The sequence below is a fragment of the Copadichromis virginalis genome, linkage group LG12, assembly GCF_057382275.1.
Source record: "Copadichromis virginalis isolate Kocher_CV1m ecotype Utaka linkage group LG12, C_Virginalis_male_GT1.1, whole genome shotgun sequence".
NCBI classification, from domain to species: domain Eukaryota; kingdom Metazoa; phylum Chordata; class Actinopteri; order Cichliformes; family Cichlidae; genus Copadichromis; species Copadichromis virginalis.
The window spans coordinates 22,075,368-22,311,962 of NC_140629.1; the positions used below are offsets into that span (position 1 = coordinate 22,075,368).

Sequence of the window (236,595 nt, forward strand, 5' to 3'; positions counted from 1 at the left end):
GAGCGATGAGGCGTTCAATGCCCTCGCGGTGGTGGCAACCGATTTATACGCCTTGTCAGCCAGGGAGGACTGCAGGCGTTCGGCCTTGGAGGGCAGGGACGGACCAGATGACATGGAGAGTTTCTGGTTCGGGTGGAGATGAGAAGCCACCAAATTCTCCACTGTGGGAATTTGGTAGATGCCCTTCTCTTTCATTCCAGCGCAGTCAAACGCCGCCGCTCCCTGCACGGGGTTGGGTGACGAAAATGGCTTTGCCCAGCAGCGTGTGACCTCGTCCACGCATTCGGGGAAAAGCGGCAGTACCTGCTTAGTAGTGCGCTTTGCTTTGGGGAGCCTTTTACCCTCGTATCGTGAGGTGGAGGTCTCCGTTGTCACCGCGGGCCATGGGATTGCCAGCTTTTCAGCTGCCCGTTTTGCCACGTCAAATAGCTCCATGCCGCGGGACTGTGTGCCGGGGTTATCACAATCGGCCCCTTGTGTCGCAGAATTCTGACCAGAGGGGGCAAAGAAAACGTCGTCATCCTCGTCCGAGACGAGATGTTCCGACGCTCCCTCAGAGGATTCGCTGAGTAGCTCATCATTAGCCTCGAGGGAATCAAGCATAGCTTCGCAGCTGACCTCGGCATCATCCACCAGCGGGAGGACGACATCCATCTCGTCGCCCCAGCTGGTGCCTGGTGTGGCGGACTCAGTGTGCTCCATCGGTGGGCCGATTGGAGACAGCATTGAGTCCTCCTTCGACAGGCTAGCCTGGCGGGCTAGCCTTCGGCGAAGGCTTTTTAGGGTGAAGCGAGCGCAGTGTTCGCATATACCCGGTGTGGAAATAGCCGCTTGGGCGTGTTGCAGCCCGAAGCACATCACACACGCGTCATGTGTATCTGAACCTGAGATTTTGCAACCGCAGGGGCAAATTCTGGGCAGCGGTTTGCAGTCTGCCATATTAAGGAAGCTTGGTGTAGCTAGCTTGGAATGGCTGGACGGCTAACGCTGATCCTTTTTTTTTTTTTTGTTTCTTCTCTCGGTCGGGCAGCTATGGTGAGGTAGTATGACCTGGCTAGTGTGGTGGCTAGCGCTTGTGCTACTTGGCTTGGTGACCGTGTGTAGCAAAGACAGCTCTCCGACCTGGCTCTGTGGTGAAGAGCAGGCGACTCGAAACGCGAGCCGTGCTGGCGCCCGGTGACCAAGGTGTTAGCTTGCTCGTGTGGACAGTTAAGCTAGCACTCACGTTCGCAGTCAGGAGAGATGAGGTTTCTAAGAAGCGAGAAGAGGAAATTGAATGACGGGTGACGCTGCGTCACACCCTTTTATAGGGAGGAGGGTGGCCCCTCCCTGACGCAAGCGTCACGACTGCCAGCCAATACTGGCTGGAGTAATGATATAGAGGCTTCTGAGGACAACGCTGAGAGAGCGTTCCCCATAGTGAGACACCGAAACGAATGTTTGAAAGAGAACCTAGTTTATTATGTCATTTGTTTCTTGTTACAGAACCAACACACACAGAAGGAAGACCTGAAGTGTAGCTTGCTCCTATTTTTCAATACAAGAACATCTGCTTTTTAATTACCGCCCCCAGAAGGTAGAACTGCGGTAACTCTTAGAACAGGGTACTCCAAACAGAAGTGGCTTAATAATAGTGTTGTGTCAGGATGTGTATGGCAGCTTCATTGTAAGGTCCATCATGACTATTACAGTGTAACAACAAATACTGCCAAATATAATGTTTACCTTGTTTAAATAACAATGAATGGGCTTTCACGCAGCTGCATTCTAAAATCAAGAGCCAAAGACTTAATAATAAGCTTATCGTGAATATCGTCCTGGCTACTGTAAATTCTCCACTCTCAGTTTATTCTACCTTATCTCAGTTTTTCTCCATTACTTTAATGCACTGTTAACAATAGCCCCATTTTCATTAATATGCCACACAAATATTGAACCATGTCCCACGCTTCAAAACAGGAAATTAATGTTTCAGCCACAGTCAGTGAAACTGAGGAACTCATGACGCATTCATGTTCCTGCCTGTATACTGGCCCTTTTACGTAAACTGAAGATTGAAGACACAGTTCTACAGTTTTCCCAGTGTTGTGTGGCTTTATTTCCAACATGTTAAAATAACATAACAATAACAAAGAAAACAAAGAAACAAGCAGAAAAAATCAATGTGACTGTACTGTACTGTACAATGGCTATTTCTGAAGACTACTTAAAAAATAACAAGAAAGCTTGGCTGACAGAGGCCAGGCTGTGCTGAAGAATAAATGTGGATATCAAGCTTGTTGAACTGCGCAAACTGTTTTTTGCTCATATTTCCATATATATTTGCACATGTTTCAATAAATCACTACACCTATTCCCCATTTTCCAAGCAAGACATAATGAAATGAGGTGCGGCATGAGATTTCACAGCACTGTACTAATACTGACAGATGTTACAGTGAATAAGCCACTTTTTTTTTTCAATAAACAAAACTGTATAAATTTTAAAATCTTAGTACATACCAGCATTTGTGTTGAATGCTTTGAAACTAAAGCTCATATGTGATTTAAAGGGAAACTAACTCTTTAAATTCAATCGCCTAAAGGTCAACTATGAGTCATGAATCATGTTATTGTAAAAAATGCTTGAATGCTTGTCTTCTGAATTTGGAAGTGTAAATTATAAAAGAAATATTATTCTGCATGGAGCAGAGAAAAGCAAAGAAACAACACGCGCACTTTGCCAGTTTAATGTGTGCTTAAATCTTCTCATTAGGTCTAATACCCTTTCAGTAAATAACATTCATTGCTATTCTGCCTGTGTTGAAATGGTTTTAAAGAGATGATGCCTACTGATTTCAGATGTTGCAGTGAAATTATTGTTTTGCCCAGCCCAGTATTATCAGTGAGCCTTGGCTATATAACAGAAATAAAACAATTTAGAAGCACTTTAAAGGCTGACTTGTTCCTACAGTTAATCCCATGTTTTCCATTTAAATAGGAAAAGTGCAAAACACAAATTGTAAAGCAAACCATTACTGATGATATAGCAGTCATTTATCTTTTATAAAATTTTAAAATAATTAAATGGGAATTTTAAAACAGAGAAATCCTTTGATACAACTGTAGAACTTCAGGAAAGACACTTGTCTTGCGTCTTATTGTACTGTACTTACTCTTTTGCTTTAAGAATGCAATAAGATCTGATGATTATATTATCCTTAATATATTATGACGTCAACACTTTAAAAGCATCCCATCGTTTTTATGTCGCGACAATAACATACAATAACGTTTCATTTCTATCCACAAAAGCCTAGCAACCACATAGCAAATCGTTGTGTAGTGCGGTGATATTGGCAGTAGATGGCGCCACTGTTTTTCCTTTCGCGTTTGGGGCCAAATCTCAGTTTTCGCCTTCTTCCAGGTGCGGAGGTTTGGCCTTTCCGCTCTCCGTACAGGAATGTGAGCACTGCATTACGTCAGTCATCCTGCCAGCGGCGAGAGAACAGCTCCGTCCAGGAGGTCTCAGCTCACTGCTTTCTTTCTCTCTCTCTCTGTGGAGGATTAAAGGCGTTTGTGTTTTCTTCCTGCTGTGTTTAGAGGTGGGAATCTCGGACGGGGAAGAACGAAAGCGTGAAGCGGCTCATGACAACTCTCCTCTTCAGTATGAGGAGTTAGTGAAAAAACAAAAAAAGGGACCTGAATATCGACGACACTCTCGCGGAGTAGATGGAGGAACCAGGAGGTAAAGTGGTATTCCACACTGTACCTTTACATTGAAGTGATGCTACATTGCAGTGATGTAAAAGAGCACCATCTCTCTGTCTGAAGCGCTCAGCTCACGCAATGTTTTTACCTTTAAAAACTGGGCTTTTTGGAGACCGAGCGCAGCGGCGCGATTGTTTGCTCGCTCAAATCCAGATCCCAGTTAAACCAGTATTGCAATTTTCACATGAGGTTTCTGCGCTACACCTATTTACAGGGGAGGCTCGTTTCTTTCTTTGCAGATAAGTGTTACTGTGTGGGCTGTAGAGGAAAGATTCAAGACTCGTTTCAAATGAAAGTCCTCCAGGACACTTGGCACAACGCCTGCTTCAAGTAAGTGGCTGCAGATCCTGATTTTAAGGACCCTCATTACTGTCATGAGCACAGTTTTGTCACTCATACTCCGATGGCTGGAGACTGTTTGTGTATAAGGAGGTGTTAGCTCGCGCTGACACAGACAGTTGTTTGTGTGGTTGATTTTGTGTGTGTGTTTGTAGTTTACTCTGTTTGGATGTACTTACAAATGGACCTGTGGATAATCCCAGAATTTTCTGTTCTGTCGCCTAAACACAGACTCGTGTCTGTTTTCAACTGTTCTCCATCGTTTTTGTGCACAAAATGTCCTCTGTAGAATGTCATTCGGCAGTCCCAGCTGACAGATCGCCTCCCCAGGAGAACTTTGCCCCTTCTGCTCTTAAGCTTAATGATTGCCGCCGTGGAGATGATGTGAGCTCTCTGGTTCGTACAGGTCACTGACCATATTTTTGTGTGCAGCAGTAAACCTGCAGTTTGATGTCAACATACTGCACATGCCAATATTATATAACACACAGAGGGTTTTTCCCCATGGAGATCAGTTGAAGGTTGTTGTTTTTTCCCTCCGTGTTAAATAAGGAAGCTCAGGTTGTTTAACAGGAATGACATGCGGTATTTCAGCTTACTGCGGGATCGCAGTTGCATTTGCTGGGTTGTATTTAACTAACTTTATAAAACTGATCAGCCAAAGCTGGCTGACTGAATCTGTGAAATATTGCTCATTAGTAAATGTTTTTTTTTCCCCTCTCTCTATCTCTGACTGAGAAGGCGCACCTAGCACACACAAGTACACCCAAAAATGTGTTTGGGAGTGGATCAGGGTTCCTCTGGCACTAAAAATAGAACACATTTAATATTTTCTAGGTTGACTGAATCTTACAGCTGAAAAAAAGGGACTCTTAAGCCAGTATGTATGTGGCAGTGTCCTTGCACAACCTTTGATTTCACTCTTTTAAAGCACACACTTCTCAATAACACACAAAGCCTATTTATCTCAGCAGCAAGGTTCCTGACGCAGCTGCGTTACTCACCCTTGATGCTTTCCCTCCCTTTGTTCTTTTATACCTTTTCACATTTTTGGAATTCCTGGTCATTTCTTTGTCTAATAACTTCCCTTCTTTAAAGTTTCTGCATATATGAAATATTTTTCTTGGGTGTTTGTTTTTTTTTTTTTCTAAGCACCATTGTAAGCTGATGCCATCGTCGCTCACATTCTTTGCAAGACATAACTCGTTAAGCAAACAAAAATAAAAATGTCCTTGCAGATGTGATACCCTGTGGTGGTCCCATTCTCTATTGTCAACATGCTGCCCCTCTGCCCTCCGTATACCTCCACCTTCTGTAACATTCTTGTGAGGTGGCGTCACTCTTGTTCCAGTAAACCTGGCAGTGTTATTCAGGCCTATAGGTAATGGCACGTTCAGCTCTGCAGCGTTCTGCATTCCTAGACGGCAAATCAGAGATGTGAGCTCTCTGTCTCAAACACTACAGAAGCCTTTGTGTTGTTGGCTTTTTTTTTTTCTTTTTTTAGACAAAACTATTTCCTATCTTGTTCACTGCTTTCCACCTGCATAACTGCAGATCTTATTGCATTTTTTCTATGGTTAAAAATAGTCTTTCCCATACTGGGGAGAGTTGTTTAACCAAAAATAGAAGCCACAGCTAGATTTGTACAACGCTACTATTTTTCTTTTATGCCTTCATTTACATTTTGGTGTTGCCTCGTACTTATACATTATAGACTTTAAATTCAGTGAAATTCAACAATTGTTTTGCTTTCAAGGAAAACAACCCCCCCAAAAAGCCTTCTGCTTATGTACACGTTTACAGAGCACCGGGTGCACACGAGCATTATTTAGAAGATGTGGATGAGTGGATGTTTGCGCCTCATTTAGCCTACCTGTGAAGACATTGCATCTGGATGTGCTGTTGGAAGCAGGCCAGCCAGTGGAGGCTGTAAAGGATGCTTTGGAAAATGTGGAAAGTCTTATGTCCTTCTTGTGGAGGTTACTTAGGTACAAGCAGCATTGCAAGTACTTCTCCTGATGGCTGTGTCCTCTATTGGCATAATAAAAGTTGAAGGTGTTGACTTGGCCTCCAAATTCTCCATATCTGACTCCAGCCGAGCAGTTGTGGGGTGTGTCCAGTATAAACGGGTCTGATGGAGGCCCAATTTCACAACTTTGAGGACTTAAAGGAGCTGTGGTGAACTTGTTGGTGCTGATGCTGTTGCACACAGTGAAATACACCTTTGTCAGGCTTTCAAGGCCACATGTAAAAGATCATCTCAGTGTCTATTTCTATCATTACTGCCACACTTTAACAAAGGACTCCAACGGCAATGGATATTTAAGGAAACAAGTAATGTTTACTGTGTAGTGTTTGTGCAGCCAACGTGACTGTAACCACCTGAGTTAAGTGCACACGCCCATTCAGCACCATGTATACGAGGAATTTAGGTGTTTTTATAAGCTTACTTGCATTACTTAATGTAGATGGTAAAAGGAACAAAGTGTACAATACAATTTTGTATATGAATGCTTTTTGTTCAGAACAAGTTTTTCTTTGTATGTTTGTTTTCTCTCCTCCACCGAGACACACAGTATGTTGTACATTCAGTATTTTTGAAGAAATACACCTTTTTTTCTTCTTCTTTGTAACTATTGTATCTATTGAAGGGACAATGAGAGTGTTGATACCTCCAGTCGTTGTTGGTGCTGTGCTGACATTACTTGTCTGTGTGCTACAGTTTGACAAATACTGAATGTTTCAGGCTGATGGCAATGTCTGAGTGCTACAACAATCAAATGTGTATTGTGGCCTATTTATTTATTTTTAACTTAGTCACTTTATTAGTTACATCTTGTCAGTAATAGGTTGGACCTGCGTTTGTGTTCATAACTGCCTTAAGTCTTCATGGCATAGATTCATCTTCAGAGATTATAATCCACACTGATGTGATAGCATCACGCTGTTGCTGCAGATTTCTCAGCTGCACATCCATGATGTGACTCTCCCGTTCCACCACATCCCAAGGGTGCTCTATCAGGGTGAGATCTGGAGATTGTGGAGGCCATTTGAGTACAATGAATTCATTGTGATGTTTAAGAGACCAGTTTGAGATGATTTCAGCTTTGTGATATGGTGCGTTATTTCACTGGAAAAAGCTTTACTTTTACTTTCTTTTTTTTATTATTTTAGAATAAGAATTTATAATTATTATTGTGTGTGTTGTATATTGTAATATGTCAGGGGCAACCTTTTGGGAAATCTGAACAGGTACTAAAACAAAAGCACACAACCTTTTTAAAGCTGAAGACGCCGGACTCCATCAGGCAGCTAGTAATAACATTTTTACCAAAGCAACAAATTCTAAAAATGAGGCTTTTATTTGATTTTATTTTGTGTGAGTTTTCCAAGTTTGCAAAATCATTTCCGAATATTTTTTTCAATTTAAGTAGTTTAAGTTAACTAATATGTTTTTCACTTCTAGTAGTTTTTAGTTTTGTTTTAGTTAACTATAATAACCTCGTGTCAGACTACCATCCGAATGCTGCGGCAGAAACTGAGACTCATTAAGACCGGGCAAAATTTTAAAAGTTGGCACTGTAATTGTATTGCAGCAGAAACGAGTCAATAATAATATAATGCAGCATCTGTATTTTCTCCCACTCCTAATGATGTTTGATAACGTTATTAATCATTTAATGAAAATGCCAAATTTGTGTAATATTGTGTCACACCCAGACATCAGATGTTTGGCCTTTTAGTGCAGTTGTGACCACAGCAGCTTAGCAAGCGTTACTCATGCAATCTTGACTTCAGGATAATTGTTCTGCTCTGTTACTCCTCATCACAGCACAGTGTGATACACCAGGCTGTATCTTGTGTCCTTTTCTTTTATGTTGCTTTCATGTCAGAGGAAAAAGGTTTGTTTCCTGACACAAATATGGATCTGTTTCATGTCACGTCCTCTCTGCCTCAGAGCCAGCTGTTCCCTCATTCTCCACTTTTCTCTCTGCAGCACAGACACAAACATGTGGTCTTTCCTCCAAAGGACAGCTCCTTCTTAAGTAATGCCAGAAAACTCTGAAATATTTGGAGTCTGTGCCAAAGTCAATAATCCTGGATGAACTATACCTACAGTGGAGAGAACAACGTGATACGCGGGTCTCAGCTGAAGACTGGAGCCAGCACCAAAAGAATAAAAATGCGTACGATAAGCATTTAAAATAATGTTTTTGTCTTCATCGAGAATCTGATGCTTTTCATCTACAGTAACTGGCAAAATAATCATGCTGGGAACCACTCTAAACTGAAAGTAGTTGACTGTTTAATATTATAGCCGTTCCTCTACGCAGCCAGTATATTATCTCACATCTGCTGTTAGTTTTGTGCATAAGTTCGAGAGAAATCAATGCAGTGAACAGCTTTTTCTTTCCTGTTCAAGTCCAAATAGTCGACTGTCCTGACGTCTCTTTTTCACTGTGACTCATTTGTCTACATGTCATCACCAATACATCAGGATTCTTCTTCAGGTGAATGTGTAACCAAGGTGGAGAGGGGGGAAAAAAAAAGCTTGAGGAATCATTTGCAAAGTCGGGCAAAAGTGGCTCCAGAGGCTTCAGTAATCCGATCTCTCATAAAGTGGCTCATCCTGGTTCGGGCCCTGGCAGTTAAATCTGCTGCCATCATTTTTGCATAACCAGTGCAGCTTGTTCAAGGAGCGCTCAGTGCCTGCAGGTGCTTCCCAGTCTGCTGGTAACTTCAGCATTCTTCACTCTGAACACTTTGTCTCAGTCTCAGGCATTAACGTCCTCTTACCTCTGCCAAATATCAGTTTCGATTAGCAGCTAGTCATTTAACAGGAGCAGCAGTTGGCACTATTTATAATGGTAGTGCTAGCTTTTACTATCACGCTTTGTTAGACTGTTGAAGGAAGAGAAGTACAATGAGAGACACTCAGAAATCCTAAACCCCAGGATGGGTTTCTGAGCTAATGTGGCTAACGGCATGACTTGTTAGTATTTAATATGACCTACTTAAGAAAATGAACTGTAATCAAAAGCTGTATTATAGCCCAACTGGATAATTTGAGGACTTTGCCTCTGTAGAGTCTTATCTTGAGCCTGCTTATAGGTTGTTGTCCTGAATCCCATTAAGCACTGAATAAGGACTTGGCAGCTATAAAGGCACTGCGCAGTCATCAAGTAAGAAAAGTTCTCCCAAATCCAACATCTGCTTCTTCAAAAGTGGAGCATTTTTATTTAGTTAGTTACTTTTGTGATCCCTGCCTCTCTAACAGTGCAAGCCCCAGGGCATTTCAGCGACAAGGTATTCGTACTGTTGTACACCTTGTAAAACAAGGCATGTTATATGTGTGGAATTGACAATTGGCAAAGCGATCAGAATTTTTGTTACAGCTTTTCTCGTGTGATGCTTTTACTCATTTATTTTATTTTAAAGACAGTTCTTGAAAAAAAAGTTCCATATTCTTGAGACATTCATTGATAAATCAAAAATTACACTGAGATTCGTTAATATTTTTTGGTACATCACCAAGTATAAATGGTATAAAACACAGATATGGCACTGTGGTGTCACCCTTTGTTTTTGGACTCCACATTTTGAAGCTAAGCTGTAGCCATGTTTTTGTTTGTTTGTTTTTTTTAAGCCAGCTGTTACGTTTATACAGTTGAAGGGTGGAGTGCGATTCAGCAAACGTGGTTCACATGCTGCATTTATAAATTGTGTGGGTGCAACACAGACACACCTATCAGCTTATTAGTTCTAAGCAGTGGATTAATGTAATCTTACTCGCCAAGCAGGAGCACAAGCTTCTAGAATGAGCCAGCGAGCACGCAGCAAGCCATATCATTAGTCAGATAATCCATTTAAAAAGCTCCAATAGCACACACACAATGAAGAGGTTCAATCCAATGACCACATAATTTCCTCAGGGATTAATAAAATATTCTGATTCTGATTTCGAAGGTCTAGATGATGCTGATAACAGATAACTGAATTATATCCATGGATGAGTTATAGAAAGTTCAGCCCCAATATGATTTTCAAAGCTGTGAAGTTTTTGTCACCCTTTTTGGCTACTTGAGGAGTTGCAGTTTTTGCTACTTCTGCATTCGCTGAATTTTTCAGTTCCAGACGTTGACCCTTGATTACAAAGGCAGAGTGAGGAGGGTCTGCCAAGTGCAACAGAGTTAATGGACGTTTCACAGGACGCAGCACGTACAAACAAAAGTCCAAAGTTTTCATTCTTTATGTTCCTTGAAATTTTAAAAACTGCTAGATTAACAAGCAAAACCGATTTTATTTATCCGTGTTTGCTTATTTTTGATTCATTTTTAACTTGTAGACATCAAAGTCACTTGTAGCACGTTTGCAACTGATTAAACTTCTGATTAAAAACGTCAATATTTTTGCAAGAAACTGTCCACATGGCGTTATCACCACAGAGTAAAGGTTTTAAAGTCAGCAGCATCATTGAGGAGGCAGATTTCACTGGCTGACTGCCCACGCTGCACCCCTAGGTATGTGTGGCTGCCCTGACCTCACAGGTGGTTTACTGGATGAGAATTTAGGGCAGTTTGGATTTTGTTTTTTTGGTTTGTTTCCTACGTTGTGCATGAGAAACTGTTCAAAAAACACACTTTTTTTTTTTAAAAGAGATATTGCGGATGCTGAAGTTAAGATAAGAAACATTAGAAATATTGGAAAATCTAAATGCTTGGCTGCTTTTGTGCACAGTCAGTATTCTCTATCAGCATCTTTGGCTGGCTTTTCCCCTGCTGTGTCTCATATGTGTTGTACATCCAACATCCATGCAGTCAAACAGGCTTTTGAGACTCTGAGCGCCTTCATGTCATCATAGACATCTGCTTCACATTTCAAAATCCATTCTGAAATCTTTTGTTCTGCCTCCGTAACCCTGAGTGTTGGTTTTTTTCTGTCTCCTTAGATGTTCTGTGTGCTGTGACCACCTGACTAACTGGTACTATGAGAAGGACGGCAAGCTGTACTGTCGCAATCACTACTGGGAAAAGTTTGGAGAGCTCTGTCATGGTTGCTCTCTGCTCATGACTGGACCTGCGATGGTAAGTCTGCTGCTTTCATTCTTTTACTCCATTGTATGGAGGGTCTTTTGTTTTTCTTTTTTTAAGCTGTCGCTCAAAGACACTGGAATCTGAGCCAACACCTAATCAGCCCAGACTCCACTAATTTTACATCTCCAAGCACTCTATGGCCTGTAAAAACATTTAGATAACATTGTTAGTTGCTTTTGGCTGAGACAGCACATGTAAGCTCGGGTGTGGTATGTGAAATAGATGCACATCTCAGGCAGTCAGGATGCAATTAAAGGTGCGATCAGGTTGCATGTTTTTTTTTGGGAGGGGGTTGTGTCTTGTAAATCCAATAGAAGTTTTTACACAACATTGGCTGGGCTTCTTTTAATGCTTACATGACACGCTGACCTGGCCTGGCACTCAGCCCTCTTGTGTTAAAGACTTGAACATAACAGAGTATCCATACTCTGGTGTAGAATGAGAATTACAACCCGCCAGATCGGTTTTTTTGCTCTTTGCGCGTCTGGTACGTTTTGTTTTTTCTTTTGGAGACTCTCAACACTGGGTCGAGACTGTTTGACCACTGCTGTTTGCATGTGATTGCCTGGCTTTCAGCGTCTGTCTTGCCATGATCTTATAACACCAGTTGCCAACCTTTTCCCTGCCTACTTAAATAATGCCAGAAAGCCCACAGACCATGTTAGTACGCTCTGTTCCTGTTTCTGCTTACTGCTCCAGATTAACGTGCGTTAAAAGGCAGAGGGCAGTGTTTTTTTGTGGCAGTTATTACATTTACAGATGAGTGATACTTCACATGGGCTGCTGCTGGACTTTGCAGAATGCGGTCTAGACTTTACTTGTGAATTACTTTCCCCCCCCTTGAGGCCCCATTATGTTCCCTCTCAGTGCAGAACTTCTCCACAGTTCTCTGTTAATGCATGCCACACTCTGCCACTCACATTATGATCCGTACTGATGGTATAAAGAACAAATGCGCCTGCTTTTTGGGGTTTGTTTCTCCACAAAGAGAAAATGTAATTGATCAACTTGCCTTTATATTTTTTATTAAAGTAAAGAAACTGACATCCATTAAATTTAACCTAAATGTCAGGCAGCATCGATTTTTTTTTTTATATCTACAAATCAAAAACCTAAAACTGAGGTGGCCACAAATGGGGTCACTTCTCTAGCATGGAGCCAGGCTCAAGTTTTTCTTTTTGCCACCAAGCAACACACATAATGGAGTCCTCTATTTGGTTCTGGCATTCTGCTTCATCAGCCAGCAAAGCCAAGTGTTTTTGGCAGGGCATAGCTGGCACCGGAGCCTCTCAGCCAGAAAGAAAATCATTGTGGTCCATCAGCGGAGGAGGGTCATGCAGCGCTGCTGCTTGTTAAGTATTCAAGTCCAGAACACTATTGTTTCTGTCCTGGTCCAGCTGATTGTTAGTTCATTGATTCTTTGGAGATGTTTTTGGAATTCAGAGCACCGTGTTTATGATCAGTTTATGCAATCCCGCTTTTGTTTTCCACTGCCATATTTTTCTGCCCACAGCGGGGTCACCGTTAATTGTCCCTCACTTTGATCTGGCTTTGCCAAGTTTTTACTGCTCCGCACTGCTGTCTGAGCCTCAGGCAGGTTTGTGGCTGCTCTTAGTCACTGGTGGATTTTCTGTTCCTGGCTTAAAGGCAGGGAGGTACTGACAGACTCCTGATATGTCACAATGATTTGGCTGACATCACTTTAATCTCTCTGCAGCAGCAGGGAATCCTTTCACAGCATGAAGTTTCTGACTCAGAGCTGTGGCAATAATGTGGGAAAAATACTGAGCAACTCCCCATGTGCTTATTGCAAATAGCTGAGATAACTAATCCATAGTTTTAGGACTTTTGTTTGCATCAAAGACAAACAAATATCAAAGCTTTTGATTTATTTTTTCTATTCCAAAACGGTGAGAAAATCAGAGTTGCTGCTCTTCTGCTGGTGCTCCCTTTAAAGGTCACCATGGCAGATTATCTTCCTCTGTCACACCAACCCTCTGCATGGCCACCTTCATTACATCCATAGTTAAACCAAGCCCTGGCAGGGTCCGATATGTTTGATCTGGCAAACATTTTATGCCGTATACCATTCCTGACGCAACTCTCTCCATTTATCCGGGCTTGGGGCCAGCACTAGGAGTACCCCCACCGCTACCAAGCTCTGCTCACAGCTTGAAAGCATTAATATTGAAATCTAAAATCCCGTCCATTCTAGCACTGTTTTGAAAAATCTGTCCACACAAAGAGGCCACATCAGGAGCATGTCGAAACAAGAGATGATGATATAACCCTAAATTTCTAGAAATGTTCTCCAATCAGAAGTGACAAATAAGAACGCGGGACACAGGCTGATGGCAGAAAAAAGGAGTTAAAGGTGCACGGTTCTGAGGTTGCTTTTATTGTCCACTTGTAAACACAGAAAATCAGTTTCTCTAAATCTTTATCCTGGAAGATTTTTTTTTAAATTCTCCTTTTTCAGTGACTTAGTCCATTCACAACGACCGTTTTAAGGCCAAAATGCATAAAACAAAATACCCATCCACATGTGGACGGGGCCTGAAACACATGGCTGTATTGGGCAGGTTTTGATAATTGGCGGTCTGGTCTAACAATACCAGGTGAATGTAATCTTTAAACCCTCTCAAGTCCCACTGATCCCCCCCCCCCCATTAACTTTCAATCGCTTTCACTTTATCCTCCTCGCCTCCTCCTCCTGTTTTTTCTTGTTGGGTACAGTTTCAGCACTTACTCCCATTGTTCCCAGGTCCACTATTTCAACTAGCGGGAAAACAAGAGCGCCATCCTCTTCCTGTTTTGGTTTCACAATCAAGCCTTCATTTTTGTACCTGGTTGTAGACAAAACTGTCCAATGTGTGCAAGATTGCTAGGCAAACACTTTAAGCCCAGGCATTTTTGTGCAATCGACTTGTATTTCATCACAAGTTAAAACCAAAACTTTGTCTATTGCCTATTTAATTACATAAATAGTCCTGAAATCAACATTTTACTTGTTTGCAAAGGGTAGACATGATCTCATCTTGCATGAAAGGGATGAAAACGGTGTGATGAAACTGAAGTCCTGCATGCATGTCAGAAAGGGAAATCGATGACTGATACTCAGGCAGTGTCGGTGAGAAGCAGCTGAAAGTTTCAGACCATTGAAAGGGAGAAAGCCAGTAAGACGAGTGTGTCAGATCCCCAGAGGGTGATGTCATAGCAGATTCCAGACAGGCTGAGAGTGAAGCAGGTGTTACGGCTATGTCACCGCTCACGGTGGGAGGGAGGAGGGCAGAAAACAACACGCAGCTCACAGCTCACCACCAAAGCACAACAGAACAAGACAGCAGGCTCGTCGCGTTACTTCTGAATGGAGAACTAGCCCGTTTGTTTCTGCTTCCAGGTGGCTGGAGAACATAAGTACCATCCTGAGTGTTTTGTTTGCTTGAGCTGCAAGGTGGTCATTGAAGACCGGGACACCTACGCTTTAGTCGAGAGGTCAAAACTGTATTGGTAAGTCACCTGCACTGGATTTCTTTAAAGCTGTTTGTTGAGAACTGCTTAGAGCAGCAATTGTAGGGCCTTAACATACGTGTCTTGGTATGTAGGCTGATTTTCATAGTCTATAAGTAAAGGTTGTAAACTCATTTATACACCACTCCGACAGCCGTCCCATGAAAAATTAGCCAAGTGCTTCCAGCTAACGCCACCAGAGTAAACTGTTTTTATTTTTTTCATGCAGTGTCTTTAGAGTATTTAGTGAAGCCAGATATATTTTTACCTTCATGTTTAGAGTATTTTAAGTTTTTTAATTAACAATCATTTTCCCAGCATTCCTAAGCACTCAGATACATAGATATAGATAATGGGTATTTTATTGATCACACATGGGTAATTAGTGTACATAAAATAATATGTACACTATAAATCTAAGAAAAACCACAGCATAACTTCACTCATGCCTGATGCGGTTTCATCAGTGTGCCATATCTAAACTTCTATTTAACAGCCATAAGCTACACTCACGAGTGTTAAAACTTGACTATATTGGAAAATTGCTTTGATCCAGGAGTAGTCACAGCTTGGAGTCATATACTGTACCTTTTTTTTTGGTCAGCTGCCTGTCCCACATGATGATATAAGACTTAAAAATTTACCCAGAATGCAGTGTTTGAATTTTTATATCCAGTGAGTTATCGCAAAAATGGATAAAGCAGCCGATACACCAAAGCTTGTTTCTGTAACTCTATGGCACTGATATTAAATTGGTGCAATATTGATAGTAAAGCAAAAAGCTGTTGAGCAAAGATTAGATTTTACTTTAGGTTGCAACACTTGGTTGGTCTAAACTAAACTTGATCTTATGTGTTTTTCAACCCTGGACATTTCATGTGGTTCTTCTGCTGCGATTCAGTTTTATAGTCCTTTAATTAAAAATCCTTGTCCCCTCTTTTTCTAGAACGTCTTACATTTAATTGTACTGGCCAATGCCAGGAATGTCTTAAAAAGTTAATGTTCACCCTCAAGTATGTTTGCTCACGATTAGTTGGTCACTTCTGCATGACTTCCTGTTACTCTGTGCCCTCTGAACCAAACTTTAATAAAATGTGCTTCTGCATTCTCCTGGTGTGAACAGCGGAAAGTGCTACAAGCAGGAGGTTCTCACACCCATGTTGGAAAAACGCTCGTACGACTCGGTCCTGGACTCCCTGCCCCACACGGTGACCCTCATCTCGATGCCTTCTGCAGCCAATGGGAAGAGAGGCCTCTCTGTGTCAGTGCTGAGGGATGTCAATGGCTCAGCGAGTGTTCAGGTCAAAGAGTAAGTGGGACCTCGTGATGTCTGACTCCATGCCTGTCCTCGAGGCTCTGTGGGAACAGCATGAGTAATGCTTTACGTAACGTTGATTATAGGTTGACTAAATAGCAGGTGTGTGTAAATAAGCCACTGAAAAAAAAAAAGTACTTATTGACAGATTAATAATATATGGGAGTTTCTCGAGTCCTGGTGTCCTGGTGGGCAGACAGGACCGGCTGTTTTTAAACCAGCACATTTATTTCATAGTCCTCACTTACTCATGCTGCTGCTGTTTTTCAGGGTCAGAGGAATGCTTATTAGTCCAGAGGTTCGAAATGCCATCCATGTTGGAGACAGGATTCTGGAGATCAATGGCCTTCCTGTGGCGACATTGATGGAGCAGGAGGTGGGCTTACATATTATCTCTGATACTTATGGAGTCATAAGTGAAGTCATTCAGCCAAAGCCGATTAGTTTCATCGTTAATGCAATTCCTTGAGTGCACTTTTGCATAGCAATGTTGTTATACAATCGCTGCACATTTGATTTTTGACATTCTTCCCATTCCTCGATCGTTTTTACATAAGCTGGGAGACAAAGGTGTGTAATGACTGCACTTATAGGCTCATTCCCACGATCTCAGCGTTTTTGTGTTCGACTGGTTGGTTCCTTTTTAATATTTTTGTTATGTTAAAGATAACGAAAATATCAGAACAGAATTTCACCTGAAAAATAAAATAATGCATTAATGAAAAGAAATGCGCAATAAAAGGAAACTCATGTTGGGCAACAACATGAAGTAAGTGACATCATCATGAGCTTATGAATAGTTTGCTGCTGTTGAATGAAGACTAACTCACAGAACTTGATTTAGCTTCTTACTTTACTCGTACCATTAGCTGGTCATCTTTACCTGTCAGACTCTGCTGTGTCAAAGGGTGAACAGAGACACTATTATAACATTGCATGAACTGGGCTTTTAGTTTCCTTCTTCCTCGAACAAAGCACATGGTGCTCAACACTGGGATGGTTGTTCCCTTTAAACGTAAGCATATCTAGACACTCTGATCACAGTAACTTGGTCACTGCTGTCAGCATGCATGTCACATGTCCTGCAATTTATGTGGTGGGAGTGTTACCACCTACAGCGCTGGACTTGCGTCACACAGGCTGAGCCAGTACAAAAACTATGACTGCACCTCAGATTTCACCATCAGTTGTCATTTGGATAAGCAAATACCAGACTTAAAGAATTGACGTTGAACCAGGGCTCTTTGACTGATGCTTTTAAGCATCAGTTTTGAATATAGTTATAAATTATACTGGTATTTATTTATTTTTGCAGTGTTGTTTAGGAAGTTTTATTACATTGCCATCAAATCATCCTAAGGGTGAAGGATGATAGTTTACAGGAAGTAATTGTGGGATTTGTTGTTAAAAAGCCTGAAAATAGTGTAATTGTGGAAAATCCATTAACCCTAGTTAATAAATATATATATGTATAATCTTTTTTTTTTCTAACCAGGTGGATGATCTTATTCACCGTACCAGTCACACGCTACACCTTCTAATAGAGTATGACCCAGTCAGGCATCGTTTGGACCGGCTAAGGCTGGAATCACCAGGGAACCGGCTAGGAGTCCCAGCCACCTCCCGCATGCGCATGTCCTCACCATCTGACACGGTGCTGGAGAGGACAGATGTGGTTGACGATGGCACACTGAAAAGGAGGTCTTTAAGGTATGTTACAACAACCAAAAAGCATGCAACTTCCATATTTTGGACTCCGTAATGAAGAAGAGATCAGGGATGCGAGTTATCATTAATGAGCTATGTTGTGTTTCAGGCGCAGTAACAGTATATGCAAGTCACCGGGACCAACTTCTCCTAAAGACCATCCATTTATTACACGAGACATCGGGCGCTCGGAGTCCTTGAGATCCTCCGCTAGCTGCTCTCACCGCATTTTTCGGCCATGTGACCTCCTACACGGAGAGGTCTTAGGAAAAGGATTTTTTGGACAGGCGATCAAGGTGGGTCCTTTACTCTTTTACTCCTGCCATCGAGCAAGTTTTGTGAACTTCATGTAATTCATGTGTTCCTTCTGTCGCAGGTGACTCATAAAGCCACAGGCGAGGTGATGGTGATGAAGGAGCTGATCCGGTGTGATGAGGAGACCCAGAAAACGTTCCTTAAAGAGGTTGGTAATCTGCAGCAGGAGCCTCTGATTAGTCACTGAGAAAGCAGAGTCCACTGTCTCTGTATGGAGCTGTTTATTAATACACACCACTAAAGGCACGGCACATGACCCAGTAGTTAACTCTTTGTATTTGTTGCTGTTGCCAGTGTCTTGTGGAAACGCATTAGCTTGACTTGTATTTTATTCAGTGCTTTTTATCCCACAGACTCTGGTGTAAATCAATTTGGGATCATCTGCTTATAATAATCTGGAGCTTTTTTCTTTTTTTTTTCTGTCACACGTTTAATCTTCAGGTCAAAGTAATGCGAAGCCTTGACCATCCCCACGTTCTGAAGTTTATCGGCGTGCTATACAAAGACAAAAGGCTCAATTTGATTACTGAGTTTATTGAGGGCGGCACGCTGAAGGATTTCATCAGAGACATGGTGAGTCTAAAAAGCTGAAACACTCCTCACCCATAGTGAAGCAGAAAAACAGTGCCAGGAGTTATGTAGGGAGGGGAGGGAGGGTGGTGACCTGGAGTAAACTCTGCACTGATACAGGGCTCTGGACTCTATAATTGGCTGGGTTGCGTATCAACTGACCGGCACGTGGAGTGAGAAAAGTTATAGAAAGTGTTCTCAGGTGAAACTTGGAGAAGTCGCGCTCCGCTCCCCCCCCCCCACTGCCAACGCCTATTCAGCACACGCCCCACTGAGGAGAGTGAGGGTGCTTTGTCCCTAATGAGGCTTAAAGCATGTGGGGGAGGACTATTTTAGATTTAGTTTATTTCATAAAGGTCTAATTTCATTTAACATAGCTGTCTCCTACTTGGTGTAAAATCATTATATTTAACGCTGTTATGGTCTCTCAGAGAGCTTCTGTTTGTCTCATTGCTTTTTCTTTTTCCTGACTAACAGGACCCGTTTCCATGGGAGCAGAGGGTGAGCTTTGCAAAGGGTATCGCTTCTGGCATGGTGAGTTGGCCTCCTGCAAAGAACTTACTAGCTGCTACTGTCACCTGACTGTACGTGTTCAAACATCCACATCTATTAGATATTAAGTGCCACAAATGAGCCGGAAAATGAAACTAATGAATTCAAAGAAAAAATGAAGTTGAAAAACTATAACCATTAAGCTACTGTGTAACAAAATGCTTAACATAGCTGTAGCTCAACCGCATGCTGTGACAAAGTGCAACCCTTTTATTCATCTTGTAAAGATCTGATGAAATCCGCGTTTAGAAGATTTAAGCAAATGAATAATTTATTTTTGGATTTACTTTGGATTCTCTGTGCTTACTTGACATGACTTTCCCCCTTTTGTTTTTAGGCCTACCTCCACTCAATGAGCATCATCCACAGAGACCTAAATACTCACAACTGTCTGGTTAAACTGGTAGGTGGCATTTCATCTTCTTGGCATTATAAACCCTGTTCTCTCCTATCCTGGGTAACTAGAGAAGCCTCGCTTGTAATCATTCAACAGGACAACACTGTAGTCGTTGCTGATTTCGGACTGTCCCGACTCGTAGTAGAAGAGAAAGTTAAACCTCCACCTGAAAAACCTACCAATAAGAAGCGTTATAGACGGATTGATCGAAAGAAGCGGTACACCGTTGTGGGGAATCCTTACTGGATGGCTCCAGAGATGCTAAATGGTGAGTGGACATTAAAAAGGGGGGAAAAACAGGAATGAGAGCTTAATTTGTACCCATTTTGTAATTACATTTATTTATCTGTTATTTCAGGTAAACGTTACGATGAGAAGGTGGACATTTTCTCCTTTGGAATTGTTCTCTGCGAGGTAAGACGCTGATTTTTACTCAGTTTACTCAAAGTAATGGCTTAACGAGCACATTTTGGGGTTAGATGACAGACCTTGCATGCAATTAAGCCTTTCAAAGTAAGCACTGATGCATTTATGTGTGAAAGCATTGTATGCACATCACTATCTGTTTAATTGACTGCCTACTGTTTATCCTCCTTACTGTGATTCAGATCATTGGACAAGTCTACGCGGACCCTGAGTGCCTCCCCAGGACTTTGGACTTTGGCCTAAATGTTGGCAAGTTTGTGGAGAAGTTTCTCCCTGAAGACTGCACACCAGCCTTCTTTCCTTTGGCTGTAGCCTGCTGTGACCTCACACCAGACAACCGGTGAGCCACAGCTTTTGTTTTAATGTATTACAGATTTCATTTAACTTGTTATGAAAAGTTAATGTTCTGCAGAGTTGCTGACCGGTAAGGTAAAGTTCTTAATAACCTGAAAGAGTCAAGAGATGTGGCCATATGAGAACTGTATCTGCCTTCACTCGAGACGGTATGCGGCCTTTTAATGAAACTGGTTGTAGGAGGAGGAGTGAAACAAAAACCCTTTCAGATGCCATCTCAACCTGCTCGCTGAGAGACACGCCTCTGCTACCAGATTGCTTCCTCATGTTTTCTCTCAACCTTGTCAGTCTGGTTTTAGCCTCAAACCCCTCTCTGTGCCCTCGTTGACCATTCCTTTTTCTCCCTTTTTTTATTCCTCAGTCCACCTTTTCAGAAGCTTGAGGACTGGTTTGCAGCTCTGTCCCTCAATCAGGAGCTGGGAATCCCCCTGCCAGCCGAACTGGATGAACTGCATCAGAGCCTGAGTCGACTTTATTGGCCTAAAGACGGCTCTCCAAACCAGAGCTCCGATCAGTCGTTAACCCCAGTTGCAGCCTCTCCAGATTGCTCGAGCACGACAGACAATGGCACTTAGGACTTCTGCCTGTTCTGTCTGTATTTACTTTAGTGACACCTCTGACCTGCTGCACTGTGGATGTGTAAAAAGAGGAAAGTTGTATTGAACCCGAGCCGTATTAAAACTGGATAACCTGAGGTAGCTGGATCAATCTGTGTTTTTGGGACTTTAACCCTGTGAATACCAGTGAACTGCAAAGATAGTGCAAAAACATTTCAGAATTACAAGTGTTTACTAATTCCTCCTGTGCCACTCATTACAAAGAAGATTGTTCACTCTGTATAAAGACAAAAGAAAAACGTCCTCCTTGGCAGAGGGAAAGACTCTTTCTTTCTAAGGCGGAGGACTTTATGCTCCCACGTGACAACAGTTTTATTTTCTGTCGGGTTTCTTTTGGCTCTGGAGTTGTTGTTGCTGTGTGTGGAATGCACAGATCGGTCCTTGCCCAACAGAGGAGTCACTTCACTTCAGCGGCAAAGAAAACAAAGATCCTTGACAGTCTAGCTCATTGGCATGTTCAAATAAACAGGGCAGGACACACAAAAAAAAAATAGGTGTGACCTTGGGCAGCAAAGAAAGCAAAACACACCGTTGCTGCTGAGAATTCACACATGATGGCAAAGAAATGTTCAGATTATGTTTATTCCAAGCATCACTCATCTCATTTTTGATCATGGATCTGTGTACTTTCTAGCTTAATTATTTTAATTATTTTACCAAAATGTGGAACGAACACCGTGCAGATGTTTTATTTCTGTCGGGGGGGAAAAAAACGGGACAAAAGCTCTTTTGCAGTTTAGGACTGTTAATAATGATTGTCGGACATAATCATGCAAGAGCTGACTGTTTGGAAAAAGAAAAGAACTGCCTTTGTACAGGACTGGATATTTTCTCCACTGTATATAAGTATGTACATATTGTAGCACTAATTTGACGTCTTGTTTTTTTTCTTCTTTTTTTAATGGGACTTCTAGATTTGTATATTTTAGACATTTCGTCAGCGAATGACATTTTGGCCTTTTTTGCTATCATCATTCAGGGTACTGACAACCAGCTGTAACCACTATTATTTATATTAATGTAGTGTTTCATAAATAAACCTTCTGAAAGTTGCATTTTTAATTGTTATTATTCAGGTGCGTGGCATCAAACGCACTGAAGAGCGACGACACGGGGCGCCTAAGTTTGTGAATGCAACAACTCGAGAATGAGGCGATGTATGATTTTCAAATTCATGCATAGGTGCAGCTGTGACCTCAAAGGCAAGGTCAGAGGTTAAGTTATCTAAAAATCTTGTGAATGCAGTGACTCAAGATGGCAGTCTCCTGGGATTTTCATTTACCATACCTGAATCTACTTAGGGCTGAGGGATACTGGTGGCCATCAGCATTTTATTTTATTTATTTTTTGTCTCAGAAATGTAGTTTAATAAGCTCATTATTGTCAACTTAGGTCTTTAGTTTTAAGATCTGCCACTGGTACTCCTACTCATGGCTGTTGCGTGATGATCTACAGGGAGTGCAGAATTATTAGGCAAATGAGTATTTTGTCCACATCATCCTCTTCATGCATGTTGTCTTACTCCAAGCTGTATAGGCTCGAAAGCCTACTACCAATTAAGCATATTAGGTGATGTGCATCTCTGTAATGAGAAGGGGTGTGGTCTAATGACATCAACACCCTATATCAGGTGTGCATAATTATTAGGCAACGTCCTTTCCTTTGGCAAAATGGGTCAAAAGAAGGACTTGACAGGCTCAGAAAAGTCAAAAATAGTGAGATATCTTGCAGAGGGATGCAGCAGTCTCAAAATTGCAAAGCTTCTGAAGCGTGATCATCGAACAATCAAGCGTTTCATTCAAAATAGTCAACAGGGTCGCAAGAAGCGTGTGGAAAAACCAAGAATCAGAATCAGAATGGGTTTATTGCCAGATGTTGAGGTTTACAACATTAGGAAATTGCTGCGGTGCTTCAGTGCAGACAATAAGAATTAAAGTGCTATGTAGAAAGAAAGATATGTGCATGAGATATACATGAGATATATACATGAGAATAAGAATTACGAGTGCTACGTAGAAAGATATATACATGAGTGCAGGTGGTGATCAGTGCCAAACATGAAATGATGCAGTGACACAGCGTAGGGTCATGTGTTAGTGGCGGGGACAGTCATGTGGTTATTGTTCATGTGTCCAACAGCAGAGGGGAAGAAACTGTTCTTATGGCGAGAGGTTCTGGTGCGAATGGAACGGAGCCTCCTGCCTGAGGGGAGCAGGTCAAACAGACTGTGTCCAGGGTGAGAAGGGTCAGCTGAGATCCGGGCTGCACGCCGCAGTGTCCTGGAGGTGTACAGGTCCTGCAGAGATGGGAGTCTGCAGCCAATCACCTTCTCAGCAGAGCGCACAACACGCTGCAGTCTCTGTTTGTCCCTGATAGTGGCTCCAGCGTACCACACGGTGATGGAGGAGGTGAGGATGGACTCGATGATTGCAGTGTAGAACTGCATCATCGTCCGTGTTGGCAGGTTGAATTTCTTCAGCTGCCTCAGGAAGTACATCCTCTGCTGGGCTTTCTTGATGACGGAGGTGATGGTGGGCTCCCACTTCAGGTCTTGGGTGATGGTGGTACCCAGGAAGCGGAATGAGTCCACAGAGGTGATGGGGGTGTCAGTCAGGATGATGGGGGGGAGTGGGGCTGTGTGCTTCCTGAAGTCCACAATAATCTCCACTGTCTTCTGGGCATTCAGCACCAGGTTGTTGTGGCTGCACCAGGACACCAGACGTTCAACCTCCCTCCTGTAGGCAGACTCGTCCCCGTCCGAGATGAGTCCAATAACGGTGGTGTCATCTGCAAACTTGATTAGCTTGACAGACTGGTGGGTGGAGGTGCAGCAGTTGGTGTACAGGGAGAAGAGCAGAGGAGAAAGAACACAGCCCTGAGGGGAGCCGGTGCTGATGGTCCGGGAGTCCGAGACATTCTTTCCCAGCCTCACATGCTGCTTCCTGTCCGTCAGGAAGTCAGTGATCCACCGGCAGATGGGATCAGGCACATTCATCTGGGAAAGCTTGCCTCGGAGATGGTCTGGAAGGATGGTATTGAAGGCAGAGCTGAAGTCCACAAACAGGATCCTGGCGTAGGTTCCTGGGGAGTCCAGATGCTGCAGGATGAAGTGTAGAGCCATGTTGATGGCGTCATCTACAGACCTGTTGGCTCTGTATGCAAACTGCAGGGGGTCCAGGAGGGGGGCCGTGAGGGTCTTGAGATGGGAGAGAACTAGGCGCTCAAAAGACTTCATGACCACAGATGTCAGAGCCACGGGTCTGTAGTCATTTAGTCCAGTGATCCTAGGTTTCTTGGGGACAGGGATTATGGTGGAGGACTTGAAGCAGGCAGGCACATGACATGCCTGCAGTGAGGAGTTGAAGATGCCAGAAAACACTGGGGCCAGCTCGTTTGCACAGTGTCTGAGGGTGGCAGGAGACACACCGTCTGGGCCGGGAGCTTTCCGAGCATTCAGACTCCTAAACTGCTTCCTCACATCTGCTTCATGAATATGAAGAGTTGTGGTGGGAGGAGGTGGTGTGAAATCCTCTTTTGTGTGGGGTGAGGGGGCGGGTGTTGCAGGTGAACAGTTTGAAGGTGGTGATGGCTCTATGGAGGGGGGAGAGGTGGGGGAATTAGTGTCCAAAGTGCCTCTATTGTTGGGGTCGTTGGAGGTGTGAAGGCTGCCTGATGGCTCGTCAAAACGGCAGTAAAAGTCGTTGAGGGAGTTGGCTAAGAGCAAGTCATCAGTGGAGTGGGGGGTTTTAGGCTTGTAGTTTGTAATATTCCTAAAACCTTTCCACACAGAGGCCGAGTCATTCTCTGAGATCTGCTGCTGCATCTTCTCAGAGTGCTGATGTTTGGCAATGTCCACTTCTTTAGTGAACCTGTACTTGGCCTCTCTGTAGCAAGGCGCCACTTGCCACCAGTTTGGCCATATTTCAGAGCTGCAACATTACTGGAGTGCCCAAAAGCACAAGGTGTGCAATACTCAGAGACATGGCCAAGGTAAGAAAGGCTGAAAGACGACCACCACCGAACAAAACACACAAGCTGAAACGTAAAGACTGGGCCAAGAAATATCTCAAGACTGATTTTTCTAAGGTTTTATGGACTGATGAAATGAGAGTGAGTCTTGATGGGCCAGATGGATGGGCCTGTGGCTGGATTGGTAAAGGGCAGAGAGCTCCAGTCTGACTCAGACGCCAGCAAGGTGGAGGTGGAGTACTGGTTTGGGCTGGTATCATCAAAGATGAGCTTGTGGGGCCTTTTCGGGTTGAGGATGGAGTCAAGCTCAACTCCCAGTCCTACTGCCAGTTTCTGGAAGACACCTTCTTCAAGCAGTGGTACAGGAAGAAGTCTGCATCCTTCAAGAAAAACATGATTTTCATGCAGGACAATGCTCCATCACACGCGTCCAAGTACTCCACAGCGTGGCTGGCAAGAAAGGGTATAAAAGAAGAAAAACTAATGACATGGCCACCTTGTTCACCTGATCTGAACCCCATTGAGAACCTGTGGTCCATCATCAAATGTGAGATTTACAAGGAGGGAAGCAGTACACCTCTCTGAACAGTGTCTGGGAGGCTGTGGTTGCTGCTGCACGCAATGTTGATGGTGAACAGATCAAAACACTGACAGAATCCATGGATGGCAGGCTTTTGAGTGTCCTTGCAAAGAAAGGTGGCTATATTGGTCGCTGATTTGTTTTTGTTTTGTTTTTGAATGTCAGAAATGTATATTTGTGAATGTGGAGATGTTATATTGGTTTCACTGGTAAAAATAAATAATTGAAATGGGTATATATTTGTTTTTTGTTAAGTTGCCTAATAATTATGCACAGTAATAGTCACCTGCACACACAGATAGCCCCCTAAAATAGCTAAAACTAAAAACAAACTAAAAACTACTTCCAAAAACATTCAGCTTTGATATTAATGAGTTTTTTTGGGTTCATTGAGAACATGGTGGTTGTTCAATAATAAAATTATTCCTCAAAAATACAACTTGCCTAGTAATTCTGCACTCCCTGTATGACAGTTGCCAATCCACGTGCATGGTGCTGACCTGTGAGTACAGGTCCCACTAAAGAACACCAGGTCCTCATGGAGTCTGTTTCTGACAGTTTGGTCAGAAACATGCACATCATCAGCCAGCTGGAGGTCATTTTGTAAGACTCCTGTTGTGCTCCTCGCGTAAAGGATTTAGATTCCGTTACCACCTGCAAGATTGTTCCCTTTCAGTGCACGTGTTGTCCCTTTTCATTTGTACCAGAGCAGGTGGAATGGATCCACAAAAGTTTAAGTTTTCTGATGTTTAACTGATTTTGTCCTATAAACAGTCAGCTAAACCTAAGCCTCAGTGTTGTGTTTAAGAACTGCCAGCAGGGGGAGCCAGTGCATAAAAACGTCCTTCCTTTGAACAAATCAGCTCTATTGTATCGTTTTCTTTATTGCAATAAATGTAAGAAAGAACATAGTGAGTCCAACACACCTTATAAGTTGTACTTTTAGCTTTTTTTTTTTTTATTTCAGTCTCGGCAGTGAAAATCTGCATTCATAAAAATACAAGTTCTAAATCCAAACGCTGAACAAAAGTATTTTAAACACACTGCTACTATAAACAATGATCGCAGCCAGCGCACAGACACTTAAAATAACGGAGCAGCAGTAACTAAACATTACCAGTGATACGGATCCAGCAATAATCACAAAACAAGATGCTCTGGAGTGATTGGATCATAACAAACAACATAGTAACGCAGTGAAAACTACCATTGCAAAATCTTGATGATGTCTAACGTTTTTAATTATTCTCAAGCAGTCATTTTAGTCCTGTTTTTTTAAGACACAATAAAAGCCTCAGAAGGGGAAACGTACAACAGGCAACCATACACATGCAATCATGTTCTCGAGTGTTTTTATGTGAACACCTAAACTTTGGACTGTTTCTACTATCTACTCCATTCCTGTGTCAACTCTAAAGCATCGCAGCGCACACCTCAAAAGTGTCAATCTAATCTAGACCTCTTCAGCTACACTGCCCTGCACTGCAAAGACAGATTTTTATGTTTTGTTTTGTTTTCTAAACGCGTCTGGTCTGTGTTGCGGCAGTGCTATTTCGTCTAACTACTGTCTCTCGTTCATCCTGAGGAGACTCTGGAAAATTTCCTGTCACTCCTTAACCTGTGAAAAAAAAAATAGCAAGTCTTCTTTTTCACGTCTTCCCGGGACCACCATCGATGTTTTCAAATCAAATTTACCCGTCGGCTGAACACGAAAAACAAATCTCCAGGAACATTATAAAGGAAATACATTCAGAAGTATCATGCTAAGGCAGTTTTTTGAGTTATAGGCCTTCCCTTGTCTTTAGTGGGCCTGTCTTACCTCACACTCCCTCATCCTGTCTCAAGAGGGAGACTATTTTTGGACCACATCTGTATCACAAGTGTGCACGCAAGAAAAAGCGGTCTTTGTGCGCACAGGTTTCTTGTCTGTGCCTCCCCGCCAGCACAGCCAGCAGGTCACTACAAATCAAAATAAACCAGATATCCATCACATAATCAAACCTCCCTTGAAAAGCAAAAGGTTATGAACATTTTCCCCGTTCCAAACAACACCTCTTTACACACTGGTGTCATTACGTATTATTATAAACACTGACTTGATATTCGTATTGTTATTTAAGAGAATAGCCCTTATTCTCTTGGCTATCAAAAGTATCAGATATGAACATTAAAGACCTCCAGACGTGCTCATTAACAACAGATCCACTGTAATGGGTTTCTAGTTGTTAAGGCTGTGTCCACTGTGTGTGAACTTATCTTGTTTGTGCCTCACGTGTTAAGAACAAATACAGAAAGGACAAAGCTTCATTCAGTTCAAGTCTCCGGAGACAACACTGCCCCCTGCTCCTTTAAAATAGACATTACTCAGGGAGGTGGAAAGGAGAAACAGGGAGATGGGAGTGCTTTGGTCCATAAAAGAAAAGAAAAATCATCAGGAACTAGATGCCCGCTCATGCTCCAGGGGTACCGGCTTGCTGGGCCATGAGAGGGTCTCCGCCATCCGCGTCGTCCTGCACGGGAGTGGTCTCATGCTCTGCTGTGATAACAATGGTGTTTTCATCTACAAGCTCACAGGTGGGATTGGAGAAAGCCGACAGGGGCAGGGTGATCCTCTGCATCTCACGCTCATAGACCCGCTGCTCATGCTGCTTCTTCAGGTCCCGACCCCTAAAGGCAAACACAAAACATAGATCGGTTATGATATCTCTTTATATATAGTTAACCCTCAAAAGATGAATCTGCAATAACTGATTTTTCTAAATGGATTTTTGTTAATTAACAGTAGCATTTGTTCATTCTCCCTTTTAACTCTTAGCTATCATGCAAACAACCAATCACAGTCAAGTCTTGTTTTGTTTTCAGCATCATGAAAATATCTATCATTCGCATGCACTCAGAAGCCTTGTCGCTGATCCTACACACTGTATTTCTGGGCGTCACCCGAGGCAGCATATTCACGATAAGGGTCTTCAGAGAGCATACTGTACGTAGATAACACAGCCTGTTACACCAAGCGCTGCATTGTCAGCAGTGGGACAGATGGCCAGAGGAACCCAGAACTCACAAGCTGGCAGGGAGTTTATCTACTCCAAGGCAATGCAGCGACGGGAAGCAGCACGAGGTGACCTTCTGCTGATCTGAAGCCAAAACAGGCCAATATACGCCTATCTGCCTGCTCCTGTGCTGTCTTTGCTCTGCCTTGAAACACTTTATATCACCACAAAGTCTTTAGACTTCTCACAAATTTCCATTTCTTTTCAGGACCAGAGGGTTAGCGATACACGAGATGTAAAAAAAAGATTACTTGTACTTAATGCTACAAAATGAATCAGTGCACTCCTGGAGGTAATCCAAATGGATGGTGTTTGGGGTAGAAGGGAAGCCTCGAGGGGATTGGTTTCCTTGTCAATAAGCTATCTATTCCCACTGCAGGCTGTTTCCACTGGGATATAGTGTGCAATCTTTGCCTGGAGAAGTCTGGGGTGAAATCTTTCCTCAGCTCTTCTTTTAGGTGGCATAAGATAATGCAGAGTCAGTCAAAGACAGCGAATTGCAAAGAATGGAAGCATGTCTCCCACTCATCAAACTCATTACTGGTGGTGATGCTGCCAGTGTATGCTGAGGCCACTTATAAACCCTTTGACATAATATGCTTCTCCTCCTTATTAGTAATCACTTCCTAATAATAGAAAACGAGGACGGGGCAGCGCTAATCAGATAGGACAGCCCAACACAGATCCGGGAGGGCATTTTGTGTTTGCCAAAGGGAACCCGAGTTCCCTCTTTCGTAACATCGGGGCTAACGTTTTGCACGTTACATAACTGTACGCTTCCTGTCCCATTCAGCCCCTCCTGCTTAAAATAAACTGCAGGCATTTCATTTCATGCCACGTTTGCCCTCATGTTCTGTTGTGGTTTTTGTGAGAAAGCTCATAAAACTGCTGCCTTGCTTCTGAGAAGAACAACAGAGACCATCGGTAGGGAATCTGTTTAATAGTCGATGGCCTAAACTTAAGAGTACGCCGATGACACGTGATGTCGTGTGAATGAATCATTCCGGTATTTCTCCTCCACCTTTCAAAGCTATCAAAAACACTACAAGCCGGTTTAAACTGGACGATGCAACTCTGAAGGATCGCATTTTGGCTTTATCTCACATCTAAGTAGCTCACCATCCATGAACAGACAATCCTGAACATCCTCATGCACACAAATCCCTCTGATACTGAACCAGCTGGCCTGCTGTGAGTAAGATGCTCACCTCTTATAGAAGTAGCCCAATGTGATGCCCACTCCAAGGACGATTATAATCCCCATCATGATGATAGCAAGGACATATCCTGAAAAACAAAAGGAGAAGAGGAAAATGGTTAAAACAGAAGATACAGATATATAAGAAAGACTTTCAGCTCCTTTAAAAACTAAACTGTGTAATTTATAATTAAAACGTATTCAAGCTGCAGGTTTGTGCACAATGCCAGCATCATACATGTTTTTAAAGTACAAAAAAGCACAGCATACCAATAGCGCCAAGGTCCTTCTTCTTTTCTGGTCCTGTACGAACTCGCTGGCTGATCCCCATCACTGGCTGCAGAGCTGGAACATCTCCCCGCGAAGCTTTGGCTGGCTGAGCGCTCTCTGTGGAGGGAGTGGTTGCTTTTGTACTGAGGGATTCAGTCTTTGCTGGTATGGAAGAGTATTGTTCTAAACATACAGCAAAACAACCTTTTAGTGGTCTTTCCCCAAGTCATGTTTTGCCATATAACAGAAGTAATAGGTTGTTTTTTTTGGCCATAAAAAAACTTTTTAGTATACTGAGGATGCTTGCTAATCTGTGAAGGCACTATTAATGCTAAACATTGCACAGTGACGTGTAATGTAAAAGTAGTAACAGTCGTTTTGGAGAAACATATGCTGCCATTCCAGAATGTGAAGTCATTGCATGTTTGAAAAGGCAATTCCAATGAACATCCTGCAAAAACTACAGCAGCATGTCTGCGTAGTAAAACACTCTGGGTCTGAACCTGGAGTTTTTCCATTTCCTACCTTTTATCTCTACTTTTACATGAAGTAGTTCACTTTGGCAACCCTAACCCAAGAATATGTATTTATGCTTTTAAAACCTAATATATAGTTTTATTCTTTAGTGTGTGGCGGTACTTCAATTTGACCAGAAGTGGACCATGTGGTGTCCAATTACTGCTGGTCCAACAACATTACCGCTGACGCAAAAACAGCGGTAATGTTGTGGCATGACGAAAGCTCTGAGATTTCTCTCAACAAACTGTTGGGATGTAAATCAATAGGGGACTGACGAGCACGTGCCTTTTGGGTTGTTTTTTTCCAATGTACCAGACACAAACAAGCCCAGCACAGCCAACTGCCACTCCAACAGATGACAACGTCTGCTCTTTAAATCTTTTGTTCCCCGTTTCCTCCACAGAACTTGTTTATCAACTCTGCCCCAGTTAAAGGGCAGGAAGTCATAAACTGATTCAGCCAATTAGCTGCTGTCTCCGTGGGAAAAACCTCTCCTCTGTGCCAATAAGCTCGGTGCTGGGCGTGGTCAACGGCTTTCCCCAAACAGAAGTTTGAGATGCGTGCGCTGGTGCTTTGTTATTGTATGACTTTTGTTGGCTCCCCAGAAGAGACGGAGACAAAGGTCACGCGAGATTCCTCAGAGTAACTTAACAGCGCCCAGCTGACCTACTACACTCTTAAAAGCAAGTCATCACTGATCCATCTGCAATGAGACTGGAACAAGTTTTAGACATGTGCTAGATGGAAACTTTGTTTTTTAAGTGATAAGAGTTTCCAACTTGGCTGCACACTTTTTGCATTGACTAATAAGTTTTACCTCAAGCTGAGAAGCTAGAAAACATCATTATTAGCAAAAAAAAAAACAAAAAACAAAAAAAAAAACCATTTCTACTGCAAGGCCAGACAGTGCAGCTTATTTTTGGCCATGTTTCTACAAATGTCGAATTTGTTGTGCAAATGGCAGTTGTACTGTGCATACAACTCGTATAGTATTAATAATTACCGCTGTGTATAGGGTTTACCAACCTTTGCATGTCTCAAGTGCACAGGATTCTCTCTGAATTGCTCCATCTGGGCCAGCAATGTAGCACCAAGGCCTCTCAGAGGCGTCTGGGTTTCGGCAGTAATTGTGATCTCCAACACCTACGGGAGGAATGATAAAAAAAATAGCATGTGTCTGATACCATGCCTTGTAGAAATAAAGGCCAATCTCTACATGTCTGTCCCCACTGTGTGGATTCATTAATCATTAACACTACTTCATCACAGTACAATGAACGGCCTGGTATGAGCACAAACAAAGGAAAAGAGCAACTGGTGCATAAAATAGGCCACTTAACACCATCAACAGGCACAGATGCTGAAAATTCACATCTTTTATTGTATTTCACAGCCTTTCCTCTGATTTTGCCATGTCAGCACCTCAGCCAAGATGTTCCATGCTGTTTGTTATCCAGCACGGAAACTGTTGTGCCCAATAACTGTGGGCATTTCAAATCTGACTTCATTTTAAGGGGGGCATTAGATCTAATATAATTTTGTACCTTTTTCTGAATCTGGATGGATTGTAACATCATAGTCCCTTGTAGTATTGGTCCAGATTAGGCAGCTCAGACCTGAGGAGGAGTTCTGTTGTTCTCCTCTGTAGTCCACACCATGGGATCTCACGCAGTCTGAGCGAAACAGCAAAACAACAAGTGAGCGCAAGACATGAACTTATTTGTGCAAAGAAAACGAAAGGATAGAAAAATAATATAAACATTCACTCGGAGCACAGCTTTTAGAAAAACAAAAAAAGAAAGAGGAATTCAACACACACATACATAAAAATCAGTCTATAAAGCACAAGTTTACCTTTTTGGTCTCCATTTGATGCCCTGCTCTCCACCAGAGCCACGCTCAGGAAAACAACGTGCAAAGAGAAAAACACTTTGCAGAGCTGACGGGCTGATTTCACAGACAGCATTTTCCCTCTACACCAAAAATGTATATATATATATATATATTTCAATATATACAAAGTGTTTCCGATGGAGGACGAGCCTGTGCTGGATTCAGACACACTGCCCCTCTTGCTGCAGTCCCAGCCCTTGTTTTTGTCAAGACGAGCTCTCAGCTTACTTCGTAAACAGCCTTCTGCGGTGGAGGCGGTGGTGGTGGAGGAGGAAGAGGTGTCCTTTGCAGTGCAAACCTCAAGGTCCTAAAGCCTCACCAGATTCCTATGCAACGCACACACACACACAATGAACATGCACAATGAAGAGCATACCCTGAAAAATAATACGTGCAGCCTTGATAAGAGATTGTTTTGCTTAAGCTGTGAGGAGAACTTATTTCCCCCCCCCCCAACTATCAAGCCTCGATCCTGTTCCTTAACCAAGACTATTTTCCACACTTACAGCCTTTTCTCTGGTTTCCTATAAATAGCTGCTCTACTTTTCCATTTCCATGAAAAAAAAAATTAAAAACTTTTCCATTTTTAATCCCTCTCCAACTGCAAGGTCTTATCTGGCTCTAACTACTTGGTGCATTTATCCAAACTCCCTCTTCCTGTTTCCCATGCTTCCTCTCCACCCCAGGAGGCTTTCTTTTTTTTTTCCCCTCCCCCCCTTGTTTTGTTCTTTTTTAGGTGGATATTGTCAGAAGTTGACTCTGCTGAACCTAATAAAGCAGGGCTGCCAGTTGTCTCTTCCTGTGCACAGGGAGCTGTATGCTCAAAGCAGAGTGGAGGCCTGTGCCATTGTTGGCTGACTAATAAAGAGGGCAGCCAACCCGTGACTCAGTCAATGTTCACTCTGCCACTTTTCAAATATATGCTTACTCAGTTTTCAGGCAATCACCAGAGCAAACAGTGAACATGTGTGCCGTACGCTCCAGTACACTCTGGCCTCTCTGGATCTAATCATTTTGTCTCATTGAGACTATCTATGTCATAAACACTTGCACTTTTTATCAGCACGACTTTCTCCAGAAATGAGCTGCTGTAAAGAATTCTCCTAAGAAATTTCTCTCCATCGTGGTAAGGAATCAAAAAGTCAACATGACCATTCGATTATAGTTTCTCCAACCTGATGAGGAAGACTTCCTTACCTTCCGAAATGTGTCTGAGCCCTATCTGAAATCGACTAAATTATAATAAATATGCCTTGTTGGAGATTAAATGAAAGAAATCTGTGAAAACACATGTTGGCATTGTCTGCATTCATCTTTGTTCTCCTCCACAGAGACCTGCTGCGCTAAATGTTCACGTTAAAAGGCTAAACTTCCTGAAATGTTCCAGCTCATGCATATAAATTAAACAATTAAACTACTAAATCTGAGTGATCTGAAGCTTTAGGCTGTGTAAGGTTGACCATTCACATTGACAATCCAGATGCCTGTGCCTAATATTTGATGATTTAAAGGTTTGGAAAATGATAGTAAGCAGCACTAATCATATTAATGACTAACATTTTTCCAAAGTATCACCCTTAAAAAAGTTCTTGATTATATAAACTGCATAAGCTTTTTTTTTTTTTTTAAATCAAGATACAAGAAGCTGTCATTTCAGATTTCATATAAGATTTAAGTCATTATAAAAAGAAAACAAAACTAAGTGTGGGTATTTTCTCACTGCAAACGCAAAGATCAGCTGGGTCCCTGTGGTAGAACAGTGGAAAAACATGACGTCCAAACAGTGCAGTGCACACACGTCAGTATTTATTTACACATCACATAAAAGGGGCTTCGCATACATGGTCTTGTTTCACGTTGCCATAGTTAATCATTTCATTACCAAGGGCACGGGCTTACTGAGAACCCAGAGACTGTCAGTCACAAAGGCCGACAGAGGCTTTTCTTGAAGCAGATGGTCATTTTCCAGTTTCATGCACACTTTGCCTCCAGGAGGAAATCTCTAACCATCATGACCTTAAACTCACTTCTCATACTTTGTTTTCAAGTTTAAGGGGAATAAAGGAGCGTTCAGTCAAAAAAACACAATTACAATAGCTTTTCATTAAAAGTACACTTTTATTTTCAGGCATGTGAAAAAGCTTTCAAGAGTTAAAATAACAAGATTATTAAAAAGTAGGAAAGTAAAGTGTGTTTAAAACTAAGGAAGGGAAGCATGGTTTTGTTTTTATCTGCAGCTGCAAGCTGTAGGCACTATTTAAACTCTTAAAGGATTCTAGATAGAATGATTATGTTTGTCCAAATATGGCCCCCACACTTGTGTTCTCCTGCTTCCATTATTTAAAATGAGCCGGTATCAACACGGCCCACACGGTTTCCTTTGAGGCTCATGCTAATCTCACAGTACTCAGGTGTGGATTTTGCCATGGCTCATAGAAGACACATTGCATAAGTTTAATCTACGAGCCATTAATACAAGCTTATAGTCATTACTGTTGCATAACCTAGATGCACACAAGTGCAGCGCTTCATATATGCACAGTGCAAGCACATATAGAGGTAGGTTCAGATACAAATAAACTGATAATGCTGCACTACTAATCATGTCCAATGACAGCATGTACACCCGCTTTGATGTCCCTGTTTATCTAATAACAAGAGCTGCCCATCTCAAACAAAAGCAGTGATGTAAGACTGCTCAAGTGTGCGGTCTATTGCAGGGCAACCGCCGGCTCTCAATCACATTCAAGTCCATAATCATCAGCCCTCATGTGGTTGGAAAGGGAACACTTATCCAGGCAGAAGGCCTCTAATGGAACAATAAAGCATGCACTGTATTCCCCTGGTGGGTAGCAGGCAGATAATTTCTCCAGATGCTGTTGCATTACATCACTGCATCACTCTGAGCCTCACTGCTGTCGATGCTCAGACACAGCAAACTTGTAGCTGGGAAACTGTTTATGGTGATCAAAGGCAGACCTGCTATTCTAGTGACTGTAGCTCTACAAGAAATGAACCAACCCTCAGAAAATGTTATTAAACTTTATTAAAAGGCATTGTATCATTAACATCCCTCTAGAGATTAGGAGGAGCAGCTGTTTTCTTTTTCTTCTCTTTTTTTTTTTAAGCATATGTTCAGTTGGCATGAAGAGCCTGGATGGTCTCTTTTCTGTAGAGCAAATATTATAATGTCCAGAAGTGGTAGCAGCTCTTACATAACCTTGTACTGCAGCATCAGGATCTGCAATACTCATTCACGCCTTGGGCCTTATACGAGTACGCCATCATCATCATTCTTCAAGTGTCTGCAGGTAATTTTATCCACAGCCACATCAGCCAAAAAGGCTCTGCTCATTGAGCGCTCTGTCGTAGTGGCAGCTCTCCAGCCACAGCAGCTGTCAAAGCAGAAGGAAAGTGGACACCGTTCTGAGTGAGTAGACTACAAACGTCCTGTAAATGCGTGTTCACGGATAAAGGATCACAAAGGTGTTGTATACAATTAGATGTTTTCAGTAGTCGGAGGAGGAAGGCAGCCCTGGTCAACAGGCCACACAGGGTGCTGTGGAAACGGGGGTCCACAAGGAGAGCCAGCCATAAGGGGGTCAATGATTCAGCTATAGAAAGAATAAATAATTGAATTATAACATTGAAAATTCACAAATATGCAAGAGTATGTATATGGCGTTTGGCATGCTAATGTGGCACCTGGGTGGACTTCTTTGCAGACTGCAAGGCCGTCTACCACCTGTGCAGCATTGTCCTGTGCCCATGAATTCAGGCTCCGTGCCAGAGAAGAGGATTGAGAGTACTTTTCAGCCATCTGTAGCAGGTAAGGCAGTACATGCACGGACATCACAGAGGGCTCTGCAAACACATTGGCCTCATCCTGCTCATACAGACTGGAACACCTGAGAGAGGGAGCAATAAGCCACACGCAGTTAATATGGTTATATGGTTACGTTTGTACAAATGCATTGATTCGGTGATGAAACGTACCCCTCCACCGAGGCATGTCTCAGCACAGATCTGAGGTCAGACTGAGGCAGGTGACACATCAGCACCTCCAGTGTGCCAGGAGCATCCCAGCACTCCTCTAGCAGCACATCCAAGAGGAATGGCAGAGCTTGATTGACCTGCACAAGGTAGACATTCCTCTGGCTTTGGCCTCTTCTTGCATGGTGGAGCACGGAGGCGAAACAAGCCGCTTTAATCCTCACCTCCTGGCTTTGGTCCTGCAGCAAGTAAAGGCCTGTGTTGATCAACCTAGGAGGGAAGATTCAGTGTTCTGAAGTCTTGCTCATCAGAGTGCATCACCTGACGACATGCTTTGACTTCCTTAATACCTGATCATAATGGGAACCAGAGTGCTGTATTCTTTCATTGTGTGGCTCATGAGTGGCGCTCCAGCCACACACAGAGCTTCAGCGCATGCTATCCTGAGCACTTCAGGGACATCTGGGGCCCAAAGGCATTCCAAAATACCACACCAGCGCTGGATCATGGATATCTTTAGACTGATTGGCAAAAGAAAAGAAGAAAATTAGGGCTGCAGTGAGACGTACTCCAATATGGGACTTAATAAAGAAATAAAGTGGGGCAATAAAATGTGTAAAAACCTGGATTGTGGCCAATGGGACAGCAGCAGGCTAGCAGCAGAGAAAGCCTGGGATAGAAACTCTGGCCCGCCTCTCTGGTCCTCCAGGTCCCTAAGCAGCAAATCCAGACACTCAAGCAGAACTGGCTCTTCCAGTGGGGCCAAGAGTACAACACGCTGGGATGAAGCGGTATCACCTCTGGCCATCACTGCCACCAGGGCTGCAAGGTAGCTCCTGCAGTACTCCACACTGCGGCTCAACAACGCCTCCCTTAAATTTGCCTGGAAGTGGATTTGATTGTAAGACGTTCAGGTTCTTTTTTGTCTTTTAACAGATAATTTCTCTTTATTTTCAGTTTACTGAAAGCAGTGCTTATGCATTGTTACCAAATCAGATGAACAGGTTAAAAAAAACTGCTGGAAAATAAACACCAAACCACAAAAGAATCATCTTTCCCACTGTCTGCAGATATTCAGGATCTTATCGGATCTTTTTTAAAATGGGTGAGTAACACTGGCAGGAAACAATGCAGTTGGTTGATTTAGCGATAACATAACACACAAGTGATATAAAGGGAATATATCCTCAGCACGGCTGTGCTAGAGTCGCCCTTTTTCCAAATTATAATAGTGTACGGGCACACCCTTTCTTTTGCCAGCTGTCAACCTCGGCTGGCATTATATTTAAGATTATCTTTGGCTCAAAGGTTTCCTCTCATTGTATTATAAGAAGGTCGTTACAAAAAAAGCTGCTCGGCTGGTTTTGGGAAAGTCTGCTTTCTCTGTGCTGCCTCAAGTGTAGGGAACAAATCACGTTTTACCTGCAGCACCCTCTGGACCACTTCTTTCAAGCCAGTCTGCCGCAAACTCTGCCCATCCAGGACCCATGCAACCAATGTGAGTCTAAGATCAGGGCTCGCTGAAGAGAAGTTCTCCCAGATTTTGCATGCCCACTGTTGATCTGCACATAGAAAGTGAATGGCTTTTTCATGGAAGGATGACATCCCAACCTGTGGAAACAGGTATAGACAGGCTCAATACAGAGCGGATTAGGCAAAAACAAAGAAAGACTTGTGGTAAAAGCAGCTGCAAATATATTTTCTGAATCAACTAGATACTGAGTGACTGAGATCAAGAGAAGAATCCTAAAAAAAAATTTAATTATATTGATAACAGTCACATTTGTGCTTATTTTATATAAAATGAAGGAGCTACATTTGCACCAGCCACATGTATCAGGCTTTGGAAGACCTTTTATGGGCCCAATAAACGGGTTAGTAATTCACACACCTGAAGACTCTGCTGAGGTGTTTGGAGGTGACGCAGGAGTGTGCTGCTGAGATCTGAAAGGTAGGTCTCACAGCAGAATCTTCTAAGAGCATCGACCACATCGAGATAGACTGCTCTCACCAGGGGGCAGCGTTGAGCTTCAGTCACCATCCACAGTGACGCTATTATCCTGCTCAGCACCTCAAACAGGTTATCTGAAGGGGTGCTGCTAATGGAAACGCAGCAGGATTTCAAAACCCGACATTCTGATGAATGAACAAAGCCCTTTGAAAGCCTGAAAGTGTGAGATGAAAGAATAAAGAGCTCTTTTAAGTCTCACCTGTTGCCGCAGAGAGCTCTTTCTAGAATAGCTTTGATCTGCAGCAGCTGTCCATGGAGCCGGTTGTGAGAGCACTGCTGCTGTGGACTGGGAAGTTGAGATGTCAGGTTGATGAGGATGTTCATGTACTCAGAGGGAGGAGTCATGGCAACCAGAGCCTTTGAGGCCATCATTCTCACACTGTAAATCGGACTGGCAGACAGCTGGAGTAAAGGAGGCAGGAAGTCTGACAAAGTTCTGGAAGAAAGGAGGAAAGCCAGGAGATTCACTTAATTAAATATTGCTCAATACAGAGATTTATTAATGTGCAACTAACATATACCAGAAATGTATAAATGAAACAAAATGCTGACCTATACAAGGAACATTTTGATGAATATACTTATTTTTATTCTTGTCAAGAATTCCAGCAAAATGAGATTGCTTATTTCTAAATGTTTTATTCTTGCTCTCAGTAGTTATGGTAGATAGCTATAGCTACATATTTACTGTGCAGACATGAGAGTAATATTGATTTTCTTATCTGACTTTAAGCAAAAAACCAAATGTGAAAACTTCCTAAAATGCCTTCCTTAAATCGCTGGTCTTCAGTGACATTGTAAAGTCACTGTAATGTTTCAATCTTACTTCTAATCAAACTGTTTAAGAGAAATGTAAACATTACACACTCTTCTGAGTCTTGAACACCGGGCTGGAGTTGGGCTAGCAGAGTGAGAACAGGGTAGAGCGAGGGTTTGAGATGTAGCTTGGCCTCATTGGGTGGACCCTCGAGGTCTTGTGCCGACCCTCTCAGCTCGCCCAGGAGGAAGGGCTGGAGTGCAGGATAGTGGAAGAAGAAGGCAGCAGGAGACATAGCATGCTGCGTGGGGCCAGCCTCTTCAGAGGTCGACCGCTGGCCGAGCATTCGTGTGCAGAGAGAACCTGGAAACAGAGGATATTTAGGGCTGAACTTAATAGCCATATTCCTCAATAATCAAAATCGGTTTCTTCTTTAAAAGGAAACTGAGGTATTTCTGGTATTTGTACAGATATTTAAAAATGGAGAAAACACAGTAACAGTCATGATGAAAAACTACAAATACATAGTAAAACTAAAACTCTAAATGAGTGAGTGTCTCACTGTAAAGTTGCAGAGCAGCGTTCCTCATGGCCCAGCAAGGAGAGCTGAGCAGAGTGAGTGACAAGATAGCTACATCTGACGCAAACTGAAGGATAGCTGCTCCCAAAGCCGTGCTCCGCACCAGAGCCTGCAGGGTGTGCACTGCACACACCTGTAAGAGGAAAGCACAATTATTCCACCACCTCTGCTGTTTTTTGTTTTGTCTTTTTTAATTACAAAAACCAACATCTTCCCTCTGTAGCTACGCACCTGTGGCAGGTCCAACGTTTGGTCCCAGTCATCATTTAGAGGAGTTCTGGCTGTTTCCAGCAAGGTTTGCATACTGTGGGCTAACAGTGGTCTTGCTTTACTCGCTTCTTCTGCAGACAAAATGCACAGGATCAACATAGGCAACCCCGCAGCCCGCCGGGTCACAGATGTAGAACGAAGACACTGAACAACCTGCAGTCCCTGTAAACAGAAACGAGTGGAAAAACTCAATCTAAAAGCCAACAATCCGTGTAAAGCTTTCAACCCGGGAATGCACCATCACTTACTTTTTTCAGCATTTGGGCTGGGATATCCCTGAGCTCTGGATCACTGCTGCTCAATAGAGAAGCGCAGAACTTTGTGAAACCTATACAACATCCCTCTACTGCCCCCTGGTGAGGAAAAAATATAGTTTCATAAAGTTTAGAACATCCAGACTCAGTGCCTCTCAGTGGGCTCTATAAAACTTACCCAGTGACGGCATTTGAGAAGAATATTCTTGAATATTTCTGCAGCTTTGATTAGATCCTGTTTTGTTAGAAGGCACTTGCTGGGTTTGGATTGTGTGAGAATTTTCTCCACCAAAGAGCCTAAAAATATTCCTATTTCCTAATCAGAAAACAAATAATGCACATTTATCAAAGTGGTAAAAACATCTTCAACGTTCAGCAATCAGTTTGTGCATCTACATCTACAGCTATACCTTGAGGGAGACCCAGCAGCAGGTGAGAACAAGGCTGTGCTCTTCAGAGAGCAGGACACACTCCTCTCCCTCTGCCTGGCCACCTGCAGATGTTTGGGCTATCAGAGAGCTGATGGCATTTCCCATATCACAAAAGGAAGGCGGTGCATCTAGGACGAGACAGAGTAATTTCTCGAGAGGTGTAGAAATAAATCTCAACTAAGTGAGAAGTGTTTCTGCAGACTGTTCTGTTACCCTTCTCGCTGGCACATGCTTCCGGATCTCCGTAAAGAACACCGAGCAGCAGCAGAGAGATGTTCTCCAGCAGGCCCAGCACCTCCATGTTCAGACTGGGGTCAAGTGTGTCATATACACTGTTGGGTGTCTCAAGCAAACACCTCTGAAGAGCACTTAGAGCACCTGCAACCCAATTCGTGACAGGATTTAAAGGACTGAAACTTTTTTTGAGGTTTATCTTAAATGTCTCTCAGTCTCACCATGTATAGGCTTTTCTCTGGCAGCAAGCATCATGTCTGCCTTGGCTGTTAGATAGTGCTCCTCGAGCTCCTTCACCAGGACTTTAACCATGCAGAAGGCCTTTGAGTTACTTTCCCTACTGTTCAGCCTGCAGCCCTCACACTGGTGTTTTGATCTACAGTGACAAAAAAACGGAAATTAATTTTCTTCCTGGTGTCCCCAGAAAAAAAAAAACGGCACAATGGATCCGATCGTCACACCACAGTGAATCTAAATAGTCCAATCAGAGTCCAAAATATACAACGAATAAATGTCATCAGTGAGAATGAAGCTGTTTTTAAGCAGTTTGTTCCAGTTTGATGTACATTACAATTATCAATGCTAAAAACAAAGCTCTGTTTTTATGTAAAACATTGCATGTCTGGTTTCATAATACTGTGTCTCCTTAGTTCATATTACCTGTGAATACAAACAAGTATTTTCAAGCCACAAAAGTTTCTTATATAGAAGACTAAACTGCACGCCATCCTTTCTGCACTGTTCTTCAATGAGCAGTGGCAGCTCTGTTTTGAGTGAGCTGGCTCTTATTAAGCGTGAGGTGAGAACAAAGCTTCTGGTACGTCTGTAAATTTTTAAAAAATCACATGTTCTTCTAGTGGAAATGTCTTTTTATTTTAGCAACTATATTACTAATCTGAGTTAACCCTGATTTATGTTTTTTCACAGAGTTTGGGTGTTCAGTAACTTCCCCTGCCAAAGAAATCTCACTACCTGTGAAGCATTTTCTAAAGTTCCTTTGTATTATCAGCAGGCAATGCAAACTGTTCCTTTGACTGCCAACTGCATCTACACAATCAGGAGTTTATGGACCTACAGCATCATTTAAAGAATCTTATCATTTCAATTCTCCAAAAGCAAGAAAAGTACTGTAGCATTGGGAATGCTACAGTATTGTGCAATAGTGACATATTGCAGGGGACCAAAACACACCACTCTCTAATAGACTGCAACTTTTAATTAATCAACAGCTTGTGCTTTGAATCCACATGCCAAAAAAAAGAAATATAATAAGAACGACAGCCTTTAGAGAGCAGTTCTTACTTCTGAAGGAGGATCTTCATCATCAGTGCTCCCATTTGGGCCTCCTGCACCCGGGGACTGCATAGAAGCTGTTTAGTTCTCGTATGCAGCACTTCAGTGAGATCATCTAGAAAACTGGGTGGAAAAAATCTCAACAATAACCCAGCAGCGAGCTCCCGAATCTGGGGGGGGGGGATTCCTTATATTCAGCTTCGATTGATTTAAACCAATTAAAATTTCAAGGTAAGAAACGGCATCTCTACCTCATTTGTAGAATCTTCCAAACAGCTGAGAAGTACTAGCTGTTTCGTCCTGCAGAAGAAATCCCACTGTCCTCTCTGTCTGGCACAGCTAATGAGAGAACTGATATTTGCTGCAAACATGTTCCACAGATATCATTAAAAGCCAAAAAACAGGAGGGAAAAAATCTGTTAAGTGTAGAATATCAGCATCACATTTTCCAAACGTACCCGGAGGTTGTCCCTTCTTCCTGTCTGGGCTCCAGGTGTCTGTGCAGGTCTCCAGCACTGCTGAGAGCAACAGCAATGCCGTCTTCTTTCTCTGATAACTGTGTCCTGGTGCCAGATAGGTGTATGGAAGCTGACTCAGCCATTCCACAAATCCTATATGACATATGAAAAGAAGAAGTCACTCACCTACGCACTGTTCAAACCTGTTTGAGACTGCCTATCAATCAGAAGAAGCTGGCTTAAAGGAACGATCGCCTTAAAGGGAGGAGAGTTTGTTTCATACAGAGGACCACCTGACTGCCCTGGTGTAGGTTAAATGGGGATTATTTTGAATTGTGAATCATGCAAAGCTACTCTAGTATAGTCTAAGGACAAAAATGGGGAACTAGAAAGGTCTCATTCAAAAATGATGATTTTCTCACCTATTCCCTGATCTAAGAGATCCTGTGTCCTTTCCGAGTGAGAGGATTCTCCTTTCTTTTTGCCCTTCTGTCCTCTGACATATGCCAAACAGCCATCTCTGATCCGAATCAGAAATTTCTTCACTCCAGCCTGAAAATGTTGGCGAAAAGGCGAGGAGTCGCAGTTTAGATTCTGAGGTATGAACGTCCTCATGATCGCCATCTCCTGCGGAGTTGGTGTGTCTTTGGTCTTCGGGCAGCAGCAGAGCAGATTGAGAGCAGCAAGTCGTACTTTGTCATCTGCAGATCCTAGAGCTAGCTGGAGGGTCTCTAAGGTGGAACTACCCTGAAGGGCCCAGAGGGAGTCTCCAGTTACAGCTCGATAAGAGCTCAAGATGCAGGCCCAGGCGTGGAGGTGACCTGGGGTGTATGGGTCCAGGGAGGCCAGCATGTGGTCCACAGCAGAGGGGAACACCTGGAAGGTGCAGGGTAATAACTGCGTTGCACTGTTGTTCTGTAGAAGAGGCACTTCAGATGTCAGCGCCTCATGAAGGACAGATTGCCAACGCCGTGCCCAGTGACTCGCCAGATCCAGCTCCGCGTGTGAAGAAGAGCCATCACACAGCTCTCGCCTCTGCTGCTGGATCAGACTTTTATAAAGCTCTGACCCACACGGTGCCAGGTGATTGGTAGACAAGCACTTCAGGAGATGACTGGATATTTCAGGACACTGATCCAGCAGCTGAAGACAGGAAGGGCAAAAGAAAGACAGAAAAAGTAAACAAAGACATGGCCAATAATGACTAGCTCACAACATTAATTAACACTGTAACTGCCTTTAAATTCTCACCTTGTCAGTACCCAGATACGGCAGCAAGGCGCACAGGCGATGATACTTAGCTTTGGCTTCCCAAGGTAGCTTCATTATTCGCTCGAGCAGAGTAAGATAAAGAGCCCTCTTTGTGTCACAGAACTGTTTACAGTCCATCTCATAGAGATCCAGCAGCAGAAAAAATGCACTGCGAGCAGTTTCTGACACCCCGTCCACCTGCAAACACACAGTACGACAACCCTGGCTGTAATATGACTTTATTATTCCAACATCAAAATGGGCTACAGGGCCAGACCTTTGCCACATCTGGGTCAGTCTGACCACTTGTCACTGTTTCTAATCCCTGCATATGCCCCCCTCAAGAAAACTGCTCTTACCATCACAAAGAATATTACCATATGGCCAGAGGGTGCCTCTCAGCAGCTGCAGGACTGTTTTGACAGGACTAACTGGGATATCTTTGAACATCAGGACTTGGAAATGTTCACAGACGGTGTCCTCTGCTATATAAAACACTGCATAGACACTGTTACAGCAGTCAAATGGATCCGGGCTTATCCCAACCAAAAGCCCTGGATGACCCGGGAGGTCAGGCAGCTGCTGAAGGAGAGGAACATTGCGTTCAGGTCTGGCAAAAGGGATTACTACACCACAGCCCGATCCAACCTGAAGAGAGGCATCAGAGAGGCAAAGGGGGACTATAGGAGGAGGATTGAGGACCATCTGAAGAGTAATACCAGCTGGCAGGTGTGGCAAGGCATCCAGCACCTAACCAACTATAAGATCAATCTCGGAGCTGCGGACGGTGACCTGGAGCTGGCAGAGGAGCTGAATATCTTCTTCGCCCGCTTTGAGACCAGGGTACCGGAGGTATTGGAGCCACAGCAGCAACACGCCACCCATAGCAGCACCACCCTCACCCTGGAAGAGCACGAGGTGAGGCGCATGCTGCAGGCTGTTAACCCGAGGAAGGCGGCGGGTCCTGATGGTGTGCCAGGTCGAATATTGAGGGATTGTGCAGAACAGCTGGCTGGGATCTTCACCAGGATCTTCAACAAATCCCTCGCACAGGCGACTGTCCCACTCTGCCTGAAGTCCTCCACCATAGTCCCCTTGCCTAAGAAGCCCCACATCACCGGCCTGAATGACTACAGACCGGTGGCACTCACCCCAGTGGTAATGAAATGCTTTGAGAAGCTGGTCCGCAGACACATCACAGCAGCCCTGCCCCGCAGCCTGGATCCACACCAGTTTGCCTACAGAGCAAACCGATCCACGGAAGACGCTGTAGCCACAGCACCCCATGCTGCATTAACTCACCTGGAAGAGCATGGTAGCTATGTGCGGATGCTCTTCGTGGATTACTGCTCAGCTTTTAACACCATCCTTCCACACAAACTGGTGGCCAAGCTACAAGACCTGGGGCTTCCATACAGCACCTGCATGTGGATCAACAGCTTCCTCTCGGGCCGTAGACAGCGAGTCAGAGTTGGCCATCACACATCCTCAGCCCTGAGTCTCAGCACTGGCTCACCCCAGGGCTGTGTGCTCAGTCCACTGCTCTACTCTCTCTACACACACGACTGCACTCCTCGCCACCACAGCAACATCTTTGTGAAATTTGCAGACGACACCACAGTGGTGGGGCTCATTTCCAAGGGAGACGAGTCTACGTACAGAGACGAGGTGGAGCAGCTGACGTCATGGTGTAAGGCCAATAACCTCCTCCTCAACACTTCAAAAACCAAAGAACTCATAATAGATTTCAGAAGGAAAAAGGCAGAGATCCAACCACTATTCATAAATGGGGACTGTGTAGAAAGGGTGGCAAGCTTCCGCTTCCTGGGAGTCAATATAGAGGAGAACCTTTCCTGGAGTGTGAACACCTCCGAGCTGCTGAAAAAGGCCCAACAGAGACTGTACTTCCTGAGAATTCTCAGGAGGAATAACATCACACAGAAACTGCTGGTGTCCTTCTACAGAGCCACCGTTGAGAGTGTTCTAACTTACTGCATATGCATCTGGTACACTAGCTGCACAGGGGCTCAGAGGAAAGCACTCCAAGAGATCATTAACACCGCCCAAAAGATCACTGGCTGCCCTCTCCCCACACTGGAAGTTCTACACAACGCCCACTGTTTTAAAAAGGCCCAAAACATCATAAAAGACACCTCACATCCTGGCCACTCCCTGTTCGAACTGTTGCCCTCAGGGCAATCAGAGCAAGGACTAATAGACTCAAACACAGCTGTTATCCAACTGCAATAACACATCTGAATACTACAAAAAAATGTCCATCACGCCACTCTTGTGTTAATCTATGCACGGCCTGAAGCATGTGTGTGGGAATGTATGTGAATGTTTTACTGTTACATCTTATTAGTATTTTAAGTATTCTTATCTATTTTATTTATTGAATTTTATTGTTTTATTTATATTTTGATATTGCTAGGGATGATGCAATGATCGGGGACCATTCTTCATTTCGTTGTTCTCGTGACAATGCCAATAAAGTTTCTGATTCTGATTTATCGAGCAGCTAATATGACATCAACCAAGACAGAATATAAACAAATTTGATTCCAATTACAGTCTATTTTAAGTCTTTTGTCTATCAGACATAAAAATATACAAGACAAACATGGTTACTAAAGAATTATAGAGGAGAGGAGTAGAATATGATAGGATATTTTTTCTGCTCCCCTTTCCTCTGCCTATCCTACTCCTGTCCTCTGTAATTCTTTCCATATTGCCAATTTTGTCTATCGAAGAGTTTGAATATTAAAAACGTCCCACTTCACTTAACAATAATAGTTCTGTTCTCACCGGGCTTTCTGCATTGGTCCAGATGAGGTGAATGAGCTGCTGCAGCAGAGTGCAGTTGTCAGGAAGAAGGCGAACACGTGTCACCTTCCACAGATCAGCCAGACATTCTTTCACCTTCTTCAGCCATAAGTTTAACACTGCAACAACACCTCAGGTTTATGTAGGCCACAGAAGTGTTGCAAAGCATGAACAAACAGCTTAGGCAGCAACTCACCTTCGAAGGCAAAGTAGTGACAATCCAGCTTCTCCTCGCACAAAGTAAACACCAGAGGAAACAACCCGTGCAGCAGCAGGCGATTCTAAAGAGAAAAGTTTGGAAATGAAAGCAAACACAACCACAATGCATGCTCTGAGGTGGACTTCAGGTAGATTTACTTCTGGGGCGTCCTCATGTGAACTGAGCAAAATGTGAGGTCGACAGCAGGTCAGGAGACCTCTGCAAACAGCCAGTCTGGCCACTCCATCCTTCTCTGCAGGGTCGCACTGCACCCGGAGAACACCGACAGCCAGCAGCCAGGGCTCTGAGAAATAACAGGAAGTGGGAGCTATTCAGCAACGAGTGTCCACACACTTACAGTGTGCTGTAGAATCTGTGATAACACATTGTGTGCATAGTTTCTGATCAATTTTTAGACATAGTGCAACATATATTACATGTATTGGCAGATGTTCGCTTGGGTAAATATCTGTTCAAATTCCAGTGCTTGATTTGCTTCTACATTCATGTCACTGCTTCCATACCCAAGTGAGAGACCTGTAGCAGACTCCAGGCTGCAGCTCCTCCAGCTCCGTTCTCTGAGGCTGTGTTGATCAGCATGGCCACGGCGGTGCCGGCAAGAAGACGAGTGTCTCTGTTGCAGCACTGCACGACAGGACACAGTCAGCATTAAGCTGTAACAGCTGACATTTATCTCGTAAGTGAGTGATTAATTAATTCTTTAGAAACCTGTCCAAGTATTATGGCCATAAGGGTCTGCAGGATCTTTTGCACTGGGGCTCTCTGTTCCTCATCCCACACCAGAGGAGCAACATCACTGGACAACAGCTGGAATATCTGCAAACACACCTGCAGAGATTACAGTTCTCCGGTCAGTGACAGAGGTCACGCAGTAAGTTGATGATGATCCACACTGCTCCTCGCATACCTTGACTGTAATGTAGCACAGCGGTCCATCTCTCAGGGATTCTTGCTGCAGTGCGACAGGGAGTAACTCAGAAACTTTGTTCAGCATGGACATGTACGACTCTCTCCACACCTCACGGCCAACAGTGCTGTCTTCCAGGAACATACAAGCTGCAGACAGTGTGTGTATATATATATATACGCACAGGAACAACAGTTAAACACAAGTTAAAGGTGGCAACTTACTAAAAATAAATGTAAGTTTAAATTTGTTCTGACCTCTCTGCAAATCCTCAAAACACAAAATCTGAAATGAAGACAAGGTCAAAGTTGGCTGCAGTCCTTTTATGGAAATGTGCGACAAACCAAAGCGAAGTGAGGACTCTGTACCTGGTCACTGTGGACTACGGAGTGGAAACACTCACGGGTCTCTCTAAAAACCAGCTGGTGGTCCACCTTTGCTAAATGTTGCAACATCTGTTAAGGAATAAAATAAAGGTGTAAATGTGCCTTTCTGTCTTTAAGCTGCGAACAGCCACATCGGACACAAAGTAAAGCCAACCTGGTCCACTTTGCGACAAGCTGTGGAGATGCCGACCATCTGCAGCTGCGTGGATATGAGCAGCCTGACGAGAAGTGTGAGATGGTCGTTTTCTAAACCAGACAGCTGTGCTTCAGAAAGTTGTCTCAGCAGCTGGACAGCTTCCTCCAAGCAGCGCTCCTTGCATCTCTTCACGCCGCTCCTGTTCACGGAAGCGCACTTATTCAGCCAAACTTTTCAGAACAGCATGCAGTGTTTTAGAAAATAGCTATGCGTGCCTGAGGTGCAGCTGCTACCTGGACGATTCAGACAGTTTCTGAAGAAACTGCCTCAGAGTCCGGCTGATGTTCTCAGCTGCTTCATTCTCGGAGATCACACAGTCCTGCAGACTTCTCAGCAGCTCTTCAAACCCCAGCATCATCACATCGATTCCACAGTACAGATGTGTACTGTTTCCAGACTCCCAGCGAGCACGTTGATTTACAGGTCACGTGACAAGACTCTTCTTCTACTATTTTTTAGAGCAGCTGTCATCGCAGACTTACAGCCACATGCTGCCACCTAGAGGCCGAAGTGTTATTGTTGCTATCCATAGATTTTCAAATTTGAAATGTACTGGTTTGCAAAAAAAACAAATAAGCAATTAAACAAAACAACAACAACAAAAAACCAAACAAACAGAAAAAATAGTGACAAACTTTTATTATTGGATTTTATGTGTAGTCTTGTTTTGTGACACACACAAGTGTGACACGTCTTTAATTACTGACCTTTTGCTAAATATTATATATACTGTCCTCAAATGTTGATCTATATATTGTTAATATTTTAAGTGTTTCTAGTTGATTTTGTGATGTTACTCATTATTCTGGTACTTTGTATCCACAGAATCGTGGGATGTATTGGCGAAAAATAAAATCAACCAATCAATCAATCAATCAATCAATCAATCAATCAATCAATCAATCAATCAATCAATCAATCAATCAATCAATCAAATATAATGTAATATTTTGGTATGCTTTTCTTCACCAGAGGCCAGTGAGGTTCTGAGTGTATAGGTATAAATCACTCCTGACCAGATGATGTCGCTCTTTCCGTTAAGCGAGATCCTCTCCGGTCTCATCGTGGGCTGTGATTGGTTAAGGACGTTGCTAGGACATCACGAACAGTTTACAAATATGTCGACTTCCTGAGGCAAACCAAATGGCTAATGTGGTCGTATTATTATATTCTTCGTTCTTTACACATGTTTTACTCTTCGCTTGCGTGGCTTACACTCAAAACATTGTCGGTAAGACCTTATATTTAATTTGCTTTGAAATAGCTGACGGTACCTTCGCAAAACCTACCTGAGAAACGAGCAGTTGCTAATTTTTTAGTGAATTTTTGTAGCTAATATGTGACATAACTGTTTTGAAAGTTTTCCAGCCTTCCTTTGTGATTACAACGGGACCAGTGGTCACTGCAGTTTTGCTGGGAAACACCTCGGGTATCTCTCTTAGCCTGAGGACAGTTTCTCCATCCAACACAACAGGTAAAAGCTCCAGGACACCACATATCCTCTTTGGTCCACCAGCCCCCCAGCATCCCAGCATGGTCTGGCAGTGATATTGTTGTACTAGTTTAACTGCATTTTATAAATTCACAGCTTAGAAACTCGAAAAATGAGAAGAATTTAGCAGTAGTAGTTGTCGCGGTTCGAATTTTGAGGAAGAGACATGCGAATGAAAGTCCATAGTGGGTCAACACAAATTATTTTATTAAAACACATATGTGGTGAAGATAGGCTCTGCAAAACATCAAGCTCCATCTTCCCCTTACAATAGGTGGGTGTAATATTTATACTTATGATGACCAGTACCTCGCGTCACTAAAACAGAACAGTTCCTCTTTCAGTTCCTCCAGATGCATCCTGTTATTCTACTTGTCCAGACTTCATCTGTGACCAGGCCAACTCCAGTGCAGCCTGCTGAATGCACACAGGCCACATGTAGTAAATTATACTGTAAACATGTAGGCAACCTTTCAATAGCTGAACTTTGCTCCATTGATCGGCCAGACATCGCGCTGCCCGTAGCTTCAAACCATTAATTAACTTACCCGAGCTTCAACCCTTTAATTATGCAATATGTGTATAACATGATTACAGTTGCACCTGCAATGAAAGATTATGTGCTTATGCTAACACCTGAAATACAGACTTTAATATAACCTCACCAGTTTCAATAAATGTGTCAATGAAATGATAACAATGATAAATCATAAATGATGCAACAATAATAATAAGGATTATGAATAGTGACAGTAAAATAATTTTGGATGCATTTGGTTGTTGTTGATGGTTTCCTTTTAACAGGAAACATTGGTTCTCCATCATGTGTAGCAGAAGAAACAAATTGGGTCCTCACAAGGGAGCAGCTGGGAAAGGTAAGAGACTTGTCCTGTCCTTTTTGTGGCATAAAATGGAGAAAATACACACCAGAGTTGTTAGAAGCATGAAGTTTATTTCAAATATTAATTAATGAATTGATCTGAGTTAAGAATGTACAGTGAACAGATGCAACAATGATGAAGTAAGACACAAGCACCTGAGTTAATTACAACAAAAATTTAATTTCATAAAGTTGATCCTTGGACATGCATTTTCTTCATGGTCTTGTTTGTCTCATTTGGTGTCCCAGACTGCAGTTCGAGTTCATCTAAGACTGAATCAAAGTCTGCATTTATGTGGCAACAATGATACAAACACAGACTGCTGTGAAAGAGCATTGTGCATCCTGGAAGCCCTTCAGGTGTCTGCCTGTGTGGACGGTACACCCCAGGCATCGCTGCTGATCCAGGCTAAGATACATGCCCTGTTGGTTCCTGCTAATCCAGGATCTGGTAATTCAAATGAATCTTGTGTCTCACTGTAATGTGCTTTCATTTAAAAAAAAAAATTCAAACAACAAAAATTGAAATCTCCATTTCAGATAATAAAACAGTTATTCCAAACCAAGTGTACCAGCCCCTGGGCCCTTGTCCTTGTGACCTGACATCCGGAGCGTGTGACATACTCTGCTGTTGTGACACGGTAATATTTTTTAAAAGACAGGTGTGGATGTCAGACAAATATTTTCTTCTGTGTTGATCATCAAGTGATTAATTTGTGACTTCCCCCTCAACAGGATTGTTCCAATGAAGATTTGAAGCTGTTCTCATCCCATTGTCTGCCAGGACCCTTTGGTGGGCAGGTCTCTCCTGCTCCAGATTATCAGTGTTCTGTGCAGTCCACAGGAAATTCCCCAGATTGGTTTCCATTTTTATGTGTCAACTCTCCCCCTGAAAACAACCCTTACCTTGGTCACTTTTACAAGGGAGACACAATGTGAGAAAGGTTTAAATATATTTCAGTCTTGCAACTTATCAAGGAATTTCATGTTTCATGTTATCATCATTTGTCTTTCACCTGTCTAGTGCACCTAAGCCTGGTCCATCATTCCAAAGTCCAGTTTTACCAGCTCCAGTCCCAGTTGATGTTTATATTCAAGGAAATCCAATTTTCACATTAAATGGCCAATACTTCACTGTTCCTCAGGTTAGTGTTAGCGTGTACAGTGGCCCCTCGTTTATCGCGGGAGTTACATTCTAAAAATAACCCGCGATAAGTAAAATCCACGAAGTAGCCAACTTTATTTTTTACAATTATTATAGATGTTTTAAGGCTGTAAAACCCCTCACTACACTCTTTATACACTTTTCTCAGACAGGCATGAACATTTTCACACTTTTCTGTCTTGTTCAAACACTCTCAAAGTTCAAACCTTGTAGAAAAATAAGTGCAGTATAATAGAATGAAACCAAAGGGACCCGCAGGTGATGACATTTCGTCGACATTGTTGTGTTTGTTGGGGAGAAAACTTGCAAACATACAGTACAGCACTTCAGAGTCACGCTGCTAGCGATCAAAGATTTATGTAAATTTGACAAGCTGAACGCACTTTGTACTGTACAGGAGTAATGGCACGAGATTGATTGACAATGGTCAGCTAATCGGGACACAGAACACAATGCGTTGTAAAAAGACAAAAAAAGCACGCAAAATTGCACCTCAAAAAAATCCAAGAAACAGCAAGGCTGCAAAAGGTGAACCGCCATATAGCGAGGGACCAGTGTATTTAATGCCTTTTATTATAGGAATGTTTTATATGTAAGTATTCCAAAGCAGTGACAGCTAACACTTAATGTAACAACTGTTCTGTTCAACAGAAGGTCCTTGGACTTTGTGTAAACAATGCTCCTGTAGCATTTCTGAAAAATTTCAACTATGAGTGTACAACTCTGCTGCTCTCCTGTCCAACTGGATTTCCTCTACAGACACTGTCAGGAAACCTAAGCATTAAAGTGAAGAATGGACAAGGAGGTAGTTTTTAAAAATAATAAATTATAGAAAAGCTTTGAAGTGTTTTAAAGCTATCTGAATGTCGAGCTGTTTAAAAATGGTTTTGTTTATTCCTGTATTTCAGGTGATGTTGTGGTGGATGTAACTGATGAAGTGGCTGCTGATACGAGTCCATTTATTTCCATAATAGATGCAGTTGCCCCCTCAGGTATCCACATTACATTACTGCATTACTAACATAACTCAAATGTTTAATTGACCTTAATGTTGGCATGTTTGGGCATTTTTTTCAAAAGATGAGATGCTGGTTTGTGAAAATTTGACGTTAGCGCTGGATTACAAGTTTTACTGGAGAGAAAATGGCATCACAGGCATCACGCTGACAAGGACTATTGGGACTATCATTTTAAATAGTCGTGGTAAGTGCTATAACGCTTGGCCGTTGTTTAGCTTGACTAATGGTTCTGACTAATATTGTTTTCTTTTCCTGTAGTTTAAACTCATTTTTGGTACTCTCTTGTCTTAACAGCAACATTAAGCACAAAGTATTCTGCCACATTTCTAAATGGAGAATTTTCTGGCGAGCCAAACTCGGGCAACCCAGGTAGGACCAAGAGGAGGTTTTGTATAAAATAAAGTATTTACAGTGCCTGGGAATAACATGTGTACACATTTTTAATGACAGGTTACCAGGTGGGAAGGCCTGTTGTTGCTGGAATTGTGGAAGCTTTGGACAGCAACAAAGGCTTAATAAAACGGACATCAGTTAATGTTTGGAAACCAGGTAAAACCCATAAAGATTGCTGATTAGTAGATGACTGCATGTAACCTACATACTGCCATATAAAAAAGAAGGTTTTCACAGGACTCTGTGCATTTATGTGAAAAACTATCTCATGATTCAGGAGCATGCAGAGCCATTTTTAGTACCAAAAACTTGAAGTGATCATTTTCTTTATGACTTGATCAGTCTTTCACATCATTGTGAAAGAATTTTAGTCAAGCCTTCTGGGCTTTGTTTATACACAGCTCTCTTTAGTCCTGTCACAGCATTTCAATCAGGGTGAGGTCTGGACTTTGAATGGTGCGTTGCAGTTAATAAAAAGTCTTTGATTAGGAGCCTCTGGGTGCTACTCACCCTCTTCATTACTATGGAACTATTAAGGGGGCACTTAGTTTTCCACGGGATTTCATGGAGTCCTGTGAAAATGTTATTTTTTACTTGACTGTAAGTTTCAGTCCAAACAATTTGACTTACTGTACATTGAAGATAACCAGTCCTCTCCATTTTCTGATCTGGCTTCCAGTGAGTGATGGACTCTGTTCCACTGCTGGGATGAAACCGGTTCTGTTTGGAGAGAATTCAACATCAGGGTGTTTGCTGCCTGTCAGCCGGCAAAATCTAACTCAGTGTAGCCTTCTGAGGTCAGTGGCTTTGCATGATTACTTCTCTAATGTATATATGTAGATATATGTGTTTTTTAATATAGTTTCTTTCCTCTTTAGAGAGACTGTTACTAACCTACAGGCAGATTTGATTGCAGCCACATATGTGGCAAAGAGTGGAAACCCAGATTTTCTAACTATGGCAGATTGGATAAACATAAGTTGTAAGTACACAGTGCAAAGAAAGAATTTCCTTTTTAAAAAAAAAAAAAAATTGTCTACTTTTTAATTATATTAAACTCCTTTTTGCCATTCTTGTTCTGCCATAGTATTTTTTTTATGGGTCTAAATGTTTTTCACAACATATAAATTCCAGTTGTGACACTGAACTCAAGCACAGCAATGAAAAACAGCACAAGTACATGTTACGATATTCCGGCCCACCTGCATATCCATATTTGGAGTGTTACCACCAGCGTGGTAGAGGGTGTGCCTCAGAGGGAAATTCGTGCTTTGCAAGTCAGGTATGTATTAGAAGGGGCTATTGATTATTGCACATAATGAGTCACTTCATATAAAGAATTCTGTTCTGTTTTAGCAATAGCCCATCTAACTGGGCGCTGGACTGTGGTGGAGGTGCTATCTCTTCATGTGTGGACCCAGAGGAGCCTCAGTTGTTCTCCATCACCTCCTCTGTCACATTTATTGACATTCCTATCAACACCAGACCAGCAAAAACCAGGTGCTTAATCCAGCAGAAACAGTTTTTATACCAGATACAGATTAAAGGCCGATTAAAAACTTCCTGTGTACTTTGTTTCTAACAAAGTGTTGCTTTGTTAATTAATTTTTCCCTTAGGTTTTACATAAACTTCACAGAATATGACTGTAACAGGAATGATGTGTGTTGGCCTGAACTCGCCTTTCCCATCACCAAGTATTACACAGGTCAGAATTTGTTAAATTCTAGAAACTGTGCAGTGTTTTTACTCTTTCCTTTTGGACGTTATTTAATCAATTAGGAAGAGTCCTTACCCAGAGAATAATTCCTCTGTATTCTATTTGTGGTTTTAAAATAATTTTATCCATTGTTAGACCTAAAAGCTTAAACAAGAGCAACACAGGCTCTACTCCAAATTACAATGTAATATTCAGTGTAATTGTACCAAAATCAGTTCTAGATTAATAGGATTCTGGTTAAATGTATCTTTAAATGCATTAGTGAATAAAACTGATCCTGAGGTGGATAATAAAAAAAAAACTCATGTGTTTCACTTTTTCCCCCTAGAAACATTTCTAAAAGTTTGGATTACTGAGACTACAGTCAGTGACCTACTTTCCCTTTATCCTTCACAGGCGAGCCATTTTCTCAGTCGCTGGCTAAGGGCATGATCTTGGTTTTCTTCTTTATCGTTGCCTCAGTTCTTGGCACCCCGTGGAGACAAATCAGACAGGCGTGGAACAACTCTGCTCACTAAAACTCAGTGATGATGGTTTAAAGTGTCACTGAGGATAATGACACCTTTTCCTTAATAACATAGTAACTTACATGTTTATTCCTATGATTGTTGTAGGAGTATAAACTGTTGTATTTGTGAACCTTTTTGCAATAAAAATATTTTTCTATTACTTTCTCGTGCATGGGACTTGATTCCTGGTTGTTGTTTTTTCAGATTTCAGTTGTTCTCACATGGCTCAGGGTCATCACCCAGAAGCAAAATATTATTTCAGCGTCACACAGACAGGCAACAGCTGTAACACAGTTACTGTTCCTTAGGATTATAGACCTGGGTTTAAAGTTATTTACTATATTTTATAGTAATAGTAATTTAAATTACCTCAAAGTTGATGTCACAGAGTGATACTGAAATAAATCACCAGTGCAATTTAAATTAAGAAGCAGGAATATTAATAAAAAAAGTATTTATTTGTGAGACAATGTGCTGCTGACAGTATTTATTAATGGCAAGGCAAATTTATTATTTAATGTGGTATTTCATGCTGTAAGAGATAATCATCAAATCATTACTGAATGCCGCCTACAGGCCGATATTTATTGCAGCCACAGATGTGCATCAGTCAGCGTTCTGTTGCTGTTTATTGCTGCAGTGTGCACTTTGTGATGAGGTGTGTCTACGCAGCCACATCACTTCCTCTTTTGTTAATTTGTGTTTCCTTTCCATTTTGCACTATTTTATTTTTAGAGTAATTGTTCATTTATTTTTTTATTTTTTTTAGTCATCACACTTATTGAATCTACATTTTATTTATTTTTACACAAACTATTCTGTGTACTATCTTCAAATGTCCACTAGATACACAGTGAAAATGGAACATAGTATAAATGAACCTCTGGCGTCTTCTTTACTGCTCTGAGTACACTAACAGCACAACAAAATGGAAACGGGGAAATTACACAAATGAACTCAAACAAAGGATTTGGGGCAATTAGGCTTCAGTTTGGGCTGTTAAATTACTACGTTATTCTTTTCATTTGTTTTTGGTGATATGGCTTGTACATACTCTGTGACAGCCAGTTACCAATGTATGTGCTAAGATTGCTAAAAATGCAAATGCATTGTATGAATAATGCCGTTCAATAGCCATTTTGGGGAAGTGCATATTCAAATGTAATTTTTAAGGAGGATTTCATTCTCTCAGTTTCTCTGTTTTTTCAGCAATACGTAATAAACTTCCTAATATTTTCAGTTCACTTCAGCAGCATCACAACCATGACTCCAAAATGGTTTTAGAAGAACCTAAATGATAAAATATAGATTTATTCTGTCTGTGAAATCAGATTTATGCGACCTATTTTACCTCCTGTAGAAGCTTGCTTCTGCCACTGAAAAGAAAGCCATCCACAAGTCAAAATTTGGGGTACAGTGCTGTGAAAAAGGATTTGCTGCCTTCCTGATTATTTTTTTTTACTCATTTGTCACATGTGTTTCAGACCATCAAATAAAATTCAACTTTAGACAAAGAAAGTAAAAAACTTTCTTTTTCTCAAGTAAATACAAACTCTAGTTCATTCATAGAAAAAAGCTATCCAAACATACCTGGCCCAGTTCTAAATATGCCCTCAAATCTAATAACTGGCTGTGCCACGCTTGGCAGATCTTTTTTTTTTTTCAGATCATTGTCCTGCTGCTTAATCTGAGCGCTCTTGAGCTTCAGCATAGTAACTGATGGCTGGACATTCAGAGTTCATGGTTCCATCAATTACAGCAATTTGAACACGTCCTTAAGCAGCAAAGCAGCCTCAGACCATCACACTGCCACCACCATGTTGGACTGTTGGAATGTTGCTCTTTTTTTGAAATTCTGTGTTCGTTTTAAACCAGATGCAACAGCACTCAAACCTTCCAAAACGTTTTTGAGAAAACTTTTCTCAAAAGTCTTGGGGATCATCACCATGTTTTTTTTGGCAAATGTGAGACAAGCCTTTGTGTTCTTTTTTGGTCAGCAGTGTTTTTCTCCTCAAACTCTCCCATGCATGCCATTTTTGCCCATTCTCTTTCTTACTTTAATCATGAACCCTGACCTTAACTGAGCCAAGTGAGACCTGCAGTCCTTTAGATGTCGGTCTGGGGTCTTTTTTGACCTTGTGAGTGTGTCATCAGCACGATCTTGGATTAATTTTGGCAGGCCAGCCACTGCTGGAAAAGTTCACCACTGTTCCATGTTTTCTCCATTTAGGGATAATGGCTTTCACTCACTTAAGTCTTACAAATGGCCTTGTAACACTTTGTAGACTGATAGATGTCAAGGACTTTGTTTCTCAGCTGTTTCTTTAGAACGTGGCATGATGTGTTGCTTTTTGAGGTCTTTTAGTGTACTTCACTTTGTCAGACAGTTGGTCTTTTTAAGTGATAACAGATTCTGCGGGTGTGGCAGTAATCAGGCATGACTATGGCTTTTTGCCACTGAATCTAGCTTTCAAAATATTGTGGTTAATCACAGTTAATTCACGATTTAACAAGTGAGGACAATTACTTTTCTCATATGGCGAGGTTTGGATTGGGTTGGGATTTTTTCACTTAATAAATAAAAGCATTATTTAAAAACTGCATTTTTTATTTACTTAATTTGTCTTTATTTATCAATATTAAAATGTGATGATCTGAAACATGTAAGTGTGAAAATTATGCAAAAATAGTAAGGAGGTGGAAAATACTTTGTCATTAATACTTTGTTATGTAAAAATGTCAACTTCCTCAGAAGTTTGAGTCTTTGCGTTTGGCTTTTTTTTTCAGTGGTGTAAACAACCTTCCATATAATTCTTGAAAGAATCCAATAAAAAACTTCTAAGAGGTCGAAGTTTTTGTCTCAGGTCATGAACCTTCAGTCAGCGTTCAGGGTTTAGCGTTATGTTGACTGTGTTGTGCGCAGATTCCAGGAGGCTGCCGTCATTGGTCAAAGGTACACTGGGTGCCGTGGAAGTTGATCGCATTCAACAGTGTGAAGTGCAGTGACGTGAGTGTTACGGACGTAGGCTAAAACTTCGTAAAGTCTAAGACTTTTCGCCACGTACTAGGATTTAGCGGTCGTAACACTTATTATTTCTTAGCTTCACATTCAACTTTACTGAAACATTTTTCCCCATCCAAGAGTCAACAACACGGCACTTGGCTAGCCAGTTAGCTAGCTAACAGCGATAGTGTGCTGTAATGATAGCTATGTAAATCAGGAGTTATGTAAGGGAAGTCTAGTTTTATCACCTGAGCCACATCATGACAAGGGCTACGGACTACTCGACTGAACATTGCTAACATAAAATCTGGAGAAACAGCACCGTTTAGCTTGCTAACATTAGCCCACCCGCGGAAGAGGGGAATATCAGATAGAACTGTCACGATGGCTTCTCTGCTCCGGGGTGAAGAGATGTGTTTGGCCCAGCTGTTTCTACAGTCTGGGTCCGCGTACGACTGCATCAGTGAACTTGGAGAACTGGGGCTTGCAGAGTTCAGAGATGTAAGTACGAAAACAGACCGCTTTGAATCTGCTAGAAACAGTAATTCATCACTTAAAAAGTTGTAGCTGAATTTTTTGACAGTAATCTAAAAGTTCTCTACAGTCATCAAATAATGCAGTGACGTTTGCTCAGTACATAAAGTGAACGCGGAAGTCACCGGCATATGTCTTAATGCTATCATAAATGGGATCATACATAGACTTATTGCACAGTTTTTTAAGTTTATTCATGGGATATGTTCAGAGTCCTGCATGAGAAGGTGCTAACGAACATGTACTTTTCACCTGTTTCAGCTCAATCCCACTGTTAACGCATTCCAGAGAAAATATGTCAATGAGATCAAAAAATGTGAAGAAATGGAGAGGATCCTCGGTAAGCATATGTTAGTCTTTGACATTTTAATAGTTCTTGGCTGCTTATGGTGGGAAGAAGATCTCCTCACTGAAGGTAAATCGAGTCATGGGAAATGTCAGCTGGTTGTAGATTTAGTTGAATGCTTAACTCGGTTAACCAAACCCTGGATTATTAAATTAGGAAGAGAGTAGCACACTGTCAGACTTGTCTTCAATTTCAGTGTTTTTCAAAGGCTGGTCATGGTGTTTGGAAGCGGTTATGATAGTTTCATAAAGTTAAAAATCGCTTGTTGTTTATAACAGGATACCTTCTGAGGGAAATCAAGAAAGCAGATATTTCACTGCCAGAAACAGATGTGAACCCAGCAGCTCCTTTACCCAAGCATGTCATGACTATAATGGTTAGTTACTATCTTATTATTATTTTTATCATAATCATCATTTTTAGTATTATTATTGCTGTCATGTATTGCTAAATATTACACGTTCCTATCGTTTCTCAGGAACAGCTACAGAGGCTAGAGATGGAATTAGGTGAAGTCACCAGGAATAAGGAGAAGCTGCAGAGGAATCTGCTGGAGTTGACAGAGTACACACACATGCTGCGCATCACACGCAACTTTGTCCAAAGAAATGCTGAGGTTAGTGTTTGTGTTGGCTCACCTCTTGAAAAACCCACATTCTCACTACGATGCCACATTGTTTTTCTTTCATGGCTCAGAAATTAGTGTGCTGGCTGATTTCATTTCAGTTGCCTTCTTTACCCTCCTGCGTCTTGTCTTCACTTATAGCGGGAGCCCTTGCAAGTACAGTATGAGGAGTTTCCCTTCCTGGAAAAAGACACATTGATGGACTACAGCAGCATGCAGAGGCTAGGAGCCAAACTGGGGTGAGGGATACAATTCTGTCAGCCTTATCAGTCAGCATTTTATTTATGTTATACAAAGTGAATGCTCCACATGAATGAGGACAGATGCACATTTATTTTCTTTCTAAATAGTTTTCTGTTTCCTTTTCTGTCTGCCGCTGCTCTTCTTACTCACAGATGCACTTTATACTTAGAACACCCACAAACAAACAAGCTATTCACAAAATGCTCTGAAACTGTGAGGCAGCTGTGGCTTTTTGAAAGAACTGATTAATGAAGCAAAAATATATTTAGACTTTGTAAAAACAGAGAGATAGTGTGGTGGGGCACAGATTTAGTTGAATGTGTAGTGACAATGAGGGCTCAAAGAAAAGGTGGCTAAACTTACAGTGCTAGTGCAGTCAGGATGTACTTGGTGTCATTCCCTTTATATTGATACATTAAATTTTTATTTATATTTAATTAATTTAATTGATCTTGATAGAGGATGAGGTCTGACAGCTGCTCGTTTGTCTTTTGCAGCTTCATTTCTGGCCTTATTCAGAGGGTGAAGATCGAGGCGTTTGAGCGAATGCTTTGGAGAGTATGTAAAGGCTACACCATCCTTAGCTATGCTGAAGTCGAAGAGTATCTGGAAGATCCTGACACGGTAGGTTAAACATGATTTGGATTCCAATTTACTTTTGTTATATTTTGTTATGTTTTACGGTGTGACGTAAAAACATGAGACAGAAAGAAACAAAAGAAGCTTCCTTTTAAAATTTTGCCTGTATCTTATTTCCTAACTAGGCTTGATTAAGGATATTTGACTTTGTACAACAAGTTAATGAACCAGGTTTATTTGATTTAAATCAAATTAACTGTAAGTTAGCTTTAATAGCACACTAAAAACTTTAGTACAAATAGATTTTAACATCTTTGTCCACATGTAATAATGAGAAAACATGCTTATATACCTAAGTAACTCTCCCGCTATGCACATTACTTTCATTTCATGGTAGAAATGGGAAATAAACTCCCGTCTCTTTTTCTGTCTCCCCCCTCCCTTGCTGTGTGCACACATGGTATTGATGTTATTAAATATTACTGAGAACAAGTCCGTCTTGTTTTGCTGGAGATCAGAGGATGGAGGTGGGAGAGTATCGTAGAGAGTTGTGAATCATGGATTTGCTCCTCTTGGTGACCTGCATGTGTGGTTTGGCAAAGATTTTATGTAGGATGTCCTGACTTCCTGACACAACCTTCCCAGTTTATCCAGACTCGGGACCACCCAAAGCTTAAATCCCAGATTTGTTATGGGACAAAATAGTAGATGACTCTTTTGAAGCTCTTAAGTATTCTTTACTAGTTGTTGATATAAACAGTGAGTGCTGTGATGTTGTCTATTCATAGTGAGAGATACCACTAATCCACTTGGGAATTTCCTCTGCTTGACCAGAGGCATGACCTCACTAATGGAATGTCAGATGGATTTTTACTGATGGAAGATTGGAAAGGCGTGCTAACGCTCATCACTAAACTCCACAAAAAGAGAGAGAGAGTCGTGCTTTTTCAAAAATTGGGGTTTTCAAGGTCAAAGAGCTTTCAGGTCATCAGCTGTATTTCCTCTCATTTTTTTTGGTAAACAACAGCTGATTGTACAAATGCATCTAAATCAGTTTTTTGTTTTCCTTAGATTTTTATTAAAGTTACATATATAAGTAAAACCTGAAATCCTTCTCATATTAAACTTGTATTTTTTGTGTCAGTGGTGTCTCCTTTATTTTTTTACACTTCCTTTTTCTGCAGGGTGAGCCTACCAAAAGTGTGGTGTTCCTGATTTCCTACTGGGGAGACCAAATTGGTCAGAAAGTGAAAAAGATCTGTGACTGGTAAATATTTCACAGGACTCGTTAAAAGGCTGGCATCTGTTTTAGACTCTATGTCCAATAGTAGTAAGCTATAAATAATGGCATACTTTTTTCTCTCCACAGCTACCACTGTCACCTGTACCCCTATCCCAGTAACAACGAGGAGAGGGACGATGTTGTGGAAGGACTAAGAACTCGCATTCAGGACCTGAAAACTGTATGTCTGTTGTTTGCTTAATTATCTGATCTTGATTCTTTTCACGGTCAAAGAACAAAATGAAATGGTTGATCTGTTTTCTGAACGATTAACCTGGCTGTTGTTCTTGTTAGCCAGTGAGCAAAACTGCACAAACAGCTCAGCTCCTAACAAGAGCATTGCACTGTGAATCCTTTGGTAGCATTAACCCACTGTGACTGAAAGATGGAATTCCACTCAGCCGCTGTAGCACATGATCAACATGAGGCCTCAGCTGAAACTTTATACATGCCACTCTCTCTTTATCTCCCCACTGCTTTGTCTTTTGCCTTTTTTATAGCTTTTTCCTCTTATATTCACACACAAACACTCACAAAGGTCTAAATTTGAACATGTTGTTCTTTTTAAATGTCACATACATCATCTTAAAATAAAATAAAATGTTTTGTAACTTTTAATCTCTCTCTTTTAAAAAGAAATTCTTAATAATCTGAAGCTATACATCACACTAACAGTCGTGTTTACCTGTTACTGTATCCAGGTGCTTCATAGGACAGAAGACTACCTGAGACAGGTCCTGATCAAGGCTTCAGAATCTGTCTACATCTGGGTCGTCCAAGTCAAGAAGATGAAGGCCATCTACTATGTTCTGAACCTGTGTAGTTTTGATGTGACCAATAAGTGTTTGATCGCAGAGGTGTGGTGTCCTGTCAGTGACATTCCTGCACTGCGGAGAGCGCTAGAAGACGGATCGGTGAGGAACTTCAGCCTGACTGGAGGCTTTTCTGTTTATTTAACCTTTGCTGTTGTTTAAAGGGCTTGGTTTTATTATGATAAAAGCAAATGCTGTGTGAGGCATCAGTCTTTGCCCCACTTTATTTAAAGAAAAACACATTTTGCGTTGCTTGGGTACTGAGGGCTCACTATTGATTCATTTTGCAGGTTGAGAAGTGTAAAAGTGTGTATTTGTGAAAAAGAACTACAAAGATGTGTTATTGTTAATACATGTTTATGTATAGATTTTAAAATACATATAAAATATAAGTTATTTAGAGCTGGCGCACTTTATAGATCTAAAAACGATACATTATACTGTCTGTACGGCTTTTTAAAAATGATTTAGAGTTCTGTATATATTTCTTATATGTACATTTGTGGAGAAAAGCTTCTTGTAACCTACTTACATGTTACATGTGTAACTTCCCATTGATGTTTCAGAGGAAAAGTGGAGCAACAGTTCCTTCCTTCGTTAATCGTATCCCCACAACTGACACTCCTCCCACCCTGATAAGGACCAACAAGTTTACCTCTGGATTTCAGAATATTGTAGACTCCTATGGAGTGGGCAGCTACAGGGAAGTAAACCCTGGTAAGTGAGATTTGTACCTGTCTGTCTAACACACACACACACACACACACACACACACACACACACACACACACACACACACACACACACACACACACACACACTATGGGCCCAACTAATGTATCAAAACCAGCACTTTATAATTCTGAATGTTTGAACGATTCTGTATTGAAAGTAAGAGCTGACGGCTACATCAGCACGCATTAAGCTAAGGGGGGCGGGTCCTGAGATACACTCTCTCAACTGACATGCCTATCAGTGAGAGCACAGGATACCAGTGATTGATACATTACACTAGGTGTCGGCAACCCTGGGCACGCGTGCCACAGTTGGCACGCAAAGGGTTAACTGATGGCGCGACCATTTGCCCGGTGGGCCGATGGTGAGTTTTCATTTTTATGGGCCGATGATTTTATTTTATTTTTTTTGTAACGGTATAAACAATGAAAGGTGGTGGATTGGCCAGATGCTGGCCGTTGTGTAAAAATAAGTCAGTTGTTTGGTGGCGGATATGGCGGAGCTTCCCCAGGTTCAGTAACATTAGCAAGTGGTGGAGGCCAGCAGGTGGATGAGGGAAAGGGGAGGCAGGAGGAGGAGAGACCTGAGGCGGCCGCCGGTCCAACTGTCAGGTGAACTGAACTTCAGGTAAGAAGTTATGATCTGCAGTCTATCTGGGTCAGATATAAACCAAGTTTAGGTGGAGTTTATTTTTCATTGGGCTGACTTTTTACAGTCAGTTATAATAACTCGTACTGTGTATTAGCTAGCTATACAGCTGGGTGGGTGCTATGATGTTGCTGATAGTAAACTTTATTTTATTCATAAGGTTAGTTAGTAGAGTTGCCAACCGTTGCATAAAAAGACTGAATTGTCTGGTATTCAGAGAAAACATCACGCGTTTCGTGTTGAGCTGAAAAGGAGAACAGTTTGTCCCGTACTTCAGCTAGAATGGAAAAAAGACACAAAGCTGGAGTTATTCTGTCGTTACGCTGCACAGCTGCCTCTTCTTCTCTCATTCTCTTCTTTCAGTTTCTACTTCAATCATGAAACTGATCAATGATCAGTTGATCAGCTTTTCTCTCTTGTTTGTTGATCGCCCACTTTGTGCCAGAAAGAGGAAATCGGCAGATGTCGCGCTAAACAACAGCAGCACGTTTAAGCTTGATAAGTTGTTGTTAGAATTTATTTAATATTAATTTCTAGTATCAGCTGATGTTTGCTGGAGCCACAGCTGTAAAGCTGCTGGTCATGATATCGGTTTGGTTATCTGGTGAGAGGGAAACATGAAGATGAAACCAGGAGATGTCCTTACTGAATCATCAGAGCTGAACAGGTGATGGAGAAACAGATTTACCTTTAGGTGACATGAATGAGTTGAAGTTATGAACTGTTTCTGAGAGACAAATAACACCAGGATCCTTTTCTATGTAGCTGACAGCTGGTAACTGTGCAGGGGCGGTCCTAGCAAAGTTTTGCCAGGGGGGCCAGGTAGGGCATTAACAGAGAGAGGGGGGCACAAAGAAATACTTTTCTTTCTTATTCTCATTTAAAATGTCTGGCTGTTATTAAATAATTATCTGAAGCTTACAGCCAAAGTTTTTATCTGACGTAAAATGTATAGAAATCATACATATACCAACAAGACAGTACATCACTGTCACAACAGCGTTTGTTTTCATTCAAAGGCTTTATGGCTTTAATACCTGGTGGGCTGGTCTCTAGTCAAAATGTCCGGGCCGATTTTTGTTTGTCCCAGTCCAGCCCTGGGCACGACACGCAGTGAATTAATCTGAGGTGCATTAAAAAATAAATGGCCGGGCCAGCGGTGCACATCGCAAATAAGCTCACATAGAAACATTAGTTGTGCCTCTTCTTAATGACGGTATCTTAACTAACAACCCCAACTACCAGATTCAACTTGTAATTGGCTAAAAATAACTTGATGAGAGGGATGTTGTTAGCTTTCCACGTTCCGAAACTTCAAAAGCTTCAGGAGCTTTCCGCTCAGTGCAGCATCAGCACCACGGAAATACATGGATACATCCGTAGACTTGAGACAGAATTCACAATGTGTTTTTGGGACTTTCAGGTGTATGGACCAATGTTTTCTTTTCTGATCAAACCAGAAATCTTTAATGAGCAGCTGAATTTGTCTCGCATTAACTGGCCGAGTTAATGCCAGTTAATGCATCATCGAAATGCAGCTGATTGAATGGTAAATGGCCTGCATTTGTATAGCGCTTTTCTAGTCCCTAAGGACCCCAAAGCGCTTCACACTACATTCAGTCATTCACCCATTCACACACACATTCACACACTGGCGATGGCAAGCTACATTGTAGCCACAGCTGCCCTGGGGCGCACTGACAGAGGCGAAATGAAATGAAAACCTCGACTCTGTGGGGGTCAAAGTTTGCAGAACTACAAACGCAGCTGGAACCCACAGCTGTGCGTGTTCATGGAGCTTGCATTTTCACCTGCTGGACATCACTACCTGACAAGTTTAACTGTCTTCAGAACATTGCAGAGGCCTTATTGACAGTATTTGTTTCTACATATCTGTGTGAGCAGATTTTCTCTCACATGACTGTCCTCAGGTAGCTGTCTGAATGCTGGACACTCGGAGACCTGTGTCTGTGAGTGGGAGACCAGAGATCAGATTAACATGTGTATTAACAAACATGCCATATATCTACAAAGTTGTTCTATATAGTGTGTAACTGTTAATATAGAGCGTTATTAAATTTATTGCTAATGCAATCATATGGCACATTGACTTCTGAGGAAATTTTTAGATGGCACTCGTCATCAGAAAGGTTGCCTACCCCTGCATTACACTATTACCTAGGCAACCACAGCCTGAAATGTTCTGTGCGTGATAAGCAAATTGCTCCCTGTAACAATGCAGGCAACCTTCAGATTAGCTTTTTATGATATTTTAGATATAGCATGATTTATCTTAACTTAGTATTAGTAGTTTTAGTAGCTATTTTTCTGTTACTTTATAATAAAGAGATTTAAAAAATCCAAATGAGTAATAATTATTAAAAAAAATAAAGGTTCCAATGATCCAAAAACCATTTAATAATAGTATAATAATGTATTTGTAATACTATAGTAACCTCATTATAATAAATATCTGTACTTTATCTAGATTAAAAATGGTAGTATGGTGATAATAATAGGGTAACATGCTCATAATTATAGCATAATTAATATAGGTTAATTATTATAGGCTCCTATTAGACTAATATGTTTAAAATTGCACTAAAATTCTTGCAAGTCAAAGTTGATAACTATCATATTTTATTGCAGAAATGATTATCCTTTATGAGTGAAACATACCCTTTTGTTTCAATGTTAATATTTATATGTGTAAAAATTGGTGGAAGAGTCACAAAATTATATGTATATATGTGTATATATGATGTGACTTCTTATGTTGAAATGCAGTTTTTACAGGTGTTTCAGTATAAATGAGGCCTTCAAAACAGTTTGTTGTAGCTGCAGTGACATTACTTTACTATCAAGTTATTACATTACAGTTATATTAATACTAATGCCTTTGTTGTCCACCCTTGTACTATCGTATTTATTTTTAAAAAGCTTTAAATGATCATTCACTGTGCTTTTTTCCCCCTTCTGCTTATTTTTAGCTCCATTCACAATCATAACTTTTCCATTCTTGTTCGCTGTGATGTTTGGTGACCTTGGTCATGGCGTTCTCATGGCTCTGTTTGCTTTCTGGATGGTTTTGTATGAAAACCACCGCAAATTTAAAAACACCAGGAATGAGGCAAGTACTCCAAAGTTTTTTGAAAATGCCCTTTCTAAAGTTTATTTGTGTTGCATGGGTAAAAGCAGTCTCTCAGAAGTATAATTAAGTGATTTTAATGTGCACGTGCAGATCTTGAACACATTCTTCGAGGGGCGTTATATCATTCTGATGATGGGACTGTTCTCTATCTACACTGGGCTGATATACAATGACTGTTTCTCAAAATCTCTCAACATCTTTGGTTCTGGATGGAGTGTGCTTCCCATGTTTAAAGAAAAGTGGAAGTAAGTACCTTTTAATAAGAAGAACTTCATATAACAGGAAGTTTACAACTGTGTTTTTAAAGATAAGATGAATATAAGATGAATTTTGTAAAATCAGTTTCACAATCACAGACACTACTACGGGTTTCATTTTTGCCCTACAGCAATAGTGTCCCCTGTAAGAATTGCCAGCTAACTTTGGATCCAACTATTCGAGGTGTTTTTAAAGGGCCGTACCCTCTGGGAATTGACCCGGTGAGTAGACAGTTTTAAGAGCTAGCTTAAAAATATGATATCATGTCATATATATACTGATCATGCATAACATTACGAACACTCACAGGTAGAGTGCATAACAGTGATTATCTCTTCATCGTTGGACCTGTTATGTTGGTGGGATACATTAGGGTGCAAGTGAACATTTTGCCATCAAAGTAAATGTGTTAGAAGCAGGAAAATGGGTAAGCATGAGGATATGAGATGACTGGGTCAGAGCATCTCCAAAAGTGCAGCTCCTGTGGGGCTTCCCCGGTCTGCAGTGGACAGTATCTATCAAATGTGGTCCGAGAAAGGAACAGTGAGAGCAACAGTGTTAGGCAGTTGGTCATAATGTTATGCCTGATTGGAATAATGGATTTTATCATTACTTTTTATGGTTTGGTGGTTTATAATGTGATTAATCTTAATTTTTGATATTTTGCACTTGAATCTTTTTATTGACGTGTGAAATTTAAATCCTGTTATTTAAAAAGGTTAAAGAAAATCAGTCACCAGGATGTTGTTGATACAGTAAACTGGATCAATTCGTAACTGATTAAACTCATTAAAAGCAGTCAGTTTGCTTGATAACCAATTTCACTCATACATTATCAGCCACACATTCTTCAATAAAGCAACATTTCTGGTGTCAGGGTTGCTGTTATTGAATCACTTAGGTAAAAGTAACCTTATTAGACACGCAACAGTAATAGTCTTATAATCCTCATGTTGGTAATGTATCACAGTAATAAGCAGAGCTACTTATTCTGTTTGCTCCAGTTAATCCCTGAAGTCACCAGTAATAACATGTCACCTTTCCTTTGTAAAGATTTGGAACTTGGCAACGAACCGGCTTACATTTCTTAACTCCTATAAGATGAAGATGTCAGTGATATTCGGGGTCATACACATGAGCTTTGGGGTAATCCTCAGCACCTACAATCATCTGTAAGTACTAGTTTACTGTTTTCATTACCCTGTGAAAGCCCTTAAGAGCCAGTATTTCGCTTTGGAACAAGTTGTCATTTTAGCTGCTGGAGCTGGGAAAGAATAGAGACATGTGTTCGCTCTTGTAGACGGCAACAGAACCTTTAGTTTTCTTGGCAAAAAATGTTTATAACTTCTTTAAGCCTACGCAAATTACATGCTGGCAAACATAGAGATGGAAGAAAGTCTTGCAGTGTAAAAGGTTATTTCATGTATTGTAGGAGTATTTTCTGTGGGAGAGAATACCTCTGTCCTATGTAGACATTGAGCTGCACAAAAAAGCATGATGTCAGCTCCTTAAGTAACATGATATCGTTTTTAATAGTCTGCCTTCTTTTTGTTTGTCAAAAAAACAGATACTTCAGGAAGAAGTACAACCTGTACTTGGTGTTCATCCCTGAGCTCGTGTTTATGCTGAGTCTGTTTGGATACCTGGTGTTCATGATATTCTACAAGTGGCTCGCCTTCTCGTCTGAGGACGCTCCGAGCATTCTCATCCACTTCATAAACATGTTCATCATGCAGGATGATAGTTCATTGAAGCCCCTTTACCCAGGACAGGTAAGCAGCTCCACTCTTTCAGCTGTGTGTTTACGTGCTTAATGAACACATTCAGTCTAATGTTATTTAAAATATCCCACAGAAGTCCCATACCTTCATTATTTAAATTATTTATTTATTTCTTCCAGAATGGTCTGCAGATATTTCTGGTGATCATTGCTGTTCTCTCGGTGCCTGTTTTACTCCTGGGGAAACCCATCTACCTTTATTGGCTAAAAAATGGAAGTCACCGCTTGGTAATGTACAGGGTAAGGGTTTGAGATTCATGCCTGCATTTAAAAGATGTGAAAAACGTCACCAAATATTTTTCCTTGGTGTAAATTTTCAAACACACTTAGTTTGTCCGTTCGATTTTAGGGATATGAGCGTGTGCGACGCAGCAGTGATGAAGATCTCTGCCTGATGAGGGCTCATGACATGGAGGAGGGCAGCAGTCACAGTGATCTGTCTACTAGTGAGGATCACCATTCAGAGGAGGTCAGTGTTGCAAACAGCTTGGTACCTTTTCATCTCGTATTTGCTCATAAGCAAACATTTTTACCAGTTGCTACATTCATTTATCTTTTTTATACAATAGTTTGACTTTGCAGAGGAGATACTTCATCAGTCCATTCACACCATAGAGTATTGCCTGGGTTGCATCTCCAACACAGCCTCTTACCTAAGGCTCTGGGCTCTAAGCTTGGCACATGCCCGTAAGTACAAGATCATTAATAAGTATTATGTGTTCTAAAACAAAGTGCTTCTTCACAATGTTACAATGGACTTTGCTCTTAATTGTTACTTAATTTTTCAGACTTTACTAGGTTAGTCAAGTATCAAGTTGTGGCCTCTATTCCAGTTCCAGTATTTCTCACATAACCTGTTTTTACATTGTCCACATTTGTCCTTTCTAACATGCAGAGAAAATGATTAAATATGCAGGCTATGAGATGGCCACTCACTAGCAGTACATTCAGCAGACTATTAGCTGCCTTGTTTCATTTGTTGTCAGAAGCTTGCATGCACTCTTCATGGGCATGAAAGGCATTGTCATTTTTGGCTGTTAATGATTTCTTTGAACTCTAATCTTTTTCAAGGTTTCATAATTGTACAGGATACATTTTTAAGGACTTAAAAAAAACAAGAATAGTTTTGAATAGTTTGAATAGTTTGGCTAATCACACAGGGTCAAAAGTATACGCAGAGGCTTAAATATATACCTACGTCGCCACTAATGTTTGGTTAAATGTCCTTAAGGAAGCTGCGACTCAGTCAGAGGCTTTTTGTAGCCGTCAACAAAATTCTGGCGTAAATCTGGCAGAATATTTGACACTTCTTGGCAGAACTGGTGGAATTCATTTAAATGGGTCGGTTTCCTGGACAGAGCTGGCTTTTAAGCATAGTCCACAAATTTTCTATAGTGTTGAGGTCGGGGCTTTGGGAAGACCATTCCAGCAGCTTTATGTTAGGCTGTTTTATCAATTCCAAAACAAGTTTTGCTGTTTTCTTGGGATTATTGACCTGTTGGAACACTCATTGGTGTCCAGGTTCACCACCCATGACCATGACATTAATGTCCATGATGAGTGAGTGTAAAAAAATTTTCTTGACCTGTGATTTGCCAGAATTTTGTATTTCTCTAAATGGATGCTGAAGTAGATTTTATTATTTGCCATCACAGAGCTGTCAGAGGTGCTGTGGGCCATGGTCATGCGAATAGGACTAAGAATGGACACAAAACTTGGGGTTGTAGTCCTGGTGCCATTGTTTGGCCTGTTTGCTGTCCTCACTGTGTCCATCCTCTTGGTAATGGAGGGTCTCTCTGCGTTCCTTCATGCTCTTCGGCTACACTGGTAAGACAAAGCACTAAAGTACTGTGTGTGATAGGATCAATATGTTCTGAAGTATCTGTTTTCGTGTTTATAATTTCGGTTTCTCATCTTTTTATCCACAGGGTGGAGTTCCAGAATAAATTCTACAGTGGGACTGGCGTCAAGTTTTGCCCGTTTTCCTTCTCTCTCCTACCATCTTGCTTTGAGCAGGATGGGTTACTGTGAAGTGACTATTGAGAAATTGTCTTAGTTGGTAACCAGAACCAAAACAAGCCAACAGGGTTCTGTACTTGTGAAGACCTTTTCCAGAGGTATGATCAAATAGTTTGGATATTTATTCTCATTTTTTATTATTTACATTTCATGTAAAGAAATTTATGGCGAGATTCAGAAATTCGTGTAACTTTCGATTCTTTTGTGTCAGGATCATTAAGTTTCACTGCAGAGTGTTTTTCGGGTGAAATGTTAGCCTCAGATTTAACATGCAACTCATCAAATTTTTATAAGGTACAATTGTTAATGGTCATTGATGTCACTTGCATGGAGAGACAAATCTTCCAAATGCAGGATCAATATAGGAAAATGTAATGTATAAAATTTTAGTATTAGCCGACATTAGCAGTAATAAGAAAGCGAAGGGCCGTAACATTTGGCTACTTAGAAAACACCTTTGGGATAAATATGTTGGTAGTTTTGACCTTACTGTGGACATTTGTGATCTAATAAGATGGAAGTTTATTTATTACTTTGTGTTTCCTCATTTTCTTCTTCTTTAACAAGCTTTTGTCATTCATTTCAGCATCCTGGTTTATGTGTTTATATTAATTTTTTTTCCCCAAGGCGTTTTTGTTTTGGCAGATTTGGTTTCCACACAGTAGAGAGTGAGCCAACCTCTCATTTACATTGCTCGACTTTATTGCACTGACTGCCTTACCAAAATTACCACCCCACGACAGCATAATGTATCATCCTTAATGCCCAGCTTGTAGTACCAAAACAAAGCAAAGGATCCCTGACTTGTAACTTTTGAAAAGTGCTTGAGCAGGTGTGTGAAGGGATGTAAATACTTTTACAGATTAAACAAAAAAAAAATTACATATATATTTTGTAATGTATCAGAATTGCAGATGAATGTTAAGGAATGTGATTATTACTTTCATGCATTCACAGTGTTGCCTTTGCACCTGCTACTTACTGTATAGCTTAACATTCCTACCATGGAAAAGCTCACATCCTTTGACTCAGCTCTGCTGGTCACGAGCCTTTTACTTTCAAACATCCTTTGATGGGTGAAGATTGGAGGTATTGTACTCGTGCCAGGCACTAGTGTTTGCTTATTTTCTAAAAGTGTACTGTTTAGGATTGGTATTGGAGTTGGTAAAGGGAAGTTCTGTCAGTATGTTTTTCTTTTTCTTTTCAGTGGTTCATTGTAATGTCAAATCTTTGAGACAGAATTAGCAATCTTTGTTTTGTTGAATCAAATTGTTTCATTATTAATTGATTCGTTAAAGCTAAATTGTTAAAATATAGATTGAAGGTGTATTGTAATTTCTTATGATGCTACCCTTTTAATATCATGTATTTTCTGATCATACACTTCAGGTTCTAACTCTTTTACAACAAACGTCTGTTCTTTCTTAATGTCAATAAAATGTATTTGAGGTTTGTTTGTTTTTTCCTCTTCAAGCCCTTAAATGTCTTCCCTCCTTGGGTTTATACAAGCCTTACTGAAGGGATTCTGTCAGGTCATGTTTCACATCCATGAGTTTTATGTAATGTAGTTACAGATCCAAGGTATTGTGGCACTAACACCACTGACGTGGACCCGTGGTTGGTGTGGTTCAATAGGTAGCCTTTAGGGTCTTTACTCTTTTTTTTTTTTTTTTTTCACCACAAAGGAATAACGGGCGGATGGAATATTGTCGTCATTTGTGTGCATTTTGACTATTTTGCTATATACACCAGAAATTGAAATTGACCCTTACAGTCAAAGCTCCGGGAAATAATGCCTCTCACCATGTACTCCACGAGACGTTTGGTTGCCGAGGCAACGCAAAACACCGTTTACGGTGAGTTTCAGAGCTCGAAATCGCTGCCGACATGATGATGTTAACTAATGGTAAATAGGTGGATAAAATATTGTGGAAAAATATGGTGCACGACGATTTACGAGTGGAGTGGATCCTACAGCGGGTGTCTGCTGGGTTTAATTTAAGGAAATGTCCCGACTGTTTCGATGAACTGCTCAGTCGGAGAGATGGAGAAGAAGAAGAGAAAATTATCCGTTATTTGAACTTCGTCTCCGAGGAAGACTCTCCATCGTGTCTTCTGTTTTTCAAAACTGTTAGAGAGGAAGAACGTGAAGTAGAAGTTCCCGTCGGTAAGTCCTGGTGCTTGTGCCCTCACTAGGGCTATCAGTCACCCGCAGGTCAGAAAGCCCAGTGTCTCTGAAAGCTAATTCAAGTTTGCAAAAGTGAATAAAGTTTCGATGAACCCGTATCCTTTTACTGTATTGCTTTTGGGTTAATGTAGGATGTTTTTACTGGTACCTTTTACCATGTTTCAGCATACTCTCAGAAAGTTTATTACTTATGTACACTCAACAAAAATATAAACGCAACACCTTTGTTACTGCTCCCATTCCCCATGGGATGGACGTAGAGACCTAAAATTCATTCCAGATACACAATATAACCATCCCTCCCAAACAGTGGTCACAAATCAGTCCAAATGTGTGGTAGTGGGCACATCTGCCATATTGAGATAATCCATCCCACCTCACAGGTGTGCCACATCAGGATGCTGATCTGACATCATGAGTAGTGCACAGGTGTACCTCAGACTGCCCACAACAAAAGGCCACCCTGGAATGTGCAGTTTTTTGCGCTATTGGGGGTCTGGGGACCCAGAACCGGTCAGTATCTGGTGTGACCACCATTTGCCTCATGCAGTGCAACACATCGTCGCATGGAGTCTATCAGATTGCCAATTGTGGCCTGTGGAATGTTGGTCCGCTCCACTTCAATGGCTGTGCGAGGTTGTTGGATATTCGTGGGAACTGGTACACGCTGTCGTATACGCCGGTCAAGCACATCCCGAACATGCTCAATGGGTGACATGTCCGGTGAGTATGCTGGCCATGCAAGAACTGGGACATTCTCAGCTGCCATCTGCCCTGAACAATGTGAACCATGATTCATCCGTGAAGCGCACACCTCTCCAACGTGCCAGACGCCATCGAATGTGAGCATTTGCCCACACAAGTCTGTTACGGCGACGAGCTGGAGTCAGGTCAAGACCCCGATGAGGACGACGGGCATGCAGTTGAGCGTCCCTGAGACGGTTTCTGACAGTTTGTGCAGAAATTGTTTGGTTGTGCAAACCAATTGTTCCAGCAGCTGTCTGGGTGGCTGGTCTCAGACGATCTTGGAGGTGAACCTGCTGGATGTGGAGGTCCTGGGCTGGTGTGGTTACACGAGGTCTGCGGTGGTGAGGCCGGTTGGATGTGCTGCCATATTCTCTGAAACGCCTGTGGAGACGGCTTATGGTTGAGAAATGAACATTCAATGCACGGGCGACAGATCTGGTTGACATTCCTGCTGTCAGCATGCCAATTGCACGCTCCCTCATTGCTTGTGGCATCTGTGGCATTTTGCTGTGAGACAAAACTGCACATTCCAGGGTGGCCTTTTGTTGTGGGCAGTCTGAGGTACACCTGTGCACTACTCATGATGTCAGATCAGCATCCTGATGTGGCACACCTGTGAGGTGGGATGGATTATCTCAATATGGCAGATGTGCCCACTACCACACATTTGGACTGATTTGTGACCACTGTTTGGGAGGGATGGTTATATTGTGTATCTGGAATGAATTTTAGGTCTCTACGTCCATCCCATGGGGAATGGGAGCAAAAACAAAAGTGTTGCATTTATATTTTTGTTCAGTGTAATTTAACAACGCTGTGGACATTTGGACCGCAAGACAACATCTAACAATAATGTTTACATTACCAGAAAAGAAAACTGGAGATCCTGAGCCAGGTGGGGCAGAGAACACCACCGACTTCATTACAAATGATGATAGGGAAAGTCATGTGAGATCAAACTTTAAAACTGATATAATTATTAATGCATTATTGATTGAGAGGCTCAAGATAGTTAAGGTTTAACATATTTCTGGTTTGGTGATTTCAGAGGACTGAGATAAATCTGGTCTATCACACTGAGCTTCACGTAGCTGTCAACCAGTACCCACAGAGATTTTTGAAATCTTGTGTCTTCTACTTTCTCAGGAACACAAAGGGTGAGATGCCAGTTCCTCATCGTCATACTTAAACATGTTCAAGCCTCTTATTTGCTCTCTTTAGGGGTCACCACCCTGGATCACCTGGCTCCATTTCCCCCTATCCCTAGCATCTTCCTCTGTCACACCAACCCTCTGCACATCCTCCTTCACTCCATCCACAAATCCTCCCTGTGTTTTTGCTCTTTTCCCTCTTCCTGTCAGCTCCATATTTGACATCCTTTTCAGATTAAATCCACTATTCACTCTTCAAATTCATTGTTCTGCACATGTCCAAACCATCTGAGTTTTGCTTCTCTAACTTTATTTATCCTTCTGATGTACTTATTTCTAATCTTGTCACTTCTAATGTTCCATATAAAAAAGCAATAAACAAGATACTGTGTTGTTGTATTATAAAACAGAGACTATTGTTGAACCACTGGACATGAATGAGGTCAATATCATGATGCCCTCGCTGTTTGACATCGGCATGCATTGTGGAAACCCTCTTCAGGTGCTGCAAAGCAAACTTGCCCATGTAAGAAAAATAAGAAATACAACTGATCAGGAGCAACTTTTGTTAGTAGGACTGAAAGTTGATGTCACAGCAGCATACTAGCTTTTAATCTTATTATTGTATATGGAAAAACATCAGATTTTCTAATGAATATTTGACTGCATCTCCTCTCAGGTCTATATACCCATGCTTACTGCCAACCAAATGGCAGTAGCTGGAGCAGGTGATCAAAGTGAGGAAGTTTCTCATCAGGAGAAGATGAATGGGAAGAGTGAAGCAAATGAAACAAAGAGTTTAGTGAAGCCAAGTGGGCAATTTATTATTCGTGATGAGTTGCTCAACATAACGCATAAACATTTGGGACTGCTGAACACGACTCTCCAACACCTTCAGCTTGAAGGTTCGTTTAATTACTTGAACCAAGGGCTTGCTATTGTTAAAGGCAACTCACCATGATTTTTAATTTTTATTAGAGTATATAGATTTGCAAGCAAATGCTTTTTCTTCTCTCAGTTTCCAAGCAAGAGTATCGACTAGTACTGATAAATGTCTACAGGACATTAGTTATTTTTTATGCCCATTCACAAAAAGTGATTCAGTCTAAAAGCATTCTACATGTCACAGATGGGATTTTACTGCACATTCCTGAGCTGGAGTTGGAAGACCTGCCTTCGAATCCAGAGATGGTAGAAAGCTTGGAGCAGTGCTTGATGAACTGGCAAACGCAAATAACCATTGTTATTGAGGAGCAGAAAAACAAAAAACCACAGGTTTGTAATTGTAATTTCGTGTTCTGAGATTCAGTCCAGGAACTAAAGCAGGAGAAATAATTTTTCTGCTAAATTTATGCAATATTGTCAAGAATTTAAGAAATACCCATCGACCTAAAAGGAAAACTTTCAGTTAAAGAATGTCTCAACTGCACCTGGTGACATGCAGTCGCTAGACTCAATCATTCACTCTCCATTTTCCTCCAGGCGCCTGGTCCTTTGGCTGAGATAGCACTTTGGCAGGAACGTGCGTCTGTCCTTAATGCTCTGAGTGAACAGCTTAATCATGCTGCAGTAGGGAAGATCATGGAGGTGATGACCAAAGCAGGTGCAGGCATTGTTCTTACACTGGAGGGAGCGATTGCTGAACTTACTAAATACCGTTTGGAGTCAGATGAGAATTTACGCTTCCTCAAGACACTAGAAAGGCATTTCATGGTAAGAACATTATTGCTGACTATAAAAAAAAAAGGTAGTTACATGAAACTAAAAGGTTCCATGAATCTATAAATTTTTTGCAAGGACAAAAGGAAAAGGAATCAAAAGAATGATTGTGGATCTGTTGTGTTAACTTCTCCTTCACTTTTATCAAAGCTACCATTGTCTGTTTCAGAATCTGGCTACTGGAGCAAATTTTGGTGTGATCTTGGAGACCATCCCTCCTTTAATGGAGAGCCTGCAAATTGTATGGATGATCTCCTACCACTATAACACGAACGATTGTATGGTCCCCTTAATGGAGCGAATTGCCTGGCAGCTGTGTGAACGTGTGACTCAAGCCATAGATGTCCACACGCTGTTCAAGTATATGTGGACCCATTTACATATTCTGAGACTTTTTAATTTATAGTAAAACCAAATTTATTGTTCAGTAGTCAAACAGAATCATTTATTCAAATGTGATGTTTTCTTGTGTCAGTATAATAGTGTGTTGTGCCTTAAACAGAAACAACAGGGGAGTTGCCAAATCCAAGGTCTACGAAGCTAAGCAGGTTTTAAGTCAGTGGAAGACATCCTACTTTGAGAGGCGTGCTGAAATTGAGCAATTGAGCAAGGCTTCACGTTGGGAGTTTGACCGTAAGAAACTGTTTGAGAAGACTGATTACATGGCTTCTGTCTGCCAGGATCTGTACAATGTTTTGCAGGTTGGTGTGAATATTTATATGTATAAAATACATATATAATTCATAAATACTGACCTCTCACACAATATCTGAAGATTTGAATGTGTAAAATAAACTTCAGATTTTTATTTCTCATGTGTTTGTGTTGGGTAGATTTTGGAGGAGTTTTACAATATCTTTGGCCCAGAGCTATTGAGTGTGACAGGTGACACAAAACACATTGATGAAGTGCACCGCACAGTGGAAAATCTGGTTGTGCCCCTTGAGGAGGCCGTTTTTAGTCCTTTCAACATCTCTAAGATGAGCAGCTGGAAAATGATCATGCAAGACTTCAACACGGCAGTTCAGGTGGGTTTCAGATATTGCAGAAGCTGTTTGGTTGTTCTAAATGCACAAAGTAATTAAACAGCTTGGACAAATATAACTGTGCAATATTTCAAGCTGAATGCGTGTGTCTGTTTAGGCTATTGAGGCAGAAGCGATGCACTTTATTGATGAGTCTTTTAAGACACTGCACTCTTCAACTGATGCCTTTGACATGCTGCTGAAGTTTAAACACATTCGCACCAGAGAGGTCATCAGTAACCATCTGATGAAAAAGCTTGACGATATCTTGGAGCAGTACTGCAAGGAGGTAATATGCTATTGAATAAAACATGCTGGCATCTATTTAACATTAAAGTTACTGTTAAAATCATTTTGAAGCTTCAGCTGAGGAACAGTCCACCCAAGACAATGTGACTTAAGTTGGTGAGCATGTGTGTATAAAATAATGCTACAGCTAACTAAAATCTACTAACAAATGACATTTATTCTTTATACCTTTGATCTGTCAAGCTTTGGCTAACTTATCCTTATAAAATCTCGACGTAAACGTTTCATAAAGGTAAATACTAAAGTTTTGTAATTTATGTGAGTGACACGTCATTTTGTTGGTGTGGTTGTAGGTGGACAGGACATGGGAAATTTTTGAGACAATGAAAGACAAACCACCGTTAAATAAGAATGAGCCTCCTGTGGCTGGGGCAATCAGATGGGCACGATTTCTATTCCATCGCATCAAATATGCCATCCTCCCCTTCTTGAAAGTGCCGGAGATGTTGGACTGTGAAAAGAACAAAGTGGTGAGTTATTTCAAAACGCTTTATGTCACCATTAATGTTAAACTGTTTATACACTAAAATGCTTTTTAAAACCACTTTCTGTGATTTTCTTTCTTTCTTTTTCTTTTCTTTCTGCTGTAGTTTGCTCAGGCCAGAGAGAAGTATGTAGAAGTGGCAGAGCAGCTGAAGGACTATGAGGCAGCAAAATATGAAAGCTGGATGGCGGAGACAGAACATAATTTGCCTTTGCTAATGAAAAAACCCATTTTGGCCATGGTTACCAGTAAAAACTCAACTCAAACAGAACTAGTATGTGTCTTTTGCTATTTCCTCATAACTGTTGTATCTTATATTGTGTGTTTGTGAAGGTTCTCTTATATTGTGTGTTAAGACTCTCTAAAATTCCCTGCATTTTTCTCACTTTAAGGACGTCCCGCCACCTGAAAGTTGCACACCAAAGGGTTTGCGATACATTGTGAACTTTGCTCCGGAGATCAAAGAAATAATTTCTGAGGCTTACAGTCTTGAAGCCCTGGGCTACACTGTGCCTGATCTAGCTCAAAATGTTGCACTTCAGGAAAACAAATTCATCAGGTGATGAGACTCACCCGTAACTGACCAGAAAACTCAAAAACCAGTACTTGATCTCCTTTCTCTCTTGAACTGTTTCGTCCTTCATCTTAGGTATGTCAGTGATCTGAGCAAGCTTATCAACCGCTATCACTCTGCATTGGACAGTTTGAATGAAGCACATGTCGTCATGCTGGCTCCACATATAAAAGTAGTCAGAAAAGGCATCAGTTTGGGATTCAAAAGACTCAACTGGAATTCCTTGGGTACTATTCATACAAAGGCTGACATCTCTGTTTATGCTTGCTGTCAGATGAAATTACTTTTGTATAAAACTGAAATCTGCTAATGTTTGGTTTTAGGCATCCCAGATTTCATCAACCAAAGCCTTCAGACTGTAACTAAGTTTGAGTTTGTCGTCAATCAGATTCATGAACATGAGAAGGCTATTGATTCTAAGTTGCAGTCCATGATGATGGCCAACTTACTGAAATTTCCATCACCAGATGCCTCAAACGACTTACCAGGTAGATGTATTAGAAGTATACTATTAGTTTACTGGAAATAAAGAATTTGTGCATACATTATTTTAATAGTTTCATATTTTTTCCTAAGCTATTAAGGGGTTCTGTGAACACATTGAGCGAGAGCGAGTCAAAACTGTGACGATGCTTGCCAAGAAGTATGCTGACATTGGAGTCCTTATAACTAGAATAGAACAGCTGAGTGTGGAAACCAGCACTGGCAGAGCCAAATGTATGGTAGATTATTACCAACACTGGGAACACAGAATACTGGACACTCTTACAAAGATGGTGCAGAGGTAATGAGTAATGGTTTTGAGCCTGCATAGATTGTGAGTGGTAATAATCACCACATTTCTAACAAGTAGAATGCTGTTAGTCTTAACCATTGCAACATCTGTCATGTTTGTTTTCATATTCAGAAACATTCAGGCCTTTAATATAGCGCTGATGGGAGATAAAGCTCTTTTTCAAATCACCGCCATCCTGTCTGCACCTAAGATTGTGTTGCAGCCCCAAAGCAACGAGATCTACCGCCTGCTCGTGCAGTGTATCACAGACTGTGTAGTTAGCACCAAGGTGGGCTCATCACAGTGTTTTGTTTAGTCTTTTTGTCGCTGCATTAAAAAAATAAATGATTTTCAATTTACCACTAATAATATATCTTAACTTTGGATTTATTTTTGTGTTCAAGCAATTTGTGCGTTGGATGCATGGGACCTGCATTAAGTGCCCTCCACAACATGTGGGTGCTGAAGATAAGCTGGTGACATTTAATTTCTACAGTGACGTGTCCCAGCTTCCTCAGATCAAGGAGAGCTGTGTAACTGTATCTCAGAACATCCAGCGTCTGCTTTTCTCCATCGATCAGTACCTTTACCACTGGAAGCGCTATCGGGTTCTTTGGGAAAAGAACAGAACCATTGTCAATGAAAAGTTTGCTGCAAGGAAGCCGTCCTTTGTCATGTATGATTATAAGCTGCAGTCCCTTGCTCGTATCAAGCAGGAAGTGATGCTCGAGCCTCAGTTTAAGAATGAGCACAGCGTATGCCTAAACCTGGAGCTTCTGGCCCACACTGTGAGCGAAATTGCTGAAGCCTGGATCAGTTCACTTGGTAGCTTACTCAACAAGCCTGCTAAAGAGGACATCTTTAACTTGAGAGATGAATTCATGGTAGTTAATCATAATACACAGTTTGTGTTTACAGTCTTTATCCTAAATATTCTTTGGCTTTTATGTGATTTATCTTTTTTGTGATTATTTTGTACAAAAGCAACTGTCTAAGAAGCTGAAACAGAGTCCTGACACTTTTGACGACCTGAAGTCTGTCCTTGGCACCATCTCAGCCATCAAGAACATGTCGTTAGAAGTGGAGATGAGAATCACAGATATCCAGGAACAATACAGAACACTGGCCATGTATAAAGTGGAGGTACTGTGTCTTTTTACAGAGAGAGAGTGTGTGATCAGTTTGTCTGTCTGTTAGCAGTCTGTGCAACTCACTTTTAATTTTTTCAGTATGACTCCCTAGAATGTCACAATGATGCCATAATATTTTACAAAATCACACACTGCAGGGATATATTTTAAAATCTCAAGTTTTATAACTTATAGAAGCCAAAGACTTCAGTCATTTCTGTTCCAATCACATGGGTGGAAATAGGAAAATGTTCAATTTTAGTATGTAATGCTTCAAGGTTATGGGTTAAAGGTCAGGGTTCTGCAAATTAGGAAAAAGTTTATTTGAGTTCGGATCATATAGTTCTTTAAACTAAAAAAACATTTATTTCAATATAACATTATATGAATTCACAATGAAAAAACAAAACAAAAAATACTACACTAGTTTTCCATATTAATATTGATATCAGCACAAATGATCTATGAAAGCAATGCCGGTGACATTATTGGGGATTTCTATATTACCGATACTAACATCAGCATGGAGTAATAAAAAGAAAATAAAACATCAACATTTCTTTGTATAGCCCTTGCCCTTTGGGGGGAGGCTCTGAGTGCTCTTGTATAAAACCTCAAAAGTGATCTTGTTTCCCATTTTAAAAAGTTTATGTCTTATGTGCTTTAGGCAGGTGAGGATGAATGGGAGCTGGTGGCCTGCATTGGCCAGATGTGGAGTGACCTTTTCATAGAAGCCAGACAAGTAGACCGAAGTCTGAAAGACATCAAGAAATCATTTACTGTGGTAAGATATCAATCCCATACAATGTTCTTAAACCTAAAAATAAACAGAAATGTTCTTGTCTTACATTTATGATTGCCACACTTGTCTCCCATCCACACACCCAAAGATCACAAAGGAGAATATCGAAGAGTTCAAACAGGAGTTGTCTGTGTTTGCCGAAAGCTTCAACATGCATGGTCCTGGAGCTGTAGGAGATGATTTGGAGAAAGGTACTTGGGCACTTAGATGAATGCTGCTGTTGCTGAGTAGAGAATAGTAGTGCATGGTAAATGTTGAAATGTAGTGGAGCAACAAGCCCGTGTCACTTTTATTTTTGCAGGACTGGCCATTATGGGAAAATACGAGGCAGATCTTGCAAAGATTGTAGCAGGTCAACAGGAAATAACTAATGCTGAAAAGCTGCTGGACTTGTCAGTCACCACTTTCCCAGAAGTTCTGAGCATAAAGAATGACATGAATGGCTTGAGACAGATATATGATATATATAAAGCTCAGCAGGTGGGATATGCTTGTAAAACACCAGTGCATAATACACATAAATGTGATCATTAAATTTTTTTTAAATTTTTATATATATATATATATGCTTGTCCTGTCATCTTGCAGGATGCAAAGACACAGTGGTCTCAGACCTTGTGGATAGATTTAGACATCCAGCTGCTACAACAGGGCATTGAGGGTTTCATCAAACGCTTAAGGCTGCTGCCCAAAGAAGTGCGGGCCATGCCTGTGGCCTTTTTCCTAGACGGATGCATGAAGGAGTTCAGAGAGTCTCTGCCTCTTTTACTGGACCTGAAGAATGAGGCCCTCAGAGACAGGTCTGTCTCAAGATTGATACTAGTGAGAAACCAGAATGAATATAATACCCCCCCAAAATTTACAGTTAATAACGTAGCTGGATTTGTTTTATTGTCACTTAGGTTTAAATTTATTGCTCCTAGCGGATTGTTCTGCAATACGCATAATATTGACAATAAGTAGAGTATTAAATACTCTACTTATTTAGATGTAAACTTTTGAATTCACGTGTTCAAATTATCTATGTCCAGATAAAACAAAAAAACTGAGAATAAAAATGTCTTTATATTCAAGGCACTGGAAGGAACTGATGGAAAGGACTGGCACCAGCTTTGAGATCAACCCTGAAAGCTTCACACTGGAGAACATGTTTGCTATGGAGTTGCACAAATATGCAGATGTCATAGGCGACATCGTCACCTCGGCTGTAAAAGAGCTTGGTATTGAGAAGGCAGGTTCTCTCTTTTTTAAAAACATTCTCAAAATGGAATAATCTGCCAGTTCTATCAGTTCATCAGGGAAATGACAGTTACTTCTAAAACATGTTATCTGTATCTGGTTCCAGGGAGTAAAAGGAGTGGTAGAGACCTGGGAAAACATGAAGTTCAATGTTCAGCCCTATTTCAAAGGCACTCAGGAACGTGGCTCCATTCTGGGTGCGGTGGATGAGATCTCACTGAATGTGGACAATGATGTCATGAACTTACAGAGCATGGCTGGCAGCCGCTTTGTTGGACCCTTCCTTGGTACCATACAGCAGTGGGAAAAAAATCTGTCTGTTATTTCTGAGACTATTGAGGTGAGTAAGACTGGCCAAATTTTCCTTCACCCTTAGGCTGATCCACAAAATACTTATAGGAAAAAAAATACGTCTTTCACAGGTCTGGTTGCTCGTGCAGAGAAAATGGATGTACTTGGAGAGCATATTTATAGGAGGAGACATTCGCTTGCAGTTACCTGAGGAAGCAAAGAAATTTGATAACATTGACAAAAGGTTTAAAGACGTAAGTGTTGCTATAATATTGGTCTTAAAAAATTAAAGTACTTTCTTCTAGACTTGTCAAAATTACATCTCTCTTTGTTTGTGTAGATAATGAATGACACAGTGAGGAATCCAAACATTAAGCGCTGTTGCCTGGTTCCCAACCGGCTAACAGACCTGCAGGCCCTGAGTGACGGTTTAGAGAGATGCCAGAAGAGTCTTAATGATTACCTGGACTCAAAGCGACATGCATTTCCTCGCTTCTTCTTCATCTCTGATGATGAACTGCTCAGCATTCTGGGGAGTAGTGACCATACCTGTGTCCAGGAACATATGATCAAGGTATTTGGCAAGTACAAGCGATGGTGGAGTGGTAGACAAGACCTTAATTTTTCAAAGTATAGATAGGGAGGCTCATTGTTTCCAATGTGTGTTTTTTCTTTTGTCTCACAAGATGTATGACAACATAGCATCTCTGAGATTTGACGTGGATAGCAATGGAGAGACAGTAGTTGGAGCCATGGTGTCTGCTGAGGGTGAGGTGATGGAACTAAGACAGCCTGTCGCAGTGGAGGGCAGGGTGGAGGAGTGGATGATGGGGGTGCTACTGGAGATGAGGAAGACTAACAGGCTCATCACAAAGGAAGCGATCTTCCACTACTGTGAAGACCGGAGTAGGTATGTGTAAATAACATGCACCAGAGAAAGAAACCGCTTGTGTTGTTTTTTTGTTTTTTTTTTAATATTTTCGTACTAGCCAGGGTTTTTTTAGTCCTCATCAATCAAAATGTTTGTTTCGAAACACACAAGGTCATTTCTGATGGTTGGCATGTCTTTGTCTTGAGCAAACTCTACAATACCAAGGTGATACTGGCCAATGTATATGCCCCCAATGTGGATAATATTGAGTGCATTTTCTCTTTATTGCCTGATCCGAGCTCATACTCTCTAATACAGGGTGGGGATCTTAACTGTTGGCTCCCCAACCCCATAACTTTAAGTAAATCTCCATCGTTTGTTCAGTCCTGTCTGTCTAATTGTGGTGTCTTTGACACCTGGCACTGTCTCAGTCCAAACTCAGTTTTCTCACAGGTCCACCATACCTATTTTAGGATTGATTATTTTATTATTGATAATCAGTGGCTTTCATCGGTCCGCCCCTGTGACTACCAGAGCATAGTGGTGTAGGATCATAATTTTATAAAATTCAGCGAAAAAACAACAACAATCTTTTGTGTTTCAAACGAATACTACAAATGAATCTTCTAACCTGATTATTTGGGATACATGAAAGACGTTTCTGAGATAGCAAATAATTTCTTATTCAGCAAACATGAAAAGGCCAATACAGAGCAACTTGAATTACCCAACCAAATTAAAGAAATGCTGTATTTTCCCTCCACTGAGACCTGTGGGTATGTCCCCTCCTTACATGCGGAGAAGGCATTTGACTGTGTGTAGTGGGAGTATCTATTGTTACAAAAATTCTACTTTGGACCTAAATTTATTTATTGGATAAAATTGCTATATTTCTTCCCTAAAGCCTCAGTCCTTTTGAACTTCCAACGGTTACAGCCCACCAACCTCCAACAATGAACCTTGGCAAGGGTGTCCTTAAGCCCACTACTACTCTTTGATTTTGCTATAGAACCATTGGCTATCACACTCTGAAGCTATGCAGATGCCTCAGAGATTTGGAGGAGAGGAGTTGTGCATAAAGATCTCCTGGTCTTCCTAGTGGATCTATACCTTCTATGTTGTCAATTATCATTCAGTTTGGCCAGGACACATTTGGAACTTACATAAAAGTGAACTCTTCTGGGTAAATGGAGGAGAGTCTGGGCCAGGATACTCAAACTTCCCATTTAAAATAGCAGAAAACCAATTCACATATCTGGGCAAAACTGTTACAAGGAAGTACAAATTTTCTTACTTCACTAAATAATACAAAACAGTTTCTGACACAGTGGTCCCCCCTCAGCTAAAACTCTGTTAAAATGAACGCTCTTATTCAATTAGCAATAACAGCTAATCGTTCCACCTGGTGTGGAAATATTTAGCAAAGTTCCATCACTACTCTTTAAGTTTCAACAAGGAAGGGATTCTCTTTTTCTCTCTCTCTCTCTCTCTCTCTTTAAATATATAATTTATTTATGTATGTGGATCGTCATTTATTTATATGTATATAATTATATAGAATATATACATATAATTCTATTCTTATTCTATATTATTTATTCTACATATATTTCTCTTTTTACGTAATCCGGCTTGAGGATGGGGTTAATTTTTGGGAAAGTTGTGGAGCATAGAATTGCACACTTTACCTTAACTATGTTACCTCAACAATAATCAAGTCTAGTTTTGTTCATTCTTAGAATTGAAGACCACTTTGCATTCAATGCTTTTTTGGATTTCTTTCTTTTTTTCCCTTCACAAGCTCTGCAATGTTGTCTTTTCTATTGTGTTTGTTATAAATGTGTGCAAATGTTCTGTTTGGTTAAACTTAATAAAAATATCTTTGAGAAAAAAAGTTTTTGATATTCGCTAAGAGGCACAGTGATGACACGTTTGTGACCGAAAGAAGTGCCTGAGTGTTTTTGCCAATGTCTGCGTGTGCAAGTCTGGCCCTCAGGTAATCTGTCATTGCAATGTTTTACAGGGTGGATTGGATGTTGCTGTACCAGGGCATGGTTGTACTAGCTGCTAACCAAGTTTGGTGGACCTGGGAGTTAGAGGATGTCTTTAAAAATGTGAAGAAAGGAAAGAAGCATGCACTTAAGAACTATGCTGAGAAAATGCACAAACAGATTGATGAGCTGGTGTCACGCATTATTCAGCCTTTGAAGAAAAATGACAGACGAAAGCTCAACACTGTGCTCATCATTGATGTCCACGCAAGAGACATAGTGGACAGCTTTGTGCTAAAAAGGTAAACTTGACTTTTGCAGGTTTGAACATTTGTTTGTGGCAGTGTGTTTTAAATAGTGAAAATAATAAAAGAACGACATTTAAAGTTCAGTTTCCTTCCAGCATAATGGATGCACAAGAATTTGAATGGGAAAGCCAGCTGAGATTTTACTGGGTCCGGGAAGATGACAACTTATTTGTGCGCCAGTGCAGTGCATCTTTCTCCTATGGCTACGAATACATGGGGTTGAATGGGCGGTTGGTTATAACCCCACTGACAGACCGGATCTACCTCACTCTCACACAGGTCTGGGATATAAGCAAATTTTTAATACCTAAGCATGTACATTTTTTCGACTAAAACATGCCTGTCCATGTGTATTTGGGATGAAGGCACTGTCCATGTACTTGGGTGGAGCTCCTGCTGGACCTGCTGGTACAGGAAAGACAGAGTCCACCAAGGATCTGGCTAAGGCTTTGGGCCTGCTCTGTGTTGTTACAAACTGTGGTGAGGGCATGGACTACTTGGTAAGAAGCTTTTCTGGGATTTAAAAAAGTGCAGTCATCACTTGTCATCACTCTAGCTTTTTACGTGAATGTCCTCTCCCTTTGTGTCCAGGCAGTGGGCAAGATCTTGTCTGGCCTTGCACAGTGCGGAGCTTGGGGCTGCTTTGATGAGTTCAATCGTATCGATGCCTCAGTGTTGTCAGTGATCTCCTCCCAAATCCAGACTATCCGCAATGCTCTCATTCTACACCTTAACAGGTTTTATGTAAGTCTGTTTAGTTATGTGGGACCAGCAGTGTTGGTCAAGTTACTTGAAAAAAGTAATCAGTAACTAATTACTGATTACTTCCCCCAAAAAGTAATCCCATTACTTTACTGATTACTATTTTCAAAAGTAATTAATTACTTAGTTACTTAGTTACTTTTTAAAAACACGATTTACAACCTGAAGAGGTGATAAAGCGATAGATCTTTCAGCCCAATTCTACTTTTTCTACATAATCCATCATACAAAATGTAATCAAATGGAAAAGTCTCTTTTTTTAACTTGTTTTATCAGTTTTAATCTTTTAACTTTATGCATCAAGCAAAAATTTAATTATATGCAACATTCCCTGACTTGAATAAATTAGTTTAACATTTAAACCTATTTTCTGCACATTCCAGCACATAAAATAAAATATTTTTTGTGTTTACACTCACTCTTTCAAATAGATGCAAGTAAAACACAGGAGAACATAAATAAAGTCAAAGACTCAGCGGTGCTGTTGCTCTATTTTCACCTGTAAAGCAGGACTGCGGTAGGCGGAGGTTTACCCTGGTGCAGGTGTGCCGCGGTCAGTTGAAGAATCCGCGACTTCCTCTGTGAGTTTCCCATTACGTCATGGCGCACTCGGTGCTTGCTTGGAAGTTTAGGGTTTTTTTTCGCTGTAAAAAGAAGTTTTCTTCCCACGCACAATGGACGCTAATGTTTTTGTCACTTTTTATGGAATCAAACTCAAAGTAAGGTCAGTACTTCCACGCTTTAAACGCTGCACGCTCATACTCTCTCCCACAATCGATATGTGATCCATTGTTGATCTGCAGACAGCTGTTGTCACTAACGGCGCACTCGCTTACGTCACTGTTGTGAGACATTCTCGCAAAAAAATCACGGTTTTAGTAACGCAGTAACGCAGCGTTCCTACGGGAAAGTAACGGTAATCTAATTACCGTTTTTGCAATAGTAATCCCTTATTTTACTCGTTACTTGAAAAAAGTAATCAGATTACAGTAACATGTTACAAGTAACGCGTTACTGCCCATCTCTGGGGACCAGTAATAAATATATATTTTTCATGTATGCATTATATATGTATTACACCTAAACACCTTCCATCTCCCTATACGCATCAGTTTGAAGGGCAAGAGATCAACTTGGATGACCGCATAGGAATTTTCATCACTATGAACCCTGGTTACGCAGGACGTACAGAGCTGCCTGAATCCGTCAAAGCTCTCTTCAGGCCTGTGGTGGTCATTGTGCCGGACCTGCAGCAGATTTGCGAGATTATGCTCTTCTCTGAGGGTTTCCTAATGGCCAAGGTACCACATGCACCCATGAACTTGCATTTGATTTCATTTGCACATGCTGTCAGCTGTACTGCAAGAAATGCATCATAAACTATGTACACGCACAGGTTATATTGTATTACTTTATATTGTTAAATAGTACAAAAAATGCATATGAAAATAGATAACTTGGAGATTTTGACTTTTGACTGATAATAGTGTTATTAATGTGTCTCTACTTCTGTTCTTTTCAGGTGCTGGCAAAGAAAATGACCGTACTTTATAAGCTGGCTCGTGAACAGCTGTCCAAGCAGTCTCATTATGACTTCGGCCTGCGCGCTCTCAAGTCTGTCCTAGTGATGGCAGGAGAGCTGAAGAGAAGCTCACCTGAGCTGAGCGAGGTACAGAAAAATAACAAATAAAACTTTTTCTTTTTCTTTTTTTTTAAATTGACAGAAAACCAAGTTGCTATTTGTGACTTCTCAGGTAAAAGTTGAAGGTTGATTTATCCTAGGAATATGTTGGACATTTGTAAAGGTTACCAAATGCTCGATTTGTCCTGTATCATCCAAAATTTCTTTTTTTAAGATGACACAGAGAATGTAAGATAGAGGTGCAAATCTTATATTTGTTTATCAATAGTTTAATTCTTATTATTTTACACAAAAGTTGGAGCTGTTATTTGTACTGAAAACTGTCCTTCATTAAACTATTGTTACATAGCCCCCATGTTCAAAAAATATTTGTGTGCAACAATTTTATAGGTTCGTTTTTTATTTTTTCAGTATTTTCAATACTGAAATATTATGAAGTTGATGTATAAATGCATAAATTCTTTTTCATTCATTCCGTCGTTCAGTTCATGTATTTATGTCTATCCCTCTGACAACAGGATGTGGTGTTGATGCGGGCTCTCAGGGACATGAACCTACCCAAGTTTGTGTTTGAGGATGTCCCTCTGTTCCTCGGGCTGATCTCAGACCTGTTCCCTGGGCTTGATTGCCCCCGTGTTCGCTATCCCAACTTCAATGATGCTGTGGAACAGACCCTGGAGGACAAAAAATATGTCATACTACCCAACCAGGTGCAAAGTCTCATATTTGATGTTGTCTATCAATTTCTAGCAAAGTTTTGCTGTTTAAATGTGTCAACAGTAAACTGTTGCATCCATCTGTTGTTTCAGGTGGATAAAGTGGTGCAGATGTATGAGACAATGATGACACGGCACACTACAATGATTGTGGGTCCAACAGGTGGAGGAAAATCAGTGGTGATCAACACATTATGTCAAGCTCAGACAAAGTCAGTTTAACTTTACATCGTCTCTCTGATCTTTTGTGTGAACAGTAGTAACTTTTAATCTATCTCACCATCAGAATGGGACTGCAAACCAAACTGTATCCTCTGAACCCTAAAGCCATGAGCGTGATTGAACTTTATGGTATTCTGGACCCAGACACGCGAGACTGGACTGATGGGATTCTATCCAACATCTTCCGTGAAATTAACAAGCCTACTGACAAAAAAGACAGGAGGTAGACAATATTTTTAGAAGGCATGTAATCATCCATTTAGGATAACAAGAAATCATTTCTGTAAATCACCTGCTCTTTGACAAACAGGTACATCCTGTTTGATGGGGATGTGGATGCTCTGTGGGTCGAAAATATGAACTCAGTGATGGATGACAACAAGCTTCTGACTCTAGCCAATGGAGAAAGGATCCGTTTACAAAGTCACTGTGCTCTGCTGTTTGAGGTTTGTCTGAATTTCAAGATTTCTGTTAGTAGAATGCAATTGCCTGGATTGTGCCTCAAAGAAAGCTTAATGTAAGAAAACTACCCACACAGGTTGGAGATCTGCAGTATGCTTCCCCAGCTACTGTTTCCCGCTGTGGAATGGTATTTGTTGATCCTAAAAACCTGCGATATACCCCATTCTGGCAAAGATGGGTGAACAGCAGACCTGATAAGGTTTGAGAAACAAAATCACTGTTTAAAATGCATACTTCTCTAGACTTTTAAATACTGTTGTCTCTTTTTTTTGTCTAGGAACAAGAAGTGCTTAATAGTCTGTTTGAGAAATATGTCCACAGCTCTATTGACATGATTGTGGATGGTGTTGTTGATGGGAAACAAGGAGAGAAACTTAAGACTGTTGTCCCCCAGACAGATCTGAATATGGTAGGATAATCTCATCCACTGTAAATGCTCCTTTGCACTTGATTGTATTTAAATAAGAAGAAATGAATGGAATTAATGGTATAGTCTCATAACCTGAACTTGAACTAACTATGCATGATATGTGTGTTTAGGTCACTCAGTTGTGCTTAACACTGGATGCACTTCTTGAGAGTGAAAACAGCACTCCCGAAGTCCTGGAGTGTTACTTTCTGGAAGCTCTGTACTGTTCACTTGGGGCTACATTGCTGGAGAGTGGTAGGATCCAGTTTGATGAGTTCATCAAAAAGCTGTCCTGCCTACCTACAGTTCATGATGAGAAAGCCCTGGCTGGGCCTGGCGAGATCCCAGGTAAAAGGGGACGATTTCTTCTTATTTTATGGTGAAAATGACCATTCATTCTCTTGGGTTTATAGTGGATTGATTAATGATTTATGGAGAAAAAAAGAACTATGATAAACCTTTTTCACAGGTATTTGTGCCAGTTTTTAAACTGTTTTACTTAATATTGTTAACGAAGTGACTTCATCCATATAGGATGCCTCCCAACCTTGTATGATTTTCACTTTGATGGAACACAAGGGAAGTGGGTTCCCTGGAATTCTCTGGTCCCCAAATACATCCACAGCCCTGAAATGAAGTTCATTGATATCCTAGGTAAAGGTCTTGTCTGTATACTGTGAAAACTGGGCAACATAGGTGTAAATACATGCATCATGAATTATACATTTCTGCCTTGGTACCTTCATTCTCTCTTTAGTGCCAACTATTGACACAACAAGAACCAGTTGGATCCTGGAGCAGATGGTGAAGATAAAGAGGCCGCTGCTACTGGTTGGAGAGTCTGGCACTTCCAAGACTGCCACTATTCATAACTTTCTGAAGAATATTAATGCAGAAACAAGTGTAAGTTGTACATCTTACTGTACACACAGTATGTACATATATTTCTTTGTCATATGGGTTTAAATGTCTTTCTTTCTGTTCCCAGAGTACTCTTGTCATCAACTTCTCCTCCAGAACAACATCATTGGATCTGCAGAGAAACCTCGAAGCCAATGTGGAGAAAAGGACTAAAGAGACCTATGGACCTCCCATGGGGAAGAGACTCCTGATCTTTATGGATGACATGAATATGCCAAAGGTACCTGTTTTAAGTAGTCTTTTATTCTTTAAAGTGCGATAGTGCTTACATGTTTGAAATGACTGTAATACACTTGTGCAGGTGGATAACTATGGCACACAGCAGCCTATTGCGCTTCTAAAGCTGCTTTTGGATCGAGGAGGCATATATGACAGAGGAAAGGAGCTTAACTTCAAAATCCTCAAGGATCTTGGCTTTATTGCTGCCATGGGAATGGCAGGAGGTGGGCGAAACGAGGTGGATCCTCGCTTCATCTCACTCTTCAGTGTCTTTAGCGTCCCCTTCCCTACAATGGAGTCCCTCCACCTTATCTACGGTTCTATTTTAAAAGGCCACACCAGAGTGAGTACCTCTTTCACATATAAATCAAAACATATTGAAATCTCAACCATCTGCATCACTTTAATTCTCCAATTTGTACGTGATAAAACATTTTAGCTGTTTGAGGACACCATACAGAAAGTTTGTGATCAGGTCACGTCCTGCACACTGGAGCTCTACAACACCATCATCAAAGATATGCCACCCACTCCCTCCAAATTCCACTACATCTTCAACCTGAGAGACCTGTCAAGAGTGTACAATGGACTCACCCTCACCAAACCGGACAGGTCTAATCTAGCATATTCACTCTTGTGACAGACTGACAGAGGTCTGTGATCCTAAATGTCTTTCCTTTCTCTGACTTACAGGTTTTTGACTGTAGCCCAGTTTGTACGTGTGTGGAGAAATGAGTGCTTGAGAATCTTCCATGACAGACTCATTGATGAAACTGACAAAGCTTTGGTAATATTTACTAATAATATTAGCAGATGTTTAATGTGAATTCTCCTTTTTAATGACTAAAGGCAAAACTGTCTTTCTCCTGTCTTCCTCCACTAACCCCCAACGGGTCGTGGCAGACCTCTCCATGAGACTGGTTCTGCTTGAGGTTTCTTCCTGTTAAAAGGGAGTTTTTTCCTTCCAACTGTTGCAAAAACACTTGCTCAAAATGGATCATGGATATTATTGTTGGGTTTTCCTCTGTTTTCTTTGTGTTATTGTAGGATCTTTAGCTTACACTATATAGCGCCTTGAGGCAGCTTTTGTTGTGATTTTGCACTATATAAATAAAATTTGTTAAACTGAATTTAATTAAAAAGGCAAATACTAAGTGGGTAATTGGTTCCATGTTGGATGTAACAATAAGACTCAAAATCTACTGATAGATACTGATACTGAAGATGTGTGTTTTTTTCCCCAAGGTCCAAAGGCACATAAACAACATGACTGAGGAGCATTTTAAGTCGGACATGGAGGCAGTTATGAGAGACCCAATTCTTTTTGGAGACTATAGGACAGCCCTCAGTGATACTGAACCAAGGGTGTATGAGGACATACAAGACTATGATGCTTCAAAAGCCCTGTTTCAGGTAAAGTTATTACCTTAACCCAAGTGGTCATATGGTTAGATTGATTTGTTTATTTGTATGTTTGTTATCAGAGTTACTCCAAAAGTATAAATGAGTTTGCATGAACATTTTAGCAGAGGTGTGGCTTGGGCCAGGAGATATTTCTGTAAGGATTGTCTGCTAATGTGAGCTAGGACAATATTTAGTTTTCACGTTGTATCTTATACATACCAGGTTAAACAAATCTTGATGTTTTCAAGAAAATATTACAAACTATTCTGGGGGAAAATGTTCATCTTGGTGGAGGTGTGGGGTCTCAGACAGAAAAGTGAAGTAATACTGCCGGTTTGATTCACTGGGATGAGCAGCCAACCACATGCTGCATGGTGGAGAGTGGCTGGCCCGTGTTCAAGTCTGAACTGTGGCCATTTGCTGCATTTCTCTTTCTCTCTCCCTCCACTTTCCTGTAGCTCTTCTCTGTAACTGTCTTATAAAGTCAACAAAATAAAATAATGTAAGAGTATGTTTTGGCATTTGTTATAGTTGTTATACTCCTTTAACAGATCACTGTGTTATGTAATTCTGCAGGAAATCTTAGAGGAATACAATGAGAGCAAATCGAGGATGAACCTAGTGCTCTTTGACGATGCTCTGGAACATCTGACCCGGGTTCACCGCATCATCCGTATTGATCGCGGCCATGCTCTGCTTGTTGGTGTGGGGGGCTCTGGCAAGCAGTCCCTTACCAAGCTGGCTGCCTTTGCTGCTGGCTGTGAGGTGGTAAAATTCATGATTGGTGTGGCGAAGGGCAAATGACTGTCACTAACAAGTGTCATATACACTAAAATTACATTTTAAGCAATGCAAATGAATTTTACTAACATGTCTTGGGATGTGAAAGCTGCAATCTTGTAACTGTAAGGCTACTACATGAGGGCTTTCAATGTTAAGCAGTGCTAAACCTTCTTCACAAATACATTTCCAGCTTTAGATTTTTGGATCTGCTTTCCCCAGGTATTTGAGATAACGCTGAGCAGAGGATACAGTGAGTCTAACCTCCGTGAAGACCTAAAAACTCTGTACTTGAAGCTTGGCATTGAGAATAAGAAGACCGTGTTTCTTTTTACTGATGCTCACGTTGCTGAGGAAGGCTTCTTGGAGCTCATTAACAACATGCTTACCTCAGGTTGGATATGACTATAATCTCCTGACCTCCTCACTCTCTATTTATCTCTCTTAAAAGCTACAGCTGCAGTGCTCTCACCATGCACTCTATTTATAGGCATTGTTCCTGCATTGTTTCCCGATGATGAGAAAGAATCCATTCTCAACCAGCTTCGAGACGAAGCTCTTACAATGGGATCAGATCCCTCTAAAGACAGTGTGTGGCAGTACTTTGTCAACAAGAGTGCCAACAATCTACACATTGTTTTAGGCATGTCTCCAGTGGGAGATACCCTGAGGACACGCTGCAGGAACTTCCCAGGTGAAATATTTGGTCAGGCTTCAATTGACTTAATATAGTTTATAAATTAGTTTTATTAACCCGACGTACTTCTTATTTCTCCCAGGACTGATGAACAACACTGTAATAGATTGGTTCCTTCCATGGCCTCCGCAGGCATTACTTGCAGTAGCTCAGTCTTTTCTTGGTGTGTAATTAAACTTACTTCTATTATATGTATTTGTCGTGGAAAATGTTTATTTTAAAACAGGTGTTTCAGTAAGACAGTTGAAATGTTATATTATTATTGTCCTTCCACAGGTGAAAGTCCGATGATACCAGATGCACACTCTGCAGCTGTTATAGATCATGTATGCATGGTCCACGGCTCTGTGGATCACTACAGCAAGCTATTCCAGCAAAAACTCAGACGCTGCAACCATGTAACTCCAAAGAACTACTTGGACTTTATTAACACCTATTCCAAACTCTTAGAGGAAAAAGACCAATTTATTCTCGGTGAGGGAATGAAACCTGTTGTAAATGCAGGGTTTCTGTTGGAGTTAGTGTGCATTAGAGACCGTTAATGTGTCTTCTTCTGTTCTAGCTCAGTGCAAGCATCTGGAGGGAGGTTTGGATAAACTGAAGGAAGCCAGTGAACAGCTGGCTGAACTGAACGTCAAGCTGGCAGATCAGAAAGTTGTCCTGGCTGAAAAGTCCACGGCATGTGAAGCCCTGCTGGATGAGATTGCCGCCAACACAACAGTAGGTTAGTAAACACTTGCCTGCCGTATGGCCTTCATTAATACAGTATCCTGTAGTCTTCAAATGGAAATTAAGTGCAGTTAGTTCAAACCACTTATCAATAACTTTCTTTTCTAGCTGAGGAAAAAAAGGTTCTGGCAGAAGACAAAGCTAAAGAGATTGAGGAGCAAAATAAAGTCATAGCTGTTGAGAAGAAAGAAGCTGAGAGTTCCTTAGCTGAAGCTCTGCCAGCATTAGAGGCCGCACGTAATGCCCTGCAAGACCTGGAAAAATCTGATGTAACAGAGATCCGGTAAACTGTGCTCCTTATGAAGAACATTCTTTTCATTCTGTTGTAGAAATACATTACATGTAAATTACATTTGGCTCTTGGATAACATAAACCCTGAAAAGGAATACTGGACAGTGCAGAGCGGTTCATTTTCAAGAGACCTTAATGAGTCGTCATTGATGCACAGCCATTGCTTATCATGACAATTAAGTCCTCTTTTAATCAGTGTTTTCCCTTTATCGGCTTTTTCCTGTTGGTCCAATGTGAAGATCATTTGCCAAGCCACCCAAACAGGTGCAGGTGGTTTGCGAGTGCATCCTGGTGTTGCGTGGCAACAAAGAAATCAGTTGGCAGTCAGCAAAAGGGATGATGTCAGAAGCGAACTTCCTGCGCTCCCTGATGGAGATGGATTGTGATGCGATCACTAACAACCAGGTCAGGACAGTCAAGGGTAAGTTGAATTTACGTTGAGTACAAAAGTAAAAACAAGTAATGGTGCTAGTATACTGTGCAAGAGAGTGCTAATTGAATTTGACAGATGCTCCACTTTTTGTTTTCTTCTCTTTCTGGCTAGGCTATCTAAAGAACCTCCACACAAGCTTTGAGGAAATGCAGGCCATCAGTAAGGCCGGCTCAGGAATGCTCAAGTTTGTCGAGGCAATCGTGGGTTACTGTGATGTTGCCAGGGAGATAAAACCCAAAAGAGAAAAGGTTATTAAGTTTATTAAATCGCCATTGAATTTTCCTGTTTTGGACGAAACACAGCTTAAACTGATGTATTGCCTTCTTATTTTCAGGTGGCTCGCCTAGAGAGGAACTTCTTTCAGAGTAAGCGGGAGCTGGAGTGCATTCAGAATGAGCTCAACAACATCCAGAAAGAATTGCAGACTCTTAGTAAGAAATACCAAGCTGCTATTTGCGAGAAGCAGCAGTTGCAGGAGGAGGCTGAGGTGATGGAGAGGAGACTGATAGCTGCTGACAAACTCATCTCTGGGCTGAGCTCTGAGAATGAACGGTGAGGTTGAAAAACATGCAGCACTTACTAACCAACCCTTTAACAGGTTGATTTTTAATTTTAAACCCCCTGTTTTTTCTTTTTCCCCCCCTGTCTCTACCAATTATTTTTCACCCCTTCTACATACTCCCAACTTAGGTGGACAAATGATTTGGAGGGATTGAAGCAGCGGCGTGTGCGTCTCTTGGGTGACTGTTTGCTTGCTGCTGCATTTCTGAGCTATGAAGGGGCATTCAGCTGGGACTTCAGGAATGAGATGGTATACCAAAAGTGGGTTAAAGATGTGCAGGAGAGAGGCATCCCCTTGAGCCAGCCTTTCAAAGTAGAAAACCTTCTTACTGATGAGGTCGAAATCAGCAGGTGAAGTTGTTGCGTAACTTGCTAATAAATGCTGTACAATCTGACTTTTCTCTATCAAATAATGACAATTAGTATGCTAATTAATGGCCTAACTATGTGTCTACCCTGTGTTAGATGGGGCTCAGAGGGTTTGCCTCCAGATGAATTGTCCGTGCAGAACGGGATTCTCACAACCAGAGGGAGTCGATTTCCCATGTGTATTGACCCCCAGCAACAAGCCCTCAACTGGATTAAGAAGAAGGAAGAAAACAATAACCTCAAGGTACGGAAAGATTTAATGCTCATTGATGTTCTGGGATGACTGCTTTATGCAGCCTCCCATTACTGACAGCCCCTGTATCACCAGATTCGACAAACAGAGGTTTATGACTTGCAGACCTGAAAGTGTGATCATCAATTTTGTCCCAGGTCTCATCTTTCAATGATCCTGACTTCCTGAAACAACTAGAGATGGCCATCAAGTACGGGTTCCCATTCCTTTTCCAAGATGTGGATGAATACATCGACCCAGTGATTGACAATGTCCTGGAGAAGAATGTGAAAGGAGCAGAGGGAAGACAGGTCATCATGTTGGGTGACAAAGAGGTCGACTACGATCCCAATTTTAAACTCTACCTCAACACTAATTTAGCTAACCCTAAATACTCTCCATCTGTGTTTGGAAAAGCCATGGTCATTAACTATACTGGTAAGATGTTTTTGCGTACTGGTCAGATTTCATCTGTATCCTTAAACCACAGGGTCTAAATTGTATGTTTGCTTCTTCCCCATCTTTTTGCATCTTTTTACGTACAGTGACCCTTAAGGGTCTGGAAGACCAGCTGTTGAGTGTTATCATGGGGTTTGAGAAGAAGGAGCTAGAGGAGCAGCGAGAATGTTTAATCCAAGAGACAAGTAACAACAAGAAGCTGCTTAAAAACCTCGGAGACACCTTGCTCAGAGAGTTGGCCACATCTACAGGCAACATGTTGGACAACACAGAGCTCATTGAAACACTGGAAAAGACGAAGCTGAAAGCCAGTGAGGTTGGTATTGGCTTATGCATAAAGAGTAAAAGTTGTGGCGGAATATTATTTAACTGAAGTCACAAATCCCAGTTTGTTTGTTTCTTCATGTTTGACATTGTGATCATCAGGTATTTGAGAAACTAAAGTTGGCTGAGAAGACGTCCAAGGACATTGATAAACTTAGAGATGGCTACCGTCCTGCAGCCAAGCGTGGCGCTATCCTGTTCTTCGTGCTGACAGAAATGGCTGTGGTGAACAGCATGTACCAGTACTCACTTGCCTCCTACCTAGAAGTGTTTGACTTTTCACTGCGGAAATCAGTGCCAGACCCCTCCCTTCCCAACAGACTAAAGAACATCATGAACACTTTGACATACAGCGTTTATAACTATGGCTGCACAGGTAAAATATTTAAGGTGGAATAATAGTGAACCATGTGAGGGGCAGGAAAAAAGTCTGTTTTTAAAGGAATTTATAATTATTTTGTAGATTTTATAACCCTAACTGAGTTCTTATCCCCAGGATTGTTTGAGAGCCACAAGTTGCTCTTTTCTTTTAACATGACCATCAAGATCGAGCAGGCAGAAGGGAGGGTACCTCAGGAGGAGTTGGAGTTCTTTATAAAAGGTGAGCTATTCAGAGAAGTACAATATAGTACATACAATAGTGATCAACTATGCACACGAAAACACAATGTTCAAAGCACATTTCCATCTCGTGTATAAAGGTAATCTATCCCTGGAAAAAAGCCAGCGCAAAAAGCCGTGTGATTGGCTTGCCGATCAGGGCTGGGAAGACATTGTGAAACTTGCAGAGCTCTTTCCCGAACAGTTCAGCTCTCTGCCTGATGACATCGAGAAACATCCCACTGAATGGCAATCTGTAAGTGGCCACAGGGACAGAACTCACTACAGCCATACCTCTGAATCAACTGTGAGTGTAACTCACACTCTTTTTCTCTTCAGTGGTACGACTTGGATGGACCAGAACAGGCTCCGTTTCCCATGAAATACAAGGGGAACCTGTCTGCCTTTCAGAAGCTGCTGTTGCTGCGCTGCTTCCGGGTTGATAGAGTCTATAGAGCTGTCACTGACTATATCACTGTTATCATGGGAGAGAGGTGAAACTTTTTGTACTGTAATTTTTCATTTTTTGACTATCCTTACTCAGAGGGAAGTAGACTGAAAAACAACAAAATCATTTATATCAAATCAGTATTTGGTGTGAACTCTTCACCCATAAAAATACCAGCTTTTACAATTTTGTTTAGTTGTTTAAGGTACCTGGCAGGTAGTTTTTCTTTTAACTCCTACGAGAACAGATTTTTAGGAAAGCTCAGTGCAGGGTGACACTTTGTACTTCTTGTTTCCCTGGATGGATGTCTGAGATCGCTGCAGAGTTTTAGTCACACATGTCTTTGATAACACATGGCTAAGAATCTAAAGAGCTGCGGTAAAGTTGCTAAAACTTTTGCACAGATCGTGTCATTGTGTATACAGTATATACAGTCTGTACATATAATCCACTCCTGTGAACAAAGTATAGATGACTGTGTGAATATTGAAACATTCTGCGCTTACAGATGTTTCTTATTGTATTTCTGCTCAGATATGTTCAACCCCCTGTGATCAGCTTTGATGCAATTTATGATCAGAGCACACCTTTCTCCCCCATTGTCTTCATCTTGAGCCCTGGCTCTGACCCAGCCGGTGACCTCATGAAACTAGCAGCCAGATCAGGCTTTGGAGGCAAGTTCAAGTTCCTTGCAATGGGCCAAGGCCAAGAGAAGGTACTCAATACTTTTTTTCCTATATCACGGCATATCTATATGAATATAGGGATTACCAAGTAATCACATTGAATAACATTAAAAAGGGATGAAGTTGAACATAATTGTTTTCTGTACCCGGGGTAAAGGTGGCACTAGATTTATTGGAGAAGGCAGCCTCTCGAGGTCAGTGGCTGATGCTACAGAACTGCCATCTGCTGGTAAAGTGGCTGAAGGAACTGGAAAAGGCCTTAGAGAGAATCACCAAGCCCAACCCTAACTTCCGCTTATGGATCACCACCAACCCCATTAAAGATTTTCCCATTGGCATACTTCAGAAATCTCTAAAGGTGAAACACACATTCTCTTTACCTTCAGTAAAGACTTTTTGTAGATGTTTGTAAGTGGAAGGACTTCCTCACATTGGTGCTGTATTTGAATGGTTTTAACTGGGAATATGACATAACTCCATTTCCAGTAAAGTCAGGTGATAAAACAGTTACACATTCCCTTTACATGTCAACTATCTTTTATAGAAATTGATGTTTCATGGCAGATGAGACTGCATTAAGAACCTATTAACATGTTAATAGTAGAATATTTCTATTGTACTGGAAAAAGAAGTCTTAAAGGACTGCTTCTAGGAAGCAGAGATGCTTCAGAAGTAACAGATGGTATGACAGTATTCCTTCATTGTTGTGTGCAGGTAGTGACAGAGCCCCCCAACGGCCTCAAGCTTAACATGAGAGCCACATACTCTAAAATCTCCCATGAGGCCTTGACCACATGCCCGCACCCTGCGTTCTCCAGCCTGGTGTTTGTTCTTGCCTTCTTCCATGCTGTGGTGCAAGAGAGACGGAAATATGGAAAAATTGGCTGGAATGTCCCATACGACTTCAGCGAGTCTGACTTTTCTGTAAGTTGCACATTAGTCTAAGATTATTTTGAAAGTATGTTTACACTACCGGTCAAATGTTTTAGAACACCCCAATTTTTCCATTTTCTTTAATTGAAAATTATGCAGTTTAATGTCTCATTGAACTCTGATATAAAAGAATAGTACAAATAAGGAACTGGAGTTAAAAAAGAAATCATGGAATTAATTTATAGACAATAATGTATTCTAAACTTTTGACTCATCTAAGTCTCCACCTTTGGCAGATATAGCAGCTGAACACACATTTCTTTCTACAATAGAAATCAAATATTCTTCAGAAAGTTCTCCCCATATCTGTTGCAGAAGTTGATGCAGAACAACTTTAAATTGTTAACCCATTTTATGTTCCCTGAAAAAGGCCTTTTTGTATAATTCTAAAATGTACATTATTTTTCAAATTTTAGTCACCTTACCTTTTTTTTTTTTTTTACCTCTGGCAGTTCACCACTTACCTTTGTACCATTTCAAGCTATTCATTGGACTTGAATGACTTGAATTGCAATAAATAACTGGAAGAACTAGGTTGCTCTAAAACCTTTGACCGGTATATTTTAAATTAGTTTATGAGTGGTATAATATTTGCTGTATTTCACTTTTCAGTAGTTTAAACATAGTATCTGTGCTCTGACAGGTGTGTATGGAGATCCTGAACACCTATCTGACAAAAGCTCATGACCAAGGAGACATCAATATACCCTGGGGAAGTCTTAAATATCTTACTGGGGAGGTTAGTGGGGGTGAATTCGTTTATATTGTACATTTGAATAGTGTGCATCTGTTATACTACTACTACATGCTGTAAGTTTGGTGTAATTTATAATGTTTTGTCAGGTAATGTATGGCGGCCGAGCAATAGATAGCTTTGACCGCAGGATCTTGACTGTCTACATGGATGAGTACTTTGGAGACTTCCTCTTCTACACTTTCCGGCAGTTCCACTTCTTCAGAAACAAAGATGTAGATTACAAAATCCCTCCAACTGGACCAAAAAACGTCTATGTTGGTCAGCAGTTGTTTTCTTATTTCTCAAATTCTCTCACTCATAAAAAGGGGAGGGGGGAAGTTTTCTGTCATCATTTAATGCTTTATGCTGTTAATGTGCTACAGATGAGATTGAAGCCATGCCACTGGCAAACACACCAGAGGTTATGGGTCTCCATTCCAACGCGGAGATAGGATACTACACAAATGCAGTTAAGGAGATGTGGACTCACCTGATAGACCTTCAACCTCAGACAGGTATGATTTTGCATCTTTCAGCTCATCCCTTGAAGTAATATATCCTGTTTTTCAGAAGTAGAAGCATTTATTTATTTCCATATGCTTTCTTCTTAGTGGCTGATAAATACTCTCTCATATCTCAGGTGAATCTGGTGGACACATCAGCAGGGATGAGTACATCAGCCAGGTGGCCCAGGACATTCAGAACAAGCTCCCACAGTTATTCGACATGGATGTGATCCGGAAAAAGTTTGGCATGGACATTTCTCCGACCTCGGTGGTTCTCCTTCAGGAACTAGAGCGCTTTAACAAACTGGTGGTCCGCATGCAGCTCTCTCTGGCTGAGCTGCAGAGGGTGAGATGGAGGGGCTGAAGACCCAAGATGCTCAGTAAATTAATCTGCAGGTGTTGTATACTTGTGCTTTGCTCCGATTGGGATTTGTTTAGATTCTCCTGTGTGCTGTAGGCCTTGGCTGGTGAGGTGGGGATGAGCAGCGAGTTGGACGAGGTCGCTCGATCCCTTTTTAATGGTCACATTCCGGTCATTTGGAAGAAGCTGGCACCTGACACTCTTAAGTCTCTTGGTAACTGGATGTCCCATTTCAAGAGGCGATATGAGCAGTATAACTGTTGGGTAAGGATGACCCCATTTAATTTTTTTTTTTAAATAATTTTTCTACCATAACATTTTACAGTTAACAAATGACTTGTGCTTTGAATATACTTTCAAGTTGGTGTATTTTGTGCTCACCAGGTGAATGAGGGCGAGCCAAAGGTTATGTGGCTATCAGGATTACATATCCCTGAATCTTACCTCACTGCTCTGGTCCAAGCTGCGTGCAGGAAAAATGGGTGGCCTCTGGATCTCTCAACACTGTACTCAGAAGTTACCCATCACCAGAGTGAGGATGAAGTCGCCGAAAGACCCAGACAGGGTAATAATCAGAGCTCATCACTTGCAGCATGAGCAGCGAGTAGTTGTAAAGACTGACAGTCTCATTCCCTGCAGGTTGCTTTCTGTCCGGCCTGTATCTGGAAGGAGCCGACTGGGACATAGAGAAGTGCTGCTTAGTGAAGAGTAAACCAAAAGTTTTGATCGTTGAACTGCCCATCCTCAGAGTCGTCCCCATAGAGACGCGCCGCCTCAGGCTACAGGTGTGGACAGCAAGCACAACAGAACTCCACACTAATTTATAGCTCATTATTGAATGCATCTATTTAATGATATTTTTGTGTGTTTTGCACCTCAGAATACGCTGCGGACACCTGTCTACACCACTTCGTTGCGGAGGAATGCAATGGGTGTGGGCTTGGTGTTTGAGGCAGACCTGTTCACCACCATGCACCTTTCTCATTGGGTACTCCAGGGAGTCTGCTTGTGCCTCAACACTGACTAAAGACAACTGTCAACGCCACTGAGCTGATTACTTGTAGCATAGTCAGCTGAAAATGTTAGTTAACGATAGCAATGTCTGCTTCCTGCTTCATGTAGAAAAATACTTAAACATAGCCTGTGTAATACATTTTATTTTATTGTTGTTTTATAACTTTAATTATTTGCCTCACTAGATGGCAGCACATAACAGAGGCAGTAGCTTCAGGCTGATCAACATCTCTAGGGATTTGTCTTTGAAGCTACGGTTGACTAATCTGCTGAAATGTTAAGGCTGTGAATGAATAAATAAATGGTTTTTACTTGTGTCGTGTAGGCTCAGAATCCCATTCGTGCTCTTAGAGGTCAGCAGATGAAAAATATTTCTGCTGATTTTGTAAAAAAAAAAAAAAAAAATCATAAACTGCTGCGTGCAGTGGAAACTTTAACAGTAACCAGAGGCAACCACAAGCAACTTTTTAGCTTTTCTCTGCAGTATAGGTAACGGGACATGTTTTATTACATCGTGCAAAGAGAAGATCCTGCACAGCACTGAGTAATCGAGGCTGCTGATGTGAGCATGCCAGCTCAGGTGAAGTAACCTCTAAAAACTCAGACGGTCCTAGAGGATGTGGCAGCTGGTGCAGCAGTGACGTTGCAGGTGCAGAAATAAAACTTGCAACAGTTTGGAGCCATAACTCACGCAGTATACATCGTGAAGCCCCAGGTATGAGAGTGGAGCTGTAATCATAGTAAGACTAAATTGCTTTGACTGAAGTCTTTATAAGCCAAACAACCAGCAGCATGAAATTGTTTTAGTTTCTTTAGTCTCTTCCCTGAAAAGTCCCAACCTGGTACACGATTACAATGTTTGTCATTACCATATTCTGCAGCCTAAAAGGATCTCTCTAAATGACAGAGGGGCAAAGGTTGAACAGGCCCCATTCTCACCTTCAACCGACACAAAAAGAGGGAAAATCAGGACATGTTTATGACCAAACACTGGGTGGGGGCAGGAGCAATTGTGTTTCCCTTTTTGAAAAGAGGGAATGAATGTTGTGTTGTGTTGTTTAATGAACCTTTACATCACTGGATGGAACTTTAGTAAAAGCAGACCTAAACAAACAATGGGCAATCTGGCTGTTTAACTTTGTACAATAAAGGGGAGGGAAATCATAAAAGTAAGAGTAACGACAGAAAAAGAAAAAAAAAAGAAACCCAGCTTGCTTCCTTAGAGGTCAAAATTATTTTCAGCTGCTCATGACTGCAGGGATTTACATTAACCCTAAACTGCTCTAGTTCCTGCTTGGCACCATTGTTTGCCCCGAGTGGCCTCGTAAAAGCGCCAAGGGTGCCCAGGAACAAATCCCCTCCCATGTGTGGTGATTGGGAGCAGGTGGGCTCATTAAGAGCCAGTAAATTCAATGCACTGTTTTCCCCATTCTCCCTGTGGCATGGTGAGGAACAGGAATTAATCCCAGTCCTCTTCTGTGACTGTGAAAGTGTTAACATTATCTTTCAGTAGTTAAGAACTTAGCACAAAACTTTAGTAGACTGTATTAACAGGTTAGATAAGCACATTTTGCTGCCTGCAGCATCTTTTGCAGCTGGCCAGACTTAAGCCCAAGGGCTGCAATCACCACAGTCACAGACATATACAACTCATGTCCTAGTTTTTGGTTGCAGTGCCAGGTGTTTACTTTGGAGAAGGACCACAGATCTGTGGCTACTGGCTGTCCCAGATGCAATGGGCAGTGAGAAATGACACTAACCTCAGTTTTCTCTAACCACTGGGTACTGATGGCTTTGACAGACTACACCTGCTGAAAACAACTCAGGGGCAAACACAGACAGACAGACAGACAGACAGATAGATAGATAGATAGATAGATAGATAGATAGATAGATAGATAGATAGATAGATAGATAGATAGATAGATAGATAGATGTTGTTGATGATGTTATAAATAGGTTAAACTAACTGCGTTATATTTTAAATAAAGAAAGATGGTTGCATAGTATTCAAAATGTTCAAAAAAAGGTTTATAACAGATGTGATTAGCCTTAGCTGGGGGTTTAAACTCGTCATATCCAGTATTATCAAAACTTTTCGTTTCTTTTCTTTATACATTCCGTTTTATTTGGTTTAAATGGGGGCCTAACTCTCACTAGCACCGCGCCTGTGATTTCAGAGGAGCCTTGAGAATCAGCAGCCCATAATTCATTTAGTGCAAACAGTACAATGCGTTAAGTGCCGTCGCTTTGTCCTCTGTGAGAAGTTGAAACGGGGCAGGGTAAAAAGAGACCCAGCAGGCTGTGCTTTTAAAAGACCGGAGGAGACTATAAAACTGGTTTCATACCCGCTGCTGTAAAGGATCGGCACGATATGAGCGCAGACAGACGGAGGTAGGCAGAGCACACTCAGGGAAGGGAGGACAGCACGCATTTCACACTCAGAGCATTCATGGTTCATTTTTATAAAGTCGGATCTCTGTCACAGACAAGCGTGGGTTTATGGGCTAGTTCACACTCAGCTCTATTACACATACATCGGGGTTTTTTTTGTGTGTGTTTTCTACTTTAGTGAAAAGGATGAGCGTCTTCTCCAGTAGACCTGGCGCAGTTTGACACGTTTCCCGAGCTGGAGTCACTAAGCGGTCTGTTTTCCAAGCGGGGCCTCATTAAAACAGTTCTGCTCTTACTTTTGATGCCACGGAAATGGGATCGCACCAACGAGAGAGCGTGTCCGCGCTTTGCAGGAAAAGTTTGCTTTGGACAGTGCTGATACTCTGGCTGAGCACGCTGGTTAACGGGACCTGGAAGACGGGACTTTACAAAACCTATTCAGTCGGGACGCAGCTGAACAGAGACCAGACAGCAGCCACCCACAGCGCAGTCTACCAGAAAAGGTGAGGAAAGTACGCACAGCTGTCATATTGCACACAGAATACTTATATTAAGTTTTGTTTTCTATCTTGCTGCCACTGCATGCCTCCACGGATGTACTCCCATCTCCATCCATCTACCGGGCGCTATTGTCTTCCTGACAGTTGGTTTCCCTTTTCCTGTGCTGGCAGGCAGCATGTTTTTACTCTGCTGAGTCCCATCCACACTCTTGTCCCAGCTCACACACCTCTGCTGCCCCTGTGGCGTGTTATATGCTCTCTATCCATACAGCGCCTTTAGCCTCACACACAAAGCCCGCTCTTTTCAGCATCCCAAGGGTGAAGATTTCAAAAAAAGAGTGTTAAACCCTAAGTTTAAGGAGTGATTGATTATTTGTATCTCTATAATAAAGCGTGAAAACGTTTATCTTAAAGGATCACTGAATGAAAAGGGGGATAATAAGGCTTCAGAAAATGATGGATCATTCTGTGTAAGGGCAATCGAGTTGACAAGGGTGTTGAAAGAGAGTCACCAGACTAAACACGAAGGCAGGAGGGCTAACCGGCTCTGCTTTCCTCCTGGACAGAGCCAAGTTTAGTTGGAGACTAGCCACTGATTAATGATGAGAGGACGTTTCCCCATCTTGCAAATATTTATGCTGTCAGCTTGTGTGTGTGGGCTGAACGTGGCTGGAGGCTGAAATCCCTTCTCTCTGATGAGGTCTTTTGGGTGTGTTCAGGTGGTTTTCAGCGCCCCTTCGGTCACTCCACTGCCTCACTTCTCTGCTCAGCTCCCCCTGCCACTCAGAGCCAGAGGTTTGTGGACATGTTTGCTAAACACAAGCAGCTGGGACTCCAGCGCAATCTGAGCTTGTTTTGGGGGAAAAAAAGCAGAGGGGGATGAGTTTACAGTCAGTTTGCTGCTGTTAGTGTAAGTGGCCGTGCAGGAAAGGCAGGACTGAAAGAGGGAAAGCTGCTGTTGGTGTGAGTCAACCACCTTGTTCAGAGGTCACCGGGTTTGCAGTGACATGAGAGGAGCTGAAAGTCTCAGTCCACCTGCTGGCTGGCTGGCCTGATCGGTGAAAGCAGCAGTTTATTGGGTGTCAACAAACAGTAACAGCGGCGGTGTGATTTCAGAGATCAACCTCGGCGATGAAAGCAACCTGTCATTAGGGTTCAGGTGCTTAAAAGGAAACGCATATGACTGTTAGTGCACTGGGAAAGGGAAACCTTCACTAATACCAGCACTGTCTTCACACAGTGATTAGCACAATCAAAGGGGATTAACATCTTGTGGGTATTTTCTTTGCTGGTGCAGTCACTCTGTGAAAGAGCTGATAAAGCATTCCTTCACCATCTCTCCTAATGACTGCATAGCTCAGTAAACTGTGGGGTCACTGAGGGAGATGCTTCTTTAGTCCCTGTCTCGCCCAGTTCTTTATCCTCCCTCGGAGGACTTGTCATGGTCTGACAGGCAGTCTGAGCCCTGTGGCAGTCCTCATTCCTCGTCCATCTTGACCATATCCATGTTCACTTTAAGCATGGGAATGAAGACAACTGAGATTCCAGGATCTGCACGGCTTCAAGCAGAATGGCTGTGAAACTTCAAATGATGTGTATGCACAGGGAACCATTATTTGGATGGATGTCAAGAGGCAGTCACCAATTGTTCAGCTCCAATAATATCCACTGGCCGTTGATTACATTACTCAATTGAATTTGTTGCCTTTTTCTGTATTACATCACTGTCTTATCTTCTGTTTTTGGACGTGTCACTGGACAAAATATGAGATTCTTAAGACAGGATCTTGAACTCTTTTCTTCATGATTTACAGATTTTCATGTGTAATATCAGTCTTAAAACAAAGAATTAATTGTGGCAGCTCATCCTCCACAATGAGAAAAAAAATTGTTGGATTCCTGCTTATCAGATTGAATATTTGCTCATTTCTGTGGTTGTAGTCTGAGTTGCTTCAGTTTTTGGACAAAACAAGACATTGATGTCATAACTTTTAGCCGATTTTGTTTCCCGATGTCTTAGAGATTTGATACTTAGTATGAGCCTAATACCAGACCCCATATTGCATCCTGTGCACTGCAGGTGAGCAGTCCATAAAGTCAGCATCTCATTCACGGTCAGTGGAGCAGCTCAGCTCGACATGATGGTCCATTCACACTGAGCAGTCAGGATTCGTGGCGCTGTAGGTGTGATATGAGTGAATCCTTCATTTGAGTGGAATTCCTCTTTCACTTCCAGGTTCAAACACTTGAAGATGCCACAGACTGAAAACTCACAGGTGTCTGCACCTGAAAGCTCAAAGGAGACAAAGATAGATGAGAGTTTTCCTTGTTTATTCCATGCTGCTGTAAGGAGTCACTTAGCCCTGACCTTTAAGGCCTCGCTTCGGTGCTTTGATGCTCGTCACTGTCCGCTGCGCATGGAAAGCCCACGGCAGCTTTGAACCTGCAATATAATACCCCAGCAGCCGTAATGCTCTGAATTAATGTATAACAATTGTTCAAATACAAACTTAATACAACCTGTTTCTTTTGTTTGTCATTGAACCTGCAGGCCATGACTCTAGACCTGCAAAGTTTTTTTTAATTTCACCTCGACTTGTTCTTGCTGTTTTCCTCTTTGTCGTTGGTTGTGGTGCCATATTTATCTTATGTCTCCTCTCAATCCCACGGGAGCCACACTGCTTCATAATTGCCATCTCTGTCCCCACCGGAAGCTTCCTTGGATGACCTCTGCGATAAGTTGACCTTTGTCTCCTCTTTTCTCGTCTCCTTCCCGTCCTCTCCTTTGTCTGGCTATTTGCCACATCTGTCTTTTGTCCTTTGTTCTGCTCGAGTATTTTCCCACAGATAGAAATCCAGAGGAATTCCTTTTGCATTTCAAACATATCTCCGAGCGTTCAGGCCGGCTCCTACGATATGTGAATGAATGGGCGGAGGAAAGGGAGTTACTGTGGTGTTTTTAATCAGAGTCCCATCAGCGTTTTGCCCACATCAGCCTACTTGTCTGTTCACACGGCTTAACCCCTACCTTCTTCATCCCGGTGCAGTATGCTGAAGTAGGCGAACCGCCTCACTAGTGTGAACACGGGAAAATGTGGTCTGCATAGCGTAAAAGGTGAATAGAGGGCACATGCGGTAACGACAGCGCAGCATATAAGCGAGTTCACAAGCTTTCTGTCAGCATTTGCATACATTTAAGGATTCAGCACTTTTTTTGTTCCCCTCCAATATTTTACTGTCTTGGCGTCGGCAGCGTCGAGGAACAGATGGGCCAAAGCTGTGATTTCTCTTAACGGTTGGCTGTGGCTACATGTGACTGTGAGACATGGTTGATGATTTATTTAGCTTGGGCCCAGCATTCAGAGTGTGCCATGTGTGCTTAGAGACCTGATACTCACTGAGGGCCTGCTTGGTGTTTTTGCCAATGAAACAGCATGGTGCTGGTGGGTTTCACACTTCATAGAACAAGGGTGCCTCCAGTAAGAGGAAGGTGTTGACTACAAAGCATTTGAGATTGAAAGACTAAATGCACTTAGAGCCTGCGTCCCTCATATGCATAGATAATAACACAGTTATTGTTAGGCCTCCCCAAATCTGCTTGCTGTAGTGGAAGTGTTTGTCTTGCTGCATCGCACTTATTATATATTATATGAATCGGCTGCTTTTGTTCTTTCACTCATTTAAGGAAGAAGGGTCGGCATTTCCTCCTCGGTAATTGCATAAGAGCAATGCAAAGAGACAGGGAGACCATAAAATCCAGCGCCCCCTTCCCTCCTCGTACCCCCTGGTGAGACTCTTGTCCGTTCCCAGGTGAAGCCTCTTCTCGGCCTGGGAAACTCAGATGTTTATCTGTCGGGTCTGGCAGATAAGTGGTGGGGAGGAGTTGGGTTTACTACCCCCTCATCCCCTCCCCCTTCCTCCCAGCTCTACCTGACCACAGCTTCTTCAGTGTCTGAAATTTTCCACCAGTGATTAGAGCAATTTTTTCTGGATCAGGGAAAGCAATCATAGGGTAATCATACAGATCCACCGTCATTCTAGTAGATGTATGGCTGATGGATACGCTATGATACACGAAGGGTGGGCCTGTGTTTGAATAACATGTGGCGGAAGAATTCCTTTCCCCGCTTTACTTATGATTAATTCAAATAATGTCTTACGTTTTGCTGCGTTCCTTTGCTTTTTCCAGTAAATAATACAAAATCCTTTCAGTCTGCAGGCTTAAATACTTGCTACATGAATGGAAACAATCAAGATCGCTCAATAATAAAAGAGACGTTGTCATGTGATAAGGGAAAGTCGCTGCAGCTGTAGACAAACATTTATCAGCGGTGCTCCCGCGCTCTGGCTCAGGTATGTGTGTGTGGCCACCACGACATGTGGGAACGGTTAATGGGAGCCGGTTCAGGGCTGCTTCGCATCCTCTCCCTTTGGCGGTTTTTCTTTAGTGTAAACTGTCTCTCGTGCACACAAACATATGGTCTCCCATATTGACAAACAGACTTTGGTGGGAACACCCACCCACTCTTGCACACGTTGGCAGCAGAACAAAAAAAGTGTAGTTTCATGAGCTCCCTTCCTATGCATCTATTGATAATGTTGTAAACACAGGCTGTAGTAATTGTTTCCGTGCTCCTCTTACAGCCACATGAAGGTAATGAGGATGTCTGTACACATCATTCTTAATAAAACCATTCTGATAATGTGGTCGCTCATCAGCCCGAGAGCGTCTCTTCACATTAAAGCCAACAGTTGTGTGTTTTTTCCTGTTCTGATATGTAGCAGAGAGAGAAGAAAGCTAAAGGCTTTCTCTAAAATGTTTCTCATAGCGCCTGTGCTATCAAGAACAGATCTGCTCCCTTTAAAAGGGACACTGAGCTCTCGGTGAGGATTAAGCTAAACCAATTAGCTCACAGTCTCTTCAGATAAATCGCACTTCCTTTAATTTTAAGCAGTCTCACTGAGACATTGATAAAATTTCGCATTTTGCTTCTGGAGGTCGAACTCGTCTGAATGTAATAGCTGCGGAGCGTTCTCATCCTCACTATCAGATCTCAACCTCTGACCTTAGCATCGTCGATATCTCATCGCAGGCTCTCCTCAATGAATTATGAAGGCCTTCCATTAAAGGGAGTGAACTCATGACCCAGCATTAACCCATGCTTAAATACCTTCATCTTTGTATGAGACTTTGTCTTCGTCTTTATCCCCTCCTGAGGGACTTTCGCTCCTCCAAGGTCCCATACAAATGCATGTGTACTGATAGAGGAGAGACCCCTGTGCAAATATAACCCAGTCCTGCAAACTCTGTGGCTGATTAAAACCGAGTGAACACGGTGAGGAAGTTCCCAAACAAAGGAGTTGAGGGGGGGCTGGAAGGACAGAATGAAAACCCGCGGGGAGACCGCAGTGTTTTTAGTGTGACAGCACTTGTTTGAAGGTGTTTTGGAAATTCGTTCTCCTGTGTTTAGTTTAAGAATCAGACTTTTTACTGAGTCTAAAAATAACAAACTGTTGAAATCCTGCTGTTGTTTTATTCTACATTTCTGACTCTGTTTCTTTCGGCAGGAACTGGTGTCCTCATACGGTCACTAAGACTGTGACCTGCCAGGTGCAGAATGGGACAATCCTCCAGCGGGTGTACCGGACATGCCCCTGGCCACAGGGATGTGCAGGAGGCAGGTGAGAAGGCAGAGGCATCTTACCAGTACTGTTACTGTTTCACAATGCTTTTACGAAACCATTAAAAAACCAAAAATTTTTTAGCACCGTATGATCTGAACTGGGTAGAAAAACTCTCATCATGAAATGTATTCAAGACGTGCAAGTTTCTGCTCAAAACTGTTCCAGTTCCCTGGAATATAAACACTTTGGAAAAACATAGAGTGGGTCTCATGGCTCTTTAGTGAGCCACATGTTTACAACTTTAAAAAGAAGAAAACAGTTGCCTGCTATCAAAGCAGAAAGCTTGGTGTAATGTGTAATTTTCTGTTTTTTAATTATACTGGGATTAAAATAGCAGAATAGCTGTTGTTTGAATGCTGTTTGAATCACTTAGAGGATTAGCTTTAAAACTTGTTACTGGAGCTAATGCTCTATTAAAAATCATATTAAGTTCAATCATATTAGCATACATAGCATATATATATATATATATATATATATATATATATAGCAGTGGTATTCATATAGCTCTCCTATAATTAGCATAGTTCAGGATGCCACGCTGCTGCTCCATATGCTGTCTTTTAATTGAGATAAACCTAAAAGCTTTTATATAATCTGACACTTACTGATGGGACACATTGCCTAGAAATTTCTTTTTATCATTTAATTGAGACTGTGCGAATACAAAGACTGAAAACCTCACGATAATATCTAACCTTACCAGAGAGAGGAGATTTCCTTTCATTTTCCTTTAAAAATGTTATGTGTGTGTGCGCGCACGCGTGTGTGTGCCCATGTGCGTAACGGCTTTTGATTTTGTGTTTATTGTTCAGCTACAAGACCGTGGTCAGACCTTCCTATAAAGTGGTGTACCGCACTGTGACTTCCCTGGAGTGGAAATGCTGCCCGGGATTCAGCGGTGCTGCTTGTGAAGAAGGTGAGTGAAGACAGAGGACGCAGACACACTTCAGTTATACAACAGCTGACGGAAATGAATCGAACAGAATCGCCATCTTGCACTGAAAAATGATCGCAAGTTTGACTCATGTCAGTAGCCCCCCCCCCCCCCTCTTTATGAGTCTTTGACTCGTCACCATTCACGTCCCTCTGGTTTGCATCGCCGTCTTAAAGCCTGCATTTCCAATATGCTTGTATGAGTGATTTCCATTAGGCTTACATAAGGCTACTTCTGTTCTTTGAATGAAATGAAGAAATAAGATCCCCCAGCATCCCACCACTTTATTAATCACTTTTTATGTCTTCATTCCAAGAGTCGCAGCACCAGTAAGGCTTCCTTCTTTACTGCGACTTTGAATTTTATTTTGCAGATTGAACTGAGTTTTTTATCCTCAAAAGAGCTATGCAAGTGCCGTTTACATTTTTAGACCACGGTAGCTGCCCACACACACACACACACACACACACACACACACACACACACACACACACACACACACACACACACACACACACACACACACACACTCCTAGTTCATAATGACTTCCCCTGGCACCCGTCCTCAGGTTTCTGCAGTCTGGGGAGAAGGGTGGAGTGGTCTTTTTATGCTGGGAGCCAGGACTTGAATGGGTGTAACATAAATTAGTGGACCGTGCAGCACAAAGGGTTAATGCGATGGCCTTTTGTAGTGCCGAAAATAGAGGCTGTTTTTCTCTCTTATACTTTGAGACAAAAAAGGAGAATTTCTACCTGAAACTCAGTGAACAGAAAAAATGATTTTTTTCAGACTGATTATGGTAAACACTTGATCTTGTCCAATAAAGTGGGTTTAAAATAATCTGTTTAATTTATTTACTCAGTAAATGGCTAGTATTCCCACTTGAAGTAATTTGGTGATCACAGTATGCAACAGTGTTGTAATGCATTACAGTTCCTCCATTCAGAAGTCAGAAAACAACACACTTGACCTCAGTTCAGATGGGAAACAAAGCAGTGGCAGTCTTCTTTTGAGGAGCATAGATTAGTAAAGGAACATCGCGATGGTAAACGGCCGGCTCTAGTTTATGTTTTTCTCATTAGGAGAGGAATTTGTGCAGATATGGGGTATAAGCGGGCTGTAATGTTACTTTATTAATTACATGACAATAACTGTGTAATATAATGTTGAAGTAATTTAAGAAGTAGGCAGAAAATTATTTTCTACAGGGAGTTAATAGGTAATGCATTTGTTGTAGTAACTGTAGTAACTAATGACTGCTCCCAGGTGCTTTCAGACCTTCAAGTGGCCTCTAGTCTGCTGTAGTGTGGCTTCGACTGCTTGCTTGCACTTGCACACACCATCCCACCTTGGATATCACACTTGTTTCACACCCTCCCTACTGTCAAAGTCAAAAAACACATTCACAGTCAGACAACGCAGACTTTACCCAACAAAGGCAGAGGAACACACAGTGAAACGGGGAGGAAATTATCCAATTAAGTTGTTGCTGGAGGAGATTCCCCTCCGGTTGTCATGGCAGTAGGGGGCTGTCGAGCCGACGGGGATGTCGGGATTAGCCACTTATCTGAGCCTCGTTCCGGGTGGCTCAGATCACAGGCGGCGCTGAGTGGAAGTGACAGGTCCCATTCACAGGGCCTTTACTCTCCGGCACCATGGATCCTATCCAGGGCCACCAGTGCTTTGTTCTGCTCTTGCCGCGTGAGCAGAACCCCTTGCCAGCACAGAACCTGATACCCCGCTGCCGTCTGCCTCGTCCGCCCGCTCTAAGGAGAAATGCAAGCCTGCCACACGGGCAAAGCTGGTGACCGGATTGTGCTTAAAGCTGTTGCCACAGTGTTGCCAAGTGAAGTTAAAGCTGCACTAATAATTCAGTAGGTGCACGTTTCAAATCCAGGCTGTTAATACCTGCGTGCGGCTGTTTCCAGATGGCTGTGAGCACTTTTTAACTTTTAGTTGGACTGAGTTGAAAGACTCAGGCTTTAAAAAAACAACTCTAAACAAACATACTACTTTTGATCTTATTTGAGTCGCATAAAGAGCAACCAGGATGTATATACCTTTAAGGATCACTTTTGGAATTTTATTATTTGCTATACATCACTCTTACTCCTCTGCTTGTCTGCTTTTCACAGACTGTGGAAAATGTGTGTGATCCGCTCATTTACTGCCCTGCTTTTAACCTGCTTTTCCCACCAGGCCACCCCAAAAAGCCTCTAGCCATGTCTGACTCCCAAGGACGGTCTGCATTTCTGCAGATCTCAACAATGTCCAAAGCAAAAAGACTCTGGGGCTGGGGCTACGTTTAGGTTGAGATGCAGGAAAGTACAAAAAACACTGATAGGAATGTGACCGATATGATTGTGCTTTAAATAGGGATGAGAGAGTTGTTTTCTCTTGTGTTCCTCTGTTCTCACCCCTTGGCCTGCCAGCTGATAGGTCAACATGTATAAATCAACGGCTTGGTCCGTAGTGAAGATAACGAATTAAGTTTTGGGCTTTGCGTGTTCAAATCTACAGGCGCAAATAAATGAGAGTTCATTAAGGGAAGAGATCATGCATGCTGTCATCGAGTCATAAGCAGGCTTATGAGGATTTTTGGCATGTCGCATTAGGAGGCTCCAAAAGCAAAGCATTACATCACACCCATACGGACACACAAACGTACCCCATCAGAGTCCAGGCAGGGTAAGATAACACTGCATTAGACAGGCACCTTTCACATTTGCTGTCTTTTTCTTCCTTCCACACCCCAACCTCAGGACTTGGCTTGAATACCGGTCCAATGGTGTAATTACTGGGTCCTAATTGTTTTCTGTGAGGTTTGGGAGATATTGTCTTACTTCTTGGTCTGGAACACAATGGTCTTTATCTCTGATTGAGTCTGAGAAAGAAAAAAGAAAAAGAAGACTAAGTATTTACAGATGTAGGCACTTTCATAGGCTGCCAGAAACGGGGATTTAATGTATGCCTGGTTGGCTTTGGCATTCCAAGTAAGTAAATGCTTGTTTTTAGTTGGGATATCCCAACATATGCTACATCAAGCACAAATATCAAAATTATACCCAATTTAGAGGCAATTATGTGGTATTAGAATATCAAATTTACCCCTCAAAAGTAATATTATTACATTAGCTCTGGCTCTAATGTAATAATTATCTGAAATGCTAGTGTTGCACTGATACCACGAGGGGTGACTGTGCGCTCAGGAGCCACGGATGTAAAATTCATTGACATTTTGAGCTTTTGGCCTCGATCTGCTAATTTTGATGGAGCCTGAAAAGTGTGGAAATGACACTAAGAGACAGGCGTTGATATACTGACCCTGATTTGATTTATTGAGGAAAGGCCTTAAAAGAAAAATAGCTGTGGCTTATCGCAGGGGGGAGGCCGCTGAGGAGCACAGCATATGGGGGAATGTAGACTTGAATTAGCACGGCTGTCAAAGCTCTGCCACGGGGGTCCCCATCAAACAGTATCTCACAGCCAAGCGGAGGCTGTGGTTTTTGGGTTGCAATTATGAGGTGGCTGGGAGGCAGAAGCCCGCTGTCTTGTAATAAGCCATAGAAATGTAATCTGTGTTTTCACAGCTCAGGGCGGCTTATCACAAGCCCGCACGCTAAACCCCGTGCTTTAAACATCAGTCGGCTGCAGCTTGCCATTAGCAGAGGAAGAGTGGGAGTGCGTGGACGCCGGTGTATGCGTCTATCTGCCTGCCAGAGTCAACGTGTGGGTGGGAGAGCGAGGCGTTGAGGATTTCTATGCAGCTGTTTGCTGTGATTAGCAGCTTTAATGGCAGCAGGCTTTTTGGAGCTGTGAGTGTAGGGACTTCAGCCTGAGGTCAGAGGGGAGGAGGCTGAGCAAGAGCAGGTGACCAAAAGGCCCCCCCACCACCAGCACTATCACCCCACACACTCCCACTCCTGCTAGACCACACAGTGGAGCGCTATCAAAGTCATATCAAGCAGAGATCCCCTGCGTTTGCCTTAGCAGGTGTTACACATGTTATCCTTTACTTGCTCCAGTTCATTCACAAAAAAAAGAAAAATCCCAGACTTGATGTCAGTCACCCCCGCATCAGCGTTTATGCACTCAGCAGATGAGATCTACGAAGACGCATGAATCACTTGAATGTAGCGAGGCAGGCTGCAGTCAACGTGCAGAAAAGGCCACAGCAGCTGATATTCGCTGTTATGTAAATGACCAGCACACAAGTGCTGAGCATAAATTGGAAGCAGCTGACATTAAGCAAACTGGGCTGAGGCTTCCAGAAGAGATTCGGCATCCAGCCCCTTTCAGCCGACACTGCTCGGCTCTGAGGAATTATCATAAAAGTGATTAAGTAGAAAGAAAAACACAATCATTAGCTTGCTTTGTATTATCTGTATGTGATTAATAGTAACAACTCTTTGGTTGCTGTTTTAAGAACTGGCCAGATGTAAATTAGCCCACAAGTATGGCTCATTTACAGTTATTTTTCTGCTGATTAATGAGCATGTATACCTTTTAAGCAAACACATATATACCTGCAAAAATGACCAATCAGCCAACTTAAATAACAAAACCAAACAGAGTAGGAAGGTCTTTTTTCTTTCCTCACGTCCGGCCTGTCTTTCCTTCCATGCTGTCTTCTCCTTATGTAACGGTGTGCTGGTATTTGCTCAAGGTTTGTGGGGAAAAAAATCCAGAAAATTATAGTTAAATCAGTTGCGGGGTTCGGTAGTTAAACTGCAATATGCACTGATAATTTTGATAATATTATTACAGCATTATTTTTTAAATGTCCCATGAAAACCACCCTCAGAACACACACACAGACACACACAGTACAACAAAATGCTTTCAGGCTGTAACAATAATAGTCATGAGAATTATAATTATAAATTCCTATGCTCTTGTTGTTTTTTTTTCCTCTGCGTACAAAAAAGTTTCGATACAAGGCGAAAAAGACAAGCACACAATGGCAGGATATTATTTTAGGTGGATTTATTGTGCATTATATTAATCATCTAAGTGTTTTATCTGTGTGAAAGCCCGTCTGCATGAAGAACCATGTTTGATTTTAATACTTTATGCTGCATTAACGACCCGTGTCTGTTGGTAAGTCTAAAAAAAAGAAAGATGGCAGTGAACTTCAAGAAATGCAGATGCACAGCTTTTGCACTGAATCTTTCATACTTACTTAGCCTTGAATCTGAGTTAAGTTTTATGTTTCTGGCTCCTGAACTGGAAATGCCTCTTCTGCTTACTGATTTATTTATTGTTTCCCAAGACTTCCCTCAGGAGTACATTGAAAACAGTTTTTCCTGCAGTCTGAAATAAATAAAGTGGGCCGAGTCAGCAGTGCAAAGAAAAAAAAACTTTTAAGGCATCAAACTAGACACACACACAAGTCTCAGCAGCTGTGATGTTCCTCTGTCGCCAATAAAGCGGAGGCATTTCCCTTCACCTGGTAGTGTGAGTGGACCGCTGTGCTGACTGAGTGGCCCACAAACATGCAGGCACTTTACAGCCTGACGCGTCGCACAGTCAGCAGCGGAGAGAAGAACGACGCTCTCTTCCTTGCGTGGCTGAGATAAGACCAAGTGAACTGGAAGCAGAGCTTTTCTCGTGTAGAAAAAAACTCCCCAAACTTTAAAATCCTGCCCTTTTTAAATCCTCTTCACTAGCAGAGGTGTAGGCTCTGCCTCCATCTCTGATCCTCTTGGCGACTGATGTGATTAAAGCTGCATTAACCCCGTCTGCCACCCCCCCCACACACCCCCACCCCGTCCTTCAACATATCTCCATCTCTCAGCTTGCAGGTATAGAGTGGAATTATGTAGGTACTGTATAACACTGTGCTACTGTGCTTAGGTAGGCTCTGAGGAGGTAATGAAACGTTTGATGTCGGCGCTTAGACAATGGCAGCATTGATGGAGCAGGTACGCTCGGGATACTGCTGGTTCCATACAGCTGTGATGAGTTCAGGGCCCCAACTGCTGCCTGCAGCACGCTCAAAGCTGATACCCTCACTGACTGTTATGGACTTGCTTTAAATCATCTGTAAACTAATGCATAAAATCCTGAATATTTGACGTCCCTTTTTATTCAGCTTCGTATTTGCCAGATATTGCTTTTAGTTTCTCTGTTAGGGGTTATATTCATTAATTTCCTGGCAGATTTTGCAAGGCATCTGCGTTCCAAGCCATTTTTTATAATATGCCTGCAAGTTATGATAAAAAAAAGTCCATCTTTTTAACTCTGTAAGCCCCTAAGCAATATATTTTTAAAACGTCTCCCTGAAGTGAAGAAACACCCACAGTCAGAAATGTGAGGCCAAGAATAAACAATGTTGGTGTCTCGGGAGAGTTTTTACATGCTGAGAGTCTCTTTGTATGACTCAGTAAACATTAATCTTTACCAGACCTATTATAAAAATGTGAAACTCTTAACAAATGTGATGCACCAGAAATTCGCTCCTTTTATGTGGTGAGCTTAAAAAATGGAAACAGGTCAAGTTTTAATAACAGATCACAGTAACAGGGCCTCCAGAGTGAAAGGGGATAAGGTGATTTTGAGTATGGGTGCTCAAATATGGATAATATGGGTAATTATTATCTTAAAGGAACATTATTACATTAACCAATTCATTAACGAAACAGTCAGAAATCAATCAAAGAGGCTTAAGATGATGTTTTTAATTACGTTTGCTCTGTGACCGAACACCTATCCCACAGATATTTGATTAATTTTTATATAAGGAAAACAAAAACCCTTCATGTTTAAGAAGCAGGAGCAAGAAAATGTCAACAATAAATTAGTCACACAACTTGGCGCTTTCATTTTCTTGCTGCGCTCAGTAAAACCTGTAAAACCCAGTTTGTCTCCCCCTCGCTCTTCTCTCATCTCCCTGCATAGCGATATCCAGACCACAGGAACATAAAAGCACGGCATAAAAAAGTCGCTTTTAAGTGATGTATTCGTATTTTATGCTGCATCAGTCTGCGGTTTCCGTACACTCCCAGTAGTCCTTATAATCTAGCTCCTCATTTGTCACCGTTATAAATTCATAAACATTTACAACACCGCCACATAAGAAAACCTCGAGTGTTGTGGTGCAGACCTCCAAACATTCTCCCACTCCCACGACTGCTAAACCACAAACAGATCACCACATCACTTAGATCCTCCGCGGTGACATCATTTATGGCCTCTTGCCCTCCAACCCTTCTGGTACGGGCTCAGTTTCGTAGCCACTAAACGCTGCACACTTGAATAACACGTAGGATTTAAAAGCCATTGCCCCCGTCTGACTTTTGAGCGCTGCTCTGAGCTGGTCGCTGCGTATATTTCCATTTGCTCATGGTGGTTGATACGGTGCTCAGTGAGGATGAGAAGAGTGGTGCTGATGGCTGTGATTAGTCCTGGACTGAAGACGAGGAGAGAGACGAGGTTTGGATGAACTGCACCAGCAGTTGTTCTAATTAGAGACATGCCTGGTTGGCTTTCAGAGGTCAGACCTGACAGAGGAGCAGGCATTCTCCTCGAGGAGCCAGGCATCTTGACCAAAAAGAAATTACCTCACTTCACTGGTTATGAGAGGAAAAGGTAGAGGATTACAGAACTTGCCTCTAGATATCAAATATCAGACATGTAAAGGTGAAACTATAGATGGCTGGCAAGCTGTCTTTACAGCGCAGGTCACGTGCCATCCATTATATTCTGAAGAAGGCACACATATCCAAACCTGGATGAGTAACCACGAACAAATATGCAGCTCTAAAGGCTACAGGCTCATATTTAATGTAGCAGTGATGAGCTGGCCATCCATCCAGTCTGTGCCCAGCCTCTCGCCCTACGAAAGCTGGGATACGCTTCACTCCCCCCTGCAACCCTAAGCTGGATAAGTGATGAGGAAAATGGATAGGTGGATGAGTTTAAAGGCAAAACTGTGGCTTTAATGTTGTTATATTGTGAAGCACCCTGAATCGCCTTTGTTTAAAGATGTGTGCTTTTTAAGATAAACTTACTTTACATACAGTGTACTAAACCTATAGTTGTCCCTTGCAGCAAAGTTTCCATAAGTCATGCATTCACAGGTCTGTCTAAACTTTAGAGCATGTCACTTTGTATTGTTTTGTAAAGAGGCCACACCTCCTCTACAGTCAGCTGCATATTTTGTTCAGTAAAAAGAATGAAAATCTACGCTGACCTTCTCCTTGTTCAATTGACCACACCTACCTTATTGACCTCCTGGGTGCACTTTGTTTAGGAAGTATATTTAGTCCTATTTTTGTGGCTAGCGTAAGAAGTTGTGGCACTGATGCTGGGGGCTCAGAGCCAGAGAGGCCCAGCAGGGTGATCTCATTAACAACAGGACGTATCCCCGAACCTTTAAACCCAGGCCTGCATACCGTCCGCACCACTGCCCCCTGGGACTCATCCAGGGGGGCTTTAACAGCCCCGGTGTTTTCGTTGGACCCCTGCCACGAGCAGAGCGGCGCTGCACATAATGACCCTCCCCCTCTCCCCCGTCTCAATTGGGACCATAAATACAGTTGAGAGAGGATGCCTGTGTGTTCCTGCTTCCTCAGGTGTTTATGGCTCTCTGACTCGCTCACGCTGAGCTCGCAGCCAGGGCCTGGCAGCATACACACACTCACGCCTTGCACACATGCAGACGGGCATCAAAACCACCTGCTCTCTCCAGCTCAGACACATTTCGAGGCTCGTATGTGCAGACAGGCGCGTGACGTCCACTAAAAATTAACGTGGTCAAGTGCTGGTCAAACAAACATGAAAACAAACAAAAAACCCATAAAAAACAGCTGCACTTACTGAGTCACTGAATATATTTGGGACAGACACACGCTGACTGTCTCAATCTGTTTCCGCAGACATACATTCTGTATATCAGTTGCATGTGTGCCTTATGACGGATGGGATGATGGGGCTGTAAATCACTGCTGCTGTGCTAGATTAAGCTCATTCGCCTACATTCGCTGACTGTAGGACAAAGGAAATACGATGATGTCATGGCCCTTTTATTTCTCTTGGCTGCCCTCCATGTTTTCTTCCTAAAGGGCTCCATGTCACCTGATGGTGATCGGCTGTGGCCCCGGGAGACCCCGCCCAGTCAGTTTTGTGGAGACAGCTTGGCTGGCAGCCAGACCCGACAGTCATCAAATTACTGGGAAATAACCGTAACCACGATTTAACTGTAACAGTAGTCTGTGTTAATGTGGATTTAAAAATGGATATATGATTTAACATTCACTTTAAGCTTCACTACATGTGTGGTACATTGTACTTTAATTATAGCAAAGCAAGCAGAGGCTTTGCGACGTAGGTGTGTGTTTCAGAAAAGAAGACCGCTGAGCCTTTTGTCACTTCGGTTTATGTTATCATTGCTATGGATGATCTTGTTTTTTTTGTAGCTTTCAGTAGCTTCCTACCACTGCATGAAAAGGATGTCAGTGATGAGGTGGTACAGATGTCTAGAAGAACAGGTGTTATTTTTAGGTTTTGTTAAATACAACATGATGATATTTTGTAACTTATGGTCCTCATTGGAGTAAAAAAGGATGATACAGCAGGGTATGCTCCAGGAAAGGCGCTATTGTTTGAGCGCTCATTTTTTTTCATTTCAGAGAAGTCGGATCCAGATGAGAAAAGACTTTATTGATCCCACATCTGTATTTGTGGCCGGTCTAGCTGGTTATTGAGATGGACACCCAGGTATCTGCAGACTAATACAATCTCAGTCTCAGTCTCCACTCCTTGAATGTTCACAGCTGTAAACTGCGTTTCAGTCAGGTCTGTCCCTTGCAAGAAATTCCAGTGGCAACAGCCAAAATATCAATGACATCCATCTTTGTGTACAGTCTATGGTCGGATATGCCTGACTCACTAGACAAAGTTCAGTTTTTGCAATGTGTGTTTGCATAAACAAAGTTACATAAGTATAGATCTGTGAGATCATAGTCATGGTGCTGTTTATTGTTTCCGTGTACAATACCCAGTGGTACGGTACTGCTATATCTCAGAGAACACGACCCTGTTTTCTGGGATATCACACAGGCCGCAGCATGTACTGTCCTCACCACTGGGGTCAGGGCACTGTTTGAGTGGGGAAATATCTTTTCCTCATCATCTTTAGAGCTTTAAAAGATCTGTAGACCTGTTGGGAGGAACACACAACACACAAACAAGCTGTTTACACGAACTTCTGACCTACAACAAGCTGCATGCCTTTTAAAACACATGCTTTACTTCCCTACTTGGATGGACAAACTGTTTTCAAGAACAGAAAGTGTGAAAGCAGAATTAGATTCAGTTCTTGAGGTCAGGGTGCAGCCAAAGGTGTAGGCTGCATTAAAACGGCCTGCTTGTTCCTGAAAGTAGAAAACGGTTTCATCTTTCCTGGTGGCAATAAATCCAACATTTTTGCTTTTATTGCTCGGAAAAGAAGGAGGAAAATTGTAACAAGCACACGATCAAATATTTTCACTATATTTTAAGGTTTTATAGCGTACGTAATTAATTAAGTCCCAGATGAATCAGTCATGGAAACAATTATTAGCTGCCGCTCATTTTGTGCAGTATATATGTTACATGTTTCTTTATATTCTGTGTTCATAGGCTGTCGCTTTACTGTGTAACCCCTCTATAAATCTGGCTTTCAGGTTCACGCCTCACAGGGGCCACAAATACTGAAATATGCCTGAGGTCATAATGTAGTTTGGATAAAAATGTCTAGCAAATGGCATATGCTTCTCATTTTACGCGTTATACAACTACGAAAATAAGAGAGAACAGTAAAGGTTTAGTGCTGCTGTGAACACTCTTTGGATGCTCATTGTGTTTCTGTGTGTGTTTTTCATTTGTATACATTGTCTGGATACTTCTTTCAGTTCCTATCTGAAATTGTGTGCTATCAGATATCAGACACCATGGCTGTCTAGTTCAAAGGATCTGGTACCGAGCCACTTCCAGTACACAGATTGGCCGCTCTGAGCCTTTTCAGAGTGGTTACCCTCTTTGGACATCCCCCACTATTACATCGTATTTACAAAAGACCAAAAGGATTATTCTCAGTTAATGCTTTTTATATGAACCCTTCACTTTGCCTGTGTAAACCGAGCTACTCAAGTAAACAGAGCTCCATTGAAGCGGTGTTACTAAATCTGCAGCCAGATGGGTCCTCGACCCCAAGACAAAGTGGAGAATTACAGTTTGTCCTGAAAGTCTGAGCTCAGCTCTGACCCCCTCCCTCTGAACTGGCCTCGCTCATGATGGTGGCAGTGGAAGTGGTGGTGGGGGATAATCTATTCCCTCGCTCTATCATGAAGAAAGAGATGAGTGTGTAAAATGAGAATGACTTTACTGGTGAAAGGATGGCATAGCTCCAGTGGGACACGTTTCCCCGAGTGCTGCCAGGTAGGAAAAAGCAGCAAGAGAGAGAACGGAAAAGAGGATGTGTTTTTCTTCCTCTCTTGTTGAGACTTGCAAAGAAATGGGATGGCACTGTTCTTTTAAGCCAGATGAAGGAAAGCTATTATAATGGACATTGGGAGAAGAGGGAAAAGAGAGTTTTTCTTAAGTGGAAAGGCCTGTTTGTGGTGCTGTTAAAAGGACAAAGAACAGACTCGAGCATTAACCACGATGAGCAACATTCATGCTCTCTATAACCACAATGTTCTTTTGAGGTAATTTATCTTTTCATAATGTTGTTGAACTAAATACAAAAAAGTATCAAATTAGATTTGTGGATGACTTGTCTTTGTATGCTCTGTCTGACCCTCTAACAGTCCACACACCACTACCCCATGGGTGCAGGCGGGTAGCCACAAGGACGCCGAAGGGGTGAAAGGATGGAGAATTGAGGGGTGAAGTGTTTGTGCTCTTCGGTGGAATAATGGCATGTGTTGTTCCTTAAAAGGCAGTGATAGGAACTGTGATAGGAAATATCTTGACATACTCATTCAGTCTCTGTCTTAGGTTTCTGAGTCACTTCAGAGCTTTATGTAGTTCGCTGGCCATGCTTTGGGAGTACAATGTATCTCTTTCTGTCCCACAGTATCAGTAAATCAAAAGAATGATTAAAGCCAACTAGTGCCTCAACCTTAAGGAGGATGATTGACTGAGATATCCAGGAAGAATTGAGTGCGCTCTTTGTTACTAACAGTCCTTTGTTCCCCTGTTTCCTCTTCATCTACGCTGTCAGGCTGAAATCTGCGGCCAGCGTGGATACCTGCCAGAGATACATCAGACTAATACTTTCACTGGGGATGTGTAATTTGCAATGGAGGCCTCACACACTCCCCGGGCTGCTCGGGGATGGGAGAGGGCACGCTGGGAGATGAATTACAAACATTGCTGTGGATCTTTCATCCATCAGAGCAGCAGTTTTTTTTGCCAAGCTGGAATTCCTTTCCTCTGGCTGCACCTGACAGTGCAGCAACCTTAGCCTGAGCTGCTGCCAATTCGCTATTTGTTCCAAAAGCGCAGCTGAGTTTGCTGGAGCTTTTCAAGAGGTTCTTAGTCAAGGCTGAGGCAGCTTCTGTCAGCAGCAAGCAGCTGCCCTCCTCTGTGGAAGCGGCTGAAAGATCAGTGTCAGGTGCCATGCAGGGAAATCATCAGCATCTTGACTAACGCTGTTCGAATACAAGTTGGGTGATAAAAAGTGCTGATTTTGCATAATATTGAATGCAAAAATGATATGAGAAATAAGCACCCAGAGGACTAGATTCATTGCATAGGATTCAATTCCTTCATTAGATAGAGACTGCACACTGTTTTTCTGTACTGTAGAAAAGAGAAGTGTTAGGTCAGATGATTGTACATCATCACCGTTCTTCACAATGTGAGTGTGGAAACAGGACAGCAGTATACACTGACAGCATGAGAACCTGAATAATGGGAAATCAGTGCAGTTTTGCTGTTTCAGTTGCGATGTATCCTGTGATATTGGTGCTGGAAGTTGATCATAGCGAAAAATACTTTCTGGTTTTAGACTGTGACCCCTCGAGTTGCTGTAAAATTGATTTGGGTTACAGTTGCCAGAAGATATGCTTGTGAGTTTAATTGCTGATTCTTAATTAGCCGTATTCTGTGTATTTGAGATATAGCAAGTCCGAAAAGGCGAAAGGGTGAACGTGTCTTGTAGGGTAGATTAGAAACACACTGCACGAATGCCGCTCCATTCCTTTTCCATATTTGAAAATGTTTGTGATTTTACCCCGTGGGACTGTCCTCACTGGGAAAGTAGCAGGACTGGATTGTTTGTTCGAATTGCCCAAAATACTCACATGTATGTTTATGTCTTCTAAATTATTGCAGCAGCAAAAGCAGAAAAAGCGTGACATTGTTGAAAAAACTATCAAGAGTCAGCTTTTATAGGCAATAACAACAGTCTGACTCTGAGCTTTTAGTATTTAATGTTAGTCACGGTGGCGACAAATTAGAAAACGGTCATGTTAATCGTTTTTCCAGCTGTCGTGTGTAGCTGTGTTAGAGCCACAAAGATCGAGGCAGATCAAAACAAAGTTTATATTTGGCTTTGAAAGCAACATACTCGTTTATTAAGTTTAGACCCTTTAAGTCAGGGGTGCTGAAACTACAGATAGCCTATAAAGAAAATCTTTTTGTTATTGTAAAGAAATTTAAGTACTTTATGAAAGTGTGCACATTACATGAATTCAGTTTCTAAAACTGACAAATATCCCTCAGTGTTTTCACTTTAGGCCAAGATGTTCTTTATGTAACTGAATAAAAAGATGACATGTTCTGTTAATTCAAAGAAAATTTCCTTTTTTTAAAAAACAAAGTGGAACCACATTGAATAAAATATCAAATAATCCACTGATATATTTAGGATGAAAAACCACTTAATTTATAGTTTTTTTTGTGGTGTGTTGTACTTATTTTGTAAAGCAGGCCACAGGTGATGTTTTTGGCAGTAAAAATGATGACGATGGTTCCTCAGTTGGGATGTGATCCATTCTTAAGCACTAAATGCTGTGAAAAGTCCTTACTTCTTTGTAATTTTCACATTTTGCCAACCCATCCAGTCAGCCAGTTTGGAGCTTAGGCCATATATTTGACACCTCTGCTTCAAGGGTTTGCCTAGAAATCTATATACCTGTTGCACCAATTCTACCAGTACAGCGCTTACCATAAATCTCAGTGGTTGCACGAAGGTCCTGGAGACACAGAGCTTTCGTTTTCATGACTCAGGCGGTTCACATAAAGAAAGTTTATCACTAAACTTTTGCCGTTATGAAATCAGCCCTGAATCACCCTCATAACTCTGCAGAAACAGGGATGAGGTCTTGAGTGCAAAAACAGTTTAAAGTGACTTTAATTTTCCACTTGTGTGAAGTCTTGTTATCTCACCGCTCAGTGATGTCATGTGTAATACTGAAGCTGACATAAAACCTTAAACTGAAATACTTTTTAATAGTGGTCTGTTGTGTGGTTTGATGTAGATGGGCGTATAATGAGTTCTAAAACCTGCTTTGCCCTTGTGATTTTTATAGGTTTCCTAAGTAGTTTAACACTCGGTAGATAAAACAGAAACAGCCCACTAAGTCAGCACAATTAGCCCTCATGTATCGTGAGCAGATGGCGGAGCTTAATCTTCAATAAGAACTTTTATAAATCAATTAAAGATGATAAATTTGCAGAGAATAGAGCGTGAGTAAGAGCTCATAGGAGGTGTCGACGGTTGCGGTTGACCGCTGTGTTACTTCAGGACAGCAGCGCTCTGGATTTAAATCCCTCCGTCTTCACTCTTGTTTTCTTCAGACACACTCTTTCCTTATCTTGAAGTCCCACAGGCTTCATGTAAGACAGCAGGACACATTGATCCTTATTCACTGGAGCATCAAGCGTTTTGAGAGATCTGATCATAGTTACACACATTTTCATTCTAGAAACAGACTGAAAATGTATGTGAGTGGTGCGCACTGGAAACATGCACACACTCACACGGGAGACCTATTAGACAAGCCAGATGTTTTATCTCAGTACGTATGTGTCAGAACACTCGGCTCCCTGTGAAGGAGGAGTGTTAAATCTCTGGAGCGGGGAGCTCGGCACGCCGAGACAGCTGCTGTGACCGGGACCGCTCTGACAAATTACACCGCACTGACCGCTGAGGGCTTAACCTGTACTTGATTTAGCTGTGAAAGTCACAAAAGACCCCTAATATCATAAGTCTTTTATAGACCCTGCGCGACTTCTCCCTCGCGACTGTCTGGAACTCGGTAATGAAACTTTATCTTCACCCGACTGTCAAAATGTTACCAATTGTCTCTAAATCACGTTTACGCTGGCGCAATGATGTTATAATTACTGAAATAACAAAGCTGCGTTCATGATAATTAATACCCTGGTGATGAGTACTGGATGTGATTTAAAAAAATGCCAAACAATATCATGAAATATTGAAATGAATCATTTTATTCAGTCCAGATGAGTGATGCTGTTACCACCTAAACAGACTGCGCTGGTATACAAGGCTGTAATTTGGGATTGTGGCCTGTGCATGTGCCCCCAAATCCCAACACAGCTCTGAGCCTCATTGCAGATTTACTATCTGATGTAGGATCTGACTTATTAATGATTAAATACATGTAAAATGCAGTAAGTTTACAGCATAATAATGGATTTATATAACACTTTTCAAGGCACCCAAAGCACTTTACAATGCCACTATTCAGTCACTCACATTCACACACTGGTGGAGGAAAGCTACAGTTGTAGCCACAGCTGCCCTTGGGCAGACTGACAGAAGCGAGGCTGCCATATCGCGCCATCGGCCCCTCTGGCCAACACCAGTAGGCGGTAGGGTAAAGTGTCTTGCCCAAGGACACAACGACCAGGACAGAGAGCTCAGGGATCGAACCGGCGACCTTCCGGTTACAGATACGCTTCCCAACCCCCTGAGCCACGGTCGCCCCGTTAATGTGCATTTGTTCTGAAGTTCTGATTAGCCCATTAACTGAAAGCTTGAACTGAATACGTTTATAAATAACCAAGCATTCCCCATTTACATTTTTTTTCATAACTGATGCATTATTCGATAACCTCGTAGGCTGAGGTCATCGAATCAAAACCTTTTAGTGTTCCTCCACACCCACTGCAGAACTCGTCTTTCCATGCTGTTGCACCCAGACTGTGGACAGACTGCCTCTATTTCTACAGAGTTTGGACTCTGAGGAGACTTTTAAAAAGCAGCTAAGGACTTTTAATTAGACCAGGGCTTAAATGCAATGCTCTATTACAATGCATTTCTGATTGTATTGTGTTTTGCTTTTGTTTTATTACTTTATTTGTGAAGCACTTTGTGGCATTCGTCTGTGAAATGTGCTACATAAATAAACTTTTACTTACTTATAGAGTAACTACAGGTACAGAGTACTGTATTTTGGCTTTTTAAATTCACTTTTCACATTTATTCACATTTCAATTCACATTTATCTTTATGTTTTTCAAATACATCTCTAATCCTCTTTTTCTTCCTGACCCTGTCTAATAACCTGTTTCTTCCTAAACGGTTGCAGGAGCACTGGAGCATTTCCTGGCTGTCACCAGAGTTCTTATAGTTTTGTATTTTCAAATTGGTTCTTTTTATTTCGTTGTTACTTCCTGTTTTTAATTTGGTTTCGTTTGAGTTAGCTTTCATGGTAGATTTGCTCGTATCAGTTTGTTTGAAAATATTTTGTTTCTGTGTTAGTTTTAGGTTTTTTTTTTAAGCATTTTTTGTAGTTATGGCTTGTGGCAGGTGCAGATTTAGAAAAGTCAGAATAAGTATTACATTGAAAACACAGAACTTGACTCGCAGTCTTGTAGACATTCAAAGTGTCAGTAAACATGTGCATGAGGCAAGCTGCAATAACAGATTTGATTAATTTAAGTTTCAGTTAGTGCTAGATTTGAGTCTAGGTTTGTTTGTTTGTTTATTTGTTTTGCTTTTTTTTTTTTTTTTTTAAAGAGCAGTTCTGATTCTAGTTTGGTCATATTTATAAGTTAAAATAACAAATATGCGCTGATCAGACTTCTCAGATATTAATACCTACTAATTTGGCTTTCTTTTAAAGACTTCTCTAACTTCTTCTTCTCTAGATTGATAATTTGTTTAAGCTATAATTGTATTAATATCGGCACAGAGACAGGAAAACTCTGATGGGTGTTTTCTTTGTTGTTCATGGACTAAAGAAGCAGGGCTTTGCAGCCCTAGTTTTTAGAGGCACTAATGTTTCTGAGGCAGTTTGCCATGAAGTTTTTTTCCCTTCTTCGATCAGCAGTTTCTCACAGCGTGGGTGTGAGGGAGTGCAGGAAGGCTGTTGATGAAAAACTTTGTGAATGCCAGCAGGGAGGAGTATGAAGGAGAGCTTGTGTTCCTTTGTAATGCGCTGCTGAGATAAGGGCCGAGTCCACCGCAGTCCCCGCTGGAGTCCCCACGGGGTCAGGTGACCCCTGTTGACCTGAAGCAGTGATCACACGGTGTGATTTATTAGGTGGCAGGAGCAGTGTGACTGATGGCTCGGCACTGTTGGCTTCGAGTTTGGCCTGTTGTTTCTTAAAGTGCTGTAAAGGCCGAGATGGTTCTCCCACAGTTTGATCTGTTATCCTGTAATCTGCTTCCACTCCCTGGCACGGCTGCTTTCATCCTGGTGTGTGTGTGTCTTCACACAGTCGGCCCTCTCTGTGGGCATGTTGTATTCAAGTGCTTTTCAGAGATAAGACCCTCATTCTAGTGTGATGGCAGACGGGTTGAGGATGAAGGGAGTGAAAACACTATGAATAGGAGCGGCTCATCTTCCTCCCCCTGTTTCCTTTACTCATCTCCACTCTGATCTTTACACCTTTTTCATGTTTCCCTGCAGTTTTCTCGTGTCTCCGGCGCAAACTTCCAGCTGCGTCCGTACCACCGAGAGCAATGGAGGATGGCTGTCACATTAACTTTGAAACACTCTGTCACATAGCAGCTTTTCTGGCTTGGCAAACCGAGGCACTGAGAGAAAGAGTTGGACAAAAAATAACATTAATGTAGGAATACTGAGAGTTTTCCTGGACTGAGTCATCCAGCAGCCCCCACTGCTGTGACGAGGCCAAAAAGTGAGCACAAAACCTAAATCCCTACATCTGCTCCACACCTTGCACCATAGGTCATTCAGCAGTTAATAAATCTGTCTTTGAAGGATGAAATACTCTCAAGTAAAACTGTTAATTTTCATTTTTGGGTGCGTTTCATTTCCCCAAACTAACTTTTACACCGTCCACTGCTGCTGTACTCAGTTCATAGTAGAGTAGCTGTTATACTTCATGATAGAAGAACATATACCATTCTCAAACATCCTCGTCCCAATACCTGGAATAAATTGGAACATTTCTCTTTTGATCTGCAGCTTCAGGACCTCTCTAGAAACAAAGTATAAAATAAAAGAGATCTCCCGTGCATCTGTCCTTTTGTCCTCTCCACTATCTGCTCTGGATGGCCCTCTTTAGCTTATCATTCCTTTGTAGAGCTCACAGAGCACGCGCACTTATCACCAATGGTGCAAAACACAAACAAACTTGCCCCCATGAGGGCCCACTTTATTCCCGTCTGTCACATCAAGCAGACATGAGACAGGACGTGATGGTGGAGTAACAATGAGCAGACCTGAGGTGTCATCAGTGGGTTTTTATAGAAGTGGGTGTGGGGGTTGGTTTTGCTCAGAGGAGAGACAGATTGTGCAGATGCAAAAGAACATCTGTGTGGAGAGTACAGAGGGTGCACGATGGGTTTTAGCCCCTGTCTGTGCTGATAGAAAAAGAGAAGGAACACAACATCGGAATAACTCGTTGCAGCTTAAGTGGCGTGCACACACAATAAACAAATTTTTGTTTGCCAACGCATGCCTGCGGTGATTATTCTTATCTGTGGGGTTGTAAAATCCTGTGAAGGTCATTTTGTTTATTTCACAGGGAGTTTCCAAAACATGCCGTACGTGTTTGTCGTCGGGATTGAGATGCTGCAGATAACTTTGGCTATACATAGGTTCGTTTTTGAAATTCCTACACGCAATAATTAGTCTCATCCTTTCACGCACCGTGTGTGTGTTTTCTTCTGTTGTTTGTGGTTTTTGTCTCGGAGGTACTGCACATGCAGCCCTAGTTTCCACTAATTTCCCTTTAGTAGCTGAGTATACTCAACGATGTACAGTTTATTTTCAGTCAGCCTAGAGGGCCTCGTCATATTAACCTTTTAAATTTGTTCCGTTTTTATCTCTGATAAAAGACCAGAACTCTTTACCATCTCTGTGTGTTTGTCTTGCTGTGGGCTATGTTGATAGTTCAAATGCTTTGCACATTGTAATGTCATAATAAAGACTTCCTCTCCTTCCTCTGTGTAGTTCCTAAATGGATTAAAGAAAAACCTCCAAACTTTTTTGAAGGGGGCAAAGGTCGTGAGCCGTACAGATCTCGCGGCGTGTTCTGAGGCCGTTGCAGATCAGCCGTCGTGTTTGTTTTGTCTGTCTTCTGTTTTCCTGGATGTAAGTTTAGCCACCGTAAAGCCTGCGCTGCTGCGCGAGAGATCAGGAGAATGAAGTCCAGATTGCTGTGCAGTCTGTCGCATACATGTTTCATTTATATCTTCCTCATGAAAGGCTCTTTATGCTGCGCAAACTGCAGGAGAAATGGGAAAACGACCGTTCGGATCTCTTGTTTGTGCATTTGTGTAACCCCGGTGAGCCGCGGCCTGGCATGCCTGCATTATTGCAGGGGTTAAAGTCTTACCTCCTGCGGGCCAGCCATCAATCACCAGAGCGGTGTTTACAACAGTTCCAGATTAGAATAGGTTTGACCCCCCACCAGGTGCGTGCAACCTGTGTCACCGTCTCACGTCTCAGCCGCGGTGTCGTGTTCCCCGGTGCCTCCCTGCGAGTCCACCTGAGCGCAGGCTCACCGTTCCACTGCTATCACCCTGAACCCAAAAAGCTCAGCCAGCTTTGATCCCACCCTGCGGCCCCTGCAAGTAAGTGGGGTCTAATCCCCAGAAAGCCTTGGAAAGACACAGAGGAATGCCTGGCACACAGCACACCATTCACCCAGGGATTAGACTGAGAGGAGCTCAGTCTTCACACAGTCATTTACTCCACTCACTCCGTGGGAGTGTATATACTGTATACAGTTGAGTTTATCTTGTGCATGTGTAAATTATGCATACACTTATGCATAAACAGGTTAGGTCAAATAATCTTACACGATTTCTAATTAACTAGGAAATCATAGTGAAACTAGTAAATAATCCTTTACAAACCATAAAAAAAGATAAATAGAAATGTTTAGTAATTATTACATATGTGATATTATATTTTTATTGATGCAATTTGTTGTTGTTTGGGTCAAACTTGTCCATCTTCTCATCAATAATAAGACAATATTAATTCCACGCTGATGATATTAGCAGAGTGAGCCTGTTTGCACACACACGCTGCCAAATACTGCTGTTTACACCAAACTGCTGATGTCTCAAAACAGAGATGTCGTCTTTTAATAATAGTGTGATGCAGCAATAGTGAGACTGGCCTCATTTCTAACTCTTCCTATTTTAGCCCAAACCACAATCTTTTCCTACGCACTCTGACCGAGTAGTTTCAGTGCCCAAATCTAACAAAAGGACTAAATAAATGCAAACAAACAACAAGCAAGATTAAAAATAACTAGTGAGTGAAAACAGACAGCTGTTTGATTTATGCCGCTGTCACCACATCTGCCTATTTACAAGCTCTTTAAATCAAGTATTACGAAAGTCAGTTTTCTTGCTTATAGCAACAATACAAATAAATAAATTTGACAGTTAGAAATTACTTCATAATTTTATTTTTTGTCAGCAATAAATCACTGTTAATTCAAAATAAATTAGAGCGCCACAGTTGTCCTGGGTTCGAATCCAATGGCTGGCTGGGATCTTTATGTCTGCGCGGGCTCTCTTTGGGTTAAATTGGCTGTAGGTGTAAATGTGAGTGTGAATGGTTGTGTTGTCTTTAAGTGTTAAGCCCTATATGTGCGGGCTGTTCCCTGCACTTGCCCTCTGACAGATGGGATACGCTAAAGCCTCCATGCAACTGAATGAGTGTTTAGGAAAATAAATAAATGATGATGATTGATGAAAAGTTACAATGAGGTGTTACCATGAGCCTTTTCAGACCAATGTGAGTTTCTGATCCATAAAAACCCCCTTAGAGGCCAAACGATCTGCACCAAGTCCAAAAAATTACATATGTAGTAACAGATCCATCTGTATCTTATAAAATAAATAAAATAGTCAAATTGTTGTTTAGCAGAATCACTCAGTGTTTCATTACATCAGACAAAATACATGTAAACCAAAACCTTCAGTTACTCATTTATTGTTTTCGTTTTTTAACTTGTGCAATAGAAATGTTTAAAATACCACAATATGTTTACATGTTATTGAATTATAGCCCATTTTTAGGCAGTGGAAGCCAAATATGACAGGAACAATGTTTTATTGGTGAGATTACTGAGATTTAAGCTAGCTTGTGTTACTTTTCCCGTTTAATTCCTGTTTCCTCATGAATTAAATACGTTTGTGTTTGTTTGTCATTTTGGATCCTGAAGCTGTTTCATAAACATCTGTAATCCGTGTAAAATGAACAGCAGCTGATCTCCATCTGGTTTCATCCCACCACCGTTCTTCTGAAACTAAAAATGCCATCCTGCTGTCTTTAATTACAGTTTCATTTTTTCGCTTGTATGTTACAAGAAGAGCTCGCTGTAAGCGTCTGATCTGTCAAAGCACAGAGGACGCTGTAGCATCCGCTGAATAGCTGCGGGCCACGGACCCACACTGTCGTGGTCAGCCTCTGTCACGTGCGCGTGTGTTTTAACAGGTGCAGAACTGCGCATAAAGGTGTAGCGAGGTAAAGAGTGATGCTTAGATTTGGCATGAAGAGGAAACGGCGTGCAGTGGACTCATCAGTCTGGAGTGTGAAGGGAGGGATGTTGATCCTGGCTCCGTGCCGCTGCTTCCACATGTGTGACTGCATGTAATGGAGTGATGGCGTATCAGTTGGTGGATTTGATGCGATCTAGTGGAAAGTGTGTGTCTGATGTTTTTCCCTTTCTCAGCTGGAACCACGAGATTTTGTGATCATTCCTTGGTTAAAGGGAGATTTCCATTTGAGGAAATGGTGCGAGGTGGCCAAATGAGGTGTTTTGAGATTCTGCTATGCCAGGTTTCTATCTGCAGGACTTGACAACATGCAACTCAATCAGGTCCACAACACACATCTCCCGACATGCACAACATGCAGCAGGTTGGACACACGAACACAGTTTTGCTTTTAAAAGCCAGGCTTCCATGCCTGCTTTACCTTAAATGCTTTACCTTTTATGGCTCTGAATTATTGGAGTGCAGATTAGGTAGAGCAACATTTTATTAAAACACTGCAAAAAAAAAAGAAGAAGAGTAATTTGCTTAAAACATACGTCTTACAACACATTGTCAAGAGTGTTTGTGGCTGTTGGTTGCAGCTGCAGGTTGGGTAAAAGGTTGGCTGTCATAAAACACTGAAACAAAAGAATTATCCAGATGTTTATAGCAGTACACACTTTGTTTCAGTCTCAATCACCAAAGCCCAGTTTATATATACTTAAATTCTAATTTCTTGCCTGATAAAACATGTCTAAAGTCATTTTTGGGGGGATATTTCTGAACTAGCTTGTGGCAAAGTGCGGATATGATCCACATACAAGTGAGCATGCGAACATCTGAGTGACAAAACAGGGGCCTGGTCTGAAAATTAGACAGACACTGAAATTTAAAAAAACAGAGCAGTTGCTTTCAGAAAGTGACAAACGTTTAGTGAGGCGAAACCTTTTCTAGAACTACAGCCAAATTTTATTCCCCGTTCAGGTGCTAAAACCATTAAAATTCTCATTGTAAACCATAATTTCACCCGACACAATTACTTTGTTTTCACAATAGTTAAAAGTAACAATAAACGGGCGCTGCTATAAACGGCAAGACTCAGACTGTTTTTATCCAACAGTTTGTCTTTCTAAACACTGTTTATATTGGCGATCGAGCATATTTATGATGAGAAAATGATGCAAAGATGTTCTCAAAGATTCCTCTGCCTCTGTCCTGCTTTAAAGTATGTGGTGAAACAGTGGTATTTAGCTATTTCAGTGTGTTACATCTAGCATTTTTCACCCTGTCAAACCTCAGAGCGGACTCCAGTACCTCCACAGTAACATGAGCCATGCTTATGGAGGCAAAATGGAGATTAGGGTGTTACGTGAGAAATCCCAAAGGAAACTGACAAATCAAATGATTTGTTATGGTGAAGGAAGCGGACAATGCACTCTGGAAGAAGCTGAATCACGAGGAAAACTGAAACAATTGTGAAGAAAGATTTGGCCCACTTTTTACCACACATGTCTGCTGCTCTCGGTTTGTTTATAGCCCTGCAGACTGAGGCAGCTTTATGGTTTGCTATTGAAGGAGAATATCGTCCTGAGGGAAGCTGGAATATCTACAGTCTGGCAGTCGCGTCTTGGCTCTGGATGGACAAGTGCTGTCACTATCGCACAGTCATTGTGTTCAACTGGACCATTTGTATTTGGTTGTCATGGCTCCTTCTGCATGGTTGTCAGAAGAGACTCAATTGTTTTTATTGTTTACATGGGTGGTTAAGGAAAAATATCGGCTATTGAAACCTCGCTCTTAAGAAGACTTACTCTCATGTGTGCTCACACACAAATCATACCACAGCAGGGAAATTGTACTTGGCTGATGTGGCAACAGGCCTCTGAGCCATAATAAGTGAGCTTTCAGACTAGCCTTGGACAAATAAACTGTGTGCTGGATGGGACTTGTCCTTCAAACAGAGGGCAAAGGATTTACTCACCGAGCACAGAGTGTGTACAGCAGAAGACGTGAGCCAGGACGTTTGGCTGAAGCGTTGTGGAGTAGCCTATGCTCTTCTTGGCTGTAGCTGTGGGCACAGAGCTTCTGTATTATAATGAGCAGGGTCAGAGTAGAAGGGCCTTGCGGCCAGGAATTCAGCAGTGTGTTTTTGCAGAGAGCTACAGAGTGTAAACTTTACCACTGCTCTGCTGTTATTTTAGCCATTGTTCACTTCAGCGTCTTTTATGTTTAGTCTTAATAGCCTTTGTTTGGCTATATCTGCTCCTCCAAGATTTTCTGTGTTTAACATCTCATCTTGCATGAAATTGAAGCTTATTCGGTGCTAGCCACTAAGGCAGTTCATGTGAGAGACAGTGAAAAAAACAGTTAGGTCATTACATTTCATCCAACTAATGCTGCATTGCTTCAACATTTAAGAGCTCAGCCTGTATGCTGTTTCTGCAGAATGTGGACCTTAGAAAGTGTAAATGATGAGCGTACTTCTGGGTCTGAAAAGTAAAGCCAGCAGAAATGTCTTAAATCTGCATTCTTTCAGAGGCTCTGGTTTAGCTCACTGGGTTGAGTAGGTAACCCATATGTCATAGGCTAATGCAGAGGCCCAGGTTTGAATCTGTTACAAAGATATTCGTGTCTTCCCCCTGGGGTTTCTCCCCATTTTCCTGTTGCAATAAAGGCTAAAAGCACCCCAAAATCCATTTGCAAAGAGAAAGGCATTCTTCCTAGTGACCAGTAGGGGGAGACTCCTCTGGTTGCAGAAAGACTTCTGTGTATAGAAGACTTTTGTGTATAAAACAACCCTCAGCTCCTTCCTCTGTGAGCTCAGGAAACACTTTTCTGATGACTTAATGGCCTCAGTCACTATTTTCAGATCACATTGAGTTCACAACAGCTGCACTCAGTCACAAGGCAGTAGCCAATAAGCATCCAGTATCCTCGGTTTCTCAGTGCAATCCATCCCTTACTAGTTTCAAAACACCAAGATGGCAAATGATGAGAAGGGTGCAGCTTTTACTTTGAAAGGTAAGAAAATTAGAGGAAAATTAGCTTTAGTGTAACATTTTTTTTTCTGTAGTAAACTGTGTTAAGTTAGGCCTCAGTCACACAGGGTTTGAGACAAGTATGCCTCCGGTCACTAGTGAAAAATGTGTATTACCTGACTGGTTCATGAAGGTTGCTGCCTGTCACTGGGTGAAATCAGCTGCAAAGGCAGTACAGCATCAAAAAACCTCCTTGTGATTCTTATGGTTGCTAGCGGGTTGCAGCACACACCCATGGAATAGAAGAGATCACCTTGTCTACAGAAACTTTACAGAATTTCCTTAGATTAATAAAGTATTCTGATTCTGATCGATTGCCATTTACTCTCCTAAGCTTTAGTGAAACCAGAAAATGTGCAACAAAAACCAGAAACGAAGACCCTGTGCCACATCACTGCAATCAGCACATTTCAAAACGATGCAGCTTTTACTTTGAAAGGCAAACAGTCTCCGTTTCCAGTTTGTGTTGCACTTTTCACTGTTTCACAACTGCTTGGAGAGTAGTTTACAAGTGTTTGCAGACAAGTTGGTGTTTTCTATATAAACTACTGGTGACTGCTGCGACCAAAACAATCACGAGGAAGTTTATGGTGGATTCTTTGTGACCAATTTCATGCCACACAGCCATCCTCTAGTGGCAGCTTGAAGAACTGCAATTTTTGCCATTTTTGTGTTGACAGCATTTCTAACTGTGAATTAGGGTTTAATGATTATAAATTGAATGAAACTTAAATAGAAAAAAAAATACTGGACTTCATTGTGATGATGCCTCCGCACTCTCACATCCCAGCAGTCACGTGGCTGAGCACCTTGATATCACAGCGGACAGAATCAGAGCAAAATTGCAGTAGAAGCAAGCTGTTATAGAGCTTACTGTAGCACTGAAGATATTTAAAGCTTGTGTAGTCAAAAGCAGTATCTTTGAGTGAATAAGTCAGAGCTCGTGTGTGTTTGTATGTCTGACTAATTCTGTTCTTGAATATTTTCAGAGCTATGGTTTGTTGGTCTCCTCTGGCTGAGAGGAGCGGTGGGGTTTAATTGCTGTTGTGTGTCAGAAGTGTTTTTTATGGAGAGGTCACAGACAAGAGAATCAAACTGTGCTGGTGTGTAGCCATGCTGTCCTGTTTTCACTCGTTTCCCTGGTGACCGCAGAGGAGAAGAGAAAGTTTGCACATCACTGAAAGGGAGAACGTCGCCAAGCCAAAGTTTACTAAGCAGCTTTTTTTGGGTCAACAAGGATCAGGAGGGAGGAGCTGAGCTTCGTCGGACTTCTGCGTTATTGCGTCTCTCTTAATAAAGCTGAAGGGTGTGAGCTGGATTGTCAGCCTGTGCCACATGCTTTTATTACACATCTGCTGCTTTCAAGTGGAAATGTTTAAAGACTGTGGGGCAGATTTGTAGTGCACCCTGTCCCGACCACATACTGTCTTAGGTCAGCATGCTGCAGTTTGACAAATGCACCCAGCACTAATTTTAGCCACTTTACACAAACCGCAGCATTGTTTGCTTTCATGGCAAGGAGAAAATTGTTTCCATTGTGCCATATGGTGATGCTTTGTTTTCTTTGTTTGTGTGTGTGCATGCTACTTTTACTGCAGCAAATAATGTTTACTCCTTTTCTAAATTCATTTGAATTTTTGAGGCTTTACATAAACACCAGACCCGTTGTCTTTTTGTGGCTCTCTCTTTAAACACACGCTGCCTCTCCTGCTTTTTTGGACAATCAGGCAGCGTCTTGCAATGAGACAGCCAAGACACACTCACCCTTAAACAGGCAGTTAACAAACTGTGGAACAAGAGCTGCTCTGCTTAGTAATTAGAGGTGAACTTGGTGAGTGACTGGGAAACAAAGCTCAATTTTCCTCTAACTGGTATTTAGAAGTGCCTTGCAGGTATTCTCCAGTATCCAGTCTAAGCTGATGTGGGACAGATAGCTGCAGGTCTCTCGTGATGGAACTTACTGGAAAATGCAAGAAGCAGGAAGCTTGATGAGAGGGAGGGAGGGAGGGAGGGGAAGTTATGCCACATCCTGTGCAGAGAGGTCTACCTCACAGCTGTCCGTGCCAAGTGTGACCAGTCTCCTGTCCCAGAATGCCAATGGGAGCACATGTCTTTAGGCTAGACAAACACCTCTGTCAGCAGACCGCAGTCACCCCACCAGTCAGACCATTCAGCCCAGCACTGCTCTGTAATTACACACCTCCGCCTGCTGGGGAGGGAGGTGAGAGGGACGGCCAGACTGAGATGCAGACCCCGTCACTGACATCAGCATCACTACAGGCATGTGCTGTAAAAACAGAGAGCGATAGGGAGAGTAAGCGAGAGGGACAGTGAGGTAAAGACAGCCCTGTGTGGGACAGAGAAGTTGGCGGAGAGGCGGGAGACCCTCCTCCTTCCTGTGAAAGATTAGAGGTTTTGTGTGCAAGCACATCTGGATGGGCTGGAGGAGCTGAAAGGACTGATGTGAGAATTGGCAGAGTCACAGCCCAAAGAAAACTTCTGCTCAAACTGAGCTGCATCTGCAGTATATGTATGTGTTTGCTTACAATGCAGGACTGTTAAAGAGATATCTGTGCAGGCATGCTTTTTTTGGGCAACTCCAAATCACATAAAGCACAATAATGGCCTTACCAAGTGAAAATGTGGTGATTTATGTATATACTTATATAAGCAGGCATCAGAGCGTCTTATAACTGCTCCCTTTCTTGTAAGGGATCAATTTGAATTGGCAAAAACCCCCAAAACAAATTAAATAAACCAGAATAAAATAAATTAGAATAAACTGTTTCCACAGCAGTATAGACTAGAAAAACTGCTGGAACTGGACTACCTTTTGCAAGAGAGTGAGCTAAAAATTTCACAATGCAGTCTAATTTATTCTCTGTGCACAATACGACTTTAAGTTTCTTTTCCCCAACTCTACAACAGGATAAAGTTCAAACTGCTTTAGTTTGACTTTCAGCGCAGAGCTGTGTCCTCCCACCTCTATGCAGTAAAAGTAATTACACAAACATCGCCATGCCTCACTGATTGCTTTCTTTTATTAGACTGTAATTCTGATCCTGAATGCTGAGTTTCTGTCTGGAGCATCAGAACATTTTCTTTACGCTTTTCATGGCACACAACTGAAACTCATTTCTGTTTCTACAGTTGCAGCCCTCTTCATTCTGACAAACCAACACTACAAGTGCACCAGTGTGGAAATCTCACAGCAGAGAACAAGTTAAAACTCTAGTACACTGTAAATTACAGAGATTTAACTCTCTAAATTTGTTTGGTAACAGGTTGAACATACAGGATGATTTATGTGTCCTGTTTAAAAACTAAACTAACTGTTGAGGACAAATGCAAAATGAAGCATCACATATTAAGTAAGGCATTTCATTTCTTTCGTTAATTTGTTAAAAACACATGTGACTAATATAAACAGAAAGCATGTCAGACTAAATGCAATCGATTATTTTCATCTTGATGGAGGTCCAGCTCTGTGGAGGGTGCGGTTAGATGCTGGGGTTCTGGTGTGCTGCCTTCCACTGCTCTGCGTTTTTGTGTCTGCACTGATTGATTATGTGAGATGCGTTTGCATGAGGCTAAAACCTTTAACCCTTCACACTCTCACCGCAGGGTCCCTGAGGCTGTAGCGTGGTTTCTTTTGCAGCGGGCCTTTCAATCACCTCAGCTAGATGTGTAAAGAGAGACCAGATGTGGGCTGGCTGCCTCCGTGTTTTCAAACTTTGCAATGTAAAAGTTTAGATCCAGTCTTGCTCTGTTTACCTCTTTTTTTGTTTCCCCCCCCCCCCTGTTTTCCTCCATTGTTAGAGGCAAGGCTGCACTTCCTTCTTACCTGCAATTATGACTCAGACTTGGAGGTAGAAGACACAGAATGGCAATTCTGAAGTAAGGAAATGACGATGTGCATCCCACCTTTAAGTCAATCACCTAATAAAAGACACCTGCCACCCTGGGAAGGCAGAGTAAACAATGGCGCTCAGACACCAGACTGGGACCTGCCAGCCTTAGCAGGGAGGGTCTCCTTTAATAGACTTATACATAAGTTAAGACTGATTTGAGCCAAGCATCAAGAATGGATTGGGATATTTTGCTAATATGATCCTGTTACCAGTGCAGTACAATCCCAGCTGGCGAGAGATAGATAGACCCCAGACTACAAGGAACTCACTGGAACTCATTGGAATAATTTGAAGGGAGCACTGGTTTCTGTGGTACTAGACCGCAGACCACTGTGACTGAATAAATGTAGCTAAGTGTAAAAATACAGCATTTAATATTGGCAAGGACAACAAAAGTATATTTAATGTGGATGTGTCTCCTTACAGGAAGATTAATATTAAGATTTGGATCAAATGTTTGTCTCTACTTCATATCTCTCAGTTTATAGTTTCACATTTTTGTGTCTTTTGTATATTTTTTGATGTTCAGAAGTCACAAATACTGAATATAGTTTTTTGGGGGAAAGGAGCATTAGAGGTAGTGGAAGTGGAAGAAGAGCATGAATGAATCCATATCAGATTAATGTCTCAGAATAGACAAAAGAAACTGCTTGCTCAGCAAACATATGTTCTGAGCAGCCACCTTGTTCAACTTGACTTATTTCTAGGAGTCGGTGTTCTCTGCGGGTCGATGGTGTGTGAGTGTGTTTATCTGAAGGCGGCAGTCTTCAGTCTGTCCGGGGTCAGAGACAGAGACAAACGCCTCCCCCGGCCGGCTGTCAGCGCCTAGTCACTAATGATGCTGCAGCGCTGAGCTCAGCTAATTGACCAGACAGAGATGGATCGGATCAGGACCTTGTACTCTGCTGTGTCTGCTCGCTTCAGTGTGAGCGCGTGTGTTTGTGTGTGCGTTTTGATGTTTTTTGTTCACGGCTGCCTCCACACCATGGACTGTATCTCCTAACAGGAACGTCCAACTTTGATGCATCACAGCAGGATGCAGGGAAACAGTACGGACAACCCTTTAAAGGCTCCTCAGGCATATCTTCGTATTTTCATCCACCATCTGCTGACAAAACTGCGAATGCTTCACTCGTACGTTCATAGAGGTAGTCAGTCCGCAAACTGTGGAGAACAAATAAACCTCGGGAGGTTATGAGCTTCCAGGATCAGGCAGTCAGTGCAGCTGGGTGTGAGATGTGTGTTTAAAGGCTCTGGTTGGCAGGGCTAACTGGCCTCTTAGCATCAAGTTTATTTTCACAGGGAGAGTATCACTGAAGGAATGACCTTGGTCCATTAATAACAGAGCCCTGTGTGTGTGTCTCTTTCACACTCACACAGACAAAATGCTACATAAGAGCTCACACACACACACACACACACACACACACACACACACACACACACACACACACACACACACACACACCTTAGATCATAGAGATTCTGCTAAAGCCCTGTTCATTGTGCATTTGGCGCCGACTCAGTTTCAAGTAATAAAAATAAGTTTTTAATAAAGCTGCGACCACAAAAAAAGGTGTTACAGTAAAACAAGTTTTTAATGCTTTTCTGGGATCCAAATTGAAAAGCTGCATTCTCTTAACTTTTCAATTTTACTGAAAAACCAGTTCAGTTTCAGGTCTTTCCCCTTTTGGCCCCGTTTGCACTTGGCATACAGTAAGCGTGTCTCTACTGTTGGCTCACAAAGCAGTCTGTTACCCTGGCAAGCTCCCACTCACTCTCCTTCTGTCTGCTTCAATGTGTCTTACTTTTGTTTTAGACTATTTTAAACATACTTTCTGTCAGTAAAATCCAAATGCAGTGACCGACATATTTAAAGCACATGCATAACTAAATGTTAGTGCGTTTTGTTTCTGTTGGAGAGTTTGGATATAAGATGCAAAGAGCACAACACGATTAGTTCAGCTCCAGTGTTGTTTTTTGTTTTGTTTGCGGTGGCGTGAGGCAGAGGAAATACAAGAGGGAAAGAAAGTCTGTTAGGGTTTCAACCGATGTTTACAAGGTTGCATGTGCGGCTTGGCAGACTTATTGCCCGGATTTAAGCATGCAGTTTCAATGGTCTAGCCTTAGCCACCGGCCGCATGCTTAAATGTGTGCGCAGAATCTCCCTTTGACTTTTGGATAACTTCAGAACTCCATAATAAATGTCAGATTAGGTCGAATAACTGATTTGTTTTTCAGAACCCTCATTAAAAGTTGTAACACTTTTGCCTCGATCCTTTTGCTCGTTCTCGAAAATGCACCCTCACTTTAAAATGGGAAAAGATAACCTTCTCTTTGTGACCTTTGCTCATCTCTCCCTCATGTTCCTCGGAGATTATTGCACCAGAAGCATCAAAGAAAATCCAGAAAGGGTTTGTAAACTCACTCAACTCTGTGTGAGATTTCTGTGCAAAAGAGAGAAAAGCTTAACAAGTGCTGGCTGATGTCAGCCTCTGGTCTGCTGAATTCTCTGCAGGGGTCTTTCTCTAATGAAGAACTCTGAGTCTGTCACTGATTGGAACCCAGTGCAACACGGGGTAAAAAGATCAGATGCATTCACACATTTTTTGATCCCCCTCTCACTGGGGCAATTAGCCCAGTAAGCTCAAACAAATAGGGGATACGATGAACCGTGTCCATCAGGGGCCACTCATTAACTGTGATGAAGTTATTGTTGGCCAGCAGAGCGATGGAGGCACTCTTGGGGCATCCCAGTCATCCTCACTCTTCAGGTCTGCATGCGTGCACGCCACAGGCTTTGTAGTAAAGTGATACTGTCTGAGGGGATGCTAAAGAAAAAAAGGGGTCTTGAAGATTTCAATATTTGTTGTTGCAAGACCGAGAGACAGAGAAAGTGTGCAAGAGGTGTGTGGGAGGCTATAGTTCTTGTGCCAAAGCCGGCATAATGCTTCATACAATAGCTCGAGTGTGGGTGAGGGGATCTTGGCGCTTGAATGTTCTTTACTTTAGAGGGAAAAGACGCGCTGTCAGGAGGGGAGGAGGGAGAGCTAGATTTCTTATCCTGAGCCCCCCCCCCCCACCCCCACCTCCTACCTTTGTAATTGAATGCAGCCATCTATATGAAGTGGGCTTCACAGAGAAAAGCCTGCAGGATGTGCATGCACATAGACACGTCTCTTTGTCTCCTCTGCCTTCCTCCGTGTAGACTGAAGTACGCTGCAGAAGAGTGAAGCAGACATCGAAATGTCCTCGTCTCTGTGCAAGGTTTATGCTGTTACTGAAGCATGGAGGAGTTTTCTACAATCCGGAGGTCATGCCATAACATTACATGGTTTGAATCCATCTACACTTGTAATCCTCTGAGAAATACCCAGAACCCAAAACAGTGAAATCATGAGCACAGAGGTCGAGGAGAGGCGGGGCCGGGGTATTATTGGAGCAGTCTCACTTTACCCTAAACCATGTGCTCTGTGTACTTTTCATACTCCTCTTTTGCCCTTTCACTCTCCCCTCTTTGGGTAATATCTGAACTCATTATGCTTTTTACGTCTCAGGTTTCAAAACGTTCATTCTTCCTTCATGACAGTAAGCGCTCTATTTTCCTTTTCCGGGCCTGCAGTGCATAGAGACAGATTATGACATCTCGATGCTACAAAACGCGAAGCTGTTTAAGAAAAATGCCGTTGTCCTACTTCACCTCTGTGTTGCAGGTGCTATTTCATGGCTTCGTTCAGTGTAGTACTTGGCGTCGACTGTGGCCGCTGGCCACTGAATGGAAAGGCATGCTTCCTGGTGGCTAATGAGGTGCTGAACCCAGCCTCTTGTTTGTATCAGGAGCACCTGGGCCAACCACAGCCAGCCCAGGCCAGACAATGGAGTCAGTCTAGCATTTCCACAGAGGTCTGCCCATTCAAATCATCTACAACCCTGGGACACAAACTCCCACACTTCATAAAATGAAGGCAAAACAGAATGCGGACCGAGACTGCCCCATTCTTTTTCAACAAGGAAACTATTGTTTGTCTTCACACGCCCTCTTTCCCAGGCCTTGCGATGCTATCCTCCTTAAAGGAACGAGGCAAAAGCAAAACAATTCAGCTGAAATGCAGCACAGTGTTTGTTCTTTGGAAATGTAACACATACAAGAGCTGCAACTGTCACTGTTAATTTCCCTTTCTGAGCTCTGTCTGGCTCACCTGGAGGACAGAAACAGCACAGAGGTCATTTTCAATTTCATGTATGTGAAACATCTTGATAGAACCCACAACACAGTCTGTAACTGAATTCTTGGAGTGATGACATTAGGTTAAACACAAAATTGAATGCTGAATCCTACAGTTTGGCGGTGAGAATCAGAGATGAGCGTTGTCCTAGTCCAGGGTTAGACAACTCCAGGCCTCAAGCACTGGTGTCCTGCAGGTTTTAGATCTCACCCTGGGCCAACATACCTGAATCAAATGATTAGTTCATTACCAAGCCTCTGGAGAACTTCAAGAGATTGTGAGTAGGTAATTTAGCAATTTGAATCAGCCATGTTGGATCAAGGATGCATCTAAAATCTGCAGGACACCGGCACTTGAGGCCTGGAGTTGCCTACTCCTGTCTTAGTCTCTTTACTTAAACCAGATGATGATGTATGGTTTCCTTTTCTTTCCCAAGCAATCATTTTAGCTCTAATGCCACTGGTAAACTAGAAAATACACTCACTAACCACCTTTGTGCAAAGGTACTGCTTATAAGGTTGGGGAAACCTGCAGTCAGCTGAGACTGAAGAAGTCACTGGGATGAGTGGCGAAACGTTTCCCACTGAAAATGCTACGTCCAGATGAACAGAATTAACCTTTTGGGATCTAAATATTATGTTGTCAAGCTCAGGAAATTATAAAAACTTCAAATGCAAAACACAGAACTGACATTTATTCCACTTTGTCTTTTGGTTTAAACAGATGCAGGAAACCGGCTTGTAGCTCAAGAGGCATTAAGAAAACCATCTACTCTACGCCGGCCACCTGCACGCACGGGAGAAGCAATCTCCAGTAAGTAACTGTGAATACGATATTATTTTGACTAGACGGCAATTCTCATCTCAGTTTTATTCTTGTAATGCCAAACCACAACAAAATTAATCTCAGGATGCATAACACAGTGAGGAAAAGATCTTTTAGGTACAAAGGTAGGGAGATGGTTTAAGTAAGAACTTGGTAATTTAGTTGGTAACAGAGGGACGACAACAGCTCCCGTTTAGGAGGTAAAAACCTCACAACCAGGCCCAGGGTGGAAAACAAAGATATAACAATAACAATCAATAGCAGGGTGATGGGGTCAGCACATTGCACATGATACCTATAGAGGACAAAGAACAAACCGCAGGAGAAAGAAGGCACAAAGCTAATGACATTTCATCACACGGGGAGTGAAAAGAGTAAAAGAGCAGTGCTCAGTGGATCACGTGAGGTCAACCAGCAGCTTGAGCCTTTGGAAGCATAATTGGGGATGATTCAGGGTCACCTGATCCAGCTCTCACTATAAGCTTTATCAAAGAAAAAGTTTAAGCCTAATCCTAAAAGTAGGTATGCCACATCTTTACATGTCTGATTCCTCCAACTAAAATCTGTTTTTCAGATTGTCTCAACTGCAGTCGAATCACTGCTATGAGCGACAGGCTGAACACGCTGGAGGAGAAGGTGAAGACTTTTACTTGTTCAGACGCAGCATGTGAAACGCTGAGGAACGTGACTGGCCTACATTAAACAATCGTATTGTTTTAATTACCTGCGCTTGTTTTATGTTTTCCTGCACCAGGTCCAATTACTCACAGCTCCGGCCTCCATATCGCATCGCCACCTTCAGGGTAAAGTGGGAATTGCTCCAGAGACCTCGTTACTGATGGGGGCTGTGCCCGCTCAGGGAGCTCCTGGTGAGCAGGGACCTGCAGGTAGGTGTATCCTGCTCTCACGTGTCAAGTTTAGGCATTTCCATTTAGTTCCGTCAACGTTTACGTTTAATAATTAAGTCAGAAATCATTCCTTGCAGCTTTTCCTGCTCGCTACCTGCACACCTCTGATCGTATCCTGTTTCACCCAATGCACACGCACTTATTTCCTTTAACAAAAGTCAGAGTGCAGCTCTCTTTCAGCTCTGTGAGCGTCCTCTCCTTTCCTGGAGTTGAGCCCAGCACTGGCTGCAGCTAAAGACGCAGTCATCAGTGTTGTTATACCATCAGCAAGAGAAAGATTTGATTTACTGGACTTTCAAATTAAAGACTTTTATTTGTCTTAAATGAAACAAACCTGGAGAAATTGAGTGCTGTTTGGTCTACCGCTCTGGCTGAGTTACTCCCCAGTGCTCATCCACTGCTCCCTGTGTCAAAGAAAAAGCTCCCTGATCCATTTGTAAATCAGAAATATAAAACATCTTTCTGAACCAGTTCCTTCTCCCCACAGGATAAACCATTTCTAAACCAGCACCCTGTGAGTTTTCCTCTGGTGCCACCTTCAGGCCAAAGTGCACTCTTATGTAATGCATAGTGAAGGCTTGGTTTAGATTTTCCTCATTCTGCCTGTTCTTCAGCACCACTATGTGTGGGGTGTTGCTTAACTGTTCTGGTGGAGGTTCTGCTGAATAAGACCTTAATAGATTCTGATATAAATGAAATCATTTAATGTCTTTACGCTGTTCTCTGCAGGTTTTATACGACTGTTTCCAATAATGGAAGAGCTGCAAATGAAATCTGATGTGTAAAATTGCTTCCTTTTAATAAAGTATTCCCAAAATCACTACAACCAAAGCTTTACATAAACCCCAAGAGTTGCCTAGGTAAGGGAAATCAGTTTCCTGTGTTAGAATTAACTAGCCCTTTAAAATGTATATAAAATTGGCACTTTAAAAATGTTTTATTTTCTAGCTAAAACATTTAATGAGCCCTAATACTGACCTATAAACACAATGACACATTCTTCCTGTGACTGTTTGCACCTCATCCTTTGGTGGATTATACTTGGATTGTTTTTATCAAACCTCTCCTGTTTTAATTTCAGGTCCTCAGGGTGAAAAGGGAAGAGATGGGCTTCCTGGCAGAGATGGTAAATTGTAACTTTCAGTTGATGTAAAACTACTTAAGATGTAAACCAGTTAGGGCTTTGCGATTACTCATGGCTGTTTCCTTCTCTTAGGGAAGCCAGGGTCTCAAGGGCTGCCAGGTCCTATTGGGCCTCGAGGTGGGGCCGGGGCAAGGGGCCCGTCTGGAGCCCCTGGATCAAAAGGATCCCCTGGACCAGCAGGTAACGGTGGACTCAAGGAAAAGGTCTTTGTTAGCAGAGATAAGAGTAACAAATAAACCTCGTCCTGTTGTAAAGTTGCATGTGTGCCACTAAGAGAGAGGGTATGTCAGATCAGCTGTTTAGTTATTGCCTATCTAGTCACTATTGTCTGTGGAACAATGGCTAACAAGAGGCCAAAGGGCTATGAAAACAACAGGAGAGTATCTCCTCCTGACCTGTGATGTCCATATCCAGAGCGTTTGTCTTTCCCTCAAACCTCTCAGTCGGCGTGCAGACCCTCCAGCACTAAATGCTGGGACAATCCAACCCCCCTTGAGGCCTGCTGGTAACTTACTGGAATTTGAGTATTTTGCTGGTTGGCTTTGAAAATCATAGGTTTCTAAAAAGTGCATGCTCCAGAAGCAAAGTAGCAAAGTATTTGTTTTCTGACTGTATATAAACTCCCCAACATGTGTTGCTTTTCATGGTCGGCAGCCAGAACAGACACGGGATCATAAATCTGTTCCACAGATTCAGAGTTCAGTTGTTATGTACAAATAATAAATGACCTGCGGGGAAAAACGTAAATCCGGAGGCAGCTGTGACTTGAATAATGAATAAAGTAAATGGCGGTCTATAAGTGTGTCACAACATCTGCTCTTGCTATAAGCTGTTATTCCTCTGCTGTGGATCGTGAAGGGAGTGCCTCTCCTCTCAGGCTAACATGTGACCCCTGCTCTCTGCCTGCTGCTGGGTAAAGATGAGATTTGGAGCAAACGCTGAACTACAAACCCACCATGTGACTTCAATTGAAATGAACACAAGCGATACGTATACGAAATCCCAGAGCCTTATGATTTCCATATGCCCCTTTGGTGTTGGTGTTTTTCTATCTCCATTACTTCATAGGTATCCAAAAGCAGCGCTGTGGTTTTCTTATTTTACTGTACTGATTTTTATTTTTGTTTTTTTAACACTCAAAGAGAAAGATAAACACAGGCCTGGAATGCATCCAGTGTCATGCTAAATGTAGATAAATATGTTTCTTAAGCCAGAGGTTGTGGGAAAAATCAAAAGTGAACAGCTGTAGTTAGGAGAAGTGATGTTGTATGATATGATACGAGCCCTGATAACTTACAGGAGAGTCGTATTAAAATGCTGACTAATATTTTGCCATATCATCCCATAGTTGCTCTGGGGAACCATTATCCTAGAAGAAAAACTGAAATTGTTTTCCCTAATATGTCACAAAGGCTTTAAAGAGCTGCTTTTTCTGGCCCTCTGAACACTGTGCTGCATCTTGCAGCTTGCGATCTTCATGAAGCAGCCAAAGCAGCTGGTTTTGCTGCTGTTTCTTTACTGCGATCAGTAAAAATGTCAAATCAGATGCAATATATTATGCTGAAAATCTGTAAATAATGAAATGTCATTTAGTATATATACAAAAAAGGTGGTGGAGGGCGAGAGGTTGTGTTCAGCATACAGCCTGACCTCAGAGGAATCCAAACAATGAGGTCAGATGTCACTGTGGTGCTTTTTTCCATCTTCAAAATAACGCTTGGGGGTGACGAGGGTCCCTTTTGCTTATGCGCACTTACAGATTTGCCATTTTTGTGAATGTAGAGAGCATTTAATTTACTGTGAACCAGTCCAAGCAACACTTTGCAGAGTTTATTGTGTTTATTTGAATTTCCCATTGTAAAGATGCCAGCACTGGTAAATTAAAGACCATCTTCTAGTTAACTATAGACAAAAGAAAGTTTATACACCTCTCCTGTTCAGTCTAGCTCCTGATCTTACTCCACATGTAGACACAGACACACACTCACTCCTAAGAGACACTATGTTGCATCACTCAACACTTTATCTAATCTTTTTCCTCTCTGTTGTTTGTCCTCTTGTCGTCACATAAGCCACAGTCATTTATCATTCTGCCATGAGCTGTGCCTCTTCAGAGGAAACTCAGGTCTTATTTCGCTGTGACACATCCCTGCTGTACAGAACGTCTGTCACCATGGTGATTTTTCTGTCATGCCTACTCCCAGGCCCCCGTGGTCCAACAGGACTGCCAGGAGGGAGAGGCCTTCCAGGCCCGCCTGGCCCACCGGGGCCTCCGGGCCCTGCAGGTTCCCCAGCACCAGCCAGTGCCCGCATCCCAGAACCAGACCACAGTAAGACCCTGCGCAACTAAGAGACCTCATGTAGTTATTATGACACTAATTCACTACAAACATTTAAAATACCCATTTAGGTTTTTGATAAATCGAATCATTTCACGCTGTTAAGGAGCAAAGTTCAAATTCAGTTTAGTAGAACTAGTAAAAAAATATTTTTTTATTCTAAACTTTTTTTACACCTTTTCGCTTAACTGCTGTTAACTGCTGTGCTACTACCTAGTAATGTAGCCATCAGCTGTCAGCCTCAAGCAAAGATGGGGATTTGGGGTACAACACTTCTATTTAACTCCATAAACCCCAATTTATTTTTTATTTTCAGTCTCTTTATTGTCAAACTAAAGCATCTCCATCTCAAAGGACGTCAGCTGTTAGGACTTTTTAAAAACAGCCCACTTCCGCTTGATTTGCTGTATATTCCATTTAAATGTGACTTTATTCCTTTTTGTTTATAAAAATTGGTTCTGCTCTTTTACTTTGGTTCCAGTTATGACTTTTCATAACCTATTATTAACGGACCTAGATGTCCAAATGGTAAATAGGTCCATGTCAGATGTCACCACCTTCTCGCATGAATTGGTGTGTTTTTGAGCCAAACCAGTCACTGTTACTCCACGTCCAAACAAAATCAGCTTGTGTACGCACACAGATTCAGGCAGGGTGACATCAATTTTAAAGACTTCCAGCTTGACTCTTTAAACTAATGTTCACGTGTCTATAGCAGCCTTACAAAAGAAACAAAGAGAATAGGAAACAGGCAAGATGACGTTAATCCTTTAACTGCTACTTGCTCCTTGTTGTCTACCAGCCAAGTAGGACAGAATCAAAGAGTGTTAAATGGAGTCAGAGACAGAGAGATTGACACAGACTTCACATGCTGGGATGAGAACCTGTCCACCCCTGATGTCACTCAACAGCTTCCAGATGTAGGTCGCTCAGGCAGCTGAGGGAAGAGGTGGGGGTGGAGGGGGTGACAGACAGATGGGGGCCCACACCAGCTCTTCCAAGGTCAGCACACAGGCGGGTTTTATACATGGGTTCAGTGGTAAAAACAAAATATGCAGCACACCCGTTTGCAGGCTCCGGGTTCCTGTGTGGAGACGCAGGCTAGAGGTTGGCATGATTATTTCCGAAACTGTGGGTCATTTCTTTCACATCAAAGTAACAGCAGGGAACATAAGACGGGGGTTCTGTGCAGAGCTTCCTTTGGAAAACACTGGATTATTTGGCTTCGACATCTGCATCAGGATGTTGGAATTCCCGTCTGCAGGACTGGAGAGGGTTCCTAAACCAGCGGCCAACACGTAGTACTTAAGAACAGGACTGTTTAAAAGCATGACCTCAGTGTTTGTTAGTGGTCGAGCAGATTTTCATGTTACGTCAAGCCACAGATTCCAGTTTGTTGTAAGCAGGAAATGAAGCGTATCAGATATAAAAAAGCAGCCCTGATTTTTTTTAGTGGTGTGCAACAAGAATCAGGCAGCTGAAGGATGTTTCTGGGTTCTCTTCCTCCACCTTCTCTCTAATTCTCCTGAGGCCTCATGCTGTGATTGGACCTGTGTTTCCTGACAGTATAAAATGACCCAACAAACGTACATTTCCTCTAACATTCACACATGAACCACCCTCTTCAACTGGCCCTTCCTCTTCGAACACATGTGGCTGTGCATGCACAGTCAGTGCTGTTCAACAGTGGAAACTTTTTTGTTATGTCATGTTGAACTTTTATATACGTATCAAACTACAGTTTAGTATATTTTACTGCCCTGGCGAAGTCGTGAGATTGAGTTTGACTGTTTATTGGAGTACACTGCCCTCTAGAGGTAAGGCTGATTTGTCACACAAAAACTTAACCATCCACTAAGATGCCTAACAGGGTGCATGTAGTTGGATCAAGAAGTTCATGTTTCTTATTATGAGATATTTTGCCATTTTGCTTCTTTATGAAATGTTGGTGAATGACCAATTTCTTATTTGGCACAGGCAAAATATGGCTCGCTTATCGAGCTTGGCTACCAAATTAGAACCTAATCAAAAACAGCACCATATGGAAATATAACCAAAATATAATTTGTTCTGTGGAGCTCATTGGGAGGACAGATGATGTTACTCATATCACAAGTCTCCTTTTATAGAATGAAACGCATGACAAATAAATTCAACTCAGTATTATAACTGAGGAAAATAAATTAATGGTATTTTAAGAGTTTGTTTAGATGGTGAAGCTACAAAAGTGGATTTTTTTTCTGCTTAAAGGAACTCATTTTAACTTTACCAATAGCTTCTGCTTTCCTTTAAACACACGTGCATTTTCTGTTTCAACTTCCAGATCGTGGAAAAGACCCTTTCTTCACCAACACCTTCCACGACTCTCGAGGGATACCTGTTCCAGGACCTCAGGGGCCTCCGGGACCTATTGGTGAGCATTAAACACTCTTAACAGCTTTATTAAAAAATATTAAACTACAGGACTGAATTCAAAGACACCACAAAAATCAAAGTGAAAAATTATGCAGCAGGTTAGTAGATTTTGCCAAAATATCAACAATAGTAGTTTGTATGGCCCCCCACGTGCTTGTATGCATGCCTGAAAACACTGCGGCTGCTAATGAGAAGACAGACGAGGTCCTGGGGGATCTCCCCCGTCTTCTGCACCAGGGGATCACTGAGGTGCAACGTGGGACAAAAAACATTTAGGTTTAGGTCAGGCCAGTGTGCAGGGCTCAGTCAATGGTATCAGTTCTTTTATTCTTTTATCCTCTCCGAACTGCCTGCATACTTCCCCTACATGAGGTCATTGTAGTACACCAGGAGGAACCCGGGAATCACTGTGTCAGTGTAGGGTCTGACAGTGGGTCATAGGATTTCATCCTGATACCTAATGGCATTCAGGGTGTTGTTGCCTAGCCTGTAGAGGTCTGTACATCCCTCCATGGATATACCTCCTCAGCTCATCACTGAGCCACTACCAAACTGGTGCAATGTTACAGGCAGTAAATGTTTTTCATTCTTAACCAGATGTCCAGAAAGAAATAAATATCCTTCAAAAACAAGTCCACACACTGATGACTACACTCAGGTGTGGTCACAACTCTGTATACACTCTAAACAAACTCAAATATGCAAAATGAACACAGCCCCTTTGCATGTCTTACAGTTTGAATGAACAAACATCTTGTGCAGTATCTCACTGTGTTATGATCTTTTCCTGTGTTATTATATTTTTATTGTGTACAGTTTGGACACTGACACAAGTTTTGGTTTTCTACCTGTTTTCGGAAACATTCTATAATTCTAATAATAATTCTAATTATACTTCTATAATGGACATGGACAAAATGTGTAGACGCTTTCATTTCAGTTTTCTTTTAAGGGTATACGAAGCCAAAGCTCTCCATGCAGGCTGCACAAGCCATCTTTAAGCTGCGAAAACAGAAAAACCTATCCGAAAAACTGCCACAATGGCAGGAGAGGCAAAATCTATAGTTTGGTACATAATGAGAAAGAGAGAAAGCACTGGTGAACTCAGCAATGCAAAAAGACCTGGACGTCCACAGAAGACAATAGTGGTGGATGATTGCAGAATTATTTGCAGGGTAATGATAAACTCCTTCACAACAACAAGTGAACAACACTATCCAGGAGGCAGACATTTTGATATCCAAGTCTACCATACAGAGAAGACTGCACGAAGACTGCGTGACATCCAAAGCAACCCAATAGTTTATTAAAGCAAAGAAGTGGAATATTGTTGAATGCCCAAGTCAGTCACCTGATCTTAAAGAAATTAGGCATGCATTTCATTTGATGAAGATGAAACTTCGGACAGAAAGGCCCACAAACAAACAAACAGAAACTTAAAGCTACTGCAGTAAAGGCCTGGCAGGACATGAAAAAGGAGGAATCCCAGCATCTGGTGATGTCCATGAGTTCTAGACTTCAGGCTGTCATTGATGAATGACTGAGCTTTCAGTTATTAAATATGTCCAATTACTTTGAGCCCCTATAATGAAGGGATTGAGTTAGAAATGCTTTAGTTCCTCACATTTTTATGCAATCTTTTTATTCAACAAACTGAATTAAAGCTGGAAGTCTGCACTTTAACTGCATCTGAGTTGTTTCATTTAAAAGTCAATGATTGTCTCTGTCCATATTTTTATGGACCTAACTGTATATACTGATGCCTGTCAGTGATGCTTTTTATATTTATTTCTTTTAATATGCTTTTCATAATCTCCACTGATCTTTCTTCTCCATTTTGAAGATAAAGGCTTTGATAACATAAACTTATGAACACCTACAGGTTCTGTGTGTCACTATGTCAGGTTAAAAAGGTGTAAAACACAAAACTCTTGTGCTAATATAAATCTTTTAATCTGTTTTTCAGGTCCCCCAGGTCCTAAAGGCCCGGTAGGACCTCCTGGTCCAGCAGGACAAAATGTAAGTTTGCTCACAGCACAGCAGTGCACGATAGTCGCTGCATTAGATTTGTTTTTGTACAAATTTATCTGTGTCATTTTCAATTTCCTCTCTGCCTCAAAACAGGGAAAACCTGGAGTGCCTGGAACGCAGGGCCCCGTGGGGCCAAAGGGAGAACGTGGGGAGAGAGTGAGTAAACTTTGGCTTAGATTATTGATTTGTTGGATGGAGGCACAGCGCATGTTAATTACATTTTTGAAAATATAAAAAGCTTAGCTAAAAGACAAGTTTGTAGACATATTCAGAGAAAAGTAAAAAAGCACATGCAGTGCAGTGCGGTACAGTAAGACAATATTAGTTTATTATTAATATTTATTAACATGTTCTCAATGCAGTTAAAGAACATAATATATGCAAGACAATCAGATGATTCAATAAGCAAGTACATGTTTATTTAGATTTATATGTGCGGTGCTTAATGTCTTCAGACTTTTATATCTCATACAACGATCAACCCATAAATATGTCACTTTGTGCGTTCTTCTCTTGCAATAATGATAATAATATAAATATTAAAAACACAAAGAATTAACATTTTATCTTCATGGTTATGTGTTCCTCATCATAATCCCCATCATTCAGAAACTACTTGAACCACTTTTAGCAGTAATAACTTGAAGCAACTGTAATCAGCGTGAAGAATTTTGGCTCACTGTTATTTTGTTGATGCACAGCTCTCTTAAGGCCCCGTCACAGCATCTGAATCAGGTTTTTGACTTTGTCTGGTTCATTGCAACACAACGATTCTTTTCTCTTCCAGCCATTCTGTTTCAGATTTTCTTCGCTTCTCGGTTTTGTCTTGCTTCTGAATTTGGATTTGTTTTTGTTACATAAATAGTGATAGAATGTAATCAGGACTATACAATGATGATTTTTTTTTCTGCTATGCTCTAATATGTAAAACCTTAGAGGTGAGAGAGGATGTACTTTCTTTTTCACAACCATAATGTTAATGAGAACTATCGAAGGGGAAAAAGCTTTAGTTTGTTTTTTTGGTTTTTTTAAGGGACTCTTTCGAAAGATTTAGCTGTTTTTTCTTTGTTTGACAACTTAATGACACAAGTCTTTGATTTTTCAGGGACCTTCAGGTTACCCAGGAGAGAGGGGCTTGAGCGGCGAGCCGGTAAGCCACCTCTGCATGTGGAAAAGGGGAGAATATCAACACCCTGTCATATTGGGTTATTTTAGTATAAACTACATTCACCAGCAGCACTGTAAACCACATTGACCAACAAAGCTGCAATCAGAGAGAGAATGTGCTCTTTCTTTTGATGTGAACTGCTGCATCACACCAATTTTTCTGTTAACATTTCTTCACAGGGAGCACCAGGACCAAAAGGAGAACCGGGAGAGAAGGGATTGCCGGTAAGATGCCAGCTGCTGGTAGTTCACAGTTCAAATGGTGACACACAGCCTGAACAAGAAGTCGTAGTCAGGAGGTTTCAAAAGTTTTAATATTAGGCATGAAACGTATGCTTAATCCTTACATTTCTTTCACTTGTTTCTCATTTTACAAGAGCAATCCAAATGTAAGATATTTTTATTCATGTCATCATCTCTTCACTGTGTAGCCAAGTTCTCAGTTTATGCTTTGATCTGTTTGCAGTCACCATATTTGTGGTGGTGATTGACCACAAAGTGGTGATTGAGCAGCATCTTTTTTTCTCTCAGGCTCAGACTTTTCAGACTGTTGATTGTCACGTGGTCTCTGCTTTACTTTGTTGTTTATGTTTGATCATATATGACTGTATCGTTTGATCTGTGTGTGTTTGTACGTTAACGTGTTTTTGTTTGGTCCTCGGGGTGTGCTCTGGACTGCTGTCCTCTTGACCCTAAAGCTCCCTCTGCAAGCTGCTGTCCCCATGGCTACCTTTCACAGTCATCTTTTCAGCATCTGACTTTGGCATATACATCTAAAAATACAAAAACATACCAAGAGAACAGCTCGATGCGGTCATGTCCTTTTAAAGGCAAAATTCTTTATTATTCCATGTGAATTAAAACAAACTGATTTCACAGACTATCGAATATTCAGTGACTCACAGAAGAAATGTGCGAAATGTATATGCCAAATCACTCCATATGTGTCAGTGGTGGGTGGTGTTGGTTTAGAGGTGTTGATGTGGTGTGAGTGGAGTGGATACAGCTATCCCCTTTTCTCCCCCAATGCAACCTTGCATGAATTTGTCCTAAATTGCTATACTGAATAAACTATTCTCTTATCTGGATGTGTTAATCAACTAAAAGTATATCTAATGACTAATAACAGAGTGCGGTTAAAAACAGAAAAAAGGCAAAGTAGATGTAAACTTCCAAAGAGTGTCTGTGAGGCTGCATTAAAGCCAACAAGCATAATATGTTTACTGATTTTTAGGAGGTGCGGCTTATTGATAGATTAAACTTATGACGTGATTGTGATGCAGGATGAACGGTCAGAGGATCAAGACTCATCCTGAGGGGATTTTGAAAACCTGTATCGAGCATCATGGCGATTAACCAATAATGCTAAGATATTTTACTAAAACGACAAATGCTCGCCTCCAGCTCATTCAGGAGATGATTCACAAACTAGAATTTGTTCTCTGGAGACCATCAGTGTCTTAATAACAACGTCCTTTGTCCCAAATCTGACATAGTTTAATCTGAATCAGAAATGCTGCTGCCATCTCTAAAGTTACATTGTTTATAATAACTTTGCCTTTTTTCTTTAAACATAAGGTTGTATTAATTGCTGCATTTTGTAGTGGGAATCACCCAAATCATCAGCTATTGTCTGCACGCTCTCTTTTGTGATGTCTACACTTTTAGCTGTCTCTGTATGCTCTATATTTCTTTTTCATCTACTTGTGTTCTGTTTGAAGGTATGACTCGTGAATTGTTAGCTCATCCTTTAACAAAAGACAACAGACTTGAGAGTAAATCTAGTCTGGCTTCATTCTGTCAGGTGATGGTGGGTTACTGTTGTAACCACAGTGCTAAGAATGAAACTGTAGCGCTAAAGCAAACATATTTTCCTGGCTGAACTGCTGCCTGACAAAAAGATGCAGATGGCATGATCAAATGCATATCCTGGAACAGTGTTATGTCACCAGCATGATGCAGGTCCATAATGTGCATGCTGATGTTGCCCAGCCCAGCATGGCAGAGACTGACTATATATGGAAGCATGCTCCGAGTATGAGGGCGGCGTAGAGAAATACAGGGAATGGATAATATCTGACAGTGCTGGGCAGATGTGTGGACTGTTTTAACCTTCTAACTGCTGGACTGTGTTGAGAAAAATGACTTGCACCTTGGCGAGCAGTTCTTTAGCTTGTGCTCCTTACCTTGACGGCTGTATCTATCTTCACAGGGGGACGGAATACATCAGATCAGAGAGGCGCTGAAGATCTTAGCCGAGAGGGTTTTAATCCTCGAGACTATGATCGGTATTCATGGTGAGTAGGAGGCCTGCGGCAGGGTCAGCTTTAGGCAGGGGTCAAAGGTGGGCGACTCAAACCCCCACTCTACCTACCGAGGGGTGGGAACAGTCACGAGCAGCCCCAGGACTCAGGCTCGTGTTTCCACACCCTCACACAGTCCCCCCCTGTCACTGCTCTCTGATAGGACATTAGCTTGCAGATGTTCCACAACTTGCAGGCAGACCTTGAGCTTCTGACTCGCAGGGTGACACTGCTGGAGGCTATCATCTGGCCAGGTAACGCTGAGACATCCTCACCCGCAGAACTGCTGGCCCCCACTTACCTTCTTGACAAGATCTAAAGTGTTAGAAGCTAAAAGCAAATTCTGATAATCAGTAACTGAACTATGAAATGTTGTTGTAGATGTGTTTTAAGAAATGCAATCCTTTAAATAAGCTGTTTTGGTACTATGACACATGTGAGCCTACAATCTTCTGCCAAGGTTTTACTTATAGATGTTTGTGGATTTTTCTCTTCTCACAACTTTAAGTTTGTCTCACTTGGTACACTTCTGAGCACCAATAATAATTAAAAAATATAAATATTTACCCAATATTAAAGAATTATCAGCTTGTTTCATAGTGAAGTAGAAAGACTCAGAGGTCTACACCCTGACAATAAAATGATTGAAAATAAAAATGTGCCAAACTGTCACTGGTTTTGGCTTTTCCAGTGTGATGAATTGGTGCTCTTCTTTTTTAAATTAGCTCATCTTTTGGACTCATTCTGGACCATTTGAAGGGTGCTGGAAAATTAAGATGGACATTTTTCCAATAAGTTTATAAGAAACACACAAAGCATATTAGTCAACAACATATTAGTCAGCTGCAGCTTGCCTAAAACAAGTTAAGAATCCACTTATAGGTTTGGATTAGGACTACAAAGTGCACACATACTGGTGGAGACGGAAGTGCCGTTCCAACTGCTGTCTTTCTTCAACAGAGCCTGATCTAGGGTCTGGGGATGGACCGTTTGGCACATCCTCCCCTAGTTTCTACAGAGATAAGCGATCAGGTTCAATTCCACATCGACTTGCTTCTCCTCTGTCCTCCGACACCAAGGTTCGAGGAAAGTAGCCACCCCCTGGCTCACCCTGAGGATCACAGGCGGGGGGAGAGGCTTGACTTCCCCTCCTATAAGTTTCATCAACACTCAACAGAGTTAGACGTTAACTGACACCCTCTCTGGGCTGTATCATCTAATATAGGATGGGGGACACCTCAGGGAAACTCCACTGGTACTCGACAATGCCCTGCTCCATCGGGAACCTGAGAACTAGTTCGAACCCCATCCATCGCCATAACCAAACAATTTACCTTTACACAATACTTCCAGCTGCTCTTTCTGTTTTTCATTTGTTTGGCTACAGAACTCCAAGCCTCACAATTAGGATGATGAAAAAATCTGAATCTTCTGTGGTGCTCCTCGAGCTACAAACGGTCCTGGAGAATAAAGGTCATTTAGAGTAATCATGTGAAAGAGAAGTCAGATGTGAGAAAAGTGACTGGATTTGAGTTTTTGTTGCTTTCACAATATAACTGCAACCTAAACAGAATTCATTATTTAAGCACATGGAGTCTGTACAGTTTGCGGGACACGACTACACAAACAAAACTCCTCCTATAGTATGTAATTTGTTATGCTTCTATCATATTGTTTAATTCAATGTTATGTAGTGCACTAAAAAGATTAAGTGATCCGTTCACTAACTGAGATAAGTGCTGATAACGGTGATTTGTACTGTTCTGGTCCCTCCCCTCCTCCTCTAAAGTATGTACTGATAAAGCGTTTCGACATTTAAACTTGGTAAACGTGCACAAACATTTGCATCTTGTTTAAGCCTCCACATATTTAGAAACAGCCATAAATGATGTTGCAATCTGGAAACATGTTGAAAGGAAAACAGACCTCACAGGATATTTCATGATCTTTAGCACACACACACACACACACACACACGCACACACACACACGCACACACACATATGGAGAAAATGGCAAAACTGTTACGTTAACTTGAATATACTTTTACCACTGTTGTGCTGGTAAACTGCTTATACTGTTATGATGAAAAGACTTTTTTTTCTGCATTTATTGTGAAACTATTTAAAATGAACTGTAGTTTATTTTGTATGCTGTTGTGTAACCATTTCATACTTTTAACTTTTTTCTTGCAAAATGTTTTACAGTGTTAATATAATCCTGTCTAGATGATCGGTGTAATAAAATAATGTCCACTGTTTTTTATTTTTATTTTTATTTTTTTTTCTCTTTTTTACATGACACCAGTATTCATTAAACACTTTGATAAATAAAATGACATCCACTCTTTCCACCATACATTTATCTTTGCATATACAGAAAATCTAAACTCTGCATCTACACTCACGGCTGTAATTGTTATCAATAAAATAGTTTTTCAATTAACCCATGGGGAACATACTGAAGCTCAGCAAAACCCAAGCATAACTTCGGTCCAGACTTGTGAGGCGAGTTAGGTGTTTGGTGGCAGTGGGCTCTTCCCCTTAGATACCACCACAGCTTGTTCTCCGATGCTGTCTTCTATAAGCAAGGAGATGGCGCCATCTAGCTGTTTTGATGCTGCTAGAGCCACAACAGCTTTTTCTGTGGGGAAGCCCATCTTCTCCAGCTGCTGAAGACTAGGAGGAAACTTTGTGTAAGTATATATAAAGTACTGTGCAAAAGTCTTGAGCCACCACTCACGACGCTGCGCACCGTGCTAAGTTTTCAGCTAATAGCTTTTGGGAATCACCTCATTGGTGCAAAACTATTTTATATTTGTCAAACTGTGTTTTCTTAGGGAGTTTTCAAAGATTCAAGCAAAAAAATTGAGCAAATGACAAATAATGTATTTTTGTGACGGGCTGCTAGTAACAAAGTGTCTAAGCACAACCTTTTATATGCTCGAATGATTGATAGGTCGGTGTTAAATGGTTTAAAAAAAACAAGAAAAAAGAAAAGCCATTCCTGGATTAAATAGAAAATACAGGGAAAAGCAGCCAATGTCAGAAGACCTTTAAACATTGCTCAAGACAACTTAAAAGAAAGTCTGGAAGCACACTGTAAAAACAAAGAGGGATGTCTCAAGACTTTTCCACAGTATTCTATGAGAAAATCGAGTAGTACTAGGTTTAAAAAAAAAAAAAAAAATACATACACACACATCTGCATACTGACATAAAATTCAAGATATTAAGTTATTACTAACCGCAAAGAGGAAACCGATGATTTAGGAACCTCCACTTTTGCACCAGGATCATCGGGAGCATCCTGTAATGAGGCCAGTATCCCCGCTCTAAGCATCTGCTCCTCCAGCACCTCTGCCTCAGCAGTCACAGTAGACTCCTCCATTATCCAGGCAGGCAAAGGTTCAATCCATGAGCGGTGGTTTGAAGCAGAAGGTTGGTTCATTGGGACAGCAGCTGACTGATCTACGGGTATCGTCTGAGAAACTGGTTGAGATCTGTGACAACACACGAGGTTAAAATGTTCAGAATAAACACAGGTTAAGACCAATGAATGTTCATTGAGACTTGTGATGTGAACGAAATGAGTCACACCTGTGTGAGGTAGCGTAGCTAGGCAACCTTAACCTGGCTGTGGTGGAAACATACATCCAGTCAGGGATGAAATCCAAGACTCTGGACTCCTCCAGCTCCTGTAACATCCCGATAAAGGGCTGATGATCTGAGCGATACATTAAGTATTATATAGAAAGACTTATGAATATGGAAATGAACATCATCAAAGATTTAAACCTGGAGAAACAAATTGAGAGTTCAAGAAAAATAAGAGAAAAGTGAGCTAATAGTAAAAGTCCTAATAAGTCAAAAAACAAGTAAAATTGTTTCTCTATAAATCACAATATAATGCTTTTGGTTTCAAACAATTGCAAAATCGGGGTAGGATACAGTTGTGCCCAATGCATATTGCACAGAAGTGAAGCAGAGCTGGTGTCCCGGGCAGCAGCAGCAGACCAACCAGCAGAAAAAGCCACGGGAGAAACCAGACAGGCAGACATCTCAGCACCCTCCTCTGTGTCACCTGTCGACACTGTGCTGTAAATAAAGCAAGCTGGACGGCAGAGAAGCCAAAGATCCGGCTCGCCTCACCCCCACCAATAAAGAGGAGCAGGGTGTAAAGAAAAGGTAGTGCGATGATTGTCAGGGTGGAGAGGACGAGTAAGGCGAGTGTCCCCCAGCGGCGCTCCTGACAAGATCCAAGCAGCAGCACCAGAGCTACACTGACCAGCAGAGAGGGCAGCTCATCATGGCTGAGAGCATACAGGAACACATCTGAGGAGGGGAAGAGGTCATGCATATGTTTTGATTTTTACCAATTCTTGTCTGTGAGATCTGAACTCAAAAAAAGGGTTACCTGTGAACCTCGGGAAGTCTCCTCCTGGACCAACACTGAGACTTGCCTGGATGCCCCCAGCATACATCAGTAGCATGAGTGTTACCAATAAAGAGGTCCCCAGGCAGAAGCCAGGACGACCTGATCCAAACCAGAACCGCACTGACGACATACAGTCCAGCATTATTCACGATTATTCACGATCAGCTGTAGTTTCTCTACTCACTTTTTGGAGGGTTTGTTTTTTGCTATAGTGGCATAATATTGGTAAACAAACATATGCTGGTTTGCATAACACGAAAAATAGTTTGTGGCATTAAACTGAACCCATTATTGTCCTCACAGCATTAAGACAGCCCGTCAAAGATCCTTCAAACTGAGGTTAGTGCCTGCAGAAATTCCACCAAAAGACATGAAATATCTAACTAGTACGACAACCTCTAATTTCTTCTGATCGTATATAAAATAGCCATATCCTCAAAGCGTATGTGATGAAATATTTTAAGGAAAAAAAGAATAATCAAAGCATAACTAATAAAGTCCTACAATTATAAACAAATCTCCAGTGTGAAAATATTCAGAAAATGAAAGCAAACTTCCGCGTTACGTCTTTTTCTTCGCAGTAAAACAATAGCATAAAGATGCACTACCCCCACCTGCTGGACATACTGCTAGCAAGCCGTCAACCACCAGCAGGATTTAGATTATTATTTGAATGAACTGTTTTCAAAGACATTTTTTAAGATCTGGCCAAGAGGGCAGAAGAGATGGAAACAAATATATGAAAATTGTTCTATAAAGATTTTTTTAAGTGGCCCACGAGAACTGGTCTAGTTACGATCTATTACCCAGAGTGGGTATAATCACGCTAAGTCATAAGGATACTTGAAAAACAGGTATTTATTTTACTTCTTGTATAACCCCTCCCTAAATCACGTTGACTTCCGAATATTTACAAATCAGCGTTTTTTTATGTTGTTTAAAATTTAAAAGCACAGACTATGCGGCTATTATTGTAAACGTACGTGTCGATTTGTGTATCTAATCTGTAATGCTCTCGCTACAGCAGCCCCCAAACAGTATCGCGTTATGTCGCGAGATTTCGCGGTTGCCGCGAAGAGAAGTGCGTTTCTGCGGCAGCATTCTTCGTCCATTCGTCTCTTGTAGGCACACTAAAATGGCGTCTGCTTCGGGTGAGTAAAAAAATTGCGACAATTGCTGACTTTTAAAGTAAATGTTGGTTTTCATTGAAACATTAATTTACATGAATGTATCCTAATTGTGAGTATGTTTGCATAGTTTGTCTTTTTAGCCACTTTTCTTCATTGAATAACATGAACTTAGTCGGCTCCGCGTCCGAGGCCTAGACAAGTTAGCTCGTCGAGTCTTTGCGGTATTTACTCCGGATGTTTTTTCATTTGTGCACACTGCGTTTTTCCGCATATTACCAATTTAAAACTAATCCTGTTTAACGGGTGCGTCGATCTCTGAGTGGTTTCGTTGGCTGTGAAGTAGTGTATAGGTTTAGTGAATGGTCTAGTTGTCTCCGTTTTGAATGGCAACCTAAGAACGGGCCTGTAACGTGCGGCTCGCGCGCTAAGATCTGAAACTATTGTTTCTTGTTTTATTTTTTTAAACTAACCCTTTTCCCCCATTTACAGATTACAGCTCCTACAACCAGACCGGGGCTCAACAGGGGTAAGGTTTTTCAGTTACCTTTATTAAAATGGCTTTGAGATTTTTAACCATCCAATATGACCTAATTCTTTCGAAGAAAGGAAACAAAGCGGAGATTAGGGTGGATGCAAATGTAAACCTGTATATATTTTTTAAAACCAATATGCAAACATGGATTACTTTTGGTCGTTTTGTAACCTTCTTTAGATCGTAGTAAACATCTTTTGGATAAAGACCATTTTAAACAGCGCACAGCATGATATTTTTTTCAGGCAGTACCCGGATTTCTGATGATCCTAAAATTTTGATGCATATGTTTACAGGTATGCTTCCTATGCTGCCCAGCCCTCACAGAATTATGGACAATCTGCTCAGGTACCATTATTGATTTAATTGTGCAGATTTGATCAAAGCATGCCTTGTGCTTAAAACATTTAATGATTGTGGGGGAAACTTGGGATGGTTATTTGTTTACTGCTGGCAGTCATATAGGTTGTTTGTGCTTTAAGCAAATGGAGCTTTTAAATAATGCTTAGTTGAGGTTTATTGTGCCTAATGGCTACTGTATTTGGTCTTTCAGCAAAGCTATGGCCAGCAGAATTATGGCTCATATACCCAACCTGCTGCAGCAGCTGCTGATAGCAGTTACAGTCAGACAACACCTGCAGCTGGAGGCTACCCCCAGCAGCAGCAACAGTATGGATCTGGATCATATGGCCAACCAGCATCAGGTCAGTTTTTGTTTTGTTTTAATTTATTTATTTTTAATTATTCTGTTGTTAAACAGTCAAATTACAATGTGAACAGGAATGAATATCAAATATCTTTTTTTCTCTTTGTGATATGTGATGTCTTTTGTATAGCTGGCTACCCTGCTGCCCAGTCTGCTACTCACAGCTATTCACAGTCAACCCAGGGTTACGGAGCCAGTGGTTATGACAGTACTCCTGCTGCTGCTGCTCCAGCTGCCTCCCAGTCTTATGGCTCTCAGCCAGGATACACGGCTCAGTCTGCCTACCCTGGTTATGGCCAACAGGCTGCTCCCACTGCCCCTCAGAGGTATGAACATCTCATCTGACAACAAAATAACACGTGAATTCCAGAAGAACATGCTTATCGGATTACTTACATTTTGTCTGTGCTTTGTCTCCATCAGTTACAATGCTAACAGCCAGCCGGCTACTTACAACCAGAGTAGCTACTCCCAGCCAGCAGCATATGGTCAGCAACAACCTGGTTACCAAGGCCAGCAGGCAGGCTACAGCCAGCAGCAGGGATACCAACAGCAGACCCAGCCACAGCAACAAGCTCCTCCTGCTTACCCTCCCCAGGCCGGTGGATCATATGGGCAGCCTCCAGCCAACCAGTACAACCAGCAAGGTGGACCACCCAGTTACAGTCAGTCCGGCCATTACAGTAAGCTTTGCTTTCCTCCTGCCTAAACAGCTGCTCTCTCAACTAAGCGCATCTGTTCGATTCCACTGTGATCATTCTGTGATGACTGCATGTTTTGATATTGTTGTTCCTCTTGTAGACAGTTACAGGCAGGACGGGCAGGGTGGAGGTTCTGGTTATCCAGGCTCTGAGCCTACGAGGTACCCTGGAGTAGGGGACAGCAGGGGCCTTGGAAGGGACTTTGACCGTGGTGGAATGATGCATCGTGGGCGTGGAGGCATGGGGCGCGGCATGGGGTAAGTGTCTTTCTTAAGCACTTAATCTCACATTTATTCAGTCTTTGCAGGTGCCGTTGCCATTTGAGGCAGAGCTGAGACAAACCCTGCTGTAACGTCAGAATAATACAGGAAAACATAATGGCAGTCTTGTAAGGGGAATTTATTAGCATTTGATACTGATTCATCAGCAATCGGTGCTAATGAATTGCATATAGCTAGTATAATACATGCAGTGGCATATGTTGTATATGCCAGCAATAAGAATGAGTTTTGTCTCAACCCTGCCTCTCTCTTGGTCAAAGGTAAGAAGAAGAAAAAAGTGCCGATTTTGATCAGAGACCTGTGCATAAAATTTAGGTTGGACAGCTTATATCCTAGACCACGATTTGATTACTGGGCAGTATCAACAGTATAGCATAGGAAAACGTAGTTTCAGATTTCAACGTTTGTCAGGGAACATGGTACAATCTGTAAGAATATCTACATAAAGACATACAGAATTCTAACCCTACTTTCTTTAGTTTCCCACCAGTTCAGTTTGTCAGCATGCTGAATTATTCTCTGTAGAGTGACTAACTGGAATAATACAGTTAGATGCTGGAGTCTAGTCCTGTAAGGTCATATATTACGACAGGTATTTTAAGAAATGTATAAATGGACGCTGGGCTCATGTAGCACATTAAGTTCCATTTCACATGCACGTTTGTGTTTTACTAGAGAGCAGTATTTGGGTCAGTACATTTTCTTGATAAGTTTTATTTATTATTCATTTTTTGGCAATTCATTGGTGGTTTTTCAGAGTCTCATAGGTTTCTAAAGGGCAACCGGTGACAATATGTATTTGTCCCCATTTCATTGGGTTGAGAAAATGCCAAAAAAGGCGGGAAATGGCACTTTAAATTAATCTAGATGTTTAAATGGTTGTTTAAAGAAACACCTCAAAAGTAAATGACATCAATTACAAGAAGACAGAGTAATTAACCATCTATTTTAAGAATTTTTGTCATTTGCCGCTCTGACATTACTCCCAAAAGTAGTTTCTCATTTGATGTCATCTCTTGGACCAAAGTAAGTTTTTGTTTTTGTTTTAAAAAAAATAATCTCAGGTTAATAATCTCTTTCAAGGGTTACTTTGATGTTCAGATTTATTTATTTATTTATTTTTTACTAACCATTAAAGCAAAAAAACAAAACAAAGGACAGTAAGAACGGTAAGCCTATATTAATGGCAAAACACTCAGAGGGAAGTTTTAATAAATTTCAAAATCCTGGTTAATTTTCTGATACACGTGGTTATTTTCCAGCCATATACTGGCTGTTTTTTGGTGTTTTTGACAGCTTGAGGAAAGAAAAATGTAGGTATAGTGGTTTTTTGACGTTGAAGGCATGGGAAAACAGGGCTTATTGAAGGTATGCACAGACCCATCTGTTCCAAAAAATATATAAAGATTTCTCATGGGGTGGTTAGTGTGGATGCATTCAGTCCAAAGTGGATTTTTGTTTTGTCATTAGTCAAATCTCAAAACAGCTTTTGGGTGCACTATACTTGTTTTAAGGGTCTTGTGAAAATGTATTTCTCATGATAAGGAAATTGGAACACATCCTGGACACTCTCTCTGGTACTTCCATTTAATAGACAAGAAAATTGTCTACAGATTGAGCATCGGAACAGGTTTTCTATTGTGCAGATGTGATTTTTACCAAGTTAAAACGGTTACAGAGACACATTTCAGGTGTTTGAAGTTCATCAGAGGGTTGTACCGTCATGTTGTACTGCACATTTGGTTTGGTTTAGAAGAGCTGTTTAAAGGTTTAAAAATACTATTTAAAATTCATACTTGCGCTATCAAGTTTTACATCAGCAGCCATTAACGTGACTATTGGTAACATGACAGGGGTTTGGGGTTTTTTTTGTTTTTTTTCCCTTCTTTTGGGAAAGAATCCTGCCCAAAGCTTGAATGAGCAGTTTTGTGGCAGAAATGCACGGGCATCATCGGGTGTTCATTTCAGGTGTCCATTTTAAGGTGTGTTTAGAATTTTTCATGGTTATTTTTCAGTGGCAAAAGTTGTTTTTTTTTTTGGGGGGGGGGGGGGGGTGTTTCCTTTCCTTTTTAAGAAAGAGGGTTCTGCATGACATCTCTGGTTTTTGGTGGCGCAAATGCACACACACAGACACTGAAGTATTTCAGCAAATCTCATACAAGGCCACACTTTAAAAGTATAATATAAACAAAATAGTTCTCAGTTAGAAAGCATAAATAAGATTACATCATTGTATTTCAGATGCAGTGTAGCAGGTTTCTATCATTAAATTTGAAGATTAGCTTAGGTTTAGCTTTGCACAGGTATATTTATATATTCTGGGGGGAGGTGGGGGGCACGTTATGTCATTCTGAAATGTTTTGAATTGTTTTTGTGGTTTGGAATACAACTGTTTGATCACTTTCTTTTGAGCACATTTTTAACATGCTTTGTCACATTTATACCGTACAGGTAACAGTGAGAGCCATTTAAAACCATCTTTTCTCTAAAAAGTATCTGTACTCAGTACAGAGCCGCCAGCTTAAGCAGCAGAAGGAGCTTTAACAAAGATTCAAGGTCTGCCATTTTTCAAGAACTGAGGATGGTGGTTTTTATGAGCATGATGGGTTCTTTAAGCGACCAAGTCTTTGTTTTTAATTTCCCTTGGTAAACTATGTTTAAGAAGAAGAAGAAAACGAAAAGTTTTGGTGTTTTGTTTGGAAACATGTATACTTGTATTTGTTTTTATTACCTGGTGAATGTAATCACCAGGCCTTCTTGTGAAATTTCAGATGCATTGTCTTATTTTACATGTGTAATATCTGCTTGTGCTGTAATTTTCCTTAGAAGTAATGTTAGTGCGGCCATAGTTTGTTTCTGGGTAAAACTGTATTCCGTCAATGCATCTGAAATCTTTTCTATCTGTGTACAAATGTTTGGGTTTTGTCACAATTTAAATACCAGTAAAAAATGTTAGTTTTTTATTTATTTTTTTTTCATGTGTATCCTCTACTAAAAAATGTTTCTGAAGTTGTTTTTAGCTAACTAAGGAATGGCGCATAATTCCTAAACTAATACCCTCAGTTAGATTATGTATTTCTGATTATGGGGAATTTTTATTATGTGAAAGTTGCTGTCCGGCTAGTTAGAATGTTTTGATTACTCCCTCAATCAAGCCACTTTGCTCGAGCCATGGAAGTGGCTGTAAAAGGGAAATCGCCTTCATATCTCCATTTATTCCCCCATAGCAGCGCTGGAGACAGAGGTGGCTTCAGTAAGCCTGGTGGTAAGTTAACGAGTATTACACTGGTTAGTCCTTTCAAAGACTTAAACTTTTTTGAGCAAATATGCCTCGAGTATTGATGTGACATACTTTGTGGTCGTCAAAATTTATTTATACAAACACATCTGAAAATATTGGAAATTATTTTTTTTCCCATTGCCTGAGACCATTCTCTCTGGGGTACTGTATAGTTCAGTCACTGCTTATGGTTTGACACTTGAGTTTTCAAAAGGTTAATCACAAATTTCAACTCGAATGCGTTTTGTTACTGCTTTAAGAAATCTGAGCAGAATTCATGGGGTTTTTTGAGGATTTGCTACTGGTCTAAGAGGCTTTTCAAATGACACACAAATATTTGCCAAAGGGTCCAAGGTGTCCTATTTTCAATTCAATATATCACTTGTGGGAATTGTGTGTACCTTAAGGTGCTATTTTCAACTTTTCCCAATATGGCTGATGCGTCTATAAGGGAGTGTCTGGATTATGTTTTGTAGTACTCTTTAGGTGGAGTTTACTAAACAAGAGTTCTCAACACTGACTTGTATCAATCTGTTTCTTTCCTCCTGGCTGATGGACCACAGGACCTATGGGCGACAACGAGCGTGAGATGGGTGAGTCACTAAACTCCTGTTAGGTTCCTTGAAATTGGTGTTTCATAAACTCTGTACAGCTTGTTTGTTTTTTTTTGTTTTTTTTTGTTTTTTTTTTTTTGTTTTTTTTTTTTTAAATAAGCAACTGTTTAAAAACAAAAAACAAAATTGTAAATGGGTTTCCTCGTAGGACGCCCAGAGGAGCAGGATGACTCAGAGAACAGCACAATTTATATCACAGGATTGACTGAGAAGGCTAACCTCGAGGAAATGGCTGAATTCTTCAAACACGTCGGTCCAATTAGGGTAAGAACACTTTATTCTAAATGTAGTTGCAAACACACCTAATTAACAATAAAGTAAATGTTTTTTTCCTTCCCCTCTTCTTTCTACACATCAAGATTAACCGCAGACTTGGCCAGCCTGCGATTAACATATACACAGACAAGGACTCTGGAAAGCCAAAGGGGGACGCCACTCTGTCCTATGAGGAGCCAGTTTGTGCCAAAGCAGCTGTGGAGCATTTTGATGGTACATTTCATCGACATCAAATCTTTATTATTATTAGTAGTAGTAGTAGTATTAATATTATTAGTAAACAATTTCTTCTTTCTTTAAATATTAGGAAAAGAGTTCCAAGGCAGAAGACTTAAGGTGTCCATGGCACGCCGAAAACCCATGATGGGTGGAATGAGAGGTGGTATGCCTATGCGAGATGGCATGATGGGACGTGGAGGTAAATTTTGGTAGTGATGGACTGTATTTTATGCTGTTATTGCTGTACTTGTGTAAATCTTAATTGATGGTAGTTTGAATTTAGATAAACTCACACAGGAGCCCTGTAGCGTGTTTTATGTGAACTGCATGCTAAAATAGCCTGAGTCCAGCTTCATGATTTAAAGGTGCTGTGATTTCCCTATAATATCAGGTATGATGGGCCGTGGCGGAGACCGTGGTGGTTTTGTCCCACGAGGTGGTCCACGTGGTATGGGCAGAGGTGGACCGACAGGAGGCAACATGCAGCAGAGAGCCGGTGACTGGGAGTGTCCTAATCCGTATGTATTTTTTTCATTGTGTACCATCTTGGTTTTTTGATACTTTGTTGGTTTGTCAGAACTTTTTAATTCATGTAATCTGTGCTTCCAGGGGTTGTGGCAATCAGAATTTTGCCTGGAGAATGGAGTGTAACCAGTGCAAAGCTCCCAAACCAGAAGGGTTGGGTGGTGGCCCTCCATTTCCCCATGGAGGTGACCGTGGCAGAGGTGGAATGGGAATGCGTGGTGGCAGAGGTATGGACCGTGGCGGTCCAGCAGGAGTCGGAGGGCCCGGTGGACCCGGCGGCCCTGGAGGATTCCGTGGAGGCTGGGGAGGTGACCGAGGTGGATTCAGAGGACGTGGTGGAATGGACAGGGGAGGGTTCCGTGGGGCCGGCCGTGGAGGACCACCGATGGACCGAATGGGTGGCAGAGGTGGAAGAGGAATGGGACCACCAGGGGGCAAGATGGATATGAGGTAGGGTTTAGGCTACCTGAAACGTGAACTTTAGTGCCAGTCTTATTACTCTAAGTAATTTTATGACTACCTTCTAATGCTGAATTTGGACATGGAACTGAAACTGAAGTGTTTGCTGTCCTTCCTTGGTTTTGTTTGCAGGGATCATCGTCAGGAGCGCAGAGACCGACCTTACTGAAGGAGAAGCTCTTGATCGTTTCTCTTGTGGAATTTGATTTTTAGAAGAATTTTCTTTTAATTTATGGTTCCGAATTTTGATGGTTATAGAACTGCTCTCACGCAACCTGTGCAGTTACATTCATATCGTTTCCATATTTTTTTTCCTCGTCATTAGTTTACCCATGTTTATGCTAAATCTTGTATTGTGCATGTTTTGTTCTTCCTGTTATTGCTTTTTTCTTTCTTTTTTTTTTTTTTAAAGATGCAGATTAGGTTTGACTTTGTGTTGTAAAATCCAGTATTTTTCATTCATTAACGAACTGTCCTTTCCCATAACTAACTATTGTATGTTGATAAATGTGGGAAATAAAATTTTACTTAATTAATGTTGAGGTTTTTTTGCTTTTACTCAACTGTACAAATTTTAAGCACCTAAGTAATTTAAAATCATAAAGGGACCTCTGTACACATTCACACTACTTACATAAAATAACATCTCTGAACTGTACATACTCAGAATTGTTAAACCAAAGATTTTGGCACTTCAGTATTTCTTTGAGGCTCTTTCTGCTTAAGGTGTGTTTGGTATGTTCTTTGAGGAAACACGATGTTAATCTTACTCAAATATTTGATGGGGATTTTAAAATCATATGATGAATGAAGAAATTTATTCCAAAAAAACTGGAAGCAGTGTCGTTATTGTAAAAAAGGTATTTCCTAAGGAGCACAGATGAATGTTTTTGGTAATTGAGAGTAGAGATGGCACGATACCACTTTTTTATGTCCGATACCGATATGAATCCGATATAGTGTTTTTTTTTTTTTTAATCAACAAAATTGTTTTTTAAATATCTTGCTGCATTTTGTATAAGTTCATACTCAAGTTTAAAACAACAACTACACTAAAGCTATTCTGTTATACCTGTATGCAAAAAAAAAATATTTCATAGTACAGCAATACTGATCAATCTAATAAACTTAAACCTACACCATCCTCCCTATTCTGGTATTTTAAAGAGTACTTAGCATAAATATTAAGCAACCTAACTAATAGGGTTCCAACTCCCAGCAACAACAAAAATAAAAAAATAGGGAACCACCCCTCACACTCCACCTCATGATGCTTAATCGACGTAATCAACCTTAATTTGATGCAGTGTGGAAAAAAAAAAGCACAGAAATCAATTATTTTTCAAGAAATATTAAATAGATTCAACATCTTTCTTCAACAAAATTGCAGACTGCACAGATGGTACCTTCCCAAAGGAAAAAGTACTATAGCTTACTAGGGTATATATATTAGACTTAATAGTTACTATATACAGTAATGGACTTATATACATTTTGCATCAAATTAAAACTTTGGCTGTCAGATAATTATTTATTAAAAGCTAGACATTTTAAATGAGAATAAGAAAGAAAAGTATGTCTTTGTGCACCCTTTTCCCTGTTAATGCCCTATCGGCCCCCCTGGCTAAACTTTGCTAGATCCGCCCCTGCACAGTTACCAGCGTCAGCTACGTAGAAAAAGATCCTCGAGTAGAAAGTAATAATAAATAAATTCTAACAACAGCTGATCAAGCTTAAACGTGCTGCTGTTGTTCAGCCGCTGGTTTCCTCTTTCTGGTGCAACGTGGGCCAAAAGCAAACTAGAGACACGGACTTGCGACAGAAAAGCCGATCAGCTGATCGTTAAGCAGTTTCATGATTGAAGTAGCAGCAAGAAGAGGCAGTCGCTTGTTAAGCTTAACGCAGGAATGCTTTACAAACATTCAGAGATGGACTTACACACTTGCTTTACTTCTCTCGGGATAACTTTGTCGGAGATGAAATGCCGGGTTGCTAGCGAAGCTCCACATGCTATCCAGACCACTGACAGGTCCCGCATGCCACAGCCGCTCTATCACGTGATGCATACTGCGCCGACGTGCTAACGTTCTGAGGTGAGTTACGGTGTGTTGCAAGTTTTGTGAGGTGCTTTCGTGATATTTAATGGATCGGATTACATTTTTTATTTTTCTCTGATATCCGATCCAGTAATTTAGGTCAGTATCGGACCGATACGTAATATCGGATCGGTCCATCTCTAATTGAGAGATGACATTAATGCAACTTGGTTACATTCGCATAACTTGGGAAGGCAAATTCTTCCCGTAATTAAAAAGTATTAAATTGAATCTTTCCCACTAAATTTTGGGCATTGAGGCTGGTCAGGTTTTTATGGAGTCCTTGTGCTATTGCACACTTTGTATTTCATCTGCAATGTTTTCTGAAGGGTTTTGCACATCAGCACACACCAACCAGTTTGGGTGTCATTTGTGCCAGTTGAAAACAGGATACACAGCCTACAATTTTAATGGGTTCACCTTAAGTTGGACAACAGAAGATTTGGAGTGAGTATTAATGAGTATCCATTCTGCCTTGCATCAACGGTTCAGTCTGGCAGGGGTGTAATGGTGTTAGGGATACTTTCTTGGCACACTTTGGGCCCTTTACTACCCATCAAGCATCATTTGAACACCACAGCCTGCCTGAGTCTTGTTGCTGGTCATGTCCATCTCTCCATAAACCGTGTACTCATGTTGCTGTGCCTGAAATGGCATCCAGTCACCAGAACTCAGTCCAGTAGAGCACCTTTAGGATGTGGTGGGACCGGAGATTCACATCACGAATGTGTTTCAGTGGTAACCCACTCCACCCTGCCTTCCTTTCAGCCTGTTTGCAGGCATTGGAGGGCTGGTGTAGTTCACTTTCCATCAGTGATGCTGGAAACACCTGGGCCCAGTGTGCCAGAGCTCTATAAAAGCTCTCAGAGCTTTCTGTGGCTCTCCTTCCTGAGGCATTCCTGAGCATTGCATACACAGGTTTTCCACCCTGGTACTCGTTAACACCATTGATTGTACTGACTACGCATTTGTGTGTATCTCATTTTTTGTTATGGGGAAGTTTTCATCACTCGCTTTACAGTGAAATGCCTTGAACAAAAGGTGACCGAGTCAGGCTGTGAGCCCTCTGTAGGCCCAGAATAGCGTTCTGTTTTGTTATTTTTCCATTAATGTAGACGATGTAGCGCAGTTGCAGGTCTGAAAAGCCTTGCAGTTACTTTTCTTGCCAGCAGGTGGCGCGGGTTAGATTCAAACTTTGCGTGAATCAGTGCAGCTCAGAATCAGATGAGAAGTTTTACATCAGTGACAGAACTGCAGTAAAATACAGGAAGTCGTGTAAGTGTTTAAATTTTTAAAGGATGGATAATTCAAATGTACTTCTGGTCTTAATAACACTGTTACTTTAGTTGCTGCCATTCACAGCAATAAAATTGTAAACTCTCAGAACAAAATTCACAAAGAGCCAATGGTTAAACTATTTCTTTGCTCGTTTCTCTTTTGTCCTCAAACTTCAATGACACTCACTCTCATTACGCTGCTTGTTAAACTCAGAATCATAGCCCTGTGAGGCCTTCAGCCTAAATTAAGCAGCACTGCTAATCACAGACGTTGATCACTGGCACATTTAAAACAAAAAAAAGAAAAACATCTGTGAAACATATGGCTGCTGAGTGTGTTGCTGTTTTCATTTTCATACACTGCTCATGTTACCACTGCAAACTCCTGCCTGCTGGGGTTTTAGTGTAGTTAGGATTTGATCCTCAGATCACCTCTAATACTTCTAGAACCTCTGAAGACAGAAATCATTGTGGATCTCACAGCATGTTTAAGTCCTCATGAGTGCAGGACACAAAACCTACTTCAGCTCCTGTTGTTCTGGTTCTCATTCCAACCTTTGACCTTGTGGCCGAGTCGGGGGGGAAAAAACATTTTTTAACTACTTGATTATAAAGACCTGATATTCAGTCTCACAAGATTGTGCATCAGTAAGGATCTGGACTCGGAGTCGTGTTAAAGATAAGATGCACTAATCAAGATGGTGTCTGTGTGTCTCTTTTAAACTCCGCCACTCTCAGTAGTGCCTTGGCAAAAGCAGCCACAGCTGACATCTTCAAGTCTTTCTCATTGGCTGCAGCTGGTTGTTCATGTAGATTAATTAAGTGCTGAACTCTCTCTCGTTCTCTCTCTGCACTGACAGAAAAGCTGATTCATCCAGGCCCAGAAAATGATCTCATCAACCCCACCTTCTCCCTCTTTTTCTCTCACTGTCTGTCTCTTTCTCCATCTCTCTTCCGCTCCCTCCCTTCCTTTCATTCTCGCTCTCTGTCTGTCTTTCTTAAACGGACACATCCCTCTTTTTAAATGAAAACAAGCCCTCCTTCTTGGCAGCTGGTTGCCTAAATTTAAAAAGACACACTCGAGGAGTGAAGAAGAGAGCTCAGTGTGAGTTAGTACACCGAGAAAGAGATGGTGTAGAAGAAGTAAAGGCCTGGTCAGACTGTTTTTAACTTATATGTATTTTATAGGTTAATAATTTAGGGTGTATGTAGTACTCAACAGTTTTCATGGCATTCACGACACTTAGAGTTCTATCAGTTTTGCCATCCAGTTTCTGTTCATGTTTATCATAGTATTGTATTCCTCTTAGTTTATCCTGCCTCCCCTGTTTTCCCCGTGTCTTGTGATTCTTTGCCCAATTTGTTACTCATTTCCTGTTTTACTTACTAGTTACTAGTTAGTTCTCTCCTGCGTTTGATATTAAGGTTATGTTTTTGGTAGTGTTTATGTGTGCTATCATCATTCTGTGTGTAAACACAATAGCTCAAAACGGTGCGTGGAGCTATTTAAAACTGTATCTCGCTGCCGTTGTTTGTGTTGACAACAAATAGGTTATGTGGGTTACTTTGGACCTCTGACCTCTTTTTCAGGGTCCAAAAAGTTCAACATTTTATAAAATGTCTTTTATATTTAAAACGATTAAAAGTCTACTGCCTTTAATTGTACTGGCAACTTTTAGGGAGTTTTACTAGTACATGGGGAAGATAAATATCATATTATAGTTGGCATCCAAATGTGTCACATTTGACCTCTGACCCCACTTGAACATTCCGCATTTGCACACTGTGTGTGTTGTCCTGTTGTACTTTTTTCTTACGTTTCTGGTTTTTCCCATTTGTTCCTAGTTTTGTTTAGTATTTCAGTTTTGGTTTTACTTATGAACTTTAATCGGCCAGAATAAAAGGCTCACTTTTGGTCTGCCTTTGGGTTCACTGCAGTCATGACAGACCTGCATATCAGATATCAGATCATAATAAGAACATTCAACAGCATCAAGAAATATTAAACACTTAGTCTGAGCCTGTAGGATTTGTAACTTTTTCAAAATGTGCGCTTTAAATTTTGCCTTTAAAAAAAAAAATCTGCTTCTATAGTAAAAGATAAAAGTCGAGCCTTTTGCACCAAAGTTTTATCCCAGTTCCAGCTCTTATGTTTAACTGGAAAGCCTTTAGTATTTAACAACAACCAAAACAATATGTAATGTGCATTACTACTCTGGGCTTAAATAGTTTGAGGTCACATGGGGATGATAAGAAGAGAACTCAAACACACTTTAGGCAGCTTTTTCCAGAGTTAATGCAACACTTAACCTAATTCAAAAGTGCCTCCTAAAAGTTCTCCACTGCCCTGCCCTGTAATCATCTACAGTAAAACCCCCACAGTGTTTCTTTCGTGCACAGAGTAAATCATGTGCTCTTTTATTGACTGCTTTGTATTTCACTCAGCTGCATGTTTGACTAGACTGATCACTCTTTTGTTATTCACCACTCTTCTCCTGTTTGACTACTTTGATTTGGGCTGTGCCTAAACAAATTGTAACCACACACTCATTGCAAAACTACAAAGCTTACAAAGCTGGCACAGGTTGACTACTTCAGGGTCATCATGAGTTGTAAGCATATATATCTTGACTGTGCAGTCAGAAGGGTCCAATATGAACGCTTTATTTGCCTTTTGGGTGATTTGATAAAGAGACAAAGATTTCATTATTGAGAGATGATGATGATGGTATTTCTGAAGATTTCCATTTTTGTCAGCGGTAAAAGTAGTTTACCGCTGACAAAAGATACTGCATAGCCAAAGTACACTGGAAAATCTATTGTAAAGTTATCTAAGTATGATCATTAATATAAACAGTATTAAAAAATAAAGCACCAATTCATAAAAGGTGCACATAGCCCTTCACGATTTCTGCACTACTTATACTACTAATGCTTATGCTATGCCAAGCTTTTTAATATAAAGTCCTATTTATTTATTTATTTATTACTGTTACAGCTTTTTCATTTTATTTTTTTTATCATGGATAATTAATAGTTCCAGTAATAATTGGTTTGTAAAAGAAAAACATATTTTTTTCTGCCACTTCAATAATGAGACTTATATTTGCATTATTTTATCTTACTGGTTGGTTTAATTTGATTAAAAAACAAACAAACAAACATTTTATTATTATTCATATTGAAGTTATTCCATAAAGGCCGTGAAGCAGACGAGCAGAAGTCGAGAGTGGCGTGGAAATAAACCGACAGAGTAGCCTACTTAGACTACACCACTGATTTCCTTTACTGTTAAACAGCACTGAGGGAAACAGGGGGTTAAGTTTTCCTCTCTTCCGTTTATCCCTCATAATGGGATGTGCCACCGAGTCGCTGTGGTGGTCTGAGCCACAGCAGGTCAACATATTCAGCGCAAGAGGCGGCGCATCATGGGCCGAGCCTGTTCGCAGTGAAATGAGTCGAGGACTGCGCGCTGCGGAGTGCGTTTCATTTCACTCTGCTCCGGCTGACCGTCTCGCACACTGATATGGCGACACGTGGGTTTCTGTGGGCGCGAGGACCCACCGGCCACAGTCTGGATTAACTGGTGGTCTCGCGCGGGACTTGGCGATGCGTTCGTTAAAGGAAACAAATTCCGCAGATATCCGGAAAACGCATCCATGCGCCACGGCCGCTCCGCATCCCGATGTGCTCGTGACGATACAAAGCCTGGCTTCAAGGAGCTTTCATGGCACGTCGGCGTGGGTGCGTTCACGCGGTTGTTTTGCTCTTCTTTGCGCGTGAGGCTTCGGAGCGCAGCTGTGCAATGAGACTATCGGGAATTATCAAGTAGACTTAATTGATACATAATCCGACAATATGGCTGATCAGAGCAACATCCAATCCGCCGCATCCAAGAGTATCCGGCCCTTTAAATCCAGCGAGGAATACCTGTATGCCATGAAGGAGGATCTGGCTGAATGGCTTAACACCCTGTATGATCTGGATATCACTGCGGACACCTTTATGGAAGGGCTGGCGACGGGCTGTGTCCTCTGTCGGCACGCCAACAACGTGAACCGCGCCGCGCACGAGTTTCAGCTGGAGTATCCCGAAGCTGCACAGGCAATGAAGCTGCCATCTAAAGATGTCGGCTTCCAGTTTCGCAATGTTGTCCCCGGCTCGTTTGTAGCGCGGGACAACGTGTCCAACTTCATCACCTGGTGCAGGCAGGAGCTCTGGATCAAAGACGTCCTCATGTTCGAGACCAACGACTTGGTGGAGAAATGTAACGAGAAGAATTTCGTTCTGTGTCTCCTTGAGGTGGCGCGACGTGGGTCCAAGTTCGGTATGCTGGCCCCCATGCTGATCCAGCTGGAGGAAGAGATCGAAGAGGAGATCCGGGACCAGGAGAGCCTGCGGATCGATGAAGGGGAGCCAGCTAAGCAGAGCTCGCCCAGCAGGTGTTTCAGCCGGAAGGAAAGCAGTAAGAGTGTGGAGGATGAAGAGGAGCCAGATCCAGAGCCCTTCATCTGGCAGCAGAAGAGAGTTTTATGTGACATGCGAAATCTGGATGAACTGGTGAGTTTAACAAATGAAAACCCAAAATGTGTCATAACTGCTTTATGAGGAAGGTTAAGTGCAGCCTAATGATCCCTCTGCTCAATTCCCACGCTGTTCAGTCTTAAGTGTGGAAGTGGATTTGCAGGAAAGCTTTATTCCTATTACCGGTATAAATGTATGATAGAGGTTTTCCATCACGTGGCCTCGGTCTACAGCAAATATCAACCGGTCTGTTTTGACTGGTGCTAAAACAGCGTCTAACAGCTCACAAAAGACCCATTTTCTCCCACAGTAAAACACAAAAATGTGCCAAAAGTGAAATACTTGCTCTGAAAGTACCATGTCAGTGATATAAAGAACACAGGAGCCTGATAGATCACCTGTGGGGGGGTGCGTGCAAACATCTGGGTTTGTTTTAAGACGTGCTGTTAAATTCCTTCAGTTCTGGAGGGCCTGTGTGCCTTGCCCTCTCCTACAGGAAAGCGTTGAAAAGTCACAGGTCAAATCGGCTGCATTCTTCTGGAAATACCGGTCCTGCATCTCAAGAAATTCCCTGAGACTTAGTATTACTTCTTTCTTTCATTTAGCTTGACATCAACACAATATCACAAGCTTCCTGATTATGTGGCATTTCTGTATCTGCTCAATCAAGATGCCGGGAATGTCCCTCTGGGCAGTTTTGCTTCTGAAACACTCTCTCTTCTCTGCAGTCAAACCATTAACTCTTGTCATTCATTGTGCTGAACTGGTTGACCTTTGACAGAGCATGCTGCACATGAACATGTGATGGAGGCAAAGATCTTACCAGCGCAAAGCTAATGAGCACAGCCCAGCACAACGCACGCTTGTTAGGTTGTGAGTAGGGGGTAGCTGTAATATTGTCATGTTGATGTCTGTCTTTGACACCAAAAATGTGAGGGACACCAGAGAGGGAGGAGGGGAGACAGTCAGCAGCCACACTCATGCAGAGCCATTTTTAGTGTGTGACCTCCAAAGAACAAGAGAGCACGTGGAGGAAGATGTGCGCTGTCCTTATCCCTCGCTCATATGACTGAGGGTTATACAAGCGAGCTACATTTTTGGGAGAGAATCATCACAGGAAAGTTACAGATGCTCATCCCCATTTTTCCGTTTTGCCGTGTTTTACACTGACAGCATCCCTCGGCTGTGATCGAGACACAGATTTGACTGTTTTTGACTGGTTTAGGGATGGAATTATCTGTTATCATCTGTGTGATGAATAAACTCTCCATCCTCTTAAAAAAATTGATCAGGGCACTTAGACCACAGGCTGCAACATTAAAATAGTACACTATCATCAAGCATGTTGTATATTGTCTGCTGAGTTGTATCTAGTAACACATCCTGTCTAATTACATCAGCTGTTGGTGGCAGACTATGTGTAATATATATTTCCACTGAATACCTCTTTATTTCCTGCACTCTGACACAGGGTCTTTACCAGGAAATAAAACCCACATTATCATCTACATAGTTTGATCAATATCTGCTACCCAGTTCTAGCTGCAAGGCTCAAGACCTCTTCTCCCTCTATAAGCACAGTCACAAGTTTATCCACCAGGATACTTTTGTATTTACAAGAGATGAATCTAAATTCACATTGACTTAATTTTGTTTCTACATTACAAATAAATAAATACATAATTTATCAACCTCTCCACAAACTGCTTTCCTATGCATACCCAGTAGCATTATTGATAAAATATCATCAATTAATTATCAGCCTCTTATGTCATGAAAGATCCTGGTAATGTGAGCGTTCAGCGTCCATTTAGCTTCTATGTATTCTTATAGAAAATATTATTAATGTGAGGTAGTGGAAGGAGCTAATACCCACGCACAATCACTGATTAAAGTCAGGATATCATCTTTTCATGTTTACCCGTAATACTTTCAATTAAAAGCAGGAAATTGGAGCTGTGCTTTATATCTATGAAGAAATGTTTATTGTAAGGCAGCTTCACATGAGACTGGGATACAGGATATTTATTTATTGTTCAATTATGAAAGAATAGATCACACTTTCATATAAAGTCTCTGAGCTAAGAAACAGAGAAATACCCTGCCACAGTACCACACAGTGTTGGTGTGGATGACTCTCTGTGTCTGTGATGGAGCACGTCTCTCGCCCAGTATCAGTTGGGATAGGCTCAAATTATACGGTCCTGTGGGATAAGCAGTTAAGAAAAAGTATGCATGTATGGATGTTCTTCAACACATTGTTTAGTGGTTAGTCAATCAACTTAATCCTATTACTGAGACAAAGCAAGTGTGGTGGTAATAGGATTACATGTCGTTATTCTAATTAGTTAAAGTATACAGACAGGCCACGATAACTCAAACTACAGCTCCCTCTGTGGCTCTTCAGCAATCACAGAAGTGTCACAGAAGTTGTAATTTGTCCCTGACTACTTGGCTTATGCAAGAATAAAGTGACTCAGTAAACAAATGACTCGCAGTGCAGACAGTTGATGTGTCACATCAACTACATGCTCTATACAATAGGCATAAGCTGTTGACATTCCTGGTTTCAACACACCCTCTCCAACAGAGTCTGCCACTAATCTGTCAATGTTAAGGTTCCGGCTGATGCTCCAGTGCTCCACTTTGATGTTGGGGAAGTAACTGACTAAGACTTCTGAGTGCAATAAATGTTCCTCCTCTCAGTCCCAAAGATGTTCAGACAGCAGCTGGCTCACACAGATGAGCTGAATATACCCACACGTACTGTTTATCCTTTGCATTAGGGGCTTTTCTGTCCTATCATCATCATACAGGGATTATGAAAAAGACATTGATTGGCTGAGGCAAAAAAACCCCCCAAAACACACATTGTACCCTCACAGATATCATTTAGTCTCTTTTCCAGGTCTCTGTGCTTTTTTCTTATTTATTTTATTTAATGTTTTTTTTTAACCAGGTAGTCTCTTGAGATTAACATTTCCTTTTTCAGGAGAGACCTGGTCAAGTAGGCACACCATCACAGCGTTACAACTTAAACATCGAAAATTACATAAAAGAAGATAAAACAAGTCAGAGTCAAAACAATACAAATTCAAGGTCCAGGTTCTGAGTAGCAGTTACACACTTCAGCTACAGAAGTCTTTATGAGAGCTCTGAATTCTTCCAGGGAGACGAAAGCATTCGGCTTTAATGCGCTCTGACCAAGATGCAAAATAGCCAAGTAGAGCACCACAAATCATAGCAGCTGTTTGAAGATGTTGAGGGTTTACACAGATATAAAAGGAAGCTGTACATAAAAATATAACAGTGAAGTTGTCTCTTTAAAACTAGCGAAGGCCAAGAAACCAGATTATAAAGTACACAGCGACAACAAATTTGATATGACACTTAAAAAAAGCTGCGAGTCTAGACAATGAAACGTAAGCAGCGTGCAGATGCCACCATAATCAACGACATTTAAGAATGTCACCTGTAGAAGTTTTTTTTTGCCAACTGATAAATTAAAATTGTCCAGATTTCAATAATAAAAACCCAATCTAACCTTCTACTTTTCACAAAGTGCCCAATATGCACTTTAAAGGAAAGTCTGTCATCCAACCAAATGCCTAAATATTTATAGGATGACAGTCTTTCAGTAAAATCTCCTCCTAGGTGTTTTTCATACGCAAGTATTTGCATGTCTGAATAGTAAAATATGCTTGTTGTAGCTATACAAACTGCAATCTGTTGATTCCAAATCATTACAAATTATGGATGCTAACATGCATTGTTTACGCTACCTAAGCAGTTGCACATTGATTGAGCTTAGAAACAAAAGATTTTTTCCATTCACTCCACATCTTTGCTTCTTTTTGCTTACTCATATAAACTGGTTCATTTCTTTTCACACCCCGGGCTTCAACATTCAGTCTTCGTTCAGTTTTTACACTGAGCCCTCGCAACCCATCCCCCCACATCTGTCCCTACTGGAGATGATGAAGCAAAGAGTGGATCCGTATGTCTCATTGGGTGCATGGAAGGAGGAAATGAATAGCTACTGTTGGCAGTGAGGTAATCAAAGGCTGACATCTTGATCTTTGGATGGAAACATCAGCAGGGCAAAGGGGGAGGGTGATAAAGACATAACGTGTGTGTTATGACTACATGCATGGACACTGCTCCGTTAACCTTATGGTCTCATTCGTGCATTCGCGGTATACAAGGGGGGGGGGGGGGGGCATGATAGAAAATGTGCCTAGAGTGACTTCACTGTACACTCCGTTAAACCTGACTAGAATGGATGTGGCTCTGGGAGGGAGAGCTACAGTAGAGAGGGTGAAATGGAAAAGTAGGTCATGCTTTGCATCGGGTCACACTCAGATGCTTTGCCGAGAGAGCGAAACACCCTTCACTCTTTCTCCTTTCTTTGCTGAGTGGACTTTGCTTTTAAAGGGGTGCGCTGTTATCAGAGGTTATTTGGCACAGTAATACTTGTCGCCATCTCGTTTCTCATCGCTATTTTCCAGACAGCCCGGTGCACATGGAACAGCTGAGTCCTCAGTTTTGCATAATGCCCACTTTATGTCTTTATTGTTGTACTTGATGCTATCAGCTGATCGTTTGCATGTTTATCGCTTAACTGGGTGTCCGTCTGATCTGCCTCTTTCTGTCTGTATGAACAGTGATTCGCTGGTTATTTTCTGCACCCGCCTGCAGCCTCTACAAGCTGGTCTCAGGTGGGGATTAAACATAAATTCCTCTAACCTTGCCTGCCACAAGGAGAGCGCTGAGTGTTGTTGATCTTCATCGAGACAAACCAGCAAATCAGCCCAACCTTGGCCGGATAATTCATTTTCATGCACTGAATGATGATATTGCTCTTTGACTGGAGCAGCTGAATAATGGTGTTATTGCTCTTAGATCACATGATGCCCATCAGACTCTTATATTGCTTCAGCCTAAGTGGGTGCTTGTCATGTGGCCAAAAAAAAGGCATTGATTTACAGAGCACGATTTCCTTAAAGCAGTAAATGATAGCTATCCTGTAGCAGGTATGATTACACTTTCACCTCTGGGCAAACATACAGTACAGTATAAAACAGCAAAAAACATCTACTGAGATCTTAGGAGCTCACCAATTAAAACATTATATGTTAAGCACATATTTCCAGTTCTGTTTCATAAAGATTAACAAACAAATCCACCATGTTTATGAGGTGGAAATGCTTTTAACCAGGGCACTAAGCTAAGCCAACTAGCTGCTGCCTATAGTTTTGCATGCTTACTTTCCCACTTTGTTCCAGAGTTGTTGTTTTAATGCTGCTTTTGACAGAATACAGTACTGTATGAAACTTTAATGTTGTGCTACCAGGAAGCCAAACTTCTAACACTGACCTATAAATAGTTAAAGCATAAAAACTTAAATGATGAACCAGTGTTGTGTCTACACATAACAGACAACTTAGCAAAGAACTAAGAACTTTGAAATGGTATCTTTAGACACGTTGATACTGGCACGCTAAAGTACCGTATGCCAATCTGATTTAAGTCCGGACTTTGACTACGATGCACCACCACACTGCCACGACCGTGTTTGACTGTTAGTATGAAGTTCTTTTTAAACAGATGTTTTAAACCAAATTTAAGGAAACACAAACCTTCTAAAAAAACCTTTGGTCTTGTCAGTCTACAGAATATTTTTTGTGGGGATTACTTTTTCACACAGGGCCTGACAGGTTATGATAACCTTTTCCCCTCAATAAATGAAATTGTTCTAAAAATATCATTTATCTTTGTCTAATTGTAAAATGAAACACAGAAATCTGACAAATACGCAAGGAAATAAGAAATCGTGGCACTGCAGGTCAGAGATAAAAAACACTCCTAATTGTAGGCGAGCTTATCAGCAATCAGACCTCAGTGGTGCCGCACTTCCAGTCCCATCCCCTAAGTTCCTCCCCGGATGCAAGTGTCCACTCTGTGGTACCGCCCTGCGTCATTATCAGTTATTTTCCACAAGGAAGATAAGTGATATACAACTCAAGACTGAGAAATAAATAAACAAACACATCAGTAAACGAGTAAGTTAAAAACATAGTAAATACTAGACAATAAACAAAGAAATTAGTAGAAGAGCAAGACTGTTTTTGTGAGCCTGAGATGGAACGAAAATTACATGTAGATTTATGATATTTTCCAACATAATAGTGCTTCTAATGGTAACAGATGTAACGGAGGAGCAGTAGAAAATACAAATGTTTCTGAGTGGGTTTAAAGGTTTTGCTAGAATGTGTTGCATTTATTTACCCTCACGGCAAAACGGTATTAAAGCCTGTGTGTGTATATGCACTTTCCCTCAACAGCACAGCAGACTGCTGCCTTCAGAATGATTGTAAATGTGTTTATTCCTTTTCTCCTCCCCATGTAAGGGCATTAGGTGACCTATCTGACCCCAGGGCACTCATCCAACTGTTTTTCCATTTCTTCTCTCTGCTGGTTAGGCTAGGCTCTTACTCCAGGACACTAACTGTGTCTGAACACTCTTTTAGTTCATTCCCCTGGGCTACAGGTCCAACATAATTAGAAAACATAATTATCATTCATTTAGCCATTCATCACCTCCCTCCACCCCTGTGTTGTTTAACGAGATCGTTTGTGCGAAAGCTGTTCCCAGTTTATGAGAAAGCGTGGTTGTCCACGGACAAGTCATTTATACAGGCTGTCGGGGCAGCGGTTTAATAGGTGGATAAGGTTTGAAGCGCTTGCTTATGGGTGGTGAAGCAATAACCCTTCAAGTTCCAAAAAATCTCCCTTACACAGCAGGAGCCTCTTGTGGCCTAGTTTTCTTGTCTCTTATCTGACGGCATGCTTGTTTCATCCCGGGAAGCTTCCAGGCTTCGGGGCATGCAGATAAGCTAAGAGAAGAGTCTTGTTCTGTCATTTGGAAACATCACCTCGGAGCGACATGCTCTTTTATTAACGCTTTTGTATCACCGAGGGCTCAAAAGTCGAAATCTAGAAACGCCCTGTAGAAAGAAATTCCTGGGAAGTGAGTTGTAATGTTCACTTTTTATTGTTGGAATTTAGCAATGAGTATCCGTCCCTTTATACTCATAAAAGGGGCCACTTACAGGAGCCAGCACACCTATGTTTGGTGAAATGTGTGGCCATACGTGGGTGTTGACTCATGAAGGGAGCAGACCATTATTCAAATGGATCTGAGAGTACATCTGAATAAAACCCTGAGCCACAAAACCAGAAAGAAAAAAAATCAAACCTGGTGTTTGTGTGTTTGCATAACAACCACTGACTTCAAACCATACAGCAACAAATAGTAGAAAAAAACTGGAAACCCTGGACATTCCTTTGTGATGATGACATTTTGTTCAGATGCAAAGTCAAGTCTCAGCGTTGCACACTTGTCTTTATTTGAAATCAGCACAGAATATGCACAGAAAACAAAACCGAGACATCTTTAACTCCTCCGCTCCCATTTCCTCTGTTCATCCTTTTCTATGAGTTGGCCTTGCAGTGTTTGCAGGTCAGGAAGGAAAGGACTGAGGACACTGTTGACTCATACTGCGCAGATAGGACAAGATCTGTGCTGTGGGATTGTTAAAAAGAACACGTGATCTTAATGTTAAATTCCTCAGAGAAACAAATACAGCTTTTCAGTTCAAAGGAAGCATCACAAAACCTTCTTGAAAATATTCTTTTTTGTCTTCTTGCAAAACCATCTCTGCATTCCTATCTTAAGATAGATGCAGGAGATTTCCAGTATTGGGGCATGCTGTGAATTGTTCCCTCATCTTCCTTTTTTTTCTCTCTCTTCCTTCTCAAACATCTGCAGCTCTCGCTGGAAGCGTCTCTCGTGAGACCAGCAGGCATCCATAATTTCTCCCCCAATTCTTCCCCAGTATTCCAGCTCCACTTCCGCATGTTTCCCGCGTGACCCCATCTCTCGCCTCCCCTTTCATCTCACCCCCACCCCCCACCATATGCAGTGCATGCCTGTGTCCGTGCGTGTTTTAGTTTCAGTTTATCTGTCATTGTTGACACAGCGAAGACATGGGAAGTGCAAGTATTTCACAGCAAAGAATCCACTGACTAAATACTTTAAATGCAAGGGCTGCTCTTTGAATGGGTTACTATTAAAAAACACTTCAAATGTACATCCTGCTCAGTGCTCAATGTGACACGTTAAGAGGAAAACCTAATCTGAACAGGACCAAGGGAGAGAGACTTTACTATGGCTGCGGTGAAAAAAAAAGAAGGGAAACTGTATGGTCAGAAAGGGAAGGGTAATGCTATGTGTGCGTCTGTTGCCATAGCAGTCTTTCCATTAACACACAGACTAGGGTTTTTCCAGATAGGCCTAGTCCACCTACTGACAGAATGAAAGAGTGGGTGACTGGGCGGACAAAAAGAGAAGCAGCAAGCAGCTGTAGAAATGTAAGCAAAACCAAAAAAAAAAGAAGATAAATATAGGTCTGGTCAGGCAGTGCACGGGCTAAAAATAGAGGCTGATCTACAACAAAGCAGACGAGAGAAGTAAGAAGAAGTAAAGGAGCCTCGATACAAACAGGTGAGAGGCAGAACAGAGGCGCAGGTGAGATGTGAGGCTTAGCTCTGAGGCCTCCCTCTTTAATTAGCACGGGATAGAAGAAGGGTGCTATTTCAAGAAAATAACAAGGTGACACCTTAATCCTCTGAATACACCATACCGGTTATGCGGTAGGTAGAGCGAGCACACACACACATACACAAACAAGCAATATCCCTTGAGCCCTGCGGATAGCATGAAAGGTGCAGTAAACAGCTAAAGCGGAGAAGCTACAATCAGGTATTTGATCAGATTAATATCTACATGCATCCCTCCCCTTGATTTTACACCTATGAAGCAGTTATTCATCCTTCATCCTGCTTCTGTGCTCTCCTCGGTCCACTTTGCAGCTTTACTTTCTCTCCCTGCTGCGCGACAAGTGCGCACACGCCTTTGTCTGACGGAGACGCCAAGAAAAACATCAAAGTTGTCCAATCCAGCAAGAGCGGCAGGCCTGCGCAACAAAGCGAGCGATCTCACTCCACCCTGCAGTTGTGTCTGACTCTGCTTGCCTAATAAGCACCCGTAACCACAGCAAGGGCACCGGCTCTGACTCTCTCGATTCAAACCCCATCTGGCAGCACCGGCCTGCTGACATCATCGCCACTAGTCTGGTTTCCGTGCTCTTTTCTTCCCTCTAGTTGATGATGTCACAGAGACAAACACGGTCATGTAAAAAGCCAAGAGAGCCAGAAAGGGAGAGTATTAATTTGCACATCCAGTGTGTATTTTGTGTTTGTGTTTTTCTTGGTTTTTTTGTGACATTTAGCGGTGAACTTAATGACCAAATGTTCTGAAAAGACGAGGTGAGAAAAGGCTTTTATTGTGGTGAGACAGCGGGGCGCGGTGCTTGATCACCCAGTGGGGGGGTTGGAGAGAATATTTTGGCAGGAAGATGACACACACACACTCGAACACACTCGTCTACTTAGGAAGACTGCTCATTTCTCATAACGTAAAACAGAGGCTTTGTGCTCACATTCAGCAGCGCGTTGGTCATTGTTGCAAGTTTGTGACTAATCATGATGTCATGTTGGTAAAAACAGGAAAGGATCATTATCAGCTTCCTCTTAGGTATCAAACATCATGTGTGGCTCATCTGAATGTTAAAAATGCTTTGTTTTTGCTGCTGTAGCTCACCTGGCCTGGGTTTGATCATGCCCCGCAGTTGCTCCCTGGTGTCCTGTTGAATAAATGTTAAAGTGCCCAAAGAATAAATAATCTAAAATCTAAAAAAAATCCTTTGTTTTTGTCCTTTACAGGTTCGGGAGATTTTGGGGCAGTGTTCCTGTCCAGCTCAGTTTCCTATGATCAAGGTGTCAGAGGGGAAGTACAAAGTGGGGGACTCCAGCGCACTGATCTTTATCAGAGTAAGTCATCGCCAAGATAAACCCTAGCATCATCAGATATTTGTCACTGTGATACACATCTTTGTATGCTTTCATTTTACTTATTGTTGTGTAAGAATACCCACATTACTAGTTTTGTCATGAGAATGTAAAAAATGTTGAGAGGGCACTTTTGAAAGTCAAAAACATCACAAGTACTCAAACCTAATGACTTACTACTCCTTTTACCTTTATGTTAATTTAATGTTTGTTAGACAGTTGTTCATTTGAATGCCATTTTATTAAAAACACACTTAGGCAAACAAAAACTACTGTGATCAACCAAGTTTTACATAATTGTGCACAGATCCTGTCCTACAAAGGATTGCCCTCAACATTTCTGCTCTTCCCAGGAGCTTATCTCAGAATTCTGGGGTCTGTACATAAGCAGCCTCTGTGGGCCCCCTTCCTGTCCCCATCCATCCTTTCCTATCTCTTTGTTTTGCTTTTTTTAAACACATAAATAAGCCGACGACTGTCCACAACAGTTTGGGTAGCCATTGATCCTTTAGTATATAACATTTAATAAAAAAACGCTCGCCACCTGTCGTTTCTTAGCATGCTGTATTCATCTTCTTGCTCACTGATGCATAGATATAAGAATGGAGTTTATAGGACTGATATTAACTACTTAACCTGCTTACAGCACAGTCCTGTTTTGAACCTTAGAGATCAGACCAGATCACCACATCACACCAGAAAAACTGTAAATAGTATAATTACCTTAATAATCCTTAATTATTATTAAGGATTAATACCTTAATTATTATTATTAAAAATAATGATGAAAATTTCAGTGAGCATCCAAACTTTATTTGTGCTCACATTCAGCAGCCAACTATAACACTATAATTACAGTAGCTTAGCTAAGTAGGCCTAACAGAAGTATGTAAGAATCCATTAGATTAAATTAGGTTTATGATATGTGCAGTGACATGACATATAATAGCTGGAGATGCCATATATTGCAGTCTAATGGTCATTTGGACATGTAGGCCACTGGCTGATTTAGTAATGTTTGAAAACATTCAGAAAGGTGTACGCAGGTATGTTGGTGTTTAGCAAAAGCTAAGTAAATGCCTCCATCGGCATACAAGTGAATCTGATTTAATATCTGTCTCCTAATATTTCTGGAACCATCACTTTGTTGTCACGTTGTCAGATGTGAAAACTTCAGAAATCAGTTTCAGAAATCAGATGACTGATTTAAGTTTTATTACCAAATTACTAAAAATAAATAAATAAAAATAAAGCATGAGCAGTTATGCACCTGGATTAGGACGATTTCTTTTAAGGTTTTCAGAGCCAGGTATGTGGCATGTGTAGTTCGACAAAAACCTGCATTGAAATTTCAGCATTTTGTTATAGAAATGGTCTGATTCAGGTTTGTGGTGTAAAGAATGAAAAACTCCGTGAAGGGAATAATATGCAGCAGTTAAATGGGTTAAGGGTTGGAGTTTCTCCTGGGATGTTTGGATTTCTCTGTGAAACGAAATGTCAGCGCCTACATGTCTGTGCCCCTGCTAGTGGGAGGAGCTTATAACATAGGGGTAAGCTGCAGGGAAGAATAGTATATATTCATATTTGTTTCAGCTGACAACGACCACATACTATAGAGATGTGGGACAAATTAAAAGAAAAACCTGAACCCTGGACCTCTAACATTCGGAGAGCTCTGTTCTGCTGGGGAGGGCAAGACAGCAACGTCATCAAAAGACATAACGAGGGCGCAAACTTTTGGAAGAATGGCGCTGCTCCTGTTTCTCCTGTGCTATAGATTTGGAGAAATAATGCAAGTGATGCATTGAAGCTGTTCATGTAGCATGCATGTGATGGTCCAACATCTTACTAAGTCACCTGTTGGCTTTTCCTTTATTTTGTCACATGTGCGTGTATATTTGGCACATAGCACAGTGGGCATACAGCAATTACATGGAGCCATATGGTAGCACCATATGGGATCATTTGTTGGTTCATGAAGAGCAAGATAATATCCCAGCAGAAATCCCTCAGCTGTTTGGCTGAATTAAACTGGAACAGTACTATGATTTCTCTCTCTCTCTCTCTCTTGAGTGTTTATGAACTGCCTTCATCTGGCCCACTCCCAGGATTGTACTTTTTCCATCCAGACACAAATAGAGGTTTAGGTCACTTCCTGAGTTTTCCTTATCTTGGCTGTAGCCTGTTTCTCTTGGACTGTTGGTCTCGTTTTCAGTTCAAAAGCTGCCACTAAACCCACACCAGGCCTCAGAGGACAGTGCAGGAAGGTCGTCTGATACCAAAGATTGATTTGGTGTCACTTACCTAACATGTACCACAGCCTGATAATGGACTCTTTGAACGGCTTTCCGGGTTTGCTGTAGGCGTGCCTGACTGCTCTAATGCCAGTATTTATTTTTTTTCACTTTTAGAACCACCACTTGGCCCACACTAGGAGATGTAATGTAAAATATATGATTACATTTTTGGTAAAATTATCTTTGTTTAAGAAATTGAGAATTTTTTTTATACATATTGAGTTATAGATAAAAAAAAAAACAGCTTTCAAATGTGTTGTGTGTAATGTGTCCTTAATTTAGAGACTGTGAGGTTTGTAGTTGCTTTCCCACATACAGGTTAGGCCAGTCCTACACCAAAAGGAAAAATCAATGCAGATCCGGGACTACAAAACTGAGCTGTTGTGTTTAAAAATGGGTTGACTCGTCAGTGTTTTACAAGGCTCTTCTCAGTGTTGTAATTGTGCTCTGTGGGCATTCTCCTTGGCCTAGAAAAAAAGCCAACACCGTCAACTTATATAATGAAATGTGACACATGTTTGAAAAACAAATTGTGTGATGTACGTTAGTCATTGTGACAGCCAGGAGTAACGCACCGATCGCACACTCAGAAACACCCACATACAGCTACACCTCACTCATCCGGTTTACACATTCAACAACATCCGTAAAACGGCTCCAGCTCTCAGTTTGACAGGACAGTTACGGAGAAGACAAACGGAGGGCAGCTTTATGGAAGACAAGACGGCACCAGTCCATTCCTGGAACAAGGGGGAATGAGGCGTGGTTGTACCATGGGGGTGTTTCTGGGTTTATTTACATGTCTGCAGCAATCAGAGCTCCCTGGCTGCTACAATAAGCAAGCTTCCATTTCCAGATATGTGGACTCAGCATCAATAATCAATTTTCCAGCATTTTTGTTTGAAGATTTAAATTTTTATATAGCATTTTTCAAAAACACCTTACCCAAGTTGTAGTAAAGGCTGGTCATTTCCAACCTTTTTCAATCCCTGCAGCTCTGGTAGATATGAAGGATAAATGGGTTCTTTAGTCTTCATGTGAAGACACAAAAAACACTTTGTGATTACATTCAGCTAACCATAACCATCAGTTGTGGGTAGGACACTCTCCTTTCTACCATTTCTGCATAGCTGTTGGCCTAGTATTGAAACCATTCATCCACGTGTCACTGGGAAAAGGACCCAAGTCCAGGACATGGAAGCAAAAAGCATTTATTCACTGACAAAGAATCTGAAAATCTGTGAGGTCCAAAAAGGTAATCCAAAACAGGTGCACCAGAAGGAATGCTATGGAGAAGTCATGGAGTACATACAAATGCAGTGTTACAGATTAATCAGCCACGGCTTTACCCTTTGCTTCTGAATCTCCAACATTAACATTTTGTCATTAGTTGCGTGGGTCAGTATACACATATATGCAATTAATTAGTGGTTATAAAGGAGGAAACTGCCATTAGAGGCTATTACTAATTCACTGTCCGATTATAAATGTGAGTTTAATGGCATTTTAACACAGGAATCTATAGACATTATTTGACTGGTGATAAGACACGGATGCAAAACAAGCAGACACAGGTGACAGTAATGAGATCGAGGCAAAAACATGAAGTGAGAGCTGAACGAGACAAATGAGAAAACTAACATTCAGATTAAAAAAGGAAATAACCAAAAGATAGAAGTAACAATGAAATACGATGAGTAGCACTAAACGTGATGGCAGACACATGCAAAAGGCTCGGGAAGAAACAAGTAAAAACTAAAGAATGGCAGTTTTATTTATATTGTGCATTTCATTACAAGCAAATTAAATATGCTTAACACAAAAGAACCCAAGTGTAGGCCTGTGTAGTTAACAAGATTTTTAGTCTGTTTTTAACTGTATACACAGATGTAACTGATCTCAGGTCAGCAGTCAGCTTGTTCCGAAAACCATAACCTCGGTAAACAGAAGCACCGTCGCTACACTTACGTTTAATTCTAGGAAGAGTTAAAAGATCTGCCCCTGATCACCTGAGAGGTCTGACTGACTAATGAATGACAGGGAGCGTGACATGAGCACTTTCAGTAACTGCTGACGTTTATTATGTCTGAGTACGGTTTATCCTTTATGTTATTTAAAAATAATTCAAATATTTATCTGTGCTTTTATCTAATAATATCATCGGTGCACTTTTTTGATTTCTGCCTTCTGCTCATCCGTTAGTTAAGTCGCTTTTAAAAAAAAAATGTTGTCAGATTGCTAAAATTGTAATTTTCAAATGTAATTTGAGGGTTTTTTCAGATTAGTTGAGCTGTAATAGCACCCGATGTCTACTGCATGAGTATTCCCTGGAGTATCCCTGGGTTAAGTCATTGATGTAGTCTAACCTTTTTATTCAACTCTTTCAAAAAACTTATAGTGGGATATAAAATTGAATCACCATGTTGAAGTTATTAAATTCATGCTTCTGAAAACCTTTATTGATTTTTAGCTTGTTTGAAATAATTAATAATTCATGGGATGAAAACTGAAATTTTATCCTCAAAATCAGGGATGTCAAACTTAAGGCCTGGGGGCCAGAATCAACCCGGTAAAGAGTCCAATCTGGCCCACTGGATGGCTTTGTAAAATGCAAAGCAGGACAAACTTAACTTATAGATTTCTGTAACTTTAAACATTTAGGTCTTACAATATATGGCTGAAGAGTCTTGCCAGTTTCATTTCTGTAGACTGACAGAAAGGGGAGATCAAAGTGGAGTGTAGTAAATGTAGCAAATTCGATGTGAAATGAGTTTGACATCCTTGCTCGACATGCTTTTATTAGCCACTGAGAACAGTTTAAAAAAGTCACTGTCGTCTCAAAATATTAGACCTCCCCCTCCTCAAAATAGATAAAAATACACACAGTAACCTTCCCCTTTATTGACTCCACATAATTCGAATGCAGTCCTTGAGATGGTGTGTGACGTGTTTTATAAGCAGTTTAATCAGCATAAGCATGTGTTCGCCTGTTGCAGCAGCCATTTAAAGTAACATTTAAATTTGAGAATGGGCTTTGTGTGTTCATGAGTGTGCTTTGAGCCTTTTACTTGTCAGATTGGCTGTGTGCATGCTGCTCCGCCTTCCCCCTGACGCCTATCTGGGGATGACAGAGATTACACATATGCTCAAGCAGCTACAAGTGCACCCAACACGCTTCCCTTATTCTTCTGATGGGAGGAAACGGGCAGTCGCCTTGAAAGCCAACAGACCCCTATTCAGCTGGCGAGGCTGTAAGAAGAATCTCGGGCTGAAAACAGGGAATGAAGTCCTAAAAGCGAGTGAGCAAGCCAGCCGTATGAACACGGGGGGCTCAATAAAGCATCTTTGTCCTTGAGGGAGGTTGCTCCCTAGTGGGAGGCGATACATTCACAACAGATGAAATGAAGCATGAGCTCAATTTTTTAAGTCACCAGCATGATTTAAGAAGATGCTGGTTTATCACGCCCCCGCAATGATGACAAGAAGTCTCTGTTCACTGTTGCCATAGAAACAGGGATTGGGTCTCTCTACTGGTGATACCCCTCCGTTGGTTGGGAAATCTGGCAGCTGAGCGCTCTTTTAAAGTGGAACATGGTCCCTAAACATCTATTCAGCCTCAGTTGACTCCTCAGCAGTTCTGCGGCATTCCTTTTTAAAGGGGAAATGCGTAATAACCTTACTGAATATGGAAACGAGACAAAGAGAAGTGAAATGAAAAGAACTATGTGATGCTGTAGTTTGTGCATTTGCGTAAAATGTGTAATCTCTGTAATCATGTTTCAGCATCTCACATGATAAAATGGGGATTATCCTAAACACACAGTACCTTTCTCTTGTTAGGAGACGACAGTGAAGTTGCTTTGTGCAGAGCCTGTAAATTAATACAGCACAAATAGCATTTTTAGACCCCTAGTAATTTTCTTTGTAGTCATTATACTGCAGTACAAATTGAAATTTATCGTATGAGGCTTTTAATATCTGGTGCCATCATGAGAGCTTGTGCAGTTTTCAAAGTAAAATCAGCAAGATGCTTTTATTGGGATGTTTTTTATAAAAGACAGAAAGTTTCTCATCTCAGAATAGGAGGTAATGTACAGTAAAGAAAATTATTACTTTGAGTTATTGCAGCTAAAGGTCGCTCTACAAGCTGTTGAACCATGGGAAGTAGTTAGTTTTACACAGGATTGCGTGGAGTCCCATAAAAACTTTGTTCACATGACTGTATCAGTTTAACAAACAAGAATGTATTATGCTTAAGAAAATGACACCCAGTTTTAAAAGTTGGTAAAAAAAAAGGGGGATAAAAGTTTCACTGTTCAAAAAAATGTATATAAAGAAAGGAACGAGAAAGAGAAAAAGGGAGAGAATATACAGCAGAGATATTATTGTAAATTAAAAACAAGTCAAAATTTTCTTCTGCAGAATTTCCAGGAACAGGCTGTCCCTCGCTTTTTTCAACCTTCTACCTTTTTGATCTTTTTTTTGTAACTGTTAGTACTGCAGTGATGAATATGATGATATATTAAGAACATTGCGCAACCCTGCTTTTCACTGCTGGCTCGCGATGGCCTCGCAGCATCACAGAAAGCATAAACCTGTTACTGACATAAGGCCAAAGCATTGGAGAATAAGCAGTTTATGCTTCCACGTCTGATAGAGATAAGCAGATCAGCTGTTTTTATGGATTTGATGTAGTAGCGGAGCAAGGCCAATGAAATGACTTGTAGTGGATTGGCGGGGATTGTGCTGGGGAGAAGGTGGCGTCAGACTTCGTCGCACATGTCTGTGCCCTCTCTCTGACCAGGGACACGGAGATGCGATGCTGTGCAACGTGTGATTTGGTGGAAATAAACTCTGTGCCGGCTTGCACAGATTCGCCATTATGACTTTGCCCTCTGTGGCCTCAAAGACAGGGTTACAGCCTTCAAAACATGTGGCTGGCAGACTGTGTTACACAACACAAGGTAGGGGGATGCATCCACGGGGCTGTCACATCAAGCTAGCAGTGTTGCTTCGGTGAAGGCAGCTTCTGCCTGGAGGGAGTGAGACTGATCCTATGGAAGTGTGCACCTCATAGAGGGGAGGAAGGGACATATCCACCAACCCCCTCTGTGTTATGGCTCTCCTGGCCCCCTCTTCTCATTGCCCCTCTCCCTGATAACTGAAGTCTCAGCAGAGGGCGACAGCAGGGGTGAGTTATTTCCATGCAAATTCACCCTGCTACCCCCTGAAAACACGGGGAAGACAGCTGAGAGGCATGAGCGAGAAGCGGCCAGAGCACACTTCGAGCTCTTTGTTATGCTACCGTACTTTGTTTAATTGTGGGTTGGCATAGTAATGAATACCCCTCATAATGGCAGCAGCTGGGGGTGATGCTGGAGAAAGAGGAGTTGTGGGGAAAGGAGAGATGGGGACACATGCAGGGGCACATCTAGAGGTTATGTAATACTAAGGGCCAGCCAGGCAGCCTTCAGCAAGCAGCCCTGTTTGTGGAATATGTTTACTCGTGTGTGTGTTGGCGCAGTTTACTCAAAGGTTTAGCAATTTTTTAATGTATGAATATGCATGTCCATGTTTTTTCTCTATTGACGTCTCTTTTTTTTCCTATTTTTCCGCTACAGGTCCTTCGTACCCATGTGATGGTGCGTGTCGGAGGGGGCTGGGACACATTAGAGCACTATTTGGACAAGCATGACCCGTGCCGTTGTGCTGCTTTCGGTGAGGTCATTTCCTATTCTCCACTAGCCCCTTAGAAAACACATTTATTGTCATGGCTCGGGTTACATAAATCATGATACATTACAGATTATGATTCACATCTGATTTGCTGTGTTCCGACTACGGCAGACATTGTGGATCATTGAAAAACTGTATTTGTCATTCAAGCCCTGCGGCTATAAAACCATGATATAAGAAATTCTAAATTTCGTCTTTGCATCTATCAGATTTTTACTGTTTGACTTATTTTTTGAATAGTTATGTCACCCATCAACAGTCAGTCTGTGTCATACCGAACCTCGAGGCTCTGACTTTTTAATAACTCGTCTGCTACATGATCCAACAACACATCTGTACAGCAACTTTGAACTTTTTTGCTACTTTAATTAGGACACGTTCATGCCTAAAACTCTGAGAGAGTATACATCCTGATCTAAAGTAAGAGGCCATGCTGAAGATAATAGAGTTATAAGCTGTTCTAAGTGTTTTACATGACAAATCATTGTCTGATTGGCTAGTTCGACTAGTGAGTCCATCTTTGTGGGCAGCAGCTGCTGTAATTTATCTGCTAATAAAGAGCTAGATGCCACAGTAGTGTATTTCTTGACCACTTGATGTCTTTTATCCTTGTACAGGCTGTCTGCCAATGTTGGTTAGAAGTCTTTCCAAACCACTTGTTGACAATCTGTCTCCACAGCCCACCGCTACCATCAGGCTAAAGCTAGTGGCCAAGGTCAGGGAGCCCAGAGCAAGTCCTCGAGCGCCCACTCCTCCCGCTCCACCAGCCCGGGTCCACACTGGCGAAATGATGGCATCGCACCCTATAAACCTTCTGACAGGCGGTCCCTGGAGCCCCACTCTGCTCAGTGTGCCTCGTCATCTTCCTCTGCACGACCAGGCCGACCTCAGAACTCTTTAGAGCTCGACTCTGGCGCAGCACGTAGTCTTCTCCCAAAGCCGCCAAGAGATCGCTCAGAGCCCCGCCACTTTAATCCTCTCAGGTGAGTGCGTGTGTGTGTCTACCCAAGTGTACAGGCAAGTGTGTGGGTAAGTGTGATACGATGATAAGAAATGAATCTGCTATGGGTAGCCTGGGAGAAATACTCATTTTTGTGACCTGTGATTTTGTGTCTGTTGACAGGCACACACACACACAGACACACACACATGCACACACAAAGAGTGGCATACACACAACAAATACACCAGAAAGCCCCAGATTAGAGCAGAGCAGATTTCTCTAATCTCAGGTGACATTGCCCTGATAAATCTGTAACACACAGCCACCCTACAGCACCTCCTTGTGGCTGCAAGGTAGAGATTATAATGTTTAATCAGCTCTCTTAAGGACTTGTCAATTCCCTTTCATTTTACTAATTCGATTTCTAATCATCTATCATGGATTCGATACTGAGGGAACTGTTGCTTCAGCTTTTTTTTTTTTTTTTTTTTACATATAAAGGCAAACAGATGATCCGTAAAGTCAGTGTCAAATATAACCACAAACTTCTGAAGCGCCCTATCAGAGAAAGGGTGGTAATACTGAGATCTTTATCAATGGCGTTTATTATATGGATATAGAGACAATAGATAAAATAAAGTCTTCTAAGTCTAAAATCCATGAAGCTGGAAAAATGTTCCACATACCTCTGAATATGTCAGAGTGTGTGGGTGCCTTTGTTTAACATAATTACGATCTGAATGGTGGTTTACTTTGGCTCTAAGCCAATATCCAGCTCATTTCTGTTATGAGCGATAGCTCAGACCAGACGTCAAGGCAGCAGCTCATTTCAATTAACTCTGTGTGTGTGGAGAGTCCACTTTCAAAGATAAAGACTAATCTGACAACTATCCCTCGACAACTGGTCAGCTAAGTGGAGAAGTAGGTCAACAGGTGGGCTCCATGCAGATAAATTAGTAAGCCTGAATAAATACAAATATAGTTTCTGAAGGAAAACCACAAAAGTCAAGCATGACGCCCAAAAGTCTCTCTAAATCAGTAATTAAAAGTCATCACAAAGGAACACAGTGGGCTGTTGTGCTGAAATGGTCTTATAGGCTTTTTAAGTTGTAATAAATAATGTGTCTGCTTTCTTTTCATGCTGCTTTTATTTTTTAAGTGAAAATTCAAGTTATGCTCAGTAAAACATGCAAATACACTTTATTAATATTATTTAAGAAACAGACTGAGTGCTGTATAGAAAATGTAAGAATGCCTGAAATCTTCCATCAAACAAATATCAAAGCCTTTGCTAGGTCTTTAAATAACCAGCAGTATGCTGTTGATCAATACTCATGGGATCTATTTAAGTTTCTCCTTCCCGTAATGTGAACTTTGAGCTGATTAAACAGTTAAACCCGATGGTCCTGCTGGTGCGTGACAGTGGAGTGTGTTCTGGTCAGGAAAGCACAGTGGTGTGTGTTGGGCTAGAAAAACTATGAGACCTCTAATCCTGCCCCCACTTGTTCTCATCTTTGCTGTAATCCCTCTGGCTGTCACTGCCCACTGTTCCAAGAAACACATGAGCCTGAGGTCGGACACGCTGTCTGTGTGCACCAACGGCAGGTTGGAAATACTCAAAAATCCCTGCATATTACACATTATAGGTCACATGCTGGTACAAAGGAATATGGTGACTCCGAAAATCTGGGGGTGTCTTGGGGGTTGTATACTACCACAGGCGTGTAGACTGTACCGCCTGTGGATATGAACACAAACTCAATAAGAAAATATTACTTTTATAGATGTGGTAGGTATTATAAATATAAATGAATCTGTTTCTTGCTTATGTTCCAGGAACAAGGAGACGATTACACCACTAACAAGACGTCTGTCTGGTGACAGTGACTCCTCTACGGCCTCCTCTAAGGGAGGAGGAGGAGGAGGCGGGGGGCGCCAGTCTCTTGGGGGTGCTTCACGGCGCTCGGGTGAAGAAGTAGTACTGCTTGTCAATCGTAAAGAGGGGAAACATATGATCGAGAGGCCTGTAGCCGGAAGTCAGAGCCCATCCCTGCGTCCCTCACTCCCTCGTGCACGCAGCCAGTCACGGGAACGCTCTGCACTCACACCGATACTCAAACCCAACCCACCTCAAGATTCCTCTGAAGGAGTACGGCTGCCTCGAACAGAAAGGGGCCGCTCTCTTGGAAACGAGGGCCCAAGGAGGCTTCTTGGTCCACGGTCCCACAGCCAGAGTAAGTTGACCAGCCGTACTCGGTCCAGTGATGCCAGCCCAGGACCCGCTCTCTCCTACAGAGATCCTCAGCCTCCACCTTCAGAGAGACGAGAAGATCTTCGGGCCAAACAACTGCCCCCATCCTCTCCGAGAATGGCTGCTGGGTTTTCCAAAAGGCAATCGTCCTCATGCTCTAACTCACCTATTAAAGGGGTCCAGAGTAACAATAGCAGTAGTCCCAGCAAGAAGACCATAACTACTCCTAGGCCTCCTGCCCCTCGCTCACCCTCCGTAGGAAAAGGCAGATTGTTACCACCTGTGACATCAGGGGGGCGACGTTCACCACACTCATCTCCTCGCAACTCTCATCATCATGCCGCTCGCTCCTCTCGGACCTCACAGGGCTCCCGCTCTGCTGGGAGAGGCCACCATAAGAACGCATCCGGTCTGGAATGCCAGGAACCCGAGGAGGAAGGGCTGGGCTTTGGCTTCCCGTTGCTGCCAGCGCTAGACCCCCAGAGGGAGCATGATCTTTATCGCAGCTTTGAGGCCGAGTATCTTGCCAATACACAGCAGGCTAGAGCAGTGTCTAATAAAGCTCCTGGTGGAATCACCTTGCAGCGAGCTGGGATGCATCCGGCAGCAGTACTCACTGATCTTAATGTCAATGACTCTGCCTATTCCTCTTCCAACTCATCCACCTCCTCCTTGAATGTGGGGGCCAAGATGGGAACTCTTCCTGACCTCAGGGAATCCAAGAGAACTAACCCTCGTCACTTCCCACTGGAGGACTCCTTAAATTTACTTTCTGGACACAATTTTGGGGGACCACACAACTTTAGTCAAGGAGAGCCTGAACACTGGGGGGAGTGTGGAGGGGGTCACAAGAAGCTCCCAGCTATCTCCAGCTCCATGGAAGAGAGAGAAATCACTTCTTCCTTGACTGGCCTTCAAGACACAGAGTCAGATAGTTTGATGAATGACATTTCCTCGCAACCTGCTTTTCAATGTGGGAATATGAATGGAGAACATGGATGTTCTCCTCTTGAAGGGGGGATGATAGATCAACAGGGTCCTCTTGGCTGGAGCACACAGCCTGAAGGAGATGTTCCACTGGAAAATCACCAGCCAGACTTACCTTATGACATGGAAAATGGTGACGGGAGTGTTGACCTCCCAGCCTCTGAGGATTGTCCATCATCTCTTCCCCTTCCCCTCTCTGAGGACTGCTCCTTCCAGGATTCCTCAAGTGAAAACTCTTCCATGTGCTTCAGCTTGAGCGAATCCCGCTCCGAGTCACCTCCACCAAATTTGCCCTTGACTAATGGGGACGCTGATGGAGAAATGCTGGAGGCTAAGAAAGGGCCAAAGAGAGCAAACAGGCTTGACCCAATCCCTAAGCACAAACTGGGGACCCGATTCAGGCCCCGCACTGACAACAGGCCCGAAAACGGCCCCTCGCGCATACCCACCCCCGTCAGCTACAGAGACCTGCAGGCGAACAACACTCTTTCCCCCTGCCACACCCCACCGCTGTCTCCTCAGAGCTCCCATCCTACCAGTCGCCAAGCCACATGCAAGGGCCTGCACCAGGCCTTCGCTGATATGATCCATCCTCATCCTCGTTCCTCAGCCATGGGCAACAAAGACTGCGCCTACCCTACACAGTCAGGCAGCGTGGACACTGAAGCTTGGATGTAGCACAAAACGGAACTGTGGGTAGTACACGGGAGGGGGGTTGTTGTCATGAATTTTAACTACTGTGTTTAAAAAAGAGAAAAACAAAAAAACCCAACAAGATAAAAATGGGCTACGGACAGACTGTTTTCACTGCATGTCAAACGCTCCTTTTTTTCTCCATTTAGGTTCTCCCCTGAATAACTGCAGGGCTTCACATTGCTTTTTTGCACTCAAGCCAAATTATTTATTACCAAAGGAATGGTCTTTAAGTTACTGTAATTTTTAATTTTAATGTGTGCATGGGGATGCTTTTGCCAATCTTTTTTTTTATTTATAAGTCACTAGTGAAATTCTCACGGTTGATACACAGAAATAGAAACCGAGAGCATATGTGCTGCCATGTGCCTCACTAAGGGGGCATGGTAAAGTGCCAGGGGTTGATGTAAACACTAGTCCTTGAGTCATGCAGACTGGCTCCCTCTTGTGGTTTGCCATAGCACTTCTGCTTGCCTTATAGTGAAAATACTGGCATGATGACTGTGATGTTTTCAGTCTGTCCACATTCATATATGACTCACTATACTCACATTACAATATTCAGTAACATAGACTAAGGTACACTCATCTCTGGCTCTATGAACATTATGCGCACTACCAGTTTCTGTACAGTTGTTTCATGTTATTATTTAACAATGTCAGCTTTTCATAATAATAAGCTGTTCTAGACAAGATAGATGCTTTTTGTTTGAATGCTTAATGTCTCACCGGTTTTTAAGATTATGTTTAATGCAGTAAAATTTTAAAAAGTTTAATTTAAATGCATTGAGTGTACAACAAAAATATGAGGAGCATGGGGGAAGGTTATATTATTTTATATAGTTGTCACTGACATTTGAAATGTTGAGTTCCTCCTCTGACCAAACTGTACTCTGGAATTAAATGCTAAAGAGAATGAATGTGTAAATACATGCTGAGAGTGGGTATTTTGTAAAGACAAGGCTTGGAATATACAGTCTAATGTACATATTCACTGTATTCAGTGCTGTGCAGCCTTAGCTATGCAATACTGGTGTTGAAAATGCCTTGAAAATTCCCTTTGCCTTAAACAATTTTTCACAGGTTAATTTTTTTTGAATGTTTTTAGCTAAACATCACTAAAATCTGTTAGGTAACACTACATTGCCATCTTTAACTGTTTCTAATAATTGGACAGTTTGGGTGTGAATGTGAAGGAGAAAAAAAACATTACCAGCCAGTTTCATTTATAAGTTATACCTGAGGTGGATGTGCAAATAATGAAAACCATATATATGATGTATTTCTTCTGAATACCCTCGGTTGTTTATCGCCTATTTAACAGATGGATTTCAATAATATGCCGCAATTTATGGTGACATCTAGTGGCAAAAAAAAAGAGAGAAATGTTTTATTCAGTGGTAGAAAATGTTGTCTTGATATGATACTGAAATGTCCTGGTGCTGATTAGAGCCAATAATGGTCTGGTATGACATGGTATGGTTTGATAGATGAAGACTGACTGGCTTTAACTCGAGTGTCTGCATGTGTGCAGGGGTGCATGAATAATGGATACTGTAACTGGAAACTGAGTCTACTTTGTGAAGCTCTCACACAATCGTCATCAATATGACAAGCCAGACTCCAGCTACAGAGCCTGCATTACTAGCTTTTTTGGTATTTTGCATGTGTTGAAGGGTGTAAAGTTGGAAAGCGGTTGTACTGTTTAGTGGGCTGCAGAAACCATAGAATCTCAAGAGCTTCTGAATTTGAGTGAAGGAAAAACTGATATTAATATTTGATGATTGTTTTCCACACAATGTGGAGGCAAAGAAAAGAAAATGTTGATAAAATCGTTTTTGCTGGACACTAACAGAGCATGGCCTGGGAATGGAGAGTGTGTATATCTTTATGTACATACTGTATGGGAATATGTACAGATTTGAAGTAAAGAGGGAAGTAGTGCTGGTCTAATTTATTTATTTATGAAATCAGCTTTCATGGGCTCACATGACATCTGTTTCTCAAGTTCGAGACAACAGACAGAATCAGTGGAAATGTTGTTAGTTAAAAATGAGAGTGATTTGAAGGCAAAGTGAACTTATTTATATGGTGTCCCATCTCTTAAAGATACAGTAATTTTATCATGTGTTGACTCCTCACTGCTACAAATGATTCATGATGTATCAGTATTGTTAGAGCGACATTGATTGCAATATGTAGCCGGTGGGCAGTTTAGCGTGTATAAACACATTACACATGTACTCTTAATTCTTTTTATTTTACATTTGTTTTGGCTTGTTCGAACACCGATTTGGTGTTTTAAATGTACAGGCTAACTGAGCCATGACTTCTACGATCTTAAAACGATTGATTGTCCTAATCCGCTCTTTCTGCCTACAGAGGATTTTATGAAATGTTCATAAACATTTGGATTTTGCCCCAATCAGCAAAATCCGAATGTTTGTGATCAGATGCCATTTTCACTAAAACTTTGGTTAAATGTACAGATTGCTTGACATTGTGGAATTTGTGTGTATGAAATAGCAATACTACAATGTTTCACTTTTTTTTTTTCTGAATTTGAAAATGCTGTCAAATTGTTCTTGTAATAAATCTTTTGCTCTGAAGTTTATGATGATGCTCTGGCCATTTTTTCATGTGTAGCTTTTGGCACAGCAGTGACTGGATTTTCTGTGCTACAGTGCATGTCAGAGAAAAGCAAAGAAGTGCTTCTGTTATTCTTCATGCACAGTGTTACTCACTATATTTTTATACATAATAAATAATTTGTTGCATAAGTAAGACACGACTAAATATGGCAATGCGTCCTGCAGATTTTGCTTCGTGACGTTCAAAATGGAGTTAAAATGCTGCAGTTGTTTCTCCTCACAATGTGCTTGAAATGTTCAATTTTTATTACTATTTATTTGGATAAAATAATTCAGCTAATCCCTACATAGTCTTTTATAATTATAAGTTCAAAAATATTGTAAACATTTTTGTTTTAAACTTTTGTTTTAAACCTTCCAGTGTTTAGTCAGTCTGGAAACTAGAGCCTTAGGAGCTAGAGCCCATCCCAGCTGTCATAGGGCAAGAGGCACAGATAACCATTCACACCAAGAATTTAAAATCACCAGTTAACTTGACATGTCTTTAGAATATGGCACCCAGGGAGAGAATGTAGACCATTCAGAGATGACTGGACAGCAGGACCTTTTTGCTGTCATGCAACGGTGGACCAAAGTGCTATCTTTTTGTAGAAATTAGTATTTGGTGATCCTCATTTAACGCCTCATTTATGCACATAAACACTTGCTATCTCAATACAGTATAAACTGATACACAAAACACTGGCATAATATTATCAGTCGAAAGGTTTAGGCCATAGATTTTATTTATTGTATTTAGGTAGTGTTTTTCCTCAACTTCCCAAAAAACTACTCTGTATGTAGATTTAAGTAGCCGGATTGGAACTAAAAAGAAAAGCGCACAGCGTTGACAGAGTTCCTGAATTTCTTTGTCTCATTATGACCAGCCCTGCATGAATGAGAGCTGACGTTGCCTGCCTGTTGTTATTTTGTTAAAAGACGGAAGTAAATCAAGTAGGAGGGGACGAAGGCCATCACAGTAACTGCTACGCTTGTCACGGTAAGATATTTGTGCTTGCTGAATTCACTGTATGGCGAGTTTAATTTTAACGCCAGAAGGTACGCTAATTCGTTGAGTAAGGTCTTAATTACCCCGACAGATTAAGAGCTTAACTGTCCCGGCAAAGGCTTCCTTAAGTCCCTACTTAGAAGGTCATGTCTCAGCTTTGCTAGCCAGAGAAGTGGTCAGGCGCTAGCTGACACTGACAGGCACACTGCACCAGGCTGCTATCCTTTAGCATTAGCTTCATTCATCTACTCTAACTGCTGCAAACATGCAGGAGTGGGCAAATCAGTTATGCGTGAGTAGTGGATTGAAATGCACTTTCAAATGCGCAAATATCGGCTGCAATTTAGCTCATTTTGGGTTAACTACTCAACTACGTGTGCCTTCTGTCGTACAGACTCGAGCCAGCTATGCTAATGCTGTTCTAGCCTAATGCTAGCCAAGTAGAGAACATTTTCTCAACTTTGTGTTTTATCTATCTGTGTAAGGACAGCTTTTGTTAAATACTTATGTTGTAAGATCAGAAGCTACGTAAGAGTACACGAGAGTTTCGGTGTCAATTTAGGGCGGTAGCAGTGTGCTTTATCGTACAAACGGATCGTAATCGGCTAACGTATTGCTAACTACGTCGACAGTTGGGCTCGGTTTTGGTTAACTTATGGCTAGTTAGCGACTTGTCGGATGTCGACTGGTACCTGAAACCCGGTGCTCTAGTTAATGTGTTTTTCAGTACCATTAATAACAAGTTAACATGTCAGTCTAACAGGATTCATTCATAAATGTAGACGTGTGTTGAAGAGCCTAAAGGGTTATTTTGCGGAATATTGTGAAGGAATTTTCTCTTTCTGTGTTCTACCATTTGACTGAACTGAATATAAGTGGGATTAATGAAATCATTATGGGTTTGTTTATTCACTGCAGCAGTGTTTTTACATATTTGTAACACAGTAATAATAGATATTCAGTGCATAGTCAAGGAAACACTAACTTATTTCCATATCAGAAAGACTTTAAAGAGACAAATTCCACATGTTAGTATGAACAAGCCATATATATGTTAAACATAAACTGCTGTCCAGTTAAGCTACTAGTTGTAGGTGGTTGAGTTTAAATACCTGATGCCAACCTAAACATTGGCCAGTGCTTAAGAAAGGTGAAGGGGATGGTGTAGTTGAGATGTCAGGGCTGATTAGTGACAGAATACAACAGAAAGAATGTATGGTGGGATTGACAAACAGACAGGAGGCCAAGCTAAAGGTGGCAGAATTAAACGTGTCTTTTCATTTAGATTGACCAGGATGGATAAGATTAGTAAAGAGTACATCAGATGGACAGCTCAGGTCGAGCAGCTTGGAGTCAAAGTTAGAAAGAAGGCTGAGGTGTTGTGGATGCATTGGGAAAAGGATGTTGAATATGAAGCTTCCAGGCAGGATGAACAGACGGAGACTATAGACGAGATTTATGGATGGAGTGTGTGACAGGAGGATACTAGGGATTGGGTGAGATGGAGGCAGATGATCTGTTGTGGAGACCTCCTAAAAACGACCAGCTGTCCATAAGCCAAAAATGTTAAAATTTCATGTAAAAACACAGGTTTTATTTTTCCAATAGTATTTTAATATTTTACAATTTTCTCTGAAATGTGTCAAGCAGGCATCTTTGTACCTTAAACTTAAAAGAAAAGTAAAAATAAAATGAAATGGTGCCTCGAGGGCAACGGGATGAGGAAGTATAGCTAATGATACCCAGAAGAAAACATTTAATGTTGGCTGACAAGAGTTATTGTTGGCCCCATACATGCTGACCAAGATGATTTTTTTTTTTTTTGTAAAGAGAAGATATTAGTGTCTGATTTCTTAACAGAATCCATTGTTTTGATTTCCGATAGATCCCTACCATTTATTCAGAAGAAGACAGGAATTCCTTTTATTTCCCTGTGCTTGCATTTCTAGTATTTCCTGTTGTTCTCGTGATGCTCCAAGTTTCCAGTCAGGAAAAGATTTCGCTATCATCTTTCTCATCCTGTCATTCGTTTGCAGGAGAATCGACAATTTGGATCCAAGATGACGGACTCCAAGTACTTCACCACTACCAAGAAAGGTTTGAAACTTTGTCCTTTAGAAGATTTAACATGGTAAACTCCTTAGTGCAAGATTATAATTATTGTTGTTGGTACCTACACATTATATTTATGCGAGTGCTTTGGGATGTTTTTTTTCTCGCTGATAAAAAAAAAAGTTCTGTAGATTCCCAGTAAAATGATTTGGCATGTATTTACTAACTTCAAGTCTATGAAACCAAGCACATTTACTTGTTTCAAGAGCAAGCATACTGTGGTATAACTAGGAATGTTACCGAACTATAAGGTAGATTTAAGTAAGGAAAAAACAAACAAAACAAAACAGAAAATGTACCTAAAGATGTCATCTCACGGCTTTGTATCAAAGTTGTTCCCAAGAACAAGAGCTTTGGCTTTTGTATATCAGATAAGACGTAGTGAGAATTAGCTCTCAGTGAGATAACTGCTAGGCCTCCTTGTATTTCAGCAGCTCCCCTCACACAATGTTGCTCTGGGAAAGTCTAGAAGCCCTCTTTGTTCTCTCACACAGGGCTTAAGAAATATAAACAGATGCTAGTAAATGATAGTGTACCAGACTCCTTGGTTTTTAAGGATTACCTGAGACATAAGAACAAGTTTCCTTCAAAATCTCCCCCCCCGTTGGATCTGCCTGATGCTGTGTTGTGCAGTGTGGAGCTCACATGCAAAAGAGACTTTGAGTATTAATTTGCCTGGGAAACACTGAAGTCTGCCGATTCAAATTTAAGCTTATAATTTGCAGTTTTCTTGCAGTGTGTAGTTTGTACCCTAATTAGGCAGCTGAGTTAGACTGCAATAAAAACTAAATTAAACGTGATTCTCAAATAAAAAAAAAATAAAAAATTCTGTGTACAATTCACCACAAATAGGCAAACACACTCCTTTTGTGTTTATATTTGACAGACACTGTATACACTCTGCTTTAATAACACTGTTCTTTACTAGCTTTGTGTTTACACAAAGTCCTGCGTTTCCTCATCTCTGCACATGTCTGAGATAAGCTCAATGTAGCACAGATGTGCAGGATGAAAAAGACATGTTTGATATCTTTGTGCACCCATTGTGCAGATAATGACATTATTGTAACTGTAATGTGGCTGTTGAGTTTAGTATAGTAATGTGATTACAGTGCAATGCTAATTGTAGGGCAACTGTATGAATTGGTTTCGCTAAACTGCTGAAAGGTTTACAGCAGCAACATAAGTGCTTCTGTAAACATTTGTTGATGAACTCATTCACTCTCCAATGAAAAGATTACATTTTAAACTAATTATGGTTTTAGATAATTCAAGGAAATAATTGTTAAGGAAATAGCAACCTCCCAGAAGTATTTAGATGAAAACTACAGGTCTAGGTGTTTATTCTACAACCCACTCCATTGTTCTGTCTGTGGGAGAAAAAGCTCTTGCACCGTGTTCATTATGCTTACAGCTGACAGCCAGTCAGCTTTCTGACAGAGAATTGTAAAATGTCAGCCAGTGCGTCCACTGTCTAGTTTGCACATTTTAATGTTGGCAAAGCACTTTCATCCTATTTGTGTACCAGTTGGATTACGCAATAAGATGTTTCTAATTAAGATGTTTCTAAAAGATGCCCCTCCCCCCACTGGGCTCCCAGGCCTATCAATCACACATTCGCAAAAAGAACAATTTAATTATTGCTAAATACTGTAGTTCATTTAATAATAGTTTATATTTTCTATTATACATCTACACATATCAGAAGAAGGGTGTGCTTGAAGCTTTAAAATAAATTTAGTGGAGTAAAATAGAAGTGCTTTTCAGCCAGTTTGCTTCACAGGTCACTGACCCAAACAGGACTGGTGTTGACCAATCAACTCGCCCAGCATTTTTTTTCTAGCCATGGACATTTATACCATTTCATGTTTTTAATCCTATCTCTGTCTCTTGTGTACAGGGGAGATCTTTGAGCTCAAAGCAGAGCTCAATAGTGATAAGAAAGAGAAGAAGAAGGAGGCTGTAAAGAAGGTCATTGCATCCATGACGGTGGGCAAGGATGTCAGGTGAGTTAGAGGGGAAAATATCAGTGAAAATCATGTCTACAAATGTAGAGTAGAACTGCATACATGAGCTCTCACTGTGAGTCATAAGTTGTATAACAGCTCGTCTCTCCTTCAGTGCTCTGTTCCCAGATGTTGTGAACTGCATGCAGACAGATAACCTGGAACTGAAGAAGCTGGTCTACCTCTACTTGATGAACTACGCAAAAAGCCAGCCAGACATGGCGATCATGGCTGTTAACACCTTTGTGAAGGTAAAGCTCAGTTTGTCATAAATATGTAGATGCTGTAAGAAATGATCAGCTTTTTAGGTGATCTTTGACTCCTGTTTTTTGTTTTTTTGTTTTTTAAATTAATTAATTAATTAATTAAATTTTGGGACAGAAATATTGTGGACCATTTTACATGGTCAAGGATTTTGATACAAACAAGAGTTAAATCAAATTTAAAAATTGCTTGTGTAATGCAGGATTCTTTAGAAATTAATAAAATATTTGCAACAGAACTTCTGACCTCATTAAATCACCCATTAGGACTGTGAAGACCCCAACCCTCTCATCCGGGCTCTTGCTGTTCGTACCATGGGCTGCATCCGTGTGGACAAGATCACAGAGTACCTCTGTGAGCCTTTGAGAAAATGTCTGAAGGATGAAGACCCATATGTGAGGAAGACGGCTGCTGTTTGTGTAGCAAAGCTTCATGATATCAATGCCCAGTTGGTGGAGGATCAGGGCTTCCTGGACACCCTTAAAGATCTCATCTCTGACTCCAACCCTATGGTACGACTTTTTAACGAAGCCTTTTTAGCTGGCTGTTGAGCCAGCCATGTTTCTTGCATGTGACAGAGCTGCCTACAAGCCATAGCTCTATCGTTCACTGATAAGCCCATTGTTGGCGTGCAGATGTTGAACATGATGTCAGTGATCTCTTTTGTAAGTGGGCATGGTTTTCTTCCTGTTAGCATTTATCTGTGGCTTTGTCTTCATTTGTAGGTTGTCGCAAATGCAGTAGCAGCGCTGTCTGAGATTGCTGAGTCTCATCCCAATAGTAATCTAATGGACCTGAACCCTCAGACCATAAACAAGTTGCTGACAGCTCTTAATGAGTGCACAGAGTGGGGACAGATATTCATTCTTGACTGTCTGGCCAATTACACACCTCGTGATGACCGGGAGTCCCAAAGGTAAGGAGACGGCTTAGTCCTTGTGCTTGTCATTAAGTTCTATTCACTGTGGATTAGTTTTAATTTTCTGCTCTTCCTTTTCCAACATTAATAACACCTGCTAGCATCTGTGAGCGTGTGACCCCACGGCTCTCGCATGCCAACTCTGCAGTGGTGTTGTCAGCGGTTAAAGTTTTAATGAAGTTCATGGAGATGCTGCCCAAAGACTTGGACTATTATGGCACTTTACTGAAGAAGCTCGCTCCTCCACTGGTTACACTCCTCTCTGCTGAGCCTGAGTTGCAGTATGTGGCGCTGAGAAACATCAATCTCATTGTCCAGAGACGGTAAGCCTGAGGAGAGGGTCTCTTTGCCACGTCTTTAATAAACTGTCATATTTCAGTTAGACTCCTTTTTTTTTTTTACTTTGTAAACAAGCAATGTTTAATGTGTCATTGCAGCCCAGAGATCCTGAAGCACGAAATGAAGGTTTTCTTTGTCAAGTACAATGACCCCATCTACGTCAAACTGGAGAAGCTGGACATTATGATTCGCCTAGCATCTCAAGCCAATATTGCTCAGGTAAGAAACCCACATCTATAATGCAGCATTATCTAAGGATGCTCCCAAGAATAAATCTATTTAATAGAATCCAGTGAGTGACACACATCTGTCCTGCTGTAGGTGCTGGCAGAGTTGAAGGAATATGCCACTGAGGTGGATGTGGACTTTGTGCGTAAAGCGGTCAGAGCCATTGGCCGCTGTGCCATCAAAGTTGAGGTAAGCGAAGGTGATGTCATCAGACGCTTCATTGGTTAAATATTTGTGTTAGCTACATAGTGAATGCCTAGGTTTGTGTGTTCACTTCGCTGGTAGTTGAAGATCACAGTGCTGTAAATAGTTAATCTACTTGCCACCAACCAGTAAGACGGAGTTTCAAACACAAGGTGGTGCTGTCATCATGGCATTGTTATGTGTTAGTTCCTCAGACAAATTGAACTACAGCTTATTAATATTTCCATTTTGGGGAAGTATGAGTATCCAGCACAGGATTCAATAGAACCTGTTACCGTTGACATTTAAAATGTGGTTTCATTGTGAAGTGAAATTAATCTTCAGTAAAACCAATGAAATCATTTTCTGCGCACTACACAGATGTTATCTAGCACTGTGCATCAGGAAATATTCATGACTGTTTAAAAAAAGAAATCCAAAACAAACAAAAAGCAAGTGTTGATGAACCGCTCTGCTGCTTCATGCTGTGCTAGTATGACTTGGTGGAAGTCCTGCTTTAACCACTTGCAGGCTGCAATTTCACCATAGACCCCACACTCTGTATTCTCCTGCTCTCCTCTTTCCTCTATTCTAACCCTTTCTACTCCATTGCTGATTCCACGGCTGTCAACTCGGTTCTGTTAGCACCTCGCACAGAGAGCAAACATCAAATCCTGTGTCAAACTGACTCAACCTTCATGTCAAGGATCATCACTGGTGATGAGAGCTGGGAATCTGGCTGTGACCCAGAGACCGAAGAGCAGTTTTCAGTAGAAGAGCCCCACACTGTCACAGCCTGAAGGCAGTGCATCAAGTCCAGAGTAGCATGCCAGCATATTAACATTCATAGAGTTGTACACCATGAATTTGTCTCCTGGGATCCAACTGTCAATGCAAAGTTCTGCTAAAATGACCTGAGGTGTCTGAGGGACAACTTTCAGCAGACACGAGCTGAGCTGTGGTACATAGCATTGCTCATGCAATTGTGCACCCACCAACACAGTGACCACCCACTAACCCTAACCCGAAATAAAATCTTCTTTTAAAAAATGTACTGTTTAGACACAGTGGATGAGATCCAGCATGTTTAGAGTGAGACTTTCAGGGAGTAATACAAAAGTAGCAGGACTGTAGAAAGCGATGTGTCAAGGCTCAAGGAGATGTCCTTCAAGAGAATCTCATCCACATTAAAATCAAGTACAATTTTTTTTTTTTTTTTTTTTTTTTTTTTTAAAACAAGAACACTTACTGAACTACTTAATCTGCACACCAGTCATTTTTTTTCTTTCTCTCTCTCTGTTTGTTAGCAATCAGCCGAGCGCTGTGTCAGCACACTGCTAGACCTCATCCAGACTAAGGTCAACTATGTGGTGCAAGAGGCCATTGTGGTCATCAAGGACATCTTCCGCAAGTACCCTAACAAGTAGGTTTCTTCTTGGACATGTTTGTTTTCACATTTTCCACTTTACTTAAAACTCTCTCTGTGTTTATATGAATAATCCTCACATTTATCAAATGTATGACAAAGACTTATAACCCTTATTTACATATGCTGTTATGCACATGTAGTCACCTCATCATTCATTTCCTCTTGATCTTTAAATAAGCAATGAAAACCTTTTGATCATAAAGACAAAGTGTTTCCCTCTAAAAACCTGCTTGCAGTCGACGGTACTTGATTGTACCTGGCTCAAAGGGTATGTTGGTTTGTCTGGAGTCCAACTTTGGCTGTGGATTCAGGGGAGTACCTACACAGCTGCAAGGCTGTGAGCCTCTAAGGGAGCAGCTTTGCAATGTTTCCACATCAGCATGCCTTGTGCGTTGAGCGACACGAGTCACTGCCCAGGACAACCTTTGGATTTTCTATTAATTAGGCATTTGTGCTGTAGCATTTTTTTTAATGAAAGCAATATGTAAATGGACTAAATTATTATCAAGCATTTTATGCAGATCAGAAATTCACCAACCACTGCAGAAAACTTCATAGTTTGGCATGTTGCCTGCGAAAGACAAGGAAACAGAGCTAAAAGGAGAGTGAATAATACATTTACATTTGTCAGGGTGCCAGAAAACACGACTCCAAAGCAGTGTTAATGTTGTTCTATGTCTGCTGGATATGAAAGTAGGCAGTTATTTGCTACCACGTATTACAAGCCAGACATGTGGTTGTTTGATCAGATTTTATTATAGTTATTTTGGTCAATCTCGGCAACAAACAGATGAATGCTGTTCTAAGAAAATAACTGCAATTTGCATTTTGTCAGTCTTGCGTTTAAGTGTCTCTGAATCTGATGCACTGATGCTTTGTGTCACTGTTTGCAGGTACGAGAGTGTGATTGCCACTCTGTGTGAAAATCTGGACTCTCTGGATGAGCCGGAGGCGCGTGCCGCCATGATCTGGATTGTAGGAGAGTACGCTGAGCGCATCGACAACGCTGATGAGCTGCTGGAGAGCTTTTTGGAGGGTTTCCACGATGAAAGCACTCAGGTGTATTTAGGAGGGTGTGGGGAGGTTGTTATTTGAAAAAGTCAATATTTAATGGAAGCTGCAGTAATAATTTGCCATCAGTGCTGGGAGTAACAGATGCGTCCTTTCAAGCAGGAAATCATTAAAACCACTGGTTAGCTGTAGCAAAGGATGAGAAAGCATAAACCATTTTGAAAGTACCAGAGACCTTTTTTTCTTTTTAGTGAGCTTGCTCAATGATTAAAATAAGAAAAAATAAAGAAACAGTGGAACAATTTCTTGTGACTAACCGTGATTAATGAGAAGGCTTTACAATATTTCAGTGTGTCACTTCTTATATGTGGCTCAGGGGCGTATTTGTTGAAACGCCAGCCTTTACTCTGAAGATCTTTCTGCCACAGCTCACTGTCGGATTACACAGCTTTGCTTGGTGTTAGACTCTCCCTAAGTAATTGATTGATTCCCATATTATTGCCTTGGAAATGTATTCCATTTTTATTATTGACTGATGAAGGAAAAAGGACACGTTAAGCGCACTTACTCATTGTGTATTCTGTGAACATTACGCAGACCTAACACAAGGGACTGTATTGTCTGAGCTAACCAGTCAGATATTAAACAATTTGTTTTTTGTGCTGTGCAGTGCATGTGTAAAATAGTCTTAAACTATTTACTGCTAGAAAGGTGTGTCATTTATGTAAAACATGTTAAAACCTCACTGCGTGTCTTAAACTGTCGCACAGTGTTAAGGTACATCTTAATGATCATTTATTCACTTGCTTTTAAAAGCAGTGCGTGAGCATTTGTAACACATTTGGTGTTCTCACTGGCCTCTAGGTGCAGTTGCAGCTCCTGACTGCAATCGTCAAATTGTTCCTGAAAAAGCCAACGGAGACCCAAGAGCTGGTGCAGCAGGTGCTAAGCCTAGCCACACAGGTGAGGGGGGGCGGGGGAATAAGCAGTCTACGTAATACATGCTATTTTTCCTGTCAGCACATCCTTTATTGTCTGCTTTTTGAACTTTGTTGCTTATTTCTTTTTTCTTTTAGTTGTGTCATTTAAACGTTATTAAAAGGGGCTTCCTATTTCTGTTCCAAAATCCAGACCTTTTATAATCCTCTCACAGATTTACATTTATTCATTTATTTTTATTTTTCCAGTACTTGTGTATACTATTGGCAAACATGCAAAAAAGAAAATGGTAATTTCACCCCTAAGTCCAATTTTTATGCACACAAACATTTATTTTTTCTTGTAAAAGGCTAGCAGAAAGCAGCAATGTAGAGACGATGTGCCTCGCAACTTCAAAGAATGAACATATTGGCTATTCACTGAAGTAACTTTTAAGCTTACTTGATTTTCTTAGAACCCTGGGAACTTTGTGCTTTTCTATGCTGAGAAAAAAAGTACAGTGTCAGATTGCCTCATACATTATCCAAATCTTACCACTACCCTAAGGCAAACTCCGTTTTTGATATCTTTGTATAACTTCTGGGCCAAGACAGAGTCGAACATTAAGTATTTATTAAACATACAACATAAAGACATTCCTTATGACTCATCCCTTTTTCACAGGACTCTGATAACCCAGATCTAAGAGATCGAGGCTACATCTACTGGCGTCTGCTCTCCACAGACCCTGTGGCTGCCAAAGAGGTGGTTCTGGCTGAGAAGCCGCTGATCTCTGAGGAGACAGATCTGATTGAGCCTACACTGCTGGAGGAACTTATCTGCCACATTGGTACTCTGGCCTCTGTCTACCACAAGCCTCCCAGTGCCTTTGTTGAGGGCAGCCGCGGAGTTCAGCACAAGAGACTCCCTGGCAGTACTGAATCGTGAGTCATAGACTTTAATTACTTTGACACTGCAGGCAGAGGGCTTAGTTTACTTGAGTGGAACTGCCCTCTTAACTATGGTGTTTTGCTTTCAAGAAAATCTGCTGAGTATAACTTGCATATAGTGCCAAGCTGTGGAGCATTTCTTTGTTTGTTCCTTCTTTTGGATGTAATTCATTACATCCATCTACCATTATTCATATGAACTCGATTGAGTTTTATCAGGAGTTTAATGACAAATTAGGGGCTTCATAATAACCAAAGTTGTCATAATGCATATGGCTTAAACATCATTCCCCCCCCCCCCCCCCCCCCCCTTGCTTTTACCAGTGGGGAGAGTGAGAGCCCTGACACAGCTTCTGCTGCTGCAGTTTCTGATGCCCCTCCGGCTGTCATCCCATCCCAGGGAGACCTGCTGGGAGATCTTCTCAATCTCGACCTGACACCTCCCACCACCACTGGACCACCACCACCATCCTCTAGTGGCATGCAAATGGGTGCTATGGACCTTCTTGGAGGAGGACTTGACAGCCTGGTATGTCTTCTGAACATGATTATTTAAGTGAAATTGAAAGGCTGTTTATTTCACCCAGAGGTTTAACATTAAAGACGCCCAGTAACGATAACAGGGGGCCAAGCAGCCATGTAACATGCATACAAGCCGCTTCTGGTAAACAATTGAAGTGAATGTTGGTGCACTAAATGGAGAAGTGTTGACTGATTCTTTCCACAAAGTTTTATGGCTGTGCCTCAACTGTAACCAGTAGGTTGCAGCTGAAGATCCATTTATGCGAAAAACAGGGAATCACTTTGATAAAGCCAAGTTTATCAATGCTCATGGCTACTTTTGACATACTGGATTTTAAGAAGTTTCAAAACATTTTTACAGGCCATTTTTTTCCAATTGGGACAGATCCAGGCACATTCTGATTTTTCAAAATCTCAGTGTTTGATATATTGCCACCAGACTTGATGTATGGACTCTCCATGTCATCTGAAAGTTGTCTGACCACTGATAGAACAACACATTAATAACAGGGGGGAAAAATTGACATGATGAGCTCAAGTTGCCATGGCGACTGCTTGGCCTCCCCCTCATCACTGCTTGCAGCTATTGTATCCTTGTATTGTGTCCTTTTCTACCTTTTGGTGCCTTTTTTCTTTTGACTCTTGTATTTATTCCCTTTGTTCAATGCTGCACCTGCAGATGGGGGATGAGTCTGAGCCGGTAACTACGTGGAAGGGGAGGGCTTAACATTTATAAACCATATCAGGCCATTATAGAATATAAAAACAGTTTTATTATGTTGTTGTTTTGTTTTGTTTTGTTTTGAGAATGTACCTAAATCTCTTCATTCATCATTATCATCTTTATTGTCCTGATATATGTCGTAAACATGATGTCAAATCCTTAAGTCCATCTCTGGGCTCTGTGGTGTCTCATCTTTCAATCAGCCGCCCATTCCCCTGCGGATGGACACTCCTCAGTCACCTCAGCTCCCACATCAATCCCCATCGCCCCCAGATTACAGCCCCACTGAGGTTGGTCCAGGGGACCGTGCTGGACCACTAAAGGCCAGCACCAGTCTTGAACCCTTCTCTTGTCCCCTGTTGTGCCACCGTGTCCCCTCTGAATAGTCATCCCACAGTGATATTAGTCTGTTTGCACTTTGCACTGTCAGTCCCCCCCCCACCCCCCACCCACACTCCCTGTAGGTGAGATTTTAATGACTCACACCTGTGTTTTTGGTCAAATTTCTTTCCGTGCACAGTAGTTTAGCTTTGTCACAGTGTGAAGTCGCAATGACAGTACACCTATTTATTGAGCAGCAGTTTAACAAAAAGCTCTTGGATTTCAACAACCAGTAGGCAGAACTTGTGGATGGTAAAAAGTGAAGTACATAAAAGGAGTCTTACTGTTCTTTTATCTCCTTTTTGCTGTTACTTGATATAATGATATAAACCCCATAGCTGTCATCATTCACTGAAAGACATTTTAGACTTCCACCCCCCACCCCTCAATCCACCTCTTTAAACTTGTCAGAAAATAATTTAATACTGCACTAAATAACTTCAATTACTTCTGTGCTTTTTCATTCTGCTCAGCTTGGAGGAGACCTTGGTGGAAGTCCTGCTGTAAGTCATTTTTCAGAATTGTTGTTGGCCTTTGATTGCTCAGTACAAAGTGACATTGAATGTGAACATGTTGCTGTGTAACCCACAGATTGGGGCTGGTTTTGGTGCTCCCCCAGCTGCAATGCCAGCCTCTTTCAGTGCCCCTGTCAGCGGCGGTCTGGATGACCTGTTTGATCTCGGAGGGGGAGTTGGTATGCCTATGGGAGCCTACAGCGCCCCCAAAACTGTAAGTTTATATAAGCTGGGGAAAGATAAAAAAAAAACAAAAAAAACAGAAGAGATCCTTCAGAAAATAAATGATCTTGTCTCTGTTAAGGTTTGGCTTCCAGCTTTGAAGGCCAAGGGCTTGGAGATATCAGGCACTTTCGCCCGCCGTTCTGGGGTCATCCAAATGGAGATGACCCTCACCAATAAAGCTATGAGTGTCATGACTGATTTTGCTATACAGTTTAACAGAAACAGGTAAGACCAGCTAATAATCCGTACAGGGTTTTCACAAGATTGAAGCTTGATACGATAGACCTTGAGCAAACCCTGCAATGGATGCTCATGTTTGCCTTTTTCTCTTCTTTGTCTCGCTTAAGCTTTGGTCTCGCTCCAGCTGGTCCACTGCAGGTTCTAACTCCTCTCAGCCCAAACCAGAGTATTGAAGTGACTCTTCCCCTCAATACTGTGGGACCTGTCATGAAGATGGAGCCTCTTAACAACTTGCAGGTATAACCTTCACTTGTGTTCATTTCCCCTGAATTATTTATGACATTGCTACTTTTTGTTTTGCTTGAAATGACAGTGTTATTCTGTCCTTGCTTCTGTATTCGTTTTCCATGAATCCAAACTTGGCTGAACTTTTCAGCGTCACAGTGTGGCAGTAACATAAGCTATCAAACACATGACTGGTGTCGAGAACAAATCGGAATAAGTGGTTACATATTTCCACTGTTTTTGAATTTTCAACACTTTATCGTCCTGAAATTTGACTTTATATTATGACACCCATTGCATAGATTCAGTAAGTTTAAATGGATTTGGCATGGTTATTTAAGGTTTTTCATAATTAAACAGAAACATTACTCGGCTTAATCTGTCAAATTCTAAATTAAAGTTCACAAAATTTTAACTTATGAATCATTTAACCTGATATATCCAGTGGACTTCACATTGTCTTTTGAGGCACTGACCCGAAGATATGACCATATGTTCTAACTGATTAGTCAAGTTATACTGCTGAATTCCCACACTGTAAACTGTAATGTGATTAAAGCGTAAAACAGACTTCAGAGCCATAATGATTTGTTGAAAATGTTAAAAAAAACGGCAGAGCCTGTCTGTTTCTTGATTAGGGCGGCTCTTTTAACTGGCCAGCATGGTGGATGGGTGCTGTGTGCAGCTGGAGAGGGAAGATAAGAGCGCCTTAGGGGGCGATGGAGGTGGGATTGGTCATTAGCGGTCTCACAGCACATGGCTCTTTTGTTTCTCCTGGCCTCAGTAGCCTCGCTTACCTTTCTGCGGTGCTGCCTCACGGCCCCGCTTTGATGGTTACTGTTGTGGGTTTGACATCTCCTGAGATATGTGTTGTATTTTGTTGTGATGAAGGTGTCACATAATATTCTGAGTGCTCTTTTAACTATTTACGTGTCGAAGCAGTTTGTTTCTTACACTCGTACGCTGGCAACATCTGGACACAGCAGTTAACTGAGTCTCATCCAAATAATAATAATGCTGCAGTGGAGACTTTACCTGAAAAATGGCAAGCTACTCCTGCGTCTTTTTGTCCATAAAAGGGGACTTTACAGAGCTGGAAACTATTGTGCTGCCAGTAGATTAACTTGAAGGCCGTGTAATAATGTGTCAGATACTATTAGACTGGAAGTTTGTTTTTTCTTTATTTCATTTCTCTACAGTAGATGTCAGACCCCCTCATCTTGGGCATCTAACCCTTTTTAATAGACCGCTAGATCACAAATGTTCAGAATGGAGCTTTGTGGTCTTTTTTTTTTTTTTTTTGTGCTGTCCTGTGTTGCACTCAGGAATAAGATGCCCTGTAATGAATAATTCATGAGCCATTCTTCTGCCATGCTCTGTTTGAACTCGCTGTTCTTCTTTCAGCACCTCTTTGTTTAACAGCCCGATCAGTATCACTGGCTGACGCTTGTTACTTCGTGTGCTCGCTTTCAACCACAAGTCGCTAGAGTGTTTCTGTGTCCTGTAGTTTTTCCTTGCATAGACTATGAATTGTCTGTTTAAAGCCTGTGGCCAACACATTTTTTTTATAATTTTATATGTGGTTGTTGTTTTGGACAGTTTTCAGATTTTATTTTTAACACTGTCTTCTGTTGTGATCTTTCTCATTTTCATGTTTATTTATATCTTGTTGTAAATCATATTTCAAGGCTGTTTGTAGACTGTTAATTTGATTATATTTAGATCTTTGGTGATAAGGTGAGGGGCCAGTTATGAACACGACTTTTAGTAATGATGTTATAAAGTGGAGTCCAAAAGTTTTTTTTTTGTTTTTTTTTGTTTTTTTCCCTGTATTTCTATGTCCACCTGCCAGTAGTGGGAGTTTGGTGCTTTAGGAAATGTTCAGGTGGATGTGATGTGCTCATTAAAAGTTGAATCAAGTACATAAACTAGCAAATATTCCTTGGTTGCTATAAAAATAGCTCCTTTTCAAGTTTCCAGGCTTGTAGCATTGTGATAGTGAGAAATGTGCCTTCAGAACTAAGTGAAAGTGTCAGAAGTCAATTTGTTATTCTGAGAGATGAGAGGATTTCTCTGTGTCAAGTCATGTCTGAAAGTTTCTGAGGGGGTCGTGCATTACACTACTCTAAAACAGGGTGCGGAAACTGGATCAGTTTCATCCAAAGCATGGTGAGACGCAGCGTAAGTGAGCACACCATCACAAGATCAACAAATCAAGTTTTGTTTTTTGTTTTTGTTTTTTTGTTTTTTTTTCACTGAGAGGTAGAAAAGCAACTTCAGCACTGATGCAGAATTTCCTGAATAAAGAATAAAAGGCTTGAAAACTTGTGTCAAAACAAGGCTGTCTAGTACTCAGATGTTTTGCAGCTTTAAAACATTTGTCAGGAAGAAAAACAAAATCAAAACACTCGGTTAGCTTAGAAATAGCAGTGGAAGGAAAAAAAATACTATTTGCTATTTACCATTTCCACATTTGTGGCTGTGACAGAGGAGTGTATGTAAAGAGAGAAACCCTGTGGGCTGCATCTGTGTAGTTAAGGATTTGTACTGCTGCAGCCATAACCCACCTTAGATGTTTTCCACAGTGATCTGAAGACCAAGCAACGGTCCCCGTCCTGGACCTTCCTCCTTTGTCATGTTATGTAAACTCCTGAACATTTGCGGGTACTTGAACACTGAGGAAGCGAAGCCTCGGTGTGCTATCAAAAACGACTCTTTGTATCATTGTCAGATCACGCTGGGATAAAATGGTTTATCCGCTTTGAGCAAATGTGTCCATTTCCAAGTGGCTCCAGGGCTGCTGTCATTAAAGTAAAAGGAGGCAAACTAATACGTGGTTATTCTGAAAATTGGAGATGGAGCTTTTCAGTAAAATTGTTAAGCTGGTATTAACATTTTGTAATGAAACATTAAGGATTAAATTTGAATCAAATTCTTAATCGGAGCAGTGGCCTCAGACTGTTGGGCTCCACCGTGTTAATACCTCCGTATTTGTGTTTTTGAATGCACAAGTTATCGTAACAACTTTAGCTGGTTATTTAGTAAACAGTGCACATAAGCAGTAATGGCCATCCTTGGAGGGCACTTGGAATGTAATTACTCATGTAATGCTTCATGCTTGTCCTCCCTTCCCCCTCTTTCGATGTAATCACTCTTGCAGGTGGCTGTTAAGAATAACATTGACGTATTCTACTTCAGCTGCCAGTACCCCATCAGCATGCTGTTTGTAGAGGACGGGAAGATGGGTGAGTGTTCCTTGGCAAAATCTCTTCACTTAAAAAGGCCGAAGCCCATCTGACGTCAGTGATAGACACGTACGTTAGTGTTTGAGTGAAGGTGACTGTTCGGCGCATGTGAAGCAGTCAGTGACGTAGATGTATGCAAGTGTCCAGCTGCTTGAACTCACTCACATCTCGGGGCTGCACAGCTAGTACTCCTCGATTGCACACCAGTGATATTTTCTGCCTCTTTTTTTAACGTTTTGTTTCTTGATGTCATTTGATTTATTCTGTGAAAACGTGTTGGCATTTCTCCCTGTGGAGCTTTCTGATGGGGCTAGCAGCAGGACTGCAGCCAGAGGCTGAGATTTAATGCTCCAGAGCCTGAACAACAACAGGAAGTCTTGTGCTAAGCTGCTCACTCATTACTTGGACTTTTTGTTTTTTTTCCCCTCTTTAATGCAGTATGTACATTTTCCTTTACGAAAAAATCGACTATGCTTTCAGATGTGCATTTGATTGTGTGCTCTGACAATGCACTCATCACTAATTATATCTCCTCCTCCACAGAGCGGCAAGTTTTTCTTGCTACATGGAAAGACATTCCTAATGACAGTGAGGCCCAGTTTCAGATCAAAGACTGTCATCTCAGCTCAGGTAAGAAGGATGGTTGGAGAATGGAGAGTGCACTTGCTTAAAAAAAAAATCCTATCCAGACATATTCAGTAGCTTCTGTAGCCAGCACAGTCCACAGCTCAGAATCAGATCCTCGGTAATGAAGCAAATTGTATTTGATGGGAACTCATCAGCTGCAGTCCCTATTTATGTGTGATAATTTAGTTTTACACAAGTGTGAGAGCAGCTGAACTGGAGAAGAATTCCTAATGATGGCCTAATGGAGATTTTCCCCCCAAAGATTAAATTTCATCCTGATGAACATAGAGAGAGCATTTCATGTCCTGCTTGGGCACAAGAGTGAGACGATGGCTGAGGGGAAAATTCTAAATGAGTGGCTGCGTCTCTGTTGCACTGACAGCCTGGAGTGAAATTTTAAGAAATGGAAATAAAAGAAATCCGTAATGATTTGGTGCGTTTTAATAATGGTTTTAGTCGCTGATCGTGGCAGAAGTCAGTGAGTAACTCCATATTAAGTAATTGCTAAACTAGATTAAACCTGCAATTTAAGAGTGTTTCATTATGCTTCCTCTACAGATGCAGCCTCTAACAAACTGCAGGGTAGCAACATCTTCACCATAGCCAAGCGCACAGTGGACGGTCAGGACATGCTGTATCAGTCCATGAAGCTCACCAATGGCATCTGGGTGCTGACTGAGATGAGGGTGCAGGCAGGAAACCCAGTCTACACAGTGAGTACTGCTGCCCTGCTGCCTGTGCTGTGGTACTTACTCATGACCAGGAATATGGCTCCTTTCAATATTTTGATGTTGACAGTAAATTATCACAACTACAGCATATTCATGGGCATTTTTTTCTGCTAAAGATGGTCCTTGTAACCTGTTCTGGGATAACATAATAATAATAATAATAATAATAATAATAATAATAATAATAATAATAATAATACATTTTATTTATAGGCGCCTTTCAGACCCTCAAGGTCACCTTACAGTAGCACGTAAACAATACCATAAAAAACATAAGAAAAATGTGTATATATAGCAAACATGGTAGATAGAATCTAGACATAAACAGTCATAAAAGTCTAAAAGCAAATATAAAAACTGAGCAAGGTAAAAATGGCCTAAGACAGATCAGGTGTATGCAATTCTAAACAGATGGGTTTTGAGTAGTGATTTAAAAGTGGTGAGATGGTGTGTGTGGTCCGTAGAGCAAGTGGAAGTGCATTCCAAAGTCTCGGGGCAGAACAACTAAAGGCTCTGAGTCCCATGGTAGTCAGGCGAACAGGTGGAACAGACAGAAGGGAAACTGAAGAAGAGCGGAGTGTACGAAGGGGTGAGTATGTATGGAGAAGATCGGATAGATATGGAGGAGTAAAGTCATGAAGCTCCTCAGAGACAAATTGACATGGAGGTGAACTGGGAGCCAATGGAGCTGTTTAAGAACAGGCGTTATATGTTCAGTGGATCTAGTTCTGGGAATAATACGAGCAGCTGTATTTTGAACCAACTGCAGTTTATGGAGGGATTTATGAGGTAAACCATAGAGAAGAGAATTACAGTAATCCAGACGAGATGTGACAAGAGCATTGACAAATATGGCGGTACTGTGTGGTGTGAGTGAGGGACGAAGGCGGTTAATATTACGGAGAAGAAAGTAGGAAGACTGAGTGATATTATTTATATGTGCTGTGAAGGACAGAGTGCTATCGAGAATGACACCAAGACTCTTAACCTGAGGGGAGGGTGTGACAACAGAGTTATCAGTGGATAACGAAAGACTGGTTGGAACTGTAGTCAGTTTTGATCTGGTGCCTATTAAAATGAATTCTGTTTTATTGCCATTAAGTTTAAGAAAGTTGTGAGAAAACCAGACCTTGATTTCACTTAAACAGTCAGAAATGGATGTGGGTGGGAGAGTAGCTGTGGGTTTGGAGGATAGGTAGAGCTGGGTGTCATCTGCAAGCAGTGAAACTGGATGTTATGCTTCCTAAAAATATTACCTAGGGGTAGGAGATGGATGATAAAAAGTAAAGGACCCAGGACAGAGCCTTGGGGTACACCAGAATTAACTGGAGTAGATACTGATCTGTGAGGGAGTAATTGAACAAACTGTGAGCGGCCAGAGGGATAAGAAGTAAACCAGGCGAGTACTGTACCATTGATGCCAATAGATGCTAATCTGTGAAGGAGGATGCAGTGGGAGATGGTATCGAAAGCTGCTGTAAGGTCAAGGAGAATGAGGATGGATATAAGTCCAGAATCAGCTGCAAGCAAAAGATCATTGGTGATTTTTACTAGGGCTGTTTCTGTACTGTGACATGAACGGAAGCCGGACTGAAACTGTTCGTACCAGTTATTTCCAATGAGATGATGATGAACCTGTGCAGCCACTATCTTTTCAAGAATTTTTTTCTAGGAAAGGGAGATTTGAAATTGGCCTGAAATTATTTAGATTGGAGGGATCTGAACCATTCTTTTTCAGTATTGGAGTTATTATTGCAGTTTTAAGAGAAGAAGGAACAGAACCAGATATAAGAGAGGAGTGTACGATATTAGCAATCAGTGGGGCAAGAGACGGGAATGAGAGTTTAACAAGATTTGTTGGCAATGGATCAAGTTTACATGATGATAACTTTAAGTTAGTAATTATGGAAGATAGCTGAGTTATTGTGGGAAGTTCAAAATTGGATAGAGAGGATGACAGTTGAGAAGGACAAAAAATGCAGATAGAACAATTGACCATTTCACAGGACGAGGGCAATTGTTGATGAAGATTCTCAATCTTGGTGTAAAAAAAACAAACAAAAAAAAGAAAAGAAAAAAATCCATAAATTTGTTGCAAACTGTGGCAGAGCATGTATGTATGGCAAAGGTATCTGGGGGTTTAACAATATTATGCAATATAGAAAACAAAGTGCGAGTGTTTCCTTCAGCAGATTCAATAACAGAGGTGTAGTAAGCAGGTTTAGCATGATGAATAGCTTCTTTATAGTGTTGTATATGACTGAGATACATGTCCTTGTGAATAGTAAGTCCTGTTTTCCTGGAGAGACGTTCTAGGCGGCGTCCAGTAGCTTTAAGTTGGCGAAGTTCAGATGAGTACAATGGCGCAGAGTGAGAGAAAGAAACAGTTCGAGTTGCACCAATTAAAAAATAAAAACATGCAAATTGTATGCTAAATGACCTATTTTACTTTTTATTTATTTATTTTTTTTATTCATACTTGTTGTCACATAATGTTTTTCAAATTTACTTTGGTTCATTTAAAAGAAGCATTTACAGATTTTAAAGAACTGCTTGTTTCATACACAGTAAGGCAGTATTATACAAGCTAATTTGACTAAAAAATAGTCCTATTCCCCAGATATTCTAAGCTTTGTTGGAAATTTGATGGTGCTGTAAATGTCCCATTTTCTAAACAAGCTCTATTATTACATTTATTCACATTAACATTATTGGGCAGCTGTAATTGATGCCCTCCATAATAACTGAAAATTCCCATTTTGTTATGTTTTGAAATATTCATAACTGATGAATCAGACAGACTTGTCTATCAGCCACATCCTGAATTCTCACAGTCATAAATAACGCCGTAAAGAGTGAATCCTCCGATTTGCACTTTTAGCAGAAATTAAAGCCCGGTTAGAAAATTAAATCGGTATGATGGAGTTAAATAATAGTGGGCACTGCATATTACAGATGGAGACAAATGACATTAATATCAGATCTGACCAAGCAGAGATGTGACGGGGATTAATGTGAAGTACTGAGCAGTCGATGTGCACTAGGGACAGGGATTGGATGGCGATGTGTGGTAGTGGGAGAAGTTTGCCTTCGGGCTTCCTGTCAGACAGCTTTTTTGCTTTTTTGCTTTTCTTTTTTTTTCACTTGTAGTTTGATTTAGGTTAGGCAACAAAACCGCTCGGGCGGGTTCAGGAAAAGATTGGTTTGGGGCAAAATACACCGTTTAAAACTACGTCTGACCGACACGAACCGGTCTGAGGGAAGGAAACTTCTCTGATGTGCGTGGAGGGCTGTGGAAAAACACTGGCTATGACTTACCCGTGGTGACTCATCTGTGTGCGCATACATGTGTTGTTGTGCAGTTGTAGGGTTAATTGTTTGTGTGCTGTGTTGTTGCATGTGTCTTGCTTTGTCAGCACGCTGCAGTCGCCACTCTTGATGGATTGTTTTTTGGCTTAGAAATTCTGTATAACTCACCTAGAACGATGACCTTGGTGTGACTCTCCTCCCTGCTCATCACTCAGTCTGCTTTCAGGTCATGTTTTATGTATAAGGTGGCATTAACTGTCTTTTTGTTTTCTTCTGTCTAGACTAGGCAATTTGTTAGTTGCGTTAAAGTCTCAGAATTTTGAGGTGGTTTTACACCCACCACGGTTAAGCCTCTTTGGTCAGATCACATCCTGATGTGATACAGGACAAAATGTGACTGAAACGGGGAAAGCAGAAGGGGTTTGTTTTCTACCTTGTACCCTCTGATCTCCACATGGTTTCTCGGTGTGACTGTAAGTGCTTTTAACAAACGTATATTCAGCAACGATAGGACCAGACTTTAAAGTAAACCACACGCACAGTATGTATCCTGACGTTCGTCCCTCGGAGCGACTGCCTGCTGCACGGGCCCCGCGCTCTCTTGGCACAGAACATTAAAGCCAAGCTGCCAAAGCCTTTTGTCGGCAGCTATTTTTAGACCCGAAGAAGCAAAGCCGTAACACTGTTTTCTGGGTTCTATTGCACGTCTGAAGATGAGACATGAAACTGTTCTAATTCACTGACATTAGTAGACACGTATGGTGACATGCTTGAGTTTTGCTGCTGCTTACACATGCAGTTTTTAAGGGTTGAACATAGCTGCCCTATTTTCCTCCTATCTTAAAAGTTGATTAGCTTCAGCTCTTCTATGACGCTGTGTCCCAATTCCACATCCCATGCTGCTTCCTGCTCGGTTTTATTCTACGCTTCACTAACAATGGAAAAGTGAGTAAATACTGGAAGCCGTGTGTGTGGAACAGTGTTTTTTACATAGTGGAACAGTGCTAAGAAGTGCTGAAGTGTCCTACACAAGCCTAGGAATGATTATGAGCACTAAAGAAAATCTACCTGCAAATTGGCAGCATTGTAAATGTAGCATTTGAGCTGAGGGTAGCACATTAAGGTGTTAATTCTTTATATGAGCAACATCACAGTCTATTGTGTGTTGTCAAATTGTTTTCAGAGTGTATTTTGCCATCTTGCCATTATGGCAGCTGTGGATTTAGGAAATTGTCTGTCGCTCCCAGATTTCATTAGCCTGGGAATCAGACAAATCTGAGAGCTCATGCTTCATTTTCGCTGGCACAGTGTGTCTCGCCCCCTCACCCGTTCACTCAGATTTCCACTCACTGTTACCAGTAATGGTGGCCTAATTATAGCCATTTTTGATAATGCGAGGTGGCTTTTATTTGATGACCAGCATCTTTGCATGCTGCATCTTGTTTGTTTTTCCATCGCCAAGTCCCGTGTCATACGTTTGGCTGCTCTCAGTGTTGTACATTGGTCCGCTTCCTGCATTTAGGTCCGTGTTTGTTGGCAGTGCAAGTTCAAAACTGAACTGAGATCCCAAACAGGTTTGTACCTGCGTTTCTCATGCGACACCAAGCTGACGTTCTCATTTGACTCTCTCAGTTAGGCTCGTGTACACTTTACCGTATTTACAGTGGCGAATAGGGATGCTGCTCATCTTTTTGACATCACGCATGGTCTTATCTGCCATGTCCTGTCCCCATGGCAACAATGTGACCAGTGTTGTGGGCTGACTTATTTATTTTTTCTTCTACCCACCACTTTAGCTGGTAAATCTGAGGGGTTTTGGTAAATAGAGAAGTCTGCTGAAAACGAAACACGTGAGCAGTTTCTCAACATAAACGTGGATGAAGAGTTTTCTTAAAAATCTCTAATCAGAATTGAATCTCTAATAGAAGGGTTTGTGTATGTCACTTTGATACCATTATGGGTAGCATTATAAATCAATGCAACAGACTGCTGAATTATTTTGGAGATTTTACATGAATATTGCATCTAAAATCAAATTATTTAGATAGAATTTTATTTCAAACATGCAAAAATAACTGAAATAACAAGAGGAAAAAAACTTAAAAATCATCAAGTTTTCATGTGTATATTTATGTCTACAGAATGTGTGTGCTCGAAAAGGAGTAGGATGAAGTTTACACTTTTCCTCTTCCTACCCCCTTATTTCAAATTTCATTGCTTACAAATCCATATCCAGAATTCAATTTTATTTGATCCATACATGTTTAACTATGTACAAGTCTAACACATCGAACATACACAAATAAAACCGTTTTCAGCACATAAACCAATACAGTAACAAACTACATTTTTACATAAACTAATCACCCTGTGTTTTTGTTAAGTAGACGTACATTTCAAAGATGAGCTACAGTTTCATTATTTTATTTTTCCAATGCAAAGAACTGCTGGGCACATCTGCACATGCGTTCAGTTCATCTACATCAGAGTGTCAGTGGGGCACGGGCTGCTGGTCTGCTTTTGCTTTGAATGTTTTTGTTTTACTTGTTTCAGACTGTGAATTTGTCAATAAATACTCAGCTCACCGACTCCACTGTTAGAAAAACGGCCTCAGACATTCCCATCTCTCCTGAACCCTCAGTGCAGTCTGGTTTGGGTTTTTATTTTTCATCTCCGGCCTTTTCCCCACACAAACCTGCTACCAGCACACTGATGTAGATTAAATGGGTACATCTTGGAAAACAAAAATCCTCAGACAGTGTTTGTCTTTCTGTGCATTTTTTTCCCCCTATTTTCTTTGAGCTCATGAATGGCTTCCACCATGCTGTAACCTTACCTGCTGATTCTGGCCTGTGTGCTATGTTGTATCTGATCATTGTTGTTGATATCTAAAGAGAACCTTTTTTTCTCCTCCGTTTTATTCACACTTATGCAAATATCCAATCTGCTGCTGTTCTGTCTGGGTCTGCATTCTGTTCTCACTCACAGTCCTCCTCTTACAGCTTTTTGATAAAAATCCATCTATGGAGGATGGATGACATTTGCAGACGTAAGAATTTCCACACATCAATTTGAAATAATCTTCTGCTGAGCTTTTTGAACCTTTGACCAAAACCCCGGCACAACAACTTGGAGTTTAAAGCCCAGTTGTTTTGTTTTTCAGCTCTTTCATATCAAAGTATTTAGACGTGAGCATTTCATACGAATTTCAAACTTAATTGCAACACAACAACAGTTTTACTTTAATGTCGTTGCCTTTGATTGAAGTGGATATGGCACAGTTTGATTAGTGTTCTATGTAAAAATCGTTTTCTTACACTCGCTGGCCAATTCATTAGGTACATCGGTTCAATTATCCATTAATGCGAATATCAATTAGCCAATCACATGACAGCGACTTGACGCATTTAGAAATATAGATGTGGTGAAGACGACCTTCTGAGGTTCAAACTTAGCATCAGAATGAAGAAGAAAGATGATCTGAATGTGGTATGGTTGTTGGTGCCAGACAGGCTGGTTTGAATATTTCAGAAACTGCTGGTCTGCTGGGATTTTCCCACAGAAGCATCTCTGAGATTTGGCTGAAAAATATTCAGTTAGCAACAGTTCTCTGGGCAGAAATACCTTGTTGATGTCGAAGGAGAATTGCCAGACTGTTCGGAGCTGATTAGAGGGCAACAGTAACTCAAATATCCACTCGCTATAACCAAGGTATGCAGAAGAGCATCTCTGAACCTACTATGGATTATAGCAGCAGAAGAGCGCATCAGGTGCCACTCCTGTTCGCTAAGAACAGGAAACTGAGCAGGTTTGCACAGGCTCCTGAAAAATTCCACAATAACTGATGGGGGAAAAATGTTGCCTAGTTTGAGTCTCAATTTCTGCTGCAACATTCAGATGGTAGGAGTCAGAATTTGGTAGAAACAACATGAAAGTGTGGATCCACAGTTCAGGCTGCTGCCGGTGCATTGATGTGGAGGATAGTTTCCCGGCACACGTCGAGTACCAACTGAGCGTTATTTTCAAACGGCCTCCAGAGTCATCAGATCTCAGTGCAGTAGAGCAGCTTTGGGATGTCGTGGGATCGGAGATTTGTGTCACGGATTTGCAGCAACTGTGTGACGCTGCCATGTGGATCAGAATATGGATCAGAAACTCTGACAAATGTTTCCAACCTTTTGTTGAATGTTACTGTTCTTTTAACAACTGTTGCTAACAATGCATCTAACATTTAAACAGTCTCGGTTATTTTAAATAGTTCAACAGTCCACATGCTTTTTGAAGACAGGGTTTTTATCATACTGTATCAGTCTGTCTTTGCTTTGCCTTATTGCAGTGCTGCTGTGCTTCATCACAGTGTAGTGGCTCCAAGTCTCCTTTATGCAGGTTTTACAGCAGATCTGCATCATTTTCAGACTCATTAATTACTCCAAAAAAAGCACATCCTGCTGGTATTTATGCAGTGTTATGTAAAGCCCGAGACTGTCTTGAAGAGCGATCTCCCCCTCTCACTCAGTCCATCAATAATAGACACAAAGATGTATTTTTCTTCCATTTCCTCATCCGATAAAACAAACATTTTAGCAGCAGGCTCTTGGCTGCAGACTCGAACACTGCAGTTTCTCGCAGTTGCTCTCTAACCAGCGGCTTGTTCACAGTGGCTGGAGCTTCTGCGTTTCGTCACATCTTCCTGATAGGAGCGTCTAAATGTTGCCAGCAGCAGCATGCATTAATAAAGAGCCTTGAGTGTACCAGTGCAGCACTGAAGGAGCTGTGCACTGTTACTGCTTCAGCTGACTGCAGCAAGCATTCCACACTCCATCACCTGCCTTTGATATTAATATTCAGAGTCATAGAAGGGGCCTGGTGTGAAATTCCCATCAGTCACTCATCAAATTCATTACTGATCGTTTTAATTATAATAATGGTGCCAAGTGTCAAAGTGTTTGCTGTGTAGTGTTGGTGCACTGAAGAAAAAACAACGGTGAAATGATAAAATGTTAGAAGCTCGGGTCATCCTGTCCTTTTAGAATAAAGCACACAGATCCATTACTCGTATTCAGGTACAGATTTAAAAGCAAAATGTTAAAATGCAGGACTAATCTGGACACGACACCCCAGGATTTAATTACTTATCTTCGAGTGCCGTTTTGTATTTGTCGCTGGAAACTAGAGTCACCTGGGGTCGGCGCTTATCGTAGGCGTGCTCGCCATATGACCCTTCAGACTATTCCAGCTCCACTCTAGCGGAACAAATGTGATTCTAAGAAATGACAGTGATTAAAGCCAAAAGGCTCGCACTCTGATGATTTGTGAGTGCCGTCAGGGCAAGAAGAATGCAGGCTATTCTCTTCACTATGCCTTTTCGCAGAGACGTGGGGGTTATTAAGGGTTCCACTCGTCTTAGGAGAAAGCGCGGCTGGTTTTCACTGCGCACCAATTAATTAGCAAAACACTTTTTAGATTATTCAGAATCACTGTCTTTTGCAATTATTACACTTTTTTCTTTGTGTGCGTGTGTGTCCGTCCTGCAGCTGCCTTATGCTGCCTGTAAATAGTGTATTTCTGGATCTGAGGAAGTGACATCTGCAGAGTGATTGCAGTAAGATGGGGTGGAGGATGGGGGGGCACTTTGTGAAGCGCCATCTAATCCTAAACCTCCTCCCAGCTGAGACTGACATCAAAGAGAGAAGAAGCCTTCTCTGTTTTCTCCTGAGCGTATATGTTTCTGTGTGTACGTCTGTCTGTGCTTTATAAGGCTGAATGTGGGTGGGGGTAGGAGTGGGTGTCATCTGAGGCCTTTTTCCTTATAAGGTGGAAAATTAGGAATTTAATCTTCTATAAGTATAAAAGATGAGGTCATTTATTCACCATAAATCCAGGAATCTGGAGAAATGTTATGTGAAGTTGCCCGATGAAGATATCAGCTGAACAGCAAAGATTTAAGATCAAACAATAAGTTATCGCCTTTTCTGAGGTGCTTTATATAACCCGCAGCAGGCCTTTAAAAACCTGCTTTTTGTTCATGCGTCAGTCAAAGCACTGCCTGCCAACAGACTGCTTTATAAATCAAATCATGCTCACCCTAACTTGTCTCCCTCAGGTCTCTCTGAAGTGCAGAGCTGCAGAGGTTTCCCAGTGGGTGTTCCAGAGCTACGAGGCGGTGCTGAAGAACTGAACAAACAAGCCCGTGCATCCACCCAGCCGCAGCCCTTGCAGACTACCATCTCTCTCTCATTCTCTCTCGCCTGACCCACGAACCACATCACAGCCTCACGCAGTGCCGGGAGCCGCTTCCCGCTGCGTTCGGTCGGGACACTGCGGTCCTCATGTTACCCAACCATTTCATCAGGATGGTTAATGGGTCTATCGGCCCTTCCTTTCTTGCTTGCTTTCTTCCTTTTTTCCCCTCCAATGCTGCAGAGAGATGTGGTTCACTCTCTTGGCTGCCCTTATCCTGTCCCCATCTTTGTTCACACCACATGCTTCGGTTTCAGGAAATCATCCCACATCCCCTGTTCTCCCCTGTCCGAGCCATCCTTAAACAATCTTTATTCGTTTTTAGGGGTGGGGGGCAGACGGCCGTGAATGTTTCTCTGCATGAGGCTCCTTTATCATTTTCAAGCCCTGCTTTTTTTCTCTCGCTCTCTCTCTCGCTCATATATATATATATTGGAGTCTATTTTTAGCACCTGTGATCAGCAGGTGAATCATCACTTTCACCATATTTATTTAGGGGTTAATTTCAATTAAGATGTCAGACAGGAGAGGCTTTGACTGTATTTTAGCTTCTCTCTGGATCTTAATAGAGCCACATAATTACATCTAAAAAAAACCCATTACACTATTGTTTTTGTCTTTTATAGTTTTCTTTTAGTGTCTGGTTATCAGGGGGCTCGTCGTCTGTCCCCGAAAGCAGAATGTGTGTTTCCGTGTGCATGGAAACTGTGTGTTACTGCGTGTTTAATTTTTCATCAACATCACAACATTTTATAGACTAGCAGCAGTTGTCCTCGGACTACTCTCTTACTCGGTCATTCCATGGTTAAATTTTTGTTCGTAGTCTTGTTTAGCGCACATGCTGCAAACTGGGAGAGAGGCTCAGGTGGCGAGAGTTTTATAAGTGTCGGCGCTCTCTGCGTCAGCAGCGCCGGCCACCCCGGGCTCTCTGCCACTTTGCTCTCCGTGTATCCACGCTGCAGCTCTCTCGAGGTCCACGCCTTACCTGACATGAAGGCTCAGGTGGAAAATAAAGCAAAACAGCTGATGCCATAGTTTGTAACACTTCTGAGTCACAAACGCACATGTAGGTAGCAGGCAGCGTTCGCTAAAACAAAGCTGGATCAACATGCGGCGTCTCTGTTTGAGCTGCAGGCTCCGCTGATTAATTGGATTCCTTTTAGCGAGCTGTTACAGACTGTACCGGCTCTACAGGATCAGCACGGAGGCTGTGTATTCTGAGTGTGTGTCTTTGTGTGTGATGCAGCTGATACTTATGACATGCTGTACAAAAAAATCAATGTTTAATCAGATGTTTGTTTTTTCATTGTGTGTACATCATTTGAAGAACCATTAAAAGTCTTGATTAATTCACGTGTGTGTGGTTGGTTTTTTTAGTTTTTTTAAGTAGTTGTATATTGTCACAGATTCCGTTTTAAAAATGCAGATTTTTTTTATTCCCTTTCCTGTTGATGCTGAAGTCCCAGTGTTAACAGTGTTAAAGGATGTGAAACATTATCTCAGTTTTATTTATTGTCAGACTTTCTTCTGCTGCTGTAATGAATGATCCATAATATTGATCCTGTTACTTTACTGTCTTTTAGTAAACGTCTCCTCTCTATGAGAGCACAGTCATTAACTACCAAATCACAAATGTAATTTGTGTTACTAGCAGGGAAGTAATCACAGTATTTTATCTCTTAAATAGGTTTTCTGAAGTGTTGGGAGGAGA

General features: G+C 41.6%; 11 protein-coding genes across 24 annotated transcripts; 8 read left to right on the forward strand and 3 right to left on the reverse strand.

The window, feature by feature from the left end:
• The first annotated feature begins 3,450 nt into the window (after positions 1 to 3,450).
• Positions 3,451 to 21,999, forward strand: limk2 (LIM domain kinase 2). 2 transcript variants are annotated; one of them, XM_085475397.1, is made up of 16 exons: positions 3,451 to 3,727; positions 3,990 to 4,080; positions 11,039 to 11,174; positions 14,584 to 14,693; positions 15,817 to 16,002; positions 16,279 to 16,384; positions 17,504 to 17,718; positions 17,825 to 18,011; positions 18,092 to 18,178; positions 18,472 to 18,603; positions 19,078 to 19,134; positions 19,490 to 19,555; positions 19,646 to 19,817; positions 19,908 to 19,963; positions 20,158 to 20,315; positions 20,691 to 21,999. In XM_085475397.1, exons 1-16 carry the CDS (start codon positions 3,712 to 3,714, stop codon positions 20,902 to 20,904), a joined length of 1,989 nt encoding a protein of 662 aa, XP_085331523.1. In that variant the 5' UTR covers positions 3,451 to 3,711; the 3' UTR covers positions 20,905 to 21,999. The 2 variants fall into 2 exon arrangements, with proteins under 2 accessions (XP_085331523.1, XP_085331522.1); XM_085475396.1 differs by lacking the exon at positions 3,451 to 3,727 and having other exon boundaries at positions 3,920 to 4,080.
• Positions 22,000 to 26,422: 4,423 nt separating this feature from the next.
• Positions 26,423 to 33,269, reverse strand: pik3ip1 (phosphoinositide-3-kinase interacting protein 1). Of its 4 annotated transcripts, none has more exons than XM_085475399.1 (7): positions 32,935 to 33,268; positions 32,390 to 32,754; positions 32,080 to 32,208; positions 31,562 to 31,678; positions 30,017 to 30,199; positions 29,757 to 29,835; positions 26,423 to 28,162 (listed from the first exon to the last, which is right to left on the reverse strand). In XM_085475399.1, the coding sequence occupies exons 2-7, from the start codon at positions 32,499 to 32,501 to the stop codon at positions 27,946 to 27,948; spliced, it is 837 nt and encodes a 278-aa protein (XP_085331525.1). In that variant the 5' UTR covers positions 32,502 to 32,754; positions 32,935 to 33,268; the 3' UTR covers positions 26,423 to 27,945. The 4 variants fall into 4 exon arrangements, with proteins under 4 accessions (XP_085331525.1, XP_085331526.1, XP_085331528.1 ...); XM_085475400.1 differs by having other exon boundaries at positions 33,197 to 33,266; XM_085475402.1 differs by having other exon boundaries at positions 30,017 to 30,133; positions 32,390 to 33,269.
• A 2,187-nt stretch (positions 33,270 to 35,456) lies between these two features.
• LOC146697000 (tRNA (32-2'-O)-methyltransferase regulator THADA) lies at positions 35,457 to 48,920 on the reverse strand. Of its 2 annotated transcripts, XM_085475404.1 has the most exons (31): positions 48,729 to 48,920; positions 48,454 to 48,634; positions 48,282 to 48,368; positions 48,171 to 48,198; positions 47,914 to 48,062; positions 47,715 to 47,834; positions 47,510 to 47,630; positions 47,144 to 47,289; positions 46,983 to 47,067; positions 46,769 to 46,905; positions 43,961 to 44,158; positions 43,132 to 43,852; positions 42,710 to 42,862; positions 42,503 to 42,612; positions 42,261 to 42,421; positions 41,180 to 41,334; positions 40,938 to 41,102; positions 40,704 to 40,852; positions 40,472 to 40,609; positions 40,288 to 40,392; positions 40,001 to 40,201; positions 39,752 to 39,902; positions 39,300 to 39,552; positions 38,632 to 38,868; positions 38,313 to 38,520; positions 37,844 to 38,032; positions 37,045 to 37,304; positions 36,772 to 36,942; positions 36,425 to 36,691; positions 36,134 to 36,336; positions 35,457 to 36,042 (listed from the first exon to the last, which is right to left on the reverse strand). In XM_085475404.1, the coding sequence occupies exons 1-31, from the start codon at positions 48,851 to 48,853 to the stop codon at positions 35,780 to 35,782; spliced, it is 5,637 nt and encodes a 1,878-aa protein (XP_085331530.1). In that variant the 5' UTR covers positions 48,854 to 48,920; the 3' UTR covers positions 35,457 to 35,779. The 2 variants fall into 2 exon arrangements, with proteins under 2 accessions (XP_085331530.1, XP_085331529.1); XM_085475403.1 differs by lacking the exons at positions 48,171 to 48,198; positions 48,282 to 48,368; positions 48,454 to 48,634; positions 48,729 to 48,920 and having other exon boundaries at positions 38,313 to 38,517; positions 47,914 to 48,121.
• A 641-nt stretch (positions 48,921 to 49,561) lies between these two features.
• On the forward strand, positions 49,562 to 55,831 carry tctn2 (tectonic family member 2). The gene is made up of 18 exons (XM_085475405.1): positions 49,562 to 49,726; positions 49,856 to 49,969; positions 50,792 to 50,862; positions 51,117 to 51,318; positions 51,408 to 51,508; positions 51,603 to 51,802; positions 51,892 to 52,012; positions 52,684 to 52,837; positions 52,941 to 53,024; positions 53,113 to 53,235; positions 53,346 to 53,420; positions 53,502 to 53,600; positions 54,124 to 54,241; positions 54,323 to 54,426; positions 54,579 to 54,726; positions 54,801 to 54,944; positions 55,062 to 55,150; positions 55,559 to 55,831. The coding sequence occupies exons 1-18, from the start codon at positions 49,639 to 49,641 to the stop codon at positions 55,678 to 55,680; spliced, it is 2,157 nt and encodes a 718-aa protein (XP_085331531.1). The 5' UTR covers positions 49,562 to 49,638; the 3' UTR covers positions 55,681 to 55,831.
• A 2,783-nt stretch (positions 55,832 to 58,614) lies between these two features.
• Positions 58,615 to 73,140, forward strand: atp6v0a2b (ATPase H+ transporting V0 subunit a2b). The gene is made up of 20 exons (XM_085475410.1): positions 58,615 to 59,176; positions 59,471 to 59,549; positions 59,834 to 59,931; positions 60,034 to 60,171; positions 60,322 to 60,419; positions 60,921 to 61,047; positions 62,187 to 62,269; positions 62,372 to 62,465; positions 62,986 to 63,198; positions 63,663 to 63,813; positions 67,470 to 67,609; positions 67,721 to 67,875; positions 68,019 to 68,109; positions 68,942 to 69,060; positions 69,456 to 69,660; positions 69,789 to 69,908; positions 70,018 to 70,137; positions 70,238 to 70,355; positions 71,324 to 71,495; positions 71,597 to 73,140. The coding sequence occupies exons 1-20, from the start codon at positions 59,060 to 59,062 to the stop codon at positions 71,697 to 71,699; spliced, it is 2,541 nt and encodes an 846-aa protein (XP_085331536.1). The 5' UTR covers positions 58,615 to 59,059; the 3' UTR covers positions 71,700 to 73,140.
• Positions 73,141 to 73,458: 318 nt separating this feature from the next.
• dnah10 (dynein axonemal heavy chain 10) lies at positions 73,459 to 104,523 on the forward strand. 3 transcript variants are annotated; one of them, XM_085475407.1, is made up of 78 exons: positions 73,459 to 73,854; positions 75,491 to 75,570; positions 75,671 to 75,779; positions 76,184 to 76,299; positions 76,453 to 76,678; positions 76,903 to 77,048; positions 77,256 to 77,486; positions 77,662 to 77,852; positions 77,995 to 78,193; positions 78,326 to 78,520; positions 78,636 to 78,806; positions 79,120 to 79,296; positions 79,417 to 79,584; positions 79,703 to 79,869; positions 79,960 to 80,111; positions 80,208 to 80,372; positions 80,461 to 80,668; positions 80,792 to 80,948; positions 81,064 to 81,543; positions 81,644 to 81,802; positions 82,457 to 82,573; positions 82,680 to 82,782; positions 82,893 to 83,071; positions 83,180 to 83,391; positions 83,666 to 83,826; positions 83,941 to 84,170; positions 84,253 to 84,375; positions 84,462 to 84,695; positions 84,808 to 85,031; positions 87,016 to 87,285; positions 87,387 to 87,570; positions 87,657 to 87,791; positions 87,883 to 88,035; positions 89,166 to 89,354; positions 89,576 to 89,722; positions 90,214 to 90,405; positions 90,505 to 90,623; positions 90,698 to 90,856; positions 90,944 to 91,079; positions 91,172 to 91,294; positions 91,373 to 91,504; positions 91,636 to 91,852; positions 92,039 to 92,158; positions 92,262 to 92,407; positions 92,493 to 92,645; positions 92,727 to 92,987; positions 93,084 to 93,256; positions 93,338 to 93,431; positions 93,890 to 94,057; positions 94,625 to 94,813; positions 95,051 to 95,222; positions 95,319 to 95,522; positions 95,608 to 95,688; positions 95,802 to 95,999; positions 96,088 to 96,249; positions 96,363 to 96,537; positions 96,786 to 96,967; positions 97,091 to 97,227; positions 97,314 to 97,531; positions 97,670 to 97,891; positions 98,006 to 98,153; positions 98,300 to 98,579; positions 98,687 to 98,916; positions 99,027 to 99,300; positions 99,421 to 99,525; positions 99,626 to 99,780; positions 99,864 to 100,018; positions 100,507 to 100,687; positions 100,816 to 101,016; positions 101,373 to 101,582; positions 102,235 to 102,330; positions 102,435 to 102,606; positions 102,711 to 102,842; positions 102,968 to 103,179; positions 103,291 to 103,458; positions 103,579 to 103,759; positions 103,834 to 103,979; positions 104,075 to 104,523. In XM_085475407.1, the coding sequence occupies exons 1-78, from the start codon at positions 73,626 to 73,628 to the stop codon at positions 104,219 to 104,221; spliced, it is 13,713 nt and encodes a 4,570-aa protein (XP_085331533.1). In that variant the 5' UTR covers positions 73,459 to 73,625; the 3' UTR covers positions 104,222 to 104,523. The 3 variants fall into 3 exon arrangements, with proteins under 3 accessions (XP_085331533.1, XP_085331534.1, XP_085331535.1); XM_085475408.1 differs by lacking the exons at positions 75,491 to 75,570; positions 75,671 to 75,779 and having other exon boundaries at positions 73,460 to 73,854; XM_085475409.1 differs by lacking the exons at positions 75,491 to 75,570; positions 75,671 to 75,779; positions 76,184 to 76,299; positions 76,453 to 76,678 and having other exon boundaries at positions 73,461 to 73,854.
• A 1,886-nt stretch (positions 104,524 to 106,409) lies between these two features.
• On the forward strand, positions 106,410 to 162,324 carry emid1 (EMI domain containing 1). Of its 2 annotated transcripts, XM_085475413.1 has the most exons (17): positions 106,410 to 106,602; positions 106,781 to 107,105; positions 112,671 to 112,784; positions 113,603 to 113,706; positions 147,558 to 147,647; positions 148,234 to 148,295; positions 148,414 to 148,546; positions 149,649 to 149,693; positions 149,784 to 149,891; positions 151,916 to 152,041; positions 154,374 to 154,463; positions 156,432 to 156,484; positions 156,590 to 156,652; positions 157,602 to 157,646; positions 157,844 to 157,888; positions 160,130 to 160,220; positions 160,927 to 162,324. In XM_085475413.1, the coding sequence occupies exons 2-17, from the start codon at positions 106,915 to 106,917 to the stop codon at positions 161,058 to 161,060; spliced, it is 1,494 nt and encodes a 497-aa protein (XP_085331539.1). In that variant the 5' UTR covers positions 106,410 to 106,602; positions 106,781 to 106,914; the 3' UTR covers positions 161,061 to 162,324. The 2 variants fall into 2 exon arrangements, with proteins under 2 accessions (XP_085331539.1, XP_085331540.1); XM_085475414.1 differs by lacking the exons at positions 106,410 to 106,602; positions 160,130 to 160,220 and adding an exon at positions 159,876 to 159,960 and having other exon boundaries at positions 106,611 to 107,105.
• On the reverse strand, positions 162,246 to 165,492 carry rhbdd3 (rhomboid domain containing 3). Its single transcript, XM_085475415.1, has 5 exons — positions 164,383 to 165,492; positions 163,917 to 164,300; positions 163,566 to 163,692; positions 163,214 to 163,468; positions 162,246 to 162,644 (listed from the first exon to the last, which is right to left on the reverse strand). Exons 1-5 carry the CDS (start codon positions 164,543 to 164,545, stop codon positions 162,479 to 162,481), a joined length of 1,095 nt encoding a protein of 364 aa, XP_085331541.1. The 5' UTR covers positions 164,546 to 165,492; the 3' UTR covers positions 162,246 to 162,478.
• Positions 165,479 to 173,662, forward strand: ewsr1b (EWS RNA-binding protein 1b). Of its 2 annotated transcripts, none has more exons than XM_085475411.1 (15): positions 165,479 to 165,554; positions 166,023 to 166,059; positions 166,362 to 166,413; positions 166,619 to 166,769; positions 166,902 to 167,097; positions 167,195 to 167,454; positions 167,573 to 167,729; positions 170,981 to 171,018; positions 171,597 to 171,626; positions 171,796 to 171,911; positions 172,007 to 172,136; positions 172,231 to 172,341; positions 172,534 to 172,660; positions 172,752 to 173,117; positions 173,259 to 173,662. In XM_085475411.1, exons 1-15 carry the CDS (start codon positions 165,539 to 165,541, stop codon positions 173,293 to 173,295), a joined length of 1,824 nt encoding a protein of 607 aa, XP_085331537.1. In that variant the 5' UTR covers positions 165,479 to 165,538; the 3' UTR covers positions 173,296 to 173,662. The 2 variants fall into 2 exon arrangements, with proteins under 2 accessions (XP_085331537.1, XP_085331538.1); XM_085475412.1 differs by having other exon boundaries at positions 170,984 to 171,018.
• A 6,205-nt stretch (positions 173,663 to 179,867) lies between these two features.
• Positions 179,868 to 206,516, forward strand: gas2l1 (growth arrest-specific 2 like 1). Its single transcript, XM_085475416.1, has 5 exons — positions 179,868 to 181,059; positions 190,870 to 190,977; positions 198,914 to 199,010; positions 199,708 to 200,011; positions 201,808 to 206,516. The coding sequence occupies exons 1-5, from the start codon at positions 180,358 to 180,360 to the stop codon at positions 203,885 to 203,887; spliced, it is 3,291 nt and encodes a 1,096-aa protein (XP_085331542.1). The 5' UTR covers positions 179,868 to 180,357; the 3' UTR covers positions 203,888 to 206,516.
• Positions 206,517 to 207,353: 837 nt separating this feature from the next.
• On the forward strand, positions 207,354 to 236,237 carry ap1b1 (adaptor related protein complex 1 subunit beta 1). 5 transcript variants are annotated; one of them, XM_085475422.1, is made up of 24 exons: positions 207,677 to 207,833; positions 209,578 to 209,638; positions 211,554 to 211,659; positions 211,775 to 211,910; positions 212,190 to 212,435; positions 212,649 to 212,839; positions 212,944 to 213,165; positions 213,280 to 213,400; positions 213,503 to 213,598; positions 214,900 to 215,015; positions 215,915 to 216,080; positions 216,897 to 216,995; positions 217,635 to 217,894; positions 218,225 to 218,429; positions 219,102 to 219,122; positions 219,350 to 219,436; positions 220,001 to 220,030; positions 220,119 to 220,256; positions 220,347 to 220,492; positions 220,615 to 220,744; positions 223,893 to 223,977; positions 224,521 to 224,607; positions 225,163 to 225,317; positions 234,748 to 236,237. In XM_085475422.1, exons 1-24 carry the CDS (start codon positions 207,807 to 207,809, stop codon positions 234,820 to 234,822), a joined length of 3,006 nt encoding a protein of 1,001 aa, XP_085331548.1. In that variant the 5' UTR covers positions 207,677 to 207,806; the 3' UTR covers positions 234,823 to 236,237. The 5 variants fall into 5 exon arrangements, with proteins under 5 accessions (XP_085331546.1, XP_085331547.1, XP_085331548.1 ...); XM_085475420.1 differs by lacking the exons at positions 207,677 to 207,833; positions 219,350 to 219,436 and adding an exon at positions 207,354 to 207,532; XM_085475421.1 differs by lacking the exons at positions 207,677 to 207,833; positions 219,350 to 219,436 and adding an exon at positions 207,571 to 207,591.
• The last annotated feature ends 358 nt before the right edge of the window (positions 236,238 to 236,595 follow it).

Bases quoted from the DNA above. Each gene is read 5' to 3' on its own strand.
- limk2 (XM_085475396.1), top strand. From the start codon at position 3,935: ATGAGGTTTCTGCGCTACACCTATTTACAGGGGAGGCTCGTTTCTTTC. The intron at 14,694-15,816 runs GTAAGTCACCTG...TGGTGTGAACAG, and splicing joins GAGAGGTCAAAACTGTATTG to CGGAAAGTGCTACAAGCAGG. The intron at 18,012-18,091 runs GTGGGTCCTTTA...CTTCTGTCGCAG, and splicing joins TTTTTGGACAGGCGATCAAG to GTGACTCATAAAGCCACAGG.
- pik3ip1 (XM_085475399.1), bottom strand. From the start codon at position 32,501: ATGCTGTCTGTGAAATCAGCCCGTCAGCTCTGCAAAGTGTTTTTCTCT. The intron at 32,209-32,389 runs GTAAACTTGTGC...TGTTTCGCTCAG, and splicing joins ATCAAATGGAGACCAAAAAG to ACTGCGTGAGATCCCATGGT. The intron at 31,679-32,079 runs GTACAAAATTAT...TTCCTCCCGTAG, and splicing joins CCATCCAGATTCAGAAAAAG to GTGTTGGAGATCACAATTAC.
- LOC146697000 (XM_085475404.1), bottom strand. From the start codon at position 48,853: ATGATGCTGGGGTTTGAAGAGCTGCTGAGAAGTCTGCAGGACTGTGTG. The intron at 47,631-47,714 runs GTTTCTAAAGAA...CCTGTCGTGCAG, and splicing joins TGGCCATAATACTTGGACAG to TGCTGCAACAGAGACACTCG. The intron at 38,033-38,312 runs GTGTGTGAATTA...CTGTTTCCACAG, and splicing joins CACCTCAGCAGAGTCTTCAG to GTTGGGATGTCATCCTTCCA.
- tctn2 (XM_085475405.1), top strand. From the start codon at position 49,639: ATGGCTAATGTGGTCGTATTATTATATTCTTCGTTCTTTACACATGTT. The intron at 54,427-54,578 runs GTAAGTACACAG...TATAAATTCCAG, and splicing joins AGATTGGATAAACATAAGTT to TTGTGACACTGAACTCAAGC. The intron at 54,945-55,061 runs GTGCTTAATCCA...TTTTTCCCTTAG, and splicing joins ACCAGACCAGCAAAAACCAG to GTTTTACATAAACTTCACAG.
- atp6v0a2b (XM_085475410.1), top strand. From the start codon at position 59,060: ATGGCTTCTCTGCTCCGGGGTGAAGAGATGTGTTTGGCCCAGCTGTTT. The intron at 61,048-62,186 runs GTAGGTTAAACA...CTTTTTCTGCAG, and splicing joins ATCTGGAAGATCCTGACACG to GGTGAGCCTACCAAAAGTGT. The intron at 67,876-68,018 runs GTAAGTACCTTT...TTTGCCCTACAG, and splicing joins ATGTTTAAAGAAAAGTGGAA to CAATAGTGTCCCCTGTAAGA.
- dnah10 (XM_085475407.1), top strand. From the start codon at position 73,626: ATGGTGCACGACGATTTACGAGTGGAGTGGATCCTACAGCGGGTGTCT. The intron at 78,521-78,635 runs GTGGGTTTCAGA...GTGTCTGTTTAG, and splicing joins ACTTCAACACGGCAGTTCAG to GCTATTGAGGCAGAAGCGAT. The intron at 91,505-91,635 runs GTAGGATAATCT...ATGTGTGTTTAG, and splicing joins CCCAGACAGATCTGAATATG to GTCACTCAGTTGTGCTTAAC.
- emid1 (XM_085475413.1), top strand. From the start codon at position 106,915: ATGGGATCGCACCAACGAGAGAGCGTGTCCGCGCTTTGCAGGAAAAGT. The intron at 107,106-112,670 runs GTGAGGAAAGTA...TTCTTTCGGCAG, and splicing joins AGCGCAGTCTACCAGAAAAG to GAACTGGTGTCCTCATACGG. The intron at 156,485-156,589 runs GTAAGTTTGCTC...GCCTCAAAACAG, and splicing joins CTGGTCCAGCAGGACAAAAT to GGAAAACCTGGAGTGCCTGG.
- rhbdd3 (XM_085475415.1), bottom strand. From the start codon at position 164,545: ATGCTGGACTGTATGTCGTCAGTGCGGTTCTGGTTTGGATCAGGTCGT. The intron at 163,469-163,565 runs GTGTGACTCATT...GTGTTGTCACAG, and splicing joins AGCTACGCTACCTCACACAG to ATCTCAACCAGTTTCTCAGA. The intron at 162,645-163,213 runs GTTAGTAATAAC...GTTTCCTCCTAG, and splicing joins TCATCGGTTTCCTCTTTGCG to TCTTCAGCAGCTGGAGAAGA.
- ewsr1b (XM_085475411.1), top strand. The intron at 167,098-167,194 runs GTATGAACATCT...TGTCTCCATCAG, and splicing joins GCTCCCACTGCCCCTCAGAG to TTACAATGCTAACAGCCAGC. The intron at 171,627-171,795 runs GTGAGTCACTAA...GTTTCCTCGTAG, and splicing joins CGACAACGAGCGTGAGATGG to GACGCCCAGAGGAGCAGGAT.
- gas2l1 (XM_085475416.1), top strand. From the start codon at position 180,358: ATGGCTGATCAGAGCAACATCCAATCCGCCGCATCCAAGAGTATCCGG. The intron at 190,978-198,913 runs GTAAGTCATCGC...TTTCCGCTACAG, and splicing joins GCGCACTGATCTTTATCAGA to GTCCTTCGTACCCATGTGAT. The intron at 200,012-201,807 runs GTGAGTGCGTGT...CTTATGTTCCAG, and splicing joins CGCCACTTTAATCCTCTCAG to GAACAAGGAGACGATTACAC.
- ap1b1 (XM_085475422.1), top strand. From the start codon at position 207,807: ATGCAGGAGTGGGCAAATCAGTTATGC. The intron at 207,834-209,577 runs GTGAGTAGTGGA...ATTCGTTTGCAG, and splicing joins AGTGGGCAAATCAGTTATGC to GAGAATCGACAATTTGGATC. The intron at 225,318-234,747 runs GTGAGTACTGCT...TGTCTCCCTCAG, and splicing joins CAGGAAACCCAGTCTACACA to GTCTCTCTGAAGTGCAGAGC.